This window comes from Oncorhynchus nerka, linkage group LG24, assembly GCF_034236695.1.
Source record: "Oncorhynchus nerka isolate Pitt River linkage group LG24, Oner_Uvic_2.0, whole genome shotgun sequence".
In the NCBI taxonomy this organism is placed as follows: Eukaryota; Metazoa; Chordata; class Actinopteri; order Salmoniformes; family Salmonidae; genus Oncorhynchus; species Oncorhynchus nerka.
In genome coordinates, this window is record NC_088419.1 from 68187601 (window position 1) to 68394675 (window position 207075).

At 43.9% G+C, this 207075-nt stretch overlaps 7 protein-coding genes, 1 long non-coding RNA gene and 1 pseudogene across 22 annotated transcripts; 7 read left to right on the plus strand and 2 right to left on the minus strand.

The window, feature by feature from the left end:
• Nucleotides 1-2140: 2140 nt before the first annotated feature.
• On the plus strand, nucleotides 2141-31247 carry LOC115108488 (flavin-containing monooxygenase 5-like). Of its 2 annotated transcripts, none has more exons than XM_029632873.2 (10): nucleotides 2141-2251; nucleotides 14366-14507; nucleotides 15780-15968; nucleotides 16099-16264; nucleotides 16501-16643; nucleotides 28701-28897; nucleotides 28965-29100; nucleotides 29429-29648; nucleotides 29803-29875; nucleotides 29969-31247. In XM_029632873.2, the coding sequence occupies exons 2-10, from the start codon at nucleotides 14376-14378 to the stop codon at nucleotides 30402-30404; spliced, it is 1692 nt and encodes a 563-aa protein (XP_029488733.1). In that variant the 5' UTR covers nucleotides 2141-2251; nucleotides 14366-14375; the 3' UTR covers nucleotides 30405-31247. The 2 variants fall into 2 exon arrangements, with proteins under 2 accessions (XP_029488733.1, XP_029488732.1); XM_029632872.2 differs by lacking the exon at nucleotides 2141-2251 and adding an exon at nucleotides 4711-4788.
• Nucleotides 31248-34781: 3534 nt separating this feature from the next.
• On the plus strand, nucleotides 34782-65039 carry LOC115108489 (flavin-containing monooxygenase 5-like). Of its 5 annotated transcripts, XM_029632879.2 has the most exons (14): nucleotides 34782-35421; nucleotides 36321-36342; nucleotides 38302-38409; nucleotides 52335-52487; nucleotides 54181-54369; nucleotides 54492-54657; nucleotides 56768-56910; nucleotides 57325-57407; nucleotides 58174-58290; nucleotides 58365-58512; nucleotides 58599-58806; nucleotides 59018-59090; nucleotides 63226-63427; nucleotides 63646-65039. In XM_029632879.2, exons 4-14 carry the CDS (start codon nucleotides 52356-52358, stop codon nucleotides 63868-63870), a joined length of 1686 nt encoding a protein of 561 aa, XP_029488739.1. In that variant the 5' UTR covers nucleotides 34782-35421; nucleotides 36321-36342; nucleotides 38302-38409; nucleotides 52335-52355; the 3' UTR covers nucleotides 63871-65039. The 5 variants fall into 5 exon arrangements, with proteins under 5 accessions (XP_029488739.1, XP_029488740.1, XP_029488737.1 ...); XM_029632880.2 differs by lacking the exon at nucleotides 36321-36342; XM_029632877.2 differs by lacking the exons at nucleotides 36321-36342; nucleotides 38302-38409.
• Nucleotides 65040-67521: 2482 nt separating this feature from the next.
• Nucleotides 67522-101516, plus strand: LOC115108744 (protein PRRC2C-like). The gene is given in 35 exon segments (XM_065009082.1): nucleotides 67522-67899; nucleotides 73409-73578; nucleotides 74189-74243; nucleotides 74245-74361; nucleotides 74504-74754; nucleotides 74924-75258; nucleotides 80790-80869; nucleotides 80986-81113; nucleotides 81228-81315; nucleotides 81469-81622; nucleotides 81795-82485; nucleotides 82629-82682; nucleotides 82685-82803; nucleotides 82982-83270; nucleotides 83434-83635; nucleotides 83963-86770; nucleotides 87369-87517; nucleotides 91796-91950; nucleotides 92097-92499; nucleotides 93078-93163; nucleotides 93306-93500; nucleotides 93641-93898; nucleotides 94026-94214; nucleotides 94296-94461; nucleotides 94597-94797; nucleotides 95416-95543; nucleotides 95698-95858; nucleotides 96003-96243; nucleotides 96431-96538; nucleotides 96663-96857; nucleotides 97045-97148; nucleotides 98606-98732; nucleotides 99298-99576; nucleotides 99699-99821; nucleotides 99824-101516. Coding segments are annotated over 34 exon segments (8883 nt in total). The 5' UTR covers nucleotides 67522-67899; nucleotides 73409-73463; the 3' UTR covers nucleotides 99953-101516.
• Nucleotides 101517-108675: 7159 nt separating this feature from the next.
• LOC115108490 (vesicle-associated membrane protein 4-like) lies at nucleotides 108676-148408 on the plus strand. Of its 3 annotated transcripts, XM_029632882.2 has the most exons (9): nucleotides 108676-108861; nucleotides 111306-111354; nucleotides 112880-112984; nucleotides 118883-118929; nucleotides 119027-119077; nucleotides 133080-133180; nucleotides 141900-141979; nucleotides 142050-142101; nucleotides 142201-148408. In XM_029632882.2, the coding sequence occupies exons 2-9, from the start codon at nucleotides 111352-111354 to the stop codon at nucleotides 142224-142226; spliced, it is 465 nt and encodes a 154-aa protein (XP_029488742.1). In that variant the 5' UTR covers nucleotides 108676-108861; nucleotides 111306-111351; the 3' UTR covers nucleotides 142227-148408. The 3 variants fall into 3 exon arrangements, with proteins under 3 accessions (XP_029488742.1, XP_029488744.1, XP_029488743.1); XM_029632884.2 differs by lacking the exon at nucleotides 111306-111354 and having other exon boundaries at nucleotides 108676-108944; XM_029632883.2 differs by lacking the exon at nucleotides 111306-111354.
• A 3510-nt stretch (nucleotides 148409-151918) lies between these two features.
• On the plus strand, nucleotides 151919-159953 carry LOC115108492 (myocilin-like). Of its 2 annotated transcripts, XM_029632889.2 has the most exons (5): nucleotides 151920-152738; nucleotides 156072-156137; nucleotides 157097-157198; nucleotides 158388-158599; nucleotides 158764-159953. In XM_029632889.2, exons 1-5 carry the CDS (start codon nucleotides 152252-152254, stop codon nucleotides 159334-159336), a joined length of 1440 nt encoding a protein of 479 aa, XP_029488749.1. In that variant the 5' UTR covers nucleotides 151920-152251; the 3' UTR covers nucleotides 159337-159953. The 2 variants fall into 2 exon arrangements, with proteins under 2 accessions (XP_064865156.1, XP_029488749.1); XM_065009084.1 differs by lacking the exon at nucleotides 156072-156137 and having other exon boundaries at nucleotides 151919-152738.
• LOC115108493 (uncharacterized) lies at nucleotides 155961-169262 on the minus strand. 4 transcript variants are annotated; one of them, XR_003860351.2, is made up of 4 exons: nucleotides 169138-169262; nucleotides 167688-167791; nucleotides 167351-167391; nucleotides 155961-156779 (listed from the first exon to the last, which is right to left on the minus strand). It is a non-coding gene; the product is annotated as an uncharacterized LOC115108493 (long non-coding RNA). The 4 variants fall into 4 exon arrangements; XR_003860350.2 differs by having other exon boundaries at nucleotides 167351-167791; XR_010460938.1 differs by lacking the exon at nucleotides 155961-156779 and having other exon boundaries at nucleotides 160408-167391.
• A 365-nt stretch (nucleotides 169263-169627) lies between these two features.
• On the plus strand, nucleotides 169628-174566 carry LOC115108491 (eEF1A lysine and N-terminal methyltransferase). Its single transcript, XM_029632886.2, is given in 11 exon segments — nucleotides 169628-169780; nucleotides 169989-170258; nucleotides 170438-170530; nucleotides 170636-171011; nucleotides 171133-171332; nucleotides 171456-171495; nucleotides 171498-171644; nucleotides 171713-171904; nucleotides 172084-172290; nucleotides 172449-172580; nucleotides 172752-174566. Coding segments are annotated over 11 exon segments (2094 nt in total). The 3' UTR covers nucleotides 173036-174566.
• A 441-nt stretch (nucleotides 174567-175007) lies between these two features.
• On the plus strand, nucleotides 175008-202853 carry LOC115108494 (dynamin-2-like). Of its 4 annotated transcripts, none has more exons than XM_029632891.2 (23): nucleotides 175008-175311; nucleotides 175577-175819; nucleotides 184566-184639; nucleotides 184992-185141; nucleotides 185256-185335; nucleotides 185434-185557; nucleotides 185726-185824; nucleotides 186261-186421; nucleotides 186519-186661; nucleotides 186804-186939; nucleotides 187031-187098; nucleotides 187211-187349; nucleotides 187422-187508; nucleotides 187596-187666; nucleotides 187787-187838; nucleotides 188059-188085; nucleotides 189292-189405; nucleotides 196544-196653; nucleotides 198860-198971; nucleotides 200427-200591; nucleotides 200792-201030; nucleotides 201121-201315; nucleotides 202276-202853. In XM_029632891.2, the coding sequence occupies exons 2-23, from the start codon at nucleotides 175605-175607 to the stop codon at nucleotides 202313-202315; spliced, it is 2601 nt and encodes an 866-aa protein (XP_029488751.1). In that variant the 5' UTR covers nucleotides 175008-175311; nucleotides 175577-175604; the 3' UTR covers nucleotides 202316-202853. The 4 variants fall into 4 exon arrangements, with proteins under 4 accessions (XP_029488751.1, XP_029488752.1, XP_029488753.1 ...); XM_029632892.2 differs by having other exon boundaries at nucleotides 187211-187328; XM_029632893.2 differs by lacking the exon at nucleotides 188059-188085.
• Nucleotides 202854-204298: 1445 nt separating this feature from the next.
• Nucleotides 204299-205678, minus strand: LOC115108745 (phosphatidylinositol N-acetylglucosaminyltransferase subunit C-like; annotated as a pseudogene).
• Nucleotides 205679-207075: the final 1397 nt, after the last annotated feature.

Below are 207075 nucleotides of genomic sequence, written 5' to 3' on the forward strand. Positions count from 1 at the left end.
TCTGTCCTGTCCACAGCTACATCGTATCCAAGCTGGTGCCGCTGCAGGTGGACTTTGTGTCCTACATGGATGCCTATACGGGGAGGTGGGGGTCGGGCCCAGCCTGGCCTGGCCTGGCTGTTCTTCCCTGACTACCCCCTGTTCAAGAGGGTACTGTGGGGTCCTGTCACCGCCTACCAGTACAGTATCACCAGCCCAGGGCACGCCGCGCCATCTTCACCCAGTTTGAATGCATGTTCTAGCCCCTCAAGACCACACAGGTGACATGTACCTCAGAAATATTCACACTAACCATGCAGGTAACTGACAAAATAAAGGAAACACTATCATAAAATGTATTAATAGGGCTTGGGCCACCACAAGTGAGAACAGCTTTAATGCACCGTGGCATAGATTCTACAAGTGTTTAGAACTCTATTGAAGGAATGCGACACCATTCTTCCACAAGAAATTCCATCATTTGGTGTTTTGTTGATGGTTTCTGTGTGAAAAGAAACATTTATAAATACGTTGTTATTCCTTGCTGTCAGTATTCTGGTCTGGACTTTATCTTACATGTCCACCCCTTCAAGAAGATTCTGTCAAAACAAGCTGAAGGTAAAATGGTGGATGGTGAGATGAGTTCATTATGTTTATGAGTTTCAGCTTCTTCCCATAGGTAGATGAAATAGAGTTATGTAGGTAATTTTAGATTCCTCTATGCTTTAATTGCCAAAACCAATTAACACTCATTTCTAATTCATTAATGAATTGTAAGTTCATTAATTATGCATGAAATAGATTGAGACCAGTCTTAAAAGCCAGGTAAGAGCGTTTAATTCCAGAGAGTACTGAATGCTTACACACATTTCCACAGGTTATAAACTGAAAATGACGTCAGCGTTTTCCAAACGTTCCGTTTCACAAACAGAGGGCCCCTCTAACTTTCAAGCCTCCGCGTTATCAGCACGAAGTCAAGGCCAGTCAGCATAAATCAACATTCCCGACCATTTGGAGATGGCCCGTTCCCACCATCTGGAGATTTGTACAACTGAATGAACTAAGGAACAGACCTATTATTGTTACTAACTCCTGACTACATTATATACAATTGGGAAAGGGAGCAAGAGGGATAACTCACATGTACCGTACATTATAGCATTTGGACTAGTCAGTTTCTGATTGGAATGTATACATAATTAGTCATTTCAACCATATTTTCCTCTATCAGTAGGCTAGTAGCAACCCTCAGGGTTATTTAAGTATGTCAGAAAAGGGTTAGCCTATAGCAGTGGTTCTCAAACCTCTCCTCCGGGATCCCAGCTGTTTCACTCCCCTACTCTGCTTTTTGTTCACTTTCTGATTTGTGAAGTTTCTTTACTCTGCTAATATGCTGGTCAGAGTCTATGTGTGCAGGACAGGCCTCTTAGGGAAAAGTTAATGTCCTCAAGGAATTAGAAAGTTTGACCTGAAAGAATGTCTCACTACAGCTTACAGATCCAGTTATTCCAAGAATGCATCCTGAGGAGGCAGGGTAGCCTAGTGGTTAAAGCATTGGACTAGTAACTGAAAGGTTGCAAGTTCAATCCCCTGAGCTGACAAGGTACAAATCTGTCATTCTGCCCCTGAACAGGCAGTTAACCCACTGTTCCTAGGCCGTAATTGAAAATAATAATTTGTTCTTAACTGACTTGCATAGTTAAATAAAATTAAAAAATCTAACATGGGTGAGCACCACAAGCACACTGTGGAGCGGCTCAGCCATCCTCCCTTTTGGTTCTCAGCTGAAGGTATGGACCAGCTGGCTCCATGTGAACTTCTTTCCCGAAGCTGTGTTTTAACATTTAGAAACATCAATGATACGGTTTTGGAAACCTTTGTATCTTAACTTTCATACCAGCAAGAAATAATCTTTCTCGTTCATATGAAAAGTTAAGTTGCAAATGTTTCCAAAACTGTCGTGTGAGAGGCATATTTGTGTCGGGACATTTCACTCACAAGGCTGCAGGGGACGTCCAATGAGCCAATGTAATGGAATTGGAGTCATGATAAGGGCTATCCGTGGGGTATCAAACTATGACCTGCATCTGACAGAGTTTTAGTTAACAGGGAGCAAAGTCCTTCTCACTCACTCAGACTACATTATAGACTGGGGTTACACAAAAACCTGGGTTCTGGGAGTTTAGAATTTTTCCACACCATCTAGCACAGGTAATAAACAGGTAGTATATACAGGCAAGACACAGGTTTCTTGATCCACTCACTGGACCAGGTGAGTACAATCTATGGGTGACAGCCAACTGATTTTAGATTAGTTTGCATTGTTATTCAGGTTTATGAAATTATCTACATTTTCTGAGGTGTGATTCTGTTGGTAGAGTGAGTTGGACAGTTGTTGGTATAAGCTGCCAGTAGAGACAGAGGAACGATAACGGATCTGTGTGGTGATGCAATTGTGTCTCTGTAGGCTCAGTGGAAACTGAACTAGAGTGTCTGTCATCTGCCTTCTATAGTGTTGTCCTATGTCTCCCACCCTCTACAGACAGACGGACGGTATGTCTAAGCGTGTGTGTGATTGGGGCAGGTTCCTCAGGTCTGACCAGCATCAAGAGCTTTCTGACTGAGGGTCTAGAGACCACCTGTTTCAGTGCAGTTGTGACATCAGGGGCTGTGGAACAGACTATCCACTCCCACAAAAATCAGCCTACGGCTGAATCTAGTTACTTACCCCTGGTCTAGACGATCCTCTCCGCCATTCAGGGCTGTGCGTGTAAATACTGTATACTACAATTTGTATCAACATGCCCACAGACTGAGCATTTCAAGGTCAAAAAGAGGCTCAGGGAAATACATTTGTTTTAATGAAATAGGCCACAGTGATGTATTGTACATGCAGTGATTTAAAAATACAATTAGAAAGACTGCATGGGGGCTTTAACATGGTAAACATTGTGCCATGACTAGTTTTAAACGCCAAACCAACTTTAAATGTGCAGACTGACTCAACGTACAGTGCATTCTGAAAGTATTCAGACCGCTTGACTTTTTCCACAATGACAGGTTTTTAGACATTTTTGCAAATGTATTAAAAAATAAACTGATATTACAATTTACATAAGTATTCAAACCCTTTACTCAGTACTTTGTTGAAGCATCTTAGGCAGCGTTTACAGCCTTGAGTCTTAGGTATGACGCTACAAGCTTGGCACACCTGTATTTGGGGAGTTTCTCCCATTCTTCTCTGCAGAACCTCTCAAGCTTTGTCAGGTTGAATGGGGAGCGTCACTGCACAGCTATTTTCAGGTCTCTCCAGAAATGTTCAAGTCCGGGCTCTGGCTGGGCCACTCAAGGACATTCAGAGACTTCTCCCGAAGCCACTCCTGCAAAAAAATATTTGATCCATTTTAGAATAAGGCTGTAACGCAACAAAATGTGGAAAAAGTAAAGGGGTCTGAATACTTTCCAAATGCATTGTACATTGCTTGTCAAAATGCTTTTGATACTATTGAAGGCTTAGGGGGGAGAATTCTGTGTTAAAGGCGACAATTCAGATGAGTCATCAAGTTTCTGAAAATGTATTTAATGTCCCAACAGAGGCCTGATGCAATTTGCTAAGATGGCTGAGCCAAATGTCTCAAAGGCCCTATAGGCTCCAAGGCAAATGATTGTTCTGAGTCTCAGGGTTTATATAGTAATTTTGAATGACGTATACATGCAATATTACAGACTTTGGGTAATATGAGACTGATAAGTTTCAAAGGGAATATTCACAGAATGACATTGGATATAATGAGCTGGTGCCTGGAAGAGGCTCCATAAGCAACCACACAAAATTATAATTTTAAAAACAAGTGTGCATTACCTGGCTAGTGTCCAGCAGAGAAAGGCCCGCTAACATTTTATTATCTCAGTGGAAAAATACAGCTTAAACAGAATGGAAAATTACAGGTTATACTGAACATGTCCTGATATGGCCTTATAAAGATCAATCAAGTGTGTCCTCAGCCAACCCTTCACTATCTATACATTTTGAACTATGACCATTACATTTGCATAAAAGCTCCATAGACTTCAAAGGCAACATTTGGATTTGCCACTGCTCTTGATCCGTTTCAGCGTACTTCAAGACTACAACGCAAAAGCACACACATTTACTTCAGGAAATGTCATTTTCTAGTTTATAATTGTTTTGTATTTATAAAAAATGTGTGTTTCTTATTCTGCTCCCTTGATTGTAGTATCTGTGTCTAACATTTTTGTGTAATTGCTGCTGATCTTATCATGCAGTGCTCTCTTGAAAAAGAGACCTTGATCTCAATTGGACTCCCTGCTTAAATTGAATTAAACCATCCTTCATAACTGCCCACATGAAAAAATAGTAAAGTTTACTATAGAATATTACAATTACTTACTATAGAATTCTGTTGTAAACTGTAATATACTGTAGAATACTATAGTAAATACTACAGTATTATCCATACAAAAACACTGTAGTAAATACTACAAATGTCCAAAAATACACGTCAATATTAGTTATTTTTTTATGTAGCCTCTATCCTCTAGTTTGTACTCTTGTAGGCTATATCCAGCCTTTTTTCTCCTCTCTTGATTTGAGTCACTCAGTTGATTAATCAGCCACAGTTGACCAATCATAATTGTTCCACAGACACACGGCTAGTGAAATGAACCAATCAGCGCTGGTTTCAGTGACAAGGGGCTGGAAGAATTGGGGGGAGGGGTGGAAGAGAGAAAGATCTCTGGGGTTTGTAGCTTGGGCTCATTTCAACCGGTGTCCACTGGAATAGCGAGGTAAGCACAACTTCCACATCATCATCAATGTTTACTGAAAAAAAACGTTTTTTTGTGTGTGTGTGTTGATCGATGACGTATCATAGCCTCGCGAATCCACCAGATCCCACAAGCGGACATTTAACGGGAACAGGCTGCATGTTTCATGCTTTTTATGAAAAAAAATCTAACCAGAACAATGGGTGAGCAACTCTCCCTTTTACATTTTCTGGGGAAACAAAAGCACGGTATTTATATTGCAAATCTTCCTGAGACACTGATTACATGAAAGACTAATAAAACATGTTCATGGATCTCTGTGTTCCTTATTCACTGAAGAGGCAGATACTTTGTTTCTAGAGGTTCTTATTGTTCAGTTTGAAGTCAGGTATTTTTGATTACATGTATAATTTTCTATTTATTCCTTTCTGTGTTCTTCTGATCGAATCAAGCACTCTTAAATAGATGTAGGTCTCAAAGTGAATCATTGACTGACAATGGTGTATGGATTAAAACGCCTATTAGTGAAGTTCTAAAGAAACAGTGCCTTCAGAGACATGCTAATTACTATTTTTCAGTAAACATAGCCACTCCTGCAGGGTTAAAATAGGGTTTACATTCTCTCATCACCATCTCACTACTGCCCATCCCCCTATTATGGGCCTATAGTCAGGGGGGAATAAACTTTTGCTCCTAGTTGGACATTTTGTGACCATCCCCTAGAAACAGTGGCACTAACCAATCAGGGGCACAGGTTTGGCTACGACCCTTAAAATTAACATATTTGCGTAGCTCTTCCTTTTGGTATGGGATTCACGGCCGGTTATGATACAGCCCGGGATCGAATCCGGGTCGGTAGGGATGCCTCTAGCACTGCGATGAAGTGCCTTAGACCACTGAGCCACTCAGGATTCTGATACCTCCCAAGTGGGAAACTCAGGATCATCTTTCTACAGCAAGTTAGCAAGTCAGAAATGTCAGTTTCCTAGTTCCGACTAACATGTGAAAGTGGCATTAGTCATAGGTATTTGTAATATACTGTATTATTTTATGTTTATACCCTTCTGTGGCCTCCTGATTGACTCACTCATATTGGTAGTATAATTTTGTACATTTTATTTATTTAAAACTTTTTACATTGTCATAAAGAGCACATGCGCAACTTCATAACATGTTTTTCCATCTCCAGAGGCTAAATTACAAAAAATGACCTATAATGGGTGACAATTAAAGTAGCATTTTAAAATTAGCCATACCTTCCCTTGTGACAGGGGGAATGGATGCTTGTTGTGTGCAAAAGGGAGGGGCAACAAAAACATTGTAAAAAAAACGTCTAGCCTTTCTATGTATGGGTAACAGGGTAACACTAATATTATCATTTTTGACATGGTTAACCTGTCTTGGGCAGGTGGTATTTTCACCTCCGAATGAAAAGCGTGCCCAAATTAAACTGCCTGCTACTCAGGCCCATAAGCTAGGAGATGCATATAATTAGTCGATTTGGATAGAAAACACTAAAGTTTCCAAAACTGTTAAAATAATGTTTGTGAGTATAACAGAACTGATATGGCAGGTGAAAATCCAGCCAGGAGGTACTATTATTTTGAAAGGCTGTTTTTCCATTGAAAGCCTATCCACCATACAAAGACTTAGGACCCAGTTCACGATCTCTATGGCTTCCTCAACATGTGACCAGTCTTTAGGCATTGTTTCAGGCTTTTACTCTGAAAAATGAGGGAGGTACACCACTTTCAATGAGAGGACAGTGGAAATTTCCATCCATGAACCAAGCACGTGATCGGGAGCGCACATTTCTTGTTTACCCTTTCCATTGACAAAGCTTTTGTACGGTTGAAATATGATTTATTATTTATGACAAAAACAACCTGAGGATCGATTTTAAACATTGTTTGACATGTTTCTACTATCATTTATTGTACTTTTGACTTTTCGTCTTGGTGTTGAGAGTGCGTATTGTGCCTTTGGATTTCTGAACTAAACGCACCAACAAAACGGAGGTATTTGGACATAGAGAACTTTATCGAACAAAACAAACATTTGTTGTCTAACATGGAGACCTGGGAGTGCCACCAGATGAAGATCATTCAAGGTAAGTGATTAATTTCAATGCTATTTCTGACTTTTGTGACATTCTCCTTGGTTGGAAAATGGCTGTATGGGTTTCTGTGGCTAGGAGCTGCGACTAACATAATCGCAAAGTGTGCTTTTGCCGTAAAGCCTTTTTGAAATCTGACAAAGCAGTTGCATTAATGCATTGAGAAGTTTATATGTATTCGTATGTTTAACACTTGTATCTTTTATCAATGTTTATGATGAGTTTTTCTGTTATTTGATGTGGCTCTCTGCACTTTCATCGGATGTTTGAGACGATGCATTTCTGAACATAACACACCAATTTCAAAGGAGGTTTTTGGACATAAAGATTAACTATCGAACAAAACGCACATTCATTGTGTAATATGAAGTCCTGTGAGTGCCATCTGATGAAGATCAAAGTTGAGTGATTAATTTAATCGCTATTTCTGACTAGCCTTGGCTGGAAAATGGCTGTATGGTTTTCTGTGACCAGGTGCTGACCTAACATAATCGTTTGTTGAGCTTTCGCGGTAAAGCCTATTTGAAAACGGACACTGTGGCTGGATTTACAAGAAGTGCATCTTTAAAATGGTGTAAAATACTTGTATGTTTAAGGAATTTTAATTATGGGATTTCTGTTTTGAATTTGGCGCCCTGCAATTTCACTGGCTGTTGCCGAGGTGCTTGTACCAGAGAGGTTAAGTTAAAGCGTAGATGTACGTGATCCAGCTGTTAAATTGAGTGTAAAATAAAGGCACTCTATTCGTGGAACATGTCTTATCATGCTGTGTTACTGAGAGTTGAGCAGCTTTACAGCGATCGTTCCCATGCTCTATAGGATTTCCAGGAAATATGTGTTTTGGCTCTCTGCCATGTTCCGTTCTCTTTGGCTCACATCAACATTTTTGTTACCCTAGACCCTCCCTGTCCTTCTCTTCCCACTGGGCACAGAAGTCAATTCAATGTCTATTCCAAGTTGTTTCAATGTCATTTCATTGAAATGATGCATGATGGCACACGCGCAGCCGGTTTGGGATCCGTGTAAGGCACGTTCACACAGATGAGCAGGGACCCTGGGCATCTTTCTTTTGGTGTTTTTCAGAGTCAGTAGAAAGGCCTCTTTAGTGTCCTAAGTTTTCATAACTGCGACCTTAATTGCCTACTGTCTGTAAGCTGTTAGTGTCTTAACGACCGTTCCACAGGTGCATGTTCATTAATTGTTTATGGTTCATTGAACAAGCATGGTAAACAGTGTTTAAACCCTTTACAATGAAGATCTGTGAAGTTTTTTGGATTTTTACAAAGTTTGTTTTTAAAGATGTGCGTTTTTAACTGTACCTACATGGGAATACAGTATTTGTACACAGCAAATTGGCAAGTGTTTCCTAGTGACTTTTCAGTGTTGATTCAGGAGTTCAATTAAGTGGTGTAAAATAACCCCAGTGTTGGTGTTAATAACCAGAGTTGAGTGTGATTGGGTCATTGTTACTCTGTAGAGTAACACACTTAGAAATACTCAAACACACCCATCATTATCATATTTCTGGAGGTTGATTTTTGAATAATTTGTTTCAATATCTGTGCTTGACAGCTACATTGATGGATTCATCTTATGCTTCTCAAACAAACAATAACATGCATGTTTCTAAACTATTCCTATCTGTGAGTAGTTGGATTTATTGCACCCTGTTACTGAGATGGTTGTTCCAGTTTAGATGGTTTAAGTAGTCTCATTTCTAAATCCTCCCTACCTTTGCAGTCATTTCAACTGCAGGTTGTGTGGGGGTTAAACATTCCAATTGTTGGGTATCCTCACTCTGGAATTCCAATAGCAAAAAAAACATCACTTGCAAGTGAGCATAATGTGACTTGCATGTCTGATGTGGCCTGCAAACCAGAAGTTTTGACCAGTGTGTTTGGGTAAAACTAGACCGTCAAAGTTAGGCATTATGATATATGTCATGTATTATCATAAAGAGTTTAACTTCTTATGGCTGGGGGCAGTATTTAGTAGCTTGGCTGAATAAGGTGCCCAGAGTAAACTGCCTGCTACTCAGTCCCAGTTGCTATTATATGCATATTTGGATAGAAAACACTCTGAAGTTTCTAAAACTGTTTGAATGATGTCTGTGTATAACATAACTCATGTGGCTGGCAAAAACCTGAGAAGAAATCCAACCAGGAAGTGGGAAATCCGAGGTTTGTAGTTTTTCAACTCTTTGCCTATCGAAGATACAGTGGGATATTGGTCGTGTTGCACTTCCTAAGGCTTCCACTAGATGTCAGTCTTTAGAACCTAGTTTGATGCTTCTACTGTAAAGTGGGGTGAATGAGAGGGGAATGAGTCAGGTCTGGCAGAATGCTTTGAGCTCATGACGCTCGTTCACGTGAGAGGTAGCTCGCGTTCCATTGCATTTCTACAGACAAAGGAATTCTCCGGTTGGAACATTATTGAAGATTTATGTTAACATCCTAAAGATTGATTCTATACATCGTTTGACATGTTTCTAAGGACTGTAATGGAACGTTTTGATATTTTGTCTGCACCTAGTGAACGTGCTTCGTGACTTTGGATTTGTTTATAAAATGCGCTAACAAAAATAGCTCTTTGGACATAAATGATGAACATTATCGAACAAAACAAACATTTATTGTGGAACTGGGATTCCTGGGAGTGCATTCTGATGAAGATCATCAAAGGTAAGTGAATATTTACAATGCTATTTCTGACTAATGTTGACTGCACAATATATCTTTTTGGCTTGTTTGGTCTCTGAGCACCGTACTCAGATTATAGCATGGTTTGCTTTTTCCGTAAAGCTTTTTTGAAATCTGACACAGCAGTTGCATTAAGGAGAAGTGTATCTAAAGTTCCATGCATAACACTTGTATTTTCATCAACATTTATAATGAGTATTTCTGTAAATTGGTGTGGCTCTCTGCAAAATCACCAGATGTTTTTGGAACTACTGAACATCACATGCCAATGTATACGGAGATTCTTTTTATATAAATATGAACTTTATCGAACAAAACATACATGAAGTCCTATGGGTGTCATCTGATGATCATCAAAGGTTAGTGATTATCTCTTTTTTGTGACTCCTCTTTGACTGGAAAAATGGCTGTTTTTCTGTGACTTGGCTCTGACCTAACATAATCATTTGTGGTGCTTTCGCCGTAAAGCCTATTTGAAATTGGACACTGGTGGGATTAACAAGAAGTGTATCTTAAATGGTGTGAAATACTTCTATGTTTGAGGAATTTTAATTATGGGATTTCTGGTTTTGAATTTGGCGCCCTGCACTTTCACTGGCTGTTGTCATATCGATCCCGTTAGCGGGATTTCGGCCCTAAGAAGTTTTAATGACAATTCATTTAGGTTCTCACTTGGTGAAGGCCATTGAATGCAACAACCATGTCGCTGTCACCAACAAACACAGTAACTCTACAATTCACTCAAAGTTAAGTAAGTACCCTTGGCTTGTGCGAGCCCGGAACAGCTCATATGAGCAGGAGCCGATCTCCTGTTTCTGTAGCGTGATGTACACATACACCCCCTTGGCACAGTGCCTTACCCCCCCAATCTATCTATAGCTAAGTGCCAAGCAGAGGGTCCCATTTTTACTGTCTTTGGTATGACTCAGTCAAGGATGGAACTCTGAACCTTCCAATCTCAGGGCGGACACTCTAACCACAAGGCCACCGAGATCACTCGAAAGGTACACTGGTAAATATGCAAATAAGGCTTTGCACCCTTCATAGAGTTCAAGGAAGAACATTTTTAGAGGATTAAAGCAAAGATTCTGATAACTAACCCTGATGAATGGGTTCTTCATAGAAAAAAGCCCTTTAAAGTATTCAGTAATATGTACTGAATTACCCCTTACCGTCCCCTGCTCTCCCACTGCCTCATGCCCTCAAGGAGTGGAGACCAGGCCAGGAGCTGTAAAAACGTTTAACTAGACCAAAGTTCACATCCACATAACTGCTGCTTCTGTCTGTAGATAGCATTTAGTTTGAGGTGTACATCCATTGATTAAAGGGGAAAATATATAGATTAATGTGAAGTTACAGTATAGACTGACTCAAACTCACAGTGCATTCGGAAAGTATTCAGACAACTTGACTTTTTCCACATTTTGTTATTTTACAGCCTTGTTCAAAAATTGATTTAATAGTTTTCCCCCCTCATCAATCTACACACAATACTCAATAATGACAATGCAAAAACAGGTTTTTAGAAATGTTTGCACATTTCTATATCACATTTACATAACTATTCAGACCCTTTACTCAGTACTTTGTTAAAGCACTTTTGACAGCGATTACAGCCGAGTATCCTTGGGTATGACGCTACAAGCTTGGCACCCCTGTATTTGGGGAGTTTCTCCCATTTCTTCTCTGCAGATCCTCTCAAGCTCTGTCAGGTTGGATCGGGTTCAAGTCCGGGCTCTGGCTGGGCCATTCAGAGACTTGTCCCGAAGCCACTCCTGCGTTGTCTTGGCTGTGTGCTTAGTGTCGTTGTCCTGTTGGAAGGAGAACCTTCCCCAGTCTGAGATCCTGAGCGCTCTGGAGCAGGTTTTCATCAAGGATTTCTCTGTACTTTGTTCTGGTCATCTTTGCCTCGATCCTGACTATTTTCCCATCCCTGCTGCTGAAAAACATCCCGACAGCATGATGCTGCCACCACCATGGCTCACCGTAGGGATGGTGCCATCCTCCAGATGTGACGCTTGGTATTCAGGCTAAAGAGTTCAATCATGGTTTCATCAGACCAGAGAATATTGTTTCTCATGGTCTGAGATTCCTCTAGGGGCCTTTTGTAAACTCCAAGCAGGCTGTCATGTGCCTTTTACTGAGGAGTGACTTCCGTCTGGCCACTCTATCATAAAGGCCTGATTGGTGGAGTGCTGCATAGATGGGAGAACCTTCCAGAAGGACAACCATCTCCACTGCAGAACTCTGGAGCTCTGTCAGATTGACCATCGTGTTCTTGGTCACCTCCCTGATCGGGGCCCTTCTCCCCCGATTGCTCAGTTTGCCCGGGCGGACAGCTCTAGGAAGAGTCTTGGTGGTTCTAAATTCTTCCAATTAAGAATGATGAAGGCTACTGTGGAAACAGGATGCACCTGAGCTCAATTTCGAGTCATAGCAACGGGTCTAAAACTTATAGAAATGTGATATTTCAGCGAATGTATAAAAAACTGTTTTTGCTTTGTCCATTATGGGGTCTAATGTGCAGATTGAGGGGGGAAAAAACAATTCAATCAATTTTAGAATAAGGCTAATGTAACAAAATGTAGAAAAAAGAGAAGGGGTCTGAATACTTTCTGAATACGCTGTAAATAGCTGAGTTACTAAGCCAATCATTGATTGACAATGGTGTTTGGATTTTAAATCCAATCTGTGAAGTTCTAAAGAAATGGTGCTTTCAGAGAAATGCAAAACATGGTTAAAATAACACCAACACCAAATAAATGGGGAAAAAAGCCTTGAATTCCCCATTTCACACCTCAGTCCACTTCCCCCCCCCCCACCAGAAGTCACTCCACTGCCCCACCAGGGCCTATGGTCAAGGGGTCATAAACTTTGTCTCTTAGCTGGACATTTTTCGTGACCATCCTCCAGAAACGGTGCCATTCCCACTAACCAATCAGGCACTGATCTGGTCTGGAAATGACCCTCTCCTGCATGTGCAGGGTTCCTAGTGTCCAGGAGTGTAGTGGTGCTCCCTCACTTTTTCGGAGCTGGTAAAACTATTTTTGGAAAATGTATTTTGATAAATTCTAAATTATATTTAATTGCCAATAAAATCCCATGCTGAATGGCAAACCAAATAAATATGTATAGCATCCTAAAGGTAGGTAAGTGGCAGTGTCTTTTCTCTGACAGTGGCGAGACTTATGAAGAACTGTAGGCTATGTGTGTGTGTGTACTGCGGAGGCCCGTCAGGCTTGACAAGTTTGGCCAATAAGATTGTGGGGGGAAAATCTGCAGCTCGGCGGAGTGTGACGGGGTTTAAACAGATTAACTTTCTCACACCAACGGTATCTATGATCCAAATTCACTGCGTCTGCATTGATGTTCATAAAACTCCACGGACCCCCTCTCACGCAGTGGAACCCAGAATGATATGTGACACCATTCTGCCAAAGACCCCAAAACCAGAGTGGCCACTGAAAAGCCCAAGGAGCCTGACCGCCTCTGGAAGTTGCTGTAGCCCTGCTTAGGATATTTGCAGCAAAGTTAGTCACCAACGCTCTGGATAACATCAAAACAACATAACCAGCTCTGCTAGGGCAAGTAATGGTCAGAGTGGGGTGTTCTCTCATGTGTCTGGAAGTAGTTAGCAAGCTAGCCAATGTTGGCCAGTAAGCTTGGGTGTGGAAACCGAGCGAGAGGGGGGACTCAGAAGCACCAAGGAACAATGCGCTGAACCACAAACTGAACTGAATCCCTGATTGACGGACCTCCACGTCTACAGACAGAAATAATATGTTTGTGATATACTGAGATTTCTATGTAGACTTTTTTTTACATGTCTTTGTTTATTACTGCCGTTGTGAGGCCAGAACATTTGGATCAACCCTACTCATCGGCCAGAGTGTCCGGAGTGCGCGTTGAACTTTCCGAAAGCCACACGTTTTGAATTACGAACTGACAATCTGACAGCACAGTTGCAGTCACCAACACTCTAGATAACATAACAGCCTAACCAGCTTTGCCAGGACGAGTAATGTTCAGTGAGATGTTCTGTCATTTGTGTCTGGAAGTAGCTAGCAAGTTAGCTTGGGTGCTTGACTTCTGTTCGTACAGAACGCTCGGCTCAACCCTTAGAGGTGGGCGCGGTGCTAAAGCTTAAGAGGGTGTGAACGATGTTGAATGATTGTAGAAGGCTCTTCAATAGTAGTACCAAAACATTCAAAGGCCATTTTACAAAATAAAAAAAGTTTTCAAGTTGATCAACTTTCAAACCAAAATGACTTTCCCATTGTTCCTCAACTGTAGTGTATGATATAGCATTTTGGAGCTCTGAATCTCTACTTTTATCCAATGTAAAAGACAGTTCCAAATGTTTCTAGATAAGACCGGTTTGGAGCCGGTCGGTCACATGCTTTGATTGAAATAAAATACAAGAAAGTCTAATAGTTTTTAATGCCATCTGCTCTAAATCACTCACGAAAGAGTAATTCAAGAATAGCTAAATGCATATTCCCATCCATGAAACTGATTGAGATCAAATGAATGGCATGCAGATGCAGTTTGGACATGAGTCATCACTCATGATAATGAATTTTGAAATGAAGTATGCCTAACTTGGTGTTTGAGGCTATTCAATAAGCTACATCTGTCGGTACAAACTTTGAGGAAATTATGAAGTGATTTACACCACTGTCAGTCTTTCTCCAGGTGAGTGTGATATTGTAAATGAGTTGTAGTTATTCCAATGGTACAAACATTGCTCTCTCTCTCTCTCTCTCTCTCTCTCTCTCTGTAGTTTCATCATAATGGTGCGTACAGTAGCAGTGATCGGGGCAGGTCCCTCAGGTCTGACCAGCATCAAGAGCTGTCTGGATGAGGGTCTGGAGCCCACCTGCTTTGAGAGCAGTGAAGACATCGGAGGGCTGTGGAGGTTTAAGGTGAGTGGAATGGGTGAGGAACCTGATGCCTGATCAACACTAATCTACTCTGTGTGTGTGTGTGCGCATACGTACGTGTGAGTGTACCTATATGGAGTTTTGGGATTGCCCACTACTGCTGGAGATTTCAATATCCAATATAAATGACACTGGCTCTGTTTCAATATCTAAAGTGTATGCATCATAGATTACCCAGGCTTTGTTCCAATATCTAATGCATTGGACACATTTATAAGGGGTCTATTCACTTGACCTAGTTCCTGGGTTTCCACTAGTTATCACACCCACAAAGAAAACATGAATGAAAACAAATGTGCTTTCTGGTCATAATTTAAGTTTACGGTTAGGCTAAAGGTTAGCAGTGTGGTTAGTGTTACGGTGGTTAGGTTTAAAGTACATTTTTAAGAAGAGAGATTGTAGAAATAGGCAGGGTTTATGACTTTGTCGTTGTGGTAACTAGTGATGACACGTTCCTGATCGAACGTGATTGTTCTACTTCCAGCCCATTCACAAACAAGCAAAACTTCATAAAATATTAATTAAATTGGTCGAAACTTGCACAGAATTTGGAAGATGTGTTTACTCTTTTCGGAAAATGATTGAAAAAATGTGAAAGTTTGTTTTACACTCGGAAGCTGACGTTAGTTAGCATTCTCATAGAGAATGATTGACGGTGATAGCTAGTTAGCATATTAGACTGTATCAAATGGTCGTTATACTTAGAGGCTGTATCCTAATCAAAGATCAATGCTTGAATGGCAATGTTAGACACAGAATATCAATGAAGACTAAAACCGTGTTCAAAATGTTTTCTGTATAGATAACATTACGATATTTGCAATATTTTGTCCCAAAGCTAGCTAGCTAACACCGCCAGTCATTCTCTGAGAATATGCTAAATAATGTCCGCTTCCGAGTGCTTATACTATGTGAAAACAAACGTTTATATTTTTTAAATAATTTTCCTCGACATAGAATTAACATTAATTAATAGTTTTGACAAAGGTAAATCATATTTAACAAAGTTGTTTGTTAATGGGCCGTAAGGAGGATAACAGTCGTAACAATTTGGATGCGCCCTTCAAATCAAACTTTGTCACATGCGCAGAATACAACAAGTGTTGACCTTACCGTGAACTGCTTACTTACAAGCCCTTAACCAACAGTGCAGTTCAAGAAGAGTTAAGAAAATATTTACCAAATAAACTTGCCAGGTGTTATAAGTTGTGTGTCTATTGGAGCATATCCTTAGTCGGTGTCCTTGTCCTTTAGGAGCATCCAGACCCAGGCAGGGCCAACATCTACCAGTCAGTCATCATCAACAGCTCCAAGGAAATGATGTCATACAGCGACTTCCCTCCTCCAGCTCACCTGCCCAACAACATGCACCACTCCCAGCTGCTGATCTACCTACGACTTTACGCTGAGACCTTTGACCTCTTCAAGCACATCGTCTTCCAGGTCAGGGGGCATGAAGGAAGGAAGTTGATGTTTATTCAGTCATCTTATGTTATGATTCCTTTCAATGGTAAATAATGATTCATTTTGTGGTGTGTGCTTGCATGTCTGCCTGTCTACCTGTGTGTGTCAGACCACTGTGGTGAGTGTGCGACAGAGGCCAGACTTCCCAGTGTCGGGCCAGTGGGAGGTGGAGACAGAGAGGACAGAAGGTCAGAGGGAGTCTCAGGTCTTTGATGCTGTGATGGTCTGCACCGGTCACTTTACACAACCACACCTGCCTCTCAAAGACTTCCCAGGTAACTGTCAACTCTCTGTCGCTATCATAGTCCCCGGTGACATTGTGTATTGTCCATTTTATATGCTACTATCACTGGATATATAGACTCACATCCTTCTTACATACATCATCATGTGTATATTCCAGTCATAGCCCTCACAACTTATAATTTGAATAATATGCTCAATTATCATCATTAATCAATTACCATGATAGTGTATCATTATTTATCATTTGTTTTTCTTATCCACCCAGGTATAGAGGAGTTTGAGGGCAGGTACTTACATAGTTGGGAATATCGCAGTGCTGAGGGGCTGCAGGGGAAGAGGGTGGTGGTGGTCGGGATCGGGAATTCTGGAGGTGACATCGCTGTGGATGCCAGCAGAGTAGCGGAGCAGGTGAGTGGGAAATCATCTGATTCTTCTGGAATTATTTAGTTAGTTTTGCAGTATTTCTCTGCAAAACTCCTAGCTATCATGAACAGGAAGAGACTAAGCAATCTCTAGCACCATTCGTTCTCACTGTCGATAATTCTAATGGTAACTGTATCCACTGGCAAATTGGGAAAGTGAGGTGATTGCCATCTGAGAGTCAACATCTTTATTGCAGCAGCTCTGTAAGGAGCTATCATTGTTAAGTAACATAGTAAATGCAAAGCATTTCATATTTAAATTCATGCACTTCAAAATTAATTTTGTAACTTTGTCCCAGCAGCATTTAACTGCATGCACTCCCACATCATATGGGGACAATTTCATCATAAAACATTTCCTGTGTTAAATAGTCTGTGAACAAATTTTAAAAACCGAGGTAAAGACCGTTTCAGGTTGGATATGTTCCTTACGTCCACCAACAGCATTTCGGGACCGTCAACATAGTGACAAATCAAATTGTTCTAATTTCAATAGCTATTTAACCATTATTCCTAAAACTTGAACTGGTTCTAGCTAACCCGATGGCATAGACACACATTGCACATACTTATTTTTTGTCGCACTATTTCAAATGATTTATTTAAATTTTTCATATGACCTACTGCACTCAAACAAGGTTCAGAATGTCCATGGACTACCCTTCTATATTGCACACCCTTTAGTTTGTCCATTTTCATGTCACAAGATTTTACATTTAAAAAAAAAGATGTACAATTTCAATAGCTCCTTGGACATGTGACTTCAGTGGGCCTTCACATTGCACACCCTTTAGTTTGTCAATTTTCATCTCACATTTTTACATTAATTTTTCTCATCCTTGGTCATGTGACCTACTGACTTCAAACATGGTGCAGAATGTACCCTTCTATATTGCACACTCTTGTGTACGTACATTTTTTAATGTTTTAAATTTCAATAGCTCCTTGGTCATGTCAATTACACACCTCTGAAGCGTGCGGTGGATATACACCCATATTGCATAACCTTTAGTTATGTCTCTTCTATATTGTTGTACATTTAATATTAGTTTGACAATTAGGGGGTTCAGTCCAGTGTTGTGTTTACCCTTTAATATTTATCTATAATAATTGGTAGTTCTCAGTACTTATTTTCCCTGTTTTTAAAATTATTTATTTATTTATTATTTTTCCACAGTATTTAACAGCGGTACACAATAGGAGAGAGACTGATTATATCTCCTTTCGTCATTAATATCAACCATAAAGGGCAAAGTACATGCTATTAATTGTCCAAAACAGGGATGGAGAGTGAGCTGGTGAGGTAGGCTGCAGTGGGTTTGCTGGTCAATACATACAGTGCCTTGCGAAATATTCGGCCCCCTTGAACTTTGCGACCTTTTGCCACATTTCAGGCTTCAAACATAAAGATATAAAACTGTATTTTTTTGTGAAGAATCAACAACAAGTGGGACACAATCATGAAGTGGAACAACATTTATTGGATATTTCAAACTTTTTTAACAAATCAAAAACTGAAAAATTGGGCGTGCAAAATGATTCAGCCCCTTTACTTTCAGTGCAGCAAACTCTCTCTCCAGAAGTTCAGTGAGGAACTCTGAATGATCCAATGTTGACCTAAATGACTAATGATAATAAATACAATCCACCTGTGTGTAATCAAGTCTCCGTATAAATGCACCTGCACTGTGATAGTCTCAGAGGTCCGTTAAAAGCGCAGAGGGCATCATGAAGAACAAGGAACACACCAGGCAGGTCCGAGATACTGTTGTGAAGAAGTTTAAAGCCGGATTTGGATACAAAAAGATTTCCCAAGCTTTAAACATCCCAAGGAGCACTGTGCAAGCGATAATATTGAAATGGAAGGAGTATCAGACCACTGCAAATCTACCAAGACCTGGCCGTCCCTCTAAACTTTCAGCTCATACAAGGAGAAGACTGATCAGAGATGCAGCCAAGAGGCCCATGATCACTCTGGATGAACTGCAGAGATCTACAGCTGAGGTGGGACACTCTGTCCATAGGACAACAATCAGTCGTATATTGCACAAATCTGGCCTTTATGGAAGAGTGGCAAGAAGAAAGCCATTTCGTAAAGATATCCATAAAAAGTGTCGTTTAAAGTTTGCCACAAGCCACCTGGGAGACACACCAAACATGTGGAAGAAGGTGCTCTGGTCAGATGAAACCAAAATTGAACTTTTTGGCAACAATGCAAAATGTTATGTTTGGCGTAAAAGCAACACAGCTCATCACCCTGAACACACCATCCCCACTGTCAAACATGGTGGTGGCAGCATCATGGTTTGGGCCTGCTTTTCTTCAGCAGGGACAGGGAAGATGGTTAAAATTGATGGGAAGATGGATGGAGCCAAATACAGGACCATTCTGGAAGAAAACAACCTGATGGAGTCTGCAAAAGACCTGAGACTGGGACGGAGATTTGTCTTCCAACAAGACAATGATCCAAAACATAAAGCAAAATCTACAATGGAATGGTTCAAAAATAAACATATCCAGGTGTTAGAATGGCCAAGTCAAAGTCCAGACCTGAATCCAATTGAGAATCTGTGGAAAGAACTGCTGTTCACAAATGCTCTCCATCCAACCTCACTGAGCTCGAGCTGTTTTGCAAGGAGGAATGGGAAAAAATGTCAGTCTCTCGATGTGCAAAACTGATAGAGACATACCCCAAGCGACTTACAGCTGTAATCACAGCAAAAGGTGGCGCTACAAAGTATTAACTTAAGGGGGCTGAATAATTTTGCACACCCAATTTTTCAGTTTTTGATTTGTTAAAAAAGTTTGAAATATCCAATAAATGTCGTTCCACTTCATGATTGTGTCCCACTTGTTGTTGATTCTTCACAAAAAAATACAGTTTTATATCTTTGTTTGAAGCCTGAAATGTGGCAAAAGGTCGCAAAGTTCAAGGGGGGCGAATACTTTCGCAAGGCACTGTATACTGAACATGTAACCACAGTAATGGTGGCCAGTATATCAATGAATAAAAATATAATATTGACAAATTAAACAGATTGTAGACCTTTTAATCTTTTCCAACATGTCAAGACACTTAACTTCAATTAAGTATGAAACATTTCAGTGTTAACTTTCTCTTTATCCCTGGTTGATGTACATTTCAGAGCCTCTTCAGTGTGGATGGGGTATAGTGTACATTTTCAACAACAAAGACTGCACTTCAGTTTGTGTTCTTTACTCTGTTTAACAATTTCATCTTCATTCCTAGTTACAGCGCATGGAACCCCCGCAAAACATCCAATCTAAAACAAAACAAAGTGTAACACATTATAAATAATATCAATGTAGTATGACGAATTAGCCATCCATTGTGTTATATCATAAATTGTCTTACATGCCTTCTGTTGTCAAAAGATTATTTTCTCAGTTGCTCCAGGTGTTTTTGAAGGTTCCATGTCAATTTGGGGGGGGATGTTGGAAGTTCTGTGCAACTTCCTTGGCCATCTACACCAAAATATAAAATAGAGTTTTTGACCTAATTGTCACATAACAGCTAACCATTCATTATTGAAAATATAACTATCAAACCTGCTTTACAAAGACCCCACAGCTAAAGGTGTCCTGCTGCATGGTGAGTTATTTCCCCTCCTTTCCACTTTATGTCCACACAGTCGTCTTTTCCATGGCAGGATCTTCTCATTTTGAAGTATTCTCTTTTTTTATGTAAAAATAATGGAATTATGATTAGTTAGAGGCAAATGAATACACAGGCCAAATTTGTAGGCTGTTTTCCTTATCACTATAATCTAGTAGTAATTTAGTAGTAGAGGTAACTTCCTTTATGCCCCATTTCACACACACACACACACACACACAGCTTAAATTATAGGCACTGAACCATTTACAGGACAATAATAAAAGTAGCATATAGGATCCAACCCTATCAGAGTGAATAAATGTAGAGCGTTTGTAGACTTTAAGAAAAAATTATGAAGTGAGTTTCATCAGTACGTGCTTAAAGAAAGTCATATCACAAAGATCCCAGATGACAGTGCCCACCAAATCTATGACAATCGAGAATGAATTGTAAGCACCAAAGTGTGTTTGTCAAAATAATATCTGAAAATGTCAGTTGTTGAACATAATACTTATATTTGCAATTTATGATATATACAGTTGAGGAATATTCCATGTACCAACACTACATGTAGGATGGACATAAGACATTCCCACGTACAGTATTTATTTATTTCACCTTTATTCAACCAGGTAAGCCAGTTGAGAACAAGTTCTCATTTACAACTGTGACCTGGCCAAGATGAAGCGAAGCAGTATGGCAAACAACAACACAGAGTTACACATAGAATAAACGTACAGTTAATAACACAATAGAAAACTCTATATACAGTGTGTGCAAATGAGGTAAGATTAGGGAGGTAAGGCAATAAATAGGCCGTAGTGGCGAAATAATTACAATTTCGCAAATAAACACTGGCGTGATAGATGTGCAGCAGATGAATGTGCAAGTAGAGCTACTGGGGTGCAAAGGAGCAAAATAATATATTAAATAAATAACAATATGGGGATGAGGTAGTTGGATGTGCTATTTACAGATGGGCTATGTACAGGTGCAATTATCTGTAAGCTGCTCTAGCTGATGCTTAAAGATAGTGAGGGAGATATGAGTCTCCAGCTTCAGTGATTTTTGCAATTTGTTCCAGTCATTGGCAGCAGAGAACTGGAAGGAAAGGCAGCCTAAGGAGGAATTGGTTTTGGGCGTGACCAGTGAAATATACCTGCTGGAGCGAGTGCTATGGGTGGGTGCTGCTATGGTGACCAGTGAGCTGAGATAAGGCGGGGCTTTACTTAGCAAAGAATTATAGATGACCTGGAGCCAGTGGTTTTGGCGGGGAATATGAACCGAGGGCCAGCCAACGAGAGCATACAGGTTGCAGTGGTGGGTAGTATATGGGGCGTTGGTGACGAAATGGATGGCACTGTGATAGACTGCATCCAATTTGCTGAGTAGTTGGAGGCTATTTTGTAAATGACATCACCGAAGTCAAGGATCGGTAGGATAGTCAGTTTTATGAGGGTATGTTTGGATGCTTTGTTGCGCAACAGGAAGACTATTCTAGATTTAATATTGTATTGGAGATGCTTGAGTCTGGAAGGAGAGTTTAGTCCAACCAGACACCTAGGTATTTGTAGTTGTCCACATATTCTAAGTCAGAACCGTCCAGAGTAGAGATGCTAGGCGGGTGGGCAGGTAGCGATCAGTTGAAGAGCATGCATTTAGTTTTACTTGCATTTAAGAGCAGTTGGAGACCACGGAAGGAGAGTTGTAGGGTTAGTTAACATTGTCCAAATAAGGGACAGAAGTATACAGAATGGTGTTGTCTGCGTAGAAGTGGATCAGAGAATCACCAGCCGCAAGAGCGACATCATTGATGTATACAGAGAAAAGAGTCAACCTGAGAATTGAACCCTGTGGCACCCCCATAGACTGCCAGAGGTCCGGACAACAGGCCCTCCTATTTGACACACTGAACTCTATCTGAGAAGTACTTGGTGAACCAGGCGAAGCAGTCATTTGAGAATCCAAGGCTGTTGAGTCTGCTGATAAGTTCCTAACTTCCCTGAAAGGTTGCATATCGCGCAGGGGCTATGCAATGCTAATGCAGTACACCACAGGATGTTTTTGTGCTGGTCAAGGGCAGTCAGGTCTGGAGTAAACCAAGGGCTATATCTAAAATGTTTGAATGGGGCATGCTTATTTAAAAGATGGTGAGGAAAGCACTTTTAAATAATAACCAGGCAACCTCTACTGACGGAATGAGGTCAATATCTTTCCAGGATACCCGGGACAGGTCGATTTAGAAAGGCCTGCTCGCTGAAGTGTTTTAGGGAGCGTTTGACTATGATGAGGGGTGGTCGTTTGACTGTGGACCCATTACGAATGCAGGCAATGAGGCAGTGATGGCTGAGATCCTGGTTGAAGACAGCAGAGGTGTATTTGGAGGGCAGATTGGTCAGGATGATATCTATGAGGGTGCCCGAGTTTACGGGTTTGGGGTTGAACCTGGTTGGTTCCATGATAATTTGGGTGAGATTGAGGGCATCTAGCTTAGATTGTAGGACGGCCGGGGTGTTAAGCATATCCAAGTTTAGGTCACCTAACATTACCAACTTTGAAGATAAATGGGGGGCAATTAATTCACATATGGTGTCCAGGGCGCAGCTGGGGGCTGAGGGGGGTCTGTAAACAAGCGGCAACCGTGAGAGACTTATTTCTGGAAAGGTGGATTTTTAAAAGTAGAAGCTCAAACTGTTTGGGCTCAGACCTGGATAGCATGACAGAACTCTGCAGGCTGTCTCTGTAGTAGATTGCAACTCCACCCCCTTTGGCAGTTCTGTCTTGGCGGAAAATGTATTCACATACATAGAGGCATTTTTCAGCTATGATTTTACCTCTCAGAATCCAGAATGGATATGACAATGGGGCCAGCACAGGATGTAATACACCCTTACAACAATCAACTTTTTGTTCTTCTTGACTTGTTATCTGGTAAACTGCTACTATGTGTCCCAAAAAGAGCCCCAATTAGGGGTTAGTGTACTCCAGTAAAAAAGGTCTGGTCTAGATTAAAAACTATTGCCCTGTGTCCCTGTTCATAGGGGCATGAGAGACTCGTCACTGGTAGAATTGAGTTGGCACTTTATTGGCCAAAACACCCATAGACCCACAAGGTTGAGGTTTCTCATGGACAGTAATTAGTAATATTTTTTTTTTGCATTGATGCATTGCCTTCTAACTGTCCAATAATAGGATCCAAAGTGTTATGAAATATTTGTTCCCATAAATACAAAGGAGGATGTCTCTCCTCATACCTCTGGCTCTGTAGTGAACTGACTAAAGTGCCAATCAGGAGAGAATACATACAGGTCAAGGGGTGTGTCTGTGCCTTTTGGATTACTCTTTACAGAGAACCCCTGGGGTTCAAGTCAAGAGCTACCCTTCCTCTTTCAGTCTGCTCTGCGCATGTCTGAAAGTGACAGAGCCAGCAGCCAAGATGGTTTTTCACAGTATGTCCTAAAAAATTATTACACTTATGAATGTATGTCAAATGCTAATATGTATTAGGTCCAGTACAATGGAATAACTAAGACCTGAATTTGAATGCAGCGTGTTTCCGATTCCCCCTCTTTCTGTCCAGCAGGGTCAACCAAAAACACTTGGCCTGATGGTTCATGCAGATACTGGGGAAGCAATATAGAAATGTTTTGATCACTTAAAAGATTTTACCATTAAATGACCCATATCACAACCCTCATACCTCTTCACAAAAATTTACCTAAATCAATTTTGGAAAAAGGATTTTACTTACAAAAGACGTAGGAATGTATTTTCCCAGTTAGAAATAGTAGGCTGTGCATCAAATCATTATTTTCATCAGAAAAACCAACCCTCAAATGCACTATTGCATTTTGTACGTTGTCTGCAGGTGGCTTGTTGTGAATGCACTCAAATATCAAGTCATTATCAGGTTATGGAAACTGCGTTCTAATACTCAACGTAGAAGGATTAGTCTTAATGTACAGTATATGAAAGTGGTGCTATGAAAATAATTCTTTCACCTTATCAAGCTCACTCTGACTAACATCACTGACTATTACTGTGATTAAAAAGAGCATATGAAACATTGTTTTTCATGAGGCCTACCTGTGCTCCTTCCTTTAAGCACCTCTGTATGAACACCTCTCCTGTCCTTGATCCATTCCACATATAGCCATTTGTGGGTCTTTTCAGTGTCCATGTAAAAGATAGTTATTGCGAGGCTGGAACATTTGTTAACTTAAAAAAAGAAGTTTAACGCCCATGTGAAATGAAGGCCTGCAAAGCTTACATATTTAAGTCTAATAGTATGATATGAAAGTAGACAAACATCAGTGTGCAATATGAAGGCATAGTCAGTACACATTCTGAACCTTGTTTGAGGTCAGTAGGTCACATGACCAAGGAGCTATTGAAATGTTACATTTGGAAAAATTCATGTATAATCTTGTGAGATGAAAATGGACAAACTTAAGGGTGTACAATATAGAAGGGTAGTCAGTGGACATTCTGGACCTTGTTTGAGTCAAGTTCAATGAGCTATTGAAATTTGAATGTAAAAAAAAAAAGAAGTTTGCTTTGTTTACACTCCCTAACTAATTCAGCTAGGAATACAAAATGCTGATCACATTTCCACATGTTTATTAGCTTAGGAAAGTGAATTAATGTCCAAATCGTGAAAATAAGACCTGTGCAATGTTGTGCGCAATTTCTTCCAACATAATGACACTTATTTGGAGTCTGTGGCTCAAGTGGTTTGAAAGCGCGAATATCCAACTTGAAACTGTCTTTACCTCAGCCTGTTAGCTGAGGTATTCGACGAATATTCGCGCTTTCAAACTACTTGAGCCACAGACTCCAAATAAGTGTCATTATGTTGGAAATATTACGCACAACATTGCACAGATTGACATTAATTTGCTTTCCTAAGCTAACAGACACATATAATGGTACAGTACAACAGTGGTATGCAGAACGGCATCTCGAGGATGCACAACTCGCCAATCCATGTCATGGATGGATTATTGCAGCGGACGACAACACCGGGATCCACTCCTATCAGCTAAAAACAAGAAGCAGCAGTTCCAGTGTGCATACAATCACCAACACTGGACAATTGAAGAGTTGAAAAACATTGCCTGGTCTGACGAATCCCGGTTCCTGTTGCATCACGCTGATGGCAGAGTCAGGATTTGGCGTAAACTGCATGAGTCGATGGACCAAGCCTGCCTGGAAATACAATTTTAAAGTTTAGTACGGATAGTCCTCCTACGTCTTTCCCTCTTTGTAAGTTTGTTAATTTTAACCCGGGATCGCTTACCTTGCTTGTCATGTACATTTAGAAACCCACTATGCATTATTTTCCCCCAATAACCAGAGGGGGGAGACAAGGGAAGCATTTGAACAACAGTACCTTCAGAAAGTATCCATGCACGGATACTTATCCCACATTTTGGGGGTGTTACAGCCTAAATTCAAAATGGATTAAATATATGTTTGTTTTTTTCACCAATCTACACACAATACCCCATAATGACAAAGGGAACCATGTTTACAATTTCTCTCTGCACATTTATTGAAATGTGTTTCTGTGTAAGTCTCTTAAGAGCTTTCCACACCTGGATTGTGTGACATTTGACCATTTATTTAAAACATTCTTCAAGCTCTGTCGAATTGATTGTTGATCATTACTAGACAACCATTTTCAGGTCTTGACATAGATTTTCAAGTAGATTTAAGTCAAAGCTGTAACTCTGAAATGTAGGAACCTTCAATGTTTTCTTGGTAAGCAACTCCAATGTATATTTGGCCTTGTGTTTTAAATTATTGTTGTGCTGAAAGGTGAATTCATCTCGCAGGGTTGTGTGGAAAGCAGACCAAACTAGGTTTTTCTCTAGAATTTTGACTCTGCTTAGCTCCATTCAATTTCTGCTTTATCCTGAAAAACTCCCCAGACCTTAACTATTACAAGCATACCCATAACATGATGCAGCCACCACTATGCTTGAACATATGGAGAATGGTACTTAGTAATGTGTTGCATTGGACTTGCCCCAAACATAACACGTTGTATTCAGGACAAAAAGTGAATTGCTTTTCCACATTTCTTGCACTATTACTTTAGTGCCTTGTTGCAAACAGGATGCATGGTTTGAAATATTTTTTATTTTGTACTGGCTTCCTTTACATTCTGTCAATTAGGTTAGTATTGTGGAGTAACAATGTTGTTTTCTTCTATCACAGCCATTTAAAATTGAACTGTTTTAAAGTCACCATTGGACTCCTGGTGAAATCCCTGTGCGTTTTCTTTGCATTTTACATTTACAATTTAGTCATTTAGCAGACACACTTATCCAGAGCGACTTACAGTTAGTGCATTCATCTTCAGATATCTAGGTGGGACAACCACATATCACAGGCATAGAAAGTACATTTTTCCTCAATGTGGCTGTCAGTAGAGTCAGCGCTAGAAGGGGTCGAGGTGAGGAGGAGGATTATTTAACATACTTTTTGAAGAGGTAAGGTTTCAGATGTTTTCGGAAGATGTCAGGGACTCTGCTGTTCTAGCTTCAGGGGGAGGCTGGTTCCACCATTGGGGTGGGACTGGGATGAGCGGGAACTGCCCTCCCGTAGGGATGGGAGGGTCAATAGACTAGAGGTGGCAGAACGGAGTGCTCGGGTTGGGGTGTAGGGTTAGAGCAACCTTCCCCTCTTGCTGTTCCATAGGTGAGCTCCATGGTCTTGTAGTGGATGCAAGCTTCAACTGTAAGCCAGTGGAATGTGCAGAGGAGCTGAGTGACATGATAGAACTTGGGAAGGTTGAAAACCAGGCGGGCTGCTGCGTTCTGGATAAGTTACAGGGGTTTGATGGCACAAGCAGGGAGCCCAGCCAACAGCGAGTTGCAGTATTTCAGACGGAAGAGTACAAGTGTCTGGATTAGGACCTGTGCCGCTTCCTGTGTGAGGAAAGGTTGTACTCTATGGATCATGTAGAGAATGAACCTGCAGGAGCGGGTCGTTGCTTTTGATGTTTGCAGAGAACGACAGGGTCACGCCAAGATTCTTTGCACTATGGGAGGGTGACACTGTTTTCAACCATGATGGGGAGATCTTTGAGTTGGAAGGCCTTTGCTGGGAGGAAGAGCAGTTCAGTCTTGCTGAGCTTGAGGTGTTGGGCCGACATCATCCAAGTTGAGATATCTGCCAGGCACGGAGGTATGCGTGTTAACACCTGGGTGCCAGAAGGGAGGAAGGAAAAAGTAGTTGAGTGTCATCCGCATAGCAATGATAGGAGATACCATGACCGAGCCGAGTGAGGATATGACGGAACTGAGTGACTTGGTGTGTAGAGAGAAGAGGAGAGGGCCTAGAACAGAGCCCTGGAGGACACAAGTAGTGAGTGTATGTGGTGCAGACGTAGATCCTCTCCACGTCACCTGGTAGGAGTGGCCTGCTAGGTAGGATGCAATCCAAGAGTGTGCAGAGCCTGAGAGGGTGGAGAGGAGGATCTGATAGTTCATGGTGTCAAAGGCAGCAGATAGATCTAGGAGGATGAGAACAGAGGAGAGTCAGCTTTGGCAGTGCACAGAGCCTCTGACACAGAGAAGAACAGTCTTGGTTGAGTGAACCGTCTTGAAGCCTGACTGGTTAGGGTCAAGAATGTTGCGAGGCATTGGAAAACCTCTGGTCTTTGTGATTGAATCTGTGGTTGAAATTCACTGCTTGACTGGGGGACCTTACAAATAATTGTATGTGTGGGGTACAAAGATGAGTTAGTCATTCAAAAATCATGTTAAACACTATTATTGCACACACCATGAGTTCATGCAACTTATGTGACTTGTTAAGCAACTTTTTAATCCTGAACTTATTTAAGCTTGCCATAACAAAGGGATTGAATACTTACTGACTCAAGAGACATTTCAGCTTTTCATTTTTATTTAATTAGAATTTCCACTTTGACATTATGGGGTATTGTGTGTAGGCCAGTGACAACTCATCAATTGAATACATTTTAAATTCAGGCTGTAACACAACAAAATGTGGAAAAAGTCAGGGGGTGTGAATACTTTCTGAAGGCACTGCACAGAAATTCATCAGTGGCAATTAACGCAACTGGGATGTTAGTCTATCTACTGAGGTCGTATTGACTTGATTGTTCTGTTGAAGTTTCTAGAAATGGTTTTATCTATGGAAGGAAATATATTTATTCCTAAATATTAAAATGGAAAACTATTGTGATTCCATAAGGTCTTGAGAGGAAGTAGGGCAGATTTGGTTAGATTTATTTTATAACTTGAGATGGTGCTGAATCTGTCTATGATCTTCAAAGCGTTTGGGAGGTATTGAGATACTTTATCTAAACAATGTAAGATATCGTCGGTGTATAATGAAACTAGGCCACCTCTGACAAAGATCATTAACCCTTCCTCTCCTGGTCTACAGGTGTACCTCAGCACACGGAAGGGGGCATGGGTGGTCAGCAGGGTGGGGGCAGGGGGCTTGCCAGGTGACCTGGTGGGCACTTCACGATTGGACAAACTGCTGCAGAAGCTCTTCCCCTCCTGGATTACCTGGATGATGGAGAAGAATCTGAACCAGAGCTTTGACCACAGACTGTACGGCCTACAGCCAAAACACGGGTATGCTCTATACATATCTGACTGGCTGGCTGGCTGGCTAGCTGGCTGACCGATCCATCTATTTCAGGTTCTTTGCCCAGATCCCGGTGGTGAATGATGACCTGCCTGGTCGAATCATCTCTGGTCGTGTTCTGATCAAACCTAACATCAGGGAGATCAGAGGCTCCAGTGTGGCATTTGAGGACGGCAGTGTTGTGGACAAGGTACACACACACACACACACACGTAATGGATGTGAAACGACTAGCTTAGTTAGCGGTGGTGCGCGCTAAATAGCGTTTCAATCGGTGACGTCACTTGCTCTGAGACCTTGAAGTAGTAGTTCCCCTTGCTCTGCAAGAGCCGCGGCTTTTGTGGAGCGATGGGTAACGATGCTTCGTGGGTGACTGTTGTTAATGTGTGCAGAGGGTCCCTGGTTTGCGCCCGGGTATGGGCGAGGGGACGGTCTAAAGTTATACTGTTACACACACACACACACTCACCTCCTCCCTTCTCACCTCCCCTCTACCCTACCTTACCTCACCTTCCTAGGTGGATGTTGTGGTGTTTGCCACCGGCTACAACTATGACTTTCCCTTCCTGCCTTCGGGTCTGCTGGCTAATAGCAGTCACCACCTGTCTCTGTACCGTAATGTGTTCCCCCCTGGGCTTGCCCGGCCCAGTCTGGCTGTAGTGGGCTTCGTCTGTAACCTGGGAGCCATCAACCCTCTGGCTGAGATGCAGGCCCGCTGGGCCACCCGGGTCTTTAAAGGTAAAAACTAACTAACTCATTAACTCCCCTTTTCCTGAATTGTCCAGCTCTGTGTCTGAAGTTGTTGGGTAGACTAGTGTATTTGAATGCGAGTGATTGAAGCTTTGAGGTTGTTGTCATTATTAATGTGTGAATACATCATTTCTTGCTCCAGGGTTACTAACTCTGCCCTCTGAAGAAGCCATGCTGCAGGACATAAAGAGAGACACCAGCACCTTGCAAAACAGGTGGGACAACAACCATGCGTTATTACACTCCCATCATTATTTTGCTAATAGGTAACAAACTATTCACCTGTGTACGTCTCCCTCTCCCTCCAGGTTTGCCTGTTTGGAGCGTCACCCTCTCCAGGTGGACCATATCCCCTACCTGGACTCCATGGCAGAGGAGTTAGGGGTTCGACCCAACCTCCTAGGGCTGCTGCTGAGGGAGCCTGGTGTGGGGCTTCGTGTGCTGCTGGGGCCCTGCACTCCGTACCAGTACCGTCTGAGAGGGCCAGGGCAGTGGGACGGGGCCCGCCAGGCTATCCTCACCCAGTGGGAGCGAGTAGCCCAGCCATTCAGGACCAGGATGGCTGCACAACCAGAGAGCAGAACCAGAGCCTCCTGTAGTCTGAGACTGACATTGACCCTGTCTGGCGCTGTTCTCCTACTAACCCTCTATACTAGACACAGTCTCTCATCACTCCTCTCACATCCCACAGGCCTCCTCTATAAGCTGTACAGTCCATCTGAGACCATGTGGGGGTGGAAATGAACACTGGATCTATTGCAACCACTGTTGGCCACCATTTTATCTCCAGGTGATCTCTTGTTAAACCATCAATACACGTTAACATCACCCATACAGCTGATCTCAATTGCTTCCAAATTTGCCACTCCCAAAAAGCAGAGATACGTGTGAGGTTGGCGTTAAGTTAGTCCTGTTTTCTCCCAACATGTTCACACTCTGCAGGGTATTATCTTTGGTAGAAATAAAACCTGGTAATCGGCTGACTAAGGGGTGATTTTAACTATTTGATAATCATTCAGTACAACTACAATAGTAATTTCTTGTTTAAGACCGCAATTATACTGTGGCAATATAGGTTATATGAAGGGGAAACTCATGTTGGTGCACTCATTACTTATTAATTTACAAATGATGTAATTCATGAATTATTACTTGTGTAATTAAGTATGGCTAAAATATCCCTACACTGTCCACATCTAAAATGTGTAACAAAATCAAGCCAATCATGATTGAGTTAATATAATCTGTATTAAATTATAGTCTAATCAAGGTTTTTCAGATGACACAAATGATATTCTAGTTATATTGGTATGTTTATATGAATATATGATACTTTATTCTTTAGGTCTGTAAGAGTTATTCAGTTCATTCAAATTACGTTTTTGTAATTTTAGTGCTCACATTTATTTTTATTGTGGTTAATCAAATTGTCTAAAAGCGCACAAAATACACTGAAAACAATCTATTACAGCTAAAAACAACGATGCGATGTCAAAACCAGATGAAATTGAGGTTAAAGAAAGTGTGCTTTATCAATCTACCCGATTTTGCTAACCGTTACTTTTGAATAAAACATCTTAAATCACAGCTTAATTTGAGCAATTTCTGAGTTTTCCATTAATCGTGATTAATCACAGGAAATCTTGCGATTAACTCAATTACATGTTTTTATAGTTTGGCAGCCCTAATATTCTTACAATATGCATTTTACATTATTCACCAGCCTTCTGATTTGGAATGTTCCTTATAGTTTCTATACTTCATTGGGGACGGGAGTAGATAGCCAAGATGCAGATGTTTGGTATCAGACTTGTTTGACACGGTAACAACATGAGATCAACTGATCTGTGGGTTTATTCTTGTGGGTTTTTGGTTGAAAGCAAGTTTGTCTTAACACTTAGGTGCATGTAATTTCCCATTTAGTAGCATCAAGTGCTAACATACAACTGCGTGTTAAGTTCTGCCTGTTGGTTGCAATGGACCCATAAGAGCAGGGGGTAGGCTAGGTGTGTGAAAGACAACTACTGTAGACTAAGACCATTGTGCTGTCTTATTAGAGAAAAATGACGAGAATGCAATAAAGCAAGGCTATCAAACCCTGTTTCTGGAGAGCTGCCCTCGTATGTTTTCGCACCAACCCCAGTTGTAACTAACCCGATGCTGCGTTCATGACCAAGTGGGAAGGCGTTAATATTTACTACAAACAACTGGGAAGAATCCAGTTGAATGGCCCTCCAACTGGTAATTAGTAATGGGAAACTTGTCTCATTACTGTGCTGAGTTTCCCACTTGCACCTCTATCACTGTCAACAAAAAGACTACAAGCCTGGCGGCATCTTCGGCAGTTGTTATTCATGGTAAGAACTAAATACAAATTGTTGATACACAATTCTTTCTGTTATTTATTTTGATTTAGAAAGTGAAATCAGCTCTGGATATACTTTTTATGGGCAGCAAGTGACTGTTTTGCTCAATCACAAGCCTTCTAAAGACGTCCATGTTTGTATTTCCCAGTTCAAAACGTAAATGTACCCACCTCATATTTACGACTTCACAACGGGTAATTACCACCTTCCCACTTGGTTATGAAAGCAGCATGGTTCAGTTTATCAACCAGCTAATTAAATCTGGTGTGCTACATTAAAAGTTGGAGTGAAAACCTGCAGGATGGTAGCTCTCCATGAACAGGGATATGCCCTGCAATAGAGCTTGCCTTAGCCCCTGCAAGTAAAGTAGGCCTGGCAGGAGTTGAAAATAAGTATTTGTCAATGAATGGAGATGATTTCTATATGAATATTTTCCCATCTATTAAATAGTTTGATTAATACAGTTATTGAAACGCATTGATTGGGGCAGTTTGTTGAATTAATTACCGAGACACATTACCCACCAGCTTTTATCAATTGGCCTACATTAAAATGTTTGTTACTAGCGTATGTTACTGTAACTATAGACTTCCAGTCTTTGGCTAACGCTGGTTGGCATTGGCTTGTGAAACTGCCTTTAACTTCCTTCACACTGCATGCAGAGCTATAAACATGGTATTTATAAGTTCATCTGACTCTTGAGTAGGTAGAAAAACAGCTTAAAGTGTGACCACCTTTTAAAAAGCAACAAATCCTTCAAAACTTCTTATGTGGCATCGATATGAATCAAACATTTATTCTAGTGTCAAAATTGACTATAAAGTGTAAATAGGATAATTTTTCATAAAGTCAATCTCATCTAAAATGTAGTTTGGAACATCTGTGTGTGTCAAATGAAGGTTGGGTTTTGATTTGACAATGTCCATTTGCCCACTAACATGGGGGGGAACAGCTGCAGTGATTACTCTCTATGGAATAGCATAGACCGTGAGAAAGACCTACCCAGCAGTTCCGACCAACAACACGTCACACATTTTTTACTTGAGAAATACTGCACCAAACACCTTAAATGTAAAAGTATGCAACTAAAACATCCTCTACAAAAACATAAATTAATTACAGATTTCTTGAGTCATCTTAGATTCATTCTGGGGATTTTGAGGAAGTGAAATAGGCTTCCATGTCTGTAGTGTCTCATGGGGGACAATCATTATTAACCAATGCGGAATCGGCCAGGAAACAACTCCAAGACTGAAATCTTGTTTTTCTAATGAGCAACAGAAAAACGCACATGCCAATCTGCGTGTTCAATGGCTCTTTCATTCCCAAAATCCCCGATTACAGTATCCCTTTTAATAAAGAGAATGCAAGTTCAAATAAAGTCAGACAGGCCGCCTCAGTCAGTCCACCTTATACGCGCCATGCAAGTGGTGTCTGGAGAAGTGGGTATACTGTAATTTTGCTTAACATTTCCCAAACGGCCTGCCCGGCAAAGGAAAGGAGCCCCGTGTGGAAAAATTATACGAGAAACAGTAACATGTACTCTGAATGACCTAAAATGATAAATATCATATTGGTTTTTCACAGTCAGGCCAACCCAAACTGTACTGTGCATGTAGGCTAATAGTAAGTAGGCCTAAAAGAGTCATAAATTCACAGGTTTCTTTTTTTTCTTCAGGTTTTTGCTCTCAAAGTCACACTTTAATAGAACATTCAATTAGTAGAACTATGCTTAAACCACATCAGGAGACCACTTTTGAGGTCTGGGATAAATAAAATAAAATTAAAAAAAATATATATATATATTTATGTAGTTACCCTTTAATTCAAGTGCACAGGCATCTAGTACTGTTCTTTGGTTACCTCTCTTTCTGTGAATCAAATCAAATTGTATTGGTCACATACACATGGTTAGCAGATGTTATTGCGAGGGTAGCGAAATGCTTGTACATTTTGTAAGACATTTTACATTAAAAAACAAAATACTGCAAAGTTTCTTAAGGACTAGAAGCGAGGCAGCTAAACAAACTTATATTTAGGGTTCTGAGGGGGTAGGACAGTTGGCTTTATAAATGATATAATTCAACAATCAATGGTTACATTGATACCTACATGTACATATTACCTTGAATAACCTGTGCCCCTGCACATTGACTCTGAACCGGTATCCCCTGTATATAGCCTAGTTACTGTTATTTTATTGCTGCTCTTTAATTATTTGTTATTTTTCCATTATTTCTGTATTTTTTTACATCAGTTTATTTTAGTAAACACTTTCTTAAATTTTTTATTTATCTGCATTGTTTGTTAAGGGCTTGTAAGTACACGTTTCACTGTAAGGTCTACTACACCTGTTGTATTCAGCGCATGTGACAAATAGAATTGTATTCGATTTGATGCATATAATTAATTTATAAATCCAAAATTGGATGTAGCAACTGCTGATTGTCCCTTTACCATGTTACATTTCAACTTCAATGTGGTAAGGACCTTTACACAAGTAAAGTTACACTCCGCCAATTAATTATATAAACGCCATTAGACTCTGCCTTCAACATTAGATATTGTAATGAAACAGCAGGGAGCAGGTCTTGAACCCTCGACCTTCGAGCCCGAGGTCCGGCGCGCTACCGACTGTGCCGCAAAAGCATGCTCGCGCGGCGGAAGCGAAGAGTGCTCCTCGCGCTAGCTTGCGGCTCTACGTCTTACAGGAACGCGTCGTGGATGCAAGGTCCGATCACTTCTGACACCAATGTAATGAAACAGCAGGGAGCAGATCTCGAACCCTCGACCTTCGACTGTGCGGCAGAATCGATTTCCGCGCTTATAAACCCAGGGTCGTGTTGATAAAAGGATATTAGAAGGGTGAGCCGGTTAAGGATCGATTCAGACCAGGTGTTAAAATTGTACGACAAGCGACAGTTTATTTCAGAGGGAGAATATCTGGTACACGTAAATACGGCTCTTCCGTTAGTTCGTGTTGGAACAGCAGGCAGAGCGCGTAAACAGTCAGCACAGCCCTTATATACGTCACAGAAAGTAGGTTGACCCTAGGAAGATCGGATCTCCGGATTGGTTCAGCTGGTTGTAGTCTGTAGTCTTCCGCCATTGGCTCAGTTGTCTGTCCGTCACTCTAGAATCCCGCCGTCACACAATGTTCAGCTAAAGGGGAATCTGGTGTGTGTGCGAGAGTTATCCTGTAGGGGGCCCCACATCCTTTACTGTGAGTATATGTTGCTATGTGTTGTCTCAGTTATAACAATGCAATAGCAGTATGCTGGTCACTTACATAAGAAATAGCACTTCCTAACAGTCGTCACACTATTGACGATTTGTGTTGCAACAAGCAAGTTTCCTGAACTTCTATTTGCAGATTTTTTTCGGGATAATAAGAGGTAAGACCACGGTTTTATTCGAAGTCATACTTTAATAATAGAACAATGTAAATATAACAGTGTCTTATTATGCGTTATAACGTTAACGATAACTTTGCAAGGAGGTTCTAGCTATTTCAAAGATGTTTTATTATATTAACAAGATAGTCGAGAGACCGCTCTAACAATGGAAATACATGTCCTCAACTATGAAAGGCAGGCAGGAGGCGAGATCAGGTGGGACCAGCGCTATGAATGCAAGAGTTGACCATCCATGATGTAAAAATGATAGTTTTACCATATTTCGAGGCTTTTACATGTTCTTTGTTTACAGACATTGGAGTAATACAAGCTTATATTTAGGGTTCTGATGTGGTAGGACAGTGAGGCATAAGTTATATTCTCCAAGAATCAATGGTTATATTGATACCTACATGTACATATTACTTCGACTAACTTGTGCCCCCGCACATTGACTCTGTTATTTTATTGTTGCTCTTTAATTATTTGTTATTTTTATATTATTTTTTTACATCAGTTTATTTTAGTACACACTTTAACACTTATTTTTCTTAACTGCATTGTTGGTTAAGGGCTTGTAAGTACATGTTTCACTGTAAGGTCTACTACACCTGTTGTATTCAGCGCATGTGACAAATACAATTGTATTCGATTTGATACATTTAATTAATATAATAGGTCCAGAAATGGATGCAGCAACTGCTGACTGGCCCTTTAACCATGTTACATTTCAACTTCAATGTGGTTTGGGACTTCCCAAGAATCCCGGAGAGCAAGGACCTTAACACAAGCAGACACCCCACCAATGATTATATAAACGCCATTAGACTCTGCCCTCAACATTATACATTTGACGATTTGTGTTTCAACAAGCAAGTTACCTGATCTTCTATTTGCAGATTTCTTTCGGGATAATACGAGGTAAGACCACGGTTTTATTCGAAGTCGTACTTTAATCGTAGAACAATGTAAATATAACAGTGTCTTATTTTGCGTTATAACTTTAATAATAACTTCGCAAACAGGTTCTTGGAAAATAGACAGCAAAAACTAGCTATTCCAAAGATTATTTATTATATTGACAAGATAGTCGAGTGACTGCTCTAACAATGGAAATACATGTCCTCAACTATGGCAATAAGCGTGTGAAGAACAGGCACAAACAACTAAAGCGAAAAACTGGTGGAGATCGTTTTGCATGGCCAGGTGCCTCGGGTAAGCGGAGTTTCGGGTTTTAGACCATTCAATTGGTCCTTAAGTGAATTTCCACCCAACCGATACACCGTGCCTTGCAACACGAACTCCGCTCACCAGAAGCGAGCGGGCAAGCAGAGCAAGGCGGGTGGAAAGGACGAGACAGGCAGAGCAGTGGACTGTATGCTAGCAGGATAGTCCTTATCTCAAAAAAGTAGATTGTGCTGATTTATTAAACCATAGTTTAAAAAGTCTGGATAGTGCTCAAACGATGACGTCATATCTTAATTGCACTATCTTTATGCATATTTTATGCATACAGACTTGACGAAGTTTGATGACAAAATTTGCCCACAAGAAAGACCTCCACTCCATCTTCCTGTTCAAGTGAGCACAGCACAACAAGTCCAAAAACGTATTGTTTGCTGCTGCATAAATGATGTAATATGCCAGGGAGCGAAGGTCCGCCCCCATTATTTTTCAACATGTGCACACGGGGGAATGTGCAGGGGATTGTGGGAAGTGAACGGTGAGAACCTTGCTAGCGGAGCGATTTGTTTTGGTAATGCAAATTTCAAGTGAAGTGAAGCATGTCAAGAGTAGGCGCATCCTCTGGTCAAAAACTCTACTGTAATAATTGAGAGGTGTCAAACTAGACAACCCGCCCGCCCAGCTTGCTTTGGTTGGGCCATTATAATTCAAAACAATGCCTTCTAAAATAAGTCACACGTTTTGCATGCTCGCCTTTGGAGTGGGACTTCTGACTTTCTCATCCAATGGGATTTGAGAAGGAAGCGAGGACGAGACATACATTTGACGCTCTTCTCTGAGCATCTGCGCCTGCAATGCTGTCATTGTATTTATTTCACCTTTATTTAACCAGGTAGGCTAGTTGAGAACAAGACTGCGACCTGGCCAAGATAAAGCAAAGCAATGCGACACAAACAACAACATAGAGTTACACATGGAATAAACAAACATACAATCAATAATACAATAGAAAAAAAGTTTATTGTCCTGATCTTGCCACAGTACTGTGAACCTCTGCACATTGAAGCATGTGATTGGTCTAGTTATGTAAGGGATCAAGGGGATTGGATGCATGTTTTAAAGACACGCCCCTCAAGATTAGAGCTGAGCAGAATGGAGTGAGAAAATGTTCTCTGCTGAGTTTAGAAAATTAAAAAGTGTAGCGCTGTTTTATTTATGCTTAGTGGCGGCCCGTCATTCAGGACAGGTGTTTTGAGCCCCACCTGTTTAGGCAACTCCAAAATGCAGCTGATTCAGCCTAGCTCAGTGCTTTCTGTGGAGGAGGGGCAGCCAGCAGAAAATACAGAGTGTAAGCTTTGGTAATCTTCTCTATTTGAGCCGTGATTGGCTCAGTGTTCTGTCACCATAGCTTTGATTGGACTGATACATCATACTTTCAATCTTAGCTAAAATATATATATGTATATTAAAAAAGCTAAACAAGCAGTCATCATCATGAATCACGTCGACAATCTACTGGCAAATCCTTCTCATATAAAGATAAATTATAGATAACACTAGGACACTAGCTCCGACTAGGAAAATAAGTTTTGAAAAGGTTGAATACTCAGAATTCCAAGTCGGGAACTTGGGCCTCTTTCTAGAGCCCCAACCTGAAGATCACTGATGTCATGATTCAACCTTGTTTTTTTTTAGTTCCCAGTTGTCTTGAAAGCATCATACATCCAGAGAAGGACAGACTTGACGAAGTTTGATGACAAAATTTGCCCACAAGAAAGACCTCCACTCCATCTTCCTGTTCAAGTGAGCACAGCACAACAAGTCCAAAAACGTATTGTATGCTGCTGCATAAATTATGTAATATGCCAGGGAGATATGTATACTATAGCTAAGAAAGTAATAATAAGAGTATGTTGTGTAGTAAGCTGTTAATAGCCCATGTGCCTCACCCTAATCATTTGATCCCTTTCCCCTCAGAACTTAGCCTACTGCTTTGACTTGGTGTAGCCTATAGCCACATGTAGCCTATAGCCTGAATTAGAGAAATGTCATTATCCAATATTGTAAGAGCTTTCTCTGTCTGCCTATATGCCCCCTTTATTTATCATTTGGTTCTGACTTGGTGTACAGGGAGAATACTGTAAGAAGAGCCCATGTTCTCAATTCTGTCGCTGTACATTTCAAAAGTGCTGAACAAATAGTTATATTGACCACGTCCATCTGATCTCATTCATTAATGTCTTAATCGAAATTAAGGATAGCCTCTTATCCGCTCATCGTTCCCTTATGCCATAGTTTGTACATCTCACTTGTTATAGGCATATTGTTATATAGGTCTATTTCATTAGTGTCTTCCTGATTTTAGGCAAAGTTGGAAGGATTTCATAGTTTTGCTTACTTTGTGTATTATAATTAGCTTGTGCATTTCTTTACGAGGAGGAGATACTATATAATGTTGTTGGGTCTGTAGCCATGTTTGCCAGTGACAGTCTCTTCAAATTCAAATATTTGTTTTCAACAAAAAGTTCAGTAATAGACCCATATAATTCCAGTTGATATTGCGAGGGTTGTTTTGTTTGCGCAATGCGCTGTCTGTGCGTCGGTACATAAAAGTATATAAAAGTGGATCCTCATGATTGTATTTTCCTTCCTAAAATACTTCAAATGGTAGGCTAACCAAGTCTCTCTCTCTCTCTCTCTCTGTGTGTGTGGTGACTTAAAGAGGAGTCAAGGCCTCATGTTGCTGAATTTATCTGAACTAACATCTGTCTCAATTTCTGTCTGTGTCCATTTTGAAAGTGATGAATGAATAGGCCTACCTCGTCGCAGCTCGTGTTAATGATATAAGAATAAACATGAATTTACTGAACATACATGTAATAATGTTTGTGTATGGTTCAAAAGTCAAAACTCCTTATGCTGTTTGTTATTATTGAAGGAGAATGCGGTTCTTATCAACTTTGCGGTTCTTATCGACTTACTCAAATCCACAAGGAGTCCAGAGTAACCACATTTGTTTAAGCAAGTCAGCCATATCAGCAATGGCTTTTAAAAAGGCAGTAAATGAGGCTGAATGAACTGTTTCACTAACATACAAGACTCAGCTGATATCCAGGTGTAGCGGTGGTAAGGATTCACTCCATGGTGCTGAAAGGAAAGCTCTGCTGTTAGGACAGCTTTATGCAGCCCCTAATAGTTTGTGTCACCGTTTGTCACCGTTATAGTGCAATTAATGTATTCTTTAGTGTTGTCTTGTGTAGTAGCTTTGCTGGCAACTAAAAAAAATAGTTTGTTTGCCCCACCAAGATGTATATGCTAAACAAAAATATATACTGAACAAAAATATAAACAACATGCAACGATTTCAATGATTTTACTGAGTTAGAGTTCATATAAGGAAATCAGTCAATTGAAATAAATTCATTAGACCCTAAACTATGGATTTCATTCACATGACTGGGCAGGGGTACAGCCATGGGTGGGCCTGGGAGGCATAGGCCCACCCACTTGGCAGCCAGGCCCATCCACTGGGGAACCAGACTCAGCCAATCAGAATTAGTTAAAAGGGCTTTATTACAGACAGAAATACTCTTCTGTTTCATCAGCTGTCCGGGTAACTGGTATCAGATGATCCTGCAGGTGAAGAAGACGGATGTGGAGGTCCTGGGCTGGTGTGGTTACATGGTTGTGGTTGTGAGGCTGGTTGGACGTACTACCAATTTCTTTAAAATGACGGAGGCAGCTTATGGTATAGAAATGAACATAACATTTTCTGGCAACAGCTCTAGTGGACATTCCTGCAGTCAGCATGCCAATTGCACGCTTCCTCAGAACTTGAGACATCTGTGGCATTGTGTCCTGTGACAAAACTGCATATTTAGTGGCCTTTTATTGTCCCCAGCACAAGGTGCACCTGCATAATGATCATGCTGTTTAATCAACTTCTTGATATGCCACACCTGTCAGGTGGATGGATTATCTTGGCAAAGGAGAAATGCTCACTAACAGGGATGTAAACAAATGTATGCACACATTTAGAGAAAAATAAGATTTTTGTGCATATGGAAAATTTCTGGGATTTTTAATTTCAGCTCATGAAATATGTGATCAACACTTTACATGTTGCGTTTATATTTTTGTTCAGTGTAAAATGTTGTCAACAATTTGGTTGCTGTTACTTCAGTCCCTATTGCAGAATGCAGCCTTTTGACAGCATGTACTAAAGTTGATATAATCCACTTGCATTAGTCCCCTCATTTGGTGATTTGCATTTAGGCTGTGACAACGAAAAGGCAGCAGACAGACCTACATACAGCACGTTTTAGCAGGGATATTTGGTAGAGTGACCTGATTTGTAACTATGAAAATTTTTGCCTAACTGATTGTGAACTGAAGAGTGTAAGTTTGATTCTAGAGGAGGGACAATTAATAGAAAAATAATTTGGTTAGGGTGTAAGGTCAGATTTGTAATTTTGTCTTCAAGAAATTTGATTATCTATTTACTTTATTTAGTCTGAGCACGGCCTCCTCCACGTCTCCTGATGTACTGGCCTGTCTCCTGGTAGTGCCTCTATGCTCTGGACACTACGCTGACAGACACGGCAAACCTTCTTGCCACAGCTCGCATTGATGTGCCATCCTGGATTGAGCTGCACTACCTGAGCCACTTGTGTGGGTTGTAGACTCCGTCTCATGCTACCACTAGATTGAAAGCACCGCCAGCATTCAAAAGTGACCAAAACATCAGCCAGGAAGCATAGGAACTGAGAAGTGGTCTGTAGTCACCACCTGCAGAACCACTCCTTTATTGGGGGTGTCTTGCTAATTGCCTATAATTTCCACCTGTTGTGTATTCCATTTGCACAACAGCATGTGAAATTTATTGTCAATCAGTGTTGCTTCCTAAGTGGACAGTTTGATTTCACAGAAGTGTGATTGACTTGGAGTTACATTGTGTTGTTTAAGTGTTCCCTTTATTTTTTTGAGCAGTGTATATTCATGTGCTCCTTCTCTGGTTCAGGCTGTTGAAGAGCTCCAGACTGCTTTTCAGTCACAGCCGGCCTACCTTTATGGTCTCAAACTGGTCTTGAATCTACAAAAAACTAAATTCCTGACCAGAGCTAGAACTCTGCCAGAGAACGTTAGCATTGTCACATCTGGTGGCTTATCCATTGAAAAAAAGTGTCATCCTACAAGTTGTCCTTTAAAGTTCATGTGGACAATCTTGTTACAAAGCTTAAATTGAAATTAGATTTTAATTTTTGTAATAAGGCTTGCTTCCCGCTTATGGCTAGAAAGAAGCTTGTTCAGGACACTTTTCTCTCTGTAATTGATTATGGTGACTTGTTGTATATGCATGCAACCTCCTCCGTCTTACAGAGACTGGACTCTGTTAATCATGCATCCTTTTACTTTGTTACAAATGCCAAGTCACTCACCCACCATTGCACATTGTACCAAATGGTAGTTTGGACCTCACTTTATATGCGCAGAAAAGATACATTTGTATGTGTTCATCTACAAAGCCCATTTGGGTAAACTCCCTCTTTACCTCTGTAGTCTGGCCTCCTTCACCACCAGCAGTTACCATACCCGGTCTGCTAGGTGGCTGCTACTTAAAGTCCCCAGGACATTCACAGTTTGAGGCAAGACTGCCTTCTTTTCTTGTGCACCAGACGCATGGAATAATCTACAATCCATGCTTCATCCAGATATGTTAGTGCCAATGAATGAATTTAAAATATTGATGGGAGACTCTGTTACAGAGAAGTGTAAATGCTTTTCTTAGTCTGGATCATGTTGTTGTATCGTTATATGTTTTAATGATGTAATGTATTGATTGTTGCTGCCTTCTTGGCCAGGTCTCCCTTGAAAAAGAGACTCTGGGTCTCAGTGGGCTTTTCCTGGTTAAATAAAAAAATTGGCATTTGGATTGGAACCGGTACTATGGTCAGATCACATGAAAATAGCCATGCACACACCAGTGGTGGGTTAGTATAAAATATAATTTCCCCCCCAAAAATGTGCATCATAGCTCAGTATTTGTATTATATATTTTATACAGTCTTTTTTGCTCATCTTTATCAAGGGTGCCAATAATTTAGGTCATGACTGTACTCTGTCTCTACTGAGTTGAGTTACGATGAGTGTCGGCAGAGTGTACCACTATCAATTTCATTCGAGCTGCTTTCAGTTGATACTTGTAAAAAAAGTCCATTATTTAATGCGTATAGCCTACCTTGTACCTATGTTTGTCCTGTGCAACTATGGGCTTTTCTTTGGTCTGTCAAATTGCACCCAGTAATTCACTGTTTCCAATGGAGTACGAAGTTACGACTTCAAATGTGCTCTACCACTTGATACTTTTATAAAAGTATCCATTCTTTAGTGCTTACTGTGTACCTGTGCTTGTCCTGATTGATATAGTGTTGTCAGTTGACATTGTAATCCCAAATTTTTGAATCTGCTGTGCAATGACAGGCTGCTCCTTCTTTGTTAAGAAACAAACAAAAAATTATACTTTTATAAAAAATGACAGATTTCAGCACCCTAAGAAAAGCTCAGAGTTACATAGGCATTCAATGACTGACATTTTTACAAGAAGGGCAATTCTACAATAACCGAATGATGCTGATGCCATGTTCACATCGTGATATAATTCCTTACGCCGTACCTCATCTTCAAGGAGTCTTGCCCCGCTACTGAAAGGACAAGTGTAGTGTTTGTAACACAGAGCCAGTCTCTTGTCAGAGATTGCATTTATTTTGGGAGATTGCAAATTATAGCCTTTTAATTCGAGACAGGAATGTGTTGTTATGTGTTAATAACATTTAGACTACGTTACCCAGCAGGCTAGGCGGATGGTTAAAGAATGCCTTGCATGGCTAAACATGGAGTTTTCTAGCTGAAGTATATGTTCATTAAAAGTAGTTAAACCTACACCCCAGTTTGTCATTATATAAAGAACAAACGAAAATTAAACATTCTACCACAAGTCAAGTGACGTGAGTAGTCGAAGATGCTAGCGTGCAAGAGTGAGGACAATGAACCGCAGCAGCGAGAGTGACAGCAGCGAGAGCGAGGTTGCATTGGAATCTTGACGAGCATGTTGATGAGCAACATACTGAAGTAAGAGAAATGGACACTGTTCCTATTCTCCGTCATGGATAGGCTTAGTCCTCCTACCCCTATGCAGTTAACAGGCAATTTAGCTGACAATTGGAAACGTTTCAAGCAGAGATCCAAAATCTACCTAGCAGCCAGTGGTGCAGGGTAGATGATGACAAATTGAAAGTGTCCATTTTTCTGCATGTTATTGGAGAGGATGCATTGGACATTTACAATAGCTTTCAGCAAGACGAGGCATACTTGACATTGACTGTGCTAATGGCTAAATTTGAGGAGTACTTTGTACCAAGCCAGAACGTCACGTTTGAGAGATACAAGTTTTTCTCTCATGATCAGAAACGGAGTCAGTTTTGACCAGTATTTGGCTGAGCTGAACACACTGAGCAAAACATGTGAAGACTCACTAGTGAAAGACAGGATAGTCTGTGGCATACTTGATAATGGACTCAAGGAGAGACTGCTGCGTGAGCTAGATTTAACTTTTGATAAAGCAGTGAATATGTGTCGAGCAGCTGAAACCACCAGTGCACAAGCTAAAGAGCTGTGCAGGGATGAGACGTCTGTACATGCAATAAAAAGAGAGGAGCCTTACAAAACAAAAACAAGCAAAAAAGAGAAATCAAAACACTACATGTGGAAAATGTGGATTTATCCACAAGCCCAAAAAATGCCCTGCATATGGCAAATCATGTAACAAATGTTAACCTCTTGAAGCTAGGGGGCACTATTTTTATGTTTGGAAAAATAACGTTCCCAAAGTAAACGGCCTATTTCTCAGGACCAGATGCTAGAATATGCATATAATTGACAGATTAGGATAGAAAACACTCTAAAGTTTCCAAAACTGTCAAAATATTGTCTGTGACTATAACAGAACTGATATTGCAGGCGAAACCCTGAGGAAAATCCAATCAGGAAGTGCCTCTTATTTTGAAACCCTTCTGTTCCTATGCATGCCTATCCTCTCCTCCATTTAAAGGGATATCAAACAGATTCCTTTTCTCTGGCTTCCCTAAGGTGTCAACAGTCTTTAGACATAGTTTCAGGATTTTATTTTGAAAAATGAGTGTGAAAGATCACATTGCGTAAGTGGATAGGTGGGGGCTCTCAGAGTGAGTTTTTGCTCTACAGAGTAAAAACTCACTGTTAAACCTACACACTCGATTGATATATTATCGAATATATATTTTAAAAACTACCTGAGGAATGATTATAAAAAACGTTTGACATGTTTATGTGGACATTATGAAGACTATTTGGAATTTCCGTCTGCGTTGTCGTGACAGCTCTTTCCTGTGGATTTCTGAACATGACGCGACAAACAAACGGAGGTATTTTGGATATAAAAATCATCTTTATGGAACAAAAGGAACATTTGTTGTGTAACTGGGAGTCTTGTGAGTGAAAACATCCAAAGATCAAAGGTAAACGGTTAATTTGATTGCTTTTCTGATTTTCGTGACCAAGCTTCCTGATGCTAAGTGTACATAATGCTATGTTAGGCTATCGATGAACTTACAAATGCTTGGATTGCTTTTGCTGTAAAGCATAATTTCAAAATCTGAGACGACAGGTGGATTAACAAAAGGCTAAACTGTGTTTTGCAATATTGCACTTGTGATTTCATGAATATTTTTTTGTAATATTATTTGACTGTTGCGCTATGCTATTCAGTGGTTGCTGACAAATGATCCTGCGACGGATGGGTAGCGTCAAGAAATTAAGGGTTGCGTCAATCGAATCTGGTATCAGGATAAATATGACACAGTCACCGATTGCATACTATGTACTTTTTATTAGCTAAGCAATAAGTGGTAAATGCAATTTTCGTATATATGGGTTCACTGTAACACCACGCAGGGTAGAACAGAGAACTGACTTGCTCCTGACAAAGTTATTATAATATACTCTGACAGAAGTAGTTCCTGCTTCCGAGCCCGCCTGTCACAGAGTAGAGACTGGGCATGGTTTAAACTCACCCACCCTATCGTTGATTGTTGGCGCACGAACTGGTCCCAGCCCCCTAGGTGCTTCAGCGGACAGGCGTTGTTATGTAGAATATCTGTGTTCTCATACTCTCGATACAGTTATCACACACCTGGCTCCTGTTATCTAACAAAAGACAATTTGTTCTCTACACTACGTTCTGTATGTGTCCCCCGCAACTCATTGCACAGTCCCTGTTTTTATGTTATTCTGTATTTTTCCATCACGTGAAAGGCCCATGGCCCTGAAACTGTAAACAATGTCTCAAGTCATCTCTGTTGCATAACACATACACCCACACAAGCCAACAGCAGATAATATTCAATCACATATGATATGGTAACAGGCTATAGTGCATAACACAGAACCTCACATAACTGTGGGAAAAAGAATATTTTCTCAAAATGCTGCAAAGCTGAGGCTACAAAGAAAAAAGTTCACACAGTCGAGGAGATGGAAGAATTCTTTGTTGATTCTGTGGAAATATGCAATGCAGTAAACGCTGAATGGATTGTGCCATTGAAGGTGAATGAAACTATAATACCATTCAAGCTTGATACTGGAGCACAGTTAAACCTGTAATCACTGGATGACTACAAAACACAAGGTGAAGAGCAAAATACACCCGGTGAAAATGAAGGTTACTGGTTATACTGGGGAGAACGTACCAGTCGACGATAGCTGCATAGTAACTTTACAGCACAAAGGAAAACAGTTCAGGGCACAGCTGCTGATTGTGGAAAAGAGTGTACAACCTATTCTAGGAATCAATGCATGTGAAAATCTCAATTTCTTGAAAAGTGTATGTAGTGACATCACAGACTGAAAATGACCAAGAATCAATACTGGCTGAGTATGAGGATGTGTTTGAGGGTCTTGGATGTTTACCAGGAGAACACAAAATATGTACTGATGACAAAATTACTCCAGTTGTGCATGCATGCAGAAAAGTTCCATTTGCACTGAGGAAAAAGCTCAAAGAGGAATTCTGACGCATGGAAAAGATGGACGTCATCACAAAAATGGATGAACTGGGTAAGCTCACTGGTTATTGTGGTGAAAAAGAACGGCGATCTCAGGATATGTCTAGACTCGAGAGATCTCAACAAAGCAATCAAGAGAGAGCATTTTAAGTTGCCAACCAGAGAAGCGATAATGTCACAGTTTGCTGGAGCAAAGTGGTTCAGTAAGCTTGATGCCTCATCAGGATTCTGGCAAATGAAGCTAGATGATACAAGCTCAAGGCTATGCACATTCAACACACCTGAGGGCAGGTACAGATTTCTCCGTCTACCGTATGGGATTCTCTCAGTGCCAGAGGTCTACCACAAGACAATCCACATGATCTTCGAGCACATTCCAGGAGTGGAGACTATGATGGATGACATCATCGTCTGGGGGTCCACAAAAGAAGAACACGACGCGAGAGTGAGACAAGTGCTGGACCTGACACGGAAAGTCAACCTAAAACTAAACAAGGACAAATGCGAGTTTGGTGTAAAAACACTTACCTTCGTGGGAGACGTATTGTCAGAGGACGGAGTCAAACCAGACCTGAGGAGAACATCAGCCATCAACAACATGGAGCGCCCGAAGAACAAGGACAATGTGAGACGCTTCATGGGCATGATGATCACCTACCTTGCAAAGTTCATATCTCAACTGTCAGCACAGTCCGCTCCACTCAGATGTCTTCTGGAACAGGAATGGGAATGGTCCCATGAACAGGAAACTGTTTCAAAAACCTAAATAAGACAATCACAGAAGAGCCCGTGCTCAGGTTCTATGATCCAGAGAAAAGCACAAGGATTTCTGCAGATGCGTCACAGTTTGGCCTGGGAGCAGTTCTTCTGCAACAGCATGACGACACATGGCAACCCGTCGCATATGCGTCCAGAGCCTTGACAGGCGCAGAGACAAGGTATGCACAAATAGAGAAAGAACTACTGGCAAGCACATACGCTTGCGAAAGGTTTCACCAATACGTCTACGGACGAGACTTCGAAGTAGAAACCGACCACAAACCATTGGTGTCAATCATGTCTAAGCCACTGAATGATTGTCCAATGAGAATCCAGAGAATGTTGATCAGACTGCAAAAGTATGATGTGAAGATGATCTATACCCCGGGAAAGTTTGTTCGCGGCTGACACTCTTTCTCGAGCAGTCGACAAGGAGAGCTTCGACACAGAAAAATACTGAGATTCAGGCCTACGTCGACATGATTGTAGCATCACTTCCTGTGTCTTCTGAGAGAATGGAGCAGATCAAAAGAGAGACCGCAGCTGACCAAACAAACAATGACAGAGTTGAAAGAAACAACACTGATAGGATGGCCCGCACAGAAAAACAACTGTCCAAGGGGAATACCGGATTACTGGATGTTCAGAGCAGAGCTCACCGTTGTGTATGACATAGTGTTCAAAGGCAACAAGATTGTCATTCCCATGACACTATGCAAAGAAATGCTACAGAAAATACACGAGGGCCACTTGGGCGAGGGAAAATGCAAACGACGAGCACAAGAAGTAATGTACTGGCCAAGAATGAACCAGGAAATCAGCCAGACCACTGCTTCATGTGAACTGTTTGACCTACAGGCCAAAGCAGCAAGCAGAGCCGCTAATGCCTCATCCAGTACCCAACAGACACTACTACAAAATTGTCAAAGGTCTGGTGAGAAAGGCACATGATGGAAAGGAGGATTTCCTAAAAAAATCTGATCTACTGCAGCGCACCGCTGCAGAACGGACTTTCACCTGCACAAATGTTGATGGGACGTCGTGTCAGAACCAACCTACCCATCCATGAGGACTTGCTAACACCCAGAGGTGCTCACAAAGTCAAACTCGCAAAGGAAAAACAGAAAGACAAACAAAAACAGCGACACAAAAATGCAAGACACTTACCTGAACTGAAACCTGGAGATCATGTACGACTCCGAGACGTCACTACAGGAACCTGGATGCAGCAAGGGTGTGTGCAGAGAGAAGTTGCACCGCGATCCTATGAGATCCAAACGGAGCATGGATCACAACTGAGACGAAGTGAATCTAAGGATCTAAGGCGTGGATCTAAGGAGTGGATCTAAGGCTTCAGCCATTCAGTCAAGGGACTGAGGATCATCAAGAGGATACTGCTGAAGCGTCAAATGCCTTTAGAAATGGACAATTCAGTCAGAACACCCTGACTGACAATGAACGCTGTCAAACTGTTTCAGGAAGCACTTCAGCAGAACTACCAAAAAGGACAGTCAGAGCCCCTGAAAGGAGTATTGAGAACTGCTAAAAAAATACAAAAAAGTGGCACCTGGACTGAATGTTTTGTTAACGTGAAAAGAAAGAGCCACAATAGAGTATTGTTGGACAGACTATATTTAAAAAATATTCTATTTTTCAAGAAAAACAATTTGGGGAAAGAAATGTGTTATTGAAAATTGCATGTTATGCAGGTTGAGTAAACAAATTTGATGTGACATGTGTAGTTACATAGAAAAGTAGTTTTCTTTTAAAGGAAAGATGATGTGTTGTTATGTGTTAATAACATTTAGACTACGTTACCCAGCAGGCTAGGCGGCTGGGTTAAAGAACGCCTTGCATGGCTAAACATGGAGCTTTCTAGCTGAAGTTTATGTTCATTAAAAGTAGTTAAACCTATGCCCCAGTTTGTCATTATATAAGGAACAAACATAACAAGGATAAATATATTGTTTAGTCACTTTTTCCTCAAGTTGTTTCTCTAACTTTATTGCAAGCAAAGATTATGGATATACTGACAAGATTACTTGTCTCTCCGACATCAAAAAAAGGGAGTCGTCGTCGTCCACAAAGCGGCACGGCGGGCTGTCTAGCTCCCCCTATCCTTTCTTTGGATTGGAGAATAAGTCTCATTATGTTGACATCAACCGTCTGTATTCAATGAAGAGAGATTCTATGCTACAGGCCTCATACCATGGACATGCATAGCCATCTTGAGACAACTATAAAGTGTTTTTTCTCAGTTGCTAGGATGGCACATGGTCTATTTATATCAGTACACTTGTAACAACCTAAGCATTATGAATCTTCTATTCGATCAAATAAACCTCACGTAGCAAATAAGCCATTCATTGTTTTGTTGACCAAATTCGACATCCTCTTATTGACCTCTACACAAAAGCTCCTTGCTTGGTAGGCTAAACAATGAACAAAACGCACTGCAGAGCAACTATATTTAGCGAGCTAAATCTAGGCTAGGTTGAAGATACCATTGTAGCTAGCGACCTGATCCTAACAGTTATTATCAAAAACAGACATCATTACCATCACAATAAAATTACACGGGCAACAGTCTCATATAATATAATTGGCTTAACAGCCAATGTGTATTATTTAACATTACTATTAAAATAGTACTCGCATATAGGAATTGTTTACAAATTGCTAGCAATCCCATAAAGCCAACACCGGAAAAACACGTTTTCATCTTCTCTGTTTTGGTAACTTCCTGTTCTTCGATGGACTGGCTGGACTGAAGACAATGCAAAGTTAGAAAAATGTCAAGGTATGCGGTGTCCGTCTCGCAACGGAGCCTTGAACCACAAGGGGGAGTTGCGTTTTCACTCCGTTGTGGACATCGCCATTGAAATGCATGACTTTTAGTGTTACATAACCAAGTGCTTATAGGTAATGAGGCTTGAGAATGTATGTTAATCAAAAAACACTTTGAAATGTACCGTGCATTTACAAAGAATTCAGACCCCTCCCTTTTCCCACATTTTGTAACGTTAGACCTATTTTTAACTGGATTTAATTATTTTTTTCCCTCAATCTACACAAAATACCCCATAATGACAAAGCGAAAACAGGTTTTTAGAATTTTTAGCAAATGTATTAAAAATAAAAAACAGAAATACCTTATTTATATAAGTATTCAGACCCTTTGCTATGAAACTCGAAATTAAGCTCGGGTGCATCCTGTTTCCATTGATCATCCTTGAGATGTTCCTACAAATTGATTGGAGGCCACCTGTAGTAAATTCACACACCTGTCTACATAAAGGTCCCACGGTTGACAATGCATGTCAGAGCAAAAACCAAGCCATGAAGTCGAAGGAATTGTCCGTAGAGCCCTGGGACAGGATTGTGCCAAGGCACAGATCTGGGGAAGGATACCAAAAAATGTCTGCAGCATTGAAGGTCCCCAAGAACACAGTGGCCCCCATCATTCTTAAATGGAAGAAGTTTTGAACCACCAAGACTCTTCCTAGACCTGGCCAAACTGAGCAATTGGGGGAGAAGCGCCTTGGTCAGGGAGGTGACCAAGAACATGATGGTCACTCTGACAGAGCTCCAGAGTTCCTCTATGGAGATGGGAGAACCTCTGCAACACTCCACCAATCAGGCCTTTATGGTAGCGGGGCCAGACGGAAGCCAGTCCTCAGTAAAAGGCACATGACAGCCTGCTTGGAGTTTGCCAAAGGACACCTAAAGGACTTTCAGACCATGAGAAACAAGATTCTCTGGTCTGATGAAACCAAGATTGAACTCTTTGGCCTGAATGCCAAGCGTCACATCTGGAGGAAACAAGGCACCTTTCATCACCTGGCCAATACTATCCCTACAGTGAAGCAAGTTGGTGGCAACATCATGCTTTTGGGGATTTTTTTAAGTGTCAGGGACTGGGAGACAGACCTGAAACTAGCTGTGCAGCGACGCTCCCCATCCAACCTGACCGTGCTTCTACAAAGTACTGAGTAAAAGGTCTGAATACTTATGTATGAAATGACGTGGAAACAATGTTGATTCAAGCAGTGTGTGCCCAGTTGGAAACCATACAACTTTATGCACAAGGACTACTTTGATCAATTTTCACAAAACATTTTACTTTAAGAACAGTGCAGATACAAAATTTGGTAAAAGAATGACAGCACAAACTGTAATTTTGTTACCAAGCTTGGCATCTGCACTGTTCTTCAAGTAAATGTGTACATTGTTACAAGTAGTCCTTGTGCATAGAGTTGTATGGTTTGTTTAACTTTTAAATCATTGGTTTTGTTTGTTGAAGTGAAAAGTCTCAGCATCATTCTGATTCCGTGGAATTGCCCAGTGTCGACTGATAGCGACTCCATGTAGTTGGTGGTAGACTCCGGCCTACACAAATCGCAGCTCAACTCAGTATAGATGTATATATGGACCAGAGGAGGCTGGTGGAATGAGCTATAGGCGGATGGGCTCATTGTAATGGCTGGAATGTCAAATGTGGTTTCCATATGTTTGATACCGCTCCATTGATTCCATTCTAGCCATTACAATGAGCCCGTCCTCCTATGGCTCCTGCCAGCAGCCTCTTTTGATATGGACGGAGTTGAGATCCTCAGCAACGTCTACAGTAGCCTGGGCTGCAGGACGGGTAAACAAGCAGCTCTCCAGCGGCCACACCCACCCCACTGATTGGAGAGTTTGGATAGATTTAGATCTTGTCTGTATACAGTATCAACTTCCATTTATCCTCCATGAGTTACTGAATCTCCTCTCTACTTCTGTCCTTCCTGTGGAGACGGACAGCATGTATTTTTTTGTAGGTTACTAACCCTAATGTTTTGCGTTATACTGTGTCTTTCCCTGCCTCTGCAGACAGACAGTAAGACAGACGGTATGTCACGGCGCGTGTGTGTGATTGGAGGGGGAAGTTCAGGTCTGACCAGCATCAAGAGCTGTCTGGACGAGGGTCTGGAGCCCACCTGCTTCGAGAGCAGTGATGACATCGGGGGACTGTGGAGGTTCAAGGTAAGACGGACTGCTGCATCTCAGTGTTAATTTCGTCAACATTGACTATGACGAAAAATATTTGTAATCCTATTTTCCCCGGCGAAAACGAATGATGACAATGAGACGGGATGCCATGAATAAAACGATGGCTGTAACACATTAGTTTTCATTTTAGTTAACGGGAAAAAATTGTGACGATGAGAATTACAAGTGTGACTAATGGACATTCAATATGACATCTGTTTTGTCCAGCCTTTGTAGAAAATGTAATGTAATCCTCTCATTGGCAGAATGAATGCCTTTCAGTTGCGTGGTCTGTAAGTTGCCCTGACTCGCACAGCTCCTGGGCGGTCACTTCAGTCACTCGGCAATCTTTTGAACTGATGCGCAGTGAGGACAAGACACTTAAATTGTAACTAATCTAAACTAGAAACAATAATGTTTACTCTCTCTTACTTTCATGTAGGTTATTTTAGCTTTAATAACATCAGAAGCTCTATTTTCCCATATGCGCTGTTATTCGTCTGTGTTGCCGCTATCACGGTGCAGTTGTTTTAACATGCTATTTGCTGAATATTAGGATTATAGTCAGTGCTCTAAATTAACATTTTTAATTGGTAGCATTGCTGCTACTAACTTCAAAAAGAAAGGAGCACCAGACAAAATGTACTGCAAATGACTGTCCTATCATTCCTAATTGTTATCAGTTGTTACCTTGATGTTGTAGAACACATCACTAGAGTGGGAAAGACATTACAATAAAAAAATACTTTAAATCATTTTATTCAAAAGTGCAACTGCAAACATATTTGCATAGGTGACTAGTTTTGGACAAAGTAATATACAAAACAAACATTGACTCTATTCAAAAGTGCAACAGCAAAGAAATGTATATAGATGATTAAAAACAATCTTTATTGTATTTAAAAGTGCAACTGCAAACTGAACTGTTATCCATAACTGCATTCAGCTAACAGAATAATAATAATGCAAAACTATGTAGCTAATAATATTTATGTTGTTACAAAGCAACATGCTGACTATGAGCTGATACTTGGATAATGAAATAAATGTCTAGTCGCCTCTCACAATAACAAATCAATTTCTTTGATTGAGAATATAGCTATTAAATCAACTTGCTCTTAGGGTTAAGGCTTAGGGTAGATACAACCCAAGGATCCCGGGTAATACTAACCCTCTTCCCGGATAGTGTTCTCGATGGTGCCAATAATGTTTGCGCAGGACACCTCGTTTCCATATGTCGGGTAGATTTGTAATCCATTATTTTCTGGGAGAGTAACATGGGTCTGAATTTGGTAAAGGCCATCTCCTCTTTGGCAATGCAGTAAGCAGTGTTAAATTCAATCTCTAACTCAGTGATGTTGCGCCCTCCCCTGCCCCGATGCACTTGTCCCTGAACTTGATGTGCTTTTGACTTTAGTTATATTTTAGCAATGACTCGTGTTTTTGGTTGCTGGACTCAGTAGCAAAATAAGTCTTCCCTGCTACTATTAAAAGGTATTTTAGCCATAAAGGCTAACACTAAAACAATAACTAAAATAGCTGCCAAAATTAACACTGCTCTAGATACAGTGGCCTCATCTTCTCTCCATAGGCTAAAGTGGTTTCATCTCCTTGTCTGAATTGCTCATAAAAAGTGTGGGAAAATCATTTTCTGACCTTTTACACCTATTCTTCTCTCCATCCTTAGGAGAACCCAGAGGCTGACAGGGCCAGTATCTACCACTCTGTCATCATCAACACCTCCAAGGAGATGATGTGTTTCTCTGATTTTCCCATCCCAGCCCACTTCCCCAACTACATGCACAACTCCCTCATCATGGACTACTTCCGCATGTATGCCGAACACTTCCAACTCACCAAGCACATACGCTTCCAGGTAGGAGCTCAGTTCCTAGTCACAGTAATCATTTATACAGTTTCAAGGTTGTGCTCAGGGAGGTGAGGCATTTAGAACATTGCATATGTTACACAATATACGTGTGTGTGTGTGTGTGATAGATCAGAGTCCTCCAGGTGAAGCCAAGACCCGACTTCTCTCGTTCGGGCCAGTGGGATGTGGAGACAGAGAACAAGAAGGGAGAGAAGGAGAAACATATCTTTGATGCTGTGATGATCTGTATAGGACACCACTGTCACCCCAACCTGCCTCTACACGATTTCCCAGGTAGCCTACAACACAGTGACCTCAGATACTAGGCCAATCTCAAATGACCCCCACCCAAAGGTATGTCATTTTAGATGCAGCGCCCCTAAGGAATAGGGTTTTATTTTAGACGCAGCACCCCTAAGGAATAGGGTTTTATTTTAGATGCAGCACCCATAAGGAATAGGGTTTTATTTTAGACGCAGCGCCCCTAAGGAATAGGGTTTTATTTTAGATGCAGCACCCCTAAGGAATAGGGTTTTATTTTAGACGCAGCGCCCCTAAGGAATAGGGTTTTATTTTAGATGCAGCACCCCTAAGGAATAGGGTTTTATTTTAGACGCAGCACCCCTAAGGAATAGGGTTTTATTTTAGATGCAGCGCCCCTAAGGAATAGGGTTTTATTTTAGACGCAGCGCCCCTAAGGAATAGGGTTTTATTTTAGATGCAGCACCCCTAAGGAATAGAGTTTTATTTTAGATACAGCACCCCTAAGGAATAGGGTTTTATTTTAGACGCAGCACCCCTAAGGAATAGGGTTTTATTTTAGACGCAGCGCCCCTAAGGAATAGGGTTTTATTTTAGACGCAGCGCCCCTAAGGAATAGGGTTTTATTTAGACGCAGCGCCCCTAAGGAATAGGGTTTTATTTTAGACGCAGCACCCCTAAGGATTAGGGTTTTATTTTAGACGCAGCACCCCTAAGGAATAGGGTTTTATTTTAGACGCAGCACCCCTAAGGAATAGGGTTTTATTTTAGACGCAGCACCCCTAAGGATTAGGGTTTTATTTTAGACGCAGCACCCCTAAGGATTAGGGTTTTATTTTAGATGCAGCACCCCTAAGGAATGGGGTTTTATTTTAGACGCAGCGCCCCTAAGGAATAGGGTTTTATTTTAGATGCAGCGCCCCTAAGGATTAGGGTTTTATTTTAGATGCAGCGCCCCTAAGGAATAGGGTTTTATTTTAGACGTTGGCACAATACAGAGTGAACCTTGAACTGTGTCCTGTAGATACAATAAATGACCAAAAGTATTTATGAACATCTCATTCCAAAATCATGGCCATTAATATGGAGTTGGCCCCCCCTTTGCTGCTATTCCAGCCTCCACTCTTCGGGGAAGACTTTCCACTAGATGTTGGAACATTGCTGCAGGGATATGCTTCCATTCAGCCACAACAGCATTAGTGAGGTAGGTCGGGCACTGATGTTGGGCGATTAGGCCTGGCTCGGAGTCGGCGTTCCAATTCATCGCAAAGATATTTGATGGGGTTGAGGTCAGGGCTCTGTGCAGGCCAGTCAAGTTCTTCCACACCGATCTTGACAAACCATTTCTGTATAGACTTTGCTTTTTGCACAGGGGCATTGTCATGCTGAAACAGGAAAGGGCCTTCCCCAAACTGTTGCCACAAAGTTGTAAGCACAGAATCGTCTAGAACATCATTGTATACTGTAGCATTAAGATGTCCCTTCACTAGAACTAAGGGACCTAACCCGGACCATGAAAAACAGCCCCAGACCATTATTCCTCCTCCACCAAACTTTACCGTTGGCACGATGCATTGGGGCAGGCAGCGTTCTCTTGGCATCTGCCAAACCCGTATTCGTCCGTTGGACTGCCAGATGGTGAAGTGTGATTCATCACTCCAGAGAACGTGTTTCCACTGCTCCAGAGTCCGATGGCGGCGAGCTTTACACAACTCCAGCAGACGCTTGACATTGCGTATGGTGGTCTTACGCTTGTGTGCAGCTGCTTGGCCATGGAAAATAATTTCATGAAGCTCCCAACGACCAGTTCTTATGCTGACACTGCTTCCAGAGGCAGCTTCGAACTCGCTAGTGAGTTTTGTAACTAAGATCAGACGATTTTTACGTGCTTCAGCACTTGGCTGTTCCATTCTGTGAGCTTGTATGGCCTAACACTTCAGCTGAGCCGTTGTTGCTCCTAGACGTTTATTCTTCACAATAACAGCACTTACAGTTGACTGGCGCAGCTCAACCAGGGCAGAAATTTGACTAACTGACTTGTCTCATTTCAGCCACAGTCTTATCTCTCTTACTGTGCTCTTACTACCCCTAGTAGTACTGTGCGGGGTGGTCAGTCAGTCAGTGACACAGGCCTGTCTTCCAGGTATCGACAAATTCAAGGGCCAGTACTTCCACAGTCGGGACTATAAGACGGCAGAAGAGTGGCGGGGGAAGAGGGTGGTGGTGATCGGCATCGGCAACTCTGGAGGAGATATCGCTGTGGAACTCAGCAGGGTCACCAAACAGGTACAGTAGAACAGCGGGGAGTTAGAATCCTAACCGGTACAACGACCAAGTAAAAACATTTTTACGAGCCACCAAGTAGGCCCCAGTCAAACAGGGCATTTTGTAACAATCAGTTCATATTCATATCAAACGTCTTCCTAGAAATGATCAAAACCATTTGAACACACTCACAAAATGTAGCCCAATTTGCTGTGTGTAGTGAGGTGGGGCCAATATTGTCATATGCTCAGAGGTACTGAGATAAGATTTCAAACTTGGGCAGAAGTCTGAAACAGTAAAACAAGACAAGTCGGTCTATCCAAGTACCATTTTATTATGTCAAAACATCCTCAGACCTCTCTGTCTGTCTTCGCCTCATCCTCTTCCCTAATCTCTCCCATGCTCTTCCCCCCACTCTCCCATCTCTCTCTCCAGGTATTCCTCAGTACCAGGCGTGGGGCATGGATCCTCCACCGTGTGGGTCAACAAGGGGTGCCCATAGACTTTCAAATGAACAGGTAGATTGTCTGGAAATCACCTTTTTGCGCTTTACACTTTAAAAACATTACAAATGCAAACGGTCTTCCTCCATCATTACTGATAAGAAATGATTGGACAGATGAAAGGAATTACTTGGTCGTAGATGTCACCTGTTTCAGAAACACGCCTGATCAATGGATTCCACTTGAAGGAGGTTGCGTTCCATCAGTAACATACACTGAGTATACCAAACATTAGGAACACCTTCCTAATATTTTAGTTGCACCCCCCTTGCCCTCAGAACAGCCTCAATTTGTTGGGGCATGGACTCTACAAGGTGTCGAAAGTGTTCCACAGGGATGCTGGCCCATGTTGACTCCAACACTTCCCACAGTTGTCAAGTTGGCTGGATGTCCTTTGTGTGGTGGACTATTCTTGATAAACAGGGGAAACTGTTGAGCGTGAAAAACACAGTAGTTTTGCAGTTCTTGACACAAACCAGTGCGTCTGGCACCTACTACCATACCCCGTTCAAAGGCACTTACATTTTTTTGTCTTACCCATTCACCCTCTGAATGGCACACATACACAATCCATATCTCAATTGTCTCAAGGCTTAAAAATCATTCTTTAACCAGTCTCCTCCCTTTCACCTACACTGATTGAAGTGGATTTAACATGACATCAATAAGGGATCATAGCGTTTCCCTTTATTCACCTGGTCAGTCTACGTCATCGAAAGAGCAGGTGTTCTTCACGTTTTGTATACCCAGTGTAATCTAACATTGCATTGGTTCTATTTAGAAGGGTGTTAAAGATGGCCAAGTCTGTACTGCCCTTTGGCCTGGTCTGCAGACTGGGAGAGAACAAAATCAACCAGAGATTCAACCACAGCCTCTACTCTCTACAGCCCAAACACAGGTAAGAGCACACACACAAAGAAAGAAGAAAGAAAGAGAACGGAATATATTTTAAACCTGTTGTGTATGTCCCAGGCTGTTCAGCCAGCACCCTACAGTGAATGATGAGCTGCCCAACCGGATCCTGTCTGGCACAGTGCAGGTCAAACCCAACATCCGCAGGCTCCAGGGGTCCAGCATTGAGTTTGACGACGGAACCGTGGAGGACAACATAGACTTGGTGGTGCGTAACCAGACATAGTCATATATACGCACACCCAAACTCACGCACAGTTGCCACCTTTCACCTGTCCATTACCTCATTTCCAGGTGTTTGCCACTGGCTACAACTTCTCCTTCCCCTTCCTACCGTCCAATATGCTGCCGGTTTCCGGGAACAAGGCCAATCTGTATAAGTACATGTTCCCTCCGGGGTTAGAGCGTCCCACACTGGTCGTTATAGGGCTGGTGCAGCCGCTTGGAGCCATCATGCCCATCTCTGAAATGCAGGCCCGATGGGCCACCAGGGTCTTCAAAGGTACGTCACTGTTATTTTACCAGACATTGGCCCACTTGTTTAACTTCCCGCTTTCTCTCTCTTTGTCTTGTTCCCACAAGCATACCTCTGTTCAGAAGGCACTTACAGTTCTTTAAAAAAAACGATCAAAATTACCCAACAGTCCCTTTGGTGCACTTATTTTGTCCAGAGCCATGCTGTATATCAGTTGGATTATCTGTTTCACCCACAGGGCTGAATAAGCTTCCCTCAATGGACTGCATGTTGAAGGACATTAAACACAAGGAGGAGACAATTGCCAAGAGGTACTGAGATTGATTTAGTAGATTTGAGGGGACAGGATAAGTTTAAGCAATATAATGATGGCTCCACCTACCTTTCTAATTGGATTTAGGGAAGTTACCACCATATTGCTTGCACCTATTTAATAATGGCACCGGAGGGGATGGTTGCCGTTTTACTGGCTCCTAACCAACTGTGCTATTTCATCCCTTTTTTCTCCCCAATTTCATGGTATCCAATTGGTAGTAGTTACAGTCTTGTCTCATCGCTGCAACTCCCGTAATGACTCGGGAGAGGCAAAGGTCGAGAGCCACACGTCCTCCGAAACACAACCCAACCAAGCTGCACTGCTTCTGGACTCAATTGCCCATCCAACCCGGAAGCCAGCCGCACCAATGTGTCGGGGGAAACACCGTACACCTGGCGACCGTGTCAGCGTGCACTGTGCCTGGCTCTCCACAGGAGTCGCTAGTGCGCGATGAGACAAGGATATCCCTGCCGGCCAAACCCTTCCTTAACCCGGACGACACTGGGCCAATTATGCGCTGCCGGCTGCGACAGAGCCTGGACTCGAACCCAGAATATCCAGTGGCACGGATAGCACTGCGATGCAGTGCCTTAGACCACTGTGCCACTTGGGAGGCCCTAACTGTGCTATTTTGTTTGTTTTTTCGCATTGTTTAACTTATTTTGTACATAATGTTGCTGCTACCGTATCTTATGACCGAAAAGAGCTTCTGGACATCAGAACAGCAATTACTCACCTCGAACTGGACAAAGATTTTTTCTTTAATTAACGAGTCCGACGCAAAGGATATACTGCTTTGTCAAGACAAGGCACAAATCCCCGTCATCAGCGTGAAGAAAAGACAGAGGAAAAAAGGGGGGGATGGCGGGGTGCATAGTAAGAATTTGCTGACGAGTAGGTAAACCACTACTACTCCCTGTATTATTGACCAACGTGCAATCATTGAAAAACAAACTGGACGATCTACGATTAAGACTATTCTACAAATGGGACATTAATAACTGTAATATTTGTATTTATTTATTTTATTTCACCTTTATTTAACCAGGTAGGCAAGTTGAGAACAAGTTCTCATTTACAATTGCGACCTGGCCAAGATAAAGCAAAGCAGTTCGACACATACAACGACACAGAGTTACACATGGAGTAAAACAAACATACAGTCAATAATACAGTATAAACAAGTCTATATACAATGTGAGCAAATTAGGTGAGAAGGGAGGTAAAGGCAAAAAAGGCCATGGTGGCAAAGTAAATACAATATAGCAAGTAAAACACTGGAATGGTAGTTTTGCAATGGAAGAATGTGCAAAGTAGAAATAAAAATAATGGGGTGCCAAGGAGCAAAATAAATTAATTAATTAAATACAGTTGGGAAAGAGGTAGTTGTTTGGGCTAAATTATAGGTGGGCTATGTACAGGTGCAGTAATCTGTAAGATGCTCTGACAGTTGGTGCTTAAAGCTAGTGAGGGAGATAAGTGTTTCCAGTTTCAGAGATTTTTGTAGTTCGTTCCAGTCATTGGCAGCAGAGAACTGGAAGGAGAGGCGGCCAAAGAAAGAATTGGTTTTGGGGGTGACTAGAGAGATATACCTGCTGGAGCGTGTGCTACAGGTGGGAGATGCTATGGTGACCAGCGAGCTGAGATAAGGGGGACTTTACCTAGCAGGGTCTTGTAGATGACATGGAGCCAGTGGGTTTGGCGACGAGTATGAAGCGAGGGCCAGCCAACGAGAGCGTACAGGTCGCAATGGTGGGTAGTATATGGGGCTTTGGTAACAAAACGGATTGCACTGTGATAAACTGCATCCAATTTGTTGAGTAGGGTATTGGAGGCTATTTTGTAAATGACATCGCCAAAGTCGAGGATTGGTAGGATGGTCAGTTTTACAAGGGTATGTTTGGCAGCATGAGTGAAGGATGCTTTGTTGCGAAATAGGAAGCCAATGCTAGATTTAACTTTGGATTGGAGATGTTTGATATGGGTCTGGAAGGAGAGTTTACAGTCTAACCAGACACCTAAGTATTTGTAGTTGTCCACGTATTCTATGTCAGAGCCGTCCAGAGTAGTGATGTTGGACAGGCGGGTAGGTGCAGGTAGCGATCGGTTGAAGAGCATGCATTTAGTTTTACTTGTATTTAAGAGCAATTGGAGGCCACGGAAGGAGAGTTGTATGGCATTGAAGCTTGCCTGGAGGGTTGTTAACACAGTGTCCAAAGAAGGGCCGGAAGTATACAGAATGGTGTCGTCTGCGTAGAGGTGGATCAGAGACTCACCAGCAGCAAGAGCGACAGAGAAGAGAGTCAGTCCAAGAATTGAACCCTGTGGCACCCCCATAGAGACTGCCAGAGGTCCGGACAGCAGACCCTCCGATTTGACACACTGAACTCTATCAGAGAAGTAGTTGGTGATCCAGGCGAGGCAATCATTTGAGAGAATATCTTATGTTTCACTGAGAAGTGTCTGAACGACAACACGGATAATATAGTGCTCGCTGGCTTCTCCGTGCATCGGCAGGACAGAGCAGTTATGTCTGTTAAGACGAGGGACGGGGTGTGTGTCTATTTATCAATAACTGCTGGTGCTCGATGTCTAATATTAAAGAAGTCTTGATGTATTGCTCGCCTTAGGTAGAATACCTCATGATAAGCTGTGGACCACACTATCTACCAAGAGTTCTCATCTATATTATTCATAGCCGTCTGTTTACCACCACAGACCGATGCTGGCACTAAGACAGGACTCGGCGAGCTGTATAAGGCCATAAGAAAACAAGAAAATGTTGATCCACAAGCGGCACTCCTAGTGGCGGGGGACTTTAATGCAGACAAACGAAAATCCATTTTACCTCATTTCTACCGGCATGTCACATGTGCAACCAGAGGGGAAAAAAAACTCAAGACCACCTTTACTCCACACACAGAGATGCATACAATGCTCTCCCTCACCCTCCATTTGGCAAATCTGACCATAATTCTATCCTCCTGCTTACAAGCAAAAACTAAAGCGGGAAGTACCAGTGACGAGCTCAGTACGGAAGTGGTCAGATGACGCGGATGCTACGCTACAGGACTGTTTTGCTAGCACAGACTGGAATATATTCAGGGATTCATCCCGCTATGCCCTCCAACAAACCATCAAACAGACAGTGTCAATACAAGACTAAGATTGAATCCTATTACACCGGCTCTGACGCTCGTCGGATGTGGCAGGGCTTGAAATATCTTACGGAAAAACAAAGGGAAACCCAGCCGCGAGCTGTCCTGTGATGCAAGCCTACCAGACAAGCTAAATGCCTTTTAGGCTCCGAGGCAAGCAACACTGAAGCATACATGAGAGCACCAGCTGTTCCGGACGATTGTGTGATCACTCTATATTTTAAATTTATTTTGCCTTTATTTAACTAGGCAAGTCAGTTAAGAACAGTGGGTTAACTGCCTTGTTCAGGAGCAGAATGACAGATTTTTACATTACCTTGTCAGTTCGGGGATTCAATCTTGCAACCTTCCGGTTACTAGTCCAACGCTCTAACCACTAGGCTACCTGCAGCCACAGCCGCTCTCCGTAGCCAATGAGAGCAAGACAACATTCACAAAGCCGCGAGGCCAGAGGGATTACCAGGACATGTACTCAAAGCATGCACGGGCCAACTGGCAAGTGTCTTCACTGATATTTTCAACCTCTCCCTGACCGAGTCTGTACATGTTTCAAACAGACCACCATAGTCCCTATGCCCAAGAAAGCGAAGGTAACCTGCCTAAATGATTACCGCCCCGCAGCACTCACATCGGTAGCCATGAAGTGCTTTCAAAGGCTGGTCATAACTCACATCAACACCATCATGCCAGAAACCCTAGACCCACTTGTTCTGTCTGCTACTGCATGGCAAGCAGTACCGGAACACCAAGTCTAGGACCAAAAAGCTCCTCAACAGCTTATATCCCCAAACCATAAGACTGTTAAAGTTAATCAAAATGGCCACCCTGAACATTTACATTGTTTTTACACTTCTGCTACTCGCTGTCTATCTAAAATTTGATTTGATTAGATATCCTGCTCCTTCAGATCTGCAAAACACAGAGGGGGGCCTATGGGTTGTTTTTGGGCAGGGCCTAACTCTCCTGTCTCAGGTATGTGACCTCCCAGAGACACACCATCCAGGTGGATTACATTGACTACATGGACCAGATAGCTTACCAGGTGGGGGTGCGTCCCAGCCTCCTAGGGCTGTTGCTACGAGATCCTGGTGTGTGGCTGTGTGTGCTGCTGGGGCCATGCACCCCGTACCAGTACCGTCTGAGAGGGCCGGGACAGTGGGACGGGGCCCGACAGGTAGGGATGGGCCTACAGTGTATTAATACAAAAATATACCGCTGATAATGTTGTGTTTTCTGGTATCGATACAATCACTAAAATAAAGCTGAGCTTGAAATTCAGAACTAACTATTAATGTGTATTAATTCTTCCTATTTAAATTAATTGTCTTCGATACTGGCCTAAGTATTACTTGGGACATTAGAGAAACTGAAACATCTACCTCTTCCCCCCAGGCCATCCTGACTACATGGGATCGGATGGCAGGAGCCCTGAAGACCAGGCCCTCGGACATCCCTGAGCCCAAGCAGAGTTCCTTACCCCTGACCCTAACCGTGGGGGCTGCTGCCCTGGCTCTGGGGTACTACTGGAACATACACAACCACCCATCCCTCCTCATCGCCCTGGACCCCACCACCTGGCAGGACAAGATCAAACCATACCTGCCAGTGTTGTGGTAACCCACCAGGGATCAAACCCAGGCTGTGACTGGGTGGCGAACACAGTCATGTTAGCCCACTATGCTAAAGCCTAGCCCTCAGCCATTCCACCTATTTATTCAATTCCAGTACAAGTACACAACCAGCTGTACTAGTGGTGGTATAGAACAAATATGTTTAAGGACTGAGGGTCCCAGAGTACTAGGTATTGTAACACTGGTTTGGTTGACTAATGCCCATTAGCCCACTGAGCTAAAGCCAAGGAGGTCACCTCCGTTACACCAGGACAGTGACCTGAAACAAACTCATAATCCAGATGAGCTATTAACCAGAAATACAGAGATGCAATAGCAGGCAGCTACTGTCTGTTAATTAATATGCCAGGTCATCTTTGTGAAAGATGAGAGCTCTACCAACTAATCAGGGACCACAAATGATGTTAATATGAATCTCTCATAACCAATAATTCACAAAATGTATGCACAGAATTGGAAATAATGCATAGTGCAATATTAGTGTATTATCCACAGCCTGTTCTCATAATTGTTGGGATTCAATTTTACTTGATGCCACAGTGCCTTAGACTGATCAGATATATTATAATATCATTTATTTTGTTCTATAACCTTATTTTCGAAATAGCAAAATGATTTTAGGAGAGTGTAGTGTAATACATTTTTGCCTTCATGTTTGGATTGGCTTTGAGTGTTACAAGTCTGTCATTCACTAATCTAGTCAAATGTATGCACACACTAACCTCTACCTTCTCCCTCCTTACGATGTACTGGTGACCATGATAAATGTCACCACTAAGTGCCTACTCCAGGAACATCCTTATAAACCACTAAAGTGTGGCCCAGAGACAACCCCCCCTAGCCTCTATGCATTTGTATGTGAATGGAAATATGGCATTTTTGCCATCCTTGTCTGTCATCCCTTTCAGATCTATACAGGTGCCTAGGGTGGTAGGAGACAGGAGGTAGTTGCTAGGCATAGTGTCTGGATGTTTAAAGAGCCACTGAGAACACGTCGATTGGCACGTGTTCTTCTGATGCTCATGATAAAATGTTGATTTCTGGATCGATTGGGCGTTTGGTTAATTATGTTTGTCCCCCATGAGACACTGTAGATGCGGAAGCCTGTTTCACTTCCTCAAAATCCCCAGAATAAATAACTCAAGAAATCTGTAATTCATTTTGACATTTTTGACGAGGATGTTGCGCAAATGTACGTCTAACTAAAGGTGTTTGGTGTAGTATTTCTCAAGTTAAAAAAATGCGCAATGTGTTGTCTTATGTAAGCAAAGTTAGAGCTGCTGGGCAGGTCTGTCTCACTGTCAATGCTATTGGAGAGTGAGCAATCCACACAGCTGTTCACCCCATGTTAGTTGGCAAATGGACATCAAATCAAAACCCAAACTTAATTTACCCGTTGTGACGCGCAGATGGTCCAAACTCTGTTTTAGATGAGATGACTTTATGACAAATTATTTTACACTATATAGTCAATTTTGACACTAGATTAACTGTATCTTGCTAATTTGTTGTCACATAGGCTGTTTTCAAAGGGATTTGTTGCTTTTTAAAGGCAGTCGCACTTTAAAGCTAGAATCCTTAGTTGCTACATCCTATTTTTGACTAATTAAAATGTACCCATTATATTCAAGAATAAACTTAGAAATGTCTCGCGCTTACTTCAAATGTCGTACCCAATCCGAACCCAAAATACAAGCTAATTTTACTCACATTTTGTAAACAATGCATATTTAAACACACTGTGTAGCCTCAACATTTTTAAAACTTTAATTTTGATTTCATGGATGTTCAGGCTATGCATCCTCTGTCTATGATTTGAGAGCGGTTACATTTCTCTGGACCCATCCCTCAGCTTTTTCCAAAACTGAAGCAGGGTGCTGACTTTGCTATTGTTTCAATTAAGGATTCTAGGTTTAATTTCTTTGTAATGTTGTATGTGTTTTTTAGCCCAACAACATTTACTTTGTTGGGCTTAACATTTTAATGTAATACTATGGGATGAAAACAAGTTATGAATTTGAAACATTATTGTAGAATAGATTCAAAAATAAAAAATGAATGACATTTGCCTTAGCCTCTCAGCCCACTATGTAAACAGTTATTGCTTTCGGGGATCCTTGGGACGGCCCTACCTTAAACAGTAACCTTCTCCCCTACCGTAACCATTTAAAATGCCACCGTCAATGCATGTCAGTTGGGACATCCCAATGATGCCGAATAGCAAGGACCCAAAAGTGGTGGAAAAAGTAGCCAATTGTCATACTTGAGTAAAAGTAAAGATACCTTCATAGAAAATGACTCAAGTAAAAGTGAGTCACCTGGTAAAATACTACTTGAGGAAAAGTATCTGGTTTTAAATATACTTAAGTATCAAAAGTAAAAGTATAAATAATTTCAAATTCCTCAAGTAAACCAGACTGCACAATGTTCTTGTTTTTTTTAAATTTACGGATAGCCAGAGGCACATTCAGACATCATTTACGAATGAAGCATGTGTTTAATGAGGCAGTAGGGATGACCAGGGATGTTCTCTTGATAAGTGTGTGAATTGAATCATTTTCCTGTCCTGCTTAAGCGTTCAAAATGTAACGAGTACTTTTTGGTATCAGGGAAAATGTATGGAGTAAAAAGTACATTACTTTCTTTTGGAATGTAGTGAAGTAAAAGTAGTCAAGAATATAAATAGTATAGTCAAATACAGATACCCCCAAAAAACTACTTAAGTAGTATTTTTACTGAAGTACTTTATACCACTGGGGCCCAATGTAAACCACAAGCCTCATCCCCAGACTGCAAACAATCTTTGGTTGTCTGTCTTAGAGAAACAGCCACCCTAACTGTACATAGGGTGTTATTATCAGCTGTGGGGCTAATGATGCATAGCTGAGCTACAGTAGGGTTCCAAGCCAAGCCCTCCAAACAATTTGATCCAGCTAGAAGTTGCCCTTAAACACTGATCTAAAATCTGTTTATTCTCACAACACCATCCTTACCCTTAATTATTTGTGAGGGGAAATGCAAAACTGAACTGACATTAAAAAGCCTGAATCTATCTGCTCACCTGTGGCGTCATCAAAAATGATCTATTATATTGACAAGATAGCCGAGTGACCGCTCTAACAAAAGAAATGCATGTCCTCAACGATTGAAGTCAGACGAGATCAGGTAGGACAATTCTAGCCAATGAGAGGGCAGATATGCGTGGAAACTCAGAAATTAGGAGGTCAAATCATGACGTCGGTGATCTTCAGGTCAGAAAATCGGAGCTCTATGTATGTTTTATTATTTAACTAGGCAAGTCAGTTAAGACCAAATTCTTATTTTACAACGAGTTCCCAGCGGTTTTGAACTTGGCATAATTCGTTTTTCTCAAAGTTGCCGGAATGCCACGTGTATCCACTTATTAGTACATTTGTAACAGGCTCAACATTACGAAACTTCTATTCGATCAAATAAGCGTCGCGTAATTCGATACTCAGACCACTATACAAAAGAGCGTCTCTCTCTTTAACAGATTTTGTACAAAGTAAATTCTCTCGATTCGCGTCTTCCTCTGGCTTCATCCTACTCCCAAAACTGTCGCTCTGCAGCCGCCGTCTTCTGTGCGTGATGACGTCAGACACCCGTGGACTGGCGGTCTGCCATCTTTGATTGTGAGACAGGCCGCGGCGCAAGCAGCACTCAACGAGAGCAGCACTGTCTCACACGAGATAACGGGTGGGCAACAAAAAAAAAAGACAGAAACACAAATCGTGACCCTCTTAACGTCCAAACAACGGTGGAGACTCCGGGAAAGAAGAAAGGGCACCGTGTTGGCACAGAATAGATTTGAGGCCCGTGCAAGTCGAGAGGAAATGGTTGGATGCTAGCTACTGTACCACGCTAGTTACCTAACTAGCTATCGTTAGCAAGCTAGCCAGTGTTTGTAATCCGCCGGCCACACACTCGGCTTGGATACTACAAAACAAGCCGAACCCAGACGACATACTAGAAGAAGAGAGACCGGCGGTGACAGGTTGGTCGCCATGTCAAGAATTTTCTAGCTAGTTCGTGGTGAAAAGCAGGTTAGGAGGTGTGATGGTGTACGCTAGCTACGTTGACCACTTAACTAGCACTGTACGTCCACTGGGAAAAAGCCGAATGTGATGATGATGATTGCGATTTAAGAATTGAAACTGATCTTTGACTCTTCTCAACTACTTAACCCACCATGCTGCAGTATCGTGTAAATCTGAACGATTGCAGCCAAATATTATTCTACTAGTTTAGAATCATGTTTGATATGGTTAATTTGTGTTCGATTGTTTTGGGCTAGAAAAGGCGCCGGGCCGATGTGACCCATCATGTCTCAACCTAAATCTGATCCATCAAACCATCGGCCTGCCCGTTGTGGTGAACCAGTTAGGCTACAATTTGACCAGTTAGCTAGCTGCGCCGATATTTTAATACCATCTCCAAGCCTTGGAACTATTGCTAAAATAAAAAAGCACTGCTAGAGGTTTGAACACGTTACATCGACATTTCTTTGTGTTTTGGGCGTGACAGTGTTGGTGTCCCCAGTTTTTAAAAATGCACAAAAAAATATTAACCTATAAACATCCTCTCTAGACAACTCGGAATACATTTACCCAGACAGTTGGCAACCACAGTCCACAGGTCTTTAACATTTCCGGTTGACCGTGATTCTGTCTTCTGGACAAGGCCATTAGTAAATTATATGAGCCAAAATCCATGTTGATTACCTCTGCTACCATTGATTCCGATCACTGACAACGCAGGTATTTATTGTGTTCTCTGGTGTGACTGGTATGCAAATGGACAGGCATTTGACCTGGTCATGAGTGTGGTGAGGAGATGAGTGAGCATGTGCAGCGTGTCAGAGGAGATTGGTTTAGGAAACAGTCCAAAGTGAATCGACCTACCTGTCTTTCTGAATTCCCAGAGTGGGCCAGATGACGCCATTTCATAGGAACGTGAATTTATCCACTTAAATTGATATTGATTTTTAAAAGTCAGCACATGTGAGGAAATAGAGGGATAGTCTCGTACTGATCCTGGTACCAAGTTCCAACCGAAAGCCACACCACCCTGCTGTGTGCCGGCAGTGTATAGTTCACCCGCAAGTCAAACTTTGATGTTAAGTCCTTAAAAGTGGTCCATAGTCCAGCTGATTCCATATTCAATGCCATCTGTTTTGTATATACTTAGGGAAGAAAACAGTAGGCTTTAGTCCCCAATGACTGGGAAAATATTTAGAAACCATTTAATTCCATCTACCTACAGACTGGAAGATATTGATGTTCCCTCCTCCCAAGAGGCTGCAGCTCACTATAACTTATTATGGGCTGAATTTCAATAGTCTAAAGTGGCTTCCTCGCTGCGTCTCCTGTCGCTCGTGTCCACTTATCTGAAAACAGGATGAATAAAAGCAAAATGGCAGATTAATCCCATTAGGGATTTCAGATCATTCTAGGTGTGTTGTGGCCCTCTGTTCCATGGCTATCTGTTGACTACTGTTGTATCTCTGTGAGAGGTGACTCAGCTGCTATCCACCTCAGGTGGCACAGTGCACACAATCTTGGGTCTGTATGTAGCTTCCTGCCATGGGGGCCATCTCGATAGTCTAATGCTGCGTTTAGACGAGACATGCAAAAACCGTCATAACAGTCGGCATAGCGTGACAAAGTAAGAAAATTGGTGACAGAAAAAGCGAGCCAGGACGACATTATGCGTTGCTATTGTGATTTCGGTAAACAATCAGTGCAAATCAACATCTGGGAGAGAGAAAACGCTATGACGAAAGTGGAAATATTTTAACTTGTGGTAAGTCCCGTCTACCATGGCGGCTGACTACATTCACCGCCAGCCTCAACGGCATTTACCTTCGTGCTCTCATTAAAAACAAATGACATCCGGTTTGCCGTCTACCTCATACCAACTAACTGCAGCATAAAGCACAGGTGTCAAACTCATTCCTCGGAGGGCCGTGTCTGTGGCTTTTTGCACTTCCTTTGTACTTGATAGTTGAATTTAGGTCTCTAATTAATAAAGAACTCACCTGCTTGTCTAGGTTTTAATTGAAAGGAAAACCCAAAAGCCTGCAGACCCTAGGCCCTCAATGGAAGGATTATGACACCCCTGGTCTAAAGGTTTCCTTTCCTTGTTTTCTTTACCCTCATTTACAGAGATCTGAATGTACTTGGTGAAGGCAAGGAACAAATCAGGATACTTTCTGCCTAGAGGTCACATCCCATTCCTGAGCCTTCTGCGCCTCTTTTTCATCTCCGCTCTCCCTGGAGGCGAAAGGCCATCGTTGGAGTTCTAAGGGCTATATGTGTTATGTCACTTTTGATTTTTTTTAAACATCTCAAAGAATATTATATGTTAGAGTAATTGGGTAGAGCTGGTTTGCAGAGAGAGATGACTGGGCATGATTTAAACTGAAGCTGTGATGAGGGTTTGTGTCTGGGTTGAGCAGGTGGGCAAGGCTGGGCAATGACCTCTTTGGGAGCATGGCTGGGTTATGTATGGCTGGAGACCTGGCAGATAGAGGTGAGGGCTAAGCAAGGTATGACTTGGGGGCTGGTCAGGTTTATGGGGGGGTGTTATGACAATCAGAGGAGCAGAATGTCTGTTTAGGCTGCTTTGTCCTTGTGACTCACACTCTGTCCTTGATTGACTCTGTCCCTTTCTGGGGTCTCTCCCTTGTGGCTGTGGCACACGTAGGGGCTGGCCTTCACTGTGGAGGAAGTGTCTCTGCTTATTGCTCACTCATGCCTCCCCTCTCCCAGGCGGTCTGCGTTCTTTGCTAGCAGACGTGTGCCAGTTTAGTGTGGCTAGGAGGGTGTCAGCACAGTGTGCCTGTTTGTGACTTTTCTTTTGCTCATACAATCAGTTTGCCCACTGCCTAGAGCAGGGGTATTCAACTGTTACCCTATGAGGTCCGGAGCCTGCTGTTTTTCTGTTATACTTGATACTTAATTGCACCCAACAGGTGTCCCAGGTCTAAATCAGTCCCTGGTTAGAGAGGAAAAATTAAAAAACACAATGGATCTACCGGAGTTGAGGAAATATCTATTACATTTCGGGTTGTTGAACTTTTACTGCAATCGTGAAAGCTTTTGAATTTTGAATGTAAGAGATCTGCAACAACAATTAGTGGGTCCTGCTCTACCATTTGGCCATTCATTTATATCAGAGCATCTTCCATCAGCATTATGTAGGAGTGATGCCACCCACCAGAAGTCATTGAGCGTTTGGTAAACAGCACTGTTAGCCTCATTGCTGTGCTGTTAGCTGCCCTGGCCCCCACCATGCTCAAACATCGCTCCTCCATCAATTATGAATGGCTCCCGGCCGTTAGGCAGCACAGCCGCATGGCTCAACAAAGGCTGCTCTCTTAGGGCCTGTCGGCATGGCAACACGACATGCCCCATTGAGTGAAGAGAAGCCATTGTGATGGAGAGGTGTAGAGTCTCTCCTAGTCAAGTCATTCCGTCACTCTGAAAAGCTGTGGAGTTACCTTCATTCTCTCCCCTCCCCCCTTTTTCTCTCTCCCCCTACCCGCTCATTTCCCCCTTAGCTACCTGATGATGACATCTATCTATATAGTTAGCTAACTAACTATAGCTACTGAAACAGATTGTCGTTTTGTTTTTGGGGAAGAACATTGTTTGCATCCATGAGCTAGATAGCTTTTTTTTATGACCAGCACTGTAGGTGCACGAGACAACTTTACCACACATCATAGCATACGTATCGATGAATCATTGTGACATATGAAATACGAGTAATAGCGTAATAACTACGTAAAACATCTATGAGCGCGTTAAATTGTGACGTGCAGTCATATTCAGGTCCTGATTGGTCAACAAACTTATTTGACCAGTCAAATAGTATTAAATGGTATATTTTTTTGACACATAAAGACCCAAACAGCGTTCCATAGAAATCCTGGTTGAGAATGAAACGACTGAACAAATGAACAGCACAGCAAGTAAATGAAAGAAATAGGTTTTGATTATGTTTTTACTGGTTATGGGGACATGCGTAAATGCCAACAAAATAACTATTTTGTGTGTGTAACCTTTATTTAACTCAAGCTCATTAGCATAACGCAACGTTAACTATTCATGAAAATCGCAAATGAAATTAAATAAAAATATTGGCTCACAAGCTTAGCCTTTTGTTAACAACACTGTCATCTCAGATTTTCAAAATATGCTTTTCAACCATAGCTACACAAGCATTTGTGTAAGAGTATTGATAGCTAGCATAGCATTAAGCCTAGCATTCAGCAGGCAACATTTTCACAAAAACAAGAAAAGCATTCAAATAAAATCATTTACCTTTGAAGAACTTTGGATGTTTTCAATGAGGAGACTCTGTTAGATAGCAAATGTTAAGTTTTTCCAAAAAGATTATTTGTGTAGGAGAAATCGCTCCGTTTTGTTCATCACGTTTGGCTAAGAAAACCCCCCGAAAATTCAGTCATTACAACGCCAAACTTTTTTTCCAAATTAACTCCATAATATCGACAGAAACATGGCAAACGTTGTTTAGAATCAATCCTCAAGGTGTTTTTCACATATCTATTCGATGATAAATCATTTGTGGCAGTTTGGTTTCTCCTCTGAACCAAATGGAAAAATGCACGCAGCTGGAGATTACGCAATAATTGCAACGGAGGACACCAAGCGAGCACCTGGTAAATGTAGTCTCTTATGGTCAATCTTCCAATGATGTGCCTACAAATACGTCACAATGCTGCAGACACCTTGGGGAAACGACAGAAAGTGTACGCTCATTCCTTGCGCATTCACAGCCATATAAGGAGACATTGGAACACAGCGCCTCCAAAATCTGGGGCATTTCCTGTTTGAAATTTCATTTTGGTTTCGCCTGTAGCATCAGTTCTGTGGCACTTACAGATAATATCTTTGCAGTTTTGGAAACGTCAGTGTTTTCTTTCCAAAGCTGTCAATTATATGCGTAGTCGAGCATCTTTTCGTGACAAAATATCTTGTTTAAAACGGGAACGTTTTTTTTATCCAAAAATTAAAAGAGCGCCCCCGTTATCGAAGAAGTTAACAACAAATTCTTATTTACAATGAGGGCCAAACCCGGACGACACTGGGCCAATTGTGCGTCGCCCTATGGGACTACCAATCACGGCCTGGATGTGATGCAGCCTGGATTTGAACCAGGGACTGTAGTGATGCCTCTTGTACTGAGATGCAGTGCCTTAGACCGCTGCGTCCATGTGTGTGTTTAACTATTTAACTGTACTAGAATGCTTAAGGCTGCTGAAATGTTAAATATTGATTGATGGTATCCGTTTTTTTTTGTCAAGGAAAATATCGGATATCAGTATCGGCCAAAAATGTCATATTGGTGCATCACTCGTCTGAATACTTTCCGAATGCACTGTATATTTTATATACATTTTCTGAAGTTACAATACAAATGTATTTTTAAAAATTCTGTGTAGCACTTTTTTGAATAAAGTTTGATTTGTATTGCAGGAGGCTGGTTCTGGGGGTGAGACCAGAGGACCAGACTCAATGAGTTTCCAGCGAAATGTCAGAGAAGTCAGGGCAGAGCACCAAGGCAAAGGATGGCAAGACCAAGTATGCAACCCTTAGCCTCTTCAACACGTACAAGGGCAAGTCTCTGGAGACCCAGAAAACTGCAGGTACGTTCGTGCTTCCCAACACGCACACATTTTCTTTTCTTTTCAATGTCTCATTGTAAAATGTTTGCCTCTCCTTGTGGCTAGAGGCCAGTTTGGGTTTGTCCATAATGCAGGGATGCGAACTCGTTGCTTTCCAGCAATATTTGCAGTTTTGATCTGAAAATAGACCATTCACGTGAATCGTGTAGATCTGAAGAAGAATTTTTAAAAATCGTGGGAAATCCAAAACCTGGAGAAACAAAACCAAGATAATGGAATTTGGGCTACAAAAATAAATAAAAATTCTCCCCTATGTATTCCTGTCCGGGGAGACTGTCATGTCATGATAAACCTTAAACGTAGACCAAAGAACCCTACTCCCCACCCCAGGACACAATTTTCTGTCTATGGTGGTTTGGAAGTTAACAGTTTTGAGATTAATCAAATGTGTATTATATACATGACTTCTCAAAAAAAAAAAATAGGCCCCAAAAAAATCACACTGACTTGTCACACGTTTCTGCACAATTCATTTTCTGCCTTTTTGGGTCCTCACCAGTTTGCATCCCTGTAATAAATGTGATTATGAACTGCTCCTTGCTTAATGTCAATGTTTCATGCCCTCGTCCAGTGGCTGCCAGACATGGGCTCCAGAGTTTGGGTAAGGTTGCTGTCAGTCGGCGCATGCCCCCCTGCCAACCTGCCCAGCCTGAAGGCAGAGAACAAGGGCAACGACCCCAACGTTAACATTGTCCCCAAGGACGGCAGCGGCTGGGCCTCCAGACCTGAGGGAGGAGACGAGAGGTGAGATACCAGGGCTGTCCCTTACTGGGTCTCTACGTACACTGTTACTAGGTCATAGTTATTTCTGCCTTTAGGTTGTTTCTGAGCCCTAATAATAAACAACTACTTTCCACAATCCCCCCCTTTGTGTTGTGTGTATCAGGCAGTCCGATACCCCCCCACCCCAGCCTAACCCAGGGCCCCCCCAACCCCCAGAGGTCTTGTCCTCTATAGGGTGCAGCAGATCCTGGGCCAACAGCAAGCCACCGCCACCACAGCTAGATGGAGGAGCCCCTCGTGTGAGCAGCCAGTTCCACCAGGAGTTCCCCAGTTTGCAGGCAGCCGGAGAGTCGGAGAAAGGAGAGGGGCAGGAGGAGGAGCCTTATGGACCTGGACCCAGCCTCCGACCTCAGAGTACGAACACACACTCACATAACCACACACACATTCCCCAGTCTGTCCTTAGAACATGAGCGTTGCACTCTTCTACCCGCTAACTGATGGACCAAATTACCGACCCAAAGATTGTTACCCTACCATAGAAATGACTGGCCTGTGTTGTCTTGTCTCTGCTCCCCTATAGATGTTGGTAGTTGGCGCGAGGGCGGGGGAAAGAATCTGAACACCTCAGCTAGCCCTTCTGAGATGGACAGCTGTGGGCCAGAGGAGGGAGGGGCAGCTCTCAGCACCCCCTCACCCCCTGGGGAGGTGGAGGAGAGAGGCAGGGTGCCCCCTAATGAGAAGATAGAGGTCAGGGAGAGGCTGCCCCTGTCTGCCAAGCCTGCACCCCTCTCCTCTCAGCCCAAGCTACAACCCCCCTCTGTTCCAGCCCAGCCTAAACTCAATGGTGGCCAGCAGGCCCCTGCCGGTGTGCCTCCCCAGTTCCACGCCCAGTTCAGGGGCATGATGCCACCCTATGTAAGTAATGGACTGATTATTGATTTTTACTTGGTATTAATTTATAATGCCTGGCCACTTGATTCAGTTCCTGTTCGAACATGATTGTTTTCCTCCTTAACGGCCCATTCACAAACAAGCAACACATTGATGAATGTTAAGGACATTTGTCAAAACTAACATAATGTGCACACAATTTGAATATATGTTAATTATATGTGAAGAAAAATGATAAACAAAGATTTACACTTTTTCTTTCACCTCGTATAAGCGGTCAAAAGCTGACGTTCGTTAGCATTCTCATTAGCTTGGACTGGGTGGGTATTGCTAGTTAGCATATTAGACTATCTAATGGTCGTTATCAATGCAGGCTCTACCCCTTTTCTGTTGAAGATCAACACTTGAAATGGCAATGTTGTTAGACAAGGAATATCAATGACAAACAGTGCTAAAATGTTTTATGTAGATAACATTTGGATAATTGCAATCTGTTGTGACAAAAACCTAGCTAGCTAACCCGCCCAGTCAAAGCCTATGAGAATGCTAATGAATATTGGCTTCAGTGCTTATACTACATGAAATGCAGTACGGTACGTGGTAATTGAGGCAGAATGTACATGTATGTAAGGGTAAAAGTGACTCGGCAATCAGGATAGAAAATAAGAGTAGCAGCAGCGTATGTAACGATTGTGAAGTGTGTCTCTGAGTGTGTGTGAGCATATGTGGTGTGTGTGTCTAAGGCGCTACAGAGGGTAGTGCACACTCACTGGAGTGTGCATATAGCTGGTGCAAGAGTCAGTACATATTTAAAGGGGGTCGATGCAAATAGTCAGGGGAGCCATTTGATTAACTGTTCAGCAGTCTTATGGCTTTGTGGTAGAAGCTGTTCAGACGCCTTGTCGCTTCGGTACCGCTTGCCGTGCGGTAGCAGAGAGAACAGTATGACACCGCCTGGTATAGATGTCCTGGATGGAAAGGAACTCGGCCCCAGTGATGTACTGGGCCGTACGCACTACCCTCTGTAGCGCCTTAGTCGGATGCCAAGCAGTTGCCATACCAGGCAGTGATGCAGGCAGTCAAGATGCTCTCAATGGTGCAGCAGTAGAACTTGTGAGGATCTGAAGGTCCATGCCAAGTCTTTTCAGCCTCCTAAAAGGGGGAAGAGGCGATGTTGTGCCCTCTTTACTACTGTGTTTGGGTGTTTGGACCATGATGGGTTCTTAATGATGTGACATTTAAACTGCCTTTTTATCGCTAAAATTCCACGTCCATTCGCAGAATAATGGTTCTATTACGTATGTATGACCTCCGGGGCCGGGTAATTCATTTATATCTACCGTGGCCCTTCAGACACAGAACGCGGTACAGTAACATGTCTGTAATTGATACATTTTCAGACAATAAAAATAGAATTCAGACAGTAGAATTCTGCTCCGGCATATAAAGTTCTGTATTGTTTCCCCGACCACAACAAACGTTGCTGATTGATGTGCTGCTGTGTTTATGCAGTTTTTTAGGTGTGCTTTCTATCGACTAAATGTCTTGGTACGTTACAATTTTTAACTTAAATTGAAATTACTTTTTTAGGAAATGGGGATCTTGCGCGCATGCAGTCTAGGATTGACAGTTCTGGTTGCTTAGTGATGGAAGTTAGTCCTGCTTCAGCAGCGGCATTACTTTACAGACCAGAAAAATGTAGTTCATATCTCCAGAGAAGGTTTCGTGTCAGCATTTAAAAAGCCGTAGGGCTTTCCGAGTGGCGCAGTGGTCTAAGGCAATGCATCGCAATCATCTCTACGGATCCGGGTTCGATTCTGTGTTGTATCTGGCCACGACCGGGAGACACATGAGGCCCGGGAGACACATGAGGCGGTGGGCCTTGTCCCATTGCGCTCTGGCAACTCCTTGTGGTGGTCCGGGCACATGCACGCTGACATGGTCGCCAGTTGTACAGTGTTTCCTCCGACACGTTGGTACGGCTGGCTTCCGGGTTAAGCGAGCAGGGTGTCAAAAGTGCTGCCTGGCTGGGTCGTGTGTCGGAGGACGACCCTCGCCTCTCCCGAGTCCATACCATGGAACAAGACTGTAGCTACCAATTGGATATCATAATATTGGGGAGAAAAATAGGTAAAAAGTACATGCACAAATATCCAGTAAAAATAAACGTAGTAGAACCTACCCTAACGGACAAACAAACATGCTGTAGCCCAGGTGTTTTCAAGGGGCCACCTACCGTTATCTGAAAATAGTAATCGATACAGGCTATACTGGTAGCCTACTGTAATTTCATATTATGAGACAAAAACGCCCTCAGCTACGAAGAGTAGCCTACGCCATGCGCACAAGACTGTCCCGAAGATACTATACGACATCGATCCCATGAATAAGCTAGGATATTCTACATGCAACAGACTGAAGACTGAACACATACTCCCATCACTAGTGAAGAGACCGAGCAGAAAGGCCATCGTCAGAGAGGAGGGGCAGGCAGAACCGTACGCACATGTCTTAGTAGTCTGCATCTCGCAATGTCTTAATTGTCTCGCATGCCTCGCAAATTCACAAGTATTCTTAAGTTCACCTCATCCTCTGGTTTTATTTAAATTACGTAACTTTCCACGGGGCTTTAAAGCCATATTATCTAGTTAGGCTATAACACAGATAATAATGTGTTATGATAACTACACTGGGGGCGTGCTTGGCCTTCTGTTTCCTGTAGTCCACGATCAACTCTTTTGTCTTGGTGGTGTTGAGGGAGAGGTTGTCCTGGCACCACACTGCCAGGTCTCTGACCTCCTCCCTATAAGCTGTCTCATCGGTGATTAAGCCTACCACCGTGTAGTCGTCAGCAAACTTGATGGTGGTCTTGGAGTCGTGGGTGAACAGGGAGTACAGGAGGGGATAAAGCACGCACCCCTGAGGTGCCCCCGTGTTGAGGGTCAGCGTGGTGGATGTGTTGTCTATCCTCACCACCTGGGGCCGGCCTGTCAGGAAGTTCAGGATCCAGATGGAGATGTTCAGCTTAGTGATGAGCTTGTTGAACGCTGAGCTGTAGTCAATGAACCGCATTCTCACATAAGTGTTCCTTTTGTTCAGGTGGGAAAGGACAGTGTGGAGTCAAAGTTTATTTGTCACGTGTGCCGAATACATCAGGTGTAGGTAGACCTTACAGTGAAATGCTTACTTACAGACTCTAACCAATGGTGCCAAAAACAAGGTGTGTGTAGGTAAGTAAAGAAATTTAACAACCGTAAAAAGACATTTGAAAACAGAGTAGCAAGGCTATATACAGACACATGTTAGTCAGGCTTATTGAGGTAGTATGTACATGTAGGTATCGTTAGTGACTATGCATATATGATGAACAGAGAGTAGCAGAAGTGTAAAAAGAGGGGTAGGCGGGTGGTGGGACACAATGCAGATAGCCCGGTTAGCCAATGTGCGGGAGCACTGGTTGGTCGGGCCTATTTGGATAGTATGTACATGAATGTATAGTTAAAGTGACTATGCATATAAGATAAAGAGAGAGGGTGGGGCACACAATGCAAATAGTCCGGGTAACCATTTGGTTACCTGTTCAGGAGTCTTATGGCTTGGGGGTAAAAACTGTTGAAAAGCCTTTCTGTCCTAGACTTGGCACTCTGGTACCGCTTGCCATGCGGTAGTAGAGAGAACAGTATATGACTGGGGTGGCTGGGGTCTTTGACAATTTTTAGGGCCTTTCTCTGACACCGCCTGGTGTCAGAGGAAGTGTCTTGCGGTCGGAGGCCGAGCAATGATGCGGAGGCCAGGCAGTGATGCAACCGGTCAGGATGCTCTCGATGTTGCAGCTGTAGAACCTTTTGCCAGACCCATGCCAAATCTTTTTAGTTTCCTGAGGGGGAATAGGCTTTGTCGTGCCCTCTTCACGACTGTCTTGGTGTGTTTGGACCATTCTAGTTTGTTGTTTGTGGACACCAAGCGATTTGAAGCTCTCAACCTGCTCCCCTACAGCCCCGTCGGTGAGAATGGGGACATGCTCGGTACTCCTTTTCCTGTAGTCCACAATCATTTCCTTTGTCTTGGTTACATTGAGGGATAGGTTGTTGTTCTGGCACCACCCGGCCAGGTCTCTGACCTCCTCCCTATAGGTTGTTTCGTCGTTGTCGGTGATCAGGCCTACCACTGTTGTGTCGTCAGCAAACTTAATGATGTTGTTGGAGTCGTGCCTGGCCATGCAGTCGTGGGTGAACAGGGTGTACAGGAGGGAACTGAGCACGCACCCCTGGGGAGCTCCAGTGTTGAGGATCAGCGTGGCAGGTGTTGCTCCCTACCCTCACCACCTGGGGGAGACCTGTCAGGAAGTCCAGGATCCAGTTGCAGAGGGAGGTGTTCAGTCCCAGGTTCCTTAGCTTGGTGATGAGCTTTGAGGGTACTATGGTGTTGAATGCTGAGCTGTAGTCAATGAACAGCATTCTCACATAGGTGTTCCTTTTGTCCAGGTGGGAAAGGGCAATGTGGAGTGCAATAGAGATGGCATCATCTGTGGATCTGTTTGGGTGGTATGCAAATTGGAGTGGGTCTAGGGATTCTGGGATAATGGTGTTGATGTGAGCCATTACCAGCCTTTCAAAGCACTTCATGGCTACGAGTCTGTGCTACGGGTCTGTAGTCATTTCGGCAGGTTGCCTTTGTGTTCTTGGGCACAGGGACTATGGTGGTCTGCTTGAAGCATGTTGGTATTACAGACTCAATCAGGGACATGTTGAAAATGTCAGTGAAGACACCTACCAGTTGGTCAGCACATGCCCGGAGCACACGTCCTGGTAATCCGTCGGCTAAGGAGAGCTTGATCACACAGTCACCCAGATAGCTGGTGCTCTCATGCATGCTTCAGTGTTGCTAGCCTCGAAGCGAACATAGAAGGCGTTTAGTTCGTCTGGTAGGCTTGCGTCACTGGGCAGCTCGCGGCTGGTTACCCCTTTGGAATCCGTGATAGTTTGCAATCCCGCCACATTCAACGAGTATCAGGGCCGGTGTAGTAGGATTCGATCATGGTCCTGTTAGATGGTTTGTTGGAGTCGGGATCTCTTATAAATGTCTGATTACTGTCCTGCTCCTTGAAAGAGGCAGCTTTAAGTCAGTGTGGATGTTGCCTGTAATCCATGGCTTCTGGTTGGGTTATGTACGTACGGTCACTGTGGGGACGACGTTGTCGATGCGCTTATTAATGAAGCCTGCGGCTAAGGTGGTAAACTCCTCCAATGCCCGGAACATATTCAAGTCCGGTAGCATAGATAAAAAATGTTTAAATGTTTTCTATAATTTTACTCAACATAGTATTAACATATCTTTCTAATTCTGTAATAGTTTTGACATTGAATTTGTATTTAAGGATGTTTTGCTTGTGACTGGGCCGGAAGTAGGAAAACAATAAGGTGAATAAAAAGATCCCCTGATGCGGGATGTTTTCTTGACAATAGTTGCTAGTTTGCTAAACATTTCTTTAACCTTGCAGAGTAGGATTCTCCTAGTAATGGCTGGGTGTTGTGTGTTTCTGTGTCCTGTTCTAGATGTTCAATGCGTATCCCAGGATGCCCTTTACTCCAGTGCCAGGGAACATCAGATACCCTGTTCCACAGGATGGAGCCAGGTGAGTACACCCACATCTACATCCCAACACACTTCATCATTATTACAACACAACTTCGTAGACCTCGCATCACCCATTCCTCGGTGTACTGACCCTCCTGTGTGTTGGCTCCCCAGGAGGGTCCGTCCCCAGCACGGGCCCCCCCAGGCCTGGATCAAGGACCCAGATAGACCCTCCATCATCAGCGCCACAGAGCTTAAAGAGCTTGACAACCTGGACACAGAGGCTGATGAGGGCTGGGCTGGTAAGACTCATCTGTATTTATACATAATGATTCTTTACCTTCATTACGTTTTCGTGGCTTTTCACATAAACTCGATGTAACGGTAACCCTCAGCTTTCCCTATCTGTTCTCCAGGAGCTCAGATGGAGGTCGACTACACAGAGAAACTCAACTTCAGTGACGACGAGGAGAACCATGCCGCCAAAGAGAAAGGGGAAAACTGGTGAGTCTCACTGAAGAAGGTGCTTCCTTTTCTGCCTCACTACCTGGGTGTGAGAGACTCTTTTTGAACATTGGTTTTCGGTACACCTCAAGACTGTTAGCCTAGGCATTACCAAGACTCCTAACCATTGCACTCTCTCTCTCACTCACTCAGGGAGTGGATGGGTAAAGTGGAGCGGATGAGGGCACAGCGCCCGTCAGACGGCCAGGAGGGCAGCAAAGGCTCATGGGTAGATGGAAGGGACCCCAGGGTGCTTTCCCTAGGCAGTAAGGGGGTGTACAAGACCGGCCCACCACAGGACCACCAGGTGAGGCTGAGGGTGGCTGGTTCACTCTGTTTGGGGTGTGTTTGACTGGACGGAGGGGTCCAGGACTAATGCGCCATCAAGAGCTTTACTATACAAGTTCATTTAGGCTTTGGAGGTTCTAAGGTAAAGTAGTAGTGTTAGATCATCTTTTTCACTCGCTCTCTCTCTCTAGGGTCAGCTAGGTGGGCGCTCGGTGGGCAGCGGAGCCCCTCGCGTGGCCAAACCCCCCACCATTGCTCCCCCTGCTGGTGAGGAGGAGTGCGAGGCCTGGCGCCAGAAACACAAGAAGCAGGACCTGTCGGAAGCGGTAGAAAGAGCCAGGCGGAGGAGAGAAGAGGAGGAGAGGAGGATGGAAGAACAGAGACTCACCGCTTGTGCAGAGAAACTCAAACGCCTCAACGAGAAACTCCACCCGGCAACAGATGCCAAGCACGGCCCTGCTGCCGAGACAACCAATGAAGAGACTGGAGCTGTGTGTGAAGACGCACCTCCTTTGTCTGTTCTTCCCCCTGTCTCACACCCTGCACCATCGCAGCCTGCCCCTTCCTCTCAGCCCCCGAACATATCAGCCCCTCTCCAAGACCGAGAGAGTGTGGAGAGGGAAAGGATTGAGAGAGAGAGTGTGGAGAGGGAAAGGATTGAAAGAGAGCGTGTGGAGAGAGTAGAGCCTAGTGCGAAGGAAGAGAGTCCGTTTGTGCCTCGCCAGCCCAGCCCTCCAGTCCAGAGACCATTGTCCATACCCCCAGAGCCTCGGCTCGGAGAGGGTCCCCTGAGTGAGGTGAGCCCTCTGGTGGAGGAAAGCCAGACTGAGAGACTGACACCCATGCCTATCAGAGACTACTTCAGCACCGATGAGAGCAGAGGTGAGCCCCCTGGCAGAGCCCTGTGTTTCCACCAACATAAATTAACCAGCCACTTTACCTCCCACACTTTCACTCCAAGAAGAGCCACTATTTGTTTATTTCAATTGTTTAATTTCAGTGTCTCTCTCGCTCTCTCTCTCTAGTGGAGGAACCTGTGCCGCTCACTCTGCCCCTTATGGACCCCCTCAGTGGAGAGGACGCCCTGTGGCCCCCCTGGACCTTGAGGGAGAGGTGGGGGCTGCCATGCGCCCCTCTCTCACCTCTGGATACTCGAAACAGTTCCAGAAGTCTCTGCCTCCGCGCTTCCTCAGGCAGCAGGTATTGGACTTGTGTTGCTTAATTTTTTCCAAGAGGAATTTCAGATGTGAAATTGGATATAGAAAACAGTTACCAAATTCCATTACATTCTATCTCTGGAGTCCTGATCTTTTTAACATTGTCCATGTTATTTTGAAGAGAATCCCTGTATCGAACTCCTACTTTTTTCTCCTTGCAGGAGCAGATGAAGCAGCAGTGGCAGCAGCAGCAGCAGGGGGGTGGTGGTGGTGGTGGTGGTGGGGCTGTGTCCCCATCAGGAGGAGGTGCGGGTGGAGGATGTGTAGCTGCCTCCCAGCAGCATCACCGCTCTCTGTACCAGCCCGTCGGCCCCCCTCACCACCAGCATCAGCAGCACCTGGCTAACATGGGCTTTGACCCCCGCTGGCTCATGATGCAGTCATATATGGACCCCCGCATTATGTCTGGAAGACCACCGCTCGACATGCCAAACATGCACCCTGGACCTGGTACGACAATACTGACATACTGTGCTTCTTTTGACTGTTTAGGTTTGCATGTCTTCTGTGAGATTTGCTGCCCTGTATGTGTTTGGCACAAAAGCCATGAATTGTTAGAGAGAGAGATAGATATATATCTAACATTTTGACTGTCCCTTCTCTTCGTCTCCAGGGCGGATTCCTCCTAAGCAGATAGTTCGTAGAGAGCCAGGGGACAGCTCCAGTTCTGACTCCTTCGACCACCTGACCAGGCCCATACGGGACCACAGTCTCCCTTCTGAACCGCGCATAGTATGGGGATCTGACCCATACCCCCAATCTGAACCCCTTCCCTCTGTCACACCCCCTAAAGGACGGGAGGACGAGGACAGCAGGTGAGTAGACGACAACACTCAGGCTGCATCTTATTACACTAACCTGGCGGCAGGTAGCCTAGTGGTGAGAGCGTTGGGCCAGTAACCGAAAGGTTGCTAGATCGAAACCCAGAGCTGACAAGGTAAAAGTCTGTCGTTCTGCCCCTGAACAAGGCAGTTAACCCACAGTTCCTAGGCTTTCATTGTAGTTAGGAATTTGTTCTTAATTGACTTGCGTAGTTAAATAAAGGTTAAACAAAACATATATTTTTTTACATTTCTTGTCTCCACGGTAGATAGTCATAAGAGGAAGCCACTTTTTTATTAAAACATCTCTCCTTTTCCCAGACTGGACTCTGGGTTGGAGATGGAAAGGGGTCTCCCAGCCATGTACCCCAGCCAGGATCACAATCCTCTGGAACCCTGTGGCAAATCAGACCTTTTCAGAGACCCCACAAAGCCCCTGTCAGGATTCGGCCCAGGCCCAGAGGAGGCTCCAGAACCCCTGCAAACAGAAATAGGGCCTGGTGGGTCTCCCTTTGAGCCAGTGGAGCCTAGCCTGCCCACTGCAGAGGTGGAGTCTCTGGGACAGGCCATGCTACAAAGAACCATCTCCCAGGGCTCCAGCCACTCCCTCAAACTGGATGAGCCCAGGTTCGACAGCCTCCACCTGGGAACAAAGACACTTGAGCTCCAGGATCCGGAAGAGAGGCCAGGCGGGGAAGATATAAAGGCCAGTAAAGAGCCTTTCTCCCAGGCTGCTGTGACCGGGGACACCCCTCCAGCTGACGGCCTCCACAAGCTCGAGAAGCCGGCCCCCAGCAAGCAGAAGGCTGAGCTGCGCTGGGGAGGGAGGTCTGGTGCCGGCCGGAGGGATGGACCAGGGGGAGAGAGGCCGGTACGCAGGTCTGGACCTATTAAGAAACCTGTACTCAGAGACATGAAGGAAGAGCGAGAGCAGCGGGAGGAGAGAGAGCGACACCGTGAGAGAGGAGAAAAGGGGGAGAGACCCAAGAAAGAGGAGCGAGGAGGAGTGAAAGCTGCCTCCGCTGCTGCTGCGGTGTCTGAGGGCCCCAGGGACAGACCCCACGGAGAGAAGGAGAGGGACAGACCCCACGGAGAGAAGGAGAGGGACAGACCCCACGGAGAGAAGGAGAGGGACAGACCCCACGGAGAGAAGGAGAGGGACAGACCCCACGGAGAGAAGGAGAGGGACAGACCCCACGGAGAGAGGGACAGACCCCACGGAGAGAGGGACAGACCCCACGGAGAGAGGGACAGACCCCACGGGGAGAGGGACAGACCCCACGGGGAGAGGGACAGACCCCACGGGGAGAGGGACAGACCCCACGGGGAGAGGGACAGACCCCACGGGGACAGACCCCAAGGGGAGAGGGACAGGGACAGGGACAGACCCCAAGGGGAGAGGGACAGGGACAGACCCCAAGGGGAGAGGGATGGGAAGAGTGAGGCCCCTGAGACAGAGGAGCCTGGGAAGGGCCTCCAGAGATCCAGAGATATACATGCCCCGATACCAGCCTCCCAGGATGACAAGACAGACCAACTACCAACCAATGACATAAACCCTGAACCTAAATTACCCTCTACGAAGGAGCCCAACCTGCCCCCACGGACCTACCGCCGTGAGGAGAGGGAAAGAGACCGGGAGAGAGAGATGGAAAGGGACAGAGAGCGAGACTGGCCGGCTGATGGTTTTAGAGGCCGAGGCAGAGGGGAGTACTACTCTCGAGGACGGAGTTTCCGGGGAACTTATATTGGTCGAAGTAGAGGTGGCCGGGGTCGTAGTCGATGGGAGTACCCTTATCAGGAGCCGCGCTCTCGCTCAGACTTTCCTGCCGTCAGTGGCGCTGCTGCCTTCCGCTGCCGTGAAGAGAGCGAGACGCGCAGCGAGAGCTCAGACTTCGAAGTGATGCCCAAACGCAGACGGCGTCGTGGTTCCGATACCGACTCGGAGAGCGAAGGAGGACGGGAGTCCGCTAGCGACACTGGGGCTTCAGACCGTGAGCCCAGTGCCAAACCACCCCGACCGCTCCGCAGGGATATACCAGGAGAGCCCCGCTCCGGACCACACAAACCTGGCTTCGGACCCCATCACCTGGGGGAGAAAGGAGGGCCCAGGGGAGGAGATGAGGGAAGGCCCAAGCCAGGCTTCCTGCCCAGAGGAGATCCTTCACGGCGTGGGAGAGGGGGACTGTACAGCAGGCGAGGGGGAGCCAGGGAGAGAGGAGGTCCTAGGTCAGCTCCTCTCAGACGCCCAGGAACTAGAGAGTCGTCCTCCCAGTGGCCCTCTAAACCCATGGAGACCTTCCGCCCTGAGGACACAGAACCCTCGTCATCACGCTATGACAACTGGGACCATCACTCTGACCGACGGCCCGTTCGAGGGGACAGAGACCGACAGTCCGAGGGGAAGAAGTTTGGGGAGGGGGGGCCCCAGAGTAGCAGAGACAGAGAGAGGCCCCGTCGCCCGCGGCCAGCCCGACCCCCCAGACAGGACAAACCCCCCCGCTTCCGGAAGCTGAAGGAGAGAGAGGCTGCGGTCTTAGCTGGAGGAGACACAGGACCTGGACCCACCTCCACTGCCCCCATCCCAGCCTTAGTGCCTGGCCCTGTCTCCCTGTCCCCTACTCTCTCAAGAGCTCCAGGGGCCCCCTTCACCCTGCCTGTAGATAAGGATCCCAAAGCCGCTGACCTAACCTCTGACCCAGCCCTGCCTGACGCCACCCCTCCCACCACCTCTGCCGTGGGCACCAAGTCACCTGACCTGTCCACGCAGAACTCTTCTGACCAGGCCAACGAGGAGTGGGAGACAGCGTCGGAGAGTAGCGACTTTAACGAGCGTAGAGAACGGGAGGAGAGGAGGGGAGCGCGGGAGGCTGCTAGCGGCACTGCCCAGACCTCGACACCAGCTTCCCTACCCCCTCAGGGCTCAGCACCCCCCAGCAGGACTCCCACCGAGGGAGGGGTGACACCCAAACGCGAGGCAGCCGGGCCCACCGGAGGCAGGAGGAGTTTCTCCAGTCAGCGTCCGGTGGAGAGGCAGAACCGCTGGGGGAACAGTGGACCCAAACCAGGCCGCGGCTACGCAGGGGGGAAGGGAGAGAGGCGAGGAGGGGGCAAGGCTGGACGCAGAGGGTGAGTCATCCACCAATATCACAACATGATTTGGTTTGGCCTTTTGTCTTGTTCACTGACTGTTTGCATGTTATATCTTCACTGTTAACATAATGAACAATATCTTATTAAACAACCAAACTCCAGTACTTTTCTATTTTTGTTTGTGTGTGTGAATAAGAGCTGTAGAAGCACTCTCTTCCTGAAGGACAAATGTTTCTCATCTCCTTTCGTATCCTGTTCTAGTTGCTGGCTGTGTGTTTTGGTATGGAGTTGAGATATATATATATATTTAGTCTGCTACATCTCTGTGGCCCCTCATTCTGGAGGAGAATACACTGGGTACACATCACTTCCTCTCCCTTTCTGGCTGCATCTCAATAGTCTAAAGCGGTTTCCTTTCCTTGTTTCCTCACCTTCACTGATGTGAAAGCAATGTCCTTTATTACACTACTATATTTTGTGTTATCAGAGAGGACCACTATAGATCCTAAAGTTTTTACACTATTGGGATGCCCGTCTTGTTTGAGTTTTTTATCAATCTGCTGCTTCTCTGTACAGTGGCCTGTCCTCTTGTCTCATCTCTCTTTCCCTAACACGTCTCTCTCTTCCCATCCAGAGCGGCCCCTAACCCAGACTCAGCCCCGGGTGGGGGAGGGGTGCGTACTGGGGGTAAAGACCCTGCTGGACGCAGGAAGGACGAGACCAAACAGAAACCCAAGGAGAAGGAGAACGCTCTGTTGCAGTTTGACCTAAACAACTATGCCAGTGAGACAAATGCGCACACACACACAATGTACACACCTGCTATCTAGTAGGGATGTAACGATTCACCCATACTCATCGGTCCCCGGTTCAAATTTTTAACGTATAAGTGTATCAGTCTGCGGGACCCCCTGACTAATCCAAACGAAGCATGCATCAGTAAGAGAACCGATCCAAACGAAGCATGCATCAGTAAGAGAACCGATCCAAACGAAGCATGCATCAGTAAGAGAACCGATCCAAACGAAGCATGCATCAGTAAGAGAACCGATCCAAACGAAGCATGCATCAGTAAGAGAACCGATCCAAACGAAGCATGCATCAGTAAGAGAACCGATCCAAACGAAGCATGCATCAGTAAGGGAACCGATCCAAACGAAGCATGCATCAGTAAGGGAACCGATCCAAACGTTATGAATCGCCGGGTTCACAAGTTGATTTATTTATTTTATGCCTCGTTCCAAAAATACCTGATCTGTTGACTGAGTTGATGCATCCTCTCCTTCAGCCTATCAAACTTTTATGCAAGTACAGTAACTGAGAATGACATTGATCTACAAGTCAGATAACTGTGTGCACAGTGCGGGAGACTCAGCTGCTCGCGCCAATGAGAGCGTAGTCCTACACTATCTCTGTTCTAATATTTGAAGGCTACACCTTCAGCATGTAACTATTTCCCCGGGCGTTGCTGTAAATGAGAATGTGTTCTCAGTTAACTTACCTGGTAAAATAAGGGTTAAATAAAATAAAGCATTCAGATGTTTGTAAAATGGTTTTTGCAATATTAATTGAGGGACAACCAATGTAATTGTTACCAAATGCGGTGTAGAAAATTGTGTTATACCCGTGGAGCTGTGTAGGCGCCCACTGACTGGGGCTTTTCCTTGCCAGACTCACCTTACAAAATATTTTTGTTAATTCTGCTACAGTCAGTCAGTGCCTTTGGTCAGTTTTACATGAACAGGGTAAAGGTGTAATTTCAACCATTTTCGAGCCACACTAGTCAGAATGGGAGAAGAGGGCAGCTCTCCATAAAGTTCCAAACCATTTGCTTTTGAGACGGGTGAAATCCAAAGCTGTATTTATATTAATTGGCTATGTACATTTCATTGCACATTTTTAAAGAGAAGTATTGACATATTACGAGCTCAAAACATTTTACTCTGCTATATGACAAGTTAATCAGTAGGTGATGAAGAAGTGGGGGGGGACAAGACATGAATAGCCCTGCCTAATCTGATAGTGGTAGATGCCCTATGTCTCAGCTCACCCAGTACATCATTCTCACACATACTCTCACACTCTGCTCAGAGAAGTCGGCTCAGACAGATCCAGCTCATGAGCTCCATCAGTATCAGATTCATTTAGAATGGAAAATGAATGTGTTCATGCAACAATTGTTAAAGCGATGAATCAACCTAAATCGAATCGATTCAGTCCATAAATCAAATTGCACCGAATCGTTTCAAACTAAACGTATTGTTCCTGTATCGGAACCCATTTATCTAGATTAGAGGTCGCCCGATTATGATTTTAACGCCGAAGCCGATTATTGAAGGACCAAAAAATGCCGATACAGAATAATCTGACTTTAAAAAATATACACTGCTCAAAAAAATAAAGGGAACACTAAAATAACACATCCTAGATCTGAATGAATGAAATATTCTTATTAAATACTGTTTTCTTTACATAGTTGAATGTGCTGACAACAAAATCACACAAAAATTATCAATGGAAATCAAATTTATCAACCCATGGAGGTCTGGATTTGGAGTCACACTCAAAATTAAAGTGGAAAACCACACTACAGGCTGATCCAACTTTGATGTAATGTCCTTAAAACAAGTCAAAATGAGGCTCAGTAGTGTGTGGCCTCCACGTGCCTGTATGACCTCCCTACAACGCCTGGGCATGCTCCTGATGAGGTGGCGGATGGTCTCCTGAGGGATCTCCTCCCAGACCTGGACTAAAGCATCTGCCAACTCCTGGACAGTCTGTGGTGCAACGTGGCGTTGGTGGATGGAGCGAGACATGATGTCCCAGATGTGCTCAATTGGATTCAGGTCTGGGGAACGGACGGGCCAGTCCATAGCATCAATGCCTTCCTCTTGCAGGAACTGCTGACACACTCCAGCCACATGAGGTCTAGCATTGTCTTGCATTAGGAGGAACCCAGGGCCAACCGCACCAGCATATGGTCTCACAAGGGGTCTGAGGATCTCATCTCGGTACCTAATGGCAGTCAGGCTACCTCTGGCGAGCACATGGAAGGCTGTGCGGCCCCCCCAAAGAAATGCCACCACACACCATGACTGACCCACCCGCCAAACCGGTCATGCTGGAGGATGTTGCAGGCAGCAGAACGTTCTCCACGGCGTCTCCAGACTGTCACGTCTGTCACATGTGCTCAGTGTGAACCTGCTTTCATCTGTGAAGAGCACAGGGCGCCAGTGGCGAATTTGCAAATCTTGTTGTTCTCTGGCAAATGCCAAACGTCCTGCACGGTGTTGGGCTGTAAGCACAACCCCCACCTGTGGACGTCGGGCCCTCATACCACCCTCATGGAGTCTGTTTCTGACCGTTTGAGCAGACACATGCACATTTGTGGCCTGCTGGAGGTCATTTTGCAGGACTCTGGCAGTGCTCCTCCTGCTCCTCCTTGCACAAAGGCGGAGGTAGCGTTTCTGCTGCTGGGTTGTTGCCCTCCTACGGCCTCCTCCACGTCTCCTGATGTACTGGCCTGTCTCCTGGAAGCGCCTCCATGCTCTGGACACTACGCTGACAGACACAGCAAACCTTCTTGCCACAGCTCGCATTGATGTACCATCCTGGATGAGCTGCACTACCTGAGCCACTTGTGTGGGTTGTAGACTCCGTCTCATGCTACCATTAGAGTGAAAGCACCGCCAGCATTCAAAAGTGACCAAAACATCAGCCAGGAAGCATAGGAACTGAGAAGTGGTCTGTGGTTATCACCTGCAGAACCACTCCTTTATTGGGGGTGTCTTGCTAATTGCCTATAATTTCCACCTGTTGTCTATTCCATTTGCACAACAGCATGTGAAATTTATTGTCAATCAGTGTTGCTTCCTAAGTGGACAGTTTTTAATTTCACAGAAGTGTGATTGACTTGGAGTTACATTGTGTTTAAGTGTTCCCTTTTTTTGAGCAGTGTGTGTATATATATATATATATATATATATATATATATTCATTACTATATATATATAGTATTGAATGACAATTACAACAATACTGAATGAACAATGAACACTTTTTATTTTTAACGTAATATAATGCATAAATAAAATCAATTTAGTCTCAAATTCTAAATAAATCACTGACTGTGTCACCAGCAAAGCACCATCACACCACCTCCATGCTTCACGGTGGGAACCACACAGGCGGAGATCATCCGATCACCTACTCTGTGTCTCAGAAAGACACAGCGGTTGGAACCCACAATCTGAAATTTGGACTCGTCAGACCAAAGGACAGATTTCCACCCATATAATGTCCATTGCTCTTGTTTCTTGGCCCAAGCAAGTCTCTTCTTCTCATTGGTCTTCTTTAGTAGTGGTTTCTTTGCAGCAATTTGACCATGAAGGCCTAATTCATGCATTCTCCTCTGAATAGTTGATGTTGACATATGTCTGTTACTTGAACTCTGAAGCTTTTATTTAATTTGGGAATCAGGCCTTCGTGGTCGATTTGCTGCAAAGAAACCACTTCTAAAGGATACCAATAAGAAGGCAAAGGGTGGCTACTTTGAGAATCTCAAATATCAAATATATTTTGATTTGTTTAACACTTTTTTGGTTACTACATGATTCCATATGTGTTATTTCATCATTTTAATGTCTTCACTATTTATTCTACAGTGTAGAAAAGAGTAAAAATAAAAAACCTTTGAATGAGTAGGTGTTAACTTTTGACCTGTACTGTATATTTTTCAATATGCTATGGGTACTGTAATGCTTTATTGGCTCAGTACTAGGGCTGGGACGATACTGGTATTGCAATGCTCGTTAGTGTTATGGCAAAGAAACGGAACACGAAGTGAATTTAACTTCTTTAGGAAAACAGCCGTGATGTTGGAAACAAACACTGTTGTATTTATTTTCCAAGCTATAGCACACACTATTTTGCATACAGCAGGAAAAAATATTGTGTTACTGGTATCGTCACAGCCATACTCAATACTGAATTTGACAGATCTATTGTTGTAGAACTTGTACCTAGTCCATGGAACTAATTTCACTTTGTGCTGTCCTGTAGGTGTGGTGATCATAGATGACCATCCAGAGGTGACAACCTTAGAGGACCCCCAGTCTAACACTACAGATGACGGCTTCACTGAGGTGGTCTCACGTAAACAACAGAAACGACTACAGGATGAGGAGAGGAGGAAGAAAGAGGAGCAGACTACACAGGTGAGAGAGGCAGAGTGTGCAATTCACCACTGGGAGGCAGTTACTCCTGTATTGACTAACCACAAGATTTTTATTCACACTGAGGACCATAGGACCCTAACATCTGACATCCCTAACATGTATCTCGTTGCCTTGTCGGTTTATAGCACTATGGAAAGAAAGGATCAGGGGAAAAGGGGAGAGGAGGAAGCAAGCTGCCACCAAGATTCGCCAAAAAACAGCAGCAGCATCAACAACAAGCATCACAACAACAACCACAGCAAGCCTCACAGCCGCAGCCTCAACAGCCCTCACCTCCCCCTCAGCAACCCCAACCCCTCCTATCTGCCTCCCAGCTCCCTACCCCCTCCCAGCCTGCTGCCTCTCCCCAGACTCTGGAAGGCTCTGTGGCCACCCTACCCCCTGCCCCTACCCCCACCACTGTGGACTTCACCTCCAAGACTCCCCTTCCCCCTGTGGCGCTGCTCCCGCAGACCCACAGCACTCTCGGTACGGAACTCTGGGAGAACAAGGTGGCCGGATCCATCATACTGCCTGACGTCAAGAAACGTGAGTCACACAACATCAGGACAGTCATTTTTCACAACGAGATGACGTTTCGTTAGTTAAAACATGTACATCTCCTGAGTGGGCAGCTGTCTCAGGCACTGCATCACTGCAGACCCGGGTTCAATCTTAGGCTGTGTCGTAGCCGGTCGCGACTGAGAGACTCAGAAGGCGGCGCACAATTGGCCAAGCGTCGTCCGGGATAGGGGAGGGTTTGGCCGGCCGGGATTTCCTTGTCCCATCGCGCTCTAGCGATGCCTTGTGGCGGCCCGGCGCATGCACGCTGACTTCGGTCGCCAGCTGTACAGTGTTTCCTCCGACTCATTGATGCGGCTGGCTTCTGGGTTAAGCAAGCAGTGTGTCAAGAAGCAGTGCGGCTTGTCAGGGTCATGTTTCGGTGGACACATAACTCTCAACCTTCGCCTCTCCTGAGTCCTTAGGGGAGTTGCAGTGATGGGACAAGACTGTAACTACCAATTGGATATCATGAAATTGGGGAGAAAAGGGGTAAAAAACTTTAAAAATTATACATGAGCTAGGGTTTTTCATATGCTTGGTCTCATCTGATGTGTGTGTTTCAGTTGGACCCATCAGCCCTCCTCAGCCTCCTTCAGTCAGTGCCTGGAACAAACCTCTCACCTCCTTCACTGGGACTGTCAGTCCTGAGGTACAAACCTCCTCTCTTGCTCTCAATATCTCTCATTTCACAACCCGTATTGTACAACAGACTGACTTGCTATGGATTCGTTCTGTTTTATTGTGGCTCCAAATAAATGGGTTGGTTAGTTAAAAGTGCCTTTGTGTTGTAGGGTGTGAAGCCTGGCTCAGAAGGCAGTGTGGATCTAGGGATGGACAGTATCCAGTTTGGAGCCCCGTCCTCAGCTGGCAGTACAGACAGCGATGGTGTTCCAGCCATGCTAGAGCCTGGACCTGACAACAAACTACCTGCTCCTAAAGAACAGAGACAGAAACAGCCCCGTGCTGGACCTATCAAAACACAGAAGGTAGGGTACTAAACACACACACTGACTGACACAAATACTCAGAAAATCCATAGTGACTGATATGTTTGTGCAAAGAATTACATTGACATGATTCTTCATATTTTCTCAACTTGAACTGTATCTCTTCTCACTACTTCCAGCTCCCTGACATGGAGCCAGTAGAGCCTAAGGAGTACAAGCCTGGCCCTATTGGTAAAGAACGCTCCCTGCGTAACCGCAAGGCTAAGGACGTCCGTGTGGGGGAAGAATGTCTTGATGGGGGGATAGTACCAGGTGGAGGGACCAACAGAGCAGTAGATTCCAGCCCCCCCAACACAGATGCCTCTGTTCCTGAGCTAGGGGGCGATATCGAGGGGATGATCACCATACCCTCGGCGGAGTACGCCAGCAGCTCAAAGGTGAGAGGGGATGGTTGGTATGGTATACCCAATATGGCCACCAGTCTATCCACCACATTCATGAATGCTCCATTCATTCCAGTTCTATTGACTTAAACTTGTCTGCCCCTAACCCTCCCCCTGCCAGGAGTCGGTGACCGACTACACCACCCCCTCTTCCTCTCTGGCGGACAGCGTTCCTACTGGAGGGAGTAAGATGGAGGAGAGCCTGGTGGCCAACGTGGCCCTGCCTCACCCTCTCCCTCGTAGAGAGGCCTTACAGCAGAGCTCTAGCCTCAGTACTGTCTCTCCTGCTTCTGTTGACCTCACACTGAAGGTACACATACACACACAACACACCCTTCTATGCATACTGTGTCTATCTGCTTCTAATACGTTATCTTATTTCTTTGGTAAGATGGAGTCAGCCCGTAAAGCGTGGGAGAACTCCCCCAGCCTGGTAGAAAAGAGTTCTCCTGTCACCTCCTCTTCTCCTATCACCTCCTCCTCCTACTCCTCCTTCTCCTCTGCCTCCATGCCTCAGATACCAGTAGCCTCCGTCACACCAAGCACTTCTCTGACAGGTACAGTCTTTCTTTGTAAGTCAATGTTTTTACACTAATGCTAAATGGATTGACGGTTGGGCAACATCACCCACATAAACAGCAACTGGGTGTAGTGACATCTAGCTTCCTCCATCTCCTGTCACGTCCCCCCAGGTGCTGGGACATACACCACGTCCGCTCTGAGCACTAAGACCACCACGGCCTCTGACCCCCCCAACATCTGCAAGGTGAAACCCCAGCAGCTGCAGACTGGATCCATGGGTGGGACCAGCTTCTCCCAGCTGGGCTGTGTGGCACCCCTGCTTCCCCAGCAGCAACAGACTCCACAGGTCTACGTCTCTCAGTCTGCAGCGGGTGAGTCCTCAAACACATCTGACTTGTGTGCACTTAGCGGTATGACTAGGGCCAGGAGTTTTTCCTTAACTACATGACCTCACCAGGAAATGACTTGGCCCTACTTAGACTTAGTCTAGCAGATACTACTAAATCTGAATGAAAACAGTTCTGTTAAATGGGCATGGAGGTGTAACGCTTTTGATGAAACAGCCATTTAGTGTTGTGCTCCTCTCTTGTGTCGTATCAGTGACTGCTGAGTGAGCCTCTCATTGGGAAGCTAGCTATAGAGCTTAGTACAGTGCAGTAGGCCCCATAGGAAGGTCAGGTATTATCTTCAATCAGGGAGTGCTGAGCCCACAGGAACAGCCATCACAGCTCATATAGGACATAATTACCGCATGTCTCATAGAGGACACTTATTTAGAGAAAGGTCAATGTATTCACAAACCTTATGTGATCTGAGATGGAGACAGCTGTAATGTTACTGTGAAGGTGATGCTAGTGATTTAAAATGTCCTCAGGACACACAATAGTCATGCATTTGTCAGAATTGTGGTGAGTTTGTGAATTCAGTACTTTTCATCTTCTCCTCGTGTGTGTGTGTGTGTGTGTGTGTGTGTGTGTGTGTGTGTGTAGGCTCTGCAGCCCAGATTCCAGCATTCTACATGGACACCAGTCACCTGTTCAGCAACCCCCACTCCCGCCTGGCACCTCCCCCTCTGACACAGCACCAGCAGCAGGGCTACCAGCCTAGACTCTCACAGGTACACACTACAAAGATCTCTTTAACACCACTTCAAGCTTAAACTGCCTTTAATGTAGCCTTATTCTCTCCATATGTAGCCTTATTCTCCTCATATGTAGCCTTATTCTCTCCATATGTAGCCTTATAAGGCCCTATTTTCTCCCCTTCAACAGCAGGCGGCAGTGCAGCAGATTCCTATCCCAATCTATGCTCCCCTACAGGGGCAGCACCAACACACACACACACACTCTCACCAGGCCCAGCTAAGCCTCAGCACTGGACCTCCCGTCTCCCAGCCACAGGACCTCTTCAGCTCCTCACTGCAGCCTTATAGGTAACAAACACACACACAATGATATGTATTTATCAAACAATGCTGTTTGGCTCAAATGTTGTGTCATTCTGACTGGTAAAGAGGTGTGTTTGATCACACAATATTTTAACTCTCTTCTCTCATCTCCCTTCCTCTGTCCTTCAGATCACAGCAGGCCTTTATGCAGAGCAGTCTATCCCAGCCCAGTCCCATGATGTTATCAGGGCCATCTCTCCACAGCTACCCTGGTGTTGGGGGCCATGACCTGGGCAAGCCCCAGTCCAGCTTGGCCTACCAGCAGCCCTCCAACACACACACACAGCACATCCCCATCCTGTTTGAACCACAGCTCAACCAGCCCTCTGGCATGGGAGGATCCCAGCTGATAGATACACACCTACTGCAGGTATGGAATAAGGTACATACAACGTAGTTCCAACTCTCTTAGAATTTATTGAACTGTTGAGAACTCATGATATCTTGGTCAATGCTGAAGCAAGCTTATATGTATGTGGTCATACAAGAGCTTTGTAAGAAGTGGTCATGAATGTTATTGCCCTAACCCTCTCTCGCTCTCCTCTCTCTCGCTCCAGCGTCAGGGGATGAGTCCACATTCTAACCTGTACTCAGGACAGGTGCAACAACACGGACAGAGCAGTTACTATAGTAACACACAGTCTCCAAGCTCTGCCATGCAGCAGGTATACACATCATTTACACACTTTCTGTTCCTGCAAAAGGAACAGATTGTCAAAACAGACAGTCGTGACATTGCAACTAACTCACCCCTCCCAATCTCCTCTTGCTCTCTCGCCCTCCCTCTAGGTGCAAGTCCCTATGCCAGGCTCTCAGCTCGGTCTTCCTAACTATGGTTCCGTGGGCAGCCAGCCCCTCCTGGCTCTGCCCCCCACCCCTCCCCAGGCGCAGCCCCCTAGCCTCAGCCGCCAGCCCCCAGTCTCCCAGCCCTACAGGGGACCCTTCGGACACACACACAGCGTGATGCACCCCCCCCCCAGCAAGGTACTCACCAGGGAATGATACAAAGTTCTGCATGTGTGAGAGACAGACTTGTGTGTATCAAAGCCCTTTCATGGCCTATAGCTACCTGTATTATGTATTCTGCGTGTGTGTGTGTGTAAGCATTGTGTTGGTGAGATGCTAGCACTACATAACGTAATGTGTGTCTGCTCTGTGTGTTTCTATCCAGATGTGTGAGATGGACCTGAAGCTGTTTGGCAGTGGGATGGACATGAAGCCTGGGACAACTCCTCACAGCGCTAGGAGCACTACCCCTACATCTAGTCCTTACAGGTAACACACACACACTACCCCTACATCTAGTCCTTACAGGTAACACACACACACTACCCCTACATCTAGTCCTTACAGGTAACACACACACACACTACCCCTACACCTAGTCCTTACAGGTAACATGCACACACTACCCCTACATCTAGTCCTTACAGGTAACACACACACACTACCCCTACACCTAGTCCTTACAGGTAACACACACACACTACCCCTACATCTAGTCCTTACAGGTAACACACACACACTACCCCTACACCTAGTCCTTACAGGTAACATACACACACTACCCCTACATCTAGTCCTTACAGGTAACACGCACACACACTACACCTAGTCCTTACAGGTAACACACACACACTACCCCTACATCTAGTCCTTACAGGTAACACACACACACTACCCCTACACCTAAGTCCTTACAGGTAACACACACACACTACCCCTACACCTAGTCCTTACAGGTAACACACACACACACTACACCTACACCTAGTCCTTACAGGTAACACGCACACACTACCCCTACATCTAGTCCTTACAGGTAACACACACACACACACTACCCCCTACACCTAGTCCTTACAGGTAACACACACACACATTACCCCTACACCTAGTCCTTACAGGTAACACACACACACCCTACCCCTACACCTAGTCCTTACAGGTAACACGCACACACTACCCCTACACCTAGTCCTTACAGGTAACACGCACACACTACCCCTACACCTAGTCCTTACAGGTAACACACACACACACTACCCCTACACCTAGTCCTTACAGGTAACACACACACACACTACCCCTACACCTAGTCCTTACAGGTAACACGCACACACTACCCCTACACCTAGTCCTTACAGGTAACACACACACACACTACCCCTACACCTAGTCCTTACAGGTAACACACACACACACTACCCCTACACCTAGTCCTTACAGGTAACACACACACACACTACCCCTACACCTAGTCCTTACAGGTAACACACACACACTACCCCTACATCTAGTCCTTACAGGCAACACGCACACACACTACACCTAGTCCTTACAGGTAACGCACACACACTACACCTAGTCCTTACAGGTAACACACACACACTACCCCTACATCTAGTCCTTACAGGCAACACGCACACACACTACACCTAGTCCTTACAGGTAACACACACACACTACCCCTACACCTAGTCCTTACAGGTAACACGCACACACACTACCCCTACACCTAGTCCTTACAGGTAACACACACACACTACCCCTACACCTAGTCCTTACAGGTAACACACACACACTACCCCTACACCTAGTCCTTACAGGTAACACACACACACTACCCCTACACCTAGTCCTTACAGGTAACACATATTCTCACACAGAACCTGTCCCATCTTCTACCGGTTTGATGAGTATACCAAGAGCTGATGTATTTGTCTGGTCAGGTCCAGCTCTACATCTCCCAGCAGCCAGTCCAGTAAGATGAACAGCATGCTGTACCAGAAACAGTTCCAGCCCAGCTCTGCAGCCATGAGGATCACACAGCACTACCCTGGACAGTTCAACCCACAGGTAACGCGCACACACACACACACACTGGGGCGCCACAGCGTCTCTACTTCCTAAGGCGGCTGAAGAAACTGCATGCTGCCCCGGGTCCTCTCCAAATACTACCGCTGCACCATCGAGAGCGTCCTGACCGGTTGCATCACGGGCTGGTACAGGAATTGCTCTGTCCACGACCTCAAGGTCCTCCAGCGGGTGGTGAAGACGGCCCAGTACATCACTGGGACCATGCTCCCATCCATCCAGGACATCTACTTTAAACGGTGGCTGGGGAAGGTCTGCAGCATCAAGGATCCCACACACCTCAGCCACACGATATCAGAGCATGAGGTCTTATACCAACCGGCTCAGAGGCAGTTTCCATCTACAAGCCATCATACTGCTGAACACTTGAACTGGACTGACCATCTGCACTGATTCTCCACACCTTACCACACTCACTCATGTACCCACACACATCCATTATGACGAACATTTGACACTTGTGATAGAGGCCAGCTTAACACCACCTTTTCCTTGGATTTCTAATATAAAGAGTTAATGATGTTAACAATCCTCTCCCTCCTTTCAGATTCTGTCCCAGCCCAACCTGGTCTCTCCTCTGGTGCGCCCTCCCTCCCACACCCAGCATGCTAACTCATTTTGTGGAGGGATGCAGCGTTCGCCTATGGGCCCACCCCCCATGTCTCCCTCTCTGGGAGGGGGTTTGATGCCTCACCCCCGGCCACCACCGCAGCAGCAGCAGTTCCCCCAGATGCACCCGTCCCACCCCCCTAGAGGGCCTCTTCCCCCCCTAGCACCTAGAGGCCCTATAGGTCCCCGAGGCAACCAGGCAGAGCAGGACCTCAAGGTATAGTACTGCTTGCTGATTAGTTGACTGGTTGACCTAGAATGTGCCTGGTGTTGAAATCCTGATATCTCCCAAATGAACCCAGCATGTGGTTGAGTGATTCATTTGATTGCTGTCCCCAGGCGAAGCAGCGAGCCGAGGTGCTCCAATCGACTCATAAGTTCTTCTCAGAGCAGCTCAAGGCTCCGTCAGTCTCCAAACCCTCTCGTCTCGACCAGGGGGGTGGCAAACCCCCCCTCGACATCCTGCCCCCAACCACCAGACGGTGGGAGTTGTGGAGCACCCTGAGCCCGACAAACCATCCCTGTCAGCGGGCAAACCCATCCGCACCGGCCCTATCAAGCCCCAGGCCATCAAACAAGAGGAGGGGAAGTAGAGCCTCACACATCTCTACAGATGGATGGATGGGAGAGAGATGATCCAGCTGCTTCACATATTCATGCAATCACTCGCTCACACATCACCCTCTCTGGTGTTAGAGGCGGAGAAAGAGAGGAGAGGTGGGGGTATATTAGTCAATGGTTACTGAGGGGGCTACTGTGTGTGTGTGCGCTCCAACCTCATCTCTCTCTCCCCTTCTCCTCTCTTGTCCTCCACTATTGGGGGTCTGTGTGTGATATTTTTTTTAAGCCCCACCTCTTGTAATTTGGGCGGGGCGGAAGACGGCAAGCTGTACTTCAAATGTCTACTAGGATGGTAAAAAAAGATTGAATGGAGAAAAAAGATTTGCCAGTTTGCCATTTTTATAGCCCTATGATTTCTGTTCCTTTCTTTTTCACAATAGAATCCCATTATTAGGAGGACAGGGCTGTTCTTTTTGTTAACAGGAGAATCAAGCAATCTTGTTTTTGTAGTTGGATGAAACAATCTTAGTTAAAGATGTATTTTAGTGAAGCACAGACGCGTTCTATTCCTCTGCCAGTCTTCCATCCATCATTGCTAACACACAGCTGTGTGAGTGTATACAAGCTTGTACGATCACCACACACACAAACTCCCTCTAGCGCTCAACGCTTTCACCAATATTCACTAAAGAGTGAAACTATGAAATGAGGGTTTGTCTCGAAAGGAAATGTAAGATGCAGCAGTTGATTGATTTAATTGATTAGTCTGCCTTTTCTCTTGCTCGCATCTCTTTGAGCGGAATGATAAAGGTGGTGTTTGTGTGTGTTTGCGTGGGGCACATGGGAGGCCACTGCCCGGTTTTCTCCTGTATCTTTAGCCAAAGGTTAAGCGTGCAAAGATGATTTCACAGAGCCTTGAGAATCCCTGTTGCTATGGCAGCAGAGTGGAAGGGGATTTATTATGGGCTGTCTGTAAATGGACAGACAGACCCTGAATTCAGTCTGGGAGCTTTCCTCCTCCCCCTTGAGAGAGGAGGATAGAATACCTCACCACTGCTCACTTGCCTGTAGGGCACCCAACCCTGCTGCTACTAACAGAAAGGGAGAGTGAGTACGAGTTCAAAACTGTAGAAACAAAACCGTTCAGTGTGGCTTTCTGTTAACCCTCACCAAGAGGGAAAGGGAGACGGAAGGGGGAGAAATAAAACAAAATTAGAAATAGCTTTGTGTTTGACTGCAGACTGCAGTTCTGCTGCATTTCAGGGCAGAAGGACAGGTGTTAGTGTTGAGGAGAGATTATTCCTGTCTCATCTCACTTCCACTCACTCAAACCTACACCACTCTCATCGCAGGTTTACCATGGTGACAAGGGTCCTTCAGAAATGTACAGTAGTGTGCTCCACTAGTGGGGAGGGGTATACCCCTAACCAGAACACAGGATGAGGAACCTTGTGTAGGAGGACAGAGTGGGGGGTAATTGGTTTGTTTTTTCTTTTACTTGTACAGGGGGTACATCGCTGTATTAAAATATGTACGGTCTTACATTCTTGGTTTTAGTTAAGAAACTAATAAAATAATATGCTGTTTAAAAAAGTGGCCCTGTGTCTGGGGTAGTTTGAGTCTTTTAACTCATGATTCTGTTTGAAGAACCAACATGTAGTTACAGATGGCACCACTAGATGGGAATTTCAAGACCAATACTGTAGGAGGGAAAACTCAACATTTACTTAAGATCACAGTGGAAATGACACTGCTCGCACGCTTTGCACACACGGCCAGTTAGGGTGGAAATCCAGAGGCCAGCATTTAGGAGGAATGTGGAAGATCAACTTTCGACCATTCAGTCCTACCACAGCCTCATGCTGAAGTGATTCTCCAACAGTTTTAACCTTGGACCCACTTCATTTGGGGTTCCCCAGTATTTATGAGACTATGAGAAGTGGGCTGTTAATCATCACAACCACTTTGAAGCTGTCAACTGAACCCAATTTGGAAATATGGAGTCAGTCACGGGCAAGAAACTCTGGAGTTCATTCCATTATGATTCATGTCATGATTTGTGGACCGATTCTGTTGAAGAACTTGGGGTTACACAAAGGGCTCTGGTCAGACGTAGTGTACTACATGGGCAATAGGTCATTTGAGAAAGTCTGGTGTAGGTTCTGGTGAAGTGAGGTATGTTTGGCCAACCTCAGAGGGAAGTATTTAGGAGGCTAGGACAGACTCTCCTCTATAGCACATCAAACCCTCTCTGCCCCTTGGTGGGTTAACGATGGAGAGAACTCATAAAAGCAGGGGTGGGGTTGCTCTCTCCTTCCTCCAATTAAACAACATTCCTCTTTTCCTAATCCAGTGGAAATACCTCTGTCCCGTCCACCCACGTGGCATGTATGTGTGGAGAGAGGTACCGGTAAACGTGTTATTGATGTGTTGCGTCTGCTTCTGAAGACTGCGGTATGAGAACATCCTGGTTCTCCTTGATGAGGAACCAGCCATCAGACACACCATACCAGGAATGACTGACAAAGGGACTTTCACACTACGTCCTATTGCTGTTTAAACATCTATTACAAAGCTGACAAACGTGATATAATAAAACGTTTAACACTAAGCATGCAGCCCCCAGTCAAAAATGCTCCGGTCAGGTTACACATCTATCCTGCCCAACTGAGAACTGCTGCATGGAGACAATATTCTAGGAATAGTAGAACAATGGCTTTCATGGAACTCTGAACATTATGAGCCTCAGCCCCACTTGTCACGCTCCTATTTCCACACAACGCGGAGCCAAAGAGTCTTTAAACCACTACTGAGTGATTTCACACCTGAGAGGGTGGTGTTTAATCACCTGCAGGGTAGAAAGGCTGCGTGATAATGTGTTCTCCATGAAGACCCTAGTAAAGTCCTGTTGAACACATCGTAATCACTGGCCTTTTATTAGTCAGGACACAGACACATCCAGTCTACGTAAACGTGTGTGTGTGTGTTTGCGCACGTGCATATCACATTTGTCTGTCATCAGAAATACACGGTATTGACGGTTGTTTAGTGTGTGTTTACAGGTTGTTTAGTTATGTGTGTGTTTTTGCATAGCCTCTACATAGAGTGGAATATATGACTACTTCTCCCATCGGGGGTCAATCTGTTTACAGCCATGTTGTGACTGGAAAAACACAGCACCGGATAAATAAATGATCGCCATGTTAAACTGCTGTTCACTAGAAGACACAAACCTGTGATGAAAACAGTCAAATGGAAAGTGTTGTTTCCCTCAACACCTTCTGTTTACTGTTAGTGATTATAATTAACACACTTTTTTTCAGATTTAGAATCTGGCATGTGTTTTGGTACATGGCAGTGTTAAGTGGGGGACATCATTTCCCCTTGGCTACCAGTATCTTACTCGGAGCAGCTAGGCTGGGATTGAGAGTCCGTGTGTGCTCTAGCATCGGTCATGACCTCACACACTGGGAGTACAACAGGGCTGGTGTGAGATAGGGGAAATAGGGATATAACCACTGGACTAGGGAAAGGGGGCTAGGAAGTCTTGAGGTTTTTCTCAGTACCTTATGATAAGCTGTAGACCACAATATAAGAGGGTTTTCATCTATATTCTTATCTGTCTATCATCACAAACCAACGCTGCTACTATGACGGCACTCAACGAGCTGTTTTAAGACCATAAGCAAAAGAATAAAATGCTCATCCAGATGCAGCACTCCTAGTGGCTGGGGACTTTAATGCAGGAAAACGAATCTGTTTGACCTCATTTCTACCAGCATGTCACGTGCAATTAGAGAAGGGAAAAACCGTTTTAGATCACCTTTACTCCACATAGCATATAAAGCTCTCCCTTGCCCTCCATTTGGCAAATCTGACAATAACTATATCCTCCTGATTCATACTTAAAGCAGAAACAGGAAGTACCAGTGATGAGCTCAATACGGAAGAGGTCCAATGAAGTGGATGCTAAGCTACAAGAACAGACTGGAATATGTTCCAGGATTCATCCGATGGCATTGAGGAGAATACAACATCAGTCACCGGCTTCATTAATAAGTGCTTTTTCTACATTTTGTTAAGTAACAGCCTTATTCTAAAATGTATTAAACTGTTTTCCCCCCGATCAATCTACACACAATACCCCATAAAGACAAAGCAAAAACAGGTTTTTCTAATTGTTTGCAATTTTCCACAAAAAAAAAACATTATGACGTGTATTCATACCCTTTATTCATACCCGTAATCCCTGTTGGGTATGACTCTACAAGCTTGGCACACCTGTATTTGGGGAGTTTCTCCCATTCTTCTCTGCAGATCCTCTCAAGCTCTGTCAGGTTGGATGGGGAGCATCGCTGCACAGCTATTTTCAGGTCTCCAGAGATGTTTTTTTTGTGCATTTTTACCCCTTTTTCTCCCCAATTTCGTGGTATCAAATTGTTAGTAGCTACTATCTTGTCTCATCGCTACAACTCCCATATGGGCTCGGGAGAGACGAAGGTTGAAAGTCATTCTTAACACAGCGCGCATCCAACCCGGAAGCCAGCCGCACCAATGTGTCGGAGGAAACACCGTGCACCTGGCGACCTTGGTTAGCGTGCACTGCGCCCGGCCCGCCACAGGAGTCGCTGGTGCGCAATGAGACAAGGATATCCCTACCGGCCAAACCCTCCCTAAACCGGACGACGCTAGGCCAATTGTGCATCGCCCCACGGACCTCCCGGTCGCGGCCAGTTATGACAGAGTCTGGGCGCGAACCCAGAGTCTCTGGTGGCACAGCTGGCGCCCTACTTATGTAAATAAGGTATTTCTGTTTTTATTTTTAATACATTTGCAAAAATGTCTATTAACCCGTTTTTGCTTTGTCATTATAGGGTATTATGTGTAGATTGATGATAAAATAAAATAAAACATCCATTTTAGAATAAGGCTGTAATGTAACAAAATGTGGAAAAAGTCAAGGCGTCTGAATACTTTCCGCATGCACTGTATAATTATCATAATGATTTGGCACTAGATTGCAGGAAAAAGCCGATGCAGGTGTATGAAACATGCTAAATTCTCCAACTTCAGGAGTGGGGTGAAGACCCTCCGGACAAACCCCCTTCCATCCTCACGTAGTTCATGCCTCCTCTAAAATAATGGGTGCATGATGCCCTGCCAAGGCTTCACATAATGGACAAATCACTTGCCACATTTGTGCTGGGATACAGACACAGAGTTGTCTACTTTATAAGATGCAAGAGAAAGTTTCCCAAAGTAGATACAATAAACTAAACTAACTATGAGCTGACTCAGACTTTCCTCAACAAAGCATTTACTGTTGAGGCCCAATCTAAACTTAATGATTATATTAGACTGATTAGTTTGACTCTGAATGGTTTAATAAGATAAACAGTTGATCATGAGGGAAACGTGATGTCCCATTAGTGTAAACTGTAACTGATAATGGGGACAAATCCAGCTTCAGCTGACGAGTGTGTGTGTGTGTTTTGACATACCTGTATGTGTGTGAGATAAATTATCTGGTGTTAGTCTGGGCTAAGCTCTGGGGACAGTTGTGTGTGTGTGTATATGTGTGTTCTGTCGGCACATCTGGGAGGCATCACTCACAAGTTTGAGCTCAGTTCCTGTTCTAGGGTAGTTTATAACCTAAACTCCCCTGGTGCTGCTGCTGGTGTTGTGAGTGTGTGCATGTGTGTGTTTGTGCGTACTGAATGACCTCCGTCTTCCTCTCAACATCCACCCTCCTCTCCTCATTCACTTCTAGCGTTCGATCCATCTCAGCTCCCTCATCCTCTCTCCAGCTCTCAGGCGCTAGTCTGTTGCTCTCATTAGGACCTCTGGTGCTCCATTCTACAAATTCTCTTGGTCTTTCATTGATTCTCTGCCAGGGTTACACACACCAGAACAGACTATTCTATGGCTGTTACTAGTAGATCTGGATACTAGACAGAGCCCCTTAAAAATGCTGGCTGAGTTGAAGGCTTGGGACCTGGGTAACAAGACCTCGAGGCATGGCATAAAAGTGTAATACCAGTAGGCATGTCTGAGCCGTGGTCACCCTCTTATAAATAAATACAAGGCCTGGACACACCTATGAAGGTTCCCAAGCGTAGCCATTTCTCTCTCTTTCTCAATAAAGAATACTCAAAATGAGAGATAATGTATATTTTCAGTATTTATCAGTCATCTAGCAATTGTATTGACTTTCAAATCAATGAATTTTAATCTTCTAATTGATGCTGCTTCACATCTGGGAGAAACTGGGCACTGGGCAGGCAGTGATTCTAGGGACTACAGCTACAACTTGAAGTTACTTTTCGAAGCAAGTTAGGTGTCACGACTTGTGATGAAGTTGGTCCCTCTCCTTGTTCGGGCGGCGTTCGGTGGTCGACGTCACCGGTTTTCTAGTCGCCACCGATCCACGTTTCATTTTCCATTTGTTTTGTCTTCATTGTGCACACCTGTGTCCTGCGCCTGTCTCCGCCTTACCTGCATCACCTAGACTTTTGACATTAGCATTATTTACGCAGCAGGTTAGGATAATTAAGGTGGCAGGGTAGGAGACTAAGGTTAAGGTTAGGCAAAGGGTTAGGGTTAGCTAAAATGCTCTCCTAACCTGCTACAAAAAGTAACTCCTGGTCATAGCTGTACTCCCTGGAAGAAGAGGAATGTAGGAAGTGGACCAACACGGATTTGACTAGATAGAATACAGTTTGCCACAATTGACCAGAATTTACTTTTCGTAGCAGGTTAGGAGATCTTGCTCAGCAGGTTATGAGAATTAACGAAGCAGGTTAGGATAATTCGATTGAGGTTAGGAAAAGGATTAGGGTTACATATGAAAAAAATATCTACTTTAGACGTAATTTAACATAAGATGTATCCCAGGAGTGTGAGAGAGCGTTGGAGGTTAGAAATGACTGACGTGTGCGGACGAAATTGAGAAAAAAGTTGGTGAAGCAACAGCTGTGCTGGAATGCAAACATTATGGCTTTCAGTTGTGATGGTATGGAGCTGGAGGATGAGGTTCAAGGACCGGAGTGGTTGGTAGTGGAATGACATAGGAAGAGAGAGATCATGATACAGAAAGCAGTGGAGCGTCTCGTAAAGAAAGCATAAAGAGGGCCAAGGTAGGAAGCAAGAGCAGTGATGTGTTGGAGTGGAAAGTGGTGATAGTGTTTGATGAGACCACAGGGCCTTACATATACCCTATCAAATCAAATTTTATTGGCCACATACACGTTTAGCAGATGTTAATGCGAGTGTAGCGAAATGCTTGTGGTTCTAGTTCCGACCATGCAGTAATATCTAATAAGTAATCTAACAATTTCACAACTACCTTATACACACAAGTGTAAAGGAATGAATAAGAATATGTACACATAAATATATGGATGAGTGATGGCCGACCGGGATAGGCAGATGCAGTAGATGGTATAGAGTACAGAATATACATATGAGATGAATAATATAGGGTATGTAAACATTATATAAAGTGGCATTGTTTAAAGTGACTAGTGATACATTTATTACATCCCATTTTTAATTATTAAAGTGGCTAGAGATTTGAGTCAGTATGTTGGCAGCAGCCACTCAATGTTAGATGGCTGTTTAACAGTCTGATGGCCTTGAGATAGAAGCTGTTTTTCAGTCTCTCAGACTAAATAATGCTGTAAAGATAGAGGTTGGTGAAGTGAAATTAGCTTGGTTCATTCGAAAGGATAGATTGTTAATATTGTGTGCTAGCCAGGCTCAGCAAGAGAGATCCTGAAAAAGATGAATAGCCATGAGAACACAGTGCAGCATTGGGTGGATGCCAGGCACAGAGAGAGGCTCAGAGATATAGGATCAGTCATGATGTACCATATTTTATACATTTATTGTATTTAACTAGGCAAGTCAATTAAGAATAAACCACTGCGCCACTTTGACCACTGCGCCACTCGGGAGCCCATATACAGAGGCTGTAGAACAGATTGGTGTAGTGTTTCAAGGTGATATACATAAAGTTTAATGTGTTTAGGGAGGTTTTCTTTTTTTGTGGGGGGGGGGTGTTAGGGATCTATTTGGGACCCATTCCCTAGAAGTTCGGGATCTATTTGGTTTTGATTTTTATTTTCATGGTAGTACAGAATTAACACATTTGCATATTTCCGTTAGGGAACGCCTACTCTGAAGTGCACATGTGCAATAACTCAATTAGCCTTTGCACTCCTTCTAAACAACGCATTTTTAATAATTGTTTTTACTTTGGAAAAGTGTCAAGTCTGTGTAAAGTGTCCACTCTGTTCGTAACAGGTTATAGTTTTGGGTACAGAAAACTGTATTGAGAGTAAATGTTCCATCGATGGGAAAATTAACCGGATCTCGGCCAAAATCCATATCGTTTCATAGTCTCTTTGATAGTGAGTGGAAATGACAAGCGGATGCTTCACCTTTATACATCCTGTAAAATATATGTCTAATTGTTCTATCTGTGGCTCTATACCCTCTAGTAACTGTCGAAATTGGATTTAAGCCAATTAAATTACTAACAAAAAAGCTGTTAGAATAATAAGTGTATGTATGTCCCTTAAGGTCCTTGTGTAATGTGATATTGTACCCCCTAGCCCGATTGTCCTTTGAATATTATTTGTATATACTTGTGTTCCCACATGTACTTGTTGTTAATTATATATATATATATATATATATATATATTTTTTTTTAACAGTCGCAATTGCTCTGCCCCAGCTTCCTGGTCTGTGGTCAGCTGATCAGAGAGAGCAGGGAGGATTGGGAAAAGCATCTCTGTAGCAACCATCCTCAGTTGGATTTTTTTGTTGTTGTAACATTTCTTTTAGAACGCAAAATAGAACATTGTGAGCCTGTATTTATTAACGAAGATAAACTAAGTTTGTTTGGCGGTCTGTATGCAAGATTGCGAATCTAGCAGGTAACGTTAGCATTAGTTTGCTAGCTAATGTTTTTTTCTACAGTGTGACTATGAAAGTGTCTGGATAATAATCTTAGCGAACGGTAGGCATAATAACCAAACATATTTGATTCGTTTGATAGCTTCATACAATTAGGTTGTATTTGTTGAATTCAAGTATTAATGATATTGCTAGCCAGCTAACTAACGTTACGCTGTTCTCAGCTGGTTGTCATCCTAGTTAGGTAACTAGCTATAGTTACCATTCACAGAAGACATATGTCTGTCTGGCTTTCTCGATATTTCGGGTTTAGCAAGCTAGGTACCGGGACTGCAAGATGGCATGGCTCACTCTATTCTTGATGGCGAATTGCTGAGGATAGTTAACGTTAGCTAGTTGGCTGGTGTTGCACAATCAGTGTTGTTGATGATAAGGATTACATTGAACCAGTATCTGTGCTTAAGAGGTTCTCTAACGCAAAGATACTGGTTCAGGATTACATGGTTATGTCATCAGAGGAGCTGTGTCAGTGTGGAAACTAGATTTTATTTAGTGCTAGCCAGATAATGTAATCCATTCAATACTGTGAGCATCAAATGGTAAACTGCAGTTTAGCTGTGCTACAGGGCCATGTCCTGCTTCATGTCTTAGTGCCAGTCTCTTCCTCCTGTCCATAGACTAGGCTGTGAACTGTGCTTTCAGCCAAATATAATATCAGTTCCACTTCCCTCAACAACAAAAAAACTTTGATCATGGTTGCCTGAACCAGTTGTTTTAGGCTCTCTGTCATTTCCTCATTCCCCTTGTAGCTGATGAGCTTCTGCCATTTAGCCTAGATACTTGGCCTAGGCTATACCCTTTTCAGCTGATTCCTGTTTTTTCTAAGCTTGATTTTAAATGCACAATCTGTTTCACTGTCCATAGGGCAATTCCATGCCAGCGTGAGCAGATTTTTTTATATATATATTTTTTTATCTCAGCTTGTTCTGTCAATTCTCACATATAAACTTAATTAGGAGCAAGGATGTTTGAACTGCGTTTTACATTTCTATCACATACCATTTTTAATAAAATGATGAGTGGCCATTTTAGATCTATATACTCCTCCTGTAAGACCCTATAATTTGTGACACGTACATGATACGGACAACATCTTGGTGTCATTATACTCCATATTCGAGAGTACACTATAAGTAGTCTGTCGAGATATTGAATATTTCATTATTTTATTCTACATCAAAAATATCTCAACTATTAGATTAGATTTAGTTAATTTTAAGACTTATTGTTTGGAACAATATACTCTTCGGGTAAATAATATGTCCATAGTGGGCTCTCTGCTAATTCTGAAGGTATGGTTAACGTAATTGGCACCACCAACACAGTGAATGGAAAAATGGATTCACCCTTTTCTGAAATGGATTCACCCTTTGCTGATGACTTGCTGAATGTGCAATCCTAAAGGAGGGCTGTGATTGATTAATAACCTATAATGTCGATTTCTGTTTTAAAATGGGTCGTATCAATAAAAGTACCAGAAGGCTCTGGAAATTTGACTGTTGAAAGTTTTGTTACAAAAAATGTCAAAATAGGCATAATCAGAAAGGGTGGTTTTGAGATTCATATTTTATATATATCTTTTTTTTCAGAATCTATACAAACTCCATATTTGCGTGAACACTATAGAGCCCTCTAACTCAACTCTGGACCTCGAAGCCAGCCAGTCCCACTGCCTTTTTTTCATTCTTCCCCTCTAATCAGGGACTGATTTAGACCTGGGACACCAGCTGTGTGCAATTCATTACAGGAAACCAGCACGCTCTGGTCCCTGTAGGGTTCGAGTTGAGTACTTCTGCAATAGAGTTTAATGACACCAAAATGTTGTCTGTATCGTGTACAGTTCACAGTGTATCATCTACAGGTCATAGGGTCTTACAGGAGGCATGTATAGGTCTAAAAAGGGCCTACATTTTTTAATTTCATCATGATTTTCCCAAAAATAGTTTGTGATACAAATGTTAAAAGCATGTTAAACATACTTCCTCCCAATTAAGTTATGATAAGAGAATTGCTGGAACAATCTGAGTAACCACAAATATTTTCCCTGGTGTGGAATCGCCCCAATACAATCGAGTGTGAAACTTAACAAACACCCCCCTCTACATCTCGCTCCTCTCATCCCACTCTTCTTCATTGATTTTTGGATGAACAAAACATCTTACCTGAAGTAGATGTTACAGATTGTGCCTTTTTAAAGTGCTTCTTTCAAAGCTGCCTACTTGCATATCTGCAACCCAGATTTGCTAGCTTGGCTTTTCTTTCCTCTTCTTTCCTTTTCTGTGCATCTCTCTCTCTTTTCTGTAGTTGCCTGAGATAGAGCTCTGACCCCTGCCACTCTCTCCTCTATTTACCGGAACGTTCCGCTCCTGGCCATGGAACGTCCTTTTACCAACTGCCCTGCCAGAAGGAGACGCTGAGATAAGCAACCGTTTCAGTCTGAGCTGGATTCAATGGTACATAAGGGGCAGGAGAGATGGGCTCGGGGTAGAAGCTGTGAGGAGAGATGGGGTGTGTTTAGACAAATTTGTCTAAAATTATACCCTGAATTTATTCAGTTAAATTCATTAAATCTTTATTCCCCTATGGGCAATTCATGTGCAGCATAAAATAATGAAACAAGCGATGGGTTTGGGGTGGGGAAGTATTTCCTTTTCCTTGACTTCTGTGAGGGGGAGCCTTGCCTAGCTCTCTCTTCTCATCGAAAAGCATTTGGTTTCAGTGAAACCATTTGATGTAGGCTGTATAACTCACAGGCGGTACAGGAGGCCTTTGTGCCCCACCTAAAACCACTGAACAGCAGGGGTTGTGTTGTATGTTACTGGGGCTGAGTTTGATGCACAGCCAATCAACTGGTTGAGGAAGAGGGATGGTTGAGGCTAAATGGAGGAACAGCATGTTTTCTACTCCGGGCCTCCGAGACAGGAATGAGGGAATAGAGATGGAGCAGTGAGCGGACACAGGAGCCCTCCCCTGAGTGAGCTGGGTTCCACAGCATAGCCAGCCAGCAGAGTTAAATCAAACTCTGCTCCCCATTAAAACTGCTCCCATGTTCCACCCCTCAAAAGGGAACAGGCAGGAGAGGAGAAACCTTGAATAACAACCAGGCCGCTCTGCTGAGATGGAACATTTAGTCCAACGCCACCACCCACGCATAAGTAGGCCTAACTCTCACAATTACATCCTGGCAAGCCTGACATAATCCCTACAGTCTTAGGGATTAGGGGAAATGGTTTAAAAACCATGCTTGTTTAAAAACTCTATCCTAAATGAGTTCTACATGTTTTGAAGATTTAGGTGAAGTGTTTAGTTCCTCTCTGCTCTCACACTCTTCATGGTGAGGCCAAGGCTGCAGTTATCGTTATCAGCCTACAGCACTCACACACACACCTCCCAACATGAGCGCGAGGGTCCCGTCTTCACTGCTCTGTTTGCTAAGTGACATATAGGCTGATACTGTAAGTAGGCTAGTTGTTTCTGTTTGGTCAGTCCAGTCACAGAACACTTCACAACCCCAGAACCTAAACTCTTAGAGAGCAATACCTGAGTCTGCAGTGGCTTGGAGAAACTTAGAGAGGAACCAGGACCAGTCATAACTTTGAACCAAAGTTTTTTTTAAAGTGTGTAAAAGAGTCAAGCATTCAGACCAGCTTTGTCATACTATATATTTTATGTGATAACCAAGCTGGTATTGAGGCCCACCTGAGTGTGTGCTTTGCTTGTTTGGTAATTGTCTGCAATTGGTATAATGACTGTAGCAGCAGTGGTCATCCGGAGGGCTTGCTGCAGGCTTTCATTTCCAGCCCATCACTTACACGCCTGATTCTACTAATAAAGACTTATCCTTGATTAGTTTAAACGATGTTAGTGCTGGGCTGGAGAAAAAGCTTGCACCCCAGTAGGACCAGGGTTTCTGCTGAACTGTATCATTAATATGTGTGTGAGGTTTGTAACAGGTGTGTTCCTCCTCCTGTCCTACAGAGGGAGCCAGAGCGGGAGGAGCAACCTGAAGACGCCATCATGCCTCCCAAATTCAAACGACACCTCAATGATGAAGAGGTCACGGGATCCATATGCAGCGAGAGGGTGAGATACGGGTGGAGGGAGGGATGGAGCAAGGTTCAAGGGTTTTTATTAGTTACATTTACAAAAACATTTCCCAAGTGCAAACTTATTTAAGACGGGGTGGAGAGAGCGGTTGAGAGCGGGACATTGCAGGGAGACAGAGAGGGGAAGGCATCCACGTCCGGCAAGTGGAAATGATCCTAGATATAGGAGACGCAGATGGGTCATGAAAGGAGGGGAACATTGGAAACACAAGGGACAGAGGGGTTAAAGAGAGCAAGAGATGGAGGGATGACACTCCAGAGCCCTCTAGTCAAACGTATGTTCTCCATCATAGTTCCTCTATCCCTTTGCTTCTCTGAGGTTCAGAGAAGACTCCCTCCTCTGTCTCAAGATTGTGTTGTTGTGTTCAGCTGAATTCAAAGAGAAACAGACTTGCTTCTTACATACAGATCTGGCATCTTAATTTGATCACCCTTTTGTTGCAGCAAGTTTTCCTCCTCCACAGGAAAAAGCAAATGGTCGCAAATGGGCTTTGTGTTTAACATAAATGCAACAGAAACCCAAATAAACCCTTTCTCTTCATGCAGGGACAGTTAAGTCATTAGTTCAGATTCAAGTTATAGAATTTGCATTAAAAGGGAGGCTATCCGTTTCCTGCAGGAACAGAATGGCCCAGTCAGATGCTGGTGCTACAGGAATCATTTGGGTCACATTAAGATGCCACATCTGTAACACACACACATCCCTCTCCATTCTCCTCCCTCCATCCCCCTTCTCTGATATTAGCTCTCAGTCCTCTCCTGGCTCCTGGGATCAGACATCCAGGAGTTGGACAGAGCTGAGCAGTGACATGCAGTCAGATGGCTGGGATGGAACATGGGTAGAGGAGAGGAAGAAGGGGGGTTTGGACCACTCATCAGATAAAGGCTTGTCCTTATGATCATATGGATCACATTTAGTTTGTACAACGCGATTCAAACCAGAGCATACCGGACCTATTTTCTCTCCATAACCCCCGATTCCTACCGCAAGCTCTGAACCTTCTCACCCTGATCATCGCAGCTAGCTAGCTGCAATCCGAGTGAGTACTCCTGGCTAACGTCTCTGTCCCGTAGCAAGCACCAATTAGCCTGGAGCTAACCCATGCTAGGCCCATCTCCCGGCTAGCTGAAGAGTTCCATCAGCCACTCCTGGGCTACAATACCTGTTTTGCCAACTGGCCTGCACCCCTTTTACTACCAATACAGGGTACGGAACCCCGCCAATTCTTCACGACTGGACTACCCACGTAATCTGTTCGAGGGGGTTACTCAACTGGCTCCTACGTAGCGATGTCCCCTGAATGCCCATCTGCTAGCCGCGGCCCGCTAGCTGTCTAGAGCATATCAGACTGTTAATAGGTCCATCGGCCAATTTCTCGTGCCACTATTCCTATTTTGCCAATTGGCCTGGGCCCCTTTTACCTCACAAAGCTCTGGTTATCCATCATGACTGGACTACCGACGTAATCTGCCCAAGGTTTTTTTTCTCCAACAGGCCCCTCCGTCACGACATCCCCTGAATGCCCATCTGTCTAGAGCATATTTGACTGTTAGCTGAATAGATCCATTTGCCAATTGGACTAGACCCCTCTGCTACACTGACCTCTACAAATCCATCACGACTGGTCTATCGACGGAAACACACAAGGAGGCTAAAACAGACTTTCCTCCGTCGCTACGTCCCTCTAAGGCCCGCTGCTAGCTTGCTAGCCCCGGCCTGCTAGCTCTCTGAATCGCCGTGTCCCCAGCCAGCCCAACCATTCACTGGACCTTTATGATCACTCTGCTACGCATGCTTCTCCCTAATGTCAATATGCCTTGTCCATTACTGTTCTGGTTAGTGATTATTGTTTTATTTCACTGTAGAGCCTCTAACCCTTCTCAGTATTCCTTAACCAACCATTTAGTTCCATCTCCCACATATGCGATGACATCACCTGGTTTAAATGTTTCTAGAGACAATATCTCTCATCATCACTCAATGCCTAGGTTTACCTCCAATGTACTCACATCCTACCATACCTTTGTCTGAACATTATGCCTTGAATATATTCTATCACGCCCAGAAACCTGCTCCTTTTACTCTCTGTTCCGAAGGTACTAGACAACCAGTTCTGATAGCCTTTAGCCGTACCCTTATCCTACTCCTCTAGTGATGTAGAGGGTAATCCAGGACCTGCAGTGCCTAGCTCCACTCCCATTCCACAGGTGCTCTCATTTGTTGACTTCTGTAACCGTAAAAGCCTTGGTTTCATGCATGTTAACATTAAAGCCTCCTCCCTAAGTTTGTTTTATTCACTGCTTTAGCACACTCTGCCAATACGGATGTCTTAGCCGTGTCTGAATCCTGGCTTAGGAAGACCACCAAAACCCCAGAAATGTCCATCCCTAACCATAACATTTTCCGCCAAGATAGAACTGCCAAAGGGGGCGGAGTTGCAATCTACTGCAGAGATAGTCTGCAGAGTTCTGTCATACTATCCAGGTCTGTACCCAAACAATTCGAGCTTCTACTTCTACTAAAATCCACCTTTCCAGAAATAAGTCTCTCACCATTGCTGCTTGCTATAGACCACCTTCTGCCCCCAGCTGTGCCCTGGACATATCATATGTGAATTTATTGCCCCCCACCTATTTTCTTGTGATGCTAAGTGACCTAAACTAGGACATGCTTAACACCCCGGCCATCCTACAGTCTAAGATTGATGCCCTCAATCTCACACAATTTATCAATGAACCTACCAGGAACAATCCCAAATCCGTAAACACGTGCACCCTCATAGATATCAGCCTAACCAACCTGCCCGCCAAATACACCTCTGCTGTTTTCAACCAAGATCTCAGTGATCCATAAAACACTTCAGCGAGCAGGCCTTTCTAATCGACCTGGCCGGGGTATCCTGGAATGATATTGACCTCATCCCGTCAGTAGAGGATGCTTGGTTATTCTTTAAAAGTGCCTTTCTCACCATCTTAAAAAAAGCATGCTCCGTTCAAAAAATTTTGAACCAGGAACAGATTTAGTCCTTGGTTCACTTCAGACCTGACTGTCCTTGACCAGCACAAAAACATCCTGTGGCGTACTGCAGTAGCATCAAATAGCCCCCGTGATATGCAATTTTTCAGGGAAGTTAGGAACCAATATACACAGGCAGTTAGGAAGGCTAGCTTTTTCAAACAGAAATTTGCATCCTGTAGTACAAACTCAAAAAAAGTTTTGGGACCCTGTAAAGTCCATGGACAATATGAGCACCTCCTCCCAGCTGCCCACTGCACTGAGGCTAGGAAACACTCATCACCGATAAATCCACTATAATTGAGAATTTCAAAAGCATTTTTCTACGGCTGGCCATGCTTTCCACCTGGTTACCCCCACCCCTGTTAACTGCCCGGCACCCCCCTTCAGCAACTCGCCCAAGCCTCCCTATTTCTCCTTCACCCAAATCCAGATAGCTGATGTTCTGAAAGAGCTGCAAAATCTGGACCCCAACAAATCACCTGGGCTAGACAATCTGGACCCTCTCTTTATAAAATTATCCACCGCAATTGTTGCTTCCCCTATTACTAGTCTGTTCAACCTCTCTTTTGTATCGTCTGAGATTCCCAAAGATTGTAAAGCTGCCGCGATCATCCCCCTCTTCAAAGGGGGAGACACTCTAGACCCAAACTGCTACAGACCTATATCTATCCTACCCCGCCTTTCTAAGGTCTTCGAAAGCCAAGTTAACAAACAGATTACCAACCGTTTCGAATCCCACCTTACCTTCTCCGCTATGCAATCTGGTTTCAGAGCTGGTCATGGGTGCACCTCAGCCACGCTCAAGGTCCTAAACGATATCATAACCGCCATCGATAAGAGACATTACTGTGCAGCCGCATTCATCGACCTGGCCAAGGCTTTCGACTCTGTCAATCACCACATTCTTATCGACAGACTAAACAGCCTTGGTTTGTCAAATGACTGCCTCGCATGGTTCACCAACTACTTTCCTGATAGAGTTCAGTGTGTCAAATCGGAGGGCCTGTTGTCTGGACCTCTGGCAGTCTCTATGGGGGTGCCACAGGGTTCAATTCTCAGGCCGACTCTCTTCTCTGTATACATCAATTATGTCGCTCTTGCTGCTGGTGATTCTCTGAGCTACCTCTACGCAGAGGACACCATTCTGAATACTTCTGGCCCTTTGGACGCTGTTAACTAACCTCCAGACGAGCTTGGTGGAGGGGGAAAGAGGAGGAACTAAACACTTTACCTAAATCTTTAACACTACAACATTAAAATGACATTCTAGACAATTTTATGCTTCCAATTTTGTGCCAACAGTTTCCTGTTTCAGCATGACATTGCCCCCATGCGCAAAGCGAGGTCCATACAGAAATGGTTTGTCAAGATTGTTGTGGAAGAACTTGACTGGCCTGTACAGAGTCCTGACCTCAACCCCATCTAACACTTTCGAGATGAATTGGAATGCCGACTGCGACCCAGGCCTAATTGCCCAACATCAGTGCCCGACTTCATTAATGCTCTTGTGGCTGAATGGAAGCAAGTCCCCACAGAAATGTTCCAACGTCTAGTGGAAAGGCTGTTATAGCTGCAAAGGGGGGACTAACTCCATATTCATGCCCATTATTTTGGAATGAAATGTTCGACGAGTAGATGTCCACATACTTTTAGTCATATAGTGTATTTATATGTGTGGGCTCCCGAGTAGCTCAGCGGTCTAAGGCACTGCATCTCAGTGCTAGAGTTGTCACTACGGACCTTGATTCAATTCCAGGCTGAATCGCAACTGGCCGTGATTGAGGTCCCATAGGGCGGCGCACAATTGGCCCAGCATCGTCCGGGTTTGGCCGGGGTAGGCCGTTATTGTAAATAAGAATTTGTTCTTAACTAGTTAACTAAATAAAAATATGACTGAGGCTAGATATAGAATTTATGGAGCTCTCTTTGGCATGTTTTTGGGGATTCCTCTCCACTGTTGTTGCCACTCTGATAGGCCTGCTGTATGTTATGGTTGTTATGGAATAAGATTGAACAAGGATCTGATATCCCTGATAAGGATGTGGTTTACCCCAGTCTGTCTGAGTTACCTGGTAATGGCTAGTAAAGTCCACACGACAGGAGAAGAATAATAAGCAGAGACATTCTGTTTATTCTGTAGCCAACTCGCCTCCTGAGAAAGATGTACAAAATCACCTCAGTCGGTTTTATACCATTCCTTCACTGTGATCAGTTTTATACACAGTCTATTATAGGGTTTTAACTGAGCTCAGTTTTAACCCACATTTATATAGGGTCTTATATAACACAATTGAAGAGTCTGTCTTGTTGGAGGTAGGTATATGATGGTTGGTAAGCTGACCTCAGATCAGCCAGTCTCTGGAAGCCTAACCACCAGGGTAGCCTATTGGTTAGAGTGTTGGACTAGTAACCGGAAGGTTGCAAGTTCAAACCCTTGAGCTGACAAGTCTGTCGTTCTGCCCCTGAACAGGCCGTTAACCCACTGTTCCTAGGCCGTCATTGAAAATAAGAATTTGTTCTTAACTGACTTTCCTATTTAAATAAAGGGGGGGGGGAAATAAAAAATACTACTCAGCTCCTCTTAATAGACTCCATGCTCTAATACACTGTGAAAGGCAAAACAAACAACATTCTCTCTCAAGTAATGTTTATAGCAACAAGACACACAGGAGACCAGCACAACAGAGCAGAAATATATATTTTTTATTAGCTTATGTAAGCAAAACAGAAAATAGATTAGATGTTGCATGGTTTCTGAATGATCATGTAATTGATTTGATTTGCCTCCATGTCATTGTATTCCGTATCAGTGGTGGTGTGTCTGACCCCTGACATCTAACCTTTGCCCCCTCACAGAGGAACCTGCTGGAGGAAGACTCTGATGAAGAGGAGGACTTCTTCCTGTGAGTAAAACATTAGTGTGTTTGACTGAATTGACCGCCTATTTCTTATACAGTGCTGTGTATGTGGAGGTACAGATTCTTTGTATGTTTCTTTCAGGAGGGGACCAACTGGACCCAGATTTGGAGCTGGAAGTGACAAAATCAGACAGTAAGTGTGTATGCACATGACGTGTGTGTGTTTGGGATGGGGGGCACGAGTCTACACTCTTATATTTGAAATTATGAACAAAAGATGTCATTCTGTTTTTTGTTAATATTCTCTGCTTTTCTGAACCATCAACAAATCTGACAAAAAAAATTGTATGAGTTCTTTGATTCATTATTTTATTGAAGAACTACATATGTTTCTGTGGAACTGCTGAACACAGTTGATTTAGATGGTTCTTAGTAGTACTGCCTCTTATTGGAACCCTCGCTGTTACCAAGTTAGAGGTAATCTTTTGGGCAACAGCTGTTCTAGCGATTGGTCTGATGTCACCGCCAATGCCCACAGCACATCTGTTCTAGAATCCTAACCCCGCTGCTCTTCCGGTCTGTCTCCGGTCTGTCTCCGGTCTGTCTCCGGTCTGTCTCTGGTCTGTCTCTGGTCTGTCTCTGGTCTGTCTCCGGTCTGTCTCCGGTCTGTCTCCGGTCTGTCTCCGGTCTGTCTCCGGTCTGTCTCCGGTCTGTCTCCGGTCTGTCTCCGGTCTGTCTGTTCAGTAAAAAACACAAAAGAGTGGTGATTTCCAGACAGACACTTGGTGCATCACACCACGTATTGCTTGACATAGTCGGTGCCCTTGAGCCGGTGCTTGGTGGAGTCAAAGACCTCCTCATCTGGAGCTCTTGGAGGACAGCTTGACACAGACCTCGCTGTGTTTCTCCAGGCGGCTGGGATGAAAGCACCGGCCGCAGTGCTCCCATGTCTTCAGCTTGGAGCTGGCCGCACTTATCCCAAATCGATGTTTCGTCTCCACCTGAATGAAGTAATTATCCTAATTTGTTTATTACTTTGACAAATGTCAAATACATTGAGTTTCCTCAGTCATTATGAATACAACACTACACACATTTAAAATGGTCAAGAATAAAACAGAATTATTTCCATTGTGGTCCTCCTCGTTATCAGATGGGCAAGCGAATGCACAGCTCAGGCACTCTAAAGGCACTTTACACACAATTAAATTGAATAAATGCATACAAAATGCAGTATGTATTTCAAATAGGCCTACATGTGATCACAACAATAAATTAGAAAAGAAATCCATTAAGGAAAATGTGACTTGCTTCATTCAGCTCTTGGAAAGTATTTTTGTGGCAGTGGGTAGGATTGCCTGAACATGTGAACATTAGTTTGGTGTCTGTCTCTAGCTTGAACGGTTCAAGAGTTATTACTGTGGGAGGTTATTTTATGCAAATGTATGAATGTTTATTTAGTTATAGTTGATAAACGTTTTAAAGAATTTGAAGTTGGGATAGCCTGAACATGTGAAAGTTAGTTTGGTTTCTCTAACTTGAACAGTTCAATATTTTACTGTTGGTGAGTTGTTTTATGTACATTTCTAAAGTTATAGTTGATAAACATTTTAAAGAATGTGATGTTCGGATAGCCTGCACATTTTAAAGTTGGTTTGGTGTCTCTAGCTTGAACAGATCAAGAGTTACTGTTGGTGAGTTATTATTTTCTATGCTAATTTATGCAAATGTATATATTTGATAAAGATTCAAAAGAATTTGAAGTTAGGATAGCCTGAATGTTTTAAAGTTGGTCTTGTTTTTTAATTGGCTAAGGAGCAGGACCATTTTGAATAGCTACCTCTGTATTCCTATGGTTCTCATTCAAACTCATGTTTATTTATTTGAAATGGTTGTAGTTCAAAAGGTGTAAATACTATAAAAACTATTTTGACAGGCAATCTAAGTAGGGTTAGTCTGAACATGTCAGCGCTGGTTTGGAGTTGATAGCTTAAATGGTGAAAGAGGAGATGGGTCTAGAATTTTAGATTTCTTTACCATTCTAGTCTATGGCCCTTTTTTTGCCATTGAAATGCATTGGAATCAATAACAATGAGCTGTTAGCTGATATTAGCTAGTTACTTTTCAACACCAACAAACAGTTGTAACGTTTTATTGGTAGCAGATAGGGCTGTGGCGGTCATTCATGAAATGTGTCAGATGGTTATTGTCAAGCAAAATGTTGCCCGTCTCACACGTTTAGCATCTTCAGGCCTCCACACGTACACACTGCTGCTGCATGCCTGTGGAACATCTGCATTTTAACAAGTCTAATAAATTCATTTTAATATAAACCATAACAATAAATCCATTATTTTAGGTAGGTAAAGAAACATTGTGATATGAAAAAAATGTATTTCAGATTAATTGAATATGAGTTGGCCTGTTACTGTATGTTATCTGGCTATGTGACATGCCATAGGCTGTTGGCTTGTTCATTTAGCAGACAAGATATGCTTAAGTCCCGTGTCATTACTTTATATGATTTGATAGTAAGAAGAATATAATTGAACTTAGCTGAATACAATCGAAAGGCCCCATTCTGCAGCGCGTGCGCATATGAAGGCTATGTTGAATGTAAAAGTGATCATTTGAAACCAGTCCTATAGGCTACGCTAGATTTAGAGTTATTTAGCAACTTTAGTTGTTAATGATACAAACCTTTATATGTTTTGATTTCTAAGACATTCTATGTGCTGCATGATTCAACTATAGGCTATTGATGATTTGAGAAAGTCGCAAAAAAAGCTTAGGCTCTGTTCCTTGCATCAGGCTGCACACAATGTACTCTCATCAAGTGACCATATCACCCTATTCTTAATATTCTCTTCACTAGTATGTTAAATTAGTTTAGATTTAGAATGGCCCATTATCAAATGGACAGGGAAAAAATACAAATGCTTATGCAGTCGAATAGCAAATGGAAGCTGCTTTTCCATCTGTTCGTTAGTGTAGGATACTCTGGGTGTTTCACTCCATGCAGCAAACATTGTTTGAGGAGCATGCAACCTCTCACTGCACGACAGGTGATATTCCAACAAAACTCTGAATGCCATGGGCTCCCCAACCTTGTTCCTGCAGCTGCCAATTGCTTCATTTGGGAAACCAGGTGAAATCTGTCGGGAACGTCGAAAGTAACATGTTTTCACAAGGAAACATATTTCATTAAACTGTTGACAGCTACTCTCTCTGCTTGCTTGAGAAAGTAATGGAGGAGATGGAAAAGCACAGTGGTGATATATTCTGCAGCTAAAGGTAGCCAAATGTGTCACCCTATTAATTATGAAATTATTTTTAAAAGTCCTATTACTAGGCCATTCAAAATCAAATATACATGCACTATTGTAGGCTAACTCTGTAAGCCACCCTGCATAATCAATGAACCAACAGCATCACCTAGGCCTATACGTTCTCTCTCAGACGCATGAATAGAAACTTTAAAGTGTAGCATAAGATAACCAGTTCATCTAGTATTCATAATAATACAGTCCACACTCAAAGGTGATTACTAGAATTTGAATAATTTTGGAGTATAGGCTGGACCAATTAAACCTATTAAATCCGTTTTTTATATATATATATATATATGTTTCTGTGCTGCATAATATGCATAGGCTATGTGTTGTATAAGGAACTGCACAATCATCATTGTAATATGTTTTCAGTCTTGGGCACGTATATAGGTCTATGTGTATGTATAAGCTCTAATATGTGTATGGGTGTCTTGAATTAACCATTACCTTTTCAAAGTGCTGTCTATTTCGTTGTTAGGCTTTGAGTTGGATACTACCAACACATGTCCTGAGTGCATAAGAGGAGATTACGGTGAATGGTCACGTGGAATTTTACTGTGGTCATGACTGCCGGCGTGGCGGTAATACGGTCACCGCAACAGCCCTAGTATCAGATAATTCTGTTCTGATTCCAGATTTGAATAGCAGAGAAGTAGATCAAGATGTCACACACTTAATGTTTTGTCTAAAGTGCTATGAAAGTGGTGAAAAATGTCAGTTTGTAAAAAGTTAGAGAATTTTGTTTATGCGGCTACTAAAACAGCTGTATCGTTAGATTGGTAGAAAATATTTTTGAACTGATTTCAGATTTGAATAGCAGAGAAATATAGGAATATCTCAAATGCTCTAATTTGTGGATAAAGTAGCTGATTTGTGTCATGTTGCATTCACAGTGACTGGAATGTTGGAAGTCATGTTGTCAAAATGGAAGCTTTAGAATGTTGAAGAAACCCCATAGAAATGGATGAAGTTTAATAAAAGTTTAAAAAGTATAGATAGTATCAGAAAGCTGTATACATACACACTATTCCAAACTAGTCTGCAAGTTTTAAGGTTTCCATCATAAACGGTGTAAGAGGCATAGCACTGTAAAGAATAGTATAACTAGGTCAGAAAGTGGTACAATATTTAAAGTGGAACTGACAGCATTTTAACTACTTTGCAGATATGAAACAACCAGACATACCAGTAAAAAATATACAATTCCTAGTTTATGCTTCAAAACCAACTTTATAAGAGGTTTTAAAAATAGGTTATATTTTCCTCAAACTTCCATGACGCACACTAAGGCATTGTTGGCAGACTGTATGGATGCAGTTCAATGCATGATTCATATAATTCAACAAAACATTTCTTGGTAGTCCAAAAAATATTACTATCAGGTTGTAAATCACAGCTGGTCTGACACATTGTTTGCTGCCTCAATGACTCAATATTTTAAACAAAAATGGGAGGCTATAACGAAGGCTGGGAATGTCAATACAATCAAACTAGCAAGCGCAATGATCACAAGTCGGTCATCATGTGTTTAATAGGCTACGTGTCAAACACGTGTCAAACACAAGGCCCGCGGTCCGAATAGGACAAACAAGCGAGTATAAATGAGTCATCTACTAGTTACAGCCTGATGTGCTCGAAAGGGGGAATTCAACTTCAGCTGCACTGCTTTCATGTGTCAGATTTACAGCAGAGGGAAAGTGTACAGACACATGCCACAGTCCTAGCTACTAAAATGGCGCAGTCTGGCTTTGGTTTTTAGAGCTTGACAATGAATAACCATAAAACTAAACCTGCAACAAAACACCATACAGCAATGCTGCATTCAACTGCACCGGTGATCCATGCAGTGCAAATGTTTAAATGTTACAACAACCTATGTTTTTGTTATTTAGAGTTATTAAATACTCTTTGATTTGGGTCACAGCATATTATGCAGATCTGCAAGTATAGCAGCAAAGGCTGGACAAATATGATTTCTCTGTTTTTGTTTTAATATGTTAATGCGATATACAGCATCTTTATATACATAAGTGGACAGGGACATAGCAGGCAAGTTCCCATTCAGTTGTGGGTCGGGACAAGCATGCATTGGTAGGCAAGCTGCAGAAGAACGAGCAGGCTACTATTCTCCATCTTTTATCAGTGCAGTTTTGATGGCAAACGAACTAAAAAGTTTGATAGTGTTAATCTAATGTTCCCTTGTTAGATAGATTTAGCTCATCTCGCTCTGGTCTGGCTAGCATTAGTTGTTGATCTTGTTGATGTGTATAAGCAACTGAGGTTGTTTGACCAATAGGACTGTAAAGTTTCTAAATGTAGGAGGACACCCGAGGTATTTACAGAAGTCCATTCAGGTGTATTTTGTGGCTTTTGACGAATGTGTTCTAATGCTCTAAAGTCGCGCTGTTGCTATGCCTGTAAACACAGTCCAGTTAAAAGTGAATGATGGCAGGCCTGTAGGTCAGAATCCACCTTCATCAGAAAAATCTCCTGGATGTACTTCTCTACCTTTGCCTTGAACTGTTCCCTTGCTTTCTTCTCCACCAAAGCCTGAGTGTCCATCTTGGCCCCACTCTTCATCAGGTTCAATTCCTGGGTGACACTGATCAGATTGGCCTTCAGATATGCCATCAACTGGTCAGCCTCATAATAAAAGACTTTCAATACCATCTTATGTCAGTAGATCCTGTATAGTTGGGGTCTGAGTCTTGATCTGAATATGTTTCTTCACGACCTGCCTTCTGAACTTTAAAGTAGGACGCGGGTTGCCCTCTGGTGTGACTGGCCGGAATATCTCCTTCTTGGGACCATTGTTAGGCACAGTGACTCTGGATGTAATGGAAGGCAATGGCGTCTTGGTGGCCATTTTGGCTCCATGGACTTCCTTCAATGGCTTGGCACTATGGAGGAAGATGTCTTCCACTACACATTGGTCTCGGCTTCCGAATGTGAGGAAAACTATCCTTCCCTGTCTGCTGATATGTTGGAGCTGCATGCAGTCCTCGACGAATCCCATTGCAGATAGCACTCTTTTGCACAACTGGGATTCTGGAAGGAGGATGTGGCTTATTTTCGTCTGTCACAATCTTTCCCACTGCCTTCAAACTGGCAATTTGTTGCAGAGCACACTTTCTTCAGTCAACTCCAGTACTGGGATTCTGTAGGAAGGATGCGAGGTGTGATGAACCTTCTGGTTGAGCTCAGGAAGCTTCTCGGTGGCCCTGGGTTGAGGTGGTGGGGCAGGATGAAGGGAGTTGGTACTGGCAGCACCAAGGTTCCCTATTGAAGCATTATCTTCTTGTATCGGCTGCAGGATTCTCCTCAGCATCAATGATATGGACAGTCATCTTTCACGCCTTGTTCTGCAATCTCAACTTTTCGTCTAGTAACACGTTCTATATTTTATGGTGGGCTGCTGTAATAACTATGTCTCAGGTGGAATCTGAGATTGTCTTCTTGATACTGGTGTTCTATGTTCAGTATTCAGTCACCAGAATGTTCAAAGGGAATGTTTGGCATGTATTGATCAGTTGTGACATGGCTGGCTCACATAGAATTACAATGACATTCTGTGCTTATGTAGTTGTGATGTCATAATGGAACAATACTTCTGAAAATGGTGAATAATATGACTTACCTGTGTTGAACTGCTTGCCCTCATATCTAAACATGGCTCCTTTCATTGAGGGGGAAAAGTATTACTGTACTCACTGAAATCATATAACAGATTGTATATCAAATTATTTTGTAATCTGACAATGGAGTGTGTCTCTGTGTGCATGCGTGCGCATGAGCGTATGTGTGCTCCCCACACACACCCCAGTACTGGCAGAGTTCAGACAGAGAGCCCAGCCCACAGACTCTGTTGGAATTCATTAACAGAGTCTAACATTGTTTACCAGTGTTCTGATTATTATGTAACACTACCTTTTTAGCGTTGTTTACATCATTGGGTAGTAAGGCTGCTAGTCTTTGAAGACGTGTAGTGTGTTTTTCCATATTCGCGACAGCAGCACAGAGCAATAGAGAACAACGCAGGTCATTGTTAAGACGGATTGGCACCAGACTCTCCTGTTCCCCTCTCTGGTCACACTGTGATGCTGTTATAAATAATTAGGCCTAATTAGATCATAACTGATCAAAATGTTTGTTTGTTTGGTGGGGAGCTAACCCCTGCCCTGCACCCCTCACCCCTGCCCCAGGTCAGATTGTAACTTGTGTTTGTGTGTTCTGGTGGTGTTTTAATGGTTATATTCTCCATAGGGACACAGCAGCACATTGAACTCCAGTTATGTGGGGATCTTACATAATCATCAGCCCAGTTTTAACTTTTCCAAAAGTTAAATTCTTCTGCAACACATACTCTTCCTTTCCCTCTCCCTCATTCTGTGTGTGTGTGTGTGTGTGTGTGTGTGTGTGTGTGTGTACGTACGTACGCACGCCATGGCAGGATCAGCTGGGCACAGGTGAGGGTAGTAGTCAGTCTAAGTGTGGTCCAGGACCGTGGTAGAGAGGACATCTACTCTAATTTTATTGGTCAGATGAAGCGAAATGCTTGTGTTCCTAGCTCCAACAGTGCAGTAATATCTAACAGTACACACATCTAAAAGTAAAATAATGGAATTAAGAATTATTTAACTATTATGATGAGCATTGTCTGAGTGGTATTGATTAGAATAGAGTAAAACCGGTTCAGCCCCTGGTACGACCGTGATCTGGCAGAGTTGCTCCACCTCAAGAACACCATTTGGTTAAAGGTTCAGCACACGCATACTCAGGCTGATTGGCTCTCGTTCAGGCAAATGAGAAATAAGTGCAGTCAAGGGTATCTGGAAGGCCAAAGTTAGTTACTTTAAGTAGCAGTTCTCTCTCTGGGTCTAACCCCAAGAAGTTCTGGAAAATGGTGAAAGACCTGGAGAATAAACCCTTCTCCTCACAGCTGCCCATGTCCCTTACTGTTTGTGATGTGGTTGTTACTGGCTGAGCTCTTTAATCACCACAAAACATTGTCAGGATTCCTATTTGACTCCACCATGCCTTCTTGCCTGTCCAACACTTCTTAATCCCTCAGCCCTTCTAATGCAACTATCCCTGATGCTCCTCCCTCTCTTTACCCTGCCCCGCTACACGGTTTCTCCCTGCAGGCAGTCACTCAGTCTAAGGTGCTATAAGATCTCCTTAACCTTGACCCCCAAAAAAATATTTGGGTCAGATGGTTTACATCCTTTCTTCTATAAGGTTGCAGCCTTTATCATCCCCGAGCCTATCTCTCACCTTTTATAACCTGTCTCTGGAGAGGTTCCCAGTTCTTGGAAGGCAGCCACGGTGCATCCTATATTTAAAGGGGGATATCAAGCTGATCCTAACTGTTATAGGCCAATTTCTATCTTGCCCTGTTTATCTTAGTGGAAAAACGTGTCAATAATCAACTGACTGGCTTGCTTGATGTTTAGTGTTTTCTCTGATATGCTATCTGGTTTCTGCTCAGTTTATGGATGTGTCACTGCAACCTTAAGTCATCTGATGTCACCATTGCCCTTGATTCTAAGCAATGTTGTGCGCCTATTTTTATTGACTTGGCCAAAGCTTTTGATACAGCACACCATTCTATTCTTGTGGATCATCTAAGGAAAATTGGTGTCTCTGAGAGGTCTTTGGCCTGGTTACCCCAACTGTCTCTCTTAAAGAGTGCCGTGTGTAAAGTAAGAACATCTGCTATTTAGGGCACTGGCTGTCAGCAAGGGAGTCCCTCCAGGCTCGATACTAGGCTCCACACTCCTATCAATTTACATCAACAACATAGCACAGGCAGTAGGAAGCTCTCTCATCCATTTTATAAGCAGATGTTAGTCTTAAACTCAGCTGGCCCCTCCCCGGATTTTGTGTTAAACGCTCTAAAACAAAGCTTTCTTAGTGTCCAACAAACGTTCTTGACAACCCCCCCCCCCCCCCCCCCATCAGTGTGATTAACACCTCTTGAGCTTGAGAATATGGCTAGACAGTACACTGTCCTTCTCAGCACATCTCCAAGCTACAGGCTAAGGTTTAATCTAGACTTTGTTTCCTCTATCGAAATCACACACAAAAAAAAATCTCTGTTTTTTACCCAATTTTGTGGTATCCAATTGGTAGTTAGTCTTGTCTCATTGCTGCAACTCCCGTAATGACTCGAGAGGCAAAGGTCGAGAGCCGTGCATCCTCCGAAACCCAACCAAGCCACACTGCTTCTTGACACAATGCCCACTTAACCCGGAAGCCAGCCGCACCAATGTGTCAGAGGAAACACCGTGCACCTGGCGACCATGTCAGCGTGCACTGCGCCCGGCCTGCAACAGGAGTCGCTGGGACAAGGACATCCCTGCCGCCCAAACCCTCCCCTAACCCGGACGACACTGGGCCAATTGGGTCTCCTGGTTGTGGCTGGCTGCGACAGAGCCTGGACTCGAACCCAGAATCTCTAGTGGCGCAGTGCCTTAGACCACCGCGCCCCTCGGGAGACCTTGCTCCTCTTTCACCCCAGCTGCCAAACTAACCCTGATTCAGATGACCATGCTAAGTTACAGAGACGTAATTTATAGGTCGGCAGGTAAGGCTGCTCTCGACCGGCTAGATGTTCTTTACCATTCGGCCATTAGATTTGCCACCAATGCTCCTTATAGGACACATCACTGCATTCTATACTCCTCTGTAAACTGGTCATCTAAGTATACCTGACGCAACACCCACTGGTTGATGCTTATTTATAAAAACCCTCTTGGGCCTCACTCCCCCCATCTGAGATACCTACTGCAACCCTCATCCTCCACAACACCAATTCTGCCAGTCACATTCTGTTAAAGGTCACACATCACTGGGTTGCTCCTCTTTTCAGTTTGCTGCAGCTAGCGACTGGAACGAGCTGCAAAAAACACTCAAACTCGATAGTTTTACATTCATCTCTACATTCAAAGACTCATCATGGACACTATTACTGATACTTGTGGCTGCTTCACATGATGTATTGTCTCTACCTTGCACTTTGTGCTGTTGTCTATGCCTAACTATATTTATACAATGTTTATGCTGTTACCATGTTTTGCTGCTACCGTGTTGTTGTTGTGTTGCTACCATGCTGTGTTGTTGTCTTAAGTCTCTCTTTATGTAGTGTTGTGGTGTCTCGTCATGTGTGTTTTGTCCTACATTTGTATTTTTAATCCCAGCCCCATCCCCGCAGGAGGCCTTTTGCCTCTTGGTAGGCCGTTAAGAATTTGTTCTTAAATTACTTGCCTAGTTAAATAAAGGTTTAAAAAATGTATAGGTCCAGAGAATTTTGTGTGTGTGTGTGTGTGTGTGTGTGTGTGTGTGTGTGTGTGTGTGTGTGTGTGTGTGTGTGTGTGTGTGTGTGTGTGTCAGTGGCGCCAACAGATATGGCAGCTCTGCTTCTAGCTCCTAAGCAACTTTGCAGTATTTTTGTTTTGTGTGTTATTTCTAACATTATTAGCCCAGAAAATGTTTTGTATTATTACATACAGCCGGAAAGAACTTTTGGATATCAGAGTGCAGGTATTACGACCAGGAATACTAATTTCCCAAATTGAATCCTTTGTACCCCCCCATGGCAATTGAACTTATTCCAGAGGCTGCTCCAAAACACAGCCGGAAGAGAAGAGGCATTCAGTGTGGACTTCTAGTCCGACTCAGGAAGCATGCACCCCATCCACCGCTTATATAGTATATTTCTTGCTAATGTTCAGTGTCTGGATAATAAAGTAGACAAGCACAGGGCGAGGATCTCCTTCCAGAGCGACATCAGGGATTGTAACATACTGTGTTTCACGGAAACGTGGCTCTCTCGGGACATACTGTCCACGTCCATACAGCCAGCTTGGTTCTCAGTACATCGCGCAGACAGGAATAAAGAACTATCCAGGAAGAAGAAAGGCGGGGTGAATCTTTCATGGTATTACCTCCCAATAGAATACCTCCCAATTTTCTTTGGTTATAGTCACAGCCGTGTATATTCCCCCTCACGCCGATACCACGACGGCCCTTGTTAGCAGTTGATGTTATTCTTCAATAACACAGACCCCAAAGCAAATCAGGGAGAAAAATTCAAAGATTTAGAGTAACTGTAGTGATGCCACAACCCCTGCGATGCCGTGCCTTAGACCGCTGCGCGACTCGGGAGGCCTAGAAACATATTCTATTCTTATTTACAATAAAAGTTATTAAATTAGTTCTCCATAGTTCCACATTTATTCAAAGAGAACAAATCATAGTTGTTATGCTGGGAAGTAGATGTTTATTTTTCTCTGTCCTTAATGTTTCTCCACTGAACAAAGAGACGGGATGAAGTTTATATTCCAACCCTAGCCTGTGGTTGATCAATTAGAATTCCTTGTAGTAAAATTGAGCCAATGGCCAAATAACAAGTACCCCTTTTAAGATCAATGTATAGACAATTTGGACCAATGAGAACTTGCCACATGTAGCTATAAGTCCAGGACTGAAATTCCTCCCGTGTCCCTGACCCATTCATCTTCAAAGAAACAACTATTTCCATTGATCGTTAATTCCCTCTTGACCTCTAGTCCTCTGCGTTGCATATTTATCTTTGAATATTCTTACACCCTCAAAGAACTACACTGGACTTTATGCAAACTGTAAACCATATATCCCTTGACTCTAGGGATTTTAACAAAGCAAATTTGAGGAAAAAGCTACCAAAGTTCTACCAACACATTGACTGTAGTGCTCGCGCTGGAAAAACATTGGACCACTCAACCTAACTTTTTGAAATGCCTACAAGGCTTTCCCCCGCGCTCCCTTCGGCAAATCTTATCATGACTCCATTTTGCTGCTCCCTTTATATAGGCAGAATTCAAACAGGAAGTATACGTGCTAAGGTCTATTCAACGCTGGTCTGACCTATCGGAATCCATGCTTCAAGATTATTTTGATCACGTGGACTGGGATATCTTCCGGGTAGCCTCTGAGAATAACATTGATGAATACACGGATACAGTGACTAAGTTCATCAGGATGTGTATAGGAGATGTTGTACCCATTGTGACTATTAAAATCTACCCAACACGAAACTGTGGATAGATGGCAGCATTCGAACAAAACTGAAAGCGTGAACCACTGCATTTAACAATGGCAAGGTGACGGCCGAATACGAACAGTGTAGGTATTCCTTCTGTAAGGCAATTAAATATGAAAAACGTCAGTACAGAGACAAAGTGGAGTCGCATTCCATGGCTCAGACACGAGACGTATGTGGCAGGGTCTACAGACAATCATAGACTACAAAGGGAAAAGAAAACCAGCCACGTTACGGACACCGACTTCATGCTTCTGGACAATCTTAACACCATCTACGCCCGCTTTGAGGATAACACAGTGCCACCAACACGGCCTGCGACCAAGGACTGTGGGCTCTCCTTCTCCGTGGCCGACGTGAGTAAGACAATTTAAGTGTGTTAACCCTCGCAAGGCTGCCGGCCCAGATGGCATCCCTAGCCGCGTCCTCAGAGCATGCGGAGACCAGCTGGCTGGAGTGTTTAGCCCCCTCCTGTACTCACTGTTCATCCATGACTGCTTGGCCACGCACACCTCTAACTTAATCATCAAGTTTGCAGACAACAGTAGTAGGCCTTTTTACCAACAATGACGAGACAGCCTACAGGGAGGAGGTGAGGGCCCTGGGAGAGTGGTGCCAGGAAGATAACATCTCACTCAACGTCAACAAAACAAAGGAGCTGATCGTGGACTTCAGGAAACAGCAGAGGGAGCACGCCCCTATGCACATCGGTGGGACCGTAGTGGAGGAGGTGGAAAGCTTCAAGTTCCTCGGCGTACACATCACTGACAATCTGAAATTGTCCACCCACACACAGTGTTGTGAAGGTGCAACAGCACCTCATCAACCTCAGGAAGCTGAAGAAATTTGCCTTGGCCCATAAAACCCTCACAAACTTTTACAGATGCACAATTGAGAGCATCCTGTTGGGCTGTATCACCATCTGGTACGGAAACTGCACCGCCCACAACCGCAAGGCTCTCCAGATGGTGGTGCGGTCTGCACAACGCATCCCCAGGGACAAACTACCTGCTCTCCAGGACACTTACAGCACCCGATTTCACAGGAAGGCCAAAAAGATCATCAAGGACAACAACCACCCGAGCCACTGCCTGTTCACTCCACTATCATCCAGAAGGCGTGGTCAGTACAGGTGCATTAAAGCTGGAACCGAGAGACTGAAAAACAGCTTCTATGTCAAGGCCATCAGACTGTTAAACAGCCATCACTAGCTGGCTTCCACCAGGTTACGCAACCCTGCACCTTAGAGGCTGCTGCCCTATATACTTAGACTTGGAATCACTGGCCACTTTAATAATGGAACATTAGTCACTTTAAATAATGTTTACATACTGCTTTACTCATCTCGTATATACTGTATTCTATTCAAATGTATTTTAGTCAATGCCACTCTGACATTGCTCAATTAATTCCATAATTTTTATTTTAGATTTGTGTGTATTGTTGTGAATTGTTAGATACTACTGCACTGTTGGAGCTAGGAACACAAGCATTTCGCTACACCCGCAATAACATCTGCTAAATATGTATGTGACCAGTAAGATTTGATTTTGATTTGATACAGTTAAAGTAACAATGTTTGATTCCATTCCGGCAGTTATGAGCCATCCTCCCCCCAGCAGCCTCCACTGGTGTGCATTTATTTGAACGTCCCTGTGTGTGTGTGTGGTTTTGTGAATGTGTCAGTAAGAACACCTGTACCAGCTAACTCCTCCACCTTCAACACTGTTCACAACTTGTTATTTCTGTGTGTTGACATTCAAGTTTGTTTCTCTCCCCAGAGTGCAGTCGCAGGTTGATGAGGTCATCGATGTGATGCAGGAGAACATCTCCAAGGTGATCGACAGGGGAGAGCGACTTGAGGACCTGCAGGACAAGTCAGGTGAGACTCAAATCCTATTCAGATCAAGTTAATATCTTTAAAATGATTTGTACAGAATCTGAGACTAACATAAAACCACAGTAGACTCCTGTCTTACATAAACAGTTCAGATAGGAAGGGAAAGAGACTGTATATGTGAACCTATGAGTGTACCCTGCCAGAAGTTTGTACAAGCAAGAGAACATTCCTGTTGGAGATGACCTGGGATTCTGACAGGTCCATTAGTCATCCTCTACAGGAGCTAATTTCCCACTGAGAATTCCACTCACTCACTCCGGAATGGGAATGTGGGGGGAGATATGACAAGGCTAGCTCTCACTCTTGACTGCTCTTCTTTGGTTATCATGGATCAGAGCTAGAGGTCGACCGATTAATTGGCATGGTCAATTTAATTAGGGACGATTTCAAGTTTTCATAACAATCGGTAATCAGCCTTTTTGGTTGCCGATTACATTGCAATCCACGAGGAGACTGCGTGGCAGGCTGACCAACTGTTACGCGAGTGCAGCATCAAATGGACCTTGTGGCTGCAAGGAGCCAAGGTAAGGTTGCTAGCTAGCATTAAATTTACCTTATAATAAACAATCAATCTTCACATAATCACTAATTAACTCCACATGGTTGATGATATTACTAGGTTAACTAGCTTGTCCTGTATTGCATATAATCAGAGCGGTGCCTGTTAATTTATCATCGAATCACAGCCTACTTCAACTTCGCTAAAAAGAGTGATGAATTAACAAAAGCGCATTTGCGAAAAAAAAAAAAAGCACAATCGTTGTACAAATGTACCAAACCATAAACATCAATGCCTTCCTTAAAATCAATACACAGAAGTATATATAAGCAGTGCGGCTTGGTTGGATTGTGTTTCAGAGGGCGCATGGCTCTCGACCTTCGACTCCCCGAGTCAGTATGGGAGTTGCAGCGATGAGACAAGACATGATCCCTATGCTCAGTACACTCTACATGTGTTCATGATCTCTACAGGTTGAATGCATTAACAGGCTAGCTCTCACTTGCGCTCGCTCTCTCTCTCTCTCACACACGCTCACACGCCTTCCTGCTTTCTCTGTTGGGATGAACAGATGAAATGGGCTTTCTCCAGCCGTCCTGGGTACTCCAGGTCCATCATGACATACACAGATGTTGTCTCTGTCATGTCCACCAGCACAATATCCACATTTGGAACACAGTGGTGTGTGTTTAGGAAGGAACCCTAAAACAGTTTTGGTGTATTGGGACTAGAGGTCGGCCGATTAATCGGAATGACCGATTAATTAGGGCCGATTTCAAGTTTTCATAACAGTCGGAAATCGGTATTTTTGGGCGCAGATTTGCCGATTTATTTTTATTTATTATTATTTTTTTTTACATTTATTATTTTTTTTATTTTTTTATATACCTTTATTTAACTAGGCAAGTCAGTTAAGAACACATTCTTATTTTCAATGACGGCCTAGGAACGGTGGGTTAACTGCCTTGTTCAGGGGCAGAACGACAGATTTTCACCTTGTCAGCTCGGGGGATCCAAGCTTTCAGCCTTACAGTTAACTAGTCCAACGCAATAACGACCTGCCTCTCTCTCGTTGCACTCCACAAGGAGACTGCCTGTTACGCGAATGCAGTAAGGCAAGGTAAGTTGCTAGCTAGCATTACATTTATCTTATAAAAAACAATCAATAATAATCACTAGTTAACTACACATGGTTGATGATATTACTAGATATTATCTAGCGTGTCCTGCGTTGTATATAATCTAACTGAGCATACAAGTATCTAAGTATCTGACAGAGCGGTGGTAGGCAGAAGCAGGCGCGTAAACATTCATTCAAACAGCACTTTTGTGCGTTTTGCCAGCAGCTCTTCGTTGTGCGTCAAGCATTGCGCTGTTTATGACTTCAAGCCTATCAACTCCCGAGATGAGGCTGGTGTAACCGAAGTGAAATGGCTAGCTAGTTAGCGCACGCTAATAGTGTTTCAAACGTCACACGCTCTGAGCCATCTAGTAGTTGTTCCCCTTGCTCTGCAAGGTTTCATTATTTACTTGAGGCTAAATTGATTTTATTGATGTATTATATTAAGTTAAAATAAGTGTTCATTCAGTGTTGTTGTAATTGTCATTATTACAAATATTTCTTTTTAAATCAGCCGATTAATCGGCTTTTTTGGTCCTCCAATAATCGGTATCGGCGTTGAAAAATCATTTTCGGTCGACCTCTAATTGGGACAGTGTCACATTTTATTGTTTTGCTCTACTCCAGCACTTTGGATTTGAAATGATACAATGACTGAGTTTTAACAAGAAAACTGTCAGCTTTAAATTGAGTTTTTTTTAACCATATCAGGTTAACCGTTTTAGAAATTAAAGCACTTATTGTACATAGTCCCCCCATTTTAGGGGACCAAAAGTATTTGGACAAATTTACTTAAGTGTATTAAAGTAGTCAACATTTTAGTATTTGGTCCTGTATTCCTAGCACGCAATGATTACATCAAGCTTGTGACTCTACAAACTTGTTGGATGCATCTGTTTGTTTTGGTTGTTTCAGATTCATTTCTTTTGGGCACAAAATAATGGTAAATAGTGTATTGTGTCATTTTGGAGACTCTTTATTGTGAACAGAAATGTTTCTAAACACTTCTACATTAATGTGGATGCTACCATGATTACGGATAGTCCTGAATGAATCGTGACTAAGTGAGAGAGTAAACATCGATAACGTCATCAATGCACTTGTTGATGAAGCCAATGACTGATGTGGTGTACTCCTCAATGCCATCGGAGGAACCCCGGAACATATTCCAGTTTGTGCTAGCAAAACAGTCCTGTAGCATAGCATCTGCTTCATCTGACCTCTTTTTACAACATTAACAATGTCTACACTGTATTTCTGATCAATTTTATGTTTTTTTTAATGGGGGAAAATATATATATATATATGTGTGTGTGTATATATTTATTTAACTAGGCAAGTCAGTTAAGAACAAATTCTTTAACATTAACAATGACACCCTAACCCGGACAACGCTGGGCCAATCGTGCACCGCCCTATGGGACTCTCGATCACGGCCGGTTGTGATACAGCCTGGAATTGAACCAAGGTCTATAGTGACACCCCTAGCACTGAGAAGCAGTGCCTTAGACCGCGGAAGCCCTTGTGGCAGGGCTTTCAAACTACAAAGGGAAGCACAGCCGCGAGCTGACCAGTGACACGAGCCTACCAGACGAGCTAAATAACTTCTATGCTTGCTTCGAGGCAAGTAACACTGAAGCATGCATGAGAGCCTCAGCTGTTCCGGATGACTGTGATCATGCTCTCCGCAGCTGAAGTAAGACCTTTTAAACAGGTCAGCATTCACAAGGCCGCAGGGACAGGCGGATTACCAGGACGTGTACTCCGAGCATGTGCTGACCAACTGGCAAGTGTCTTCACTGACATTTTCAACCTGTCCCTGACCGAGTCTGTAAAACCAACATGTTTCAAGCAGACCACCATAGTCCTTGTGACCAAGAACACTAAGAGAACCTGCCTAAATGACTACTAACCCATAGCTGGTCATGGTTCACATCAACACCATTATCCCAGAAACCCTAGACCCACTCCAATTTACATACTGCCCCAACAGATCCACAGATGATACAATCTCTATTGCACTCCACACTGCCCTTTCCCACATGGACAAAAGGAACACCTACGTGAGAATGCTATTCATTGACTACAGCTCAGCATTCAACACCGTAGTGCGACTCCAACACCATCGTTAAGTTTGCCGACAACACAACAGAGGTAGGCCTGATCACTGGCAACGATGAGACAGCTATAAGGTGGTGGTCAGATACCTGGCAGTCTGGTGCCAGGATGACAACCTCTCCCTCAACGTGATCAAAACAAAGGAGATAATTGTGGACTACAGAAAAAGGAAGACTGAGCACGCCCCCATTCTCATCGACGGGGCTGCAGTGGAGCAGGTTGAGAGCTTCAAGTTCCTTGGTGTCCACATCACCAACACACTATCATGGTCCAAACACACCAAGACCGTTAGGAAGAGGGCACGAAAACGCCTATTCCCTCTCAGGAGACTGAAAAGATTTGGCAAACTCTTTTACAGCAGCACCATCGAGAGAATCCTGACTGCTTGCATCCTCGCCTGGTATGGCAACTGCTTGGCCTCCGACCGCAGGGCACTACAGCGGGCAGTGCTAACGGCCCAGTACATCACTGAGGCCAAGCTTCCTGCCATCCAGGAGCTCTATTCCATTGCCAAGGGCTCCAGCCACCCTAGTCATGGACTGTTCTCTCTGCTATCGCACGGCAAGCGTTACCGGATCGTCAAGTCTAGCTCAAAAAGGCTTCTACCCCCAAGCCATAAGATTCTTGAACAGTTAATGAAATGGCTACCGGGGCTATTTGCATTGTCCCGACCTCCCCATTTTTACGCTGCTGCTACTCTCTCTGTTTATTATCTATGCATAGTCACTTTATCTCTACCTACATGTACATATTACCTCGACTAACCGATACCCCCGCACATTGACTCAACCTCCTTTGTATTTAAAAAAAAATCTTACAAGCCCATAATTCACAGTGCAGTTAAGTAAGCATTTGACTGTCAAGTTGTTGTATTTGGTGCATGTGACAAATACAATTAGATTTTAGATGGTGCATGATTACAATGTTCTTATTATCCCTGTCTGTAGGTAGTCTGCTAGTTATTGGCTGGAGCAAGTTCAGCTCTGTTAACAAGCACAGGAGATGACATGAGAGGAGAGGTGTTCACCATGAGAACAGGAGATCTCTGCATGCTCAGTTCAGCAGCTTTCATGTCCCTACCAACACACATAATGTCAAACAACTGTCTGACTCCAAACAGAGAGATCAAATCAAACTTTATTTATATATATGTTTATATATACAGGTCATCTACAAGACCCTGCTAAGTAAAGTCCCCCCTTATCTCAGCTCGCTGGTCACTAAATCAAATCAAATCAAATTGTATTTGTCACATACACATGGTTAGCAGATGTTAGTGCGAGTGTAGCGAAATGCTTGTGCTTCTAGTTCCGACAATGCAGTAATAACCAACAAGTAATCTAGCTAACAATTCCAAAACTACTACCTTATAGACACAAGTGTAAGGGGATAAAGAATATGTACATAAGATATATGAATGAGTGATGGTACAGAGCGGCATAGGCAAGATACAGTAGATGGTATTGAGTGCAGTATATACAGTGCCTTGCGAAAGTATTCGGCCCCCTTGAACTTTGCGACCTTTTGCCACATTTCAGGCTTCAAACATAAAGATATAAAACTGTATTTTTTTGTTAAGAATCAACAACAAGTGGGACACAATCATGAAGCGGAACGACATTTATTGGATATTTCAAACTTTTTTAACAAATCAAAAACTGAAAAATTGGGCGTGCAAAATTATTCAGCCCCCTTAAGTTAATACTTTGTAGCGCCACCTTTTGCTGCGATTACAGCTGTAAGTCGCTTGGGGTATGTCTCTATCAGTTTTGCACATCGAGAGACTGAATTTTCTGAAAAAAAGTTTAAAAAGTTTGAAATATCCAATAAATGTCGTTCCACTTCATGATTGTGTCCCTCTTGTTGTTGATTCTTCACAAAAAAATACAGTTTTATATCTTTATGTTTGAAGCCTGAAATGTGGCAAAAGGTCGCAAAGTTCAAAATAATACTTTCGCAAGGCACTGTACATATGAGATGAGTATGTAAACAAAGTGGCATAGTTAAAGTGGCTAGTGATACATGTATTACATAAGGATGCAGTAGATGATATAGAGTACAGTATATACGTATACATATGAGATGAATAATGTAGGGTATGTAAACATTATATTAGGTAGCATTGTTTAAAGTGGCTAGTGATATATTTTACATCATTTCCCATCAATTCCCATTATTAAAGTGGCTGGAGTTGAGTCAGTGTGTTGGCAGCAGCCACTCAATGTTAGTGGTGGCTGTTTAACAGTCTGATGGCCTTGAGATAGAAGCTGTTTTTCAGTCTCTCGGTCCCAGCTTTGATGCACCTGTACTGTCCTCGCCTTCTGGATGATAGCGGGGTGAACAGGCAGTGGCTCGGGTGGTTGTTTTTCTTGATGATCTTTATGGCCTTCCTGTGACATCGGGTGGTGTAGGTGTCCTGGAGGGCAGGTAGTTTGCCCCCGGTGATGCGTTGTGCAGACCTCACTACCCTCTGGAGAGCCTTACGGTTGTGGGCGGAGCAGTTGCCGTACCAGGCGGTGATACAGCCCGACAGGATGCTCTCGATTGTGCATCTGTAGAAGTTTGTGAGTGCTTTTGGTGACAAGCCAAATTTCTTCAGCCTCCTGAGGTTGAAGAGGCGCTGCTGCGCCTTCTTCACGATGCTGTCTGTGTGGGTGGACCAATTCAGTTTGTCTGTGATGTGTACGCCGAGGAACTTAAAACTTACTACCCTCTCCACTACTGTTCCATCGATGTGGATAGGGGGGTGTTCCCTCTGCTGTTTCCTGAAGTCCACAATCATCTCCTTAGTTTTGTTGACGTTGAGTGTGAGGTTATTTTCCTGACACCACACTCCAAGGGCCCTCACCTCCTCCCTGTAGGCCGTCTCGTCGTTGTTGGTAATCAAGCCTACCACTGTTGTGTCGTCCGCAAACTTCATGATTGAGCTGGAGGCGTGCGTGGCCACGCAGTCGTGGGTGAACAGGGAGTACAGGAGAGGGCTCAGAACGCACCCTTGTGGGGCCCCAGTGTTGAGGATCAGCGGGGTGGAGATGTTGTTGCCTACCCTCACCACCTGGGGGCGGCCCGTCAGGAAGTCCAGTATCCAGTTGCACAGGGCGGGGTCGAGACCCAGGGTCTCGAGCTTGATGACGAGCTTGGAGGGCACTATGGTGTTAAATGCCGAGCTGTAGTCGATGAACAGCATTCTCACATAGGTATTCCTCTTGTCCAGATGGGTTAGGGCAGTGTGCAGTGTGGTTGAGATTGCATCGTCTGTGGACCTATTTGGGCGGTAAGCAAATTGGAGTGGGTCTAGGGTGTCAGGTAGGGTGGAGGTGATATGGTCCTTGACTAGTCTCTCAAAGCACTTCATGATGACGGAAATGAGTGCTACGGGGCGGTAGTCGTTTAGCTCAGCTACCTTAGCTTTCTTGGGAACAGGAACAATGGTGGCCCTCTTGAAGCATGTGGGAACAACAGACTGGGATAGGGATTGATTGAATATGTCCGTAAACACACCAGCCAGCTGGTCTGCGCATGCTCTGAGGGCGCGGCTGGGCATGCCGTCTAGGCCTGCAGCCTTGCTGTATTGTCCTCAAAGCGGGCAAAAAAGTTAATTAGTCTGCCTGGGAGCAAGACATCCTGGTCCGTGACGGTGCTGGTTTTCTTTTTGTAATCCGTGATTGACTGTAGACCCTGCCACATACCTCTTGTGTCTGAGCCGTTGAATTGAGATTCTACTTTGTCTCTATACTGACGCTTATTAGCTTGTTTGATTGCCTTGCGGAGGGAATAGTTACACTGTTTGTATTCGGTCATGTTTCCAGTCATCTTGCCCTGATTAAAAGCAGTGGTTCGCGCTTTCAGTTTCACACGAATGCTGCCATCAATCCACGGTTTCTGGTTTGGGAATGTTTTAATCGTTGCTATGGGAACGACATCTTCAACGCACGTTCTAATGAACTCGCACACAGAATCAGCGTATTCGTCAATGTTGTCGTCTGACGCAATACGGAACATATCCCAGTCTACGTGATGGAAGCAGTCTTGGAGTGTGGAATCAGATTGGTCGGACCAGCGTTGAACAGACCTCAGCGCGGGAGCTTCTTGTTTTAGTTTCTGTCTACACCATAGCAGCACCCACCTGTAGCACGCGCTCCAGCAGGTATATCTCTCTGGTCACCCCCAAAACCAATTCTTCCTTTGGCCGCCTCTCCTTCCAGTTCTCTGCTGTCAATGACTGGAACGAACTACAAAAATCTCTGAAACTGGAAACACTTATCTCCCTCACTAGCTTTAAGCACCAGCTGTCAGAGCAGCTCACAGATTACTGCACCTGTACATAGCCAATCTATAATTTAGCCCAAACAACTACCTCTTCCCCTACTGTATTTATTTATTTATTTATTTTGCTCCTCTGCACCCCATTATTTCTATCTCTACTTTGCATATTCTTCCACTGCAAATCTACCATTCCAGTGTTTACTTGCTATATTGTCTTTTTTTTAATTTTTTTAAAAAAAATTTTACCTCCCTTATCTCACCTCATTTGCTCACATTGTATATAGACTTATTTTTCTACTGTATTATTGACTGTATGTTTGTTTTACTCCATGTGTAACTCTGTGTTGTATGTGTCGAACTGCTTTGCTTTATCTTGGCCTGGTCGCAATTGTAAATGAGAACTTGTTCTCAACTTGCCTACCTGGTTAAATAAAGGTGAAATTTAAAAATAAAAATATGGAGAGGCAGAAGGAACAAGTTGTGTGTTTTGCTTTGGCAACATGAGGTTGTCCCTGTCATACCAGAGTATGAGGTGAGGTAGTTCTTAATCATAGAAACAGAGAATACAACAGACAGCTCCTATCACATGCTGTTTACACCTTTCTGTTTTCTTCTATGTGTCTCCCTGTCCCCCTCTTCCCTGTCTGTCCCCATCTTCTCTCCCTGCACGTGTCCCCTTTGGTCATATGACCTTCCAGAGAGCCTATCAGACAACGCTTCAGCCTTTAGCACCAGAGCCAAGCAGCTGCACAGGAGGATGTGGTGGAGAGATATGAAGGTGAGTCAACGTGTGTGTGTCCGTGTATGTATCCATGTCTTTGTGTAATGCTTGTTTCTGTCTTCTACAGATGAAGGCCATCATAGCTCTGGTGGTGGTCGTTCTGCTACTTATCATCATCAGTGAGTGTCAGCCTGAACAACACATATTGTATTAATCAAGAATATTATCACACTGATTCAACGTATAGCACTGAATACACACTTAACTCTCTCTCTCAGTTCCAGTGATATTGCGGTATCGCTAGTGTCGCCAGGAGGAGAAAGAATATCTCCTCATCTTCCTCCCATTCTCCTGCACACAGTCCTCCACATCAGCCAGGGGGCACCACCCAGCCTCCCAGACCCCTGCTGTGCCAGCCTGTGTGGCTCTGGGTAGAAGTTGCTCTTAACTACAGATCTAGGATCAGCTCACCCTCTTCCAATGCTAACCTTTACCGTTAGGTCAGTTTTGTGTTTTCAATCTTAAGGTCAGTGTCTACTAGAGACCACTTCATCCTACTCTGTGAGTCCGGGCCAAGGGTGACATAGGTAGCATTACGTTGGCGTTACATAAGGGTTGGTTTTGCTTTGCAAATGACACCTTATTTAGGGAAAAGGTTGTCATTTGACATGCTGCCTGTGTCTCAGTCCCCTCATCAAACTTAAGGAGAACTCCATTTAATACATGATACATATCAGCTAGTCCGGTGGTCACCAAACTTTTCTGAGTCAAGATCTCTTTTACAGTCAAAAAGCAAGCTGAGATCTACCACTTAGATTTTTTACATTACTTAAAAAATGTAACATTAACTCAATAGTTGTGTAGGAATGAGGTTCTGGCAGCAGGTCTAATACATTCTCACAGCATATTGGCTATATGCCTGGACTGCCAATATTGCTCTTCTCAGACCAAATTATTTTTCACAACTTGAGCTTTGATAACAAAATAGATCAGTTGATGTAGCACTTGCAAGGACATTTAACATCTCCTGACTTCTGCACACAGCCTACAAGCCATTTAAAATGTCTAATACATCCATATAATATAGCCTACACCTCCACAATAAATCCATTAATTATTTTAGACAGATTTAAAGAAGCATGATATGAAGAAATTGTATTATATTTCAGAATAAAAGAATAGCATACTCCTGATGTGTCTGACAAATAGCTGTTGGCTACACTAGTTCATTTAGCAGACAAGATTCGCTTATAATTCCGTGGTGTTATATTATTTTATAGTATGAAGAATACAATTTAACAAAACTGAATAAAATTATACATATTTTCTCCAAATGATTTGAGGGAGTGCGCACATGCGGCTGTTCTGTGTTGAGCGTTAACAAAGAAATAGGTACTCCTATATGCTTAATTTAGAGTTATTAATGTAACTTGTTCTACAAACATTGGGCTGGCTTTATGTTTAGATTTTTAATACATGGTAAGGCCGCATGATGCAACTTTAAATCTCTGCTTTGTTTTTTTGCGCAGGCTGAACACACTCTCTCATTCACAATTTGACAAGCGATTTGACAATGCCTAGAAGTTCATGGCGGCATCCCCCTTGTGGCCGTAATGCATCCTATAAAAACCCATTCCTTTTGCGGCCGGGAGTGCTGCATTGTGCCCTTCTCCCTGAGTCTGCTGCGCAATCCGAAACGTCTCTCTCACACGGCTCTGACACACCAGAGACGCAATTGTGCGTGTCCTTATCCAATTACGAAGTGCATATTGAAGATATTGGAAGAACTGTCCACATTTTCTTTTCATCAGCCAACAAGATGAGTAAGCCTAACGAAAAGCACTAGCATATGTCAATGTACTATCCCCCATAGTACAAAAGCCGACCTATTCTATGCGAGAAATGAATATTCCAAGCGAGAAATGAATATTCCAAGCATAGTCTGGGACAGTTGTGGGATGCGATAGATCCTATTTAATATAACCACTAGCATAAAAAAAAACTGTTTTATGCAATGTGGCTGACGCAACAGATCAGAACATATAGCTTAAAATGTTAATAAACTATTAGGCAATTTTTTTCCACATTATAACCGCAGCAATGCGCACATGGTAGTAGGCAATAAGCGCAAATGTTCCATTAGCGGGAAACAATATTATCAAAAGTGACCGCAAATGCAAATATACATGTAATGCTTTTACTATAAAGGTGCATTTTAATTGTGAAAATGATCTTCCCCAAACTGGAAACTCACGCGCTGCTTGTAAATGCCAGTTAGGCTCTACACCCCTTGTAAAGGTGATTAATATGTTTAATTTTAAGTTATTTGACCACTTTAGTTGTGATACAAACCGTATTAAAACATATAGGCCTATTGGCTAGACTACTACACGAGGTGTGCGAATATGATTGAACAAGTCGCAACAAAAAAAAGTATTTGTTTCTTATGCTGGGCATCATTTACAAGTGATACTATATCATTCACACGTGATAAGCTAATATTGTCACCCATCAGACTATTCTTGATTTAATCTTGTCTTTACATATACTAAATAATATATGTGTGACATTTGTTTTGATTTAGAATGGACCATTATCATGCACCTGTATTGAAACGGGGCAGCAGGAAAAAATACGTGTCATGTCACGCAATTGCATTGCCTATAGAAATGTTGCGTAACATGAGCTCATGGGCTCTCATGAAGTGTTAGATTAGATCTTTGAATATATTTGCATTGATGTTAAAGTGATTAGAGGGACAATAGAGTGCTGAGGACCTGGTAGTTATCAAGTTTGGTAGGCTACTAATGACCATCAGCAGCTTCAGAACTTGGAGAAGCCTAATTACCGTGACTAAACGGTCATGTGGAATTTGACAGCCTTCATGACATACGGTCACCGCAACAGCCCTAGGCACAGTTGAGCATATATTTTAGAATTTGCTTTATTATTTTACTGGACGTATGGTACCTGCATCTGATGGCCATGGTGCTTTCACGACAACTGGGAACTCGGAAAAATCGAGGTCAAATCATGTTGTCAGTGAATTTCAGGTCGGAATGTCGGAGCACTGAAAGATGCTGGAGTTACAGAGTTGGATTACCGTTCAAAACGATTTCCCCCAGTTGGATCTCGTTTTTTTCCGAGTTCCGACTTCAGTGTGTTCAAGACAACTGGGAAGTCTGAGATTTCAGTTCTTTTGAAAAAACGGTATTGGTCTCAAGGGAGGGAGAGAGCAGCAGAGGGTCTGCCTCTCACGGTTCCTGCTCTCTCCTTTCCTCAGACCAGAGAGAGGGGACATACTCTTTCAACTGATGGCGAAACTCAAGTTGCACCGCATCTGCCTCAGGCACATATTCTTGTTGTTCCTATGACCAAAGAAAGTTAAATACTCCTCGATATTAAAATATACACTGTGAGCTGCTAATAATAATAAAACGCAGGGCTATCGATACATTTGGCTACTCATTCATTGCAGCTGCAGTGTGAGTGGAAGAGGAGAGAAGAGTGTTTAATGTTTTGTTATAGTTTTGAATTAAAACAGTGTTGACAGTGCTGAATAAAACTTAGACATGAACTCACTCATAAAAACAGCAGTTCTTTGCTGTATTCTTTGACCGTCTCTCTCTGGACATGGTTTTAAAAGTTATGAAATCTAGGGCCTCTCGAGTAACGCAGCTGTCTAAGGCACCGCATCGCAGTGCTAGAGGCGTCACTACAGATCCGGGTTCGATCACAACCGGCTGTGATTGGGAGTCACATAGGGCGGCGCACAATTGGCCCAGCTTCGTCCTGGTTAGGGGAGGGTTTGACTGGGAGGCGCTTTACTTGGCTCATCGCGCTCTAAGGACTCCTTGTGGCAGGCCGGGTGCCTGCAGGCTGACCTCAGTCATCAGGTGAACGGTGTTTCCTCCGACACATTGGTGCAGCTGGCTTTCGGGTTAAGCGGGCGGGTGTCAAGAAGCGTGGTTTGGCGGGTCATGTTTCGGAAGACGCATGACTCGACCTTCGCCTCCCGAGCCCGTTGGGGAGTTGCAGCGATGAGACAAGATCGAAATTGGGGAGAAGAAAGGGGGTAAAATACACACAAAAAAAGGTATGAAATCTCACATAGGCTAGTATTAAACTTTGCTGTGGGCGGGGTCGTGAAAGCTGTAGGTAGGCACGGTGATTTGAGCTATCTGATTGGCCAGCACAGTAGGCACGCTCTATTTAACCACATATCTCCCGGTCCACCAGGTAGGCAGAGTTTGTATTTTCAGACAAACAAGACAAGGCTTCTGTATGAAGTGCATCTACCACCAACAGCGCAACACGGGGGGAAGAAGGAGTGCAAGTGATTTGCCTTTATCGTTGGCTTTTCAACAGAAATGTTGGTGATCGTTTAGGAATGCCTTGAAGATCGACCAGCGATCGACCGATTGGTGACCTTTGCCAGTAAGGTTACATTTCGTATCATATACTGTAGTCAGACGTATTATTATTATTATTATTATAGTCAACTTATTATTATAGTCAACTTATTATAATTATTTATTATTATAGTCAGATGTAGTAGTATTATTATAGTCGGATGTAGTAGTATTATTATAGTCAGATGTAGTAGTATTATTATAGTCAGATGTAGTAGTATTATTATAGTCAGATGTAGTAGTATTATTATAGTCAGATGTAGTAGTATTATTATAGTCAGACATATTATTGTTAGTCAGACTTTTAGTCAATCTGTCTGCGGTTGTCTATCAACAGCTTAGAAACATGTCATACAGGACTTGTAGCACACCAAAATATTTGAAGATAAAGAAAGTAACCCCCACTACCACCCCCTCGTCCATTCTCACACGTTTAAAATGCTTTCAAGCCAGAACTGAAAATGAAGTAATGGATGTATCTCAATACTCTACAGTGGCCTCCTTTACTTGTCTCCTTCTTTCCTTTTCTACACCCAGCTTGATCCGACACTAGTAGGATAGGTTCTAGCCAGTGAGAGGAAGCCACTGTGAAGTATTGAACTAGGCTTGGGCGGTATCCAGATTGTCCTACCTTCATACAAACCTTAAGCCATACCAGCATATTCGATAATACCGCCACCCAAGGAGCGCTATTTTCAAACCCAACTCTGCCTCTGTAATCCGAAGGTTAGCAATGCAAGTACATGTAAAAACCCATATAGAATGCTAACTAAATACTAAAGTTGTACAAATAACTAAAAAATGCTAGTCACAGTTTGTTGCACGCACAAAACAAATCTTAGCAAGGATCTTGATCCAGGAAGGGATTTTCTGCTGTTACCAAGCAAAGCTTTATTTTGGAAGAAGTTAACCACTTAGCTCACTAACTAGCTACTAAATTAGCAAACCAAAGCATTTGCCACATTTTAGACCGTTAACTTAATAGTTATAAGATATCTCGCTGGCAAACATTTAGTTGTAAATGACATGCTGTAACTAGATCACCTGGTTGTGCTGAACAACAGTGAGTGACTCACAAGGCTCTGTTCTCTCGTCATTGTGTCACCATGTGGCTAGGGACGACCGAAAAGCTTCATCATGAAAAATATTATGTGACAGGTGAAATGAAGATCACATTTGTCTTTATCTCCTAATGTATTGCACAAGTTGACTTGAGGGATTTACTTAAAAAGTAGCTACAGATATTCACATGTATTTATTTTTAATTAAAATAAATAGTATTGACAGTATTGACCAACCATCCCGTGGCTATTTCCAAATAACACATTAGATGGTATACCAGGCCTAACTGGGACACAGTGTGTCCTACTGACCTAGTACGGCACACTAGGTCATAAATGTGGAATACACATTTTGGTTGAATGCATTGAGTTGTGCAACTGACTAGGTATCCCCTTTCCCTGTGGTACTGCTTGGCCACTTGATCTAATTTCCCATTGGTAATGCTAGGTTAGTTGTCTATCTCTAGATGGTTGAATTCTATTGTGTATGTTTTCTGTGATATTGAGTTCTGCTGGAAGGTCATCATGAAGCTTATGAATGTCTGCTGCTATTCCCATTAACCCTGAGGAGCTAAGGGACAGACACTGTTCATTCCACTGCATCTGCTGGAGGTCATAAGCTGTCTAGTACCACTGTGTGTGTGTGTGTGGGAGAGATTTGGGTGACCCATACATTCTGAGGGGGTTGGGACTTGGGTGGCATAATTTGTTTTAATTTGAATGGTATTAGTTTGTATTGTTATGTGTCTGGAAGAGTGCTGGTTAATGAGTTACAATGACTCTATGGGCTGTGAAACACACACAGACTGGGGTGTAACACTGCCTAGTGTGATGACACCACAGCGTCTTGCATATCTGTACAATACAATAACCCCGACATCTTCATTCCTTTTGTTTTTTAATGTAATTTATTTGAGGTGTAAATATTGATCTGTAATGGTGTACTATACTCTGGCATTGACCAACTGAACTACTGTAATGTTTCTCTGAGCTAATAAAATTATTTTAAAGGATATCTGTATACAACTGGTTTGGTCTTGTTTATGTGACACGGAGTAGTGGGGAGGAGAGGAGGAGTGGTTGGAAGAGAGAGGTGATCATTGGGACAGAGAGGTGGTTCCTGTGCCATCTTGCCTCTTTGGGCTGGCATGTCAGAGGCCGTGTGTGTGTGGAGACAGTGCTGCTGGTATTTCTCTCATCTCATTATCTGCCCTTTTTATTAGTGACTTTCAAAGCTCTCTGTAGTTAAAGCCCAGACTGACTGTTATATTAGTGTTCCTGCTGTGCCTCTCATCTCACTACTACTGTACCTGGCACCCACTTGTAAATGTAGAGTCAATGACACAGTGGAAAGTTGTACGTACGGTCATATAGATGACTACTGGTTCTAGTTTCCAGCTCTGTGACCCCATGCTTTCATCTTCTTTATACCTCTTCAGAGAGAGCGATTCTTCTTATGGGTTACCAACACACACACACCTTTGTTATGGGTTACCAACACACACACACCTTGTTATGGGTTACCAACACACACTTTGGCAGGTGTCATGACGTTGGCCTGGGGGATAGGTTTATGACAGTCATAAATACCTCTTTCCCAGTTTTTCCTCTCTTTACCCTACTGATGTTACATTTGCAAACCCTTGGTTAACATAGAGATTTTGGGAACATCAGAACGTGGGGGGAAATGAACTATATTCTGGTAATCTGACCAATTGAACATATGCGGTGGTACTTAATGAATATGATGTCAGTTCGGTTGTCATCTGAGACATTCTCATCAATGATAAGATGACATAAACTCTACAGTGGAAAGTCTACACATCAGAGTTATCGGATTCACATGGAATTGTTGTTCAATTTAAATGCTTGAATATGAAATTATTTGTGATGGGATGAAATGTGATTTTAGCTTCTAAAATGTGGGTTTTCATAAGATAGGGCTCTGCTCAATCAGTGGCCCGCCCCTGTGAAGGGACATGGGCTATAAAACTTTTCAAACACGCCCTCCTCTCCCTTCCTATATAAAGCCTTGACGACAATATAACCTCCTGTTCCGAGGACGTGAGGACGAAGGTCCTATGTCAGAATGGTTCAGATAACTACAGAACGAAGCCAACATCAGGGTGAGCTTTGGTTGCGAATGGTATGAACTTTGAACTCTTATTCACTACAGAAGTGATACCTCCTAGCCGTTGAGTTAGCAACAGCAGATGCAAACGAGGGTTAGGAAGGAACAGACAGAGTATCCCGTCTACCACACAACGACGTTACTACAACGTATCTAATTGACAACCAGAGACTCGGTTGGGCAACACGGCCTTCCATCTACCACTAACCTACCGAAGCGCAGCTCAGAGTAAATATTTATTGCATTTTCCTTTTCCAAATGGGCGGTAATTTAGAATGCATGAGAGACTGTATTTACGATAGCACAGCTTCTTCCCTTTGTTCCTCAGTCTTCCCGCTCTTTCACTCAAACCCAGCCCCTTTTCTTTTGTGTAACAAGCTGTTATATCTGTTCCGCCCGCTAGGGACGTGTTCCTTTATGACGTAATTTGTAATCAAGTTAAGATTTAATTATGTGTATGTGTAGTTCTGTGTGATTTAGTTATTTAATAATGATTTAGGTATTTAGTAAATAAATCATTAAACCCAATTTTGCATTGCTGATTCAACTTGTGAGCCAGGGTTCGTGCAGATAACCAAGAATTTACAACTTTCAGATGAGACTGAATTAAGATGACGATTAATATTGACTGCTATTGATGTAAAATATTACTAGGTCTTTAAGTTTATTTGGAAGATAACAGCTCTATAAATATTATTTTGTGGTGCCCGAATCTAGTTAATTACATTTACATGATTAGCTCAATCAGGTAATATTAATTACAGATAAATTATTTTATAGATTAGCATGTCATATCACTTAATCCGGCATAGCCAAAGACACGACACAGGACAGCGTGTATTGGTCCAGTTGGGGCTGGATGATGTCATAATCCAGACAAAGCAGCAGTCATATACCGGTAAAGAGAGAAACATTTGAGAAATAGTAGTTGGGTAAGACTCTGCTCTGCCAACCTCCTGCTTTTCACTACAGGACAAATGAGCCTATTGAGGGACTGGGGAATCAGACACACACTGAAGGACGGGGCAGACAGCAGGAGGAGGGAGATGGATGTGGCTACCTGGAGGAAGTAGTAGAGAATAAATCAGCATCACAACAACCCAGTCTGACACTCACCACTCTTGTTGGCTACAGCAGCAGTACTACGTACATATTCAGCAGGGTGACAACATGTAGGGAACACCAGCCAGGACTTGCAAAGAGACTTGTGGTTTAACTACTCCCTACATTATCTCTCATCTCTTTCATCCCATTGACCCTTTGAAATGGGTTCTGGAAAGATGTGCCCATGCTAATAATACAGACCCCAAATTACTGGCTTCCTTAATCAAACACATACCAAATTCATCTAGCTAATGAAATGCATACCTGACCAATTAGGGGTTGAGGCTAACAAACATCCTGCCATTAGAAACAAAGCTGGCCTGTACCAACCTGCTTGAGAGGCAGAGAGAGCTTTGTGGAAGATAGTATTTCAACGCCAGCCTTCCTGACTGATGTACCAATTGAGCTATATGACCCCTGACCTCATTTCTCAGACTCCTTCAGGGTGTGCATGTATGTGTGTGTTCTAGTCTTGAGTTCAATTTGAAAATGAACAAGGGATCATAAAAAAATGCATCACATGAGGGTGAGGAGGGAGTGTGTGTCTGTTATTCTGTGAAAGATGGATTGACAGGGAGAGGGATATAGAGAAGGAGAGAGAGATTAAAAGGTCTAGAGCAGGTGTGTGACTCATGTTATATTAAACTACATTTAAAAGTTATGAGTGGAAAAGCATCTGGTGAACACACACAGACCCATTCATGCACATGCACACACATGCTCACACACACAAGTAATCCAGCTATCGGTTGACTCATAAGTCTAGCCCTTCAAACTGGTGATTGGAATCTGGACAGCATGGGTCAGGAGTCCTGTAGTGATCAGTCTCTTTTATGACAAACCAATTGTCTGCTTGCATCACATTTTGGCACCCTATGGGGTCTCTCCGTCTTTATGGGATGGTAACTTAATCCCCCCAAGGCCCAGCTACCCCTCCCATCCCTGTGGAGACTCCCCTGCCATGCCCCCCTATCCCTGGGACCAAACGCCGCACGTAGCTACAGATAGCCCAGCTCTGTTATAGCTGACAGGGAGTGCAACTGCATATAGAAAGTGAGAGCGAGCCTGTAGTCTCTCCTTGCTTACCCTCTCTGCATGTGCACATGCACACCCAGGCATGCATGCATACACCAGCATGCACGTGAAAACACACAAAACAGTCCTCACCCCTCCCATCTCTCCCGCCTTTTCTTCCTTCCCCCTCTCTCTCTTTCCTCTTCTCTCCTTACTCACCTCCTCTCTTTCCTCTCCCTCCTTCCCAGATTGTATAAATATCCCTGAGTTGTTGAGAGGGACTCAGAGACCTGAGGACCCTGACCTGAGAAACAAACAGACCAGAACAGAAAGAAGAGAGACAGACAGGCAGCAGCAAGAAAACAGACAGACTAATCAGAGAATAAGAACAATAATCTGCTGTAACACATTGAGAAAAACAAGGAAAAGGAAGACAGTTGGGTAAGAACTAGGTGAAAAGATAGAAGGGGAAATTACCACAGCTAGAGAAAAAGGAGAAGGGTTGAAACACAGAGTGGTGGAAGAGAGACCCTGAAGACAGAGAGTGTGAGAGAGCAGAAGAACCACGTCTAGTCTACATCTGTGTGTGTAGCTGTTTGTTTCCACCATGTGGCTGCTGCTTAGCGTGTGTGTGTTCTGTCTGCTGGGGTGCAGTGAGGGGCAGGACCGTGCCACTCTCTGGAGGGGGAACGACCACAGCGGGCGCTGCCAGTACACCTTCACCGTGCCCAGCCCCAGCGAGACCAGCTGCTCCCCTACAGTCTCCGGAGGACCAGAGATGGAGGGGCTCAAGGCTAGACTCAGCCTGCTGGAGGTATTGGTGGCCAGGCTAACTGGAGGGGAGATAGGGGGTCCTGGGGCTGGGTCCCAGTCCCAGGCTGGTCTCCAGGAGGCTCTGACCCAGGCTATGGGAGAGAGGATCCTGCTGCAGGGAGAGAAAGAGCGTCTGGAGAGAGATGTGGAGGGGCTTCAGAGGAGGATGGAGGAGATGAGGAGAGAGACGGAGAGACTGCAGAGCAGACCTTGTTACCCACAACCCCCTCTGTTGCCACCCAGCATCCCACTACAGGACAGTGGTCTGCGACCTGCCGGAGGTGAGTAACAACATTCTCTCTGTCTGTTCTCTCTTCTGCTAGGGTCGGAAGTTCATAAGATTCCTGATTAAGTGGTGCAAACATTATAGACAGACTGTGTTGTAGACAGACTGTGTTGTAACTGTAAGTGTTCTCCATTCCCTCTATGAGACCTATTTTTGCTGCAGATCCTGTGTCTTGTGGTTTTATAGTGAGTCAGGAGATTCTGAGTTAACTGGAAGAGCTGAGTAAAAACATGACGCCACAGACCTGTGTGTGCATATGGGTGGGCGTGTGTGTGTACATGTCTGTGTTTGGGCAACACAAGCAAGGATGCAGAAGTAAGGTCAGGTTTCTCAGCTATCGGTCTGATTTAAAGAGCAGAGGGAGGGAGAAGGTTCTAGAAGACAGCCAGCGACAGACAGGATTAGTCTGGTATTTACGACCAGAACCTTCTCTATGATGGTGCTTCCCTGAACTTCCTACATTACACGGGGAGGGGGGTTCAGTCTCACCTCCATCTCACCTTAGGTTTGATGACGCTCAACTCTGTGTGTGTCTTGTAAAACCGAGATAGCCTTATACCGTAAATCCTCCTTTGCTAAGATCCCATACACCACCTCCATATCCCAGAGCAGCCCTATTGGAGCAGCCCTATTGGAGCAGCCCTATTGGAGCAGCCATAAAAGGAGTTCATATATTTCATATAACATCTTGGCCATGTTCTGTTATAATCTCCACCCAGCACAGCCAGAAGAGGACTGGCCACCCCACATAGCCTGGTTCCTCTCTAGGTTTCTTCCTAGGTTTTGGCCTTTCTAGGGAGTTTTTCCTAGCCACCGTGCTTCTACACCTGCATTGCTTGCTGTTTGGGGTTTTAGGCTGGGCTTCTGTACAGCACTTTGAGATATCAGCTGATGTACGAAGGGCTATATAAATCAATTTGATTTGATTTGATATATTTCCCTGCATGGTTCTGTGGCATCTGGTTAGATCCTCATGTAAGCACCTGCAGGCTGAAACATACAGATAGAATGCTGGGGGAGCACCATACAGCTCCACACAAATACACACACCCAGGGGACAGGCATATGGAAAACAAATCACAGCCAGAGAGAAGGAAACATGAAAAGGGAAGAGAAGAGTGAAAAGTAAAACAATTACAGTGTTTCCTCTATATTCATATTCCGCCACTCCCAAAATATGACAAAATAAAATACACGTTCAATATTTCTGCCAAGACAAGCGTTTCAAGGAATTTTGCACAATTTTGGCAATTAAGCAATTTTTTGATTTACCCAGATTCAGATGAACTCATGAATGCCAAGCTTGCGAGCTGTTCCCATAGACTTCCAGTCATTGCGCTAACGATATTTAGAAATGGCTCGCGAAACTACCTTCAACTTGTGTGCATGTGTGTGTGCTCGCATATGTGTGGTGAGGTATGGTAAAGGGGTCCTTGTTTTTAACAGCCATCCGCTCAACAAACACAACATAAATCCCCAGCTGACCTTGGCTGATAGAGCCCAGTTTTACTGGACCAGTTGAAATACTGTGGGCTCTACTGGGTAAGATTAGAACACCTCTCTGGCCCTGTAACAGGCCATGCTTTATTCATGTCTCCTTTTATTGTTTAACTCAATTGGACTTCCTGGTTATATAGTGGGTAGCTAGGGCTGGTCAGTCAGAATTAGGCATATAGAAGATGAGGTTGATGGTTAACCAGGTGAACTGAAATATGAAGTGGGTTTCATATTGGTTCTAAAAACATCTGTAGCGACTGACTCACCTCTCCCTAAATATATTTTGTTACATTCATTTTCTAATGGCTTTTAAAGAGACCTTTGTTGTAGAATACATTTTATCAACAGCAGCCAAGGCAAGCGACCCATTGTGAGCATGTCTGCATCCAAGAACAGCTCTGCTACACAGCAACATTGAGGTGGACCGACGCGTGCTGAGAGACTGACACTGAGGGAGGCAGAGCAGAGCAGCCTTCAACCAAATTAGAGCCTTTTATTTCCTCTTAGCTCTAATAACTCTAACAGCACATGGTTAGGGCTGATTGGGCCGTTGTCTCACACACACACACACACACGCACACACACACACACACACACACACACACACACACACACACACACACACACACACACACACACACACACACACACACACACACACACACACACACACACACACACACACACACACACACACACACACACAGAGGAACAATATGCTCTTTCTTGTTTACTTCAGATGCTGAATGACCTGGTCCTCTGGGAACACTTATGTAGTTCAGGGAAGCAAGACTCTTACCCCTTTCACCCCACCACCCCCCTCTCCCCATACTCAAACACTCACACACAGAGACAAACAATATGCTCTTGTTTACCTCAGATGATGAATGACCTGGCCCTCTGGAAACACTTATGTAGTTCAGGGAAGCAAGACTCTTCCCCTTACGCCTTTCACCCCACCACCCCCCTCTCCCCATACTCATCCACCCAGAAAGCATCCATTGACTCTGGCCATACAAGGCATGAACAGAAGCAAACAATAATGGACATTCTCATTGTGTAAGGTCAGGCTGTACTTCCTCCATTTCAAAACCCCTTTCTTCTGTTTTGTGCCTGTTGAACTCCCCCCTTCAAACCCCACACCTCTCCTTCTCCTCCAACTTTACCCCAACCTCACCCACTCTCTCCATCAAAAGAGGAAATCAACATCATTTTCCAGATGCTAAGGCTAACACGTTCTGCATCATTATCGCTCTTTAGGAGCCTGTAAACCCTTCACACACATGCCTTGTACCATTACAAGGTCGTAAACACATTAGCATCCATCACTGTTGTAGACCAGTCACGGCTGCTGTTTATCAACACTTCTGAAGCATTAAAAAAACGATCAATTGTAATGGTTGTCTGAGGGGCTGAAAGACTGAAGGGAGCAGAAGAGGGTATGGTGCAGAGGGGATGGGGATTGATGGGTGAGGCTTGGGCTAGTGTTTGGAGCTGTTCTAGTTGAACTAAACTGGTATGAGGAATCGCTATCTGTGGCAGCAGAGCAGATGGCGGGGGGCTCCATGACTGAAGGTTGTGTGTATGTGTGTGTGTATCCTACAGCCCGGCAGACTCCACAGTAGCTGGGAATCCACGCAGGAGTGTTTTTTTCCTCCTCTTACATTACCTGCTGTCAGTAGTATTGCCACAGACCCCCCCAACACACAAACACAGAGATACCCCATGGCTGGCTGATGTGGGCTGCTCTGGCCTCAATGGTCATTGCATGGTCGGTGTTGGTGCCGTCAGTGTGACCATTGTGTGTGATAAATCCAGTATGTGTTTGCAGGTGCTGGTGTTCTCTCTCACCTGGTTTCCAGACCTGGAAGACAATGGGACACTGGCAGCCTGAGAGGTATGGCGTCTTCTGTAATACCACTGAGTGTGTGTTTGCATGTTCGTGTACATATCTTATTTCAACAGAATGAATATAGCTTAATAAAAAAGTAAAAAGTACACAATGAAGACAGTGTCCAGTGTCATGGACAGATGTGCCAGGAGATCGTCTTTTAATGATTGTTGGTTTGATGCAGTCATCACGCCTGCAGCTGGAATGTGTCAATGTGTCGCAGGTAGTCCATCAGGGGTAGATTGTGGTAGTTCCCCACAAGCCGCTTTACCTTCTCCAGGCTAGTGCAGACTCTCTCTGGTGATGGTAGGTTGTGGTAGTTCCCCACAAGCTGCTTTACCTTCTCCAGGCTAGTGCAGACTCTCTCTGGTGATGGTAGGTTGCCAGCGAAGTACTGGTCCAGTTGAGGTTCAGTCAGAGCCTGTTGTTGTTGCAGGGCATCGATGAACTCCAAAACCGTGGGGTGTGTGGCACCAACAAGAGCCCCCGAAGGCCTGATGCTAGTCCTCCAGTGCCTTCCCACTGGGCACAGATGTCAATTCATTGAAATTCAGTGGAAAAAATGTTGGTTCAACCACTGTGTGCCCAGTGGGTTGTTGGTCTTCACAAAGTCTTGCTGCTTGACAACATCATAGTAGTTCCACATTTCTGAAATATACATAGAGACATTAGACACCGTGCAATGCTTTAATACTGTCATAATAATAAATATTAGGTCTATAGGTCCTCCTGTTCAAAAGGCCACGGCTTACTCAACACAAACACAACCGCCGAACAGGCATTTACACGTCTGGGTCTCCAGTTCCTCCTTCAAAACCAGCCAACCCTCTACAATCTCTGATCCGCACTTGGCATTGTTGTGTTCTCCCGCTATCTTAGTGATACGCCTGGCAGTGAGGTTGATGTGACCTTTGCACTTGTACTGATCATAACTGGTAACTGATCATAACCCCCCCTCACTCCAGACCCAGCATGGCAGTATGGTGGTAATCCAGTGCTCCAGGAGTTGAAGGCTGAAGTGACTGAGATTCCTGCTCCTAGTCCTGAGGGCCCAGAGGACAACACAGGTGAGACACACACCTGAACACACAGCTGTCCTGAACACCCACCTGGAGTATCAAATAGTTCATTAACCTGACGCGGTCCCAACAGACCCATTATTATTACACAGTAACCCCCTCTCCCCCATACAGCTGACCCACAGAATACCAGGGCAATACCAGGGCATATATTAGGGCAAATACCAACACCAGAGCATGAGACTGCATGTGTTTGTATATTTAGTGCCTGACAGGGAACGAGATCCATTGAAGCTCTCTGAGCGCACTGAGTGGCACATCTATGATAAGATTATCTCCATCATACGTGTTACCCTGGCACATTTCCGTTGCCATTTCTGTCACATCTCGAAAACGACTGAAACGTCAACAAAATAAACATGCTGAAATGAATGTGTGTCCTGGAATAATTAATATCAGTGATGGCTGTGCCTGTAACACCTTTATATTTAACCTTACATCCAGAGGTACAGCACCCCCCTTCTCTGCCTCACACACACCATTCTGTCTTGAATATTCTGAATGTATTTTAGGAATTGGTCAATTTACAGCAGCCTGATCATTCTCTGAGTGAGAGACTTGAAGTGGTGAAGGATTCCTTCCTGCATCTGATCAGCTGCTGCCTTACTCTGTACCACACACACACTCATTGGGTATGTCAACCCAACACGCTGTAGACCTACTAGATCTCTACTGACTGATGATCATCTCTCATATCTTTCAGAAGCCATGACTTCTTCCCTCCATCCCCCTATCCAACAACATGATTTACTACAGATCATCTCTCATATCTTTCAGAAGCCATGACTTCTTCCCTCCATCCCCCTATCCAACAATATGATTTACTACAGATCATCTCTACACACACCTCTTCCTCTCTCACTCTCTCACTTCAATTTCAATTTAAATTTACGGGGCTTTATTGGCATGGGAAACATATGTTTACATTGCCAATGCAAGTGAAATAGATAATAAACAAAAGTGAAGTAAACAATAAAAAATGTACAGTAAACATTACACTCACAAAAGAATAAAGACATTTCAAATGTCACTCTCTCTTACAGGGTGCATCTCAATAGTCTAAAATAGACACCTCTAACAACTGCCCCGCTCCCCCTCCCAATCTCTCACTTAATGTCTCTAACTGCCCTCCCCATCTCTCTCTTAATATCTCTAACACTCCCCTCCTCTCTCACAGGCTGTGGAGAGTTGATATCAATAGGTGAGCCAGTGTCCCATCGTAAGGCTGACAGTATAGCTGGTAAGTACGGGGTGTGGATGCAGGACCCAGAGGCTGTGGCGCCCTATGGAGGGAAGATGGTGTGGCGCATTGATACAGTGGGGTCAGAGGTCAGACAGCTCTTTGGTTACGAAGACATGGATCAGCTCTCTAAAGGCTTCCCCTCCAAGGTGACTGACTGGCATGGGATAGTCCTAGAGGCTAACCTTAACCACAGATCTAGGATCAGATTACCTTCCCCCTAACCAACCTTTACCTTAACCATGATAACATATTGAGGTATAATGTAAAGTGTGACCATTGACCAGACTGTATTATCATTATCTATCACAAGGTGTTGCTGTTACCGGAGCCAGTGGAGAGCACTGGAGCAACTCTGTACCGCGGCTCTCTGTACTACCAGCGCCGCCGCAGCCGCACCCTGCTGAGGTACGACCTGGTGTCTGAGAGCATCGCTTCCCGCCGAGACCTGCCCCACGCTGGCTTCCACGGCCAGTTCCCCTATTCCTGGGGGGGCTACACCGATGTGGACCTGGGGGTGGACGAGCAGGGCCTGTGGGCCGTCTACAGCACCAACAAGGCTAAAGGAGCCATAGTGGTGTCCCAGTTGGACCCACACAGCCTGGCGGTAAAGAGGAGTTGGGAGACCAGCATCAGGAAGAACAGCGTGGCTAACGCCTTTGTCATCTGTGGTCGTCTGTACACAGTGGCCAGCTACACGGCTCCCAACACCACCATCAACTTTATGTTTGACACAGCTACTGGCCAGGGGAAGGAGGTGGCGCTACCCTTCAGGAATAAGTACCGCTACAACAGCATGGTGGACTACAACCATGCCCAGAGGAAGCTCTTCGCCTGGGACAACTTCCACATCGTGTCCTACGATGTCAGGCTGGGCCGCCAGTAGAGCTGAGGAGGCCTCTTCATACAAACCAAAGACTTTCTATGTCTGTCCTTCAAAGACTGACAGCTTTAGAGCAGCTAATGTGGTGGTAAGTTGTTAGTGTTATTCACCACCATCAATGCATAGGCCTAGTAGTTACCATAACTGGCCACTATAGTGATTGAGATTTAAAATGATTCTAGCAAATTGCATTATGAATGGAACCCCCTGCAGGTATCTTGTTTCTGTGGAAAGGCAATTGCTGTGGCACGGTCCACAAATATGTTTATAGAGGAATTATTTTTCTACTGTTTGGTCATCATAGTGCTTTTATTGTATTTCATGTATAGTTTTGAGAAGGGGATTGGGGGCAAAGCCAACATTATCAAGTCTACTGCTCTCACACATCAGTGATCATACAAGGTCTAATGTGTGTACTGTGTATAAAACTCATTCGATCCATCTGTCCTGTACATAGTGCCTCTCCCCCCCAGTAGGAAACATTTTCAGAGACAAACTTGCTGCTCTCTAGCTCAGTATGTATTGAAATATTGCATGTTCCTGTGCATTGTACTTCTGTATATTAAATGATGTACAAATTCATACCAATGTCTAATAAAGATGATCCATTCTAAATAATAGCTATCTGTAAAAATCAATAACTTGTAGATTCTAGGAGGATGATAATTCAGTCGCATACCCTTTCACTATCATAAGAAGGGGAAGAAATGGAGTCACCATTTAGCCCCTATCCATCCACTGCTTCCATCCATTCAGCTCTTTCAGGTCTGTGAACACAGACGGAAGGCCTTGGACCAAAGAGGCCAATTATGAAGAGCATTCCTTCACAGGTCAATATTGACTGAAGACTCCATTTTAGTGGAGATTGATGTGTTAGTGCAGTTGTTTTCCCCATCAGCTGCATATAAATGTTTTCCACAATAAAACACACGTCAACTCATGGGACCTTCACCAGAGAAGGGGGAGACAAGACAAGGAGATGAGGGGAAACGAGTGGAGAGGGAATTGAAGTGTGAGAAACAGAAGAGAAAACATTCACTGTGTTCCTTCTGTAAAGAGAAATAAAACTAAGGATGGCAGAATGTTTATGGTTTATTATACACTTCTCTTGGGGCACTCCATACACACTCACAGAACCTGCCTCAGTAACACATCACACATACAGTATGAGTATAGTCCTGATTTGGAGTCTGCACTCTAGAAAGCAAAAAGTCTTGGTTCTAAATCCACATAATCCAGGTTGGACAAAGGACACAATATATCTTGAGTTCTTCCAGTTTAAGGAAAGCATATAGAGGGCCTTCAGAAAGTATTCAAACCCCTTCACTTTCCCCCACATTTTGTTGTGTTACAGCCTGAATTTAAAATCGATTAAATTGAGATTTTGTGTCACTGGCCTACACACAAGACTCCATAATGTCAAAGTGGAATTAGGTTTTTAGAAATGTGTACAAATTAAAAGCTCAAATGTCTCGAGTCAATATTGTATTCCACCCCTTTGTTATGGCAAGCCTAAATAAGTTCAAGAGTAAAAATATGCTTAACAAGTCACAAGTTGCACAGATGCAATAATTGTGTTTAACATGAATGACTACCTCATCTCTGCACACCACACATAAAATGATCTTTAAGGTCTCTCAGTCAAGCAGTGAATTTCAAAAACAGATTGAAACAAAGACCAGCAAGGTTTTCCAAAGCCTCGCAAAGGGCACCTATTGGTAGGTGGGTAAATATTAAAAAGTAGATATTTAACATCCCTTTGAGCATGGAGAAGTTATTAATTACACTTTGGATGGTGTACACCCAATCACTACAAAAATACAGGCGTCCTTCCTAACTCAGTTGCCTGAGAGGAAGGAAACTGCTCAGGGATTTCACAATGAGGCTGTGATAGCAGAAAACTGAGGATGGATCAAAAAAATTGTAGTTACTCCACAATACTAACCTAAATGACAGAGTGAAAAGAAGAAAGCCAGTAACAAAAAAAATATTCCAAAACATGCATCCTTTTTGCAATAAGGCACTAACGTAAAACTGCAAAAAATGTACCAAAGAAATTAACTTTATGTCCTGAAAACAAAGTGTTGTTTGGGGCAAATCCAACACAAAAGCACCATTCTACATATTTTCAGGACAATAATCTAAAACACAAGGCCAATTATATACTGGAGTTGCTTACCAAGACAACATGTAATGTTCCCGAGTGACCTAGTTACAGTTTTGACTTAAAACTATGGCAAGACTTAAATGGCTGTGTTGTAATGATCAACTAACAACTTGACAGAGCTTGAAAAAAAAGTATACTAATTTGTATATATTGTACAATCCAGGTATGCAAAGCTCTTAGAAACTTACCCAGAAAGACTCACAGGTGTAATCACTGCCAAAGGTGATTCTAACATGTATTGACTCAGGGGGTTGAATACTTATCGAATCAAGACATATTAGTGTGTTTTATAAGTTGATTTAAAAAATCTTCAACTTAGACATTGTAGAGTATTTTGTGTAGATCGTTGACAATTCTTTTTCAATTTGAATCCCGTGTGTAACACATCAAACTGTGGAAAGAGTCAAGGGGTGTGAATACTTTTTGAAGGCACTGTATCAAAAGCACCACTATCTAAATTCAACATCAGAACTGTTTGATTGGCTCAGACTCTGATACCCATAAGTCAGAGTAGGTAGAAGTTGCCCCACCACTGATACAGGGTCAGATTTTGTATCCCTCTAATGGTTATGTGATCTGATGCTAGATCAGGGGTTAATAGCCATTACTTCTTCTTGCTGTCTGGTGTGCCATTGTCCTGAGAGGAGAAGTGTCCAGACATGGCTGCCAGAGCTTGATACCGATGGGAAATGGTGTTCTTCACCTCCTTGGGTAGCTCAGCATAACTACAGGGATGATAGAGCGAGAGAGAGAGAACTTACAAATCATCAGTGAAACTGGGAATAATCACTATCATTAGTTTCTGTCAATTGGTTCAATAAAAGACAGGTAAAGTGTGATGCATAAACCCAGTAAAATAAATGTCCTGCATTAGGTCCTGCTTTTGTTTTGTCATATCAGTCTGCCTGGAAACAGGGGTCCCATCCAAAGTCTCTGGGCCTCTAGGCTCTACAATGTAACAGTTCAGATAAAAGACATGTACAGTACCAGTCAAAAGTATGGACACACCTACTCATTCAAGGGTTTTTCTTTCTACATTGTAGAATAATAGTGATGACATTAAAACTATGAAATAACACATACGGAATCATGTAGTAACCAAAAAAAGTGTTAAATCAAAATATATTTTATATTTGAGAGTCGTCAAAATAGTGTCATGATGTGGCCCTTTCTGGGTGTAGATTGTGGCTCCCTGTACATTTCCCAGCTGTCAGGTTTACATCTAAATATTGTGAAACGTATGTGATTACTCATTAAACTATTTGTGAAAAGATCAAATCAAAATGGAATTATAAAGACCTTCGTACATCAGCTGATATCTCAAAGTGCTGTACAGAAACCCAGCCTAAAACCCCAAACAGCAAGCAATGCAGGTGTAGAAGCACAGTGGCTAGGAAGAAACCTAGAGGAACCAGGCTATGAGGGGTGGCCAGTCCTCTTCTGGCTGTGCCGGGTGGAGATTATAACAGAACATGCCCAAGATGTTCAAATGTTAATAAATGAACAGCATGGTCAAATAATAATAATCACAGCAGTTGTCGAGGGTGCAGCAAGTCAGCACCTCAGGAGTAAATGTCAGTTGGCTTTTCATAGCCGATCATTAAAAGTATTTCTAACACTCCTGCTGTCTCTAGAGAGTTGAAAACAGCAGGTCTGGGACAGGTAGCATGTCCGGTGAACAGGTCAGGATTCCATAGCCGCAGGCAGAACAGTTCAAACTGGAGCAGCAGCATGGCCAGGTGGACTGGGGACAGCAAGGAGTCATCATGCCAGGTAGTCCTGAGGCATGGTCCTAGGGCTCAGGTCCTCCGAGAGAGAGAAAGAGAGAATTAGAGAGAGCATACTTAAATTCACACAGGACACCGGATAAGACAGGAGAAGTACTCCAGATATAACAAACTGACCCTAGCCCCCCGACACAAACTACTGCAGCATAAATACTGGAGGCTGAGACAGGAGGGGTCAGGAGACACTGTGGTCCCATCCGATGATACCCCCGGACAGGGCCAAACAGGAAGGGTATAACCCCACCCACTTTGCCAAAGCACAGCCCCCACACCACTAGAGGGATATCTTCAACCACCAACTTACCATCCTGAGACAAGGCCGAGTATAGCCCACAAAGATCTCCGCCATGGCACAACCCAAGGGGGGGCGCCAACCCAGACAGGAAGATCACATCAGTGACTCAACCCACTCAAGTGACGCACCCCTCCTAGGTACGGCATGAAAGAGCACCAGTAAGCCAGTGACTCAGCCCCTGTAATAGGGTTAGAGGCAGAGAATCCCAGTGGAAAGAGGGGATCCGGCCAGGCAGAGACAGCAAGGGCGGTTCGTTGCTCCAGAGCCAGACTACACTCAATCATATGACCCACTGAAGAGATGAGTCTTCAGTAAAGACTTAAAGGTTGAGACCGAGTCTGCGTCTCTCACATGGGTAGGCAGACCATTCCATAAAAATTGAGCTCTATAGGAGAAAGCCCTGCCTCCAGCTGTTTGCTTTGAAATTCTAGGGACAATTAGGAGGCCTGCGTCTTGTGACCGTAGCGTACGTATGTATGTACGGCAGGACCAAATCAGAGAGATAGGTAGGAGCAAGCCCATGTAATGCTTTGTAGGTTAGCAGTAAAACCTTGAAATCAGCCCTTGTCATAACAGGAAGCCAGTGTAGGGAGGCTAGCACTGGAGTAATATGATCAAATTGTTTAGTTCTCGTCAGGATTCTAGCAGCTGTATTTAGCACTAATTGTTATTATTTAGTGCTTTAGTGACAAAAGATGTCATGTGATGTTAACCTTTAAATGAGAGTATGGGTTTTTCATATGAAGTTAACCAAATCAATGGCCACACCCACGTGAGCATGGACATTACGTCGGCGTCATGGAACCGCCCTTTTCTATTAAAACGTATAAAATCCACTACTGATGAAATTCACACCAGACCACGCAAACCCCAGTGTAAGCTAACAGTCTGACTATGTTATTCAATTATGTAATGCACCTAATTTATGAAAGTTGCCAATCGCATTATAAAGTCAAGAGAAGGAAAAGCCTGGAAGGATGAGATGACTAGAAACGATTTGGTTGACCGTTGGCTGATTTTCCTTCACTCTGTGGTCCAACTCATCCCAAACCATCGCAATTGAGTTGAGGTCAGGTGATTGTGTAGGCCAGGTCATCTGATGCAGCACTCCATGACTCTCCTTCTTAGTCAAATAGCCTTTACACAGCCTGGAGGTGTGTTGGGTCATTGTCCTGTTTAAAAAGTAATGATAGTCCCACTAAGCCCAAACCAGATGGGATGGCGTATAGCTGCAGAATGCTGTGGTAGCCATGCTGGTTAAGTGTGCCTTGAATTCTAAATAAATCACTGACTGTTTCACCAGCAAAGCACCCACACACCACCTCATCCTCCATGCTTCACGGTGGGAACCACACATGCGGAGATCATCTGTTCACCTACTTTGCGTCTCACAAAGACACAGCGGTTAAAACCAAAAATCTCACATTTGGACTCATCAGACCAAAGGACAGATTTCCACCGGTCTAATGTTCATTGCTCGTGTTTCTTGGCCCAAGCAAGTCTCTTCTTATTATTGGTGTCCTTTAGTAGAAGTTTCTTTGCAGCAATTCTTCCATGAAGGCCTGATTCACAGAGTCAAACAAAGTTTTATTTGTCACAAGCGCCGAAAACAACAGGTACAGTGGAATGCTTACTTACAAGCCCTTAACCAATAATGCAGTTAAGAAAATACCTAAAAAAGTAGGAGATAAAAGTAACAAATAATTAAAGAGCAGCAGTAAAATAACAATAGCGAGGCTATGTACAGGGGGTACCGGTGTCGAGGTAATATGTACATGTAGGTAGAGTTATTAAAGTGACTATTGTCACACCCCCCCCCTCTGCAGTGCAGGGGCGGTTCCTCCTGCAGGCAGAGGAGGGTCGTTAGTGATTGGAGTCACCTGGGCTCAGGGTATTTAAACGGCTTCACTAATCTCTCCCTCTCTGCTCTTCCAGGTATGATCCTGTTTTGTTTGTTCCTTTGTAGTTTTGACTCAGTCATTCACACACACAGATTCATGCATCCCTGCACTTTACATACACCTTACATTATGATACTTTCACACCTCATTCCTTTTTCTTTGTTTAAAGTTAATAGTTTTGGTTTATAATAAAGAACCTTTTTGATGCAATGCAAATAGTCTGAGTAGCCATTTGATTAGCAGATGGAAATTAGGTCAAAACTGATTTAAGTTTCCCTGCATTAATGTCCCCGGCCACTAGGAGTGCCACCTCTGGATGAGCGTTTTCCTGTTTGCTTATGGCGGTATTCAGCTCATTGAGTGCGATCTTTGTGCCAGCTTCGGTCTGTGATGGTATGTAAGACAGCTACGAAAAATACAGATAAACTCTCAAGGTAGATAGTGTGGTCTACAGCTTGTCATGAGATACTCTACCTCAGGCGAGAAAACCCTTGACACTTCCTTAGATATCGTGCACTAGCTGTTGTTTACAAATATACATAGGCCACCACCCCGTGTCTTACCAGAGGCTGCTGTTCTATCCTGCCGATAGTGTGTATAACCCGCCAGCTGTATGTTATTAATGTTGTTGTTCAGCCATGACTCAGTGAAACATAAGATATTACAGTTTGTAATGTTCTGTTGGTAGGATATACATGCTTTTAGTTCGTCCCATTTATTTTCCAGCGATTGAACGTTGGCTAACAGTACAGATGGCAAAGGCAGATTAGCCTCTCGTCGCCTGATCCTCACAAGGCACCCCGATCTCGTTCCACAAAATCTATGTTTCTTTCACCTGTGAATGACAGGGATGAGGGCTTGTTCGGGTGTTTGGAGTATATCCTTCCAGTCCAACTCTTTAAAGAAAAATCTTTGTCCAAATCGAGGTGAGTAATCGCTGTTCTGATGTCCAGAAGCTCTGATGTCTAGAAGCTGCTACCGTCATAAGAGACGATAGCAGCAACATTATGTACAAAATAAGTTACAAACAATAAGAAAAATCTAACAAAATAGCACAGTTGGTTAAGAGCCCATAAAACAGCAGCCTTCCTCTCCGGGACCATCATCAATATTCAGTCTCCTCTGAACAGTTGATGTTGAGATGTGTCTGTTACTTGAACTCTGAAGCATTTATTTGGGCTGCAATTTCTGAGGCTGGTAACTCTAATGAACTTATACTCTGCAACAGAGGTAACTCTGGGTCTTCCTTTCATGAGAGCCTGTTTAATCATAGCCCTTGATGGTTTTTGCAACTGCACTTGAATAAACTTTAGAAGTTCTTGAAATTTTCCTGATTGACTGACCATCTTAAAGTAATGATGGACGGCCATTTCTCTTTGCTTATTTGAGCTGTTCTTGCCATTATACGGACTTAGTCTTTTACCAGAAAGGGCTCTTCTGTATATCACCCCTACCTTGTCACAACACAACTGATTGGCTCAAACGCATTGAAGTAAAGAAATTCCACACATAACTTTTAACAAGGCACAGCAGTTAATTGAAATGCATTCCTGGTGACTACCTCATGAAGCTGGTTGAGAGGACGCAAAGAGTGTGCAAAGCTGTCAAGGCAAAGGGTGGCTACTTAGAATCATTTCAAATATAAAATCTATTTTGATTTGTTTAACACTTTTTTGGTTACTACAAGATATCATGTGTTATTTCATAGTTTGAAATGTCTTCACTATTATTCTACAATGAAGAAAATATTAAAAATAAAGAAAAACCCTGGAATGGGTAGGTGTGTCCAAACCTTTGACTGGTACTGTATATTAGAGCAAGCATGCAGAGATGTTCAGTGTGGTGTGTGTGTGTGTGATATTCTTACCTCAGTTATCCCTCTGAAGAGTTGTACCAGTTCCTCTTTCCCTGGACAGAAGGCAAAGGTACACAAAGTCCAGGCCGACTTATCCTCAAACCCAGCATCTTAAACTGACCTGGGCCGATGCCCAAAGGCATCTTAAGGCTAAGTTCATCATTAGAACCATAGGATCCTATATAATTTTAAAAAGCATCTTATGGCTAAGTTCATCATTAGAAACAAACTGGGTCCTTAACAGTTCACACACGCTTACATAATAATTGGTAACTTTACATTTACTGTAACTAACTGTATTCATTTATACATAACATAGGCTTTGTAGCTTATATGAGTCATTGCTTACCTTCTGGCTTCAGTTTATTCAGGAACCATTGATAAGGTGTACTCACAGTCAATCTTCTTGGACACTAGTTTGTAGGGAAACTTGTCCCCCAGGATCTGAATCCCCTGTTGGTCAGAGAACAGAGCAGTATTTTAAAGAGCATGGACTTTTAGTCAGACTGCAAAACTTCTGTAACTCAGTTAATGTTATCTTTGTACAACACATATCTCCATCTATTTATTGTCTTTATTTAACTAGGCAAGTCAGTTATGAACAATTTTTTATTTTATTTTTTTACAATGACTGCCTATCAAAAGGCCTCTTGCTGGGACGGGGGCTGGGATTTAAAAAATGTAGAAATATAGGACAAAACACACATCACGACAAGAGCCAACACTACATAAAGACAGAACTAAGACAACATAGCAAGGCAGCAACACAACATAGTAGAAACACAAAACCTTGTACAAACATTATTAGGCACAAACAACAGCACAAAGGGCAAGAAGGTAGAGACAACAATACATCACGCAAAGCAGTCACAACGGGTGGGTATAATTTGTGGAACGTTCCAACAGGAATCTGTTCCAAAAACTTCGTTAATAACAAGGATGCCAACAAACAACGCATACAAAGTAGCATGATCAACTCACCACGTAGCTTATTCTTAATGTTTGTCCATAGGCTACCAGAGTGAGGACAGACATTTTTCCGAATAAACCTGGTGAGTGGAAAAACGTAACAAAATTGCCCACTCCCTACCCGGTATCCTGTTCTGCCGCTATACAACTGTGTATGCGTTGTTGGTTGGCATCCTTGTTATTTACGAAGTTTTTGGAACAGATTCCTGTTGAAACGTTCCCCAAATGATACCCATCCGTCACAACTGTCAGTAAGAGTGTCCACGATTGAGTCTTTGAATTTAGAGATTGAGATGAAACCGTCCAGTTTGAGTGTTTGTTGCAGCAGAACGGGTGTTGTATGTGGATGATCAGGGCTGCAGTAGATATCTCAGATAGGGGGGCGTGAGGCCTAAAATGGTTGTATAAATAAGAATCGACCAGTGGGTCTTGCGAGGGGTATACAGAGATGACCAGTTTACAGAGGATTATAGAATGCAGTGATGTGTCCTATAAGGAGCATTGGTGGCAAATCTGATGGCCGAATGGTAATGAACATATAGCCGGTCGAGAACACCCTTACCTGCCGATCTATAAATTATGTCTCCGTAATCTAGGAGGTGAACCGTCATCTATTTGATCGGCTAATAACAGCTATCAAACCATTTGATCTGTGCAAGTGTAATCTAAAACCACCACCACATTCCCCGTCAGTCATGCATTCACATGGGTTGGCTGCCATGGCTAGAGCCAAAGTAAAGCCTCTAATAAACAGCACACGCTGCAACGTTTAATGTTCACAATAGGGCTTTTCTACATGGAATGTCGGTTCTTGTGAACCATTCTGCTACCTCTTCTAGTTCATTTGCGTTTCCAGTCACGAAGACCACAGATCTCCCGGTTGGGACAACCATGTTGATGCCTCTTGTTGTCCGGAAGATAATCACCAACAGACCAGAACTCGCCGGGTAGCAAAGGCATCCGATTCCACATCAGACAATGACAGGCTTCTGTCAAGAATCTCAGCAAATCAGCATTAGACTAGGAACTCCGCCTATTCAGAGCTATCCAATCGAAATGTAGTTGTGTACAGCTCGGAATAATGTCCGGGTGAACATGCCATGTGGGAAAAATAGGGGCTGAAAATCCAAGCATTTCTAGCTTGATAATACGTTTTTCGACCAATTGACAATCTACCAATTGCTACCTTTACACATTTATAATGTCCTGCATGTTCCTGAATCTTAGCTAGCTTGTTCAAAGCTAATCGAAAGTATTCTAACGTTAGTTTGTTTACAAGTAGCTAGCTAGCTACTGATATAGACCTAGCAAGTGTTAAAGATGAGTCTTCTACCTCGCACTGCCGAGGAGTTCAGTTCTGCAGAGTACTGGGAACGCTTCTTCAAGAAGAGAGGAGAGAAGGCTTTTGAGTGGTATGGAGACTACAACAAACTCTGTGGCGTGCTGCACAAATACATCAAACCGCGGGATAAGGTGAGCAGATGTAGGAAAATGCCCCCTAAAAATGTTCCGACTCCACAGTCAATTTGTCTTCTGCTGAATTTCTTTCTACTGAAGAGCCATGTACGTCTTGTATTATATGACGCACGGACGAAATCCTATCCAAATGACAGGGTCCCTTAACAGACTCTTTTATCCAACGCGACTTACAGTCATGCGTATCTTGTCTCGTCTGTCCCAGGTCTTGGTGGTGGGCTGTGGTAACTCTGAGCTGAGTGAGCAGCTGTATGACGTTGGCTACAGACATCTGACCAACATTGACATTAGTGAGACGGTGGTGAATCACATGAACCAGAAGAATGCCAAGCAGCGCCCAGACCTGACCTTCCAGAAGGTGGATGCCACCCAGACGCCCTACGAGGACGGAAGCTACCAGGCTGTACTGGACAAGGGGACACTGGACGCCATGGCCTCCCAGGAGGGGGCTCTAGCTGGGAGGATGCTGGCTGAGGTGTGCTGGTGTGGAGTAGCTTGACAGGGATTATAAAATAGTTTAACAAAGCCAGAAGCCCTGCACATAGAGTAGCACTCCAGGAGTGTTGGCCACCTCTGGTATACATACCAGTTAGTAAAATGTGTTTTAAAGTTTATTCACATGCAATAAACCCTTTATGCCTTGTGTTTGTGTAGGTGGGCCGTGTCCTGGGTATAGGAGGCCGCTACGTCTGTGTGACCCTGGCCCAGGAGAGTGTCATCAAGCTGGCTGTGGAGCACTTCATCCAGGTAAAAGGCTTAGGTTAGATGTATTGATAGTGATAGATGGTTGCCTTACCTACTTTAATTCAATTCACTCAGGATAAGAGCATTTTCAAAATGATTGAAATGTAGGTGGGCTGGGCTGTGAGACTCCATTGTCTGGGTGACCCAGAGAGCCAGGAGGTCTCTTCCTTCGCTCTGCCTGTCTTCGTATTGGTTTGCACAAAGTTCCGCCAGCCAATGCCCATGCCCATCCTGGAGATGTGCCAAGGGGAGGATGGTGACCCCGTGAGGCTTCCCGTGGTGGCAGACCTGCTGTCTGTGGTGAGAGAGCGCCAGGCGTACGCCATGCTGAGACAGAGGCTCCGTACAGGTACAGACTCGACCTCTACCCCCTCGTTGACCCTCTGCCACGCCCCCACTGGGCGACCCCGCTACACCCTCACCGTACAGGACTGCCCCCCTGGTGCCAAGGTTCCTCGTGCAAACCACTTTGCCATCTTCATAGGTGAGGGACAGGATTTGTCGTTTATCGGCACACCTGGGTGGAAAAACATGGGTATGTTTGTCTTTCCTTTCTGCTCTTGGCTGCATTCTAAACCTGGCTCTTCCTGTCTCAACCCTGACAGTGCCTCAGGGCAGAGAGACTGATTGGCTGTACGGCTTGGCCGAGGGGCGGGGCCAACTAGCGGCTAGCGCTAACTTCAGACGTCTGGTTGTCGTGGCCATGCACAGAGAACAGGAGTATACCGACATGCAGGCTGTCCAATCAGAGCTCTCCCCCATGGTGATGGAACTCGCCCCCCCTGGGATGCCAGCCAATCAGAAAGTAGGGAAGTTGTGATTATTCTATTTTGGGTTGTAGTTTAAAAAACATGTTTCCTAATTTATCTATCATCTGGCCCCCTTCACCCATTTTTCCCGTCTCCCCATCCCTGTCCCTCCCCTGTAGGTTCCGTTCCTGTCGGTGGGAGGTGAGCTGGGTTGGAGGGAGTGGTGAGTCATGGTACCAGTGATCTGAGTGGTCAGTACTCTGTAGAGGATGTGAGAGGAGAGGATGGTCAGCTCTACCGTAGACTGGTGTTCCTGGGTAACGACGGACTGGTCCAGTCAGAGAGCCGCCTCACTAATCCAGCAGCAGGTGAGGACAAACACACACAGTTTTTATTACTTGGTGAGTTCAGTAGCTAACCGTCTCTTTAACTTTAGCAGCAGCCTCGTCTCAGAAGAATAAGAAGAGCAGAAGGAAAGCCAAGCCCTCTGCCCCTCCCCCCATGACAACCCCATCCCAGACACCAGGTGGCGCCCTGGAGGTGGACAAAGGCTATCTATGCTGTGCCCACCACAGGGTCATGGTGGCTGGCCTCGCCATGCTAGGAGTGGGCACCGACCACACCAAAGGTAGGTGTATTTGCCAGCATTGTCTGCAAGTCAGTCGCCCTGTGCCCACATACCTGCCAAATAGCAGTCTGTGTTTGACACTTTTTCTCAAATCCACTATTTTTGCCTACAGGAAGTTTGGTCACTTGACACGACAGATCTGATGAATCAGCCAAATGTCTCCTATAACTTCTCTGTAGATGTGTCAGTGCTCCTGGTGGGACTGGGTGGAGGAGGGCTGCCCCAGTTCCTGCGGGACTTTGTACCTGGAGCCAGGGTGGAGGTGGTGGAGCTGGATCCAGCAGTACTGGGGGTGGCTCAGGGATGGTTCGGCTTCACACCTGATGACAGGCTCACTGTCACACTGGGAGATGGACTGGAACACATTAACAACATTGAGAGAGAAGGTGAGAGTTCTGGGAGGGAGGGGGACGAGAGAGGGAGATGAGGAAGAGATACCGGATACACATTTAAGGTGGGGGGGGGGGGTGTAAAAGGTTGCTTCAAGAGCACATTTGTAACCTCGAGCATGCACATGATTAACACTATGCTCTTACCTGTCTAGGTGGTCATCAGTATGATGTCATCATGTTTGACGTGGACAGTAAGGACCCCAGTTTGGGGATGAGCTGTCCTCCTCCTGCCTTCGTAGAAACAGCCTTCTTGGAGAGAGTTGGCAATCTGCTGACATCTCGAGGTACAGTAAGTTTTTTTTATAACTTTCAAGGAGCTAGCCTGCTTTATTTTCCAAATCTAAAATGTTAAATTTTTCAAAGCCTGTAGACCTAGGTCTTATCGAGGTGTGTCTTGTATCTCACCATATTACACCCTCCCTCCTCTGTCCGTCTCTGTCACCCCTCCCCACCAGGTGTGTTCATGTTGAACCTGGTGTGTCGTGACTCTGCATTGAAGAAGAGTGTGTTGGGTCGTGTGCGGGGTGTGTTCCCGCGTGTGCTCTCCCGGGGCATCGAGGGGGAGGTCAACGAGGTGCTGCTGTGCTCCAGGGGAACGGGGGAGACAGGAGTCCCACCCAGCCTGCTGAAGGCAGGGAAGACTCTACAGGTAGCACTGGGCATGAACAGCAGTAGAGCAGCAACCTGCATCCCTCAGATAGACATCACTGAGCTGCTAGAGGACCTGAATGTGGCATGAGGAGAAGAGGACAATGTGAAAAAGTATCATTTTAATTCTCAAAATGCTACATGCAATGTATGAAATATAAATGTATACTGAACAAAAATATAAATGCTACATGTGATAATTTCAGAGTTGCAGTTCATATTAGGAAATGATTTGATTTAAATAAAATAATTAGGCCCTAACCTATGGATTTCACGACTGGGAATACAGATATGAATCTGTAGAGCGTGGATCAGGAAACCAGTCAGTATCTGGTGTGACCACCATTTGCCTCATGCAGTGTGACACATCTCCTTCACATAGAGTTTATCAGGCTGTTGATTGTGGCCAATGGACTGTTGTCCCACTCTTCAATGGATTTGCGAAGTTTCTGGATATTGGCGGGAACTGGAACACGCTGTCGTACACGTCGATCCAGATCATCCCAAACATGCTCATTGGGTGACATATCTGGTGAGCATGCAAGCTATGGAAGAAGTGGGACATTTTCACCTTCCAGGAAATGTGTACAGATCCTTACAACATCGGGTCGTGCATTATCATGCTGAAACATGAGGTGATGGCAGCGTGATGAGTGGCACGACAATGGGCCTCAGGATCTCGTTGCGGTTTCTCTGCATTCAAGTTGCCATCGATAAAATGCAATTGTGTTCGTTGTCTGTAGCTTATGCCTGCCCTTACCATAACCCTACCGCTACCATGGGGCACTCTGTTCACAACGTTGACATCACCAAACCACTCACCCACACAATGCCATGTCTGCCATCTGCCCGGTACAGTTGGAACTGGGATTCATCTATGAAGAGCACACTTCTCCTCCAGCGTGCCGGTGGCCATCCAAGGTGAGCATTTGCTCACAGAAGTCTGTTACGATGCTGAACTGCAGTCAGGTCAAGACCCTGGTGAGGATGACGAGTAAACAGATGAACTTCTCAGATATGGTTTCTAACAGTTTGTGCAGAAATTATGTGGTTATGCAAACCCACGATCCCGCAGGCGAAGAAGCCGGTTGTAGAGGTCCTGGTCTGATGTGGTTACATGTGGTCTGCAGGTGTGAGGCCGGTTGGAAGTACTGCCAAATTCTCTAAAATGACGTTAGAGGTGGCTTATAGTAGAGAAATTAACATTAAATTCTCTGGCAGCGTCTCCGGTGGACATTCCTGCAGTCAACATGCCAATTGCACGCTCCCTTAACTTGAGACATATGTGGCATTGTATTGTGTGACAACTGCACATTTTAGAGTGGCCATTTTTGTCCCCAGCACAAGGTGCACCTGTGCAATGATCATGCTGTTTAATCAGTTTCTTGATATACCACACCTGTCAGTTGGATGGATTATCTTGGCAAAGGAAAAATACTCACTAACAGGGATGAAAACAAATTTGTGCACAATTTTAGATAAATATTTTTTGTGCTATGGAAAAATCCCCTGGTCTTTTATTTCAGCTCATGAAACATGGGACCAACACATAACATGTTGGGTTTATATTTTTGTTCTGTGTACTTGGTCCCAACAGAATAAATAAACGTTTTATTCTCAAACTTTTCTCAGGTGTTTATTGATGATGAACCCTGGAGTGATTTTCTTATGCTTTTAGTTAGTTTCAAGATATTTTAGAATATATTTTTTTTTCTGGCAGATTTTCATCTGAAATCTTTTGCATAAAGATCCCCCTACCCACAGCTGATTTGATACAGCACTGCCTCTCACTCACACATACTCTCTCGCTGCCAAAGAATGCAGCCGTGTTATTTACAGTAGATGAATCGTGTGGCATGGTTACAGTCTCCAGACTACATGATCAAGAGAGACAGTTACTGCGAGGTGGGTGTGATTTAAATAGCCCTGGGCTGGAGGCGGGGAATATTACCTGTCTGTCAAGCAAAATCAATATTTTAACTGGCCATCTGTTCTGTTAACAGCCATGAATGGGCGTGCAGACTTTCTGGCAACTCCTGCACAGATTTGTACGCATGCGCAGAGAGAGACCCGTTAACTGTCAAATTGATCAAATTGTCATCGAGTTGTTTCACTGGCTTAACCGTGTCGAATCAGATTCAAAGTCCACCGGAGGAAATGTTACCTACACGATTCTCTCTTTGACTTTTTGGGATCGTCTTTTCCAACAGGAAGTAAATATTAAACACAGGGTGTAACTTAAGTTTGGGTTAGGCTTTCTCGCACAGGGTGTCCGGACCACGGCGGTGCCAAGTTGGATTTGACAGTACCATTGCTAACGTTAACAGCAAGACAAGAGAGAGAACGGATTTTTAGACCGACTACCAGGTATCCAGATAGCCGCTAGATAAAAAACTAGAAATAATGTATACATATGCAAACTTACTATTTGTTTTAGTGGCATGCCGATTCAATAAATATCAACCAGGGCCAGCACTCACTTGAAGTTGTTTAGCCCTGCGATAGCTACAATAGCTTGCTCACTGGTTGTTGTCAGCTCAAAATATCCCAAATAACATTATTTTTGAATGCTTAAATGTATTCGTGTAAATTTGGCAAATTTGCTTGTCCACAATTATGTCATTCTTCCCAGGTTAACCGAACCAGAAAGTTCGGTCCGGATGGTGTTGTCTGTACAAATTCAGGTGGTTGACAGTCGGACGGGCACTGTCGCCATGGGCAACCGGGGGATGGAGGAGCTGATCCCCTTGGTGAATAGGCTCCAGGACGCCTTCAGCACCATTGGCCAGAGCTGCAACCTAGACCTGCCGCAGATAGCGGTCGTTGGCGGTCAGAGCGCAGGCAAGAGCTCTGTCCTGGAGAACTTTGTGGGCAGGTATGGGAGTCAGACTTAGCTAGTGATCATCAACAATAAGACATCAGCTAATGCACCAGAACCATTCATGTGCAGGAAACCATTCATGATGTTATTCAATAATGGGTTATTCAGATGCTGGCTGTTTTGAGTTTGGTAGAGATTCATTACATTTACATTTACATTTAAGTCAGCAGACGCTCTTGAGCGACTTACAAATTGGTGCTTTCACCTTATGACATCCAGTCTTCTCATGGTTCCTAACAGTTGACCTCTCCAAATGAATGCACACTGCAGACAGACACCCTCTCATATTCAGTGAGCGCTAGCATGGGTTGTTTACTAAACCCTCTGCCAAGGGTAGTTGTGTTTGAAGCAGCTGATCCTTCTCCATTGTTACAAATGAGTTAAGTTGTGTGACAATAGGCATGATGTGTAAACAAGTGTTTTCAGATCATAGCAGATGGAGAGAGGAGACAATAAGATGATCTCCTTTTCTTTCTCAGTATGGTTGGCATGAAGTGGGGGCTCAGAGGAGGAAGGGGAGGATCATCCTACTCAGTGAATTTCATAAAAATAAAAAACGTGAAAGATTAAGTTATCCTTTTTAGATTAAACTATACTAAATATTTTCACATCACAAAATAACTGATTAAAACACTGTTTTGCAATGAAGGTCTGCAGTAGCAGCAACAGCAGTCTCCACCAGTGTAACTGCTAACCTACTTGCTGTCAGAGCATGTGAGGGCAGTTGGAAATCCCGCTCATTTCTCATGGAGCAGTGATTGTGCACGGCTCCGGTGCTCCATGTCCTTTCCAACGCTCCACTGAAAACCGCTCTGCTCTCAGAGGAAAAAAACTGGCACTCCAAATTCGCTCCATTCATAAAAATCCCAATTTAACCAACAGCCATCTATTGTTGTGACTACCTGGACCTACCATTTGGTTTTGAAGTATTGAAACCAAAGCATATGGATTTGAATGAAAAGTATTTGAATAAACATGAAAAGGTGACTGTAAGAAGTACACATTTCAAATAGACTACATGTCATATTAAACAGCATATAAACACTCTAAATAGGTCAGGAGCCGGACAGGGAGCCTAAGAAGAAACGAAAATGAATGATTTAGTCTATATTATTTCTATTATTTCAAGGCTATAGCTTATAAAGAAATACATTGTGAAGCATTTACAAGTGCGACACAATAGACTGGTAGGGGCATAAAGCGCTCAGCATTTAAACAATATTTCGTTGTATTAAATCATTATAGTCTATAAATTGCGCATATAGGCTGTGACTTACTTAGAATTAAATACAAATTAAACGAAAGTGCCTTTTTAATTCATTTTTAGAAACACCAGTCCAGTGGATTCAGGCTCGTGCGATGGTGCCTGGAGAGCAGGCCAACAGCGGAGAATATTCTCTCCGCACTTGCAGAGCCACTGGGGATCCTAAACACCCTTTAGACCACTCTTACCAGGCTGGGCAGAGATGCAGAGTTTAATTTTTTTATTTTTTTTATATAGGCAGGCCTAAAGGTTTCTAGGCAAAATAACCCAATCAAAACGGAAAGCTCCTTGAACGTAGGAATATGCCAGTCCTATTGGGCCAAAATCAACTATGGCATATTGTATAGATAATAGAACAAAATAACATTGTTTAAGAGATCTGATTTAAAATAAAATACTTTGCTTTTAGCATGTGCACGTAGTAAGTACACTATCAGGCCTTTCGGGATAAGTGTATTTTCAGGTCCCACAATGATTCTTTAGTGGTGGACACTACATCACAGCACTCCCTCTCTTGCTCTTGGTCCTCATCTTTGTAATTCACCTTGATTTAGCACCTGTGTGTTCTATCAGTTTCTTTCTGAAAAGATTTAGTGAACTCCATGACAGTAGCTAAAGCAAGGGGCTATAGGAGCACACAAGTAGACTACAAAGGCATGCTGGGCCATGCTTGCCCTGAGCTCGTGAAGTGAGCGCTACTAGATCGAAATTGGAGTGGGCGAGAAGGCCGCCGCTCCAGCCTTCTGGAATCTCGCTCCGCTCACATACTCTGTTTCCTGTACACTGTACTGCATGATTGTAGTGGGTTTACTAACGCTTTAGTACTAGTCGCCATGTTGACTATGACGTTCGCAAATATGGTTGACAACGATGTAAGCTGTGTGTAGCGGTTTGGCTTTAAGAAATGTTTTTCGCCTGGTCACAGACATGTGTTGTGCACAGAAGTTCGCAAACGAAGGGAAAATGTGAGAGGAGGAGAGTGCGTAGATGCAAGAAGGAATTATACAACGAACAAAGTGATGATGCTGTTTGTATGTGGCTGCAATAAAAGTGAATTGTGTATTCATTCCGCCGATTCTGTTGAAAAACGTTTCTTAAACGTAACGAAATCGGGATAAACCTGAATTTGTCCAATTGAAACTCTTGTTTGCAACTGTTTGGAATAATGATTGTAGCAACCTCATGATGGTTATAGGGAAAATGTGAGTATCATGTAGTAGCCTAAACCTATCACTGTTACATTGAACTGGGTGAGTGGAATATGAATGACAGTCATCTAATATCCTGTAACAAAAGCCCATGCTCATAAAAAAAAAGTGTCCTGCCTAATCTTAAATCTTTGGGCTCTAAGGCACTGCATCTCAGTGCTCGAGGCGTCACTACAGACACCCTGGTTCGAATCCAGGCTGTAACACAACTGGCTGTGATTGGGAGTCCCATAGGGCGGCACACAATTGGCCCAGCGTTTTCCGGGTTTTTATTTATTTGATTTTTATTTCACCTTTATTTAACCAGGTAGGCTAGTTGAGAACAAGTTCTCATTTACAACTGCGACCTGGCCAAGATAAAGCGTAGCAGTGTGAACAGACAACAACAGAGTTACACATGGAGTAAACAATAAACAAGTCAATAAACAGTAGAAAAAAAATAGTCTATATACATTGTGTGCAAAAGGCATGAGGAGGTAGGCAATAAATAGGCCATAGGAGCAAATAATTACAATTTAGCAGATTAACACTGGAGTGATAAATGATCAGATGATCATGTGCAAGTAGAGATACTGGTGTGCAAAAGAGCAGAAAAGTAAATAAATAAAAACAGTATGGGGATGAGGTAGGTAAATTGGGTGGGCTATTTACAGATGGACTATGTACAGCTGCAGCGATCGGTTAGCTGCTCAGATAGAAGATGTTTAAAGTTGGTGAGGGAAATAAAAGTCTCCAACTTCAGCGATTTTTGCAATTCGTTCCAGTCACAGGCAGCAGAGAACTGGAAGGAAAGGCGGCCAAATGAGGTGTTGGCTTTAGGGATCATCAGTGAGATACACCTGCTGGAGCGCGTGCTACGGGTGGGTGTTTCCATCGTGACCAGTGAACTGACATAAGGCGGAGCTTTACCTAGCATGGACTTGTAGATGACCCGGAGCCAGTGGGTCTGGCGACGAAAATGTAGCGAGGGCCAGCTGACTAGAGCATACATGTCGCAGTGGTGGGTGGTATAAGGTGCTTTAGTAACAAAACGGATGGCACTGTGATAAACTGCACCTAGTTTGCTGAGTAGAGTATTGGAAGCTATTTTGTAGATGACATCGCCAAAGTCGAGGATCGGTAGGATAGTCAGTTTTACTAGGGTAAGTTTGGCGGCGTGAGTGAAGGAGGCTTTGTTGCGAAATAGAAAGCCGACTCTAGATTTGATTTTGGATTGGAGATGTTTGATATGAGTCTGGAAGGAGAGTTTACAGTCTAGCCAGACACCTAGGTACTTATAGATGTCCACATATTCTAGGTCGGAACCATCCAGGGTGGTGATGCTAGTCGGGCGTGCAGGTGCAGGCAGCGAACGGTTGAAAAGCATGCATTTGGTTTTTACTAGCGTTTAAGAGCAGTTGGAGGCCACGGAAGGAGTGTTGTATGGCATTGAAGCTCGTTTGGAGGTTAGATAGCACAGTGTCCAAGGAAGGGCCAGAAGTATACAGAATGGTGTCGTCTGCGTAGAGGTGGATCAGGGAATCGCCCGCAAGCAAAGTAACATCATTGATATATACAGAGAAAAGAGTCGGCCGGTGTAGGCCGTTATTATTAATAAGAATTTGTTCTTAACTGACTTGCATTGTTAAATATACAGTAGCAAGAAAAAGTATGTGAACCCTTTGGAATTACCTGGATTTCTGCATAAATTGGTCATCAAATTTGATCTGATCTTCACAACAGACAAACATAGTGTGCTTAAACTAATAACACAAATTATTGTGTTTTTCTTTTCTATATTGAATACATCATTTAAACATTCACAGTGTAGGTTGGAAAAAGTATGTGAACCCCTATGCAAATGACTTCTTCAAAAGCTAATTGTAGTCAGGAGTCAGCTTGGAGATTGGAGATGTTGGTTAGAGCTGCCTTGCCCTATAAAAAAACACTCACAAAATGTGAGTTTGCTATTCACAAGAAGCATTGCCTGATGTGAACTATGCCTCGAACAAAAGAGATCTCAGAAGATCCAAGATTAAGAATTGTTCACTTGCATACGGCTGGAAAGGGTTACAAAATAATCTCTAAAAGCCTTGATGTTCATCAGTCCATGGTAAGACAAATAGTCTATAAATGGAGAAAGTTCAGCACTGTTGCTACTCTCCCTAGGAGTGGCCATCCTGCAAAGATGGCTGCAAGTGCACAGCGCAGAATGCTCAATAAGGTTAAGAAGAATCCTAGAGTGCCAGCTAAAGACTTACAGAAATCTCTGAAATATGCTAACATGTCTGTTGACGAGTCTGCGATACATAAAACACTAAACAAGAATGCACGGAAGAAGCCACCGCAGTCCAAAAAAACATTGCTGCGCATCTGACGTTTGCAAAAGTGCACCTGGGTGTTCCACAGAGCTACTGGCAAAATATTCTGTAGACAGATGAAACTACAGTTGAGTTGTTTGGAAGGAACACACAACACTATATGTGGAGAAAAAAGGCACAGCACACCAACATCTCAACCTCATCCCAACTGTAAAGTATGGTGGAGGGAGAATCATGGTTTGGTGTTGCTTTGCTGCCTCAGGGCCTGGACAGCTTGCTATCATCGACGGAACAATGAATTCCCAAGTTTATCAAGACATTTTGCAGGAGAATGTTAGGCTATCTGTCTGCCAATTGAAGCTCAAAAGATGTTGGGTGATGCAATAGGGCAACGACCCAAAACACAGATGTAAATCAACAACAGAATGGCTTCAACAGAAGAAAATACGCCTTCTGGATTGGCCCAGTCAGAGTCCTGATCTCAACTCGATTGAGATGCTGTGGCATGACCTCAAGAGAGCAGTTTACACCAGACATCCCATGAATATTCCTGAATATTGCTGAAGTTTTGTAAAGAGGAATGGTCCAAAATTTCTCCTGACCGTTGTGCAGGTCTGATCCGCAACTACAGAAAATGTTTGGTTGAGGTTATTGCTGCCAAAGGAGGGTCAACCAGTTATTAAATCCAAGGGTTCACATACTTTTCCCACCCTGCACTGTGAATGTTTACACGGTGTGTTCAAAACAGACATGAAAACGATTCATTGTTTGTGTTTATTCGTTTCAGCAGACTGTGTTTGTCTATTGTTGTGACCTAGATGAAGATCTGATCAAATCTTATGACCAATTTATGCAGAAATTGAGATATTACCGAAGGGTTCACATAATTTTTCTTGCCACTGTATATACACTACTGTTCAAAAGTTTGGGGACACCAGTCTCAACGTCAACAGTGAAGAGGTGACTCCGGAATGCTGGCCTTCTAGGCAGAGTTCCTCTGTCCAGTGTCTGTGTTCTTTTGTCCATCTTAATCTTTTTTTTTATTAGCCAGACCTGAGGTATATGGCTTTTTCTTTGAAACTCTGCCTAGAAGGCCAGCATCCCGGAGTCGCCTCTTCACTGTTGATGTTGAGACTGGTGTTTTGCGGGTACTATTTAATGAAGCTGCCAGTTGAGGACTTGTGAGGCGTCTGTTTCTCAAACTAGACACTCTAATGTACTTGTCCTCTTGCTCAGTTGTGCACCGGGGCCTCCCACTCCTCTTTCTTTTCTGGTTAGAGCCAGTTTGCGCTGTTCTGTCAAGGGAGTAGTACACAGCGTTGTACGAGATCTTCAGTTTCTTGGCAATTTCTCGCATGGAATAGACTGACGAGTTTCAGAAGAATGTTCTTTGTTTCTAGCCATTTTGAGCCTGTAATCGAACCCACAAATGCTGATTTTATTTTTACATTTTTTTAATTTCACCTTTATTTAACCAGGTAAGCTAGTCGAACAAGTTCTCATTTACAACTGCGACCTGGCCAAGATAAAGCAAAGTAGTGCGACACAAACAACAACACAGAGTTACACATGGAATAAACAAGCGTACAGTCAATAACACAATAGGAAAAAATGAAAATACAGTGTGTGCAAATGGCGTGAGGAGGTAAGGCAATAAATAGGCCATAGTAGCAAAGTCATTACAATTTAGCAAATTAACACTGGAGTGATAGATGAGCAGATGGTGATGTGCAAATAGAAGTACTGGTGTGCAAAAGAGCAGAAAAGTAAATAAAAACAATATGGGGATGGGGTAGGTAGATTGGGTGGGTTATTTACAGATGGGCTATATACAGCTGCAGCGATCGGTTAGCTGCTCAGATAGCTGATGTTTAAAGTTAGTGAGGGAAATATAAGTCCCCAGCTTCAGCGATTTTTGCAATTCGTTCCAGTCGTTGGCAGCAGAGAACTGGAAGGAAAGGCGGCCAAAGGGGGTGTTGGCTTTGGGGATGACCAGTGAGATATACCTGCTGGAGCGAGTGCTACAGGTGGGTGTTGTTATCGTGACCAGTGAGCTAAGATAAGGCAGAGCTTTACCTAGCATAGACTTATAGATGACCTGGAGCCTGGCGACGAATATGTAGTGAGGGCCAGCTGACTAGAGCATACAGGTCGCAGTGGTGGATGGTATAAGGGGCTTTGGTGATAAAACGGATGGCACTGTGATAGACTGCATCCAGTTTGCTGAGTAGAGTATTGGAAGCTATTTTGTAGATGACATCGCCGAAGTCGAGGATCGGTAGGATAGTCAGTTTTACGAGGGTATGTTTGACGGTGTGAGTGAAGGAGGCTTTGTTGCTCCAGATACACAACTAGTCTAAAGAAGGCCATTTTTTACTGCTTCTTTATCAGAACAACAGTTTTCAGCTGTGCTAACATAATTGCAAAAGGGTTTTCTAATGATCAATTAGCCTTTTAAAACGATAAACTTGGATTAGCTAACACAACGTGCCATTGGAACACAGGAGTGATGGTTGCTGATAATGGGCCTCTGTACGCCTATGTAGATATTCCATAAAAAGTCAGCCGTTTCCAGCTACAATAGTCATTTACAACATTAACAATGTCTACACTGTATTTCTGATCAATTTGATGTTATTTTAATGGACAAAAAAATGTGCGTTTCTTTCAAAAACAAGGACATTTCTAAGTGACCCCAAACTTTTGAACGGTAGTGTATATATTTTTTTATTTAAACAGCATTAACCGCCAATGTTGGCATTTGAGAGTGAAGTGGTTACTGGATGCCTGATATGGCTGTGTGAGAGTGATGGCTGTGTGACAGTGTCCAGCACTTGGTGGCTTATCTAGCAGGCTCCCTGCTGAGGACTGGGTCTGTGCTGAAGGACTGGAATCAGAGAGAGGTCAGGGGACAGAGTATGCCTTAGAGCACGTGCAGTCAGTCATTGAGCTAACAGAGCTGAACTGAAGAGGGCATTGTGTTCCTTTCTTCCCTCTCTCTGTGTGCTGATGCTTGATGTCTCCTCCTTACTGACTGACATATAAGCAGGACCTCTTTCAGACAGGCATGACGCAGCCTCTACTTCATTTCCTATCAACTGGAGGAGAGCTGTTGACCTGGTGAGAACTCTCTCTGCTGCCGTACGACACACAGACACACGCCCACAGTAACAGGCTAACAACAACACTGAAGCGTCTCCTTGGCAGAATGTGTCCCCTTTATCAGTGTTTTCTGTCTCTGACTCACTGACTTCATGTCTGAAGGCTGAATACAGCTGTATCTCCTGCCCTGAGTGTCAGTCCTTCCTCTCCAGGGATGTTGTGTTGTCACAGCTGAATTATAAATGGAGATAGGATTCTGTAAAATAAATACAAAACGGGACAACAGGAAAAAGGTGGCACTCTGAAGTTGGAATGAAAGACAATAAATACGTCATCGTGTTTTCCACCCATTATTGCTTTGTACTTGATACTGTAGCCTGAGTGGGGGCTTGTTTTGACATTGAGATGTAGAGCTATTGTATGTAGAGCTATTGTAATACTTTAGAGATGCTTCAGGTTCCAATGTTGTGCTTGATATAATCTTTCTCTTATCTTTTAAAAGTAAAACAAACCTCCACTAGCTGTGTCCTAGTCATCACACATAAATGAACATGCCCCTGCCTGCACTGGAAAAACCTATACCGGTATGTAAGCCCTCCACAAATAAGTGTTGTAGTAGTAAAGATGGTGAGGTAGAGAGAGCCGGTCTAGTATTTCAGACTCTGATAAAATGTGCTGGCTCGACTTGGCCAAGTGTGCATTGGCTCTGAGCCTCTGACTGCCCTGGCATTGTGCCTCCGAGTGGAGCCTCCTCTATAGAGCTAATACACAGTGTGTATCTGTTGTTTGGCAGTGAGACAGATGCCTGAGGGGGTCAGTCTTTCATCTCCTGACTCTTCTATTCCTCCCATTTCTCTTCCTCTCAGGGACTTCCTCCCCCGGGGTTCTGGCATTGTCACCCGCAGACCCTTGGTCCTCCAGCTCATCTCTGCCAGCACAGGTAACACACACACACACACACACACGTGATGTAGGATACATCACATTACACTTCTGTCACTCTGTGTATATGTGACTCCCTGTCTGTCTGTCTTCAGGGACAATTATGGAACGCTGTTAATTGTACACAACTAGGAGGCACATGGTACTGCTCTGTTCCCCTAAGCTCCAGGGTTTGTTATCTGTGTAGTGCAGATACAGCAATGATGTCATATATTACAACTAGACTAGATATCTGACGCCTGACGTATGTGTCCGAAGACGATTGGTATAATATATGTATATTTGATGTCTGTGTGAAATGGGCATTGATCCCCTGCATCTCTCTCTCTCCCACCCCTCTATCTCTGTAGAGTATGCAGAGTTTCTCCACTGTAAGGGGAAGATGTTTTCAGACTTTCAGGAAGTTCGCCAGGAGATCGAAGCAGAGACAGTGAGACTCACTGGAACCAATAAGGGCGTCTCTCCTGTCCCCATCAGCCTACGAGTTTATTCCCCTCACGGTACACACACCACAGTGTACTACTCTTACACACTCCCCACATGGTAACACACCCTGCATCTCAACCTAAACCGGATGCTTCAATGCATAAATATGTGTGTCTGTTTGTCCTCAGTGTTGAACCTGACACTGGTGGATCTGCCTGGCATTACCAAAGTGCCTGTAGGAGACCAGCCGGCTGATATAGAGTACCAGGTCAGACACATCAGTACAATTCAACTAATATTATAAGACAATTTCTCCCACCCTTCTTCTTCTTTCATAAATACAGTTGTGTTGTATTTGTTCCCCAGGTGAGGGACATGATCATGCAGTTTATCTGTAAAGACAACTGTCTGGTCTTGGCTGTGACTCCAGCTAACATGGACCTGGCCAACTCTGACGCTCTCAAACTGGCCAAGGATGTGGACCCTCAGGGTGAGACCAGAAGGACAGAACATCTCCCCCAGCACATTTTCACATAGTCCAAATCATAGATATAGCATTCTTTCTTCATTCTTTTTTCAATGGTGAAAATATTCAGTACATTGGAAGTGAATATAACATGGGTACTGTTTGACTTTCTTCTTCATTGTTTTCCACCAGGCCTGCGGACCATAGGGGTGATCACTAAGTTGGATCTGATGGACGAGGGAACGGATGCCCGGCACATACTGGAGAACAGGTTACTGCCACTACGCAGAGGTACATGGGCTTTTATTACCATAATGTTCCCCATAATGTTCCAATAATGTTCCCATAACATCACCCGTGACCAGGCTGAGGTAAGTGTTGAAATGGAGGCTTGATGTCCTCCTGCCATGCTGAGCTCACGGGTTGAGTTACAGTATTACAATCAGTGCCAGCCTGCCCTGGGAGTGTGTGTGTGTAGGAGGGGGGGTCAGGGTCTAGGCTGGCTGGCTGGCTGGGTAAAGCTGTGCCAGGTGCAGGGTCATGCTTGATCCTTCAGGTAATACATTATACATGGAGCCTACTGTTAGTACTGCTGTTACAGTTGAGAGATTAGAGTTGAACTGCCTTGAACCTCCTGGCCTGCTGAACTCAGATGACCTTCTGAATCCTGCATCCACAGATGTAGTGATGTGTAATGCATGGAGACAGCTTACTCTCTCCTCTCCAGGTTATATCGGGGTGGTGAATCGTAGTCAGAAGGACATTGATGGGAGAAAGGACATTAAGGCAGCTCTGGCTGCAGAGAGGAAGTTCTTCCTGTCTCACCCTGCATACAGACACATGGCTGACAGCATGGGTACCCCCTACCTACAGAGGGTCCTGAACCAGGTACACAAGAACATACACTGATACGTTTTGACCAGATAACTGTTCAAATCAGCTTTTTCTTTATTGTTTGTGTGTGTGTCTCTAACTCTCTCTACAGCAACTGACCAATCACATCCGAGACTGTCTGCCAGTGTTCCGCAGTTGTCTCCAGAGCCAGCTCCTAGCGCTGGATAAAGAGGCTGAGGAGTACAAACACTACAGAGCTGACGACCCAGCACGCAAGACAAAGGCCCTACTACTGTTAGTACACACACACACACACACACACACACACACACACACACACACACACACACACACATACACACACACACACACACACACACACACACACACACAAACAACTAACATAATACACAACGCTCTATTGATGTGTGTGCAGGCTGATGCAGCAGTTTGCAGCCGACTTTGAGAAGCGTATTGAGGGCTCAGGAGACCAGGTGGACACTATAGAACTGTCAGGAGGAGCCAAGATCAACCGCATATTCCACGAACGCTTCCCCTTCGAACTGGTCAAGGTCAGCCTTGGGGTGTGTGTGTGTGTCTCACCAGCTTTCGCTCAGTGTGTGTCATGTCTTACCTTGGGTGTGTGCGTGTTTGTATCTTCAGATGGAATTTGATGAGAGGGAACTGCGGCGGGAGATCAGCTATGCCATCAAGAACATCCACGGCATCAGGTGTGTGTGTCAGAGGGGATACATGCTTTGTTGGGCTCAATGGTCTCTGTCACCACTCCTATTTCACCACTCCTATTTCTGTCTCTGTGTCTGTCTGGCTCTCTGTATCTAGGACAGGTTTGTTTACTCCTGACCAGGCGTTTGAGGCCATAGTGAGGAGACAGATAATCAAGCTGAAGGGTCCCTGTATTAAATGTGTGGACATGGTCATCCAGGAGCTGATCAACACTGTACGCCAATGCACCACCAAGGTAACTACTGCTGTGTGTGTGTGTGTGTGTGACAGTAACACCATCATATCTCTTGTTATTTCTTGTCTCTAGTTGGGCTCCTATCCAAGACTGCGAGAGGAGACGGAGAGAATCGTTACCACAAACATCCGGGACAGAGAGAGTCGAGCTAAAGAACAGGTCTCTCTCTCTCTCACACACACACACACACACACACACACACACACCATAAAATATAGAGACGGTGTGTGTGTGTTCTCTGTACAGGTCCTGCTGCTAATCGATGTACAGGTGGCCTACATCAACACTAACCATGAGGACTTCATTGGCTTCGCTAAGTGAGTTCTCCCTGTCTATGTTTTCTGGTCATCATCATATGTGGGTTGGACATGATGATGATTAAATGAGGAAAAATTGTCTGATGGGAGAGTGACTGTGTGTGTGTGTGTGTGTCCCAGTGCGCAGCAGAGGAGCGCTCAGACTAATAAGAAGAGCATTGCAGGAAACCAGGTGAGTTTCACATAGCTTAGTTACTGTATCTCAGGTAATAAATGTCTTAGGTTTTATTCTCTGATGCTAATACGTGTGTTATGAGAAGTTAACAAATGTACATCTGGAATGGCAGCTGATGTGGAGGTTTACTGTATGTAGGAAGAGCAGGTGAACCTGCCTGGGCACACAGTGTCTGCTCCATTCTAACCTCCCTGTTCTCTCCTCTCTCCTGTTACAGGGTGTGCAACCAGTCTCCAGTCTAATAGTATGAGTAGTCCAGTCTCTGTAAGGCCCTCACTGCTGACTCATGGCTGCCTCCTACTGAGACACTGTTTGTACCTCTCACTGGTTGTCTCCTGTTCACCAACCTCTCTAACCCACAGCTCCACTGCTCTCTTTTCCACCATCTTTCCACAGACTGCACTCTGGCCCTACTCCCTCTGCCTGCTCCTCTCTCTCTCTGTGTGTGTGAGCAGCACAAAATGGCGCTGAGTTGTAAACTTGGCTCGGGTTTCTCAGATCCAAGTGCAGCTGTCTGGTCACTCACTAAACACAAACACTAGGGACAGCTACATCAGTTTTTGTGTATGTGTGTCACTGCCTCATCCCCCTTTCTCTCACTTCCTCCTCTCTTTCATCCTCTGTCCAAATCGGTGGGCTTTTAGCCGTCAGCTCTTTTTCTTCCTTCCTGTCCTCTTCACTGCTCTCTCACTCAGTCTCATCACTGAGCTCACAGTTTCTCTCTCCCACAGTTCTTCAACAGTTTTTTTCTCTGGGACTATTTCTTGGTATTATTTTACTATAGCGTACCGTCAATGTCTTTATCATTTCTAATGTTTATTAACCTCATACTCTTTGTGTAGCTTTGTATTGGTCAGAGAAATGTGGTAAAGGACTTGGCAGAAATGACCACTAGTGATGTATTGACTGGGTGAGGGGACATTTGAATGTTCTAACTGATCCTCTGTCTCAACAGCTGATCCTCTGTGCACGCATTACTCTCTCAATCTATGTGCATGTATACGGATCTCTGTGTATGCATGTAGCATGGAGTATATCTGCTCTCTCCTACACTGTGACCCATATGTAAGATACATCATCCCACCATCTCCCTCGTTCTCAAGCTAAGCTCCACAGCACCTGCCTCTCTCTCTCTAAACCTCCCAGCTCAGAGGGATAGTTCACCCAGACCACATATTGACTCTTCTATTTACAACATGCTAACAGGACTCATCACACACTTGTTTTACCTGAACAATTCTAATGCTGGGCTGTATCTAAGTAGACATACAGTACAATCCCAGATCTTAGCTAGCTGACATACTGTAAGGGCTTCATAGCCTACTGTCTTTTGTACCCATGAGATGAGGTAACTTTGTAATCTGAGTGAACTATCCTTTTAATCCCTCCCAATTGAACCTCTTCTCAGTCCCTCCCCTGACATCACCCCTGACCTCAGATCTCTTCACAGGTCATCCGTAAGGGCTGGCTGACCGTCAACAACATCAGTATCATCAAGGGCGGTGCGAAGGAGTACTGGTTCGTCCTGACCGCTGAGAGCCTGTCCTGGTTCAAGGATGATGAGGTGAGCACAGAGTCACTGATCTGGTCTGATGATGAGACGACTGAAGCTGCTAAAGCTTTACTATTGATGCTTACTAGTAGAGTAGTGATGGGGGGGTCGAGACAGTTACATATCGGGATATTATTTTTGACGATATCGCAATATTATTCACTAGTTGGCTGTACTTGTACCAAAAAACTCCAGTATTTTTCCTTCATAGGTGGTTGTCCATCTTCTTTTTAAATAGGGAGCCAATTTATTTTTCAACACTAATTTCTATGACTGATCAAAACTAGTTCTCATGGCTCTCTTGTCCCTCTGCAGTAGACATACAGTTCCTTCAGAAAGTATTCACACCCCTTGACTTTTTACACTTTGTTGTGTCAAAGCCTGACTTTAAAATTGATAACATTTAGATTTTGTGTCACTGATAAACACACAATACCTCATAATGTCAAAGTGGAATTATGTTTTAGAAATGTGTACAAATTATTTCAAAATAAAAAGCTGAAATGTCTTGTTATTTCAAGCCTAAATAACATAATAAGTTGCATGGACTCACTCTGTGTGCAATAATAGGGTTTAACATGATTTACCTGATCTCTGTACCCCACACATACAATTATTTGTAAGATCCCTCAGTCGAGCAGTGAATTTCAAACACAAATTCAACCACAAGTCCAGGGAGGGTTTTCCAATGTCTCACAAAGAAGGAAACCTATTGGTAGATGGATAAAGAAAAAAAAACAGACATTGAATAACCCTTTGAGCATGGTGAAGTTATTAATTACACTTTGGATAGTGTATCAATACACCCAGTCACTGCAAAGATACAGACATCCTTCCTAACTCTGTTGCCGGAGAGGAAGGAAACCGTAAAGGGATTTCACCATGAGGAGTTGGAGTTTAATGGCAGTGATTGGAAAAAGCTAAGGATTATTCAACAACATTGTAGTTATTCCACAATACTAACCTAAATGACAGTGAAAAAAAGGAAGCCTGAATAGAATAAAAAATAATCCAAAACATGCATCCTGTTTGCAATTAGGCACTAAAGTAAAAATGCAAAATAAATGTGGCAAAGATATGAACTATATGTCCTGAATACAAAGTGTTATGTTGGGGGCAAATCCAACACAACACATCACTGAGTACTACTCTTTATATTTTCAAGCATGGTGGTGGCTGAATCATGTTATGGGTATGCTTGTCATCGGCAAGGACCTTTTCAGAAGTACAATAACCTGAAGCACAAGGCCAAATATACGCTGGAGTCGTTTAATAAGACAACATTGAATGTTGCTGAGTGTCCTTGTTACAGTTTTGACTTAAATTGTCTTGAAAATCTATGGCAAGACTTAAATGGCTGTCTAGCAACAATCAACAACCAACTTGACATAGCTTGAAGAATTTAAAAAAAATAATGTGCAAATATTGTACAATCCAGGTGTGAAAAGTTCATAGAGACTTACCCAGAAAGACTCACAGCTGCAATCGCTGCCAAAGATGATTCTAACATGTATTGATTCAGGGGGTTGAATACTTATATAAATTAGATATTTCTGTATTTAATTTGCCAAAAATTCTAAAAACATGTTTTCACTTTGTCATTGTGGGGTATTGTGTGTAGATGGGTGAGAGAAAAAAAAACATATTTAATCAAGTTTGAATTCCGGCTGTAACACAACAATGTGAAATAAGTCAATGGGTATGAATACTTTCTGAAGGTACTGTGAGCAATATGTTTGGAACATCGAATCATAATAAAATCACAGTATCGAATCGCAATACATACAGAACCATGAGAATCGCAATACCGTATCGGCACCTAACTATTGTAATAATATCTTATGAGGTTCCTCGCGATTCCCAGCCCTATAGTAGAGGCTGGACAAAATACACACCTGAGCACCCCAGACCAACACACACACATTTATTACACATACATTTCTGTTAGCTACAAAATAACTCCAACTACTACTGTCTTCTGCAGTAGGGGAAGGGAGAGTGTCATACAGGGAATGTAGGAAAGACATGGGCAGCTAGGGTTCACCATCATCATCAAGCAGGAAGTCTGGGGTATACTGGCTAGGATTGGCTCTGGGAGCTGTCCATCAAGCTGTAGGTGCGATGTGGTTTGTCCGTGGGTCAGCGGGGCTGCCATCTGTCTGCCTGTCTGTGCCTGCTGTACAGGATAGGAAGGTCTGCACAGCAAGTGTAGACAGGCAGACACACCACAACACACTCTCTCAGCCTAGCACAGCACTGCTCGCTCATGAGGTCCACAGACTGTGTTTGTTGGTGGATTTGATTTGATTTGATTTTATGTGTGTTAGTGTGCTTTGTGATGGGCTGGCCTGTAACTTAGGTAACTCAAATGAACACATGTAAGTACAGAGCTGGTCCAATACTACTTCAACTAAGCCCCACTCTTCCCCTGCTCCCCCTCTTCCTCCTCTAGGGGGTTGAGGCATTTGGAGCAGTTCACTCTGACACAGCTGGAGCTGCCCCAAGCCAAACCAACACACACATCTCCTTAATCATTCATTTATTGTCACTCATCACGTTCCTTTCACAGGGGTATAATGGCAACAATGATCTAAATAACACAGTCTCTTCTAACAGCAGTGTCTCTGACAACACTACTGATAGGAGAACTACTACTAGCCTGGCTGGTACAGGAGGTTCTAGTGCTCTGCCTTATATTACACATTACAATATTAGACTGTACTACACAGACTGTACTTCAGTGTAGTTCCAGGTATGCTGGGAAAGGGGTAATAATCTATGGTGAAATAGTAATCATAACTCTTATTTAAAGGGCAACAGGGTTGACTACTGTTGGAGCCCTGTACTCTCTCCATGCACCTACAGTATGTGTGTTTGTCTCAGTGAGGGGGATGTCCACTGTAATAAATGATCCTTACTATCACAGCTACATCAGCATGCTGCCCCAACACCACTGTAGGCCTCAGACACACTCCTCGAGTCAGGCCCAGGCCAAGCTTCTCTCTCGTAAAGTCTCCTCTATTTGAACCCACTTTCTCCACCTCCCCAAAATGTTCTCTTTTTCTTTCCCCATTCCTATCTCTCCCTTTTTCCTCTCTTTTTCTTTCTTTCTCTGGCCCTTCTTCTCTGATTCCCTCCATCTGTCCTTCTCTTTCCTGCTCTCTCCCTCCTATTCCCCCTCTTGCTGGGTCTCTCTCCTTTTCCCTTTCCCTTTCTCCCTCCCTCTCTCTGATTGGCAGTCTCTTTGGGCCTGTACACATTCCTGGCTGGAGAACTCAAGGTTTAGTCCAAACACCCGCTTAGCTTCCAACATCTAGCTAGAGAAATCCCACATGGCCGCTTCTTCACTTCAACCCCCCCTCCTCTCTGTTCTCCCCCCCTTCCATGTCCCCCTTCTCCCCCTCAGACTCCCACTCACAACTCTTCCACACATCCAGATCACCTAGCCAGACCACCAGACTTCAGACACACTTTCTCTCTCACTCTCCCTTATGATCTCTTACATTTTCTTCAGCTCATTCAATCATGTCTCACGACAGTGTGGTCACCGTTACTTATTTTCCTTACATAAACACACATGCTGTACCCAGTCACACACAAACTCCCTCCCATATTTGCTGCTCACACTCTCTCAAGTATAGATACCCTCCATACGTTTAATCTAAACAATGTATACACACTAATCTCCACACACTAAACGGTGTATAATTTCTATATAACATTAAACAGACAGACATTCCTCCTTCCCAGACGACCTGCGCCCATACTCACCTTATACACATTCCCATACAGCACCCATACACTCACATTACACTGTACATACACATACAGCACCCATACACTCACATTACACTGTACATACACATTCCCATACACTCACATTACACTGTACATACACATTCCCATACACTCACATTACACTGTACATACACATTCCCATACACTCACATTACACTGTACATACACATTCCCATACACTCACATTACACTGTACATACACATTCCCATACACTCACATTACACTGTACATACACATTCCCATACACTCACATTACACTGTACATACACATTCCCATACACTCACATTACACTGTACATACACATTCCCATACACTCACATTACACTGTACATACACATTCACATACACTCACATTACACTGTACATACACATTCCCATACAGCATCCAACCATTATAATCTACAGACTCACCTGCAGCCTTTTACCACAGCACAGTAGGGTGTCTGTCTGTGTCCGGTCTGCTTGCTATATCACACAGTCGGTCTGCAGAGAGACCCAGTTTCAGATAGAGCATCTTTGATATATGATCCACCATGAGCAGCCTGACACATACACACACACACACACACACACACACACACACACACACACACACACACACACACACACACACTATCATACTGACCGCTTACTTACAAATATAACAGGCCTCTAGGCTTTCGAAACACAAACAGACAAACCAGCAAAGACCAACTCATACATCTAGTCCCAGTGTGAATGTGCATGTATGTGTGTGTGTGTATATGCTCGTGTGTGTGTGTTTTGAGAGAGAGTGGTGGAAGCCATTCCTTGCCCAGTCTAACCAATGTGCAGACTACTGTACACCAGTAAGACCCTGAACAGGTAGTCTGAACACTGGGATGACGGAACAGGACTCACTCTCTCCTTTCCCTCTTCTCTCCTTCTATTTCTTTCTCTCTGTTCCTTTCTCTTTGCTTTTCATCTCTGAAGTGTTGGAGGAGTAGAAAGATTCTTCATATCTCCTCTCTCTCCGTTTTATCTTCTCTCATTCCTTTCTTTTATCTTGTTTTTCACCCATCCAAAGGTTTCATTGACAAACTGGTTAAAAGATTCTCAATGTCTCCTCTCCTTTCTCGTCCTGAGTGAAGGGTCACACACACACTGGCTGTCCTCTTGTATTGGTCTGGGTCCTGTTCTGGTCGCGTCCAGGCCCGGTCCAGTGTGTGCCGGGGATGTTAGGGGCTGCGAACGAGTATCCAGCCTCGACGTGGCACATTCACTCTCACCACTGGGGATCTGCCAGTGCACTTAGTGAAGGCATAACGAAAAAAGGGGGGAAAGGGATGGAAGAAGGGAGGGACTGAGGCGCCATATATGGGTTGTTGGGACCCTTGGGAATCAACTTTGGAGTGGTCTGCAGTTTCTCTCTCTCTCTCTCTCTTTCTCAAGCGGTACCAGATGTCTGTCGTCTGTCGGAGCGCCAGCCTCTCTCTCTCTATATTTTTTTTCTGCCTTTCTAACAGGAAGTGGGCCCCTCTGTAAAAAATAGAGTGGAATGAAGGAAGAGTTGCAGGGTTCAGGAGAGACCAACACACACACACTGGCGTGTGTGAGACAGACCTACACCTTTCAGTCTTTTTTTTTCATCTTCACCTTTCCTGGCCAATGGGGCGCTCCTTTTTAGGCCATATCTTCATCCCTTTCTCCATCTCTCCCTTTCCTTTCTCTTTCTCCATCTTCCCCCTTCTCTCCAACCATCCTCCTTCTCCACTTTTTACTGTAGCGGTTTCCTGAGAATAGCCCCTCTGGAAGGGGGAGTAGAGTGGAGGAGAGGATAAGCGAGAGGGGAGGAGAAGGGTGGAGAAGAGCGAGGGGAGAAGGGTGGATAAGAACGAGGGGAGAAGGGTGGAGAAGAGCGAGGGGAGAAGGGTGGAGAAGAGCGAGGGGAGAAATGTGGAGAAGAGCGAGGGGAGAAATGTGGAGAAGAGCGAGGGGAGAAGGGTGGAGAAGAGCGAGGGGAGAAGGGTGGAGAAGAGCGAGGGGAGAAGGGTGGAGAAGAGCGAGGGGAGAAGGGTGGAGAAGAGCGAGGGGAGAAGGGTGGAGAAGAGGGGGATGGAGAGATGTTGTGTTTTAGAGCTTCACTTTGAGCAATGACTGTCACATGTAGGATGGCTTCTTTCCCTCCCTATCTTGTTCTCTTTCCTCCTCATCTCTCACTCACTTTTCCTTCCCTGTTTTATTCTCTCTTTTTTCTCTCACTCACTCCATTATTTTCCACTATTTAATGTAGAGTAGTCCAGTCCCTTTATGTATCCTAGCTAGCTCTGTTTCTCTGCTGTTTCCACCATAGAGAAGAATGTTAACAAACCAATAAGACACCTCCCTCCATGCTATACTTAAGCAATAAGGCCCGGGGGGTGGTATATGGCCAATATACCACGGCTAAGGGCTGTTCTTAAGCACAAAGCAGAGTGCCTGGACCAGTGGTGTAAAAGTACTTTAAAGTACTAACGTAGTTTTTGAGGGTCTCTTTACTTTACTATTTATGTTTTTGCCAACTTTTACTTCACTACATTCCGAAAGAAAATAATGTAATTTTTACTCCATACATTTTCTCTGACACCCAAAAGTACTCGTTACATTTTGACAGGAAAATGGTCCAATTCACACACTTATCAAGAGAACATCCCTCGTCATCCCCACTGCCTCTGATCTGGCGGATTCACTAAACACAAATGCTTCGTTTGAAAATGTTGTCTGAGTTGGAGTGTGCCCCTGGCTAACAGTCAATAAAAAAATAACAAGAAAATTGTGCCATCTGGTTTGCTTACTATAAGTGATTTGAAATGATTTATTTTACTTTTGATACTTAAGTATATTTTAGCAATTCCATTTACCTTGATACTTAATACCAAATACGTATTGTATATTTAAAACCAAATATTTTACTGGGTGACATTCAGTTTTACTTGAGTCATTTTCTATGAAGGTATCTTTACTTTTACTCAAGTATGACAAAATGACTTTTTCCACCACTTGCCTGGACACAGCCCGTGGTATATTGGCCATATACTACAAACCCCTGAGGTGCCTTATTGATATTATAAACCGGTTACCAACGTAATTACAGCAGTAAAAATAGATTGATATACCACAGCTGTCAGCCAATGGGGCTCGAACCATCCAGTTTATAATAGAGCATATTTTCTCTGCATGCTGTTTCTGCTTTGACCAGAACAGTAGACCTATCAATGAATTAACCCTTCTTCTATCCTCTCTCCATCACATCTCTCTCTCTCCATCCCTCCCTCCGTCTCCCTGCCTCCATCCCTCCCTCGTCTCTCCCCCTCCATCCCTCCCCCTGTCTCTCTCCTTCCATCCCTGCCCAGGAGAAAGAGAAGAAGTACATGTTACCATTGGACAACCTGAAGCTGAGAGACGTGGAGAAGAGCTTCATGTCCAGTAAACATGCCTACGCCATCTTCAACACCGAACAGAGGTGTGTGTGTGTGTGTGTGTGTGGTTAAAGTGGTGTTTTATGAGACAAGGTTATGACAGACATATCTGAAAGAGATGGAGGGTGAGGTTCAGGACTTTGACACCCTAACTTTGTGACTTCCTCAATGACAGAGAGAAGCAGTGGGTTACTGGACTGAGCAGGCTAGGGCTGAGCTGGGTTGGACCTGGCTGGGTAGGGTGTGTGGACCATAGTATACCAAGGGCAGGCTCATTAAGCAGCTATTCAATGTCAGAGTTCTGGACCAGAGACGAGGCTGTTCTTGTTAGGAAACTATTTCTCAGATCACCACAAGAAGGAGGGAAAGAAAAGAGAAAGAGGGCTGGGTGGGGTGAGAGTGGAGTGGAGGAGAGGGAGCGATCAGCCAGGAATGTGTCAAAGCGTGTCCTACTGCACCCCCTGTTCCCCCTTCTCTGTCTGTGTGTGTGTGTGTGTGTGTGTGTGTGTGCTTTTGTGTCCAGAGTGCTGATGCCGGTGCTCTGTATGTCTGTCTGACATTTATCAGAACCTCAGGAAAGTCCCTGATCTGAAGGCAGGGGGAGAGAGAGTGTGGAAGGGTAAAGGGAGAAAGATGCTAAAATTCCTCAAGAGGAGAGAAGAGGAGAAAAACTCCCTGGACACAGCGGAACTGAGCGAGGAAAAAGGAGAGGAAAAAGTGGGATTTGGGAACTGGTTACAATCCAGCCATTGTAACGCATTGAGTGAGTTAGTGAGTGGAAGTGAGAGAGCCCCCTTCTGGCCATCTGACCAGCAATATCTCCAGCAGCATCTGGTCTACCATCAAGGGATCAACCAGCCTAGCATACAGACACTTGAGATGTCATGGGATACTGTATGTGGTGAGGCTGCTCTCCATAACACTCAGCCTTCGTTTGGAGACAGACAAATACACACACACACACCACCAACATCGGCAGCTTAGAAAACACGAGAGAGGGAGAAACAAAAGGAAATGAACAACAGAGTGATCAATAGAATATTTAACAGATGTGTGTGTGTTTTAACAGATGGGCTTTAGACAGCTCCAGATTCCTGCCACTGTCAGACGCAGCGGCGTCTCCCTGACTGAGGGGGGGGGGGGGGGGGGGAGTAGAACAGGGGAGATGAGAGAGCGAAAGATTCATTGTGTGTGAATAGGTGTGTTCCAGCACTCATAGCATGCCCTGTGTGAGACCTATGTTGTAGTCATGTGTATGCATATGGAATGCAACCTCAAACCTGGAAAGGAAGGTGACTATTTGACTGTATCTGTTATAATTGTTAGAACGTAGAGTACCAGTCAAAAAGATTGGACACACCTACTCATTCAAGGGTTTTTCTTTATTTTTCTCTATAGCAAGTCTCTTCTTCTTATTGGTGTTCTTTAGTAGTGGTTTGTTTGCAGCAATTCGACCATGAAGGCCTGATGCCCGCAGTCTCTCCTCAACAGCTGACGTTGATGTGTCTGTTACTTGAACTCTGTGAAGCATTTATTTTGGCTGCAATTTCTGAGGCTGGTAACTGTAATGACCGTATCCTCTGCAGCAGAGGTAACTCTGGGTCTTCCTTTCCTGCGGTGGTCCTCATGAAAGCCAGTTTTGAAGAAACTTTCAAAGTTCGTGAAATTTTCTGCATGTCGCAAAGTAATGATGGACTGTTGTTTCTCATTGCTTATTCAATCTGTTCTTACCATACTTTAGACTTGGTCTTTTACCAAATAGGGATATCTTCTGTATACCCCCCCCACCTTGTCACAACACAACTGATTGGTTCAAAAGCATTAAGAAGGAAAGAAATTCCACAAATTAACTTAACAAGGCACACCTGTTAATTGAAATGCCTTCCAGGTGACTACCTCATGAAGCTGGTTGAGAGAATGCCAAGAGTGTGCAAAGCTGTCATCAATGCAAAGGGTGGCTACTTTGAATAATCTCAAATATAAAATATATTTAGAATTGTTTAACACTTTTTTGGTTACTACATGATTCCATATGTTATTTCATAGTTTTTGATGTCTTCACTATAATTCTACAGTGTAGAAAATAGTACAAATAAAGAAAAGCTCTTGAATGAGTAGGTGAGTACAAAATTTGACTGGTACTGTATATAAGAACTATAGGAACCTGGAGCGGGGTATAGGTGTTTTTAAGCTGCTGGCTGGGAAAATGTAGTTTGATGACGTAGCTGACCGTATGTAATGTTATTGTAGGAATGTGTATAAGGACTACAGGTTCCTGGAGCTGGCGTGTAGCTCTCAGGAGGAGCAAGACAGCTGGAAGGCTTCTCTGCTGAGGGCCGGAGTCTATCCTGAGAAAGTCACTGTGAGTACCCTAGTCATATCCCCTGACCTCTAAATCTGACCCTTAACCTCTAACCATAAACCATGATCTATAAAGTAACTGAATATTGTTACCCTGACCCCTAACTTTTCACCCTGACAATATCCTACACCTGCCCTAAATGTCCTCTGCCTGGCTACCCTGCCCCTCCTCTCTCCTATCTTGTTCCCTCTACAAGCTCTCCCCTCCTGTTGTTGGCTGCTCATAGCAGCATTCCTGGGCTGTGATGTCATTGTGTGTGTGTGTGTAGACTCAGAGAAATGGCAGATCTGTTTATAATCAGCACTACTCCCCTTCCCTTGTCTCCTTTCCCCTTCTCTAACCCCCTCCCCTCCTTGCCCCTTCTCTAATCCCTCCCCTTGTCTCCTTTCCCCTTCTCTAACCCCTTCCCCTTGTCTCCTTTCCCCCCCTTCTCTAACCCCCTCCCCCCTTCCCCTTGTCTCCTTTCCCCTTCTCTCTTCTCTAACCCCCTCCCCTTGTCTCCTTTCCCCTTCTCTCTTCTCTAACCCCCTCCCCTTGTCTCCTTTCCCCTCCCTCTTCTCTAACCCCCTCCCCTTGTCTCCTTGCCCCTTCTCTAACCCCCTCCCCTTGTCTCCTTGCCCCTTCTCTAACCCCCCTCCCCTTGTCTCCTTGCCCCTTCTCTCTTCTCTAACCCCCTCCCCTTGTCTCCTTTCCCCTTCTCTCTTCTCTAACCCCCTCCCCTTGTCTCCTTGCCCCTTCTCTAACCCCCTCCCCTTGTCTCCTTTCCCCTTATCTTTTCTCTAACCCCCCCCTTGTCTCCTTTCCCCTTCTCTCTTCTCTAACCCCCTCCCCTTGTCTCCTTTCCCCTTCTCTCTTCTCTAACCCCCTCCCCTTGTCTCCTTTCCCCTTCTCTAACCCCCTCCCCTTGTCTCCTTGCCCCTTCTCTAACCCCCTCCCCTTGTCTCCTTGCCCCTTCTCTCTTCTCTAACCCCCTCCCTTGTCTCCTTTCCCCTTCTCTCTTCTCTAACCCCCTCCCTTGTCTCCTTGCCCCTTCTCTCTTCTCTAACCCCCTCCCCTTGTTTCCTTTCCCCTTCTCTCTTCTCTAACCCCTCCCCTTGTCTCCTTGCCCTTCTCTCTTCTCTAACCCCCTCCCCTTGTCTCCTTTCCCCTTCTCTCTTCTCTAACCCCCTCCCCTTGTCTCCTTGCCCCTTCTCTCTTCTCTAACCCCTTCCCCTTGTCTCCTTTCCATCATCTCCCTGTCTTTTCTCTTCTCCCACTCATTTTTGTTCATCAATTCAATTCAAAAAAGCTTTGTTAGGTTAAGGAACTTTCCATGTTGCCAATGCAATATACTGTACCTTACAGCAGCCATGACAAATTACACCACTAACAGCCACCTCTCTCCCCCACTCTTTTCCCTCCCTCTCACCATCCCCCTCTCTCCAACCATCCATCCCTCCCTCTCCCTCTTACCAGGTTGATGGGGAGTGTAGTGGTTCTAGTGATAGTTTCTCTATGGACCCTCAGTTGGAGCGTCAGGTAGAGACCATACGGAACCTGGTGGACTCCTACATGAACATCGTTTACAAAGCCATCAGAGACCTCATGCCCAAGACTATCATGCACCTCATGATCAATAACGTAAGAGGCGTTCCAGACCATCTTTATCACATCTCATAACACCTGGACAGAACCACATTGTTATCCTAGCAATCTGATCTATAAGACTAGTACACTCTCAGGTTGTACAACATATGACACAACGGTTGTGATACAGATATACAAACATGTTTAGACAACCATGGCTTTGTGTGGTGCCTCCATCCCTCTCTCCTCCCCAGGTGAAGTTGTATATTGGTAGTGATCTCCTGGTGCAGCTCTACTCTCTAGCAGAGAAGTGTGTGTTGATGGATGAGTCTCCAGAACAGGAGCAGAGGAGAGAGGAGGTGCTGAGGACTCACTCTGCCCTGAAAGAGGCTCTGGCCATCATAGGAGACATCTCTACCTCCACCTCCTCTACTCCTCTACCTCCTCCTGTCGACTCCTCCTGGCTGCATGGAGCCCCTGGGACCAGCTGCAGGTAACACACACACGCACGCGTGTACATATGAATGCATGCACACACACGCACGCACGCGCACACCATAACTCTAACCCCATTCTCCTCCAGGTCTCCCAGTCCTACAGCTATAGCTTCTAAGCGTATAGCCGCTGCTCCTAGAGCCTTGCCCTCCACCAGAGGCCCCGCCCCCATGGCCCCACCAGTCCCCTCCCGCGCCGCACCCCATGGACCAATCAGCAATCACGCTGATACCACCCAGTCTCCACCCACCGGACTCATCAGACCCCCCCCTAATGTACCCAGGTAACCATGGTGATGATGTTATTTTATTCATTAGCTATTTGTTGGAATTCTCTGCGCGTGCAGAGCCAAACATTGGGCTGCAGAGGTTATTTGAACTGGATGGGGGTCAGCTGTAAAATGTGTTTCTCATCTCTTTCCCATCAACCCCAGTATACATTCGTTCTCTCTCACAACTTCACTTCTCTTGGCATGGATTTGTTTTACTGCTTTCCATTTTTCCGCATGCAATATCTCTCTCCCCTCTCCTCCACTTCTTCCCTGCACTCATTCCTCCCCTGCTTTTGGCCCGGCTCCTTTTCTTTCTGCCTCATTTCCTCTCCACAGTTATTTTGGGCCTCACCCATCATCCCTCTCAAGCCCCTCCCTAAACTCACTCCATAACTCTCCCTCTCTTTTTCTCTACCTCTATCCCAGGAAAATTACAAGCCCTTTTCTCCTATTTCACATCACAGGAACACTCTACCAGTACACACACACACACACACCAAAAGATTCCTTTGTCTCCACAGGGATCTTTCCTGGTCAGCACTAGCAGGAATGCTCACTGATTTCTCAACAGGACTTTCCTCCTGAGGGCACACTGTTTGCTTTAGGAGATCTATAGTGTATTATTTTATTTGAATACTAAAATAAAAACTTTGTATGAATTGTAGAGTACTCTAATACTTTAAATACGTACTACATGTGTATGATGTATGTACTGTCGTGTGTGTCCTGTAGTAGGCGTAGAAATGCCTGAAACAAGATCCCCCTACATACTGGTCTTGATGGAAAAAAATGTAATAAAAAAAATGTTGGGAGGTTCTCTTCTGTACTGTTCAACCAATCCAGTAAATGTGGAGGAGGAGTTAAGATGGAGTGTCGCCTTGTTAACGTCCAAAAGCGGCAGTCACGCTGAACATTTGGTTGTTGGGGCACAGGCTAGTTCAGTAATGGTCTCTCTTCTCTGTCCCTTTCCAGGAGGCACCCCCCAGCTGTCCCCACAAAACCATTGCACTGACCCCTCCCCACAACACAACAATGCCTCTTATAGGACAACTACAACATACAGTCTGTCAATCAGATGGATTATATTACTACTTTTTTTGTAATGCTTTTTTAAAACTTATTTTCCAAATCCCAAATGCACCCATATCCCACAACCCTGAGGCACTTCTCCTATCCCCTACCTCCCAGACACTTGCAAAGATCTGAAATGATTGGATAGGTGTAATCAATGTGGTGACTATTTCTACTAGTCTATTAGAGGGCAAGTTGAATCCATTGCCATATTGATCATTTCTACCCATTCTAAACTCATATCAATCTACCATTTTGCTGGAGACTCTTATCCAGAACTTGTCAATGAGCTGTCTAATCTGTAATAGTGTGCTGGCTCTCCTTCCCCTCTTTCCTTCCGTCCCTCCCCTCTTTCTCCTTCCTTCCGTCCCTCCCCTCTTTCTCCTTCCTTCCGTCCCTCCCCTCTTTCTCCTTCCTTCCGTCCCTCCCCTCTTTCTCCTTCCTTCCGTCCCTCCCCTCTTCCTCTCCTTCCTTCCCTCCCCTCTTTCTCCTTCCTTTCCCCTCCTTCCTTCCTTCCGTCCCTCCCCTCTTTCTCCTTCCTTCCTTCCGTCCCTCCCCTCTTTTTCCTTCACTCCCTTCCCCTCCCCTCTCTCCTTCACTCCCTTCCCTTCCCCTCTCTCCTTCACTCCCTTCCCTTCCCCTCTCTTCTTCACTCCCTTCCCTTCCCCTCTCTCCTTCACTCCCTAACCCTCCCCTTCACTCCCCTACCCTCCCTTCTCCTACATATGGTCTACAAATGCTGGAATGTGTGTTACCATGTGTGAGCTTTGTGTAAATACACAAAAACAATACACCACTGTTTCTATGGTTTTAAATAAACAGGGTTTTAATTTTCTACAATGTTGTGGACATTTTACTTGAAGATTTGTATTATTTGATAGATCCATAAATATTAACAGATTGGATCATTCCAATCAGCGCGTCAAAGAGAGGGGACAGACTCCCAGCCACGCTTCTATTAGTATAATAAGCCATACAGAAATGATATATCACCCTTTAATTAGGCAAATAGTGCTTTCTACACGTTGTTACATTGCCTTATGTCTAGGTTGAAGATAATTTCATAGTATTAGTATTTTTTCGACCTAGTTTTATGTGCCTGGTGGTCGTGTTGAATTCGATGTCGTCGGTGCGCGAATGTAGCATCATTAACTTCTATTGTTACGACATTCGTGTGAAAACCAGACAAAACCATTCTGGCCTTGTCTCAGTGGTCTCGTGGGGGGGTGAGAGACACTATCCCCGGCTGAACTCAGTCGAGGATCAAACAACTCACCATGGAGCCACAGGAACGACCACAGCCCGGGACAAAACCGAGAACCAACCGCGTCAGGCCCGGGAAAGGCGATGTGAAGGTAGGCCTACGGCTGACATCAAGTGGATTTAGTACGGTACTCCATACACGTAGTTTAGTGTACCCGACTAATACACTAACAGTACATATTTTTGGTTGTGGCACCAGACAAGCACACCTGATTCTACTTGTCAACTAATCATCAAGCCATTGACTAGTTGAATCAGGTGTTTTTGTCCAGGGCTACAACAAATATGTGCTGTTGGGGTTATTCAAGGACCGGAGTTGGGAAACTGCACTTGTCTACAGGCAGTATCCGGTCTCCCCTTTCCAATCTAACCACAGTCAACAGTAACACTATCCACTGAATAAATTCATCACACATACTTACGTTTTTATGAGTTCATGAAACCTTTGAAAGTTTGCCCTATTCTGAATAATTAATTGTCACTAACCTATATGATGTATAATAAAAACAACTTTTATTATAACAAAGCTGCATTTATAAAACCTGACAGTACTACAAAAATGTTAATCATTACAGGTTGAATATTTCCTACTTAATTCAACATGTTTGCAATTCAACAATTCAACATGTTTGCAATTCAACAATTCAACATGTTTGCAATCTATCATGCTTCAGAGCCCTTGGTTACTAGACACACATGTTTAGAATTTTTTTTCCATTTTTGTACACTGAATAAATGAACAACAATGTCCTTTCCTAGTGCTGGAATCTGAGCAAAGAACATGATTAGTTCTAGATGAGAAACCCGCCTTGTTCTGCTAAAATAGGAGCAACATATTTCTCTCTGAAGTGTTTTCAGGATGCCAATCATTCTACCAGTCTGGTATTTGAGGATGACAACATTGGCTAACCCTCCTCGGTGGATTAGGGGGTGTGTGTGGCTTGCCCCACCAGTCCTCTCCCCCTGGTCTTTCCCCATCAGTGTAGAAAGTGAGTCAGGTCCTCTCGTATCTCGGCCTCATCCCAGTATGTTATCCTTGTCACTCTGCAGTTTGATCAACTGGGCCCAGCAGAGCATGCTGAAGGTATGAAGGGAGGAGGGAGAGGAGTCCAGGCCCCAAGAGGTGGGGAAGGGAGAGGCCAGGCAGATTGAGGCGAACAGGGCAGCATTGAGAGAGGGGGAGTGGGCTGGGTGTAGGGGAAGGCCACCAGCATCAAGGCTGTCATGGCGTAACCGTGTCTGTATTGACGGACTCTTAACGTCCTGAGGACAGGAGAGAACCCGAAGGTGAAGATGGAGGCACTCTTCACGTCAGACCAACGTGTACACTGGTGGCTGTCTGAATTCTCCTGTGGAGCCAGTGCTTGGTAGAGTCAGTAGCCAAGCAGGGCACAGAGCAGGGCACAGAGCAGGCCACAGAGCAGGGCACAGAGCAGGGCACAGAGCAGGGCACAGAGCAGGGCACAGAGCAGGCCACAGAGCAGGCCACAGAGCAGGGCACAGAGCAGGGCACAGAGCAGGCCGCTCCACAGCAGGGTAGAGAGCAAAAAGATAGGGTTTAGACTTGAGACATGTCCTAATGTGGTAGAGGAGTCTAAAACTAAATCATAACCTATTTCCTATTCTTGTGCACAAATTTTGACTACAACCCTAGAAATGTGATTTACACTATATTGTTCTGGTCACGTTAGTGCGCTATGTGGAGAATAGGTTGTCATTAGAGCTGTAAGGTGTGTACAGTATCTGCTCCATGTACAACCAGCAAGTGAGGAACAGAGCCACAAAGGAGATTTTGTGCCACCAGTCCTGCCTCCCGCACCACAGCAGCGATATAGGTGGAGACCCTCGTTCCTCCTGAGCTCCTCCATGAAGCGGTGGTCCACGTAGTTATCAGGGAAAGACTGGCGATCCCATAGCACCTTCCTCCAGGACACTGCCTGGGGCCACCCCCGACCCACTGTCTGCCCCATACTGGACAAACACATAACCTTGTTATGTGTCTGTCGTTCTGCCCCTGAACAAGGCAGTTAACCTCGGCCGTCATTGAAAATAAGAATTTATTCTTCACTGACTTGCCTAGTTAAATAAAAGGTACAAAAAAATTAAAATGATAAATATAAAAAATAACCATAGGCAAAAGATTAATCCCATAGATCACAACTAGTATATTCCCTATATTGCCCCACCCAGCACCACATCCTTCTCACACACATCATACAGAGACATGGGTAGTCAAATTGGTACTATAGTTTCAGAGCACAACATTATCACATAAAAATGTATGACAAGCACTGCCAGGTTTGTCTTGAAAGCTGATTGTGGTTGTTAGCTCTATTATTCCTCAGTAATCATTCAACAACAGAACCATCCTGAAAAGATCCCAGAGACCATGTTACATATCTGTTATAACTACACATTATTTCAGTAAAAAGGGATTTCCAGATTCGACCTGCGAAGGACTGGTGCCTCAAACAAAACTGGGAACTTAGATATTTCTGACTTCAGTGCATTCAAGACAACAGGGAAATCTTTCTAGAGCAGTGTTTCCCAAACTCAGTCCTGGGCCCCCCTGGGTGCATGTTTTTGTCCTAGCACTACACATTCAAATAATCAAAGCTTGATGAGTTATTTGAATCAGTGCTAGGGCAAAAACCAAAATGTGCTCCGGGGGAGGGGGGCAGGACTGAGTTTGGGAAACCCTGATCTACAGCCCCCCCCCCCCCCCCCCCAGCAGAAACTTCTCCAGTAGAAATCCATCACACTTGTAGGCGATAATAACATCCATATTGTTAACCTTATCAATCACCATTATTCGCCACGCCCTTTTGGGGCTTGTCTAATGTCTTACCTCGGGGGCTGTGTTTCAAGCGGGGCTCCTCTGAACCTTTTTTCAACCTTCATTTTATTTACATACTGTACGGTCTTTGACCATGAGCTGGATTGTCACTCGTTGAGCTGTAACAAGAACACTGTCGCTCCTAAAATCTCATCCTTCCACTACCTGGAAGTGAGGTCCTGAAAATGTTAAATATTAAACATGCTTGAAGGGGTTTCATATTTTGTAGATTCAGTCCAGAAACAAGTTCACAAGTTAAAACTCCCGAAAAATCATTAACTGGTTTCATAACTATTGAGGTCTGTGTACAGGTGTCTATGGTGAACATGTGTGGTCCCTCCTCCACCATTCTGGGGAAGATCTACCAGCAGACTGCCCTGTCTATCAACAGGTAATAACACACACACGTCCTAGAGATGCCTGTATCTGTCCATAGTCAATACCCAGTCCAGAGGAGTAAACCCTGGCCCTACGCTCCCCACCTGATGGGCCTGGCTCCTGTACTAATAACCTAGACCTCTCCTCTGCAGCACCCGGACAAGCAGAGGGACAGAACCAACCACACCGACCACGGTAAACATAGGGATTAGGGCTAGTTAAAT

Excerpts from the sequence above, each read along its gene's own strand:
- LOC115108488 (XM_029632873.2), top strand. The coding sequence starts at position 14,376 with ATGGTGCGTACAGTAGCAGTGATCGGGGCAGGTCCCTCAGGTCTGACC. Across the intron at positions 28,898-28,964 it reads GGCCTACAGCCAAAACACGG|GTTCTTTGCCCAGATCCCGG; the intron begins GTATGCTCTATA and ends CATCTATTTCAG. Across the intron at positions 29,876-29,968 it reads ACCAGCACCTTGCAAAACAG|GTTTGCCTGTTTGGAGCGTC; the intron begins GTGGGACAACAA and ends CTCTCCCTCCAG.
- LOC115108489 (XM_029632879.2), top strand. The coding sequence starts at position 52,356 with ATGTCACGGCGCGTGTGTGTGATTGGAGGGGGAAGTTCAGGTCTGACC. Across the intron at positions 54,370-54,491 it reads CCAAGCACATACGCTTCCAG|ATCAGAGTCCTCCAGGTGAA; the intron begins GTAGGAGCTCAG and ends TGTGTGTGATAG. Across the intron at positions 59,091-63,225 it reads GAGGAGACAATTGCCAAGAG|GTATGTGACCTCCCAGAGAC; the intron begins GTACTGAGATTG and ends CTCCTGTCTCAG.
- LOC115108490 (XM_029632882.2), top strand. Across the intron at positions 112,985-118,882 it reads GATCCATATGCAGCGAGAGG|AGGAACCTGCTGGAGGAAGA; the intron begins GTGAGATACGGG and ends GCCCCCTCACAG. Across the intron at positions 133,181-141,899 it reads GGACCTGCAGGACAAGTCAG|AGAGCCTATCAGACAACGCT; the intron begins GTGAGACTCAAA and ends ATGACCTTCCAG.
- LOC115108492 (XM_029632889.2), top strand. The coding sequence starts at position 152,252 with ATGTGGCTGCTGCTTAGCGTGTGTGTGTTCTGTCTGCTGGGGTGCAGT. Across the intron at positions 156,138-157,096 it reads GGACACTGGCAGCCTGAGAG|ACCCAGCATGGCAGTATGGT; the intron begins GTATGGCGTCTT and ends CCCTCACTCCAG. Across the intron at positions 158,600-158,763 it reads CTAAAGGCTTCCCCTCCAAG|GTGTTGCTGTTACCGGAGCC; the intron begins GTGACTGACTGG and ends ATCTATCACAAG.
- LOC115108494 (XM_029632891.2), top strand. The coding sequence starts at position 175,605 with ATGGTGTTGTCTGTACAAATTCAGGTGGTTGACAGTCGGACGGGCACT. Across the intron at positions 185,336-185,433 it reads CGGCTGATATAGAGTACCAG|GTGAGGGACATGATCATGCA; the intron begins GTCAGACACATC and ends TTTGTTCCCCAG. Across the intron at positions 188,086-189,291 it reads AACCAGTCTCCAGTCTAATA|GTCATCCGTAAGGGCTGGCT; the intron begins GTATGAGTAGTC and ends ATCTCTTCACAG.